At 39.7% G+C, this 260073-nt stretch overlaps 3 protein-coding genes across 3 annotated transcripts in view; 1 reads left to right on the top strand and 2 right to left on the bottom strand.

Annotated features, from left to right (window-relative positions):
• Positions 1 to 83790: 83790 nt before the first annotated feature.
• Positions 83791 to 172433, bottom strand: sec23a (Sec23 homolog A, coat complex II component). The gene is made up of 20 exons (XM_059956536.1): positions 172285 to 172433; positions 153804 to 154045; positions 153032 to 153089; positions 152615 to 152701; positions 152180 to 152416; positions 151133 to 151212; positions 149873 to 150017; positions 131606 to 131764; positions 124784 to 124899; positions 123152 to 123275; positions 118315 to 118395; positions 116812 to 116901; positions 99408 to 99514; positions 94284 to 94437; positions 94089 to 94166; positions 93419 to 93580; positions 90461 to 90547; positions 89421 to 89576; positions 88547 to 88612; positions 83791 to 88025 (listed from the first exon to the last, which is right to left on the bottom strand). The coding sequence occupies exons 2-20, from the start codon at positions 154022 to 154024 to the stop codon at positions 87936 to 87938; spliced, it is 2298 nt and encodes a 765-aa protein (XP_059812519.1). The 5' UTR covers positions 154025 to 154045; positions 172285 to 172433; the 3' UTR covers positions 83791 to 87935.
• An 858-nt stretch (positions 172434 to 173291) lies between these two features.
• On the bottom strand, positions 173292 to 220926 carry srp54 (signal recognition particle 54). Its single transcript, XM_059956549.1, has 17 exons — positions 220803 to 220926; positions 220528 to 220712; positions 220327 to 220429; positions 213084 to 213175; positions 208350 to 208434; positions 208159 to 208263; positions 207191 to 207257; positions 197606 to 197663; positions 194785 to 194935; positions 194538 to 194686; positions 186347 to 186447; positions 186174 to 186260; positions 186016 to 186089; positions 185306 to 185414; positions 176249 to 176419; positions 175681 to 175776; positions 173292 to 175361 (listed from the first exon to the last, which is right to left on the bottom strand). The coding sequence occupies exons 3-17, from the start codon at positions 220402 to 220404 to the stop codon at positions 175270 to 175272; spliced, it is 1515 nt and encodes a 504-aa protein (XP_059812532.1). The 5' UTR covers positions 220405 to 220429; positions 220528 to 220712; positions 220803 to 220926; the 3' UTR covers positions 173292 to 175269.
• A 29461-nt stretch (positions 220927 to 250387) lies between these two features.
• The window catches only part of baz1a (bromodomain adjacent to zinc finger domain, 1A), a 36910-nt gene continuing 27224 nt past the window's right edge, over positions 250388 to 260073 (top strand). Inside the window, exons 1-4 of the mRNA XM_059987846.1 lie at positions 250388 to 250517; positions 250959 to 251092; positions 258071 to 258349; positions 259967 to 260067. Of these exons, the coding sequence (XP_059843829.1) occupies positions 250980 to 251092; positions 258071 to 258349; positions 259967 to 260067 (493 nt within the window). The 5' untranslated portion in view covers positions 250388 to 250517; positions 250959 to 250979. The remainder of the gene's footprint in view (positions 250518 to 250958; positions 251093 to 258070; positions 258350 to 259966; positions 260068 to 260073) is intronic.

Raw genomic sequence — 260073 nt, 5'->3', positions numbered from 1 at the left:
TCGCCTTTCTGAAGCACTGCTCCTTGAAGATTTCTTGGATGCTATGGAAACTAGTACCCAAGATGGAGGTGAAAATGTTATGATTCCCTGTAGCTTCTTTCAGTCCTGTGCAGTAGCCCGCACCCCACTATCCCTCTCCCCCATACCAGACAGTGCTGCAGCCTGTCAGATGGGCCTCTGTACCTCCCTGGATCACCTGGACAATAGTAATACCTACGTCAGGCTGCTGTTTATTGATTACAGCTCAGTGTTTAACACCATCATCCCCTCAGTACTAATCAACAAGCTCCAAAACCTGGGCCTCTGTGCCTCCTGTTGAAGAAGGATCTTTGACTTCCTCACCGGGAGACTACAGTCAGTGTGGACTGGAAATAGCATCTGCTTCTCGCTGACAATCCACACTGGCACATTTCAAGGATGCTTTCTGAGCCCTCTGCTCTACTCCTTCTCACTCACGACTATGTGGCTAGGCACAGCTCAAATGCCATCTATAACTTTGCTGATGACAGAACTATTGTTGGCAGAATTGCAGATGGTGATTCAGGGGCAAGATAGATCATTTGGGTGAGTGGTGCCACTTCACCTTGCACTCAACATCAGTAAGACCATGCAACCGATTATGGACTTCAGGAAGGGTAAGTTGAGGAAACCCACACCAGTCATCATCGAAGGATTGGCAGCGGAAACGGAGAGCAAAGGGTACAGGCACCTGAAGACACACACTCAATATTTCAGAAACAGGTCCTTCCCCTCCACCATTAGATTTCTGAATAGACGATGAATCCATGAACACTAACTCACTATTTTTGTTCTCATTTTGCACTACTTAATTTAATACGTTCCAGGGTGTCAACATCTCAGAAAATTTATCCTGGGTCCAACATATTGATGCAGTTGCAAAGAAGATATGACAGTGGCGATATTTCATTAGGAGGCTGAGTATGCCACCCAAGTCTCTTGCAAATTTCTACAGGCGCTGTGTGGCATGCATTCTAACTGTGATCTTCTGCTGTGGAGGGGCCACTGCACAGGGACAGAAAAGCTGCAGAAAGTTGTAAACTCAGCCAGTTCCTCCATGGGCGCTAGCCTCGCCAGCATCAAGGACATCTTCAAAAAAATGCCTCAACCAGCATCCATCATTAAGGATGCCCATCACCCAGGACATGCTCTCTTCTCATTGCTACCATCAAGGAGGAGGTACAGGAGCCTGAAGACACACACTTAACATTTCAGGAACAGCTTCTTCCCCTCCCCCAAAAGATTTCTGAATAGACAATGAACCCAAGAACACTACCTCAATACTTACTTTACTTTTTGCACTACTTACAAAATTTAATTAAATATATACAGTTATTTCTAGTTTTTATTATTACGTATGGCAAGGTACCACTGCCGCAAAATAGCAGATTGCATGACAAATGCCAGTGAGATGTAGGTGGCATCACCATGGGCACTTTTCAGTGTAGTTTGTGTTAGCACAGTTGGCACGTTCCCAGCATACATCAGATTGCTTGAAATGTAAGAGGGAGTGCATATACGGTACAACTCCTCAACCAATTGCAAACTCCTTCTTCAGGAATGAGTTGAATCTCAAGGGTTCTGAGATAGCTGATGGTATGAACAGGGAACCACAGACATCCACAGATGGCTGAGACTTTGAGGAGGGAGATGGTGATATTCTAGAGCAGATTATCATTAAAAAAGAGGAGGTATTCAATGTCTTAGCAGACACAATCGAGAACGACTCCCCAGAGCCTGGTTATGTACTAGTTGCTATGGGAGGCAAAGTTTGAGACAGCTGGAACCATTGCAGAGATTTTTAAATCTCCATTGGTCATTGACAAGGTGATAGAAGACTGGGAGACTGCAAATGTAGTTTATTTATTCAAGTAAACTAACAGGGAAAAGGTATGTAATTACAAGCCAGTGAATCTTGTATCCGTGTTAAGTAGGTTAACATTTTACCACGAGTTTATTGGGGAAAAAATTGCAAGAGACAGAATCAATTTACACTTTGAAAAGCAGGGATTAATCAGAGGTGGTCAGCATCTCTTTGTTGGTGGGAGATCCAATCTCTCTAATTTGACTAAGTTTTTCAAAAATATAACTCAGTATATACAAACCCTATTTCCAGAAAAGTTGGGATATTTTCCAAAATGCAATAAAAACAAAAATCTGTGATATGTTAATTCATGTGAACCCTTATTTAACTGACAAAAGTACAAAGAAAAGATTTTCAATAGTTTTACTGACCAACTTAATTGTATTTTGTAAATATACACAAATTTAGAATTTGATGGCTGCAACACTCGCAACAAAAGTTGAAATATCGTTTACCTGAACTTCATCCATTCCTGATGAAGGACTGAAATGGCAAGTGTACATTTCCCTCCACGGCTACTGCCTAACCTGTTGAGTTTCTCCAGCACTGTGTGTTGTTATGAGTGATGGACAGACCTGATGGAAATGGGGTGCAGAGTTAACCATTCCCAACCCCCCCCCCCCCGAGAACTACCCAGGCAAGAACATTTGCTACAGATAAGAGGGAGAGAGAAACTGTTGATTTACTGTATTTTGACTCTTCCTGGATTATTTATCTTCCACTACAAAGACTTTACTTTGCTCGTTAACATTCCTCAGGAGACAGCAGGAGTGGCCTGATTTGATGGACACGGTCATTCAGAGTTGATGGATAGCTGAGACCCCGTGAGTGGGGTTAAAAGACAGGTCTGGAGAGACACCCTTCAGACACACCAGTGGACACTGATTGAGTGTTGGGAACCCACAGAAAGGTGGGGGCTTCTGAGACCGAACCAGGAGATCAATCAGTAAAGCTCACAGTGTTACAGCAGGGCCTGTGGGGACTTGTGTGTGTGTCCACTCATGCCAGAGTGACAAGTCCACCACAGAAGAACGGTCCAGCTGAAGACCAGAGGGGTCATAACTGAATGGCCACAACGACACGACGGATTAAGAAAGTCACAAAAGATTTGCCTGCTGTAGCTGTTACCTCTCGCTTGCTCTCTCTCTCTCTCTCTCTCTCTCTCTCCAACGATTTCAACACAACAACCATAACCACCTCAGCATTTATGAACTGAACTCTATACTTTCCTATGACAAATAATTTAACCCTAGACATCGATAGAGCTTGTTTATTATTGATTATTATTATTCCTACACTTTTAGGTTTATTACTGCTAACTTGTTTTATATGTATATTTGCATTTTTGATATTGTATTGTGTAGTTTACTAATAAACACCTTTAGTTTGGTACCACCAGCCTCCAACGGATTCTTCTTTCTCTGCTGGTCAGACACCCAGTTACGGGGTACGTAACAAATTGAAGGCTCGTCCGGGATTTGATTACCAAATTGGAGGGCCAGTGAATTGGGATAAAAGTCCCTTATCTGATCTGGTTGTGTGGATAACCAGATGGGAAACCAGCAGAGATGGAAATTGACAAATTTTTAAAAGACCCGACTTCGGGGGCATTAGAGGATGCCAAGAAGGCAGAGTTGGTGAGCATTGCAAAACAATTAAATCTCTCGGCGGTGAAATCGTCGATGAGCAAGGTGGATATGCAGAGAGCAATAGCTGTGCATTACGTATCCGAGGGTGTGTTCACGATGGATGTATTGGACCTGTTCTCTGAGAAAAAAACAGTCGAGGGTGAGCTTCAGATACAGATAGAAAGATTAAGGTTGGCTGCGGAGAAGGAGGAAAGAGTGCATGAGCTCCGGATACTCCGGATAAAAGAGATAGAAGCTGCAAGGCAGAGAGAAGAACTGATAGGCAGAGGGAGGACAGAGAGAAAGAGAGGCAGTTTGCGCTGGAAATGGAGAGGTTAAAGGCATCACAGGGAAGGGACTGGGCAGAAAATCCAAATGAGGGGTTCAAGATTGGTCTGGAAATCCAGTTAGTACCTCCATTCGAGGAGATGGATGTCGATAAGTTCTTCCTTCATTTTGAGAAAGTGGCTGTGAATCAGAACTGGCCTAAGGGGAAATGGGCTGTTCTGTTACAGAGCGTACTTACGGGGAAGGCTCAACAAGCGTATTCGGCATTGTCTATGGATGAGTCTAAGGATTATGAGGAAGTAAAAAGGGCTGTATTGAGGAGTTACGAGTTGGTGCCAGAGGCATACCGGCAGAAGTTCCGGAACTTGAGAAAGCTGTGGAACCACACGGATTTAGAGTTTTTCCATGAGATGCAAATGCATTGTGTGCATTGGTGCACCTCAAAAGGGGTCATTGGAGATTATGATAAACTATTACAGTAAATACTGATGGAGCAGTTCAAAGGTTGTATCCCTGAGAGTATGAAGACGTACTTGGATGAGAAGGAGACAGTGACTCTGTCTGTGACTGCCAAATTAAGTATGCCTTAACCCACAAAACAAAGTTTTCACTAAATAAGAGCTACCAGAGAGGCAGTAGGGATGACAGAGAAAACCCACCGGCTAAAGCAGAGAATAAACCAGGAGCTAGTGGAAAAGGTAAGGAGGAGGAAAAGCAGGCTGGCAGGAAGGTTCCCAACTTTACGTGTTATAATTGTGGGAAAGCTGGTCATATAGCATCTAAGTGTTTTGCTCCGAAGAAGGAGACAGGAAGAGGGAAAATGGCAGTCCCGACTGGTTGCATTGAGTTGGTCAACAGATTGATGAGGAAGGCAAAGTTAGATAGAGCACAAGAGGGGCGTGAGAAGTTTATCTCGGAAGGAAGGAGAAACCCCAGTTCCAGTGCGGATCTGGAGAGATACTGGGGCTGGACAGTCATTGATTCTGAGGAAGATGTTAGACTTCGGTCCTGAGACTGAGACTGGGGAAGTTGTGTTAAGAGGTATCGGAAAAGGGACTGAGGCCATACCTTTGCACAGGATGTTTCTGAAATGTGACCTGGTATCTGGACCAGTCAAAACAGGGGTGCGGTCAAAACTACCGATGGACAGTGTGGACTTCCTACTTGGTAACAATCTGGCAGGTGGTGACGTGTATTTAGCAGTGAAGCTGACAAGTAAGCCTGTAAGTGCTGAGGACCCACCCATAGATTCCAAGATTTATCCCGCATGCGCAATCACTCGCAGCATGTCTAGAAAGGCGGCTGAGACAGGAACCAGTTTAAATGAGTCCAGGGTTGACTTAGCGGAGACATTTTTGCCGACCTTGTATGAAGAGGGGTTAGAGGATGGTAAAACGGAGAATAGTGGAGCTAAGGAAAGTAAGGGAGATGAAGCAGATTTAGTGTTGTCAAGGAACGGAATTTTGAACCTGGCTCACAAGATACCCCTAGGTGGACACTTAGGAGTGAAAAAGGAGGTTATGGAGGCACAGAGTAAAGATGAGAAACAGATGAGGCAGTTAGAAGGTCCAGGGTTGGACACCGATGATCTGTCTGGCTTGACAGAGCTTTTTTCAGTTGAAGAAGTTAAGCGTGTTCCCAATGATGTGAGGACAGTCCTAGATGAAAAGGATGCCGCTACCTTGAGGGAGTCTGCTGGGTTAGTAGACAAAGTTGTCTTAACCCACAAGGTTGAGTTTACTCCGAAGGGGAGTTGCCCAGAGAGTAACTGGGAGGATCAGGGGAACTTAGAATTTGAAAAGGGGACTGGTATTGAAAGCCTAGGAGAGGCAGATGTCCCGTTGGCCTGTGTTCAGGATGTGAAGGAGGTGGAGTCAGAGGGTACTGAACCTAGTGTTGAAGCTCAGGAAAAGTCTAACTTGTCTGATTTAGTTGAAAAGGAATGCAGTCCTTTTGGGTCAGATAGACTTGGTTCAGTGAAGAAAGGGTTAACCATGGCACCAGGAGAAAGTGAGAATTCTCAGTCACTTGTGTTAAAAGTTAGTAATGAGATGAAAGCTGGTGATGTGAATATTATTGAAGGAAAAGAGAAAAGTATTGTTCCTAAACTTTTGAATAAAGAAAATTTAAAGTTGAGTTTGGTGTCAGAACTGTTGACAAAAGTGAAGGGACCGTTAACTGAACAATGGCTTGTTAACAAGGTGCCTGTGAGTCAATTACAGTTTGTTGTGGAATTTAAGGATAAACAACTTGGTGATGTTGTTCAAGGATGTGAGTTGGAGAGACAGAAATTAAAGTGTTGTTTTGACCAAGAGGGATCACCTGCAGATGTTAAACTGGAAACTAACAGAATTAAAGATCCTGAAGATAAAATTAATGACCTGCTTAAAATTAATGAGTGGTTTGGAAGTTCAGCAAATGGGCTTTGTTTGGAAAACATTGGTGATAAGATAGCTCCTGTGAAAGGAATCTGTGAAGGCCTGTTCCAAGCTGGTGAGCAAGCTAACCACATGAGAGTTAAATGGAAAAGAGGCAAGGGTTGACCAAATGCCACTTTGAATAACAGGATCTGGTCTCGCGGGAATTTGATTTTTTTTTGGACAAAGCTTGTGAAAGATAAAGACAACATCATGGAAGATTGAATGTTAAGTTTAAAAGTGAAATATAGATTAGTATTTGCACAAATTTCTGTAATGTACTACATTATAATCACGCATGTATTGGTTCACACTTTGTAATATACAGCTAAGCTAAGAACACAATCCCTTGGTATCCTTGGCTAACATGAAAAATAAAAACAGGAGATTATAAAGTTGGAGTCTGTTGTTACAGGAATTCGATATTAAAATACAACATGTAAAGGGGAGTGACAATGTAATTGCTGATTGTTTATCCAGATGTTAATTTGAAAGTGTATCTGTATTATTCTTGTAGTTAAGACCACTTCTGTATTTTGTTAAACTCTGTAATTCAGTAATATGCTTCATTAGTTAATTTTCACTGGTAAAAATTTCCAGAAGGATGGGGGTGTTATGAGTGATGGACAGACCTGATGGAAATGGGGTGCAGAGTTAACCATTCCCAACCCCACCTCCTGAGAACTACAAACTATTGGTGTTGCTATGTTGCTCATGAGAGAGAGATAAAGCCCAGGCAAGAATATTTGCTACAGATGAAACTGAGAGAGAAACTGTTGATTTACTGTATTTTGACTCTTCCTGGATTATTTATCTTCCACTACAAGGACTTTACTTTGCTCTTTAACATTCCTCAGGAGACAGCAGGAGTGGCCTGATTTGATGGACATGGTCATTCAGAGTTGATGGATAGCTGAGACCCCGTGAGTGGGGATAAAAAGACCAGGTTTGGAGAGACACCCTTCAGACACACCAGTGGACACTGACTGAGTGTTGGGAACCCACAGAAAGGTGGGGGTTCCGAGACTGAACCAGGAGATCGGTCAGTAAAGCTCACAGTGTTACCGCAGGGCCGGTGGGGATTTGTGTGTGTGTCCACTCATGCCAGAGTGATGAGTCCACCACAGAAGAACGGTCTAGCTGAAGACCAGAGGGGTCATAACTGAATGGCCACAACGACACAACATATTAAGAAAGCCACAAAAGGTTTGCCTGCTGTAGCTGTTACCTCTCGCTTGCTCTCTCTCTCTCTCCAACGATGTCAACACAACAACCATAACCACCTCAGCATTTATGAACTGAACTCTATAGACAATTCATTTACCCCTAGACATCGATAGAGCTTGTTTATTATTGATTATTATTATTATTCCTACACTTTTAGGTTTATTACTGTTAACTTGTTTTATATATATATTTGCATTTTTGATATTGTATTGTGTAGTTTACTAATAAACACCTTTAGTTTGGTACCACCAGACTCCAATGGATTCTTCTTTCTCTGCTGGTCAGACACCCAGTTACGGGGTACATAACAGTGTGTGTTGCTTGAGATTTCCAACAGCTGCAGAATCTCCTGTGTCTAGATAAGGACATGTCTCCTCTCACTGAAGGTTGACAGTGATGCATTCAGGTCTGCAGTCTGTAGGCCCTCTTCCAACATTCATTCTTGAGATATTAAGTGGCAGGTTACCATAGTATCCCAGTGATGCCTAGCAACCATCATCTCCAGCAAGTGGAAGTCTCACCTTCTCTGCTTGTTCTAGGAGATTACAAATTAATTTCAACACCTGCTGTCAAGGTTCAAACTAGAAATTTAATTTTCCTGTACATGGTAGAGTCAAGCCTCTGGCTAGTCTCAGGGGATTCCACTAGATCCTACCTCAGGATGTTCTTGCTCATCTTGTATCAGGAGGTTATGCCACATATAAAACTTTAACCCTTGTGCTCCTTCACATTCAGTAGAGTGAAATCTTTACTTAGACCCAGGAGCAATTTTTGGGAACTGTCAGTAACTGGAAGCTGACCTGTACCAGATAGCAGTAGCATATTGGTAACCGTGTATTCAGCAACAAGGGACATAACACTTGAACAAGGAAAGTTTTTCACCCTTTCAAAAGCACATCTAAAGTTTGTCAGAACTTTTTTTCAATGAATTCAAAGAAGTTCTGTGTTTACCACGGATTTCAATGATAAAGTTTCTTCAGAAAATTCAGTGCACTAAGGACAAAGTAGCACCTGTGAATATCTACATCTCACTGCTCAATGCCTTTCACTTCTGACAGTGCAACATCTACCAGAAGGAAATTGTCATCTCTACTTTGGCAGCACTTGAAAGAATTGACTTCTATCACCGAGAAGGACAAGGCATTTGGATACTCTGCAAGGTCACCTCCAGGGCACACACATTTGTATTCCCCCATGGTTTCTCATTCATAATACCTTTGCTGCTGCAGTTTGGGAGTTCCTAGCTACAGGTAATGCAGTGTTCAGGAAGAGAAGTCCTCGCCATGCTGCTAGGAGATTTGAGATAAATATAAACACAGAAACATAGAAAACATACAGCACAATCCAGGCCCTTTGGCCCACAAAGCTGTGCTGAACACATCCCTACCTTAGAACTACCTATGAACTTCCCATAGCCTTCTATTTTTCTAAGCTCCATGTAGCCATCCAGGAGTCTCTTAAAAGACTCTATCGTTTCCGCCCCCACCATTTCCCCCAGACTTACTTCTGTCTTCTCACTTTATTTTATTTAATCACTGTGCTTCTCAAAGAGTCAAACAGACCCATTGGCCCAACTGGTCCATGTTGACCAAGGAGCCTATCTGAGCTAATTCCATTAGGGTCCTTATCCCTCTGAATCTTTCTGGTCAAGTATGTTTTAAATGTTGTTAATCTACTGCCTCAACCACTTCCTCTGGAAGCTCATTCCATATACAAAACAACTCTGGGTGAAAAGTTGCCCCTCGGGTCCCTATTAAATCCCATAACCTACCTTAATCCTCTGCTGACTTGATTCTCAGCCGTAGGGATAAAAGATGTGTGTATCCTCTTTCTAATACCCTCACGACTATTCTATTCTCTATTCAAGTCTGAAAGTCACGTTATCAAAACGTATTGCAAATAACTTGCTGACACGGTCGGATTTTCCAGGAGGGTGCAAGGAAGAGATGGAGAAGAGCAAGAGGTGCTACCAGGGATTGCTGTTCCACTGAACAGAACTTGACTTTATCTTTTACAGGGTGACAACAATTCTACTTGCAACCCCACATTCACACCAGTCCGTCTGGCATTGTGTAGTGCAGCTCAGATCTCAGCAGCTTGCAGGAATGTGGTAAAGTCTGAAGCCAGGAACACCAAAAAGATGTGTTTTCTAATGCTATCTATACTAAAATAGTTTGGAAACCTTATTCATAAGAACATAAGAAATTGGTGCAGGAGTAGGCCATCTGACCCATCAAGTCTGCCCTGCCATTCAATAAGATCCTGGCTGATCTATCAGCTCCATCTACCTGCCTTTTCCCCATAACCCTTAATTCTCCTACTATGTAAAAACATATCCAACTGTATCTTAAATATATTTAGTGAAGAAGCCTCAACTGCTTCCCTGGAAAAAGAATTCCACAGATTCACCACTCTCTGGGAAAAACAGTTTCTCCTCATCTCTGTCCTAAATCTTTTCCCCTGAATCTTGAGGCAATATCCCCTAGTTCTAGTCTCACCTACCAATGGAAACAACTTTCCTACTTGTATCTTATCTATCCCTTTCAAAATTTTGTATGTTTCTATAAGATCCCCTCTCATTCTTCTGAATTCCAGAAAGTACAGTCCCAGGCAACTCAATCTCTCCTCATAGGTTAACCCCTTCATCTCTGGAATCAAGCTGGTGAACCTCCTCTGCACTGCTTCCAAAGCCAGTATATCCTTCCTCAAGTATGGAGACCAGAACTGCACACAGTACTCCAGGTGCGGCCTCACCAGTACCCTGTACAGTTGCAGCAAGACCCCCCTGCTCCTGAATTCAATCCCTCTAGCAATGAAGGCCAACATTCCGTTTGCCTTCTTAATAACCTGGTGTACTTGCAAGCCAACTTTTTGCGATTCATGCACAAGCACTCCCACGTCCCTCTGCACAACAGCATGCTGCAATCTTTCACCAACTAGATAATATCTGCTCTTCTATTATTCCTTCCAAAGTTAATAACTCAACAACTTCTACCTTAGGCCACAAACTTATCAATCACCCCGATGAGTTATTAACTTCAAACTTTCTGCATAATCACTCAAGAGTTGAACTGCATGTGAATGCAAAGAGAGCTGTATAACTCATCTCCTTCTACCTTAGGCCACAAACTTATCAATCACCCCTGCTGTGGACACTTTCTGGAGTTCCAAGATCCGTATGCTCCATGACCGCTGGACTAAGTGTGTAAATGTAGGAGGGGACTATGTTGAAAAATAAATGTGCTAGGTTTTCTTTAACTGACTTCTTCTACTTTAGGCCATGAGCATATCAATCACCCCTCGTATCTCTGCTAAGGCCCCTGCAATTTCTGCACTAACCTCCTACAGAGTATGAGGGTACACCTTGTCAGATCCTGGGTATTGTTAAAGCAAGCTCCTTTTGATTTTGGTAGCAAAATAATTTGGCTCAGAATAACTTTCCTACTTTTGTATGTAACAATTACGTCTGGAACAGATCAGAAAAATAGTTTTTGAATCCTTGGTAACCTTTTAAATCTTAATTTACATCCTAAGTTTAGAGTGCCTATAAAAAGTATGCAAATCCCTTGGAAGTTTTCATGTTTTATTGTTACAACGTTGAATCATAGTGGATTTAGTATGGGTTATTTGACACTGATCACCAGAAAAGGACTCTTTCGTATCAAAGTGAAAACAAATTTGTACAAAGTGATTTAATTAATTGCAAATATAAAAGACAAAATAATTGATTGCATAAGTATTCGCCCCCCCCCTTTAATATGGCACACCAAATAATCACTGGTGCAGCCAACTGGTTGTAGAAGTCACATAATTAGTTAAATGGAAATCTGCTTTCAGAGACCTACATGCATTCAAGGTGTTTCAAATGAGTGTAGTAAAAATACACCTGTATCTGGAAGGTCCAACTGCTGGTGAGTCAGTATCCTGAAAAAAACTACACCATGAAGACAAAAGAACACTCAAAGCAACTCTGTGAAAAGGTTATTGAAAAGCACACGTCAGGAGATGGATACAAGAAAACTTCCAAGTCACTGAATATCTTTCGGAGTACAGTTAAGTCAATCATTAAGAAATGGAAAGAATAAGGCACAGTTGTAAATCTGACTAGAGCAGGTCATCCTTAAAAAACTGACCAACTCTGGAGGAGCTACAAGCTTCAGTGGCTGAGATGGGAGAGACTGTGTACACAACTGTTGCCCAGGTACTTCACCAGTCGTAGTTTTATGGGAGAGTGGCAAAGAGAAAGCCACTGCTGAAAAAAAAAACTCACATGTGATTTTGGCTAGATTTTGCCAGACTCTGAAGTCAGCTGGAAGAAGGTTCTATGGTCTGATAAAACCAAAGTTCAGATTTTTGGTTATCAGATTAAACACTGCACATCATCAAAAACACACCATCCCTATCATGAAGCATCATGCTATGGGTATGCTTCACTGCACCAGGCCCTGGAAGGCTTGTGAAGGTAGAGGGTAAAATGAATGGAGCAAAATACAGGGAAATCCTGGAGGAAAACCTGATGCAGTCTGCAAGAGAACTCAACTTAGGAGAGGATTTGTTTTCCAGCATAAGAATGGCCAAGTATAAAGCCAAAGCTACAAAGGAATGTCTTAAAAACAGCAATGTTAATATCCTGGAGTGACCAAGTCTCAATTGACCTCAGTCCAATTGAGAATTTGTGGCTGGACTTGAAAAGGGCTGTTCACTCATGATCTCCATGCAATCTGACAGTTCTTGAACAGTTTTGTAAAGAAGAATGGGGAAAAATTGTAGTGTCCAGATGTGTGAAATTGACAGAGACCTATCCACACAGACTCAAGGCTGTAATTGCTGCCAAAGGTGCATCTACTAAATACTGATTTGAAGGGGGTGAATACTTATGCAATCAATTATTTTGTGCTTTATATTTGTAATTAATTTAGATCACTTACACACAGAAGAGTTTTACTGGTGGTCAATGTCAAAAAAAAATTAAATCCACTGTGATTCAATGTAGTAAAACAATAAAACATGAAAGCTCCCGGGGTGGGGGGGAGTGTGAATACTTTTTGCAAGCGCCGCACATACAAACCACTGGAAACTATGATGTCTTATAATTAACATCTTAAAAGGGGAATTCAATTATTCTGTTATTACTTACTGTATTGTGCAAGCAAATATGCTTATTTCATTCCAATCTCTGGTAATGAGAATCACAATTACTTACTTCTTTTAGAGACTAGGTTGTGCACTTTAATGTTCACAATGGGCAAGTATGAAGCTGAAAACCTTGGATGAAATTAGAATTTAAAAACTATTCATAACAGAAAATCTTTAAGTTGCTGCACTAGGAGATATAATGCAAAACAAATTTCTCTTCTGCATTATCATGAGATATAGGCAGGTAAGAACAAATGAGGCACATATGGAGTATAAGAAATGTCACTCAAGAAAGAGATCAGGAGGGCTAAAGGAAGACAAGATTGCCCTAGCAGACAAGCTAGGAGAATCCTAAGGGATACTACAGATAAGTTAAAAGCAAAAAGATTGAAAGGGACAAAATTGGTCCCCTGGAAGATCAGAATGGCAATCCATGTGCGGAGTTAAAAGAAATGGGGAAGATCTTAAATGGATTTGTTTGCATCTATATTTTCTCAGGAGATGGGCAGAGTATATAGAAGTGAGGCAAAGCAACATCATGGGCCCTATAGAGATACAGAGGAGGAGTTGTTTGCTTTCTTGAGGCAAATTAGGGTGGATAAATCCCCAGGGCCTGTCAAAATGTTCCCTCAGGCCCTGTGAAAGGCAAGTGCAAAAATTCCAGGGGCTGTAGTAGAGATAGTTAAATCATCCTTAGCAACAGGTGGGATACCAGAGGATTTGATATTGTTCCGCTGTTTAAGAAAGGCTCTAAAAATATGCCAGGAAATTGTAGACCCGAGACCTGACATCAGTGCTGGGAAAGTTATTGGAAGGTATTCTAAGGGACCGGATATATGAGTACTTCAATAGGCATGGACTGATTATGGATAGTCAGCATGGCTTTATGTGTCTAATCAATGTTATAGAGATTTTTGAGGGCATTACCAGTAAAGTTGATGAAGGCAGGGAAGTGGATGTTGTCAACATGGCATTTGACAAGGTTCCACATGGGAGATTGATCAAGAAGGTTCAATCGCTCGACATTCAAGGTAAAGCAGTAAATTGGATTTGTGGGAGAAGCCAGAGAGTAGTAGTACATGGCTGCCCCTCTGACTGGAGGCCTGTGACTAGTGGAGTGAGACACGGATCGGTGCTGAGTCTGTTGTTGTTTGTCATCTATAACAATGCTCTGGATGATAATGTGGTTAACTGGATCAGCAAATCTGTGGATGACACCAAGACTGGGAGTGTAGTGGACAGTGAAGAAGACTATCAAAGCTTGTGGGGGAATCTGGGCCAGCTGCAAAATGGCAAATGGAAGTTAATGCAGTCAAATGTGAGGTGTTGCCCTTCAGTAGGACCAGCCAGGGTAGGTCCTACACAGTTATTGGTAGCACAATGCGGAGTGCGGTAAAACAAAGGGATTTCAGGTACTTAAGCAGCTTTGAAAATGAAATAAATTATGGTGCAAACTCAATGTTTAATCCCAATTATTAATGAATGTATAAAAATACTGTGTGTTTACTGAAATGATAAGTAGGATAGCAAGTTTGTCATCTGAGGAAAGATTAGGCAAACTGAATGCCCTGACTGTGCAGATTAAAAGAAAGTGAAGTGATCTCATTGAAGTGAAAAATTCCAAAGGGCTATGACAAACTAGTTGGATGTTGATACTTCCTATGGCCGAGGTGTCTAGAACCAAGGGTCACAACTGTAAAGAGATCAACTGTTGAAGGCAGAGATGATAACAAATTTCTCTACCCCAAGGTGTACAATCCATAGGTTTTTATATATCAATGGAATTGAGGAATATGGAATTAGACCATAAGTCCATTGGACATTAGAGCAGAATTAGGTCAATGGCCCATTGAGTTTGCTCTGTCATTTGATCATGGCTGATCCATTTCCTTCTCAACTCCATTCTCCTGCCTTCTCCCCAAAATCTTTCACATCGACTAATCAGGAATCTATCAACCTCTGCTTTAAATACACTCATTGACCTGGCCTCCATAGCCACCTGTGGCAATGAAATCCATAGATTTACATCCTCTGGCTAAAGAAATTCCTCCTCATCTCCATTCTAAATGGACACCCCTCTATTCTGCCATTGTGCCCTTTGGTCCTAGACTCCCCCACTATAGGAAACATTCTCTCCTTATTTAATCTATCTAGGCCTTTCAACATTTGATAATGAGATCGCCCCCTCATCCTTCTAAGTTCCAGTGAGTACAGGCTTACAGCCATCAAATACTCTTCGTATGATAAGCCTTTCAATCCCAGAATCATTTTTGTGAACTTCCTTTGAATCTTCTCCAATGTTTCCATATCCTTTCTTAGATGAGGGAGACAAAATTGCTCACAATTCTCCAAGTGAGGCCTTATCTATGTGTTATAAAGCCTCAGCATTACATTCTTATTTTTATACTCTAGTCCTCTCAAGATGAATGTTAATATTGTGTTTGCCTTCCTCACCACTGACTCAACCTACTAGCTAACCTTTAGGGAATCCTGCAAAAGGACTCCAAAGTCCCCTTGCACCTCAGATTTTTTTTAAGTTTTCTCCGTTAAGAAAATAGTCTATGCTTTTATTCCTTCTACCAAAGTACACGACCACACAGTTTTTAACACTGTATTTCACCTGCCACTTCATAGCCTATTCTCCTAATCTGTCCAAGTCCTTCTGCAGACTCCCTGCTTCTTCAACACTACCTGCTCCTCCACTCATCATCGTATCATCTGCAAACTTGGCCACAGAGCCATCAATTCCACTACCCAAATCATTGACATATAACATAAAACGAAATGATCCCAACACCGACCCCTGTGGAACACCACTCGTCACTGTAGCCAATCAGAAAAACTCCCTTTATTCCCACTCTTTGCCCCCTGTCTATCAGCCAATGCTTTATCCATGCTAGTATCTTTCTTGTAATACCACAAGCTCTTATCTTGTTAAGTAGTTTCATGTGTGGCAACTTGACAAGTTCCTTTTTAAAATCCAGGTACATGACATCCACCAATTTTCCTTTGTCTGTCCTGTTTGTTATTTCCTCACAGAATTCTGACAGATTTATAAGGCAAGATTATCCATTAAGGAGACCAAGCAGACTTTGGCTAATTTTATCATATGCCTACAAGTACCCCAAAACTTCATCCTTAACAATCGACTCGCACCTCTTTCCAACAACCCTCAGGCTAACTGGCCCATAATTTCCTTTCTTCTGCCTCCCTCCCTTCTTGAAGAGTGGAGTGACATTTGCAATTTTTCCATCCTCTGGAACCATTCCAGAATCTAATGATTCTTGAAAGACCACTACTAATGCATCCTCAATTTCTTCAGCTACCTCTTTCAGAACCCTTGAGTGTAGTCTATCTGGTTCAGGCCTTTCAGCTTCCCAAGCACCTTCTCTTTGGTAATAGCAACTGCACCCACTTCTGCACCCTGATACTCTCGGACACCCAGCATACTGCTAGTGTCTTCCACAGTGAAGATTGAAGCAAAATACTTATTCAACTTATCTGCCATTTCCTCCTCCCCCTTTACTATCACTCCAACATTATTTTTGAGCAGTCCGATATCTACTCTTGCCTCTCTTTTACTTATTTATATATCTAAAAAGAACTTTTTATATCCTCTTTGATATTATTGGCTAGCTTACAGTAATTTTTCATCTTTTTGCTCCTTATGGCTTTTTTGATTGCCATCTGGTGATTTTTAAAATTTCCCAGTACTCCAACTTCCTACTAATTTTTCTCTATGATATGCCCTCTCTTTAGCTTTTATGTTGGCTTTGAGATCCCTTGTCAGTCATGGTTGTGTCATCTTGCCTTTAGAATAATTACCCTTTGAAATGTATCTATTCTGCGCCTTCCAAATTGCTCCCAGAAATTCCAGCTATTGCAACTCTGCTGTCATCCCTGTTAGTGTCCCCTTCCAATCAACTTTGTCCAGCTCCTCTCTCATGCCTCTGTAATTCCTTTTATTCCACTGTAATACTGATACATTTGACTTTAGCTTCTCCCTCTCAAATTACAGTGTGAAGTTTTTCAAATTATGTTCACTGACTCCTAAGGGTTCCTTTACCTTCAGCTCCCTAACCAATTCTGGTTCATTATGCAATACCTAATCCAGAATAGTTGATAATCCAGTGGGTTCAAATGCAAGCTGCTCTAAAACCCCATCTCATAGGCATTCTACAAATTCTCTCTCGGGATCCAAAATCAGCACTATCCTGATTTTCCCATTCTATTGAAATCACCCATGACTATCGTAATATTATCCTTTTGACATTCCATTTCTATCTCCTCTTGTAACTTATAGCCCACATCTTGGCTACATCAGGTTAAGGTGTAACCCATTCCATTTGCACTGGTCATCCCTTCCTCTGAAGAGATCTCTTCTGAAGCCCTACCCCCTGCATCAGATTCCCAGCCATGCATTCATCTGCCAAATCACCCTATTCTAATCATCCAGCAATCCAGAGATTACTACCCTCGAGGTCCTGCTTTTAAACTTTCTACCCAACTTCCTAGCTCTCTCTTCAGGACTTCTTCTATTTTCCTACCTATTTCATTGGTGCCAATATGTACCAAGACTTCTGGCAGCTCACCCTCCCACTTTAGAAAGCTGTGAGCCCAATCTGAGACGTCCCTGACCTTGGCACCTGGGAGGCAACATACCACCAGGATGTCTCTGTCATATCCACAGAGTCTCATGCCTACTCCTCTAACCATGGAATCCCCTGTCACTATTGCAGTCCTCTCCTTCCCCCCCCCCCAACCCACTTACCTTCTGAGCCACAGTGCTAGACTTAGTGTGTTTTGGATTAGTGCAGGAAGGAGTCAATAAGATAAAAGTTTGACCATAATGTTATTGAACATCAAAGTAGACAAGAGGTGCTGAAAACCTATATTTTTTATGTTTTCTTTTCTGACAGCTGTTGTACATCTGCTGTGATAAGTATGGATGCATCACATAGTTATTATCAGACATTGAATTTGAACACGAGTTTTGAAATCATTGACTGCTTTGGCTCAAGTTCCGGAGAGGTTGGTTTGGTATATGAGTTAATTTATGAGTTTTTGTCTCTGATTTTTTTTCCTAGAGGAAGCACAGATTGGCATTTAAGTTAGCACCTGTTCCTCTGTATAGCAACAAAATCCAAGTCATTTTATCATCCACGTGGTCAAACTGGTTCATTGTCCATTCTTTCCTGCCAGTTAATTGGGCTAGCACGGTATTGGCCACTCAGGAATTAGCAAATTGGCACAGATTAGGATGAGATGAATCTTGCAGCTGTCTTTGCAGGGCACAGACACTCCTGTCTGCAAAAAAAAACAAAATACGAGGGGTGATTGATAAGTTTGTGCTCTAAGGTAGAAGGAGTCAGTTTTAGAAAACATAGCACATTTATTTTTCAACATAGTCCCCTCCTACATTTACACATTTAGTCCAGCGGTCGTGGAGCATACAGATCTTGGACCTCCAGAAAGTGTCCACAGATGGGTGATTGATAAGTTCATGGCCTAAGATAGAAGGAGATGAGTTATACAGCTCTCGTTACATGCACATGCAGTTCAACTCTTTGAGTGATTATGCAGAAAGTTTGAAGTTAATAACTCATCAGGAGTGATTGATGTTTGTGGCCTAAGGTAGAAGGAGATGAGCTATTAACTTCAAACTTTCTGCATAATCACTCAAATAGTTGACCTTTTTGTGCATGTAATGAGAGAGGGATAACTCATCTCCTTCTACCTTAGGCCACGAACTTATCAATCACCCCTCGTACATATATGTACCTCTGTCTATTTTTCTGTTCTCCTTGTGATTCCTACTAAATCACAGTCTGCAATCCAGTGAAAACTATGGTAGATTCACAATGGGATATATAAACTAAACTGAGGCACACACAAAAAACTTTCTACAAGATCACCTGTCCATTAATCTCTTCTCTGATTAACCTACTGATTTACTCCAGGGCGATAAGTAACTGTTTAATTATAATTGCCCATTATACTGGTTTCTGCCACATGAGCCAACATAAAATATTTAAAACTTTAAGTGCTAATATTGGTAACAAATTGCAAGATTATTATTTGCAACAAAACACAGTATGTTCATTGTTAGCTGTGTAGTTGAGCAAGGTAGATAGAAGAAAGGGCATTTTGCCTTTCATGGCCTCAGGGAAACAAAGTGTTATTCAGCTAATTAAAAATTAGGGAATGTGTCCAACATTCTAATATGACAAAATACAGCAAACAAATCTGATTGCAGCAAAGTCCCTCAAAAAGCAATCAGAGTATTGGCAAATGAATCTGCTCAAGGCTCTGGAAAGAGTCTTGAAACCAGAATCATCATTTTTAGAAGTTCAAAGTAAAATTTGTTATTAGAGTACAGACATGTCACCACATACAACCCTGACATGCCTTTCCTGCGGGCATTCTCAGCAAATCTATAGAACAGGAACTGTTAACAGGATCAATGAAAGAGCAAGAGCATAGAAGACAACAGATTGTGCAAATACAAATATAAATAAGTTGCAATAAATAATGAGAGCATGAAATATCAGGACAAAGAGTCCTTAAAGTGAGAAATTTGGCTGTGTGAACATCTCAATGGATGAGTGTAGTTATTCGCTTTTGATCGAGAGTCAGATGGTTGAGGAGTAGTAACTGTTTGTAAACATGATGGTACAAGTCCTGAGGCTCTTGTACCTTCTACCTGATGGCAGCAGCAAGAGAAAAGCATGGCCTGGGTGGTGAGGATCTCTGATGTTGGATGCTGCTTTCCTACAACAGTGTTTCATGTAGATGTGCTCAATGGTTGGGAGGGCTTTACCCATGATGTACCCGGCTGAATCCATTAGCTTTCATTGGATTTTCTGTTCAAAGGCAATGGTGTTCTGAAACCTTGCCAAAATGCAGCCAGGGAACTACACAACTGCCAAGATTTGTCAAGGTTTCTGATGTCATGCTGAATTTCCACAGACTCCTAAGAAAGTAGAGGCACTGTTGTGCTTTCTTTGCAATTACATTTATATGATGGGTCCAGTTCAGGTCCTTTGAGATAGTGACACCGAGGAAGTTAAAGTTGCTGACCCTCTCCACCTCTGATCCTCCGATGAGGACTGGCTCAAGGGCCTCTGGTTCCACTCCCTCCTGAGGTCTTCAATCAGTTCCTTGGTCTTGTTGACATTGAATGAGAGGTTGTTGTTGTGACATCACCTAGCCCAATTTCCCGTCTCCCTCCTGTATGCTGATTCATCATCACCTTTGATACAGCCCACAACAGTGGTGTCATCAGCATGTGCTTAGCCTTGCAGTCATAGGTGTAAGGTGAGTAGAACAGGGGTCTAAGCACACAGCCATGTGGTGCACCTGTGCTGATGGAGATTGTGGAGATGTTGCCAATCCAAACTGACTGAGGTCTGCTAATGAGGGAAAACCAGGATTCAATTGCACAAATGGGTATAGAGGCCCAGGTCTTGGAGTTTACTGATTAGTTTCAAGGGAATGATGATATTAAATGTTGAGCTGTAATTCATCAAGACGATCCTGATGCGTGCATCTTTACTGTCCAGACATTCCAGGGTTGTGTGAAGAGCCAATGAGTGTCAACAAATACACCAGAATGGTAAATGTTGCTGAGGCTAATGTTAAATTAATAAATGTTAAATGAGGCTAGATTTCTCCCACAGAAGATATATGCAATCTTCTTGAGTACTATAATGAAATGACATTAAGCTTGCATACTATTTTTCTGTTTCATCCCAAAACATTGGGTCAACTGACTGAGACTGGAAACAAATCCAACATAACATTAAAGTGGAATTTCCATCAGTATGATTCCATTTTTTTTCTGGGATGCCGGAGTCACTGGTAAAGCCTGTATTTGCTGTGCATCCCGTTTTCCCTTGATTAGTTGATGGTTAGCCATCTTCTTGAACTCTTGCAATCATTCTAGAGAAGATACTCCCACAATGTATTTGGTTAAACAGTTAAAGGATTTGGTGATGAAGGGATTGTTTTGCATTTCCAGATTAGGAGGGTGTGAAACTTGGTGATGATGTTCCCACGTGCCTGCTACCCATGGTGCCAGGGGTCACAGACTGGGAAGTGTTCTTGGAGTAAGCACTGTTCCTTTTGCAGATGGTACTTACTGTGTCATTATGCACTTGTGGTGGGGGGGTATATGTTTACTGTGGTGGAAATACTTGCTTTTTTTTCTTGGATGGTGTCTCACCACCGTCTGTAAGGAGTTTGTATGTTCTCCCCATGATCACTTGGGTTTCCTCCCACAGTCCAAAGATGTGCTGGCTGGTAGGTCAATTGGTCATTGTAAATTGGGCAGGGGTCAAACTGGGGATTGCTGGGAGGTGCTATTCTGCCATAACTACTGTAAATAAATAAATTGAATAAGTAACACAAGTGTTGCCAGAACTGCACTTAGCAAGGAGATTGTAAAATATTCCTTAACATTCCTGACATGGTGTAATTGTGGAAGGACATTGTGTTGTCAGAGTTAATCTTTTGCCTCCAGATACCCAGCTTCTACCTGCCCTTGAAACCAAGATATTTATTTAGCTTCCCTGGTTAAGTGCCTGGTCAGGATATTAATGGTAATACTGCAGTCAAGGGTAGGCAGTTAACCTTTGTCTGATTGGGAGATGGCCTTTGTTTGACACTGTAGTATACGTATGTTCCTTGTTATTTATCAGCCTATGTTGATGGAGAAGCAAAATACAACCAAGAAATCCAGAGTCATACAGAAAAGCTTTATTGTGTAATGCTGATTAATCAGAATAGCCCAGAAAGTTTTAGAGACTGTTCTGTCAAAGCACAGTTTCTTCCTGCTTATACAGTATCTTTGCATCCGAAGTGTTAATTTAATCATTGTCTGCTTATTGCAATTGATTCAGTCCATATCTCATCCTGCCCTTGGAGTTATAATGTTAATGTTAATCAGATTAATTTTATAATACTTCATCAAGTATTCCACAATGGTTTCCAGACACTTCTGAATTAACTAAGACGTCCTTGTAAGCCTCCCTTTCTTTCCACCACAATAGCACCAAGGTGCAGCTATGCCCAAGCACCAACAGGAATTGCTCTTCTGTTTCTGCCCTTAACTCTTGAGTCTATCTATTGGTTAATTCCTACTCTTCCTTATTCCTTTCTACAGTTGTCTACGTTTTGCTGCAGACAGATATGGTCTGCTTCATTTGTTAAAGAGTTTCAAAGGCAATTGATACAAACAAGCATCAGCGAACAGCCCCACTTCTCAATGTAGAGGCTTATTGGCGAAGGATTTGAAGATAGTAGGACACTGCCCTGAACAATTCTTGCAGTGATGTCTTGGGACCGGGATAATATGTGAATAACTCTTCCAATGATCCCTTCCAACACTTTAATGATCAAGGAAAGGCTGTGTTCTGACTTTGAACAAGACAAATGGAGATCAGATCTATAGAGGTAATAACTGTTTATTCATCAGCAAAGTAGAGGAGATATGGCAGTAAAATCTGTTGGGAGAATCTCACAGGAGAACCTCCTTAACTCACAAAGCACTGAGATTTTATACTCTTTAAACACCCTTTCAATAGTTGCAATTACATAGTTAAATATTTCAGGTGTTTATACTCATATTTATGATGGGAGTACTTCTTAACTGACAAAACACCACCAAATACTTTTGCTCATAATCTAGAACCAGAGCAGCCTTCTTTTACTGTTAAATCAAGGATAGCTCTCTGAATATACAAGCAATCCAAATATTGATAGACAGAACAAATATGCTCTAAATGTGTGGCAAGATAGTGAGCATGGATCCCAATGTACTGTGGAGAGCATTCTGATTGCATTGGTGTATGGTATGGGGGGGGGGGGTGACTGCACAAGATTGAACTAAGTTGCAGAAACTTGTAAAATTGATCAGCTCCATCATGGACACCAGCCTCCATAGTACCCAAAATATCTTCAAGGAGCGGTGTTTAAGTAGGCAGTGTCCATTATTAAGGGTCTCCACCACCCAGGACATGCCCTCTTCACACTGTTACCATCAGGAAGGGGGTACAGAAGCCTGAAGGCACACACTCAGTGATTGAGGAGCTGCTTCTTCCCCTCTGCCATCTGATTTCCAAATGAACATTGAACACCATGAACACCACCTCACTACTTCTTTATTTCTGTTATTTTGCAGTACTTATTTTAACAAGTATTTAACAGGCACATATATGCTTAATGTAACTCAGTTTTTTCTCTGTATTTATTTGTCGTTGTACTGCTGTGGTAAAGTTACCAAATTTCATGACATATGCCGGTGATAATAGACAATAGACAGTAGGTGCAGGAGTAGGCCATTCGGCCCTTCTAGCCAGCACCACCATTCACTGTGATCATGGCTGATCATACACAATCAGTAACCCGTTCCTGCCCTCTCCCCATATCCCTTGACCCTGCTAACTATAAGAGCTCTACCTAACTCGCTCTTGAATGCATCCAGAGACTTGGCCTCCACTGCCTTCTGGGGCAGAGCATTCCACATATCCACCACTCTCTGGGTGAAAAAGTTTTTCCGCATCTCTGTTCTAAATGGCCTACCCCTTATTCTTAAACTGTGGCCTCTAGTTCTGGACTCACCCATCAGCAGGAACATGCTTCCTGCCTCCAGCTTGTCCAATCCCTTAATAATCTTATATGTTACAATCAGATCCCCTCTCATCCTTCTAAATTCCAGTGTATACAAGCCCAGTCGCTCCAATCTTTCAACATATGACAGTCCTGCCATTCCGGGAATTAACCTTGTGAACCTACGCTGCACTCCCTCAATAGCAAGAATGTCCTTCCTCAAATTTGGAGACCAAAACTGCACACAATACTCCAGGTGGGGTCTCACCAGGGCCCTGTACAGCTGCAGAAGGACCTCTTTACTCCTATACTCAATTCCTCTTGTTATAAAGGCCAGCATGCCATTAGCTTTCTTCACTGCCTGCTGTACCTGCATGCTTGCTTTCATTGACTGATGTACAAGAACACCTAGATCTCGTTGTACTTCCCCTTTTCCTAACTTGACTCCATTTAGATAGTAATCTGCCTTCCTGTTCTTGCCACCAAAGTGGATAACCTCACATTTATCCACATTAAACTGCATCTGCCACACATTTGCCCACTCACCCAACCTGTCCAAGTCACCCTGCATTCTCATACCATCCTCCTGACATTTCACACTGCCACCCAGCTTTGTGTCATCAGCAAATTTGCTAATGTTACTTTTAATCCCTTCGTCTAAATCATTAATGTATATTGTATACAGCTGTGGTCCCAGCACCGAACCTTGTGGTACCCCACTGGTCACAGCCTGCCATTCCGAAAGGGACCTGTTAATCACTACTCTTTGTTTCCTGTCAGCCAGCCAATTTTCAATCCATGTCAGTACTCTGCCCCCAGTACCATGTGCCCTAATTTTGCCCACTAATCTCCTATGTGGGACTTTATCAAAAGCTTTCTGGAAGTCCAGGTACACTACATCCACTGGCTCACACGGTGATATTAAATCTGTTTCTGATTCATTCCATTGCACAGCAAATATCCAGGCAGCTTCAAAAAGGTAACCTGCCATGTGAAAAACAAAGCTTTGGGAGCAGAAGCTATCCCTTCTGAAATTTTAAAACCTGATAGATAGGTACTTCAGTCACACATTCACATTCTGCTCTCCTATGGGAAGAGAAAGAGATGCCAGGAGATCTCAAAACTATTTTCAAAAATGGAGACAAATTCAACTGTGTTAACTTGGCAAGGGTCTCATTGCTGTGTGCCACAGAAAGAGTCATTAACAGATCCTTCTTAACAGCCTCATCTCAGTGGCCAAAAGAGCTGCTTTCTGAATTACAGTGGGGTATAATAGGCTCAATCAGCTGCAAGAGAATTGTTAACTACTAAACTATTTTTCTTTGATCCTTCAAAGATGAAGGGGTGTACAATATCGTCCCAAAATTAGGCCCGTGTAGAAATTTGTCTCCATCTTATGCTTACTGATTACATGCAAGCCATGAACTTAAGCAGTGTGCCCGAAAAGGACACAATCTCAGTGCAGGCTAGTGTCAGGCAAAGCTACATCATTATCACAATCTTTCTCACCACACTGCTATACCTCACCACTGACAAACCCCACACTCGTGTTGAGTTAATCAGCACCTACACTCCAGCACTTTCCGAGCATGCAAATGATGCTTATGTATGTATGTGAGTCATAGAATATCCTGTGGCCCAGCTCATCCCTGTTGCAAAGGTGCCTTTGGCCCATATCTCTTTAAACCTTTTCTATCCTTGTACCTTTGCAAGTATCTTTTACACATTGTGCTCACCTCTGGTAGCTTGTTTCATCCTCTATGTGTGGAAAAAGTTGTCCCTCAGGGTTTATAACTTTTTCTCCTCTCACCTTAAACCTGTCCTGTTTTTAGGCTCCACTACCCTATGGAATAAAAAGCTATGTTCATCCATCGTATCTATAATTCTATAAAACTTTATAACATCACTCCTAAACTCCAGGGAAAACAAGAGCCACGGCCTATCTAAAGTCTTTTCACAACTCAAGCCCTCCAGGATGAGGAATATCCTCATGAATCTTTTCAGCTTATTTTCCACAAAACGACCTTTCCTATAGCTAAATAAGTACCCTCTAACATCATCTCCTGACTCCTTCCACCAAGCCAGTGTTCTATCAATTTGGCTGCTCACCTTCCAGACTAGCCTTCTTTTATTAAGTACCTTGATAAAGTCCACGTGGACAACATCTACCCTCCTACTTGTCAAACTTGTCACCTCTTCAGAAATAAAGCTCAATCAACTCTGTCAGATGTAATTCTCCACACACAAAGCTATATTGCATTTCCAAATGCAGGCAGATTCTGTCCATCAGAATACAGTCCAGTAACTTTCCCACGAATGATATTAGGCTCATGAGTCTGTGGTTCCCTGAATTGCCCTTGCAGCCCTTCTTAAATAAAGGTACCACACCCATGGCTATGGGTGATGCAAATATTTCCAGGGCCCTGCAATTTCTCACCTCATTCCCCACAATGTCCTATGATGTACTTGTTCCGGTTTTCTCCAGACATCATCACCTCGTCATGGTGGAGAGGCTTGTTAGTTCCTGAGATTCTGAGAGCAACGCCACCTGGAATTTAGTCATCTGGCACTTGGTATGGTGACAAGGTCATGAAGGAGGTTCCAGACAAACAGCAAATTAACCAAGTGGAGCTAGTGGAAGATGACGACATATCTCAGTGGCAGTGAGAGTGAAGAAAGGCTGCGGGAGTGAAGGGACCCCAGTTGCCTCACATTCCATGCCACTGGACCATAACCCAGCAATGTGTGGTGGCTGCACGAGCAACAGCCTCCTTACGTTAATCAAAGTCACACACAGGAATTCTTCAGTAAGGGAGCAGAACACATCGATCCTGGATCTGCTTCTAGGGCCACCCACCAACAGACAACCCTTTAGGTCAGGGGAACATTATACTCAACTCAAGTAATACTGCCACTGCTGCTAGATTAGGAGAGAAAGCAGACTTTCACAATATTGTAGGCGAAGCTTTGCTTGGTGGTGCAAAGGAGATGTCCAGTATTCACAGGAGAATATAATTCAGCCAAAGCACAAGAGATGAAATGGTGACCAGCAGAAGTATGGTAGGAATGGAACTACAAGCTTATTACCACCACTGTACTTCCTCCCGAGTCCTTCATTCCTGTCAGCTGCTGGAATCGAAGAGCAGCATTTGAGTCTTTTGGTTGGAGGTATAGGCAACGAGCAGGAATTCTCCTGCATTCCCTTAAGCCATTTCTCATTAAAAATATATTTTATTGTGAACTCTGTATTGTTTGGGTATCTGCTCAATATAAAATCTGCTCTATCCACAGCTGGCCGTTCCCCAGCAGCCCAGAGAGAAAGGTCTCTCTGCATTTGTTCTTCAGTGAAAATTGTAGCTGACTGAGATTTCCTGATCAGCAATAGGAACAAGTGTCAGTCCTCAGATCAGAGCAGTGCTGGTAACCGTCAATCAAGCACAAGTGGAAATGAAACAAAAGGGTGAATTTTGAAGATTTATGATATGGCTGCAAAGCAACAAGTAAATTAAAAGAATTTAGCAAAGATTAATTTCCAAAGGCTTGCTCAGCTCCCCTGGTGTAAATTGAATGCAATGATAGTGTGTAATGAGATTTCTCAAATTCGGAAATATTTACAATTCCTTTATTCTTATGGTTTTATTCTTTGAACCAAATGATTTTCAAGGTATTACCAAATACTAAAGTACAAAGTGAGCAACTTATACAAGTTAAATTCTTCGCACACATTTTTTTTGGGAAATATGCTCGAATAGATTCCATTTTCTAGTGAATTTTTATTGTCTTAAATTTTGAATTTATTTACAATGTTAGATTTCAGTGTTCAGATGTAAATTTGAGCAGTCAAAGGCTGCATGTCATGAACCAGATGGGCCTTTTCCCAGAATATGCAGATTTATCTGTGATTTGCGATGCCATTTTAATTGGGCAGCGATGCTGATAAGACATTCTGTCAATGAACGTAGAAGAGTACAGCACAGGAACAGGCCATTCAGCCCACTATGTGGTGCCAAACCAGCTGAAAAGCAAATCAAAAATGCTCAAACACTAATCCCTCCTATCTACTGTACAGCATGGGTGATATTCAAAGAGGATTAATGCCAAGGTAGAAAGCCAGGAAGGTAAAAGGTTGTTATTATTTTGCATTGCTTGCTTTTCTTTTCTTTCTGTCTCCAGCTTTACATTTTCACCTTCCTCCACAACACTACTTACAGAAAAGCCCTCAATTTCACTCATTTTCTGCTTCCACCAAGTTTGAAATCCATAGGCATTCAGAATCAGTCATATTTTTGACAGCTTTAACAACTGGTCAGTGGGCAGGAGTGTGGGGAGTTTGCCATTGGCATCATGTTCTAGGCCAGTAGTTATTTCTGGAATGTTAGCTCACCATTGCTAACTTTACACAACAAAGGCAAAGATCCAATCCAAATAAATCATATATTGTTTTGCTGGCCATCCATTGTTTAACTTCCATGTATTCTTGGAACATTGTGACCAGATTTGATTTAAAACAGGAAAAAATTCCTTGTTTAGTTAAGTGAGCCTGCTTGATTTATTTGTTCTTGTGCTAAACCTAATTACTGCACTTTAATCATAGACAATAGTCGATTTTACAAACACAGCTTACAGGTGCAATGATAGTTGGTCAAAAGTAATCATTAATTTCTGCCATAGCTTTAAAGCTCAGAGCTGATTCATTCCAATAATTTAAGTCTGTATGCAAATTTTTAATGTCATTTAAATATTCAAGTCTCATCTTCAAGCTTTTACACATGTCACGATTTGGCAAGGCCAGGGAAAAATTAATTTATCACCCTGTCAAACAAACACAACAATGACACACAAAACTTAAAAACCTACGTTATCTTACTAATGAAATATTTAGAAACAGAAATACGTATCACATTCATGCTATTCCCTTCCAGGGCTTGCTTAAGTGTTTGGATCTGGTATGTTGGCGCTAGGCTCTGTGAGCTTCAGAGAAAATTATGCTGAAATTTAACTAAAATTCATTGTGTATAATTAAAACATTTGATCAATATTTTTCAAAATGCAATTGCTAACTTCAGAATTGGAATCAGGTTTAATATCACTGGCATACGTCATGAAACTTCTTAACTCAGCAGCAGTACAAAAAAGTACTGCTGCTACTAAGTATATACTATATGTATATTAAATTGTTAAATAAAATATAGTGCAAAAACAGAAATAATAAAAGTGAGGTAGTGTTCACAGGTTCAATGTCCATTTAGAAATCGGATGGCAGAGGGGAAGCTGTTCCTAAATCCGTCAGGCTTCTGTACCTCCTTCCTGATGGTAGCAATGAGAAGAGGGCATGTCCTGGGTGATGGGAATCCTTAATGATGGATGCTGCCTTTCTGAGACACCACTCCCTGAAGTTGCCTTGGATACAATGGAGGCTAATACCCAAAATAGAGCTGACTAATTTTACAGGTTTCTGTAGTTTCTTTCAATCCTGTGCATTAGCACCCACCACTCCCCACTATACCAGCCAGCCTGATTCAGCCTGTCAGAATGCTGTCTGTAGAAGTTTTTGAGAGTCTTAGGTGACAAACTAAATCTCCTCAAACTGCTAATGAAGTATAGCCACTGCCTTTATAGCTGCATCGATCTGTTGGGACCAGGTTAGATCCTCAGAGATCTTGATATCGGGGAACTTGAAATTGCTCACTCTCTCCACTTCTGATCCCTCTATGAGGATTGGTTCACGTTCCTTGCCTTACCCCTTCTGAAGTCCACAATCAGTTCTTTGGTCTGAGATTCTCAGCTGTAGCAGGCTGAAATTGGAATATTTAATCAAAACCATCGAGCTGCTCGGCCACAAGTTTGCCCTTACGAAGACGCCCCGGAACTTTATTGCATACTTAGTAATAAAGCTGTTTTAATGACTAATATCCACCTCCTTTACTTTTCATTACAACAGATTTTCTTGTATAAATTAAACTCACTGAGAAACTTAAGGGATCTATTCATTATACGTGTGTTTAAATTCTTACATAAATTGCAGATTGAAAGCACATTGTCAAATTATAACAAATCCATTAAACATTTTTCAAGAAGTGGTTGATGCTTATGATATTTTATTTAAATTTGTTCCTAGGCAGTCCCTTGGGACCAGGGAGGGCTATAATACCTGATGTATCCGGAGTTTAATCTGCACACACTCTCACGGATGAGGCAGAAGGGAAAGTGATTTCGACTTCCCAAGTATTGTTTGGGAATAAGACACATGACATCGGAATAGAATTAAACCATTTGGTCCACTGAATCTGCTCTGCCCTTCCATCATGGCTGATTTATTATCCCCCTCAACCCCATACTCCTTTGATGTCCTGATTAATCAAGAACCTATCAATCTTTGCCTTAAGTATACACAATGACTTGGCCTGCAACGTTTGTGGCAATGAATTCCATAATTTCACCGCACTCTGGCTACAGAATTTTCCTCATCTATATTCTAAATAGAAGTCCTTCAGTTCTGAGGCTGTGCCCTCTGGTTCTAGACCACCCCCCCAACAGGAAGCATCTGCTCCATATCCAATCTATCTAGGCAATTCAATATTCAATAGGTTTCGATGATAGCCCTCATCATTCTTCTACATTCCAGTGACATCAGGCCCAGAGCCATTATACACTCCTCATATTTCACTTCCATTTCCAGAATAATTCTCGTGAACCTCCTCTGGACCCCTTCCAAAGCCAGCCCATCTTTTCTTAGACAAGGAACACAAAACTGCTCTCAATAATCCAAGTGTGGTCTGAACAATGTCTTATAAGCTTTAGCATTACATCCTTGCTTTTGTATTCTAATCCTCTCAAAATGAATGCCGACATTGCATTTGCCTTCCTTACTACCGATGCTAGACGACATGCAAGTTAACCTTTAGGGAATCCTGTACAAGGACTCCCAAGTCCCTTTGCACCACTGATTTTGGAATTAGTCTATGCCTTTATTCCTTCTGCCAAAGTGCACGACCATGCATTTCTCCACACTGTATTTCATCAGCTACCTCTTTGCCCATTCTCTGTCTATGTCTTTCTGCATGCTGCTTGCTTCCTCAACACTACCTATTGCTCCACCTGTCTTTGTATCATCCACAAACTTAGCCACAAAGTCATCAATTCCTTCATCCAAATCATTGACATAACATAAAAGAAGTGGTCCCAACACTGACCCCTGTGGCACACCACTAGTAATTGGCAGCCAACCAGAAAAGGATCTCTTTATTCCCATTCTTTGCCTCCTGCCAGTCAGCCAATCTTCTATCCATGCTAAGATTGTTAAGTCAGCTTCATGTGCAGCACCTTGTCAAAGGCCTTCTGAAAATCCAAATAAACAACTTCCACTGGCTCTCCTTTCTCTCTCCTGCCTGTTATTTCCTCAAAGAATTCCAACAGATTTGTCAGGCAAGATTTCCCCTTAAGGAAACCATGCTGACATTAGCCTATTTTACCACGTGCCTCCAAGTACCCCGAAACCTCATCCTTAAAAGTAGATTCCAACATCTTTCCAACCACTGAAGTCAGACCAACTGGCCTATGGTTTTCTTTCTTCTGCCTCCCTCCCTTCTTAAAGAGTAGAGTGACATTTGCAATTTTCCAGTCTCAAGAAACATTCCAGAATCTAGTGATTCTTGAAAAATCATTTATGACACCTCCAGAATCTCTTCAGCCACCTCTTTCAGAGTCCAGGTGACTTATCTACTTTCAGACTTTTCAGCTTCTGAAGCACTTTCCCTTTAGTAATAGCAAGGACACTCACTTCTGTTGCCTACCACTTTCACACTTCTGGTATTCTGTTAGTGTCTTCCAGAGTGAAAACTGAGTCAAAGTACTTAAGTTGGTCTGCTATTTCTTTGACCCCCTTTACTACCTCTCCAACATCATTTTTCAGCACTCTCGTCTCCCTTTTACCTTTTATACTGCATATCTGAAAAAAACTTTTTGTATCCTCTTTTATATTATTAGCTAGCTTACCTTCATATTTTGTCATGCATGAACGCCATCATGCAAGGGGATTGGACAAGACAAAATTTATTAAATGTGCCCAGAAAGGTTTTTGTCAAACAGTATATTCAGTAGATTGCCTTATTAGAGAGGGGACAATTTTCGACCTCCTATTGGGAAATGAGACTGGATAAGTGACTGAAGTATTTGTGGAAAAGCATTTAGACACCAGTGATCATAATTCTATTAACTTTAAAATACTTACAGAGAAAGATGGACTAGTACACAAATTAAATCCTAAAGTCAAGCAAGGCCAATTTTGAAGGCGTTAGATAAGAATGTGCAAAGGCTGGTTGAGAGAGGCAGTTTGCAGGTAAGTGGGGAACATTTAAATATGAGATAGGAAGTGTGCAGGAACAGTACGTTAGAGTGAAGAGCAAGGCTCACAGGAGTAGGAGACAGGGGTTAATGAGGGATATTGAAGTACTGGGCAAGTATAGGCAAGTGGGATCAATTGGATCCCTTGAGCAGTAATCTTCTAGTCAGAGGGAAACTAAAAGGGTAAATGGAGGACTTCAGATAGCTTAGGAAGGTAAGGTAAAGGAGAATCTTAAGAGTTTCTACAATTATATTAAGAGTAACAGGATAACGAGAGATAGATCAATGTATGGCGCTACAGGAGATGGGTGAGTTGTCTGTATTTACTGTGGAGGTCATCTTTCAGGCTATCTACATTTCAGTAGCCTGTTCCAGCGGTATGCATCTGCCCTTTTAGTTCAACACAACTGGCTTTTATTATTGATGGTCACAGTTCACCACTGAAGTATCCTGCCAATTATGTGCATGGCCAATACAAGCTTATTGCCTTAAGTGTCAAAAGTGGCAGAAGGTTGGTATACTTCCTACATCCCATCCCATTGTGTTGGCGCATGGCCAAGCGGTTAAGCCATTCATCTCATGATCTGAAGGTCACTAGTTCAAGCCTTGACTGAGGCTGCATGTGTGTCCTTGAGCAAGGCACTTAACCACACATTGCTCTGCGACAACACCAGTGCCAAAATGTATGGGTCCTAATGCTCTTCCCTTGGACAACATCGGTGGCATGGAGAGGGGGGACTTGCAGCTTGAGCAACTGCCAGTCTTCCATAAAAAAGAACCTTGCTCAGACTTGCGCCCTGGAAATTTTCCAAGGTGCAAATCCATGGTCTATCGAGACTAACGGAGGCCTACACACACATTCCATCAATTGGGCATGTTAATTGAACATCAGAATCCTCTTGCCATTTGTACTTGTGCATTAATATTATACAGTAATTGAAGCAATGCAGTACATCTAGCTCAGGGTTAAATATAACAAGTGAAAACTATTCTGTTTACTATTATTAAAATATATAAGAGGTATCCAGGCCTGTGCTGAAGCAGATGTTAGTCCTTGTGGAAACAATGAAGGGGCAGAATGCATGTTCAAGATAAAAAAATTTCTCTCCTGAAGATAGCTATCAGGGCTGGTTGGAGTCTGCATGGAGCAATTGGCATATAACCTGTAGCCCCAAAGGTCCCAACTCACTAGACCGCTGCTATACTAAGATAAGAAATACCTACCATTCCATGCCCAGACCATATTTCAGGAAATCTGATCACTTGGCTGTTCTTCTCCGACCTGCATGCAGGTAGAGGCTAAAGAGCAAGTCTCAGGAGATTACGAGAAGAAAGGTGGTTGCGGATGACTATGGAATTGCTTTGATCGGTGGACTGAGCTGTGTTCAAGGACTTCTCTATGGATCTGAATGACTACACCACAGTTGTCACGGACTTCATAAAAACAGTCGAATTTTTATTGACGAGTGTGTCCCCACAAAGTCATTCAGAATCTTCTCCAACCAGAAGCTCTGGATAAACCATAAAATGTGCAATCTGTTGAGGGCCAGATCAGTGGCTTTCAAGCCTGATGAACAAGAAAGATGCGAGAGGTCCAGGTATGATCTCCAGAAAACCATCTCATGGGCAAAGTGGCAACTCTGGACCAAACATGAATCAATGACGGGTGCTCAACAGTTGTGGCAGGACTTAAATACTACCACAGCATGTTGCTTGATAAAGTGAAATCGAGTGACATACTATAGGTAATAACAGGGTATCACTTCCAGATGAGCTCAATACCTTCTATGTTCATTTTGACCATCAAAAGATGGATGAATTCCCACAGCCCCAATAATCCTGTGATTTCAGTCTGAGGCTGAGGATGAACCCGTTGAAAGCATCCAGCCCAGACAAAGTACCTGACTAAGTACTAAAAGCCTGTGCTGATCAACTGACTGCAGTCTTCTTTGACATCTTTACCTCTCACTTCGGCAGTCTGAGTGTTGAAGTGCTTTGAGAGATTGGTGAGGAAACATATCAACTCCTGCCTGAGAACTGACTTGGATCAGTTCCAATTTGCCTACTGGAACCACAGCAGATGCCATTTACATAAGACTATAAGATATAGGAGGAGAATTAGACCATTTGACCTACTGAGCCTGCTCCACCATTTCATCATGGCTGATCCATTTCCCTTTCAGCCCTGTTATTTGCCTTCTTCTGATGACCCTTCATGCCCTGACTAACAAAGAATTTATCAACCTCTGCCTTAAATATACCTAATGACTTTAGCCTCCACAGTCACCTGTGGCAATGAGTTTCACAATTTCACCACCCTCTGGCTAAAGGAATTCCTCCTCATCTCCATTCTAAATAGGCATCTTTCTACTCTGAGGCCATTCCCTCTGGTCCTAGACTCCACCACCAGAGGAAATATCCTCTGTGCAACTATTCTATAAAGGCCTTTCAACAATCAAACATTTTCAATGAGTTCCCCTTCCCCCCTCCCTGCCTCATTCTTCTGAATTCCAGGTGGTACAGGCCCAAAGTCATCAATCATTCCTCATATGGTAACCTTTTCATGTCTGGAATTATTCTCGTGAACCTCCTTTGAACCCTCTCCAATGCCAGAACATCGTTTTTTAGATGGAAGTGCTCAAAACTGCTCCCAATACTCCAGGTAAGGCCTCCCCAGTGCCTTATAAAAACTCAATATTACATCCTTGCTTTTATATTCTAGTCCTCTCAAAATGAATGATAGCATTACATTTGCCTTCCTCACCACCAACTCAACCTGCAAATTAACCTTTAGGACACCCAAGTCCCTTTGCACCTGGGACTTTCGAATTTTCTCTCCAATAAGAAAATGGGGGTCTATACTTTTATTTCTTCTAACAAAGGGCATGATCATATAGTTCCCAACACTGCATTCTATATGCCACTTCTTTGCCCATTCTCCTAAACCATCCAAGTCCTTCTGCAGCATCCTCAACATTACCTACACCTCAATTTAATTGGCTCTTCATTCAATGCTGGAAAACCTGGACAGAGAAGATGCAGACATCAGGGTGCTCTTTGTCAACTACTACTTGGCATTCATTACCATAATCCTCTGAAAACTAATTGATAAGCTTTAAGACTTTGGCCTCAATACCCCTTTGTGCAAATGGATCTTTGATTTTCTTACTTGCAGACCACGGTCAGTTTAGATTGGCAACAACATCACCTCTACAATCTCCATCAGCACAAGTGCTTCACAAGGCTGTGTGCTTAGCCCCCTGCTCTACTCTCTTCACACATAAGACTGTGTGGCTAACCACTGTGCCAATTCCATATTTAAATTTGCTGATGGTGGCATTGTCGTGGGCCAAATCAAGGGTGGTGATGAATCAGCATATTAGAGGGAGATTTGAAAACTGACTGAGTGGTGAATCAACAACAACCTTTTACTCAATCTCAGCAAGATCAAGGAGCTGATTATTGACTTCAGGAGGAGACCCAAGGTCCATGAGCCAGTCCTCATCAGGGAGTAAGAGGTGGAGAGGGTCTAAAACCATAAATTCCTCTGTGTTATTATTTCAGAGGACATGTCCTGGGCGCAGCACTTAAGTGAAATTGCAGTACCTCTACTTCCTAAGGAGTTTGCACAGATTTAGCATGACATCTCCTTTGTTCCTTTTTTCAAGAGAGGGAGTAGAGAGAGCCCAGGAAATTATAGACCAGTGAGTCTTACTTCAGTGGTGGGTAAGTTGATGGAGAAGATCCTAAGAGGCAGGATTTATGAACATTTGTAGAGGTATAATATGATTAGGAATAGTCAGCATAACGGTGTATTGGCCTTCATCAATCGTGGAATCGAATTTAGGAGCCAAGATGTAATGTTGTAGCTATATAGGAACCTGATCAGACCATATTTGGAGTACTGTGCTCAGTTCTGGTCACCTCGCTACAGGAAGGATGTGGAAGGTGAGAGGGTGCAGAGAAGGTTTACAAGGATGTTGCCTGGATTGGAGAGCATGCTTTATCAGAATAGGTTGAGTGAACTCGGCCTTTTCTCCTTGAAGTGACGGAGAATGAGAGGTGACCTGATAGAGGTGTATAAGATGATGAGAGGCATTGATCATGTGGATAGTCAGAGGCTTTTTCCCAGGGCTGAAACGGCTGCCACAAGAGGGCACAGGTTTAAGGTGCTGGGGTACAGAGGAGATGTTAAGGGTAAGTTTTTTACACAGAGAGTGGTGAGTGCGTGGAATGGGCTGCCGGCTATGGTGGTGGAGGTGGGTCCAATGGGGTCTTTTAAGAGGCTTTTGGATAGGTACACGGAGCTTAGAAAAATAGAGGGCTATGGGTAACCCTAGTAATTTCTAAGGTAGGGACATGTTTGGCACAAGTTTGTGGGCTGAAGGGCCTGTATTGTGCTGTAGGCGTTCTATGTTTCTATGAATCTGAATCATAAGGTAATTCCTTTATCTGAAAACATCTAAAACTTCGACAAATTTCTATGGATGTGTGGTACAGAGTAGGTCAACTGGCCGCATCACAGCCTGGTATGGGAACACCAACGCCCTTGAATGGAAAATCCTACAGAAAGTAGTGGATATGGCCCAGTCCATCAGAAGTAAAGCCCTCCGAAACATTGAGCACATCTACATGGAGCACTGTCGCAGGAAAAGAGCATCCATCATCAGGGACCCCCACCAGCCAGGCCTTGCTCTTTTCTAACTGCTGTCATCAGGAAGAAGATATAGGAGCCTCAAGACTCACAAAACCAAGTTCAGGAACAGTAATTACCCATCAACCATCAGGCTCTTGAACCAGAGGGGATTACAGCATCTCATGCTCTCAATGTTTAGTATTTATTTAGTTAGTTATTATTTCCTTTTTCTTTTTGCACAGTTTGTTGTCTATTGCACACTGGTTGGCCACTCTACTGATGTGGTCTTTCATTGATTCAATGATGGTTATTGGGTTTATTGAGTATGCCCGTAAGAAAATGAATCTTGGGGTTGTATATGGTGACTTATATGTACTTTGATAATAAATTTACTTTGAACCCAAGGGAAGTTCCAGATATGATTCTGACTAACTAACACTATCCGACCCTTTAATTTCCTCATTCAGATCACCAATTAATCCATCATATGCAAAGAAACACAATTCCTCTCTGTGCAACATGTCCTTAATTTTTCTCTGTTAGTCATCAGTTTGTATTGTCCTCAATGTTTATGAATAAAATTTAACATTCTAAGTGACCATATTGTTGTAATTATCAACAAATATTTGCTTTAAATATTTTATACCTCTGATTTATCATAGCAAAGAGTGAATTTCAAGGTTCATGTGACAGTCTATTAAAAGTAATTGCAAATTGTTCAATTTCCTTCAGATGTAAAAGCAATCTCTGCTCATTATTTTTATCTCAGAGTGCCAGCTTTTGCTGATGTGAAATCCCATGGGAGCTCATTCAGTTTAGGATGAAATCCAAGGACATCAAGAAAATGCTCAGAACCAGTCAGGAATCAAGTAAAGTGCTTAAAACTTTGTCAATACTGCTGCCTAACCAGATAACATAATTGAGCCTAATTCAATGCACTGCAGGATTGGTTTTCAGGAAATGGTGAGGAGAACAGGAAACTTCAGAAGGACATGTATATGACTGGGCAGGGTAACAGAAGATACAGGGAGGATATGGGTGTGACGTGCAAATTAATTTGAACAAAGGAATTTAGTGATCCAAGTAGAGAAGACATTCAAAACTAGCCTGTATATCTAAAAAGAATTTTTTTAAATCATGGGAAAAGAATCGCATCCTGAAGTTTAGAATATGAAAATAAATTACAGGGGCCTAATGATTTGAAAAGCAGTCCAGTGAGAAAAGATTAAATTCAAATATAATGTCAAAAAGTGGATTCCAGTTCCATTGTAATGCTCAAATTACTCAGAATAAAGTGAAATAAGCTAGTCACACTAACAGCATAAACTTTGTAGGTAATATTAACTGAATCCAGCATTTACAAATACTTTGATAACAAGAAATATAGCACTTCAAAACAAAATAGCTTAGCAACAATTTCTCATGGACAATTCAGGACAGCTGCTTTCAGTATTGACTTTACTTCCAAGATCAATTTTACAAGGCTCTCCTTAAAAAATTGTGACATTAGTGATTTTATAATCAAAAATGGTAATTTATAAATCAAGAGACCTTGGGAAGATTATGATAACCAATCATCTTGGGAGAGAACCAAAGAGGTTCTGGAGATCTGAAAATCTTCTGTCTCATTACATTTTTTCTTACCATTCAAATCCTCATTTGTCCTTGTGTTCACAGGCCACTAACAGGCACTTTGCCATGACTATTGGCAACTTTCTCTCTATTTCCTTGTATCAAACATCTCTTCAAGAATTTGCAGTACTTCCTCACCACCTCCATGAAGTCTCATCGAACAACAGCTCGCAAGGATCATATTACATCAACAAGCGATGTACATCTGCATGAAACACCTTCACTCTGCCGCCCACAAACCTTACTCCACATGCCTCTGCACCCCACCACAACCCATCCTCCTATCGCTTGCAGGCCCAGCCACACGTAAGAGTTAAAGCACCCTGATCCGAGAATTCCTGGGTGTTCACAACAAAAGCTGTTGGTCAAACAGACTGGACAGATTCATTACACAATGAAATACTGTATATGAGTCAGGTCAGAATACATTGATTCATCATGCTTTCCGGTTAATGGCTTGTTCTTGTCGGTCACCACCAATTCAAGCAGCTGCATCTTTGTAATTAGAATTTCCTCAAAACATGGCTCCTACTTCAACATAAATTAGCTTTCATGGGACAAGAAAAATGAGTTTTTCCATCCTAACAGGCACTATGTGGCTTGCTTACTTACTGAAATTGTTTGAATTGTTGAAGTGTCAGTGGTATATTGGCCTGAAGTTAAATAATCAATGTGAAGCTTCTTATTATCTGGGAAACACTATTCAAAATTAATTAAACTTTAACATTACGTGAGTTGCAACTGACCACAGCCGATATAGAAAAAGCAACTAAAATACACTAAGACCAATTTGATCTAATAAGACACCCACATATTTGTTACAGATTATTTTCTGCTAAAAGGCTGTTAAACATTAAATTTTAAATGAAGTTTGCATTCAAATTTAGAAACAGTTCACTTGCAAATTATCTTCTAAAGCCAATTTTTTCTCCTCCAGTTGCACTTATGACACCAGCAGAAAGAGGAAGTGTGATGATGGTTTTCACAGGATTGCTATTTTAAACAAATTTGTTATTCAGTTTTCAATACACAGTTATATTTGTACGTGTATATTTTGAAAGCTCCAAGACTGAGAAAACTAAAGATTCAACAGTAATTTCAAACTTACTGTATTTTGAATAAATTAAAGGTACAATCATCAACTGCTATCATATGGTTTATATTTTGCTGCAGAAACAGCATCTTAGAACCACAGAAAACAGTTTTCATAGAAAGTATCATCTATTTATCAACCTGTGATTATTTTACTAAAATACTTCAAATGAATACTGAAAGATTAAATATAAATCAATTAAAGTTAAGGTTTATATTTGCCCACATAGGCAAATGGTGTTGAGTATAAAGGAATTGCTTGAAATATTTAGTAATTACACATTCTTGATCAAATTGATAGTCAAATAATTGCATAATTAATACATCATACAATGGAGTTTCTCCTGATTCTCGGGGAGTGGTTGTCAAGGGAGCTCTGATCCTTTTGCAAATACCACTTGGCCCTACACCTAATTGTGAACAAATTGTGTAGAAAACAAGAGGTGAGTACATACTGCATAATCAGGCAGAAGTTATGGCACTGCAGGTGGTCATTGCAGCAATCGAGTACATACTGGCCCTGTGTAAGCACACTCCAGCTGGTGCCCATTACTGCCTTCTCCCTATGCACGCCTTTTATTTTCATTTCAAGAAATTCACCAGAACTGCTATTTACACACACAACTTAACAACTGTCTGCCATCTCTTCCATGGACCTACTTGTTTTATATATTTCATTCTACGTTCAAGAATCCAGGGCAATAAATGTTGAGAGAAATCAGAAAGAAAGCAGTTAGTTCATTAACAGGCAGGGCTTGGAAACTGTTTCTCTAAAAACCTTTTGGGATAAAATGTATTTATTCATTTCTAAAAGAGGTTGAGCTGTCCTTTTATTTTACTCCAAATTGAATAGAAAAATCTGGTCATTTAAAGAGATCACCACAAATAGAAATTTGTTCAAGCTAAAAGGAGACAGTTGTGAAGGTTTGAATGTAGGTTGATGAAGTCTTTCCAGTTTATAACTGGTAGCGTGCAGTTTAAACATCAGATAATGTTGAAAATGGAAATGAGTTTATGCACAGCTACACACTAATGTGCAAACAGTGAATCTAACCAATGCCTACACCATTTAACCAGATTCTCAACACAATTCTATAAAGAGGCAATCATAACTTATTTTTGAGATGTGTTGGTGCGCCCACCCAACTCCTGAGTACAAAACCTTCTCCTTAAGGTGAAAAACAGAATGTAGAAAAAGACAAATTAATACTGCATTGATATGATCTATTTTCTTTGGTACTTTTTGGATGGTGACAGCTTTTGTACCCCATTGTACAAAAGAATTATGTTTCTGCAGGCACTATAATGAACTTGCAATCATGTTTATGACTTTATATACAGTCCTTAGCAATGACAATGTACAGATAGAAAACATGTTTGTGGTTTTGCTCAAAATCTGTTTTATGCTACACAGATCAACTTACATAATACATTGATGTGTGCTGTGCAGATAAGTGGGCTTAATTTTGTACAGTTAGACGGTACTAATTGCATACTGTTCTGTGATAATGAGACATGTTGAGAACTTGCTATAACGAGCGACAAGTGTTGGCTTGTGTGTTCCCTGAAAGTGGCATCACAGGTAATCAAGTGAAGAAGGCTTTTTGCATGCTGGCCTTCATCAGAAAGGACAGTGAGTACAGAAGTTGGGAACCCTTGACTTTGGTGAGGCTGCCCTTGGAATATCATATTGTAGGAAAGATGCTACAAAGTGAAAAGAGTGCAGTGGAGATTTGCAAGGATGTTGCCAGGACTCAATGGACTGAGCTATGCAGAAAGGCTGTGTAGTCTGGGTCTTTATTCATCAGTGTGTAGGGGAATGAGGGCTGTATTACAGAGGTGTACAGAACTATGAAGGGCATAGTGAAGGCAATGAATGTGCAGTCTGTTTCCCAGGGTTGGGGAATCAAGGATTAGAGGGTGAGAGGGGAGAGATTTAATAGGCAACATTTTTATCCGGAGGATAGTCCATAAATGAGTTGCCAGAAGAAGTGGCTGAAACACATGCATTAAAAACATTTAAAAGCCACTTCAACCAGTACAGAGAAAAGATTTAGATGGACATGGGCCAAGTGCAAGCAAATGTGAATCTTGGTTAGCATGGCCGAGTTGGACCAAAGGATTCTTGTTATATAGATTCATGACTTGCATTGCTTTCAAGAGATACAATGGACTAGGAAATAGAACAGTGCTTGGAGAAAGAGAAGGGGGACAGAGATGGGTGAGGGAGGATTCATTTTCTGAGAGTGCCAAGAGCAGATGGAAGTAGTAAGCTTGAAGTAGTCTGTTTGGATTGTAGGAAGGTGTTTGTAATTATTCAACACAGCAAATTGATTAAAACATATGATGTTCTTGGTTTTTAAGAGTAAGTGGCAAGCTGAATCCAAAAGTGGGTCAGTGACAGAACAAAAAGGCAACAATCAACTCAAATTTGATTGTTCTCTATGAGGTTCTGCCGAATTTAATGCTAGGTCTCTTGTTTTTTTTAAATTAATGATCTAAAATTAAATGCAGGTGGCGAAATTTGCATATCATCTCAAAATTGTGATAGTGTCCGAATTTACCTTAATTATGCTCTTCACGATTTTATACACCTCTGCAAAGTCACCTGGCTTAAGACTGGTCAGCAGAGCTATATATGTGAAATAAATGCAGTGTGTCAGAATTTTAACTACTTGCAGTATATGTCGCTAGGTTGACTGCTGCATGACAACATTCATTGTAACTTCCTGTGAGATTTGATTAAATCCTTACTCGTACCCATCTTAAAACAAAATGATTTGGGGTCACAGTTTCCAACATGTTCCCCCGCTATCAGGTCTGTCACCTGGACTGGCTCATTTTCCAAAACTAGATCCAATATGTTCTCTTCTCTGGCCTCTCCACCTACCATTTCAAAAACCCTACTTGGATGCTCTGAAGAAACAACACCCCCCCTCCCAAGATGGTGCCAACTGCAATTTCCACTGAGATCACAGCTCAGATTTAGTTGTATTTTGAGGGGGGTTTGGGTTCGTGGGGATGGTTTTGGGGACAGAGGAGTCAGGTTAGAGTTTTAGGAGCAGGGATATTGTGGTGAACTACATATACCTGTCTGGACACGCCCCCTGCTGACTGCTCCTGTGGCTCCTCCCACAGACCCCTGTATAAAGGCGATTGAGGCCTGAGCCCGGCCTCTCTGTCTCCAGGATGTAGTATGGTGGTCACTCACTGCTTGTTCCTTCTTCCAGTCAATAAAAGCCAATATCTCGCCTTTACGTCTCAGAGTGAGTTATTGATGGTGCACCAGATACAAGGGACTAGAGGACAAGCCAGGGTATTAAGTCTTAAGATTTGACTCGTGTTCAAACGACAGTGACACGGACGTGGAACATCATGGATTGAGCCTGGATGTCTGGCTGACAGACCAGCATGGACGAAGGCTCGTGGCTATCCCAAGGTCAGCAAATTGTTGGCAGTTGGAGTTCCATGTGGTCAGGATAAATGAAGTCCGATGGCCGCTTGGGCCTATGAGACAGAAACTTGAGGCCTAGTTTTCAGGAGTCCTGTCATCAGAGGGTCCAGAGCTGGAAGGCTGGTGTTTGGGGCCCCATCATTGGCGAGTCTGGAGTTTGAAGCCTGGTGTTCAGGGTCCCATCATCAGTGGGTCTGCATTATGTGGTTTGGTGTTTGCAGTGCAATCATCAGTTGGTCTGGAGATCAAGGCCTGGCATTCAGTGTTCTATCATCAGCAGGTCTGGAGTTCAAAGCCTGGTGTTTGGGGTCCAGTCATCAGTGGGTCTGGAGTTCAAGGCCTGGTGTTTGGGGTCCAGTCATCAGTGGGTCTGGAGTTCAAGGCTTCATGTTTGGGGTCCAGTCATCAGTGGGTCTGGAGTTCAAGGCCTGGTGTTTGGGGTCCAGTCATCAGCAGGTTTGGAGCTCAAGGCCTGGTGTTTGGGGTCCAGTCATCAGTGGGTCTGGAGTTCAAAGCCTGGTGTTTGGGGTCCAGTCATCAGTGGGTCTGGAGTTCAAGGCTTCGTGTTTGGGGTCCAGTCATCAGTGGGTCTGGAGTTCAAGGCCTGGTGTTTGGGGTCCAGTCATCAGCAGGTCTGGAGCTCAAGGCCTGGTGTTCAGTGTTCTGTCATCAGTGGGTCTGGAGTTCAAGGCCTGATGTTCAGGGTTCCATCATCAGCGGGTCCGGAGTTTGAGGCCTGGTGTTTAGGCTGCAATCATCAGTGGGTCTGCAGTTTGAGGCCTGGTATGTAGGCTGCAATCATCAGTGGGTCCAGAGTTTGAGGCCTGGTACTTAGGCTGCAATATCAGTGGGTCCAGAGTTCGAAGCCTGGTGTTTGGTGTCCTAATATTGGCGGTTCTGGAGGTCAAGGCCTGGTGCTGCTGATCAGCGGGTCCTGGGTCAATGCCAAGGATCAAGGCCCAAGGTTCAAATTAGAATTACGGATGTCAGGGCCTTTTGACTGGAACTGCAGGTCTGCAAAGCTCTCCGAGTACGTTGGGGCAATCAAAGGCCCAAAGTCTGCATGTCTCTGTCCAAATCCAGATCTGAAACTAGGTCCACTGGAGATTAGAGGCCAAAGAAATTGGTTTTCTTAGGGTAGGAGAACTCTAACCGTCTATGGGTGGAAAGGAAGAATGAAGGCTTGTTTTGCTGTTACTTTGTTGCTTATCGTGTTCTATGTTGTTCTGCCAAGCATTTTGAGAATGCTGTGCTGGAGTCAGAATGTGTGGCAACACTTGCGGGCTGACCTTATCACTCCCTTGGGTATGTTGGTTGTTAACAGCAATGACGCATTTCACTGTACGTTCCAATGTAAATGTAACATCTGTGTAGTGCTTGCCTTATCTCATGTGACTAGTTGCCACACTCTTTATGAGAAAATCTACTTACATAGTACTACTCTAGGTGCTAGTAAGCCATCAGGAGCACTAGGTATCAAAAGGAGGCAGTGAATAAAAAACACACACTTCTAGAGGCAAGCTTATTTATAAAAATAGCAACATATACAAAGATATTTGCATGAGTAAAAACAATTCAAAATTCCAACATTCTGTCTTAGGTTCAAAATCTCAGATATCAAATGAAAACCGAATTCCTGTTAGGTTGGACTCAGTAAGGTTCATTAGAATAACCTTTATTACTCCAATTTCTCTAACTAATTAGATCTAGTGTAATCCCCTATTTAAAGGTTTACAGACTAGCCTTTCCTCTTTATTTATCCCTAGTTAGTCAGTATGTCTACAAATTCATATTCAACCCTGCAAAATAAATAAATAAATATCAAATTCATATGCTTTGAAAGAAAAATAAATTGATACATCTGACCATATTAAATCCTCTGCATCATGAAACATTTTGTTCCCACGCTGTTTTTTGATCTTGTGTGGCTCACCATCTTGTTTCTTGGTTTTGGGATGAAATAGTGGGTCATCCATGGAAGGTCCATTCACAAAACTTTTTTAAAAATGACCAAATCCCTTGGTATGATTTAACAGAACTAACTCCCAGTTACACTGTAAAGATCTTGGACACTCATCTCTGCTGATATTGTCTCACTACAGCTGCTGCCTGTTATAGCCAAAGCTTCAATAAACCTTTTATCGCTATTGTCTCTCCTCCAGGAGTTTTACCCTGAGGTTTTCAAGTAAGTAGGCTAGGGATACTCACTACTAATTCCATTTTTAACAGCTTATATCTTTAGTTTCTAATAGTTTGCTGTATTTTTCTCACTTGTCCACACCTGCATCAGCCACACCTCATTCTCACAGAGCACTTTATTTACAAGTTCTCTTTTTTTAAAAAAATTGGTAAACTTCGTTTTCATCCCTCCACAGGTGGAGCATTTTAACATTACATCTTTGGGTTAATTAACCTGAGTTACGTACACATTATAAGTGAACCTGAATTTTGAATCTTACATCTTGAAATTAAAGCCCCCTACTGTGATAACCCTGTTGCTTCTTCACTTTTCTATAATCTGTCTACAATCAGACTAAATCCTAACAAACCACCAGCTGGCATCTGCTAATTAATCAAATGTTGTATCTGAGACTTCAAACCATTTATCATCGGAGAATTTAAGTGTACAGAATGATATTTGACATTGCTGATGGATATGTAGAGACCTTCACAATCACACAAAAGCAATCCTTTTAGAAAAAGTTCAATAGATTGATTCAGTACGTGACCACAAGACAATTCTTTTAACTTCCAAGAAGACATGGAAGTTTGTTTAGATTTCCGCTCCAGTCAGACATCTGCAGTTTAAAAATAAATCAAATATCTCTACACTCATTCTCACAATCATGGAGTGCTAACTGTAACCATGGCAATTCCCTGACACTGCTTCAGTTTCCTGAGAATCAGCATTTGCGGGAAAACTGATGCCACACAGTTCAAATTTACAAATTTCACAGCAAATACAATATGCACAGCATCTTATTGGGTTAAATGCTATTAAATCAACACACATAGACAGGTAATCCTTCATCACTTCCCATTTGATGAATAAGTGCCAATGAACACAAGCTCGATCATGGAGAGAGGGTCATGAAGGTCATTTTCAACTCTCTCCCCCCTCTACCTGGTAATGATGCGGAAGAGTGGTGTGCCCACCAATTATCACTATATTTCAGTGGATTGAAGAATGAGCCAGTTCTATTACAGTTGGTGCTTTGCTACATGACATTGCTCTCCTGAAAGCGATGTTGAAAATTACACCTTATTCATCTCAGCTAACATAACATGTAACCAAAACAGCACAGCATTCCATATAGATCTTACATATTCTACATCAAGTAAATACAATATCTACTACCTCCAAGACTGATGTTATTTATTCACTGATTAACTTGAGCAAATGAAATGCAATCACCTGCCACTTCTTTGCCCATTCTTCTAATTTGTCTAAGTCCTTCTGTAGCCCACTCTTCTTCGCCAAAGCTACCCACCCTTCCACCTATCTTTGTGTCATCCACAGACTTGACTACAAAGCCATCAATTCATTGACATATATCATAAAAAGAAATGGTTCCAACACAACCCTCTCTGGAATACCACCAGTCACCAGCAGCCAACCAAAAAAGGTTCTCTTTTTACCACTCTTTGCCTCCTGCTGATCAGCTAATGCTGTAATCACGCTTGTAACTTTTCCTGTAATATCGTGGGTTCTCAACGCTCCTTGTCAAAGGCCTTCTAAAAATCCAAGTACACAACATCAATCAAATCTCCTTCCTTTGTGAAGTTTGCTTGTTATTTCTTCCAAAGAATTCCAACAGGTTTGTCAGGCAAGATTTTCCCTTAAGAAAACTATGCTGACTACGGCCTATTTGATCATGTGCCTCAAAGTATATTGCAACCACATCCTTAACAATCAACTCTAACATTTTCCCTGTCACGGGGATCAGACAAATTGGCCTAAAATATCCTTTCTTCTGCCTCTCTCCTTTCTTGAAGAGTGGAGTGACCTTTGCAATCCTCCAATCCCCTGGAACCATGCCAGAATCTATTGATTCTTGAAAAATTATTACTAAAGCCTCCACAATCTCTTAAACCAGCTCCTTCAAAACCCTGGGCTGTACACCATCTGGTCCAGGTGACTTATCCACTTTCAGACATTTCAGTTTCTCCCTAGTAATGGAAATTTCAAACACTTCTGTCCCCTGACACTCTCGAATTTCCACCAGACTACTAGTTTCCTCCTCAGTGAAGACTGATGCAAAATACTTATTCAATTTATCCACCATTTCATTGTCACCCATTACCACCTCTCCAGCATCATTTTCCAGTGTTTTGATATCTACTCTCCTCCCTTTTACACTTTATGTATCTGAAGAAACTTTTATTATCCCCTTTAATATAATTGGCTAGCTTACCTTCATATTCCATCTTTTCTTTCTTTGACTTTTTTTGCCTTCTATTGCCTTTTAAAAGTTTCCCAATCCCCTAACTTCCTATTATTTTTTGCTCTATTTTATGCCTTTCCTTTGCCCTTTGTGTTGGCTTTGACTTCCCTTGTCAGCCACGGTTATATCATCCTGCCTTTAGAAAACTTCTGCTTTGGGATGTATCTTTCAGGGCATACTGAATTGCTCCCAGAAACTCCAGGTTCTTGATTCATAGGGGTATCTGGGGCTAAGGGAAAAAGGTGGGAGAATGGGGTTGGAAAAAAAATTATTGAATGATGGGGCAGACTCAATGGGGTGAATGGCCTAATTCTTCTCCTGAATCATATGGTCTTATCTCCAATTTTGAGCAGCTAAGTTTTTCCAATCAGCCATGCCAAATAATACAAGTAGCAAAAAGGGCAAAATTTACAATACTCTAATCAACACAGATATATAAATATAAAGTAATTAGCTCTTTAAAAAGAGGCACAGAAGACATGAGCTAGTTCAGACATGAATAACCTCCCATTTATATGTAATGACCCACTTCAACACTTGCAATTGTTTAAATTTCCAGCATGAACTATTTATGATCTCTGCCTTTTCATAACTCCAAAGTATTTTATCTATGGTGAATTTTGTCATTTTGAAGTGACGCTCGTAAATAAAATAATTATAAAGAGGGAAATTGGGCACTTTATCACCACAGATAATCTACATCTACATTAACACAGACCATCACCAAGTGGACAAAGGCGGCTTTCTTTGCTCCGATTAACACAAGGCCAATGTGAATAAAATAATTAATTAAACCTTCTGCCATCCCTTAAGCTTACACTTATATCTTACCAATTAATCTACCAAATATGTCAGAAATCATGATGTGATAGGGGAAAAATAACAACACTAGAAATATTGGTTTTAAAAATATTATTTTCACCAACATTCTTTCTGTCATAGCTTGAATGCCAAATAGAATTAAAAGAAACACATCCTGAGAGATAAATCAGCGGAAAATAATGTGTTATTACTGCAACAAACCACTTAACCAAGTCACCTGCCTGCAAGTCATTCATTCCATCAATTGGTAAAAATACTCAGTTTGATGATAGTAGAAATGGTTTGTTTCTACCCATGAAAAACTGAGTGGGGGCCATAACAAATGATAATGACAGATAATAAAAGAAAAGTATGCTATCATATCTTCACTAATTATTATTAAATACTTAAGCCTTTATTCTAGGAATCTACAAGGAGATCATCTTAATGCATTGATATCTCTGATTATGTTAATTGTAACTGTGCCTGGAGATCTCTACAGTCATGCTGTAACAGCATGTGAACATGTCATCCAAGTTTCAATTTGAAAATTGATAAAAATAAAACCAGGAATCATCTGCCAATTTATGCAGGATCCCCCTGAATTCAATTCTTGGTTCTCTTCCAACCTGGAGACAAAATACTCAAAGAATTCTCCACAACTGAAATCAAACAGGCAGGCTTGAATTGTCCTGCAAATGACGCTTTGCCAACCAAACACAGCACTTTAAACACATAGCTTTGTCAGCAATGACACACCTCTTCCATTCAATGGAATAAAAGAATTGAAGCACAGAAAGTCACTTGTGAAGTACCATATAACAAAGGACAAAACATAAGTAATTTTCTGAAATGTAAGCTGTTCAGGAATCAGTTCATTAAAAGAACATTACTGTGTGCCACATTATTTGATTTCAAAGAAAAAACAAGATTACCAAATCTAGCAAAATGCAACAAGTCTAGGATTTTTCTCCCTGATCCTCCACGTATCAAAACAAATGAGTCTGGTCATGTTAAATGACAACCATCCATATTCAACCCATCAGCACTGCAAGGGTCAGGCCAACCACGGACTCCTCCCACGGACACAAGCTTTTGAAGAGCCTATGAAAAGTCTATGAATAGACACCTACCTACTTTTCCCAGACCAGTACTGGGAATTCAACTTATGTAGACCCCTATAAGGTAGGTGCATTATTCGGGTCGACATAATCTTTCTTCAGTAGATCTATCTACCACTCAACCCTAATCTACAATTGTCACTTGAATCCTCTCCAACTACTATCTGTCACCTCAATGCAAAAAACAATAGTGGTTCAGATTTTTTTTGCACCTCATCTTTTGTAGAAAGTTATGGCTGTGGATTACATACACAAGCAACTTTTGATTATGTGGAAATTGTTAATGTTATATTTAACCACCTCTTTGGCCTAGAACAGGAAAAATGTTAAATATTCCACTTGTTCTTGCACACTAATCTCTTGGAGATTTAACTGTTATTTGAAAAATGTAAGCAACACACACAAAATGCTCGTGGAACGCAGCAGGCCAGGCAGCATCTATAGGGAGAAGCGCTGTTGACATTTCAGGCCCAGACCCTTCGTCAGGACCATTTGAAAAATGTTCTTACTTTCCCTTTTCACTCTCAATTCAAAGTTTCATTTTCTTCATTACTATTCCTGTACTTTATGTGACTAATTCAAACTCCTCCTGTCATCTCAATTCTTAGCAACAAGGATTAATGAGATAGATCATTGGTCCTGCTCTTCTTTAAGGGTCATTAATGCCTCTATCCGCTTATATTTCCATTCAGTCATGACTCAAAGCTCCAAGCCAAAGTATGAGAAAACATTTTAGCTTGTGTGCCACATCAGTTGGTACACAGTGCCTACAAGATCCAGTCAATAATAAAGCATGAAAATTATTTATATTATAAATGAGGTTACAGATCAATAACATGATTGAGGCAGGTACCTGAGTGACTGTCAGGAGAGGGAAAGGGAATAGTCAATGCACTATACTCTGTGCCCATTCCCCTCAATAATAAGTATTCCACTTGGGGGGAAGCCATAGCAATCTGATCTCTGGCACTGAGACTGCCTTCATGTTTCAGAAGTGAAGGGGGAAGAAGAGGGGTGTGGTAGCGATAGGGGATTCCTTAATTGGGGAGCAGACATCAGATTCTGTGGACATGAAATAGACACCTGAATAGAATGTTGCCATCCAGGTGCCAGAGGGATGTCTCGGATTGAGTCCATGGAATCCTAAAGAGGGAGGATGAACAGCCAGAAGTTGTGGTATATATTGGTACCAATGACATAGGTAGGAAAAGGGAGGAGATTCTGAAGAGAGAATATAAGGAGTTAGGTAAAAAGCAGAACTTCCAGGGTGGTAATCTCTGGATTGACGCTTGTGCCGTATGCCAGTGAGAGTAAGGATAGCATGATTTGGCAGATGAATGTATGGATTAAGAATTGGTGCAGGGGTAGGGTTTCAGATTTCTGGATTACTGGAATTCCTAAGGCGAAGGTATGACCTGTACAAAAAGGAGGGGTTTCACCTGAACCCAATGGGGACCAAACTCCTTGCATGCAGGCTTGCTACAGCTTTGGGAAAGGGTTTAAACTATTTTGGCAGGGGTTTGGGAACCAGAGTAATTGGGCTGAGCATGGGAAAGTTAGTATAGAACTAGAGGCTGTGTGTAGTGAGACTGTGAGGAAGATGATAAGGTGAAATTGCAGTCAGTGGGATGATTAAAGTGTAACAGGGACCAAATTGAAAAGAGTGATGAATACAGGACAGTAAGTGTTCTATTTGAATACACACAGAATGCAGAATAAGATAGATGATCTTGTATATTATCAGATTAGAGATTAGCAGAGATATGTTGTGGCCATCGCTGATTCATGGCTGAAAAAAATTCATAGTTGGGAGCTTAATGTCAAAGGGTACATATTGTGTCAAAAGGATAGGCAGGTAGGTAGAAGAGGTGGAGTGGCTCTATTACTAAAACATTAAATCAAATCCTTAGAAAGAGGTGACAGGATTAGAAGATGTAGAATCCTTGTGGGTAGAGTTAAGAAACTGCAAGGGTAAAAAGACCCTGATGGAGTTACATACAGGCCTCCAAACAGTAACCAGGATGTGGTCTGCAAATTATAACTAGAGGTAGAAAAGGTATGTAAAAAGGACAACGTCATAGGGGAATTTCAATACGCGGGTAGTTTGGGGAAAATCAGGTTGGTGCTGGATCATAAGAGAGGGAATTTGTAGAATGCCTACAAGATGGCTTTCAAGAGCAGTTTATGTTTCAGCCTACAAAGAGAACAACAATTCTGGATTGGGCATTATGTAATGACACAGCCCTGTAACCCTTACGTAATGTCTGTAATCCTTTAGATACAGTGATGATAATATGGTAGAATTCACCCTGCAGTTTAAGAAGGAGAAGCTAAACTTGGATGTATTAGTATTACAATGGAAATAAATGGAATTACAGAGGCATGAGAGAGGGGCTGGCCAAAGTTGATTGGAAGGGGACACTAGCAGGGGTGACAGCAGAGCAATAGTGGCTGGAGTTTCTGGGAGCAATTTGGAAGACACAGGATAGATACATCCCAAAGAAGAAGAATTATTCTAAAGTGAGGATGAGGAAACCATGACTGGCTAGGGAAGTCAAAGAAATAAAGCAAAACAGAAGGTATATACAAAATTGTGCAGAAGACTTAGACACATATGCATAGCTAGGTTGCCTAAGACATTTATACAGTACTGTAGTAATCTTATGTATAACACTGCACTGCTACCTCAAAAAAAAAAATCACGACATGCTTGACATATGTAAACCTGATAATCTGATAAGGGTCTTCATTGTGGACTGAAAGTGGGAAAGGGGTCAGGGAGAGAGAAATCATGGTTGGGAAAAGGGGAAGAGAGAGGGGAGGCAGCAGAAAGCACAAGAGAGACATTCTGTAATGGTCAATAAACTGATTGTTTAGAATCAAATGACCTTGCCTGGAGACTCACAGCTTGGTGTGAGTCCCATGCCAACAGACCCATGCCAACTCCGCTCTTGGTATTTCTGCCACCTGTCCCACACCCTTCCCACAGAGCTCCACACTTGCCATTCCCAACGTCCTTTGCTTCTGCCAGATTTACAAACTTGCTCTCCAACCCACATTGACAAATACAATGTTAATTGATAAGTTTGTGGCCTAAGGTGGAAGGAGTCAATTTTAGAAAACCTAGCATATTTATTTTTCAACATAGCCCCCTCCTACATTTACACACAGGCCTGCGGTCATGGAGCATACGGATCTTAGACCTCCAGAAAGTGTCCACAGATGGGTGATTGATAAGATCATGGCCTAAGGTAGAAGGAGATGTGTTATACAGCTCTCGTTATATGCACATGCAGGTCAACTCTTTGAGTGATTATTGAGTGAAAGTTTGAAGTTAATAACTCATCTCCTTCTACCTTAGGCCACAAACTTATCAATTACCCATGGGTACCCATTACTCACACAAAGATGCCAGAAAGAGCCGGGTATGAAGATTTGGAGAATGTAATCGTTGAAAGCATTGTATGAAGGCAGTCTACTAACTGCACTAAGTGACTGCACTGATTTTGTTCATTTACAGTCAATTAAAAGAACACAGCAGCATCCTCGGGATGAATTCCTCCACCGATAAATACTAAGTGCTAATAGACAGTTTTATAGTGCTATAGTAATATTGGTAGTGTTCTAATTTGTATTTATTTAAATACATTGGTACTCAGTTAAATGGTAATTGGTCTTTTTATACCTTTTTAAATATTTCTATGAAACCGCAGCTAATTAGGGCATCTGGTTAATTGAGCCAAATGTACTATCCTGATGTGTCCCAACTAACTGGAATTCACTGTATTTAGTTGCATCTTTTGCACAGAGAGCCTCAAATAGAATTCAGACATTTGCAGAACATTAACTGACATTTTGTTTATATTACTAATGCAGGAACAATACTGACAGAGTGAAATGCTTACAAATATTAGAGTCATAGAGTCAGTAAAAAAACATCACAGAAATAGGCCTTTCATCCCATCTAGTCTGTGCCAAACCATTTAAACTCCTACTCTCATTGACCTGCTCCAGGACCATAGCCCTCCATACCTCTATCATCTATGTACCTATCCAAAATACTCTTAAGTGTTGAAATCATGCTCACCTGCTCCATTTGTGCTGGCATCTCATTCCAGAGTCTCACACTCCTCTGAGTGTTCCCCCTAAACGTTTCATCTTTCACCTTTCACCCATGACCTCCAGTTGTACTTCCACCCAACTTCAGTCGAAAAAGTTTGCTTGCATTTACCCCTCAGAATTTTGTATACTTCTATTAAATCTCCCCTCAAACTTCTACATTTCAATAAATGAAGTCCTAACCTATTCAATCTTTCCTTATAACCCAAGTCCTCCAGTCCGGGCAACATCCTTGTAAAATTTCTCTGTACCCTTTCAACCTTATTTACATTGCTCCTGTAGGTGGGTGACCAAAACTAAACACAAATAGTTAGGCCTCACCAATAGGTCTTATACAACTTCAACATAACATCCTATCTCCTGTACTCAGTACTTTGACTTATAAATACCAATGTGCCAAAAGCTTTCTTAGTGACCCTATCTACCTGTGATGCCATTTTTAATTAATTGTGGACCTGTATTCCCAGATTCCTTTGTTCTACCTCACTCCACATGCCCTACCATTCGCTGTGTAAGACCTACCTTGGTTGGTCCTACTGAAGTGCAACACCTTGCATTTGTCTGCATTACATTCCATCTGCCATTTTTCAGCGTTACTTTTCCAGCTGGTCCAGATCCTGCTACAAGTTCTGATAGTCTTCCTCACTGTCGACTACACCCCCAACCTTGGTGTTATCTGCAAATCTGCTGATTCAGTTAATCACATTATCATTCAGATCATTGATACAGATGACAAACAACAACAGACCCAGGACTGATCCGTGTCTCACTCCACTAGTCACAGGCCTCCACTCAGAGATGCAATCATCTATTACCACTCTCTGGCTTCTCTTGTGAAGCCAATGTCTAATCCAATTTACTATTCATCTTGAATGCCGAGCGACTGAACCTTCTTGATCAACCTCCTATGCAGGACCTTGTCAAATGTCTTATTAAAGTCCATGTAGACAACATCTCGCTGCCTTGCCTTCATTAACTTTCCTCAAAAAACTACATAAGATTGGATAGACATACGCTACCATGCATGAAGCCATGTTAACTATCCTTAATCAGTCCATGTCTATCCAAATACTTACTGTATATATCCAGTCCCTCAGAATACCTTCCAATAACTTTCCCACTACTGATGACAGGTTCACCAGTCTATAGTTTCCTGGTTCATTTTTAAAGCCTTTCTTGAACAGCGGAACAACATTGGCTATCCTCCAATGCTCTGGTACCTCTCCTGTCACTAAGGATGATTTAAATATCTCTGCTGGGGCCCCAGTAATTTCTGCAGTTGCCTCCTGCAGGGTCTGAGGGAACATTTTATCAGGCCCTGGAGATTTATCCACCCTAACTTGCATCAGAAGAACAAACACCTCCTCCTCTGTAAGCTGTACAGGGTCCATGAAGTTAATGCCATTTTGCCTCACTCTGTATCCGTGTCCTAAGTAAATACAGATACAAAAAAAATTTATTTTAAGATCTCCCCCATCTCTTTTGGCTGCACACATGGATTACCATTCTGATCCTCCAGAGGACCAATTTTGTCCCTTGCAATCTGATCCATTGAAGCTCATTTTGGCAATAGTCCAGTTAGAATCCTTGGTTAAGGAAACATAAAAAAACTACATTCTTAGCTTCAGAATATTTCTAAAAGTGGAATAGATGAATTAGAAAGACAATAGGTAAAAAGGGAAACCATGTTATTTATTTCCTTTTAAAGCTATATGAAGGGACTTAATACTATTTTGGTTTAAATACAGCATATATCTACTGTACTGTTTTAGGCCCTCAACATTGAGGTAAGATATTTCTGTAGATTGCCATAATAGGCAGTATTATCAAAACCAAAAGATTCATGGTCCTGAAGAAAACAACCATTACAAAAGAACAAGTCTTTGTTTTAAGATCTGTGGCAATCTGTGGGATGGCACGGTAGACTAGTGGTTAGCATAAAGCTATTACGCAACCATCAACCTGCGTTCAATTCCACTGCCGTCTGTAAGGATTTTGTACCTTCTCACTGTGACCAGGAGGATTTCCTCCAGATGCTCTGGTTTCCTCCCAAATTCCAAAGACGTACATAAACGTTAGGGGATTAATTAGTCACATGGGTGTAATTAGCCTGTGTGAACTTATTGGGTCAGAAGAGCCTGTAACTATGCTGTACCTCTGAATAAATAAAATAAATAGAGGTCAGCCAACAGCTGCAGCACGAGAATTGGGTGATCTTGCTTTATGTTCTGTAGGGAAAGGTTACAGTAGATTGATCTTAGAGTAGGTTAAAAGGTCGGCACAACATAGTAAGACAAAAGGCCTGTACTGAGCTGTAGGATTCTATGTTCTATGATCTAATTTATTTTTCAAATTGGCCTTCAAGCCAAATTAAATGCTGATTGCCCTATTATTCATTCCATCACAATGCTTCAATGTCTGTCTTGGCAGTTTTGGTCTGAAGAACTGTGAAAATTCAAAATTTGGTGCAGAAAGAATAAAATGCTTAAATACCAGCAGAATAAACTGAAAGAATCAGATACTATTTGGAACATTGTCCAGTTCTGAAACAATTTTCTTGTATTGCAAAATAGGAGAGTAAATAGTTTCCCTACAGCTACCTCCTGCCACCCTGTGGCAATTTTCTCAAAAAGCAGTCTTATTCTCTTTTTACCATTTGTACTCATTGTTACAGTCCTGTGATATTTTGTGCAGAAGTAAAAACCTTCGGCTTTTTATAATACAGAATATTATGCAATTGGCAGAAATACTTGATACACAAAGCAATGTAAAATCCACAAAGACACAAACTTCAAATTTGATCGCTACGAACATAATCTTCCATTTTTTTATTTTCCATATCAGCATCTGTTGAACTTATTAGCAACTTATGTATTGATAGTAGACAGTGTCTCAAGAAAGCAACATTTATAGAAGATCTCCACCATTTAAGCCAGGGATGGAAAACCTATGACACCCTACTCATAATAACAAAAATATGTTTATCTTTACTGCAAATGAAATAACGGGTTTTTTTTTACGTACCATGAGATGTTTCACGGGAAACATCTTAAGTTGGCTTGGCACCAGCTAGACATTTGTGAGAACTCGTGATGCTATGTTTTAAACCTGGTTTACACATCAGTAAACAGTTACAATAACAATTAGAAATCGTCTTATTTTCTAGTCATAAGGACGTAGAGTCTTAGAACACTAGAGCATAGAAACAGACTCTTCAACCATCTAGTCCATGCCGAACGCCCCATCTGCCTAGTTCCATTGACCTGCTCCCAGACTATAGCCCTCCATACCCCTCCCATCCATGAAACCATCCAAATTTCTCTTAAATGTTGAAACCAAACTCACATCTACCACTTCTGCTGGCAGCTGAATAAAAAAGTGTTCCCTTTTGTTCCCCTTAAACCTTTCACCCTTAACCCATAATGTCTAGCTCTAGTCTCCATCCTCAGTGGAAAAAGCCTGTTTGCATTTAACCTATCTATATCCCTCATAATTTTGTATATCTCTATCAAATCTCTCCTCATTTTTCTATACTCTCATGAATAAAGTCCTATTCAATCATTCCCTATACTGTATCTCATGACCTCAAGTCCGGGCAACATCTTTGTAAATTGTTTCTGCACTCTTTCAATCTGATGATATCTTTCCTGTAGGTAGATGACCAAAACTGCACACAATACTTTAAATTAGGCTTCACCAACATCTTATACAGCTTCAACAGAGCATCCCAACTCCTATAGTCAGCCCTTTGATTTATGAAGGCAGATGTGCCCTTTCTTTATGACGCTATCTACTTGTGACACCATTTTCAAGGAATTATGGATCTGTATTTTCCGATCCCTCTGTTCTACTTCAGTGCCCTACCATTGATCATGTAAGTCCTAAGCTGTTTTGTCCTCCCAAAGTGCAACACCTCACACTTGTCTGCATTAAACTCCATCTGCCAATTTTCAGCCCATTTTTTCAGCTGGTCCACATCCCTCTGCAAGCTTTACTAGTCTCCCTGGCTGTCCACTACACCTGCTATCTTAGTGTCATCTCCAAATTTGCTGATCCAGTTTACCACATTGTCATCCAGATCATTGATACAGATGACTAACAACAATGGACCCAACACTTACCCAGCAGCACTCAACTAGTCACAGGGCTCCAGTCAGAGAGGCAACCATCTACTACCATTCTCTGGTTTCTCCTCCAAAACCAAAGTCTAATCCAGTTTCCTACCTCATCTTGAAGGCCAAGTGACTGAACATTCTTGACCAACCTCCTATGCGGGACCTTGTCAAAAGCCTTGCTAAAACCCAATAAGATAGCATTTACTGCCTCTCATTCATCAACTTTCCTAGTAACTTCCTCAGAAAATTCTATAAAATTAGTAAGACATGACCTACCAATGCAAAGCCATGTTGACTATCGCTAAACAGTTCATGTTTATCCAAATACGTATATATCTGGTCCCTTCAAATATCTTCCAATAACTTTCCCACTACTGATGTCACTCTCACCAGCCTATAATTTCCTGACTTATTCTTAGAGCCTTTCTTAAACATCAGGACAATATTAGCTCTCTTCCAATCCTCCAGCACTTTGCCTGAGGCTAAGGACATTTTAAGTATCTTTTCTAGGGTCCTTGCAATTTCTGTACTAGACCCACAGGGTCTGAGGGATCACCATGTCAGGCTGTAGGGATATATCCATCTTAATTTGCCTCAAAGTAGAAAACACCACCTCCTCTATAATCTATATATGGTCCATGACCACACTGCTTCTTTGCCTCACTTCTATAGACTCTGTGTCCAATTCCCAAGTAAGCACAGATGCAAAAATAAAGCCATTTAAGATCTTCCCCAACTGTTTCAGCCCCATGCATAGATAACCAAATTTGCTCCTTGCTATCCCTTTGCTCTTAATACAATTGTAGAAGCTTTTGGGAATTTTCTTCACTTTGTCTGCCAGAGCAATCTGGTGCCTTCTTTTAGCCCTCCTGATTTCTTTCTTAAGTGTTCTCTTGCATTTCTTGTACTCCTCAATTACATCATTTGCTTCTTCCTGCCTATACCTGCTCTGCACCTCCTTCTTTTTTCTTAATTAAGGCCTCAGTATCTCTCAAAATGAAGGCTCCTTAAACCTGTTATCCTTGCCTTTTTTTCTGACAGGAACACACAAACTCTGTACTCTCAAAATGTTACTTTTGAAGGCCTCACACTTAGTAAGTTTACCTTTGTTGGAAAACAACCTATCCTAATCCACAATGGCCATATCCTTATGGTACCTTCAAAATTGGCCTTTCTCCAATTTAGAATCTCAACCCCAAAAATCAGACCTATCCTTCTCCAGAGTTATTTTGAAACTAATGGCATTATGATCACAAGATGCAAGGTGATCCCATATACAAACTGTCTCATTCCCTCTAGCTGGGACATGTATAAGCTGATTAAAGAAACTTTCATGAACACATTTGACAAACTCTATCTCATCCAGCCATTTTACAGTATGGGAGTCCCAGTTAATATGTAGAATGTTAAAATTAGCTCCTCTCACAACCTTATGTTTCTTGCATCAGACTGTGATTGTTCTCCAAATTCGCTCCTCCAGTTCCCGCGGACTGTTGAGTGGTCTGCAATATAACCCCATTAACGTGGTCACTCCTTTCTTATTCCTCACTTTCAGCCATGTAGCTTCAGTACAGGAGCTCTCCTGTCTGTCCTGTTTGAGCACTGCCGTGACTTTTTCCCTGACTGCATGTCTAAAACAACCAAACCTTGGAATACTGAGCTGCCAGTCCTGCCCCTCCTGCAACCAAGTCTCCCTAATGGCTACAATGTCATAATTCCACGTGCTGATCCATGCCCTAAGCTCATCTGCCTTTCCTACTGTGCTCCTAGCATTGAAATATATATCAGAACATTAGTCCCATCATGTTGAAACTTTCAATTCCTGACTTTGTATGTAGGCTTAACAACATCTTTCCCCATTGATGCATCATCAATAACTCTTGGAGACGGGAGGCGAACGATAGGCTTTTATTAGCAGCAAAACGGAGCACAGCATCTCGGAGACTGAGGGGGGGCAGTGCCTCCAATCACCTTTACACTGGGTTCTGTGGAAGAAGCCACAGGAGCAGTCAGCAGAGGGGTGTGTCCAGACAGGTATACATAGTTTACCACACCCACAACTGCTCCACTAGCGCTCTGGTTCCCAACCCCCTGCAACTCCTGTTTAAACTCCACCGTGAAACAGCATCCATCATCAGGGACCCCCTCCACCCAGGCCATGCGCTTTCCTCTCTGTTCCATCAGGAAGAAGGTACAGAAGCCTCAGGACTTGCAGCACCAGGTTCAGGAACACTTATTATCCCTTAACTATCAGTCTCTAGCAACCACCCATTTTACACTAATTCTACATTAACCCTTATTTTTATCCCCAATCTCCCCATCATCTATTCAAATCCTACCAGATTCTACAACTCATCTGCACTCTCAGGACAATTTATTGTGGGCAATTAACCTAGTTTTTAGATGACACAGAAGTTGGTGCTGTTGTGGTTAGTGATCAAGGTTGTTTTAGGCTGCAGAAAGTTGGGCAAAGCACTGGTATGTGGTAATTAATTCAAGATTCAACATGTCACTTCCTGTACACAAGTGCAAGGAGAACAAAATAATTATTACTCCGGATCTGAAGCAGCATGAACTAACCCATGAAAGAAAAAGAACACAGTAATAATTAATATAAAATAACACTATGGAGTTTGATTGTATACCTGTAAAGTGTACATAAGGTGACTGGCAGGAAATAATAAAGTAGCAGAAGAGTTAAGGGGTGGGGGTGTTGATCGGCCTTACTGCTTGGGGAAAGTAACTATTTCTGCTAAGTTGTGGTGTTTCTGCTATAGATGTTACATAGCTTCCTTATGTAACAAACAATCCATGAAGAAATTGTGTAGGATCCTTCATGATGTTACTGGCCTTTTCCTGGCATCTTTCTGCATATATGTCTTTGATGGCGGGTAGGCTGGTGCCAAGTGTACCACTTCTGGGAATTCTAACAAGTGTAAGGTGGTGTATTTTGGGATAGGACATTTATAGTAAATGGTAATGCACTAAGGAATGCTGATAAACAGGGGTACCTTGGAGTTCAAGTCGACAGTACCCTTAAGATTGCAACACGGAGAGATAGGATGGTGAAGAAGGCATATGACATTGTGGCTTTGTGGCTTCCTTTGCAGCTGGAACATAAAATATAAAAGTTGTGATATTTCATTAGACCTTACTTGGAATATTGTGTGCAGTTCGTGTTGCCACACTGTAGAAAATATGTGTTTGTGCTAGAAAGAGTACGGAGGAGATTCACCAGGATGTTGTTTAGCTTGAAGGTCTTTAGCTAAGGGGAGAGATTGAAGAGGCTAAACTTGTTTTCCCTGGAGAGAATCAGGCCGAGGGGTGATCTGATACAGAGAAATAGAATTGTAACAGACAGAGACAAAGTAGATAGTTAGGATCTTTTTCCCATGATAGGAGTATCAAAAACAAGAACACACAGGTTTAGGGTGGGAGGAAGGAGGTTTAACTGGTATTTGAATGGATGGTTTTGGGTTTTTTTTGTATACAGGGTAGTTGGTATTTGAAACTCACTACCACAGGAAGTGGTGGAGTCAGTTATCATTGCAGCATTTAAGAAACATTCAGAAGTAAACCTGCAACAGAAGGGTGCAGTCCTAATGCAGGCAAATGGGATCGATGTAGATGGCCAAAAATTAGGCAGGGATGTGGCATGCCAAAAGGCCTGTTTCTGACCATTTGATTGGAATTTAGATTCTTTGACCATGGAAGTTCTGTCTTAGTTTTTACTAACATGCAATTAGATTCACAAAAGTAAATGCAATGAACTACAATTTTAAAATACTCTTTAAAAAAAACTCTAAATCAATCACAAACACAGTTTATGGAACTGAACCAGCACCGATTAATAAGGCCCAGGTGTCTACAGGTGCTGTTATCTGGAACAAAAAATTAGCTGATACAAGGCCTTGACCCAAAACACTGACCACGCCTTTGTTTCTGCAGATAACTGCTCAACGCACTGAGTCTACAGCAGTTTATATTTTGCTCCAATACTAATTAACCTCTTGTGAATACTAGACTGCCAGTTGCCAAAAAATCTATCTCTTCAGTTATAGAGTTGAAAGCATTAAAAGGATTTACAATCACAGATTCAGACATGGCTGTTGTCTGTCACCTTCCTTTTATTTGAAAAACATGCAACAATTGTTTGACGTATGACGGACACTGGCTTCCTCCACAGTAAACTGGCATGTTTGAACTACTCATGATTCTTGGCAGACAAGATTAATCAGGGAGATTCCCTGGTTTTATTGCTTTATTTAAGCACTCTGAAAGCTGAATCCAGCTAAACCTGCGTTAAATCCTCTTAAACTCACTGCTAAATTAGATGACAGTACCACATTCCCTTGAGGACGTTTAGGAAAAAGTGTATTGATAATCCCAGGGACTTAACCAAGTACAACTATTATATTACTAGCAGTACATGAACCCAGACCTCAGCAATCCGTGTTTCTTTAAAACATATGAATGGCCCAGTCCAATTATCAATTTCACACTTACTCCAAGCATTTTTAAAGGTAAGTAGTAAATTGCTGCCAGAGAACTTTATAAAAATGCGTACAATATTTCGCTGACCTCCAGCCTGACTATTCAGCACCTTGTCTGAATCCTAGGGGAATTCAACTTTCCCATCTTATCCCCACATTGCTTGAGTCGAACCAGCCTCCATCTTGAATGAACCATTTTTATTGCCACCTAGAAGACAGTTTAACACATCAGCACCTTGCTGGCAATCTTATCTTTCTCATTCCCCTATACTACTGCAACAATTCTGCCTCACGTGCACTTCAACTCACTTTTGAATCCTTTTGTGACTTACAGTACCTACAGGATATTACTTTTACTGACGCCAATTAATCTAAGAGCACATCTTTGGAATGTGGGAGTACACTGGCACAGAACCCAGCAGAAACCTGCACAATCATAGGGAGAACATGCAAACTCCAAACAGGAGCACCCGAGGTTAGGACCAAATCCAGATCTCAGGAGTTGTACAACATTAGCATTAACTGCTGTGCCACGGTTATTCAACCATTAATCATTCACAGTCATCTGAATGAATACATTTACCTTCATTTCAGGTCTAGACTCTCCAGCTTCATGGTTCTGCTATGTGTGGAAAGTGCAATAATTTAAAGATAAGGAAAATCCCACAATGGTAACTGACCTTCACATTCAGTGAATGGAAGGATTACTGGCACTTAGCTTTTCCTGTATGCAGCTCAGTGTTCATATGCCAGCCTTCCCCAGCAGGAGTTCAGGACTACAGTAAACAGGCAGATGTGCAGGAATCTAACTTTCAGGAACTCTCAGACTCCACATTTGGCTGCCATGATTTGGCTCAATATGAGGTCCTTATTTATGCAGAAATCTTGCGCCGTTCAAATATTGGAAGGAAATTATAGCAAAGATGAAGAGAAGGTGCCCAGGGCTGTACAGTTGGTCTAAAAATAAGACTGGCTTTTATTTTTACTTCTGCAGACTTCTTCCTCACATTATGCACATAAAATTTGAAAAAAGTTCGAACAGATATTATAAAGTGGATCCACCTATCGTTGGTATCATGTCTCTCAAAGCAAGGCAACAGCTAATAATAGGAACATCATTGATTCCAACCTTCTGAGCCAACTGTGTTTCAGACTGACTGAAGTTTATACTAGTGTTATGAAAAGCCCAGAGGACAAACACAGCAGGGATAGCCCAATACTGTTACCAGCACACTCAATATGTACATAGGTGAGTATGCCCATGCATATGCTACTCAGACACAGATGGCTCAGCAACTTCAATGAATGCAAAAACAATAGCTGCTAGAAATCTAAACTATTCCTCAACAACGTCAGTATTTTCAATTTGTATTTCAACAGCTTCAGCATATTTTGTAAAAGATGAGCTGTGTACTGTAAGTTGAAATTCACATCAGATCACAGATTCTGAAAGCATTATGATGAAGCAGCACGTTACGAACAACAACTTCCCAGTATTCACGTTTTACTACGTATGTTCATAGAAGACGATGTTAATTCTAATTAGTAATGAGAGTGACGCTGACAATTTCACGGCTACTTCAGCCATAAATTCCAGCACACTAAGTTAAGCATAGCTTTCCTACATTTATATTCAATTCCCAAAGAATAAATGACATGTTTGTTTACTCTCCTAATTACCTTCTGTACCTGCATATTAGCCTTTGCAAATCATACATCTGGCTAATCAAATCCCACTGCTGCCAAAGCTCTGCAATCCTCACCACGTTATTTTGAAAAATTCAGCTTAAGTATTTACCAAAGCCACCACCAGATTATATACCAAAATAAAATCTCAGGAAGCCCAAGGGGTTTATGGAAAGAACCCAAAAGAAGAAAATGTATTTTTAAAAAATCCATAAGTTATTGCAGAAAGTTGGGGTAAAATAAATGTAAAGATTTATAAGCATTGACTAAAATCATTGCCACAGACTCCTCAGTCACAAAGCCCACCAACTACCTCATTCAAAAGGACCAGCTAGTTGGCCAAAACATTACAGAGTCCAGCTTTTTAAAGACGTTGAGATGATTTAGCAGAGTCCATCAATCTGTTTTGCCAGCTGCTATAAATAGCCAGGCTTTTAAAAGTTCTTGAACCTCTCTAAAATTCAGAAACATTTAAAAATTAATGAAAGTGATTTAGAATTTGCTAACAATTTTAATTTGAAATCAGCAAAACAAAAATAAGTCCATAAGACATAGGAGCAAAATTAGGCCATTCTGCTCAAGTCTGCTCTACCATTCCATCGTGGCTGATTTATTATCCCTCTCAACCCTATACTCCCCTTAACCTTTTTTTAGCCTTCTCCCTGTAACCTTTGATACTCTAACTGATCAAGAACCTATCAACCTCTGCCTTAATTACACACAAGGACCTGCCTGCTCATCTGTCCAAGGCAACGAATTCTGTAGATTCACCACTCTCTGGCTAAAGCAATTTTTTCCACATCTTTGTTCTAAATGGATGTCCATCAATTCTGACACAGGTCCTAGGCGCTCCCACTATAGGGAACATCCTCTCCACATCCACTCTATCTAGGTCTTTCAATATTCTATACATTTCAATGAGATTCCCCCCTCATTCTTCTAAACTCCAGTGAATACAAGCCCAGAGCCATCAAATGCTCATCATATTTTAACCCTTTCATTCCTGGGATTATTCTCATGAAGCTTCTCTGGTCTCTCACCAATGCCAGCACACCCTTTCTTAGATAAGGGGTTAATAACTGTTCACAATACTCCAAGTGCAGTTTGACCAATGCCTTTAGGGAATCCTACACGAAGCCTTCCAAGTCTCTTTGCACCTCTGATTTTTTAATGCTTTCCCCATTTAGAAACTAGTCCATGCCTTATGTAATCATATAACAATTACAACACAGAAACAGGCCATCTCGGCCCTTCTAGTCCATGCTGAATGCTTACTCTCACCTAGTCCCACCGACCTGCACTCATAACCCTCCATTCCTTTCCTGTCCATATACCTATCCAATTTTACTTTAAATGACAATATTGAACCTGCCTCTACCACTTTATTCCTTCTACCAAAGAGTATGACCATGCACTTCCCTTCACTATCTATCCAAGTCCTTCTGCAGTTCTTCTATCTATCTATTCCAATCTATCTAAGTCCTTCTGCAGACTCCCTGTCTCTTCAACACTATCTGCCCCTCCACCTATCTTCATATCATCCACAAACCCTTGGCCACAAACCCATCAATTCCATCATCCAAATCATTGACATATAAAGTGAAAAGAAGCAGTCCCAACATCAACCCCTGAACAACACCACTAGTCACTGGCAGCCTACAAGAAAAGATCCCCTTTATTCCCATACTTTACCTCCTTCCAGACATCCAATCCTCTATCCATACCGGTATCTTTCCTTTAATACCATGGTCTCTTCTTAAACAGCCTCACATGCAGTGCCTTGCCAAAGGCCTTCTGAAAATCCTGGTAAACAATATCCACTTTCTCTACTTTATCTGTCCTGCTGGTTATTCCCTCTTAAATTCCAGCAGATTTGTCAGGCAAGATTTCCCCTCAAGTAAACCATGTTGACTTCGGCCTATTTTGTCATGTGCCTCCAAGTACCCTGGAGCCTCATCTTAATAATGGACTTCAACATCTCCCCAACTATTGAAATAAGGCTAATTGGCCTATAACTTCCTTCCTTCTGCCTACCTCCCTTCTTAAAGAATGGAGTAATATTTATGATTTTCCAGTCTTCCAGAACCATGCCAGAATCTAGTGATTCTTGAAAGATCATTACTAATGGCTTCACAATTTCTTCAGCTACCCCTTTCAGAACCCTTGAGTGCAGTCTGTCTGATCCAGGTGACATCTGCCTTTCAGCTTCCCGAGCATATTCTCCTTAGTAATAGCAACTACACTCATTTCTGTCCCCTGACACTCTCAAGTTTCTGGCATTCTGCCAGCATCTTCCACAGTGAAGACTGACGCAAAATACTTATTAAGTTTATCCACCATCTCTTTATTGCCCCCATTACTACCCCTCCAGCATCATTGTCCAGTGTTCCAATATGCATTCTGGTTTCTCTTTTACTCTTCGTATAACTGAAAAATATCTGAAAACACAATTTTAAAATAGCACTAATTATATTTTTATAGGATCACATCTGCTTATCCTTCCCACGGCTTGATATTCTATAATGAGGATCCAAGAACCTCAGACAGATCCAGCTCTACTAGTGATCTCCTCAGAAGTCCTGGCATTTCAAAAGGTAAATGCTAGCAGTTCCAAGTCAATTAACTAATTCTGGACCATTAAATGACAAATGAATATTTTAAAAAATGTTAAGCAGTGATAATGATAGCATAGCATAACAGTACTGTTTTCAGATTTATTTTATATAAGGCATAATTAATCTGCTGCAACATCTAAATATTGAATGTGCAGACCATCTGATTTATTGAGACTGCTGCAGTTATAGCTTTGAGATTTGAAGAGTTTACTGAACTGCAGCACAGCGATAGTTTCCCCCAGTGGTGCTAAACTGGTATTGCTGCCTTCCAATCCCTCTGATTAGCTTCCCGGTAAATAACAAAATCAAAAAAAGACTGAAGATGCAAAGGTAAAAAAGGCTGGCGTATAATAAAAGCTCAGCAGTTAAGGCAACAGCTGTGCAAAGAAATAAAACACGGTTTATGGAACTGATAAATAATAGACCAGAATTTGCCATCAGGAAAGTGTCAATGATGTGACAATGTCTGGCCTTTGAAGTGGGTGAAGGGGTGAAAGGTGGCACTTAGAGGGGTAGGAGTGTGAAGTTAAGCTTTGAGGAGGGTGGGGTGGAATTATGCGGGGGGGGGATGGGCCCAGAATAAACTGGAACCATAAAATGCAAAGCTGCACTATCAGATACTTCGAAGGTTTTTGATATTCAGAATGTTCAAAGACATTCCAAAGCCATTAAAAAAAGAATCAAGCTATGAAAAATCATTAACATATTGGTGTATTTTTTAAATATCTAAAAACATAAGTAAACATAAACATCTAAGAATATTAACATCTTTTTCCTCCTCTGATATTAATTAAGGAGATCTTCCATGGCAGGCTTAACCTGCTGCAGACTGTTCCAGAATATTCCCCATCATGAATCCAGCAACAGAGCAATTAGGAGATCACCACTGCACAGCTGCAGCAAGATGAGGAGTTGTAGTTTGTGCAACAGCCACAAAATCTCTAACCCTTACATGGGATGTGCCAGCAGTTGCTCATGTAACTGACAGCATTCCCACAGAAACTCTGGTCTAATTTATTTTCACTGGCAGTTCACCTGTGGTGTTCTCTATGCTCATTTGTAAGATAATTTGTTTTATAATGGAGCTGTTAGCTACACCATGAACAAGCTATTGCCTGCGCCCTAACCAACAGTGTCACAATTTTGTTCAGTAAATCAAAGAAGCTAAAGCATACCTTAGGTAACGACTCACCTCCTCTCTCACGGAATTGATGCTAAAATAACTTCTCGACATTTTTACCATTTAACTGGATCCCCCAACATAAAAGGTATGATTGACAAAGAGAAAATCTGAAGATGCTGGAAATCCAAGTAACACACACACACAAAATGCTGGAGGAACTCAGCAGGCCAGGCAGCCACTATGGAAAAGAGTACACTCCACATTTTGGGCCGAGACGCTTCACCAGGTCCGAAATGTCAACGGCACTCTTTTCCAAAGAAATTGCCTGGCCTGCTGAGTTCCTCTAGCATTTTGTGAAGGTGTTACTGATGATGATGAGATACTTCCCTTTGTTTCTGGAATGAATCTAATTACCAAAATGAGGTTTACCAACAACCCCTGATTTGCCTGAATATTTTGAAAGTTTAGCACTTGTCCAAACTTCAGTAGGTCAGATAAGTAATCAGATAATAAAGCCCAACAGCAGTGGTGATATCAAGCACCTGTATAATGGGCCAGATCATCTGACTGCCGCTTCTACTAGTCCCTGGCCTGAGTCAGCCTCTCCCAGAGATTCTGGTTCTACCTTGCCCATTCCCATTGCAAGCAATCATACAGCTGCCTGTTCCTGCACCAGACTTGTTTGGGGGAAAAAAAAATCAGCTCCCTGATAGAGCTATGAACTGCTATGGGATGTGTATGGAAAACAAAACGTTAGTTACTGAGGTAACACAATGCATAAACTGGTTGAGTGGCATGATTTTAAAAAAAGATACAAGAAGAGTTTGTGTAGCCTAAGATGCTGCTGCTCCAGAAACAAATAAACCTAGAGATTCTCGCAAATGACTGCAATTAATAAAGGCACTATTATTTTATAAGACATTTACCATTTTGTCCACAATTCAGGGGTAATTTCTGAAGTTCATTACCCAACTTACATGGGGCCTTATGGTTAATTTATTTTTGTGAACATAATTAAGGGATGAATTTTGCTCAGAACCATATAAAACATTTTCATCATATCCATCCACTTTAACAGGCAGGTGGATGCATTGTGGAGAGTTCCATAAAAGATGCTACCAGCTATATTTATAGTCAGTGGCCACTTTCTTAGGTACACCAGCTGGTTAATGCAACTATCTAATCAGCCAATTATGTGGCTGCAACTCAATACATAAAAACATGCAGACATGGTCAAGATGTTCAGTTGCTGTTCAGACCAAATATCAGAACAGGGAAGAAATGTGATCGGTGACTTTGACCGTCACCGATAATTCTTGGTGCCAGATGGGGTGGCTGGAGTATCTCAGAAACTGCTCATCTCCTGGGATTTTCACACACAATAGTCTCTAGAGTTTACAGAGAATGGTGCGACAAACGAAATACAACATCTAGTGAGCAGCGTTCTGTAGGCGAAAACACCTTGATAATGAGAGAAATCAGAGAATGACCAAAATGGTTCAAACTGACAGGAGGGTGACAGTAACTCAAATAACCACGTATTATAACAGTGGTGTTTAGAAGAGCATCTCTGAATGCACAACATGTAGAACCTGAAATTGAATGGGCTACAGCAGCAGAAAACCATGAACATTCACTCAGTGGCCAATTTATTAAGTACCTTACAAAGTGGCCACTGTGCACAGTGCTGCGCTGAAGCCCATGTTATGTTCTCAGAAGATTTACACACAAATCTCTGTCTCAGCATCATGTGCAATACTGTTTGATCATTGAGAGATGGGTTTTCCTTCATCTCCACAATATAATAATTTTGGAGTCATAAAAGAATTTGTAAGTCATTTCACATCAGGTGACCTAGAACTTGGAAGAGGGGCCAGTGAGAGATGGGGTCACAGGCTGGGAGTTGTTTATTTGCCTTCTACAGGAGATAGTGTGGGTGTGTGTAGTAGAGTGTAGGTGATAGTCCACAAGTTCATGCCACACTAGGAAAGAATAGGGCCAGTAAATTAGTTGGTGTTTTTATCTCTTTTGCAGGCTAAAGGTTGATTGAAATCCAAAGTTTACAGTTCGACTTGCATTGACCTTGCAGATGGTGAAGGGATAGAAATAGATTGTAGAAACAGCCTGGTGAAAAGAGTTGGTGGAGAGACCAGAAACAACGTTGGGAAGGAGGAGAAAGTTGGGTGGTGAAAACAAAGGAGACAGGTTGGGAGAAGCTCTTTTAAAAAGGGAGTGGGGTGAGGTGGGCATTAAACCATTGCCTCAAAATGAACTTACTTGTATTAGAAAAAGTGGCAAGTTAGTAATGTGTGTATAAGGAAATAATTTGAAAGAAACCAGAACAGTCAAAACAAATTTTTAAAAATAGAAAAATCCTGACGAGCATCATTAACAGCTACTTCCAAACACAACACAACTCTGTACCTGCTCTCCCCAGATCCTGTCATGGCTGACATAACATGTGGCCCTGAGGTAAGTAAATAGCCAATTTAAATGTTGGTTGGAAGACGTCACACCACTTACTGACATTGAAGATCATGAGATCCACTGAATAATCATATGTGAGAAACATCAATCCAGAATTCACAGATGCTGAAATAACTTAGTGATCATATAGTATCATAGGCAGTGTGTCTGATTCAAATCTATATGGTGCACATTTCTAGCCATATCAAAAATAAGCCCAGGGATACCTTATTCCAAAAGAGGATTTAAAAAATCAAACCATTGTTTAAGAATTGTAATGTAAAATGTGTATATTCCAATATAAAATTCACAATAAATCAGACAGAAGATAGAGCTGCTGTGCAAATGGTCTACAAGATCATGTACATCAGGACAGTAAGCAGGGATAAATTTTACAAATAAACTCTTGCAGGAGTAACCAATTACTATTTGGGCTTCTGTGACCAAAGGGCACGTTAGGACACAGAGCATCTTACTGATGTTGATAATGTTATAGTTTAAATTAGCAACACAACATACTTTGCTGGGGGAACTCATCAGGTCAGGCAGTTGGAAATGGACAGTTGACTTTTCAGTTCAATGCCCGTCAACCAGAAAATCTGTGTGGATGCTTCACTGAGGCTCCAGTAATGGAAGATGGAAGCAGTCTTCGTGTAGTTTCAAGCAGCTTTAGAAGTTATCCATCAGCAATGGCGCTGCTGTACAATGAAAACAGAGAAAAGCTTTGCAGTGTGGCTAGATAGTTAAATACATACACTTTATTTTATACATAGTACATTTTGAGGAACATTTTTATTCTTGAAAAAGGAACATACCACAGATATTAGACTTTTGATAACATGAATCTGAAAAAGACTTAATTTTGTTAAGCAAACTCAATTTCTTCTGTTCCATTAAAATTTTGATATTGAGCACTAACAGTATTCTAGTTCCAGCACAACAATTCTTAAATCGAGGGTTAAAACCAGGGTTGAACCAATAAATGCTGGGGAAATGCCATGTGAAATAAAACTATTCTAATACTGTGATTTATAAGCAGTGCTTCCAGAATGCTCCTCCACTTCAAAGTATTGTAAAATATTTTTAGTAAACCCTAACCCTAATGTATTTAAGAAGGTCAGTGTAGCAGTGGTAATGGGAAACACCAACATGCAGGTAGACTGGGAAAATTAGATTTGCACTGGGACTCGAGCAACGTTCCCTCTAATTTGTAACCACCAGTGAGTGCAAAAATCTTATGCTGTGCAATTTTTTTTGCCCAGTGACAACAGGTGTGCTCTGAATTTCTAAGTGGAAGTAAACGTGAAACTATTCTAAGGATAACAGACTACCAAGTCCAGTTTGTTGTTCATTGCTTAAAAGAAATAAAATAATACACATCAATGAGCAACACACACAAAATGCTGGTGGATCACAACAGGCCAGGCAGCATCTATAAAAAGAAGCACTGTCAACGTTTCAGGCCGAGACCCTTCGTCAGGACTCATCAATGAGTCTTATTTCACATATACTGTTCAACAGCATGTAATAATATCAATCTTTTCACATGTTTATTGTGGTCCAACAACTTGTTCCCACTTACAAATTCCCCAGCGACTTCTGCATCACAACAGTACACACAGGTAACACAAGTTTCTGTATTATACGTAAGTATTTCCCATAGTTACATGTTCCTGACCTCATGAGCTTTTGGTGAAGCAGTTTCTACTGTTTCATTAAGCCATTTTGCTTTAAGTGAACTAGCAGTTCTTTTGCATTCACACCCCTTGCTTCTATGGAACTCAACATCATGAATCAATAATTCCTTCAATTAAAAAAAAACAGTATAAATAAGCCAGTTCTAGAATCTGCAGACAAATCATTGCAAACTCCACATTGTTGATACCATCCGTATCAGAATCTGGAAATGGAAATGTAATTGCGTACAACTGTAAAATATACTTAACGTACCAAAGAGGTAGAGGGTGACAACTTCTTGTGCGCAGTTTAAATTCCTTTGTGCCCCAGTAGCAAAAGATGTGTACAAATGTACACCTTGGAGGGAACATTGGTCACCTGAGAAGGAATTTGTAGAAAGCCTACAAGATGGCTTTTTAGAGCAGCCTGTGATCAAGCACCTAAGAAAAAAGCAATTCTGAATTTAGTATTGTGCAATGAACCAGCTTAAGGTAACAGAACTGGTAAATGGCAGTCATCATAATATGATAGAATTCATCCTGTAGCTTGAGAAGGAGAAGCTAAAATCAGACTTATCAATATCACAGTTGAGTAAAGGAAACTATAGAGGCCTGAGAGACTAGCTGAGTTGATTGGAAGGAGGCCCTATTAGTAATAACAGTAGGGTAACCATGGCAGGAGTTTCTGGGAGGAATTCAGAAGCTCCAGGATCATTTCATCCACGAGAAGAAGCAGCATTCTAAAGGGATGATGATAAGGTAACTATGGCTGATAATGGAACTGAACGACAACATAAAACAAGAGAAGGCATACGATTTTGCAAAAATTAATGGAAAACATGAGGACTGAGATGCTTTAAAAACCAACAGAAGTCAACTAAAAAGGAATAAGGGGACAAAGGATGAAATATTTTATTTTATTTAGATGCAGCCAAATGAGCCCATGTCATCCAATTATACCCAATTAACCTACTAACCCAAGAAGACACCAAATTCCTTGGAGGGAGAGAGAATTTAAAAGAATTGGGTAGGAGTAGTTGGCACACTTTGTGCACCATGGTCCTGAGGAGACACTGGAATACTTAGAGGGAGAAAGAGTTTAAAAGGAGTGGGTCAGTCAGCACATTTTGCCAGACACAGTTCTGAGGAGACTTTGGATTGATCTCAAGGGATGAAACATAATGAGAACCAGGCTGATTCGGGTTGGAGCCGAAAGGCAGGAAGGCACATGGATAGAGATGACAGGGAGCAACTGAGAAGACTGGGGGTAGCGAACAGAAGGTGATAGGAGTTGTATGGAGAAAAGCAAATGGCAAGTTTCTGGGAAACAGAAAAATAAGTGGTTGATTGAGAACTGCAGTGGCTTATTGTCCGCTGATGAAGGTATTAGACAGGATTTCAATAAAAGGAATGACGAGTTTAAGGTTTTGTTGAGTTTTGAATGTTTCTGATATTGTTTCTGGCTTTGGGGAGTAATGCCACTAGGTGTATCCATGAAGCAAGTTAAAAATAACTTAGTTGGGGAAAAAGTTGTGGACGCTAAATCCTTAATATGGTTTTGTTATGAAGTTAGAATAAATAGCTTATCGGTGTTAATTAAATCTGATGGGGGAAAAAGTTGCCAGATGGGGTTAATTTAGATTATATGAGTTATATAGTTCAAGTCTATGTGCTGCCCCCTTTGAGCTGCTTTCAATACCATTAGTTTGTTTATGTAGCAACTGCGTGTAAGAGTAAAAAGTGGTGTAGTAGATGTGGTGGAGAACATGTTAATGGCAAATGTGAAGAAGGTGTTAAGCTAATTTATAGCAACTGTAGAGGAGAACATAGTTCCATTTCTACAGGGTGTCCTGTATTTAAGAACGTTGTGGAAGTGCAGCGTGTTCGGGTAGAAACAGGCATATCATATGCAGAGGCTCTGCAGAAAGTACAGAAGAAAATGCTGATTGGACCTATTAATATTCAGAATACAGACAGGTTAAAGACAGTGTGTAAAGTGCATGATTGTATAACAAAGGATCCTTTGATTGTTGATAAACTAATTTTTGTCACTTTCATGGAAGATGTGGTAAATTGTACAGCACAAGTCAAAAGTAGGACAGAAAAAAAATTATATTAAAAGCTGCATAAAATCATCTAGAGTTAAGACCGTTAGATATAGGAGAAGAATTACGCCATGTGGCCCATTGAGTCTGCTCTTCCATTTCAACATGGATGATCCAATTCTCCTCTCAGCCCCAATCCTGCCTTCTCTCCATATCTCGTCATGCCCTGACCAATCACAAATCGACTCCAACACCTTCCCAACCACTGAGGTCAGACTAACTGGCCTATAGTTTCCTTTTTTCTGCCTCTCTCCCTTCTGATGAATGAAGTGACATTTGCAATAAAAGACTTAACTCTAGAATTTATTAATGATACCTTACAAAGAGAAGTAAATAATGCTCATCCTTCAAAGGAGGTTTGTCAATAGTTTTCTTGAAATCTTACAATGGAATGCTAGAAGCCTGTTAACATCTGGTCAAGAATTTAAGAAATTTATTTAAGACTTAACAATAAATCTGATGTTACATGTGTACAGGAGACCTATTTGAAAATTTGTCTACATTTTAAGATACAAGATTCTGGTGATATAGGATGTAATCAGAAAATGGGCATTGGAGGAAGAGTGACTATCATTGTCAAAAATAGGATAGCACGTAGAGTTTTGGTGATTGGGTTCTTGATGATTTAATAGCAAAGTACAAGTAATAACCCTTCTGAAAGGTTAACACCTGATATATTGGAAAGTGTGGTTGCAAATGGAAAAAATAAGGTCATGTGGTGTGGAGACTTTAATGCTTATGGTACTATATAGAGTTGTAATGATACAAATGTGAATGGGACCGTGGCGGAAGACTTCCAGAAAGAAAAGTGTTTGGTGTGAATGAATGAATGATGATAAGAGTACAAGGAGCAGACCTAGGCGATTCAGCCCAATTTCTTCAAAATGTTTCTTCAAAATATTTTTTTAAACTGAAATTAGCACAATTTTCCCACTGGCTATGAAGAAGTTTAGGTGTGGTAATACAAAGGGTAAACAATATGAAAAATTGAGTGCAATATTGTTGTTGTGACACCACTTAACAAGCCGATCTATCAAACTCCTGTACACCTCTTCATCACCATCTGAAATTTGGCCAACAATAGCTGTGTCATTGGCAAAGTTATAGATAGTGTTTAAGCTGTGCCTAACCACACAGTCATGAGTGCAGAGAGAATACAGCAGTGGGCTAAGCATGCACCCTTGAGGTGCACCAGTGTTGATTCTCAGTGAGGAGATCTTATTTCCAGCCCGCACTGACTGTGGTCTCCTGATGAGGAAGTCAAGTACCTAGTTGCAGAGGGAGGTACAGAGACTCAGATTCTGAAGCTTGTTGATTAGCATTGAAGGGATGACAGTGTTGAACGCTGATCTATATTAATAAGCAACAGCCTGATGTAGGCATTGCAGTTGTCCAGATAGTCCTAGGCCAAGTGGATGGCCAGTGAGATCACAACCTGTTGTGGTAGTAGGCAAATTGCAATGGGTCCATATCCTTCCTTAGGCAGGAGTTAATTCTTGCCAAGACAAACATCTCAAAGCTCTTCAACACAGTAGATGTGATGCAACTGAGCAATAGTCAGTGAGGCAGCTCACCCTGCTCTTCTTGGATACCAGTGTAACTGATGCCCTTTTGAAGCAGTGGGAACCTCTGACTAGCACAGTGAGAGACCGAAGATATCCTTGAACACTCCAGCAAGTTGGTTGGCAAAGATTTTCTATGCCCTGCCAGGTACACCTTCAGGGCCTGACACTTAGTGAGGGTTCACTCTCTTGAAAGATGTTCTGATGCCGGACCCTGAGACAGATATCACAAGGTCGTGAAATGGGATTTGCATGGGTATAGTTTTATTCTCCCTTTCAAAGTGGGCATAAATGGTGTTTAGCTCATCAGGGAGTGAAGCATCATAGCCACAGATGAGATTAGGGTCTGCCGTAGGAATTAATGGTTTGCAAACCCTGCCATAGCTCATGTTCATCCAATTTCATCTTTGGTTTCACTTCGAATTGCTATTTTGCTCTTGATAGCTTTCCATAGGTCACATCTATACTTCTTATAGAGTTCTGGATCTCCAGTATCTCCTCAGCAGATTATAAATCTCACTGTTCGTCCAAAGCTTCTGGTTTGGGTGTGTATATGTTCTTGAAGGAAAACACTTCTCCTCATGAGTCTTGATGAAGTTGGTGATAAATGTTGCATATTCATTCAGATCTAAAGATGAATCCTGTCCACCGATACAGAGATCCTGTAAGCACTTCTCAGCCTCCTATGACCATACCTTCATGGTCCTCAACACTAGTGCTGTGGTTGTCAGTCTCTTTCTGCGTAGCCGGGGTGGAAGTACAGCCAGAATGTGGGCATAGAATGGCACTGTAAATGTTCTTGATGGTGCTGTAACAGTGGTCAAGTGTGTTGACTCCTCTGTGACCTCAACAGGTGCTATGTTGGTGCTAGTTGGTCAGAGACTTCTTTAAGCTGGCCTGGTTGAAGTCCCTTGCAGTGATGATAAAGGCAGCAAGCTGCACTATCTCATGACTGCTGATCACAGTCCTCAGATCCTCCTGTACCAGCTTTATGTTGGACAGGGGTGGAGTGTATACTGCAACTACATTGAAAAAGAAAACTTCCTTGGCAGGTGGAATGGACAACACACAACTCCCAGAAGCTCTAAGTCCAGGAAACAGCACTGAGAAAGAATTGTCTCGTCGCCATGATGAGTTAATGATGAAATGAAGGCCGTCTCTGTCTTTACCTGACGCCATTGTCTAGTCCATGCAGTGGAAGGTGAAATCCTTGGGCTGAATTGTTGTGTCCAGAGTGCTGGGACTGAAGCATCTCTGTGAAGCAGAGTACACAGCAGTCACTGATTTCCCTCTGGTACTGAAATCTTGCTCTTAGATCTTCAATTTTATTTTCCAGAAACTGCATCACTCAAAGAACAGTAGGGAGTGGGGACCTCAGGGCCCTGTATTTCAGTTTTAGCTGCTACCCAACTTGGTAGCCTCACTTTCTTAAAGGGAAACTGCACTCACTAGCTGGATGGTCTGCACAGGGGACTAAAGGAACAATTTTAGGAACAAAATCTTTCCCTCTACTATCAGATTTCTGAACAATCCACGAACCCATGAGCACTACCTATTTTCACCCCTTTTTGCACTTTTTATATATTTTTATTTCAATTATTCAATTATTTCAATTTATTTTTATTTCAATTTATATTCAATTTATATATTGCATAATTTTTATGTACTATGTGCTGCTGCAGAACAACAAATTACATGACATATGTCAGTGATAATAAACCTGATTTTGATTCTGAATACTGTGAATGTTTGGGATAATATACATATCAGATGAAGGCATAAGTGTCCTTATCCTGGTTACCAAACCAAGTCTATAATATTGTTGTTTGATTTGCATTTAAGATGTGCAAACACAGAGGGAATATATCAAGAACTGCACAGAACAACATCTTTGTCTAATGTTTAAAGGTAATTACCAGTAAACATCAACATTACATATTTAAATAGTTCTGATAAAGGATCATTGACTTGAACCTTGAATTTGTTTTCTCTCTCCACAGATGTTGCCTGACCTGTTGAGTATCTCCAGCAGTTTCTCCCACCATTCCCACATGAAATGGGCATTATTGACCAAAACATCTTTCAGTGTCCAACTAGTCTAACCCGAACAACTGAGGAAGATGCGATGCACAATCCCCCTGAACTGTTGGAGTCCTTTTGATGAAATTGAGTACATAATTCCAGGATTAGAGCTGGAAATATTAAACAACCAGGGCCACATTTGAAAGTCAATTTGAAAAAAATGTCCAGGCAGCAGAAATCCAGTCCACTTGTTATACTTGTTTTAGGAGGTTGAAATCAGATTTTGGGATGGGCTTCAATGAAGCGAAGCTAGTGATTACAGTGAATTTTTTCAATAGTGCACTGTTGATTATGTAATTGAGACTTATGGATTGTTATGACCATGGCCCCCTCCTTTTTGAGAATTGTAAGATCACTATTAAGCCAGTTCAGGAGACCCAGGAAATGAGAGAAAGACATGCAGAATCCACAAAGAGTTTGGAATGTGTGCTGGCCTCCGAAAGGCGGAACCATTTGTAATGGCTATTGTCTCTTGGAGACAGAATTGTGTATTGAATACTGTACGATGCATCGAAGCCCCCAGGCAAGGAACCGAGGGGGGGTTGGTGGAGGGATTGCATCATCCCAACCTGATTGACATCTGAGACCCTGTGAGTCTGGATAAAAGAGGGTCTGGGGAACAGCCCCTTCAGACGCACCAGAAGAAATGCTAGAACTCCTGTAACAGTGTAATAGCGAAAGCTGGTGGAAAAGCCCACGTGCGTCCTTTTCCATTTGCCTCGGAAATTGGTGGGCCTTTACCACGGAAGCACGGCTTTAGCTAACCACAAAGGGGAAACCAGTCCCCAACGACTCTCGAAGGATTGACATCATAAAAGGAATGGGCAAGTTAAACCTCCGTCTTTCTCTCCAACCAAAAAGCTGCAGCTTGAATGAACTTGAGTGACTTTTATATTTCCATCGGACAATACATTATCCCCTAGACAACGATAGAGCTATTTCTTATTGATTATTATTATACCCGCGCTTTTAGATTTAGTATTGAGGACGTATATTATCTGTATGTTTGCAGTGATATTATTTTTGTGTATTTTTATCAATACTGTTAAAAATAGTACCATCAGACTTCAACAGACCTCTCTATCTTTGCTGGTAAGTGACCCAGTTATGGGGTACGTAACAGTTGGGGTTCTCGTCTTGAGATTTGACACCAAATTGGGAGGCCAGTGAATCTGGCTTTTAAGTCCAAACTTGGATGTGGTTACGCGGGTAGCCAGACGGAAAACCAGCAAAGATGGACGTAGATGAATTTATAGAAAACCCGACTCTAGAGGCGCTAGAGGCGGCCACCAAATCAGACTTGATAAATTTGGTGAAGGGGTTAAACCTTGCAGAGGTGAGGTTGTCCAAGAAAAAGAGGGAGGTGCGAAGGGCAATAATTCAGTATTATATTGGGAGGAATGTGTTTGCAGCTGAGGTATTGGAAAATATCCCTGAAAAGGTACCAGCTAGTGGGACGGCTCAGTTAGAGTTGGAGAAATTAAGGTTAGAACAATTAAGTTAAAGCAGCTGGAAGCAGCTGAGAAGGAGAAACAAAGAGTCGAGAGAGAGAGAGAGAAAGAGAGGGAAAGAGCTGAGAAGGAGAAAGAAAGGGCCGAGAGAGAAAGGGAGCATGCGCTCCAGCTAAAGGAGTTAGAGGTGAAACTGGAGCAGGAAAGAGCTGAGAAACAAAGAGAGCATGAAATTCAGTTAAAACAGCTGGAAGCAGCTTTGAAAGAGAAAGAGGGGGCCGAGAAGGAGAAGGAGGCAGAGAAACAGAGGAAATATGACTTGGAGATGGAGAAGCTAAGGCAAGGGCAAAGAGATCAAGGGTCAGACCGAGAGGAGTGGTTTAATGTTAGTCGGGAGTTGAGGTTAGTACCTCCGTTCGAGGAGATGGATGTTGATAGTTATTTCTTGCTTTTTGAAAAGGTGGCAGTGAATCAGAAGTGGCCCAAAGAGCAGTGGGTGGCGTTGTTACGAAGTGTGTTAAAAGGGAAGGCACAACGAGCACATACAGCATTGTCCATGGAGGAGGAAGAGGAGGAGAGTTATGACAAAGTAAAGGCGGCCATCCTCCGGAGTTATGAGTTAGTACCTGAAGCGTATAGACAAAAGTTCAAGAATTTAAAGAAAAGGTGGAATCAGACATATACCGAGTTTGCCTATGAGAAGGGTGTGCTCTTGGACCATTGGTGTACAACAGAAATAGTGGATGAGGATTACTGGCGTTTCAGGGAGTTAATTCTGATTGAGGAATTTAAAGGTTGTGTTTCGGAGGATATCCGGATGTATTTGAATGAGAAGCCGAATAAGTCCATCTCAGAATTTGCTAGGTTCTCAGATGAATATGCCCTAACCCACAAGACAAAGTTTTCAGCGAATAGAAGTTACCCAAGAGACCATGGGAACGATCGAGAAAGCCCACCAGCTGTCCCGCCGGGAGCTAGTGGTAAGATTGAGGGGGAAAGGCAAGATGGCCAGAGATTTCCGGGCTTGACCTGTTTTAATTGTGAAAATATTGCATCTAGGTGCTTTGCTCCGAGGAAAGAGACAGGAAAAGGGAAAGCAGCAGCCTCTATCGGACATGCTGTGGTAATCAGTAAGTCAACAAGAGAGCCCCTGGTAGACAGAGTACGAGAAGGATCTGAGACTTGTATGTCAAACGGAACCGTGTCTGTGAGGGAGGGAGACACACCAGTTCCAGTACGGATCTGGAGAGACACAGGGGCTGAACTATCATTGATTAGCAGTAAGGTACTAGATTTTGGTCGCAAGACAGGAATGGTAGCTGTGAAAGGAATAGGAAAAGGGACAGAAATGGTACCCTTGCATAGGATCATTCTGAATTGTGAGCTCGTTTCTGGACCAGTTGAAATGGGGGTGCGATCAGAATTCCCGAGAACTGATGCGGACGTCCTTCTGGCTAATGATTTAGCCGGTGGTAAGGTTTGGTCAGCAATGACGCTGACCAGGCAGCCGGTGGAGGCTCCGCCCCTAGATTCCAAGATCTATCCCGCATGTGCGATCACTCGCAGCATGTCGAGAAAGGCCCCTGAGAAAGGGGGCAGTTTAAAACCGGCCAGTATCGATCTGGCCGAGACGTTTTTACCGACCCTGTACCACGAGGGTTTAGAGGGTGGTAAAACAAAGAGTAGTAAAGTGAAAAAGAGTAAGGGAGAGGAGGTAGACCTGCCCTTAGTGAGGAGAAAAGTTCTAGAGGCAGGAAATAAAGATGAGAAACAGATAGGGCTGTTAAAAGGTCCAGAGTTGGACATGGATGATCTGTCTGGTTTGGCAGAACTGTTTGCAGAAGTTGAAAATTCTAAAGGTGTTCCCGATAATGAATTGAGGGCAGTCCTAGCTGAAAAGGGTGCCATTACCTTGAAGAAGTCTGCTGGGTTGGCCGATGAGGTTGTTTCAGCCCGTGAGGTTGAGTTTACTCCGGAAGGGAGTTGCCCAGAGAGTAGCCAGGAGCATCAGGGGAATTTAGAATTTGGACGGGTATGGGTATTGAAAGCCTGGAAGAGGCAAATGTCCCGTTTGAGTGTGTCCAAGATGTGGATGCACGTGGTACTGAACCTAGTAATGGAGCTCAGAAGAAGTCTGAGGTATTTGATTCAGTTGAAAAGGAATGCAGTCCTTGTGGGCCAGATAGACTTGGTTCAGTGAAGAAAGGGTTAACCTTGGTAATAGTGGGAAGTGAGAGTTCCCAGGTGTTTGTGCTCGAAGGTGTGTTAAAAGTTAATGCGGAGATCAAAAGTGGGGAGATGAATATTATTATTGAAGGAAAAGGGAAATATGTAGTTCCCAAATTGAATGAAGAAAATTTAAAGACTGGATTGATATCAAAGGCAGCAAGCAGGCTACAGAGACAATGGTGTGGTACCACAAAGCCTGCGAATCAATTACAGGTTGAGTTGGAAGTTAACGGGGCCTCACATGCTATTGTTATTCCAGAGTGTGGTGTGAAAAGGCAGAATTTGAAATGCTGTTTGAACAAAGAGTTCGAACTGAAAACAAATAGCCTGAAGGGTCCTGAAGAGAATACTAACAACTTGCATAAAATTAAAGAATTGGGTGGAAATTCAGAAGATGGTCTAAGTTTGGGACACATTGTTGATAAAATAACACCCATGGAAGGAGCGGACAAAAGCCTATTTCGCCAGGGTGCCCAAGCTCCGCACGTGGGAATTAACCGGAAAAGAGGCGAGGGTTAATGGGACGCCATTTTTAAATAGCAAAAGCCGGTTTTATGGGATTTCAACAAAGCATGTGAATAATGAAGACAACCCCATGGAAGCCTGCCTGTTAAGTTAGAAAGCAACATAAAGATTAGTATTTGCATGAACTTTTGTAGTATATACGTAAGCTAAGATCACAACTCTTTAGTTTTTGTTTGCTAAAGAAAAATAAGACCTACAAATAGTTGGTTACTAAATTGGAGTCTGATGCTACAAGACTTCAGTAAGGTACAAGATGTTAAGGTATTAAAGGAAGTGACAATGCAATCGGTAACCATCTAGATACTGGATTGAATGTATAACTGTATTACTCTGTAGAAAAAAAAACTTTGGTGTTGTGTTCGATTCTAAAATTCTGTAAGACTCTGTATTACTTCATTTTTTTCTGATGGTAAAAAACACATTGAAGAAAGGGGGTGTTACGTCCGTGGCCCCCTCCTTTTTGAGAATCACAAGATCACTATTAAGTCAGTTCAGAAAATGAGAGAAAGACATGCAGAATCCACAATGAGTTTGGAATGTGTCCTGGCCTCTGAAAGGCGGAACCATTGATAACAGCTATTGTCTCTTGGAGACAGGATTGTGTATTGAATACTGTACGATTCATCGAAGTCCCCAGGCAATGAACCGAGGGGGGGGGTTGGTGGAGGGATTGCATCATCCCAACCTGATTGACATCTGAGACCCTGTGAGTCAAGATAAAAGAAGGTCTGGGGAACAACCCCTTCAGACGCACCAGAAGAAATGCTAGAACTCCCGTAACAGCGTAATAGCGAAAGCCGATGGAAAAGCCCACGTGCGTCCTTTTCCATTTGCCTCGGAATTGGTGGGCCTTTACCATGGAAGCACGGCTTTAGCTAACCACAAAGGGGAAACCTGTCCCCAACAACTCTCGAAGGATTGACATCATAAAAGGAATGGGCAAGTTAAACCTCCGTCTTTCTCTCCAACCAAAAAGCTGCAGCTTGAATGAACTTGAGTGACTTTTATATTTCCATCGGACAATACATTATCCCCTAGACAACGATAGAGCTATTATTATTATACCCGTGCTTTTAGATTTAGTATTGATGACGTATATTATCTGTATGTTTGCATTGATATTATTTTTGTGTATTTTTATCAATAAATACTGTTAAAAATAGTACCATCGGACTTCAACGGACCTCTCTATCTTTGCTGGCAAGTGACCCAGTTACGGGGTACGTAACAGGATACTAAGGTATTCAAATGCTGATCAGGAATCACTGCTAAGTGAGTCAAGGGTCATGGGCAAAGAGCAGAAAAGTGGGGATGAGGCCAGGATTGGTTCCACCATAATCGTAAAGCAGATTAAAGGAGCTGTATCTGTTTCTTCCACCAGCAGGTTTTGTCCAAAACTACCTAATTAAATATTACTAATCTTCCACTTCAATGCAGCATTCAAAAAATAACTCGGAGGCAGCCCTGCCTACATATTTTCCCCAAATACTCTAACCAGTTACATTTATTCAGTTTTCTCCTTCCTTTCAGGCTGTCCCAAATCACTTTAAAGCCAGTTCAAAACTTTGACCAATCCTGTAACTTCACTAACTTCATCCTATTTTTTACATTTTCACACTCTACAGAGCACCACTTTCATTTCCATACTTCAGAGTAACCAATCAATTGAAAATTCCCTTCACTCTACAATGGCTCTTCTGCTACCATCTCAACTTGTGCATGGTATATGCCTCTGGAAATAAGCACTAGAAAATTTAGCCTAAAAGGCCTAACACCAGGATCTAAGCTGGATCAAATCAAGACCTAAACAGCATCAAATCCATTCTGCATGTACAAAGGACCATGCAAAACCATACACTGAAAATATGACAATAAAAGAGAAACATGGAGTATTTTTTTTAAATACAAGCCATTGAAACCAACATGCAGCTGCAGCAAGTAATAAATACAGTTGGCCTTAAATGCAAGAGGACTAAGCAATTATTTAAGACCTTGGTGAGACTGCACCTGCAGTTCCAAGTACAATTCTTGCCTTATCAAAATGGGATTGCAGCAAAGATTCATTACATTGGGGCCAGGGTTGATGGATTTTCTGTATGAAGAAAGACTGCATTGACTACACCTGTATTCTGCAGTTTTAAAGAATGACAGGAAACATCATTGAAGCTAATAAAATTCTTGTAAGGTTTAACAGGTCAGATACAAGGAATATGTTTCTCCTGTTTGAAGAGTCAAGAATGGGGGTTATTGCCTCAAAATAAATGACAGACCATTTAAAACTGAGAGGAGAAGAAATTTCTTGCAGATCTTCAGGATTTTCAACTTTGTGTCATCATGGAGCACAGTGACTGAGTTAATATGAACCAGGGATCAATAGATTTCTGAAGATTAAGGGAGTCAAGGGAATTGAGCAGAAACATGCCATTGATGTAGATCAGCTGAGAGGAGTAATGGGCTCAAAGAGCCAAATGACTACTCCTGATCTTTTTTAATGTTCTTTTCAATACTTAGAAAGCTGTTAAGGCAAATGTTAATCATGGCAAGAAATAGTCTGCATTATTTTATAATCAGAAGCACAGAACCACCAATGAAAACTTAAAACACTAAAATGTTATCTGGGCACAACAATTAACTACCCTAGGAGCATCAACATAAATTTCAAATCAATGTTAGATCCTAGCTGCATCTGTATGAGATGACATCTATTTTTCATTTAATGCATATACGCTTCTGTCTAGGGGGAACAGCCTTCGGCCCCGCCAAACTGGATAATCAGCTTGTGTGGATGACGTGTGATGTCCCCGCCTCACCAAATAATAGACAGTACACCATATGTGATTAAATGATTACACTTTATAGATCTTACTAGAACTAAGTGATTAATAACAATACAGTATATATGAAGGAAAAGAAAATAAAGAAAAGGCGCCAAAATTTATCAAAGTCCAAACCACTTAGTGCACAACCGTTGGAGCTCAATTAACAAAGTCTTCTGGCCACCATTCGATCCCCTCCAAACTCCTTGACTCGTAGCTCAGGGCCACCCAAAGTGATCAACCAAGCACATCCATCCTCGTCTCCTCTCCTCACCGAACTGCCTGGCCTCGAGCCCCCACTTGAGGTTCGTTCCGTCGCCCAGCTTACAGCATCCCGTCCTCGCTCTCTCACCAACTCCCCAAAATGCCCGCCAACAATAGTTTACAGACCCAAAAGAAAGAATAACATTAATCCAAATTGGTTAACAAATACAATTCACATTATCAGTAATTTTAACCCAAATAAACTGCGAGAGAAAGCACTTATCATAACAAAGAAGCATTCCTAATTTTAACAAGACAAAGAAGCCATTTTGATTAACATACACAGCAACAAAGAAAAAGAAACCACCTTACACTTCAATGAATGAAAAATGAATTAGTTATATCAAGTAGGTGAATAAATTAACAAAATGATTTTAATGCCCAAAAATGTAATATGCATTATCACAACTGATTCACATTTTTGAAGGGTAGATGTTCTGGAGGTACAGTTTGTTTTGTTTAAACATTACTTCCTTTGGGTAATTTGGATTCAACTTCAAGCACATGGTGGAAAAACATCTATCTCCATCTTCTCTTTATGCTAAGCACAAAGTTGAGATGCAAATGGTGAAAGCTTGAATAGACATGGAGAGGGTATATAGAGGCTACGTAAGTGCACTCAGGGAAGAATGCAAAGCTGAGGCTACCTCAACAGAGGCAAAGGTGCATGAAGCAGCAGATGACTTAGACAATAATTAGTCTATAACTAGAATCAGTCATACTTTGCTGTCATAACAGCCAATGAATGCAGCTTACTAAAGAATATATCCAAACGCATATTGGCTATAAAAGTGACAGTGCTGTACAAGGAGAAGCTTTCCACAGCACACAATGCAGCAAAAGTACCTTTCACATAGTTCAGATATTGACAAAGGCTACAGCAGCAAAGAAACACAACACCTCCTTCTGCAATTTCATCACAAAAAAAAACCTCAGGCAAGAGTTGCTACCAATACCAACTCCATTCACATAGACATAGACAGACTGAACATCCATCTATGCCAAGGTGCACATTTGGCAAATCAGTCTCCACAATATCCTCATTCAGGAGCTACAAGTGCATAAGATTTGGCTCTGTATCTTGCTGAAGACCTACTCATAGCAGGGCTAAAAGTATTTGACAACCAGTCTGCCAGTCATCTGTCCTGGGAGTTGAGCTTTTGCAATGCTGTGGAGGGACTAAGTCTCAAACCTAGTGAAGAGCTAGATTGTCTCTGCAAGTGGCTTGATGGGGATTCACTGCAGCTTACAAGAAGGGTTAGAGTGGTTCACATTAATAATCCAGCTATGGGGTTACAAATGCTGTGACAGAGGCTGGACAAAGGCTATGGTTCTCCAGAGGCAATTGAATAATCTTGATCAGTAGACTCAATAATTTTCCAAAGCTCTCACACAACGAACCACAGGAGCTACTAAAGCTTGCATGTTTGTTGTTGGAACTTAAGGCCACAACAAACGAGGGTTACCTATTGGGACTGAGATTCTTGGACAATGCAAGAGGTGTAGAATTTGTAGAAGAGAAACTATACAATAACATGCAAGAAAAGCGGATAACTGAAGGGTTCACGTATGAAACGAAGCATCATGTCACCAAATCACCACTTTCATTCTTTGTGGGATTCATCTGCCACCACACAGAAATGCAAAATGACCCAAGTTTCTGTTCTCAATTTATGGCAATAACTCATTCAAAGAGAGGTATCCAGCAGAAGCATGGAAGACCAAAACCCTTTCACTGTCAACAAAAGTGAAGTAGAAAACTCTGAATCCCAATAACAATACCCAGTCCATAAGAAACATCACCCCTTAAGGAAACATGGAGAATTCAGAGAAAAAACACTTAAAGCAGGCGCTTTCTAAAGGAACACTCGATATGTTTCAAATGTTGTGCTTCAACAGAGCACCAAGCAAAAGACTGTAAAGCTATCAAACACTGCACCGAGTACAACAGTGACCAGCACACATCAGCACTTCATTCAGGGCCAACACCTTGGGCTACTACTGATTCCAGCACACCCGCAGCAGAGCCAACAGGAAGCCAGCTGAGTATCCATCAGATGTAGCTACTTCTTCAAACAGAGAGTTTTTCAGGAAAGGCTTCAAAGGAGAATCCTGCTTAAAATATGCCTGGACAGTATCTACCCAAAAGGATATCCTCAGCACAAAGAAAGGCATATATGATTTAGATGATCAAAGCAATGCGTCTTTGGCAAAAATCAGCATTCTGTGACATATTTGGTATTCAGAGTTCTGTTTCACTGTACACACTAAAGACTAGTTCCGTAACATCCAAAGTTGCTGGATCCAGTGGATTTGTTATGCCTGCTTACCCTCCCCAACCATCATTGAGTGCAACCATACTCCCATAAACAGCCTTGAGGTCCCAGCTCCTGAAGAAGCAGGCAGCCATTCACTTCTTAAGGGCATAGCTGGCAAGATTCCCCCACTTGACTCTTCTGCTGAGTAATTTTCCTGTTGATTGAGAGATATCATAGGTGCACATATGGTATGTGAACAGCTGGATGGTTGGCACAATACAGTTTATGTCCAACGAGTGGACCTAGGCTGGATCATAGTGGGTGCTCTGCCTCAATGGTGTTCTTCAGCTCACTGTCAACATTTTTAAAACTAATATCCTGAAGAATGGGCAGCCCAAGTTATTTCAGATTCTGTGAGAATAGAATCTATGTGAAAGAGAAGATTATAGATAAGCAAACTAAGCACCCTGAGAAAGACCATTGCACTGAGAGATTCTTCAGGAGCAATTTAGCTGAGTTAGCACCATCGCCAGATTCCAGAAAGAAAACTGGTATTTGCCCAGCTTTGGTGTTTACCACCCCCAGATACCTACACAAATATGAATCATCTTTGATTTAAGTGTGCAGTTCAAAGGTTTATCACTGACAAATGTCTTTGTGTAGAGTCCAGACCTCAACAATGGTCTGCTTGTGGTCCTCACACGCTTCAGAACTGATTCCGTCACGGTGATGAGACATCAAACAAATGTTCCACAGCTTCCTAGAGAGAGGATCATCAAGACTATCTCAGATTCTTGTGGTTTTGTGACCATCAACTGGACAATAAGACGCTGGAGAAATGTTCACATTAGCGTTGACATCCCATTAGTATCCAATCTAATATATTAATGATTCAAATGTTTGTGTAATAAAGTGACAAATCATAAAGATACCATGTGGATCTGTGCAATTTTCATTCAAATTATACATCTGCACCATGAAGTAAATAAAATTAAAGCCAATAGTGATAAGTACCAAAAATGTTTCACAAAGGAAGTCTACATAAGATAAAGTAAGTGAGTAAGCATATTTTAAACAATTTTGTTTTATTTGAAATATTGTATTCCTAATGCTATATAACATACATCAGAGCTATTTAAAACTGAAGCCGAAATTTTGTGGAAATTGAGACTTTTGAATTTTAGGACAAATTTGTACTCTATTCTTTGTAAAGTCCAAATAATTCTTCAAAGTCAAAGCTTTCCACCAAATTTACAAGTTTAGTGATAATGAGTTTTATAAGAGGTTGTACTGTGTTAATTAGAAAAACAGCAAATAAAATACATAAAAATACTGTTGTGGATATTTGTTCCTTCAAGGCAGAAATTAGAAACTCTGGGGTCAGTCCTTTTCATTGTGTGTATAGATGCACAACTTATACACTATGCCTTTATACAGGGCAGGACAAAAGCAATAATATATCTAACCAAGTTAAGCAATTCACAAGACCTCCTTTGGTCTATTATCAATTCAATATAAATTTGTTCTGTCAAAAGGCAAGAAGTACAGATGTAAATGCATAATATAATCTGATCTGAACAGTTTGCTAATTCTCTTTTTGTTCACTGCATGGCTCACATTAATTCACCACCATTCTACACTCAGGTAGCACTAGAAACTGCTAGCTTCTTTAGATGATCCATGAATACTTGCAAGCTGACATCATCTGTGAGGATTGGTGCTCCAGCCTCCTAAAGGAAAGATTATGTAGAAAGTAAATTACATAACATATTGTCATTATCGGGAATAATTAGATAGTTTTTAAAACTACAAAAGGCAGGATCCTACAAAATTTTAATATTTATATCTCAGTTAACTTAACCCACTTTGTAGATTCATTATGCACATTTATTTAACTCACAAAATTAATAAGATTACCATAGAAGGAACATCTTGTCCAGTGGTTCTTAAGAGTTCTGAACAACAGCAATTTTTAAGTTAATCATTAATGATGATGCATCCTTAGATATTGCATCCTCTAACATCATCTTGTTTCTTTCATAAACATCTGAAATTATATCTTCACTTGATCAGCAAGTTTTGATAACATATCTCAACAAACAGGCAAACTGCAGAAAATTTAATCTTAGTCTTTGAGTACATACACCTATTAGCCAGTGTTGCAGTTTGCAATGGAAATAGGTGAGTACATTCTAGATTCTACAGGATGTTAATTCCATCAACGTTCTTTTAGAGCACAAAACAGACTTACCTGTCCCCATGCATACATATTGTTGTGGGTCTGTGAAGGATTTACTTTGGACAACAAGAAACGAGCCTGAATATAAAATATAAAAACTCCATTAAAGAAAATAAAAGTGAACATGCCTTTACAATCAAAGAATAAGGCCAAGTACCCTACAAGCAATGAAGTACTTTATGAAATGCTGTTATCATCATAACCATATCAGAGATAAAGTACAATTATGCCAGAAATATACAAACAGATTGCTCTGTAGGGCTTTTGGGGGGAAATAACATGCCTAAATTACTATGGTGCAAATTTAAGCCAGAACTCTTGTCTGAATGATTAAGTTGTTGAGACAATTCTCGTTTTCTAGTGTTGTTACAATTTCAGATCAATTCCTCTAATAATCGTGACCCTACATCACAAATCAGAAGTGCACAAGATAACTTTACTTCACATCTGAGAGGTACAACTCTAGAATACCAAAAACTATTTAGGGATACAGTACGCAATAGGCCCTTCAGGCCACACCGCCCGACAGCCCCAATTTAACCCATTTGTCATGGGACAAATCACAATGACTAATTAACCTACCCGGTACATCTTTGGATTGTGGGAGGAAATCAGAGAACCCAGAAAACCTACGGGGACTCCTTACAGTGAACATGGGGATTGAACTTCAAATTGCAATTCCCCGAGCTTTAATCACATTGTGCTAACCGCTAATAAACCAACTTTTCAAATTATATTAAAAACAAGCAAAGTGCCCAACAAATAAATGTCTGTTACTTAAGTTCTGTAAAGAAGAACACTGCACTTCAATTTTTTATTTTGTTAAAGCTATTAATTTTATAGATATTTCAAAGTCAGAATTAATATTGAGAGAGAATGAGATTACCTGACTCCCTCCATGTTCAGTATCAACATAGCGAGGCATTGGAAATCTGCTGTGCAATATCTCCTGAGCATCATCTACTGGTGCTTGTAGCAGATGTCGAAAATTTTCATATTCAGGCATATCATGATAACCAGCCTTGCGCCATTGAGCAATGGTCTAGGAGGAGTTGTTATTAATCTGATGAGTCATTTATTCCCATAAATAGTTATTCCAGTTATCATTTATTCCCGTAAACAGTTAATTTAACCACATAACAAGTTTATAAGAAGTTGAGAGATATTAAACTCTGAGCAATCATATAATGTTAAGCTGCAGTAAGTGTACGTTTCTGTTCAATTTAAATACCACTAATACTACATTTATCTTCATTCACATGCAAAACAGAATAACCTGAAATTAATTAAATACTGCAAGTCTGCTTAGGATTCTTCAACGTTAGTTTTAAATGGAATAACTAAAAGAATACTGGCCAAAACAGAGACACAAGATTTTATAGTCAGCAATTATGTAACATTATACACTGTTCAAGAAAGATGCCCACAAAGACCCAATCTTTATAGAATTGTTATCACCTTCCCTAGTTCATTTGCTATCAGGTTTTTGCTTTAGGAGATTGACTGAAATATAGCAATCCACAGAATAAAAACCAAGCTAGACTAGTATTTTAAAATGAAAATTAGATTTGCCCATGAAATTAATTATTAAATAAAATAAAATAAACCTTCTTAAAGAATTAAATTCAAAAAAAAATAATTTGAAGAAATGGCAATCCATTAAGATCAGTATTTTTCAGTGTTTTAATACAATAAGAACAGTTTGTAAATACTTGAAGCTTTTAAGTAGTTCACTGAGTTATATTGGAGCTAGCTATAAAGCAATGCACATGGAGCAGCAAAGAATTGTGGACAGCAATGTTTGCATTTCCATATTTAATTGCATACTCTCAAAACTCTTGCCAGTTTCACAGTATAACAATCATTTACCATCACAATCACCACACAAGATACAGGCCACTGAGTTTCAAAATGACAAGTTCATACCTCTCCATGATAGATTAGGATCTGAAAGAATGTGTCCATAAGAAGAATTCGATCAGGAAGTATGCTGCTGCTATCTAGAAGGACAGGCTTCACAAAGGGACAAAAAAATCTGAATTATTGATCTTCACATTTCAAAGTAGTTTCTTAGAGCCCAAGTAACCAAACTCAGCTACTTCCTGTACCAAAATAATGGGATTTTATATATACACTTCAGTAGCAGTTGAAGTCTATGTTTAACTGCAGCAGTTTAATTCAGACTACTCCTCAGTTTTCATAATCTTGTTACCTCTGTTCCTATGACACTGACTCTCTTCACACCATTGATAAACCCAGGACTGAAGTACATAGGAGCTTTTTTTATCACAGTTACCTTTTGCTCAAAGACCGTTACCTCTCTATCCCCTTTTAATCCTTTTCAGACCCCTTTTTAAAATCTACTTGATCAAGTTTTGAGTGATACCTTCTAACATCTCCTTTTCTGGGTCAGTGTATTTTATTGTTACAAGAAATATCTTGTCAGTTTAGATGTTAGATATTCTTGTAAATGCGTGGTCAATTTTAGTTCATAGAAGTAACTTTAAAATCCAAGAATCCTTGAGTGTTAAGGTAGATGCCAAAACTCTTACATATTCAGAAGTAGGCAAATCTTCTTCCATGTCTTCTGTATTTTCTAATAACACTACTTTATAGTTTCATGAAAGGTTCCAAAAACACCTTTCAGTTATCAGAATGCTTCCAAAAAGCATATAAAGATAAGATATTGAATTCCTCCACAAAATCACACATGGAATTCAAAATACAGGGATGTAAACCAGCTGTACAAGAGTAGCTCTGTCTTAAGCTCACCACCTTGTGTATTATTATTTTCAATGAAACAATTTATAATTAATTTCCCGGTTATGCAACCTTTTTCAGAACTGTTCAGAACAGAGGAGAAAAAATTAAATGTTGATCAAATCTTTATTAAAATCATTGTTTTTCCATTATTTAGGACTCTAGCATTGCCAGCATTTGTTGCCCACCCCTTATCAAGGATCAACTTTAGTTGCCATATACATCCACAGATCTGTTGCCTTTGTCTGCAAACTGTAGGGGTTCTAGAAAATTTTGAGTTATGGATTTGACAAATGAAATGAACAGCCTTCATTAAGACTAATGTGAGTTCAACTAGCCTCTAGTCAGTGAGTCCAATGAATTTTGATTTTTTTGGGGACTGGAATGATAACAGATTTCTTGAAACATGCTGGACAGTGCTTACTTTAAGAGACTAATTGAAAATACCAGTGAAGACTGTAGACAGCTAGTTAGTGCAGTATTTAAGAATGAAAGGGAAGACAGTCAAGCCAGCAGTCCTTAAGAAGGTGACATTCATTTGCAGAGGTCCAACATAGCAATGGAATAGAGAGTTCCAGGATTTAGACCCAGTGACAATGATGAAATGATGATATATTTCCAAGTCAGGGTGGCTGCAAGTTGGAGGGGAACATACAGGAGATAGAAAAGGGGCGGGGGGGGGGAATTCAGTAATATTGAGGACATGCTTCAGCAGCACTCCTCCTCTAGCTCTGCTGTTCTGATTCAAAAACAATATTGATAACTACCCCAAGGACATGGAAAATTCCTCAGACATATATATCCTTAAAAGCAGAACAAATCCAATGCAGACTATTAGTCTGCTCTCAAATCATCAACAAAATGATGGAAAGTGTGCTCAAGACTGCTCTCAACAATTTGCTGAGCAACATTTAGTTTGGGCTTCTCTAGCACTATGTGGATCCAGAAATCATGAGCCTTCATCAAAAAAAGCCAAATTCACACAGCCAATAGTTATTAAATGTGAATCATTCCATCATTAGCACGGCAGCAGCTCAAGGTGAAAGTGAAGCCACCACCTTGTCAGTAGCAAGTAAAGATAAGCAATATATCCTGGTCTTGCAGCAACGGCCACATGCTGACAAATGAATTAAATAATAACTTACTCTGAAAAGAGTTGATAACTATTTGACCCATTTGGAGCACTGCTGAAGTTAAGTACTGCATAAGCACTTAATGAAACTGCCCTCCAAAGCAATACCTACTTTGTAATGATGGAACAGTTTGTTTGCATTCAACAAACAACCATTAATCTACCTTAAAGGACAATGGCACTTTCTTATAATCTTCCCTGAGACTTGTTAAAAGCACAAATATGGGGAAGTACATAATATATTTTACAGCAAGTGCTTCTAGCCATCCATACAGGCAATTGTCTTTACAACCACTCTAGGTCAGATTAGGTTGGGAAAGGGCACAGGTTTATGGGATGGATTGTTCTGCAAATTCCAAATCAAATACATCACACCATTTTTTTTAAATATTGCCTCACAGTGTTCAGGATTGATATGAAATAGCTTCCCTTTGTTTCAGTGCTGAACTATAAAGCTCAGTTTGACTTCAGTGCAAAGACCAACTGCATTCATGCTCAAGCCACATCTATAAGCGTCGCCCCTGTACCGAGTAAGAACTATTTTAAGCAGGCACTACAGCTATACTGTAATTTATGCTGTGTGAGTTTGGTTAAGCTGAAAAGGCCTAAATGATTTTCAAATAAGATCAGTACAGCTTCAACTGGGAAATAGTAGTTAATGATTGGTTTGTGTTGGACATTCAGTAGCTTCGTATGGAGAATATCAAACAACAGGGAGACTATTCAAATTCTCAATCTTGAGTCACCATTTAATTACATAATGATTGATCTGTATCTTTACTCCATTGATCCCTTACACCCTCTCTTAAGAAAACTGACATATGCTTTTTAAATTATAATTTTAGCATAGCTAATATATTTACATGCAAAAATTAATGAATTCTCTTGTTGCATTTAATATTTGAAAGCCCAGGTGTAACATCAGCTCAGCAATCAATTAATCAATGCAACATCAACAGATGAATGAAATATCTGGAAGCATGACTATTTACCTCTGGAGGGCCATTAAATGAATAAGCATATAGGATCGGTTGAATCATAATAAGAGACTGTGTAAGATCCTGGCGCATGAAATGGTGACGGTAGTAAGAGCTCTCATCAGGGCTGTTGTTAAAAACTTGCAAGAATGGAGAACGTCTCAGATGAAACATAAACTAAAACAGAAACAAAATTGTTGCACATTTGTAGAGCGAACATATTTCTATCAATCCTCGGTATCATTCTTTAATACATATCATAAGTCTAGCACTCTTCCTTTTCCCTTTTTCATCATTCATCTTTCTATTTACATAATCTCCAGACAGATCATCTGCAATTAACATGTTCTCACCACCATTTCTCAGACAGTATCATTAATTTCTGTCTGTATCTCCCTTCTCTGCAATGTAATTTGCATCTGATGTCCCTCTTTTCTCAGTTTTGATGAAGGGTCTGTTTCTCCCCTCAAAGATACTGCCTGATCTGTGGAAATTCTTAACTCCTTCTGTTGTTATATTAGATCTCCAGCATCTGCAAATTTGTTGTTATTTCATGAAATAGCATAAATTTTAACTCCCTGGTGCACACTTTGCAAATTCAAATCAAGAACATTAAAAATTTGAATGAAAAATCAAAAAGCATTTAAAAAGTCACATAATTTGTAATAAGGTTCTCACTTCATACCTGTGGATATAACGAAAATGTTTCCGAGAATTTGAAAGAGGCTGGATCATCCTTGTGGTAATCTCCAAATTTCTGACACTAATAATGAAGAAAATACATTACACATAAGTATTTTTTAATATCAGAACAGATTAGAAGAGGTAATCCAATTTCTTGCCTCTTCCTCCTCCCCTCCAATCAAAAGAAAGATCTTACCAGTCGGATAAGTTGTCTGTCTAACCATCTCAGAACATCCGGTCCCTCCTCGGTCTCTGCTCTGTAAACGGCCAATCTTGCCATTAGAACAGCTGCAGCTTCCTGATCAAAGGATGCAGCAATGTTCTGGATGTGTGTCTGTGCATCAGCCCAGCTTTACCAAAGGGAGAAAGTAAGAAATGTGCAGTTAATAAAAGTGGTGCATATACATAAATTTAAATTAATAATGATTATTCTGATAATCAGCTTTTTGCCTCAAATTTGAATGTAATTATTTATAACAGGGCAAATTTAATCCAGTACCTGATCCATTTAATCTCAATCAACGAATTATAACAGGAAGCGATAAGTGCTACTAGTGGCACTTACTCATTAATAACCAGTTCAAGCACATTGAGGATGACTCAGCTCTGAACCTTATAATAGCCTTGAACAAAACATGAATACACGGCACAACTCCAAAGGCAAATGAAGTGACATCAAGGCAACACTGGACCAAGTATGGCACCAAGCAGCCCTAACAAAGCTGCAGTCCTCGTGAATCAAAAGGGAAACTCACCACTTGCTGCAGTCGCGTCTCACCGTCTCACACACAGAGAAGTGGTTATAATTTTAGTTAAGTGTTTCTATCATTCACTGAAAATGTATTAATCTGTATACAAATGCTTGTCCTCTGTTGAAGTTTCCAGACTTGAGTTTTACGTGTATACGTATTTGAATCTAAACCACTAAAAAAGAATTGCAGGATGTATATTGTATACATTTCTCTGACATTAAATGTGCCTATTGACAAATAAGTATCTTATAATGGGAAATTGTTAATATTTCACAATTATTGTCATAGCACCATATGCTAGTGGCTAAAGTCAAACATTATACAGATATCACTGGCAAAGTTTAATAATAACATTCAGAACTATTCTGAACTTAATTTGACTGGCAGATATTGCTTAACAACAGCAAACATAGGTTGTATCTAGGACTCCACCAGCTTCCGGGTCCAACATATAATTCTCTGTAACTTCGCCACCAAGCACATCTTCCCCGCCCCTTTCTGCTTTCCACAGGGATCACTCCCTATGCAACTCCCTTGTCCATTTGTGCCCCCCCCCATCCCTTCCCACCAATCCCCCTCCTGGCACTTATCCTTGTAAGTGGAACAAGTGCTACACCTGCCCTTACACTTCTTCCCTCACCACCATTCAGGGTCCCAGACAGTCCTCCAGGTGAGGCGACACTTTACCTGTGAGTTGGCTGGTGTGGTATACTGCGTCTGGTGCTCCCGGTGTGGCCTTTTATATATTGGTGAGACCCAATGCAGACTGGGAGACCGTTTCGCTTAACACCTACGCTCTGTCCGCCAGAGAAAGCAGGATCTCCCAGTGGCCACATATTTTAATTCCACGTCCCATTCCCATTCTGATATGTCTGTCTGTGGCCTCCTCTACTGTCAAGATGAGCCACACTCAGGTTGGAGGAACAACACGTTATATTCCGTCTCGGTAGCCTCCAACCTGATGGCATGAACATTGATTTCTCTAACTTCCATTAATGCCCCTCCTCCCCTTCTTACCCCATCCCTTATTTATTTCCCCCCCCCCCTTTCTCTTTTTTCTCTCTCTGTCCCTGTCACAATCACTCCCTGCCTGCTCTCCAACTCCCTTTGGTGCTCCCCTCCCCCTTTCCCTAAGCCTCCCATCCCATGATCCTCTCCCTTCTCCAGCTGTGTATCCCTTTGCCAATCAACTTCCCAGCTCTTGGCTTCATCCCTCCCCCTCCTGTCTAGTCCTATCATTTCGGATCTCCCCCTCTCCCTCCCACTTTCAAATCTCTTACTATCTTTTCTTTCAGTTAGTCCTGACGAAGGGTCTCAGCCCAAAATGTTGACTGTACTTCTTCCTATAGATGCTGCCTGGCCTGCTGAGTTCCACCAGCACTTTGTGTGTGTTGCTTGTATCTACGGTAGGTCTTGCTCAAGCAAATTTTCAATGTATGGTACATTATTAATTACAAACTAAGGATGTGATGTAAGATACTTAAGAAGGTATACTATCAAATTTAAGATTCCTATAGCAGTAGGAAAATAAGTGCAATTAACTTCATCAAGATTAGGTCCCTTTCTAGTTGGCAAGATCATATTACATATTGTAGTGTTACAGCCTTACACAGAACTTCTTTTGGGACAAAGCAAAGAATTTTCTATATAATTAACTAAAAGCCAGCAAAATATTTTAAGATTATAAGTATTTTGTTTTTCAATATATCAATTTTCCATGTTTATCAATACAAAATTCTTCTTTAGAAACAAATCTGATTGATGAGAGATTATGCTCTGAAATATAATGGCAAACAAGATATAATTAATCATTCTGGGTAATTTAACACAAAATTAGATTAAATATGGTAACCTAGATTTAGCTTACATTTAATAACATTTGTGATAACAAATATCCACACACTTGATGAGTATCCATTGATTAATCCCGAACGTGAAATCACATTATTTTAGGTAATAAACTTTATTAGTTACTCTGAGGTTTCCAAAACATACAATGCAATTTAAGCATTTTTGTTCAGAATTGAGTATTACAAAAAGTCTTAAATTTATTATTCTCTCTAAAATTAGACATTTCATATTCACTGGCACATGCATAACCATCAAAGCATGCTGATTGTGAGAAAGTAAGGCCTCCATCAGTCAGGATTGACCATCGATGTTACTTCCTAGCTGCCTAGATACACAAGCCTTGGCAGTACAATATGGAGAGCAAGCTCTCCCTCTCCACACATCTGATGAACCCAAAGGAACAGCAGAGACTGATGCTGGTTGGTACCAGCAGCGTCACAGGAGTTGCCTGTCAGTGCTGAACTCAGTGTAGTACTGCAGCAGTGGATTTTTCCTTTGGGGTTTACTCCTGAAGCCTTTCCCATGAGTGCATATAGTTGCGAAGCAGCGGAGGTTTGAGATCAGAGTTTGCCTTCTCCTAGGTGAGCTGCCAACCAAAGCTGATGAGCCCTATCTGCCCGAACATGCTGATTATTTCTTAATGAGTGCCACATATAAGTCAAATATTTCTATCTCATTCCAAGATACTGACAAAAGAAACCAGAATCATCAACCTTTTTTTAAAAAAAGGCGTTATCTATTACAAAGGCAAGAAAATCTGCAGATGCTAGAAATCCAAGCTGTACACACAAAATGCTGGCGGAACTCAGCAGGTCGGGCAGCTACTATGGAAAAAAGTAAACAGTCAATGTTTTGGGCTGATACACTCCATCAGGAATGCCAGAAATGCCTATCCCAGAAGTGCATCACAATTTCTTCTTTAAATGGATCTCCAAATCATTTTTCATCTGGTCCCCAAACCCACCCTTCTATTTTCATGTGCAGTTTCAAACTTGGGCCAGCACTAGCAACCAAGGTGACTAATAGCAACATTCTTCAGATAGTTCATGAGACACTACTTTTTCTTTTAAATATACTTCTGCTACTAATTGTGTGTGATTGAAGCCTGTAATTTACATTTTGATAATATGCTTTTGGGCCGACTGAGTGATCTGCTGCTTTTGCTGCCTCCGAGGGAATTCGGTGTGGTTAAGAAGAGCGTGCGATCTAAGGGTGGAGCTCAAACCCATGATCGGCTCTAATTCTTAACCAACTTGCCAATTAAAGCATCAAGCAAGATTGAAATCAATGAGGACAAGAGTGGTGTTCAGCACCGTCTGCCTGTGTTTGACCAGTCTCCCTCTCCGCTAAAGGAGTCTTGGGTCTTGGGCAAGGTCTAATCGGTGTGGTTTGTGAATTGGCCTTGTATTTAAAGGACTCTGCAATTCATGTTACATATGCTTCTGGTTACTCCTTTTTTAAGTTACTGTTTTGATTGGGGCATTCTGCATCTGCTGCCTGCAGTCATCAAACAACGCATCTCTGAATGGAACTGAACCAAGCTAAACTGAACATCCTCAGAGTGTTTCAAAGACTCAGCTGTTTGATGTTTGATATTTTGCATATTGTTCACTCACTTTCTGCCATTTGTGCAATTTGTTCTTTTTTGAAGTTTGATGTTTTCTTTGAATTATTCCATGGTGTTTCTGTATTTTCATAGTTGTCTGCAGGAAGACGAATCTCAGGGTTGTATACTGCATACATACTTTGATAATAAAAGTACTTCGAATCCTTGAATTTTATACCATTTTCAGTTCCTATTACAAGGCTCAGTGCTACTATTTTTAACACTTTAAAATTCTCAGGGTAGTCAAATGGTTGGAACTGGGCTGAATGACCAAATATGAGAGACGGGGAATGGCCATCACAGGAAGCAAGAACTGCTAAACAGGCCCCAGCACGCAGAGCTATTCCACTCATCTTCACTCCTTCACACCACCAAGCTACAAAAAGAGAGCTTGGGAAAATGTGTTCTATGGGAGATAAATAGATACACAAACCAACTGTTGAACAAATCAATACAATAGCAATATTATCATCTCAACCAATCAATACTATTGTTATAGTTTACCCACTTGCTACCCAGGCCATGCTAATACCTGTCTCTGCTATCATCCATCATTGTACCTCATGCTCCACTAAGTGCCTCTTCACGAATGCAACCCACTCCCCCACTACAAATATTTTCAACATTATTATACTCAAGTTCACCTGAACTAACTCTGCTCTCACTTCAAGATCTCATAATTCTTAAGAAAAATACATTCTTCTTCCACAAAGAATAAAATTCACAGACAAAAGACTTAAGAGGAAAAATGAAAGAATATCAGCAAGAATAGAAATAAGGTCAAAGTAAAAACAAAATGAACAGAAAACCTGCATCAAGTAGCCAGAATTACAGGAAGGTAGATAAAAATCTGTTTTAACACCAGTATCTAAAAGAAACATTATACACAGGCAAACTACAAGTGATTAAAAACCTGATAGGTAGGAATTAAAAGCCAACCCAACATGAATAAATTCAATAACGACAGATAATTTTAAGTGCAAATTTGTAAAAATTATAACTGGCAGATTTGAATGCATGGGAGAGAGCTGCAAATGCAACCCTCCATTTCTAATTAATTCTTCATGTGAAATTTCAAAAAGAATAAAACTATATATTTTGAAAAACTTACTTTCTGGCAATTGTTGTCACTCTGATTCGTCTTTGTCCACTAGAATGCTGATACTGTGTCACAAACTGAATAGCACCACGACCACCTTGGGGAATTGGAGCATTGTGCTGTAGATGTAAATATAACATTTGATGCTAAGAGATTTGCCCTGCATGCATTACAGATTCAATAGAGCATCCAATGTGCACAACAGCATTCAAGCTTAATTACAGACAATACCTTACTTCACCACCCATTTTCGAGAATTGTCATATCTAATTAATCAGCACACTTTATTGAATTTTTTTGTAGTTAGACACGAAGTGTGGAATAGGTCCTTCCAGCCCTTCAAGCTGCGCTGTCCAGCAACATCTGAATTAACCCTAACCCAATTATGGGATCATTTACAATGACCATTAACCTACTAACCGGTACATCTTTGGACTGTGGGAGGAAACCGGTTTACCCAGAGAAAACCCACTCATCCCACAGGGAGGACGTACAGACTCCTTACAGAGAAAACCCACTCATCCCACAGGGAGGACGTACAGACTCCTTACAGAGAAAACCCACTCATCCCACAGGGAGGACGTACAGACTCCTTACAGAGAAAACCCACTCATCCAACAGGGAGGACGTACCGACTCCTTATAGAGAAAAGACACTCATCCCACAGGGAGGACGTACAGACTCCTTACAGAGAAAACCCACTCATCCCACAGGGAGGACGTACAGACTCCTTACAGAGAAAACCCACTCATACCACAGGGAGGACGTACAGACTCCTTACAGAGAAAACCAACTCATCCCACAGGGAGGACGCACAGACTCCTTACAGAGAAAATCCACTCATCCCACAGGGAGGACGCACAGACTCCTTACAGAGAAAACCCACTCATCCCACAGGAAGGACGTACAGACTCCTTACAGAGAAAACACACTCATCCCACAGGGAGGGCATACAGACTCCTTACAGAGAAAACCCACTCATCCCACAGGGAGGACGTACAGACTCCTTACAGAGAAAAACAACTCATCCCACAGGGAGGACGTACAGACTCCTTACAGAGAAAACCCACTCATCCAACAGGGAGGACGTACCGACTCCTTATAGAGAAAAGACACTCATCCCACAGGGAGGACGTACAGACTCCTGACCGAGAAAACCCACTCATCCCACAGGGAGGACATACCGACTCCTTACAGAGAAAACTCACTCATCCCACAGGGAGGACGTACAGACTCCTTACAGAGAAAACCCACTCATCCCACAGGGAGGATGTACAGACTCCTTACAGAGAAAACCCACTCATCCCACAGGGAGGACGTACAGACTCCTTACAGAGAAAACACACTCATCCCACAGGGAGGACGTACAGACTCCTTACAGAGAAAACCCACTCATCCCACAGGGAGGGCATACAGACTCCTTACAGAGAAAACCCACTCATCCCACAGGGAGGATGTACAGACTCCTAACAGAAAAAACCCACTCATCCCACAGGGGGGACGTACAGACTCCTTACAGAGAAAACCCACTCATCCCACAGGGAGGACGTACAGACTCCTTACAGAGAAAACCCACTCATCCCACAGGGAGGACGTACAGACTCCTTACAGAGAAAACCCACTCATCCCACAGGGAGGACGTACAGACTCCTTACAGAGAAAACCCACTCATCCCACAGGGAGGACGTACAGACTCCTTACAGAGAAAACCCACTCATCCCACAGGGAGGACGTACAGACTCCTTACAGAGAAAACCCACTCATCCCACAGGGAGGACGTACAGACTCCTTACAGAGAAAACCCACTCATCCCACAGGGAGGACGTACAGACTCCTTACAGAGAAAACCCACTCATCCCACAGGGAGGACGTACAGACTCCTTACACAGAAAACCCACTCATCCCACAGGGAGGATGTACAGACTACTTACAGAGAAAACCCACTCATCCCACAGGGAGGACTTACAGACTCCTTACACAGAAAACCCACTCATCCCACAGAGAGGATGTGCAGACTACTTACAGAGAAAACCCACTCATCCCACAGGGAGGACGTACAGACTCCTTACAGAGAAAACCCACTCATCCCACAGGGAGGACGTACAGACTCCTTACAGAGAAAACCCACTCATCCCACAGGGAGGACGTACAGACTCCTTACAGAGAAAACCCACTCATCCCACAGGGAGGACGTACAGACTCCTTACACAGAAAACCCACTCATCCCACAGGGAGGATGTACAGACTACTTACAGAGAAAACCCACTCATCCCACAGGGAGGACTTACAGACTCCTTACACAGAAAACCCACTCATCCCACAGAGAGGATGTGCAGACTACTTACAGAGAAAACCCACTCATCCCACAGGGAGGACGTACAGACTCCTTACAGTGAAGACCCACTCATCCCACAGGAAGGACGTACAGACTCCTGATAATTAATCCCACTCATCCCACAGGGAGGACGTACAGACTCCTTACAGAGAAAACCCACTCATCCCACAGGGAGGACGTACAGACTCCTTACAGTGAAGACCCACTCATCCCACAGGGAGGACGTACAGACTCCTTACAGAGAAAACCCACTCATCCCACAGGGAGGACGTACAGACTCCTTACAGTGAAGTCCCACTCATCCCAAAGGGAGGACGTACAGACTCCTTACAGAGAAAACCCACTCATCCCACAGGGAGGACGTACAGACTCCTTACAGAGAAAACCCACTCATCCCACAGGGAGGATGTACAAACTCCTTACAGAGAAAACCCATTCATCCCACAGGGAGGACGTACAAACTCCTTACAGAGAAAGCCCACTCATCCCACAGGGAGGACGTACAAACTCCTTACATAAGACGCCAGGATTGAACTCTGAACTCCAACATCCCAAGCAGTAATAGTGTTGCACAAACCACTATGCTACCGAGGGACCCTTAGGAACTTATTCAACTTCAACTAATGGACTGAACTGAACAAGCTACAGCTAGACTTGTTATTTCTGGCCAAATCAGTATTTGCTGAACTTACCCTAATACATGAAGTAGACTTCTCTACCAGTGACACCATTTTATACAGAATTAATCATTCCTTGGTAACTTAACTGTATTTGTTCTCATTATGTTCTTTGGACTACCAAGGAATGAGCAGAAACAAACATATCGGGATCAAAATTATCTATACGATCAATCTTCTCCCACGTAAATTTTAGAACAGAACAAATGCAAGAAAGATGCGATTTAAAGTACGTCAATTTACTTGCATGGTGTTGTATGTACTCTGATAATAAATTTTACTTTGAACTTACTTTACACTGGATTTTAGGTAGGTTAGAAGTATTTTACAGTTTGAAAAAGCCAGCACTAATATAGAAATTCTAAAATTTAAATGCAATTATGTTTATCATGTATATATCACGATGTGGATAAATAATAAAGTATAATACAACCAAAATCTCAGAACCATCCATAAAACATCAAACAAAAGGTGTTTTTTAACAAATGTACAAAGTAGAGTTAGATCTGGAACCCAAAGGTACTGTGAGTAGGTCAGGTAGAAAGGGAAGTTAGATTAAAGTTTCTTCCGAAAGGTAATTCTAGTTTTCACAAGATCACAAGACAAAGGAGCAGAAGTAGGCCATTCGGCCTATCGAGTCTGCTCCACCACTCCACCATGGCTAAACTATTCTCCCGTCTAGTTGCAATTTCCCATATCTCTTGATACCCTGACTAATTAGATACCTGTCAATCTCCTCCTTAAAAACCCTCAAAGATTAGGTCTCCACAGCTATGTGTGGCAATGAATTCCATAAATCCACGAACCTCTGGCTAAAAAAATTTCTCCTCATCTCTGTTTTAAATGGGTACCCTCTAATTCTAAGATTGTGACCTCTTGTCCTGGACTCACCCACCAAGGGAAACAGCTTTTCTACATCTACTCTATTCAACCCTTTCAACATTCAAAATGTTTCTATGGGATCCCCCCTCATTCTTCTATACTCTAATGAATACAATCCAAGAGCCGACAAACTCTCCTCATATGTAAGTCCCTGCATTCCAGGAATCATCCTCGTGAATCTTCTCTGAACTCTCTCCAACATCAGCACATCCTTTCTAAGATGGGGGCCCAAAACTGCACACAGTATTCCAAATGGGGTCTCACCAGTGCCCCATAGAGCCTCATCAACACCTCCTCACTCTTATACACTATTCCTCTTGAAATGAATGCCAACATAGCATTCACTTTCCTTACTGCCGATCCAACCTGGTGGTTAACCTTTAGGGTATCCTGCACTAGGACCCCCAAGTCCCTTTGCACTTCCGATTTTTGAATTTTCTCCCTATCTAAATAATAATCTGCCCAATTGTTTCTTCTTCCAAAATGTACAACCGTACATTTCTCAACATTGTATCTCATCTGCCATTTCTTTGCCCACTCTCCTAAACTGACCAAGTCTCTCTGCAACCTTTCCGTTTCTTCAACACTTCCTGTTCCTCCACCTATCTTGGTGTCATCTGCAAACTTAGCCACAAAACCATTTAATTCATGATCTAGATCATCGATATGCAGTGTAAAAAGAAGAGGCCCCAACACCGACCCCTGTGGAACATCACCAGTAACCGGCAACCAACCAGACTAGGATCCCTATATTCTTACTCTTTGCTTTCTGCCTATCAGCCAATGCTCCACCCATTCCAATATCCTTCCTGTAATTCCATGGGTCCTCATCTTATTAAGCAACCTTTTATGCGGCACCTTATCAAAGGCCTTTTGAAATACACAATACACAACATCCTCTCCCTTGTCAATCTTATTCGAGATTGGGGGACGTCACGTGATGACGTAGGATCGAGACGCTGGAACCCAGCCCTCCCGTAAAAAAGTTAATAAATTAATGTTTAAGTGAAGAAAAGTTAATTAATACTTTTTTAAGGTTACTTATAAACTACTCCGGATTGTTTTAAGCTATGCCTCATAAACAGAGGACGAAGAAAACTGCTACCGCGAAGACCGCTCAAGTTGGAACAGAATCAAGGCCTACATCTACCGAAGAACCGCGGACTCAGGTACAACACACCACCGGTGAAACAGAAAAGGAGACTGCGGCAGCATCGGCCATTTTTAAAGGGAAAGATCAACGAGAATTGCGCAAGCGTAAAGGAACGAGCATGCGCAAAAGAGAGCAACCAGAACTACAAAACCCAGCAACGACTGAAACCGACAGTGAAAGTGAGTCTGAGAGAGAGCCGGACTCTCTGGAAAAATCAGACGAAGATGGAGATCAAGATGAAAGTTCCTCTGAAAATACAAAAAAGATTTTGAGGCAAATAATGCATAAATTAGAAAACTTAAATGCATTAAAAGTAATTACAGAAAAAATAACAAATATGGAGGCTATGTTTGATAAAATGACAAAGAAACAGGAAAAAATGGAAAAGAAAATTACAGATTTGGACGTCAAAATGGAAGAAATGGAGGGAAGAATGAAGAGGATGGAAGATGATAATGATGCCTGGACATCAGAAAGAAAACAACACGTGGGAAAAATTGATAAACTTGAAAATTTTAGTAGACGCAACAATATTAAAATTGTTGGACTTAAAGAAGGTACCGAAGGAGAAGACCCAATAAATTTTTTTCAAAAATGGATTCCTGAAAAATTGGAAATGGGAGAAGAAACTTTAATTGAGATTGAAAGGGTGCACAGAGCCTTAAGACCAAGATCTCAAGATGATCAAAATCCGCGATCAATTTTGATAAGATGTTTAAGATACCAGGATAAAGAAAAGATTTTGAGGGCGGCTGCCCAGGGTGCTAAAAGAAGAAAAGGTCCGTTGATGATAGCTGAGAAACCAGTTCTTTTTTATCCTGATATAAGTTATAACCTTTTGAAGAGAAAGAAAGAATTTAATCCAAAAAAGGTTATAAGTTTTTAATGCGTCACCCAGCAACACTGATAATTTTTTTGGAGGAAAGAAAAAGATTTTTTTCTGATTATCAAGATGCGGAGGTGTTTGCACAAAAACTTTCATCTCTTCGTTAATTAAAAGTAGAGATTTCTAAATGTAATGGTTAAAGACGAAGACAGAGAAAGCAAATGGAACTGATGGACATTTAAGGACTATATAAGGGAGAAAAGTAATATTTTAGAAATATTAATTGAGAATAGTATGTTTTTTTTATATATTTTTTTTTATGTTGCGGGGGGGGGGCTGGGGAGCTTTGAATCGGTTACTACGGGATTCACGTGTGTAATCATGGCGATTGCCATGACCCGTACAATAGAGGGGGGTAATGTTGTGTTTCCTTTCTTTCACAACGTTAGTAGGGGGGTATTTTGTTTTTTTCTTTATTTTCTATTTTTCTTCTATTCTTTTGCCTGGATGATTGGTGGGGACACACATAGCAACATGGAGACTTCTAAAAAGATTTCCCAGGATACAATGAAAGTTGAAAGATTAGGTATTATTATAGATTGGAGTAACATAAATAAAAATAATGACTAATTTATTGAATTTTTTAAGTTTTAATGTTAATGGGCTTAATGGACCAATAAAAAGAAAAAGAATTTTAACATACATTTAAAAAAAATGAAAATAGATATAGCTTTCTTACAAGAAACTCATTTAACGGATATAGAACATCAGAAATTAAAAAGAGACTGGGTTGGAAATGTTATTGCAGCTTCATTTAACTCAAAGGCAAGAGGAGTTGCAATTTTGGTTAATAAAAATTTATCAATTAAAATACAAAATGTATTAATTGATTCGGCAGGAAGATATTTAATTATACATTGTCAAATTTTTTCAGAACTATGGACTCTTATGAATATTTATGCACCAAATGAAAATGATGTAAAATTTATACAGGAGGTCTTTTTGAATTTGGCTAATGCACATGATAAAATATTAATAGGTGGAGATTTTAATTTTTGTTTAGATCCAGTTTTAGATAGATCAACAAAGGCTATTACAAAATCAAAAGTAGCAAAATTAACTCTATCATTGATGAAAGATTTAAATTTGATTGATATATGGAGAAGAATCAATCCAAAAGAAAGGGATTATTCATTCTATTCAAATAGACAGAAAACATATTCAAGGATAGATTTTTTCCTATTATCAACAAATATTCAAGATAGAGTGAAAAACATGGAATATAAAGCAAGAATATTGTCTGATCACTCTCCTTTAATAATGACAATGATAATGATAGATAAAGAGGAATCAATTTATAGATGGAGATTTAATTCAATTTTACTAAAACGTCAAGATTTTTGTGATTTTATGAAAAAGCAGTTTCAGTTCTTTTTAGATACAAATTTACATTCAGTTGATGATAAATTTATATTGTGGGAAGCAATGAAAGCATATTTGAGAGGCCAGATATTAAGTTATATTTCTAAAATTAAGAAGGAATATATGATAGAAATAGATCAATTGGAAAAAGAGATTATAAAATTAGAAAAAGAATCTCAAAGAAATATGACAGAAGAAAAACGAAGACAACTTATTAATAAGAAGTTAAAATATAATACACTCCAGACATATCGAACAGAAAAAGCAATTATGAGAACTAAACAGAGATATTATGAATTAGGTGAAAGATCACATAAAGTTCTTGCATGGCAGTTAAAAACAGATCAGATTTCTAAAACAATAAATGCAATTCGAACAAAAGTGAATGAAATTACTTATAAACCTCTAGAAATTAATGAGGCTTTTAAGAATTTTTATTCTGAGTTGTATAAATCAGAATCAAAGAATGATGACATTAAGATAGAAGAATTTTTATCACAAATAACTCTTCCAAAATTAAATACAGAAGAACAGAAGGGATTAGGTATGTCTTTTACATTGAAGGAAGTTGAAGAAGCTTTGGGATCACTTCAAAGTAATAAATCTCCAGGAAAAGATGGTTCCACCTGAATTTTATAAAAAGTTTAAAGATTTATTAATTCCTCCTTTTATGGAGTTAATATATCAAGCGGAAAGAACGCATAAACTTCCAGAATCTTTTTCAACAGCTATTTTAATAGTATTGCCAAAAAAAGATAGAGACCTTTTAAAACCAGCATCATATAGACCTATTTCTTTATTAAACACCCATTATAAAATAATAGCAAAAATCTTATCTAATAGATTATCTAAATGCTTACCAAAATTAGTGCATATGGATCAAACAAGATTTATCAAGAATAGACAATCGGCAGATAATGTAACTCGGTTATTTAGTATAATCCATTTAGCACAAAAGAGGGAGGAAATGAGTGTGGCAGTTGCTTTAGATGCAGAAAAAGCATTTGATAGATTGGAATGGGATTTTTTATTTAAGGTATTGGAAAAATATGGACTAGGAACATCATTTATAAAATGGATTAAAACCTTAAATACTAATCCCAAAGCTAAAGTAGTGACAAATGGTCAAATTTCAACATCATTTCAGTTAACAAGATCAACTCGGCAAGGTTGCCCACTATCACCTGCTTTATTTGTGTTGGCAATAGAACCACTAGCTGAATTAATTAGAATGGACCAAGATATTAAGGGTTTCAGAGTTAATCAGGAAGAATACAAGATTAACTTATTTGCTGATGATGTTCTACTTTATTTAACAGATCCATTACATTCACTACGCAAATTATCTTATAGACTAGAAGAATATGGGAAAATATCGGGTTATAAAATAAATTGGGATAAAAGTGAAATTTTACCTCTTACTAAAGGAGATTATAATCAATGTCGATTAATAACTCAATTTAGATGGCCAGCAAATGGTATAAAATATTTAGGTATAAGAATTGATAATGATATAAAAAACTTACACAAATTAAATTACTTACCACTTTTGAAAAAAATTCAGGAAGATCTTGAAAAATGGATGGCATTACCAATAACATTAGTAGGTAGAGTAAATACTATAAAAATGAATATATTCCCTAGATTACAATATTTATTTCAATCATTACCAATACAATTACCCCAGAAGTTTTTTCAAGAGTTAAACAAATATGTGAGGAAATACCTCTGGAAAGGTAAGATGTCAAGAATATCGTTGGAAAAATTGACATGGAAATTTGATCTAGGAGGATTACAACTTCCAAATTTTAAGAATTATTATAAAGCAAATCAACTTAGATTTATTGCATCTTTTTTCGAGAAAGATAAACCGGCATGGATTAGAATAGAATTAGATAAAATAGGAGAAAATGTACCAGAAGATTTTATATACAAATGGGAATCTAAATGGATACGGGAAAAGAAAGAATCTCCTATATTAAAACATTTGATTGATTTATGGAATAAGATAAATGTTGATGATGAGACAAAAAAATCTTTATTAGCAAAGAGATCTTTAATTCAAAATAGACTTATTCCTTTCACAATGGACAATCAACTTTTATATAATTGGATTCAAAATGGGATTAGATATATAGGGAATTGTTTTGAAGGAGGTATATTAATGTCATTTGATCAATTAAAGAATAAATATAAAATATCAAACAACACTTTATTTTGTTACTTTCAATTAAGGGCGTATTTAAGAGAAAAATTAGGTCAAACAATGTTATTGCCGAAATCTAATGAAATAGAAATTTTAATTCAAAAAGGAAATATTAAAAAATTTATATCTTGCATGTATAACTTGATTCAAAGACAGGTAATTAAACAAGGAGTCCATAAGTCAAGACAAAAATGGGAAAGTGATTTGAATATTAAAATTGAAGAAACAAATTGGTCAAGACTATGTCTTGATAGTATGACAAATACAATAAATGTTCGGTTAAGATTAGTGCAGTATAATTTTCTACATCAATTATATATTACACCACAAAAAATAAAAAAATTAAATCCAAATTTATCGGATCAGTGTTTCCGATGTAACCAGGAAACTGGTACTTTTTTACATTCGACATGGTCTTGCTCTAAAATTCAACCTTTTTGGACAAATTTAAGACTTTTACTGGAACAAATTACAGGAACACAACTTCCTCATAATCCAATATTATTTTTACTAGGTGATATTGAAGGGATAAAACCGAAACTCAAACTAAATAAGTATCAGAAAGAATTTATAAAAATTGCACTGGCAGTAGCCAAAAAAGCTATTGCAGTTACTTGGAAATCGGATACACATTTAAGTATAGATTCTTGGAAGAAAGAAATCTATGGTTGTATTCCATTAGAAAAAATTACTTATAATTTAAGAGATAAATATGAAACATTTCTGAAAATTTGGAGCCCTTATTTACAAAAGACAGGATTAAATGTATAGATGCTCTGAAGATGAAACAGTTGGTTATTAGGGGAAAGAAATAAATATACATATTAAAGTTATTACGAATTCCATGGAGCATGTGGAGATCTTCCAACAACCAGGCATTCTTTCTTTCTTTCTTTCTTTTTTCTACAGGGCAGTTAGGGGGGAGGGGTTAAGGGGAGGGGGTAAGGGTTATATACACTGTTTTTTCATACTTTGTAATCATTTAAAAATGCAATAAAAAAAGTTTAAAAAAAAAATCTTATTCGAGATTACCTCAAAAAATTCCAATAGGTTGGTGAGGCAGGATCTTCCCTTCATGAAACCATGCTGGCTTGGGCCTATTTTGTAATGCACCTCAAGATAATTCATAATCTCATCCTTAAGGATCGACTCCAATAATTTTCCAACTACCGATGTCAGACTGATAGATCTGTAATTTTCATCCCCCTCTTTCTTAAACAACAGAACTACATTTGCGACCTTCCAGTCCTCTGAAACCATGCCAGAGTCTACTGATTCCTGGAAGATTATTTCCAATGCCTCCACGATCTCCAAAGCCACCTCCTTCAGAACCCGTGGATGCACTTCATCCACTTCATACTTTTTCCTTTTAATTTATTAATTTCCTTTTAATTTATTAAGCACCAGACATATCCAGTTATGCCTTGGAGGCAATGCTGCTCCAGCTGCAGAAATACTCTCTCAGACCAGCGCACAGCTGCACTCACAAAGAAATCAGACAACAGGAGAAAGATGGATACAGCATTTATCTTATAATACAAGATCTTAAAAAGGTTAAAATCTCCTTTCATTTTAATGGAGGGGACTTTTCAACTTCCAATTTTTCTAATTTGAATGACATTTTTGGTAAATAAAACCAAGTATTTTCTTAAGGCATTTCTCAACTTTGAAAAGTATGCTTTTGTAAGTTGATTCTGAGTGCTTTAGAAATTGTCGAAAAGACTGACTTCCAAAACTGCTTTAATATAGAACATGACCAGAACATATGTGTCAGTGTAGCTATCTCAGTTTTACATCTATCACAATACTTGTCAACATTGGGAAATATTTTAGAAAGTCTCTCCTTCATCAAATAGTAACGATGTACAATTTTAAATTGAATCAGTGAATGACTAGCACAGATCGAAGAAGAGTTAACCAGCTTCAGAACCCGTGTCCAATCCTCCCATATAAAAGTCAAAGTGAGTTCCTTCTCCCAATCCTGTTTAATCTTAAGTAAAGGACGCTTATCCCATTGTAATAATAAATTATAAATTCTTCCAATAGAACTTTTCATCGAAGGGTTCATATTCATAATAGTATCTAACAAGTCAGCCTCCAATATGTAAGGAAAATTACTTAAATATTTTTGTAAAAAATGTCTAACTTGAAGGTACTGTAAGAAGTGTGAATATGAGAGAGAATATTTATCGACTAATTATTCAAAAGACATCAATAGACAATAGACAATAGGTGCAGAAGTAGACCATTCGGCCCTTCGAGCCTGCACCGTCATTCTGAGATCATGGCTGATCAATTCCTATCAATACCCGGTTCCTGCCTTGTCCCCATATCCCTTGATTCCCCTATCCATAAGATACCTATCTAGTTCCTTCTTGAAAGCATCCAGAGAATTGGCCTCCACTACCTTCCGAGGCAGTGCATTCCAGACACCCACAACTCTCTGGGAGAAGAAGTTTTTCCTTAACTCTGTCCTAAATGACCAACCCCTTATTCTCAAACCATGCCCTCTGGTACTGGACTCTCCCAGCATCAGGAACATATTTCCTGCCTCTATCTTGTCCAATCCCTTAATAATCTTATATGTTTCAATCAGATCCCCTCTCAATCTCCTTAATTCCAGCGTGTACAAGCCCAGTCTCTCTAACCTCCCTGCGTAAGACAGTCTGGACATCCCAGGAATTAACCTTGTGAATCTACGCTGCACTTCCTCTACAGCCAGGATGTCCTTCCTTAACCCTGGAGACCAAAACTGTACACAATACTCCAGGTGTGGTCTCACCAGGGCTCAGTACAAATGCAAGAGGATTTCCTTGCTCTTGTACTCAATTCCCTTTGTAATAAAGGCCAACATTCCATTAGCCTTCTTCACTGCCTGCTGCACTTGCTCATTCACCTTCAGTGACTGATGAATAAGGACTCCTAGATCTCTTTGTATTTCTCCCTTACCTAACTCTACACCGTTCAGATAATAATCTGCCTTCCTGTTCTTACTCCCAAAGTGGATAACCTCACATTTATTCACATTAAACGCCATCTGCCAAGTATCTGCCCACTCACCCAGCCTATCCAAGTCACCCTGAATTCTCCTAACATCCTCATCACATGTCACACTGCCACCCAGCTTAGTATCATCAGCAAATTTGCTGATGTTATTTTCTATGCCTTCATCCAAATCGTTAACGTAAATGGTAAACAGCTGTGGTCCCAATACCGAGCCCTGTGGCACCCCACTAGTCACCACCTGCCATTCCGAGAAACACCCATTCACCGCTACCCTTTGCTTTCTATCTGCCAACCAGTTTTCTATCCATGTCAATGCCTTCCCCCCGATGCCCTGAGCTTTGATTTTACCCACCAAGCTTCTATGTGGGACCTTATCAAATGCCTTCTGAAAATCGAGGTACACTACATCCACTGGATCTCCCCCGTCTAACTTCCTGGTTACATCCTCGAAAAACTCCCAACAGATTAGTCAAGCATGATTTACCCTTGGTAAATCCATGCTGGCTCGGCCCAATCCTATCACTTCTATCTAAATATGCCACTATTTCATCCTTAATAATGGACTCTAGCATCTTTCCCACCACCGATGTCAGGCTGACAGGTCGATTGTTTTCTCCCTCCCTCCTATCTTAAAAAGTGGGATAACATTAGCCATTCTCCAATCCTCAGGAACTGATCCTGAATCTAAGGAACATTGGAAAATGATTACCAATGCATCCGCAATTTCCAGGGCCACCTCCTTTAGTACCCTAGGGTGCAGACCATCTGGACCTGGGGATTTGTCAGCCTTCAGTCCCATCAGTCTTCTCATCACCGTTTCCTTCTGAATGTCAATCTGTTTCAATTCCTCTGTTACCCTATGTTCTTGGCCCATCCACACATCCGGAAGATTGCTTGTGTCTTCCTTAGTGAAAACAAATCTAAAGTACTCATTAAAATCTTCTGCCATTTCTCTGTTTCCCATAACAATTTCACCCAATTCATTCTTCAAGGGCCCAACATTGTTCTTAACTATCTTCTTTCTCTTCACATACCTAAAAAAGCTTTTGCTATCTTCCTTTATATTCCTGGCTAGCTTGCATTCGTACCTCATCTTTTCTCCCCGTATTGTCTTTTTAGTTAAGTTCTGTTGTTCCCTAAAAACTTCCCAATCATCTGTTCTCCCACTCACCTTAGCTCTGTCATATTTCCCTTTTTTTTTAATGCTATGCAGTCTCTGACTTCCTTTGTCAACCACTGAGGCCCCTTCCCCCCTTTGAATCCTTCCTTCTCTGGGGGATGAACTGATTTTGCACCTTGTGCATTATTCCCAAGAATTCCTGCCATTGCTGTTCCACTGTCTTTTCTGCTAGGATATCCGTCCAGTCAACTTTGGCCAGCTCCTCCCTCATGGCTCCATAGTTTCCCCGTTCATCTGCAACACTGGCACCTCCGAGCTGCCCTTATCCTTCTCAAATTGCAGATAAAAGCTTATCACTACCTCCTAATGGCTCCTTTACTGCGAGATCGCTTATCAAATCCTGTTCATTACATAACACTAAATCCAGAATAGTCTTGTCCCTGGTCGGCTCTCGTACAAGCTGTTCCAAGAATGCATCCCGTAGGCACTCTACAAACTCTCTATCCTGTGGTCTAGCACCAACCTGATCCTCCCAGTTCACCTGCATGTTGAAATCCCCCATAACTACTGCAACATTACCTTTGCCACATGCCAATGTTAATTCCCTATTCAACTTGCACCCAATATCCATGCTACTGTTTGGTGGCCTGTAGACAACACCCATTTGGGTCCTTTTGCCCTTACTGTTCCTCAGTTCTATCTACACAGACTCTACTTCTCCTGACCCTATGTCCCCCCCTTGCAAAGGACTGAATCTCATTCCTCACCAACAGGGCCACCCCACCCCCTCTGCTCACATTTCTGTCCCTACGATAGCACGTATACCCTTGTACATTCATTTCCCAGGTCTGATCTCCCTGCAGTCATGTCTCCGTTATCCCAACAACATCATAGTTACCCATTCGCACCTGGGCTTCAAGCTCATCCGCCTTATTCCTGACACTTCGTGCATTCAGATATAGAATTTTTAACCCATTTCTCCTCTCTCTGAATCGCTGCCTATTGTGCTTAACCCAGCTCCCCGAACTCCCATCGGGCTATACGCCCCTAGAATTTTGTTGTCCTTCCTACATTTACTTATTCTTTCAACACATTTAACTCCATGTTCCGTCAGACCATTCCTCTGTACACGAGTCCTCCTTATCACTTGTTCCGCCTCACCTTCCTCTACTACACACTTAATATTCCGAAACCATGTAGTCCCCACCTGTCCTTTGTTCTTCCTCTCACTATCCTCTCTCACATTCTGGATCCCCGCCCCCTGCAAATTTAGTTTAAAACCCCCCCAAGAAGCTCTAGCAATCTTCCCTGCAAGAATGTTAGTACCGCTCCAGTTCAGGTGTAAACCATCCCTTCGGAACAGATCCCACCTTCCCTGGAACAAGGCCCAATTATCTACAAACCTGAAGCCCTCCCTCCTGCACCATCCTCTCAGCCACGTATTAATCTTTATAATCCTCCTGTTCCTTACCTCACTCGTACGTGGCACAGGTAGCAATCCTGAGATTGTTACCCTGGAGGTCCTGCTCTTCAGCTTCGCACTTAACTCCCTGAACTCCCTACGCAGGACCCCCTCACTCATCCTACCCACGTCATTGGTCCCTACATCGACCACATCTGGATTCTTGCCCTCACTCTCGAGAATAACCTGCACCTGATCTGAGATGTCTCAGACCCCAGCACCAGGGAAGCAACATACTATCCAAGACTCCCGATCTTCCCCACAAAATCTTTTATCTGCCCCCCTGACTATAGAATCCCCTATCAATACCGCTCTCTTCCCTTCCCTCCTCCCCTTCCTAGTCGAGGGTCCAACATCAATCTGTCTTCTTTAAATAAATCCAAAAAAGAATTAATACCTTTATTTTTCCCAAACTAAAAAAATTGGATCACTCCAGGAAGGTTTAAAAAAGTAATTACAATAAATTATACTACAAAGTTTAATTTTTTTACAATTAAAAAAAACTGCGGAACTGGAGCCAAATTTGTAAAGAGTGCTTAAACACAAGAATAGGTTGAAATTAGCAACTTTAGCTAATTGTATAGGTAGAGCAAAATAATGACGTTAAATAAAACTGTTTCAGAGCTCTCAGTTCCAGGTCTACCCAAATTGGCCGAACATTGCTTTCACCCCAATATAACCAAAAGGACATATATTGCAAATTAACAGCCCAATAATACATTCTTAGATTAGGCATAGCGTGACCTCCATCCTTTTTCAACTTTCGTAAATGACATTTACAAAATGTAAGCCCACTTACATTTTCACTTGTTGGTCGTATTCACGTAGTTAAAGTGATGATTTTACCAGAATTTTTATATTTATTTCAGAATATTTCTGTTTTTTTGACTAAGAAGTTTTTTGATCGGATTGATTCTATTATTCTACCTTTTATTTGGGATAATAAAAGACCAAGAATTAGTAAATGTCATTTACAAAAGTTGAAAAAAGTATGCTTTTAGTTTGCAAGTTTGATTTAATTTTGTAATTTATAGTAATCTTAAGCTTTGCAATGAAATGCTGCCACAGAACAGCAGATATATGTCAGTGATAATATACTGATTCTGATATAAGAATTATTCATGCATAATAATCATACACATTTAACAGAATATTTGATTTTCTATAATACCCTTCAAGACCGGGACATTTTTAGCTGCAAAGTGCTTGGCAAGTACTTTAGGACAATATTCTAAAGCAGGTATCTGTACAAATATACACACATACTTTAATATCCTGTTTACATTCTATTCTTATACCCATCATTCACTTTATTTACAGCCCTACTAAAATTATAAACCCTCTTCTTCTGAAGACTTTAGCTTCCAATTCGCTCTGACAAATCCCAAAATATGCAACTGATTTTGACAAGGTGATGCCCTGCCCAGTGCAACCTTTTCATTCCCCCAGAACATGGGTGCCAGTGGCAAGGTGCACATCCCTAACTGCCCTTGAAAAGGCTGGGGTTGACTCACTTGGGGAGTCAACTTCTTGAATAATGAATAAAGGTTTGACATAGCTGGATAGCTTATAAAAAAATTCCGAGAGCAGTTAAAAGTCACCAACAAAACTATGGGTCTGAAGTCACACATGCAGATATGCAAAGGTGGCAGATTTCTTTCTCTACAACAATGCAGTTTCATGCTAGCTTTCTCTAACAGGTTTACTTAACCCAAATTTAAATTCCCCCATACCCACATTTTGGGGTATCAATTTATATTTTTGAATTTTATACATTCTGTTGTATTAACAGTCCATCAACCCCAACCATTGTTCAATCATTCTTAAATACTAACACATAATAATGGATGATAAGAAACAAAAACTGACAAGTCATATTAGTCTCTGTTACACAATACTATGAAGCAATCTACTATATTTTCAAGATTAAATTTAAGAAACAGGTATGTATTTGAATGGAAATTGTAAATCAATAAAACTAAAACTAAGTAAAATTAAATGCATGGTTACATAAGTAATAATAACACTTATGTAAGCATGTATGTAATTTTTAAAAATTCAAAATTGATAATGCAGATGCTTTGGCAGGTTACCAGCAAGTATGTACAAATACTGAAGAACTGAGGCATCAGAGAAGAGAGAATGTTGTGAAGATGCGAGCTTCAAAGTAAAATGTGGCTTAATAATATCAGGTTCAAACAATATAATGCAGAATTTCCAGGAGCTATTGGAATTTAGATTACTAGGATATAAGTGCAAGTTTATTTGATAGACTAATTATAGAAAGGTGGTACTAGATTTCCAGAACTACATTTATTTTCACAAACCTGATTCACAACCTCAAAGTAGATACCAAGAGTTGTATTGTGGTCCAGACCACAGATCTTCCATTGGCAGGTACCACCTGTTCCAATTTCCTGTCAACATGATAAAACATAGTTATTATCAACTTTTATCTCTACTGTATTTAAATACTGCATGCCAGTTCCTGCTGTGGAAATTTATTTGAAGTTTTTAAATAAAATCCTTCCTTATTTCTTCACACTGTCATAAAACATAGAACTAGAACAATACAGCTAAGTACAAGCCGCTCATCCCATGATATTATGCCGACCTTTTAACTTATTCCAAGATCAATTTAACCCTTTTCTTCCACATAGCCCTCCATTTTTCTTTCGTCCACGTACCTGTCTAAGAGTCCCTAATGTAATCTGCTACTACGGTTATGCCAGGCAGAGCATTCCACACACAGGGATGTGTAAAAAAGCTCATCTCTGAGATCCCTCCCTGTACTTTCCTACTTAAAAAAATGCCCTCACATATTAGCCATGGCTACCCTGGGAAAATGGCATTGACTGTGCATTCTATGCCCCTTATCATCTTATATACCTCTATCAAATCACTTCTCATCCTCCTTCACTTAACCTTTCCTCATAATAACAAGCTCGCTAATCCAGGCAGCTTTTTAGTAAATCTCTCTACCCTCTCTAAATTTTCTGCATCCTTCTTATAATGAGACAACCAGAACTGAACACAATACTCTAAGCGTGGCCTAAGATGATGAGAGGCATTGATCATGTGGATAGTCACAGGCTTTTTCCCAGGGCTGAAATGGCTAGCACAAATGGGCACAGTATAAGGTGCTTGGAAGTAGGTACAGAGGAGATATCGGGGTAAGTTTTTTTTAACGTAGAGAGTGATGAGTGCATGAAATGGGCTGCCGGTGACGGTGGTGGAGGCAGACACGATAGGGTGTTTTAAGACACTCCTGGACAGGTATATGGAGCTCAGAAAAATAGAGGGCTATGGGTAACTCTAGGTAATTTCTCAGGTAAAGACATGTTCAGCACTGCTTTGTGTGCCAAAGGGAAAGATCTTCTAAGTTTCTATGTCTGTTTCCAAAATGTTCACCACTGAAAAGTCTATCACGTGACCCAATTCAATGCCTAGTACAAGATGTAATACTAATTGGCCTGCCCACATTATGTCAGGAATCCTTCCTGAATATACCTAACAATTTCTGCCCCATCTAAGCCTTTTGCACTAAGGAGCTGCCAATCAAGGAAATCAGCCATGACCACAATCCTGTTGTTTTTGCACCTTTCCAAAATCCACCCTACCAGAATGCTCCTCAGTATCCATGTTGCTACTGGGGGTCCAATGGAATACTCCCAATAGTATGACTGCACCTTCCTCTCTGAGCCACTCAGACTCAGTGCTAGAGACCTGGTCACTGTGGCTTTCCCCAGTAGATCACCAACCAACCCCCCCCCCCACTGTATTTCTCCATTTAACAAATTTAAAACTGATAGAAACACAAAAACACTTACATTTTCTGAAACACAGGGTCCTTTAGCACAAAGTGATATGCAGGGTCCAATAGCTCCAGAAATCTTGATTTCCCTTGATGTCTATTGGAAGAAATGAAATTGGAAATATCACTTGTATGCACTATAGTTTGAAAACATTTTGAGACTGTTTTGATTTTCTAGTAAAATCAAGAATGGAAAAGATAGTAATCAGTTTTTATATGACACTCTGCAACTTGTATTAACCTTCCATTAAAAGTAAGTTTTCCAATTCAAAGTAACAATACAAGTAGAAATTCAAGTTGTATGAATTTCAAAGTTAACCCCTCCTACAATATAATAAGCTTCAATATAATTATGGAGAAGGACAGGATAGGACCTAGAGTTGAGATTTTTGATTGGAGGAAGGCTAACTTTGAGGAGATGCGAAGGGATTTAGAGAGAGTGGATCGGGTCAAGTTGTTTTATGGGAAGGATGTAATAGAGAAATGGAGGTCATTTAAGGGTGAAATTATGAGGGTACAGAATCTTTATGTTCCTGTTAGGTTGAAAGGAAAGGTTAAAGGTTTGAAAGCACCATGGTTTTCAAGGGATATTAGAAATTTGGTTCGGAAAAAGAGGGATGTCTACAATAGATATAGGCAGCATGGAGTAAAGGAATTGCTCGAGGAATATAAAGAATGTAAAAGGAATCTTAAGAAAGAGATTAGAAAAGCTAAAAGAAGATATGAGGTTGGTTTGGCAAATAAGGTGAAAGTAAATCCGAAAGGTTTCTACAGTTATATTAAAAGCAAGAGGATAGTGAGGGATAAAATTGGCCCCTTAAAGAATCAGAGTGGTCAGCTATGTGTGGAGCCGAGGGAGATGGGAGAGATTTTGAATGATTTCTTCTCTTCGGTATTCACTAAGGAGAAGGATATTGAATTGTGTAAGGTGTGGGAAACAAGTAAGGAAGTTATGGAACCTATGACAATTAAAGAGGTGGAAGTACTGGTGCTTTTAAGAAATTTAAAAGTGGATAAATCTCCGGGTCCTGACAGGATATTCCCCAGGACCTTGAGGGAAGTTTGTGTAGAAATAGCAGGAGCTCTGACGGAGATCTTTAAGATGTCATTAGAAACAGGGATTGTACCAGAGGATTGGCATATTGCTCATGTGGTTGAATTGTTTAAAAAGGGTTCTAGAAGTAAGCCTAGCAATTATAGACCTGTCAGTTTGACATCAGTGGTGGGTAAATTAATGGAAAGTATTCTTAGAGGTAGTATTAATAATTATCTGGATAGACAGGATCTGATTAGGAGTAGCCAGCATGGATTTGTGCGTGGAAGGTCATGTTTGACAAACCTTATTAAATTTTTTGAAGAAGTTACGAGGAATGTTGACGAGGGTAAGGCAGTGGATGTAGTCTATATGGACTTCAGCAAAGCCTTTGACAAAGTTCCACATGGAAGGTTAGTTAAGAAGGTTCAGTCGTTAGGTATTAATGCTGGAGTAATAAAATGGATTCAACAGTGGCTAGATGGGAGATGCCAGAGAGTAGTGGTGGATAATTGTTTATCAGGATGGAGGCCGGTGACTAGCGGGGTGCCTCAGGGATCTGTTTTGGGCCCAATGTTGTTTGTAATATACATAAATGATCTGGATGATGGGGTGGTAAACTGGATTAGTAAGTATGCCGATGATACTAAGGTAGGAGGTGTTGTGGATAATGAGGTGGGTTTTCAAAGCTTGCAGGGAGATTTATGCCGGTTAGAAGAATGGGCTGAATGTTGGCAGATGGAGTTTAATGCTGAGAAGTGTGAGGTTCTACATTTTGGCAGGAATAATCCAATTAGAACATACAGGGTAAATGGTAGGGCATTGAGGAATGCAGAGGAACAGAGAGATCTAGGAATAACAGTGCATAGTTCCCTAAAGGTGGAGTCTCATGTAGATAGGGTGGTGAAGAAGGCTTTTGGAACGCTGGCCTTTATAAATCAGAACATTGAGTACAGAAGTTGGGATGTAATGTTAAAATTGTACAAGGCATTGGTAAGGCCAAATTTGGAATATTGTGTACAGTTCTGGTCACCGAATTATAGGAAAGATATCAATAAATTAGAGAGAGTGCAGAGACGATTTACTAGGATGTTACCTGGGTTTCAGCACTTAAGTTACAGAGAAAGGTTGAACAAGTTAGGTCTCTATTCATTGAAGCGTAGAAAGTTGAGGGGGGATTTGATCGAGGTATTTAAAATTTTGAGAGGGATAGTTAGAGTTGACGTGAATAGGCTGTTTCCATTGAGAGTAGGGGAGATTCAAACGAGAGGACATGATTTGAGAGTTAGGGGGCAGAAGTTTAAGGGGAACACGAGGGGGTATTTCTTTACTCAGAGAGTGATAGCTGTGTGGAATGAGCTTCCTGTTGAAGTAGTACAGGCCAGTTCAGTTGTGTCATTTAAGGTAAAATTGGATAGGTATATGGACAGGAAAGGAGTGGAGGGTTATGGGCTGAGTGCGGGTAGGTGGGACTAGGTGAGATTAAGAGTTCAGCACGGACTAGGAGGGCCGAGATGGCCTGTTTCCGTGCTGTGATTGTTATATGGTTATACATAACCTGATATGATAAACATGTCAATTTTGAAATATCATTGAAATTTATTTGAATGAAGTGTCATGACATTACGTTAAGAATGACAGCATTAGAATTATTAATAAACATTACTTGTTTCTGTCTCAACAACTTGAGCAAAACCAATACAAATCTTTTAGTTAAAAATTAATAATAATCCAAGTCAAAACAACAAATAGATGGTCATCCTTGAAAAAGCTTTTAGCAACTTTTTAGATCAATTTCACAACTTCATTCATTTAATTATAGTTTTTCTAAGAAGTTGCCAAAAGACTAAAATACATTAGGTAGGTTTTCTAGATTAGAAATATCTCATTCTACAGATATTTTAAATTCTTAAAGCTATCTGACGATATGTATACTTTATGTGAGTAATGCTACTAAAAAATTTTCTGAAAAAAATCTGTAGATTACATTTACTTTTTTAAAAATAATTTCTACATGCATCAAAACAAACTCATGGTTATCCATTTAGAACACAGGTGTTTGCATCTTCTCTAAAATTAAAACTTAAATAAAAACTCCAAAGAGACAATAATCAGCTTACCACTTGCATGAGACAAAAAAAGGATAGTAGGCTGAAGGAACCATGGATGACAAGAAAAATGTAATTTTAGACCACAGGAAGAAGGAAACTTACTGAAGGTTTAGAAATCAGACAGGTGGCTTGAGAGTTATAAGGTAGCCTGGAAGGAGTTTAGAAGGAACTTAGGACAGCTAAATGGAGACATGAGAAGGCATTAATGAGTATGATTAAGGAAAACCCCAAGGCATTCTACACAAATGTGAAGGGCAGGAGGATAACCAAAGTAAGGGTAGGACCATTCAGGGATAAAGGTGGAAAACTGTATCTGGAGTGGGAGGAGATAAGAGAGGTCCTCAATGAACACTTTGTGTCAGTGTTCACCAGGGAAAGGCACTTTGATTATTGTGAGGTCACTGTAGAACAGGCTAATGTGCTGGAACATGTCTAGGCTAAAAAGAAGCAGTCTTGGAGGTTCTGAAAAATATTAGGATAGACCAGTCCCCAGGTCACAATATACCCCAAGTTACTATAAGAAGCAAGGGAAGAGAATGATTGGGCTGTTGTTTCATTGTTCAAGAAAGGTAATAGGAATAATCCTGGATAATTTAGAGCAGTGAGTCTTATGACAGTGATGGGCAAATTATTGGATAAGGAAAGTCGGCATAGCTGTGTGAGGGGCAGATTGTGCTTCATGAGCCTAAATTAATTTTTCAAGCAGGTGACGAAACTATTTGATGAAGGTAGAGTGGTGGATGTAGTGTTTATGGGTTTTAGTATGCCATTTGACAAGGTTTCCCAAAAGTGGGCTCGTCCAGCAAGTCCAAAGATATGGAATCCACAAAAACTTGGCTGTGTGGATTCAGAATTGGCTCGCCCACAGAAAGCAACAGGTGGTAGCAGATGAAGTGCATTCTGCTTGATGGTCCATGACAAATGGTGTTTTGCAGAGACTTTTTCTGAGACCCCTGCTCTTTGTTATTTTTATAAGTGGTTTGGAAGAGGAAGTGGAAAAGTGGGCTAGTAACTTTGCAGATGACATTAAGGTTGGTGGTTTAGAAGTGCTGAAGGCTGTTGTAGGTTACAACAGGATACAGACAGGATGCAGAGCTGGGCGGAAAAGTGCCAGATGGAGCTCAATCCAGAAAATTATTAAGTGTTACACTTTGGAAAACAGAGCACAATGGTTAATTTCAGGATTCTTAGCAGTGTGAAGAAACAGAGAAATTTTGTGGTCCAAGTCTATAGTTACTGTGCAAAGTGATAGGGTGGTTCAAAAGGTGTTTGGTGCACTGGCTTTCATTGGTTAAGGAATTGAATTCAGGAGCCACGAAGTAATGCTGCAGTTCCCAAAACTCACAAAGCATTGCGTTCAATTCTGGAAATGAAGAAGGAACAACAAAATTCATATGCTGGAATCCAGAGCAACACAAGAAGCACTGGAGCAACTCAGCATATATGAAGGGAAATAGGCAGTCAATGTTTTGGGTCACTGTTTCACAAAGAATGATGTGCTGGATGCAGGGGTTAGGAGATTGAGAACCCAGGATTAGGGGATCTCTACCTCTGAAATGAAAATGATATTGAATTCATGTTGCAACTAGGAATATAAGGTCTTGTCAAAAGTTATGATATTTCAAAAATTCTTGAGAATTCAAGAATGTAGTCTCCAATCACAGACAATTACAACAAACTGGATAATGGTGAGAAATTTTTAACAATACCTTAATTTCTAGTGTGCCTCCAAAAGCCATTTTAAATTGCCCCTGAATATCTTTCGTAAACACTCGTTGGAAGGTTTGCTTAAATAGAGATGTGTTGAACGAATCCCCCATCACCATGTAGCCTCTTCAGGAATGATAAAAGAGAAAAGTCACAACAAACAAAATAAAATTGGTGAAACTACACAAAGGTGTTTAAAAAGATGATGAATCAGAAAAATGATAGCAATACAAGAATACTTCCTCTCAGGAGATTTAAATTTCAATCTCAAATTTGTTCCAGGACTCAGCATGTTCACATAGGTATATTTCATAGATTAAAGTTAATATAGTGAAGGAAAATTGATTCAAGTTATTATAGAAGAATAAACATTCATTATTCCTTAAAATGATTGACACAGCCAATGCAATCAAATTTATCTTCAATACTGGTCACATGGCAACAGTTACTTGTTCAATAGTATTCCTATATTTCAAATGTTAATCTTCTACTAAATTCAATCAACTTAAAAATTATATATTTCTTTGATGCAGGATATATCTTGTTCACTATGATTCTCAACTGGGATAAAGCAGATATATATAATATTTCATATTATACGTGTGTCTCACACACACACACACACACACACACACACCTCCCCCCCCTTTTTTTTTTATCAAGTACCTCCAGCACCTAATAAAATGGCCACTGAGAGTGAATGTTTGGGGTCTTGTGTTCCAGTTGCTAATTCACTTCAAGATTCCAAATGTGCATTCAGAGATCCACTGTGAGTTTTTGCATTAGTCACTTTCCTCTAAGCTTGAACCAGTCTGGACATTCCTCACTCATTAACAAGGCATTTTCGCCAACAGAATTTTTTGCTTTGGTTTTTGCACAATTATCTGTAAACCCTAGAGACAGCTGTGTGTGAAAAGCCCAGGAGATCAGTCATCCCATCTGACACCATCAATCATTCCACGGTCAAAGTCACTTAGATCACATTTCTTCCCCGTTCTGATATTTGGTCACAACTAAACCCCTTCACTAGGCCTGCATGATTTTATGCATTGAGTTGCTGCCGCATGATTGGCTGATTAGATATTGACATTTACAAGGCGTACAGATGTTGCTAATAAAGTGGCCATGTCATACATGTCATACTTTGAAGTGGATGGGATATAGTAGAAGACCACAAACATAATAAAGTGGCTACTTTATTAGGTACAGATATATATATATACACACACACACTTTATAAAAATACAGACCATTCATCATCCTTACATTTTATATAAAGGTTGACAGCAGAGATAAATTGCAAAAAAAGTATCTTAATCTGTTCAAAAATCATAAACAGAAAGTTTTGACTTTAGCTTATTTCTTTACATCATGAAATTATTTTCTTAAATTTTAGTGCCCACACAACAGAAATTAAAATAACAAGTTTAAGACAAGACAAACATTGTCTGGCCAATTATAATGCATCAGAAGTTTGTTTTGATTAGTCTTTCCAACCTATTTAAGAAAGACATAATCGAATTTATTTGCTACACATACATGTTTAAGTTTTCAGATGGGTTTTTTTTTGGTTACAATTTAACTGTGGAGCAAAAGATCAATATTCTAATTCACATCACATAGCTTTTACTTACCCCGTATGATTTGGGCAGCACTTCATTTCGTTGAGCCCAGTCTGATCCAATGCACAGGCATAGATATCAATAACGTGGCCATTTGCTGCCGCTCTATTTGACAATGCTTCATAGTGCTATTTTAAGAATGCAAGTTCAAATACCAACAAATATTGAACTAACTCAAAATCTGCAACACTTAGCAAGCATGATATAAAATTGAATTAATTCATATTATCACTTTTATCAGAACTCTGGAAAATGTAAAACAAACAATTACAATTCTTAAATTATTACAAAGTAATTTTAGAAGCCTGCACTTTAGACATAACTGATGTTACTATTTTCATTATTTATGAAGATTGAACACATTCAGGCACTTAATTGCATTAGAATATTAGGATTGAAGACTTACAGCAATGATTTGAGCAGGATTAGTGATTATTGCACAAGAAGGTGCTAAATACACATGAATGTAAAAATGGTATAGAAAATATTGAGCATGTAAGCAAAAAAAGATCATCTGCTCTACTTGGACTAATTAATACCAAATAAGCATTTTGCAGTATGGCCATTGATTATGTTAATCATATGACAAATATCCTACATAAATGTATGATTGAGATATGTTACAAAAGAGTTCTGGTTTGTAGATCAGGGTAGAGTTGAAGATGACAGTGTAGCTTATTTGGAATGGAACACTTAGAAACTGATGAAAGAAGGGGACACCTAGACTTAAATGCAAACTCTGTTTAGACAATACCTTAAAGATCACACAAAACATCACCTGCTATAATGTATCCACTACGTCCTTGTGAAGAAAAAAAAAGAGGCTGACTTTGAATAATTGCTTTCAGTATTAACCATGGTGAAAGTATTCTGGATATGCCAAGAAAATTAAATCAGAGATGGAAATTCATCAAACTTCATGAGAGCAAAAGAAGAAAAATAAAAATAATGGCAACAAAGAGTCAGAGTAGGAATCCGTTGAGGATAAGAAGTCAGTAAGGATACTGCAGGCCCCTACATATAATCGTTCAAGGTTCTCTTGATTCAAGAATCATTTCTTTACGATGAACAAATTATATGAGTCTCTCTACTATTTGAGAAAGGTGAGAGGGGAAACCAGGGAATTATAGGCTAGCTAACCCAATATTTGTAGTTGAGATATTAACACGGTCTGTAATTAAGGACAGGGCAGTCAAAAACCTTGTTGCTTAGCAAATAAGCCTACAAGGATCTGCAAAGATAGGATTTGGCTGGAAAATCTAACATAACTTTTGAAGGGGTAACTAAAATAACAAACCTGGGAATTATCTTTCAAAAGACATATTCAAATGACTCTCAAAACATTTCTCTTAGCTAAAACTGCTCATGGAATTAATCAAAGGCAAATTATTAAGCTAGTTAGGTGAGTGACAAGATAATCAAATCAGGATCATGGACAAAATAGGGAAATAGATACCAAGAAGTGACTAATGGCATCCTCTAAGTTGTTTTGGAGGTTTAACCATATAGACTGCATTTAATAATGCAGATGGTATGTCAGAAAGCCATACATCAAAATTTGTTGATGACACAGATGGGCAGGCTTGCAATCAGTACAGATGCATACTTAAAATAGTAGAGAAATATTCAAAGATTAAGTAACTACAGGATTAAATTATGAGATAATTAAATATAGACAGGCTGCAGAGTTGGGCAGAAAAATGGCAGATGGAGTTCAAACCAGACAAGTGTGAGGTAATGCATTTTGGAAGGATAAACCAGAAGACTGAGTACATGATTAATGGTCAGTTACATAAGAGTGTGAATGAACAAAGGGACCTTGGGGTTCAGATCAATACATCCCTCAAGGTTGTTGCGCAGGTTGATAGGGTAGTTAAGAAGGCCTATGGGATGCTAGGCTTCATTAACAGGGGGATTGAGTTCAAGAGTAGAGAGGTCATGTTGCAACTCTACAAATCTCTGGTAAGACCGCACTTAGAGAATTGTGTTCAATCCTGGTCTCATTATAGGAAGGATGTGGAAGCTATGGAGAGAGTGCAGAGGAGATTTACCAGGATGTTGCCTGGTTTGGAGAACATGTCATATGAAGCAAGGTTAGCAGAGCTGGGACTTTTCTCTTTGGAGCGTAGAAGATTGAGAGGGGACTTGATAGAGGTCTACAAGATTATGAGAGGCATAGATAGGGTGGATAGTCAGTACCTATTTCCCAGGGCACCAATAGCAAACACCAGAGGGCATATGTACAAAATTAAGGGAGGGAAGTTTAGGGGAGACATCAGGGGTAAGTTTTTTTACACAGAGGGTTGTGAGTGCCTGGAATGACTTGCCAGGGATGGTGGTGGAGGCTAAAACATTAGGGGTATTTAAGAGCCTCTTGGACAGGCACATGGACGAAAGAAAAATGGAGGGTTATGGGGTAGTGTGGGTTTAGTACTTTTTTTTAAGGGTTGTATGGGTCGGCACAACATGGAGGGCTGAAGGGCCTGTGCTGTAGTATTTTATGGTTCTATGGTTCTATGTTCCAGTCTGGACCGATAAAAGATTGAAAACAGTGCATTCTAAGTATGAAAAAAAATAAAACAGTGGAAGCACATAGAAACTTATGGATTCACATACTTAGATACTTAAAATGTCTCAGGTGAGTACTGTAAGGAAAATAACCAAATAATTAACAGAATACTAAAGTATGCACATGGTACAAGAATACAAGCTGTTAGAAATCTGTCTCAGCAATCCATTTGACTCAGCATACCTGATGCAATTGAAGAAGTTCAGGACATTAATCCTTAGGAAGTTGTCCGTGGAGGGACCTAGATCACTCCTGGACTTCAGTTTAAATTATTAGGTGAGATTACACAAATTTTCTTGAAATTTAGATGTCAAGGAACAATCTGATCAAAACTTATCAGGTATTATGGGAAACATACTACTACAAAATAATCCAATGCTAAAGGTTCTAGAGTGCAGAAATAGGAATAGATAAATCCAAATACTAGAGCCCAACCATTAAAGGATAAAGTTAGAAAGTACTTCTATACTGAAAGTGCAAAACTAGTTTAGGATCTTTTTTTCTGTAAATGGTAGCTGATGCTAGTTTAATTGTTAATACTAAAGGTAATAGACAAATATATGGAGTAATATCATGGGTTAGCCTTTATCTTATTGAATGGTAGAGCACACTTTTCAAGGGCTAAGTAGTCAGTCCTGCTCCTAAATGTACGTTATGGCTGGGTACATGAAGTAAAGTCACAGACTGGCAGTGACTATGTTAGAGAACAAAGTTGAATATCAAAATAACTGTTGATGCTAGAGGCCTGACATAAAAGCAGATAATATTGGAAGTATAGGAGATTTAATTCAATCTTATTAAAACGTCAAGACTTTTGTGATTTTATGAAAAAACAGATCCAATTTTTTTTGGATACAAATTCACATTCAGTTGAGGATAAATTTGTATTATGGGAAACGATGAAAGCATATTTGAGGGGTCAGATAATAAGTTGTACATCAAAAATTAAGGAATATATGGTAGAAATAGACCAATTAGAAAAAGAGATTATAAAATTAGAAAAAGAATCACAAAGATATACGACAGAAGAAAAACAGACAACTTGTTAATAAAAAATTACAATATAATACACTCCAGACATATCGAACAGAAAAAGTAATTATGAGAACTAAACAGAGGTATTATAAATTAGGTGAAAGATCACATAAGATTCTTGCTTGGCAATTGAAAGCAGAACAGGCTTCTAAAACAATAAATGCAATTAGAACAAGTACAAATAAGATTACTTATAAAGCTTTAGAAATTAATGAAACTTTTAAAAAATTTTACACTGAATTATATCAATCAGAATCACAAAATAAGATTGCTGAGATAGATAAATTTTTTATCACAAATAACCCTTCCAAAATTAAATTTGGAAGAACAGAAAGGATTAGATATGCCCTTTACATTAAAAGAGGTTGAAGAAGCTTTAGGATCACTTCAAAGTAATAAATCCCCAGGAGAAGATGGTTTTCCTCCTGAATTTTATAAAAAATTTAAAGATTTATTAATCCCTCCATTCATGGAATTAATATATCAAATGGAAAGAATACATAAACTCCCACAATCTTTTTCGACAGCGATCATAACAGTATTGCCAAAAAACGATAGAGATCCTTTAAAACCAACATCATATAGGCCTATCTCTTTGTTGAATACAGATTATAAAATAATAGCAATAATTTTATCTAATAGAATATCTAAATATCTACCAAAATTAATACATATAGATCAAACAGGCTTAAATTGTATAAAATTTAATCTATAAAAATAAACTTAAATCTATAAAAATAGACAATCAACGGATAATATAACTCAGTTACTTAGTATAATTCATCTGGCACAAAAAAGAGAGGAAATGAGTGTGGCAGTTGCTTTGGATGCAGAAAAAGCATTTGATAGATTGGAATGGGATTTTTTATTTAAGGTATTGGAAAAATATGTTAGGAAAATCTTTTATAAAATGGATTAAAACCTTAAATATGAATCCTCAAGCTAAAGTAGTTACAAATGGTCAAATTTCAACATCATTCCGTTTAACAAGGTCAACTAGACAAGGTCGCCCATTATCACCTGCCCTATTTGTACTGGCGATAGAACCATTAGCTGAAATAATTAGAACAGATTCAGATATTGTGGGCTTTAGAGTTAACCAAGAAGAATATAAGATTAATTTATTTGCTGATGATGTTCTACTTTATTTAACAAACCCATTGCAATCGCTGCAAAAACTATCTTTTAGATTGGAAGAATATGGGAAAATATCAGGGTATAAAGTAAATTGGGATAAAAGTGAAGTTTTATCCCTTACCAAAGGAGATTATAGTCAATGTCGATTAGTAACTCAATTTCGATGGCCAATAAATGGAATAAAATATTTAGGTATGAGTCAATAATGATATAAAGAATTTATATAAACAAAATTATTTGCCATTATTGCAAAAAAAAAGATCTTGATAAATGGATGATGTTACCAATGACATTAGTAGGTAGAGTTAATGCTGTAAAAATGAATATATTTCCTAGATTGCAATATTTATTCCAAACTTTACCAATACAATTACCTCAGAGGTTTTTTTAAGAATTGAACAAATATGTGAGGAAGTTTCTTTGGAAAGGAAAGATGTCAAGAATATCATTGGAAAAATTGACATGTAAATTTGACTTAGGAGGGTTACAACTTCCAAATTTTAAGAATTACTATAAAGCAAATCAACTTAGATTTATTGCATCTTTCTTTGATGAAGAAAAACCGGCATGGATTAGAATAGAACTAGATAAGACAGGAGAAAATGTACCAGGAGATTTTATATATAAATGGGAATCCAAATGGATACAGGGCAAGAAAGAATCTCTTATATTAAGACATTTGCTTGATTTATGGAATAAGGTAAATATGAATGATGAGATAAAGAAATCTTTATTAGCAAAAAGAACCTTAATTCAAAATAGGTTTATTCCTTTTACAATGGATAATAAACTTTTACACAATTGGTTTCAAAAGGGGATTAAATATATAGGTGACTGTTTTGAAGGTATATTGATGTCATTTGATCAATTAAAAAATAAATATAAAATATCAAATAACACCCTTTTTTGTTATTTTCAATTAAAGGCCTATTTAAGAGATAAACTGGGTCAAACAATGTTAATGCCAAAGCCTAATGAAATAGAAACTTTAATTCAAAAAGGAAAAATTAAAAAATGTACATCTTATCTGTATAATTTAATACAAAAACAGGAATTCATAAATCAAGACAAAAATGGGAATCTGATTTGAATATTAAAATTGATGGAAGAAATTGGTCAAGATTATGTTTTGACAGTATGAAAAATACAATAAATGTCCGACTTAGATTAGTACAATATACTTTTTTACATCAATTATATATAACACCACAGAAAATAAATAAATTAAATTCAAATCTATCTGACCAATGTTTTCGATGTAATCAAGAAATTGGTACTTTTTTACATTCTTGGTCATTCAAGCAATTTACATTTACTTGGTCTTGTTTTAAAATTCAACCATTTTGGATAAATTTAAGACTTTTACTGGAACAAATTACTGGAGTACAACTCCCACATAGTCCAATATTATTTTTACTAGGTGACTTTGAAGGGACAATACCGAAACTTAAATTGAATAAGTATCAGAAAAAAATTTATAAAATTTGCATTGGCAGTAGCCAAAAAAGCTATTGCAGTTACTTGGAAATCAGACTTGTATTTAACTATGGATCATTGGAATAATGAAATATACAGATGCATTCCACTTGAAAAAATTACTTATAATTTAAGAAATGAATATGATATATTTTTGAAAATTTGGCACCCCTATCTACAAAAGATACGATTAAATATATAGGTCCTTTGAAGATAATTGGGGAAAATTAAAATTAAAATTATTTTGAACTCCATGGAGCATGTGGGGATCCTCCGATATCCAGGCAATCTTTTTCCCCCTCTCTTTTCTTTCTTTTGTTTTCTTTTTTTTATATAAGGGTTTAAGGGGGGAGGGTTAAGGGGAGGGGGAGGGCTAGTATTAATTTTTTTCACTTTTTTTTACTATTCTAACATTCTATGTAATTCTCTTAAAAATGTAATAAATAGATAGATAGATAGATAAATAAATAAATTGGAAATATTCAGTAGAGCAGACAGCCTACGTGTAAAGAGAAGTAGAGATAACATTTCAGGTCAAAGATCCTTCAGTACAGTCAATGGGCTAAAGACTACACATCTTCCTATGCTCATATGCAGGAAAAGTATGCAACATTTACCTTCATGGCTTTCTTCATGTATTTGATGTTGTCTTTCTCAATGTCATGCCAAGACCTGATAGGTGTCTTTAGATCATCACCCACAACCATTCCAGGTCCTTGTGTGGCCGGTCCCCCAATGAACAACATCACACGACCTCCAGTGTTGGGAAAAGTACACTGTTTAAAAAAAAAATCAAAGCTAGAGGTAAGTAAATTAGTATAAACTACTACTGGACAATGTGCACTAAATTATTCTATACAGTCTTTAAAATTTCAGCATTGGTAATATAAAACCTTAAATAAGTTGCACTCATTTAGTTACACTTCCAGATCTTCCGTAATTTATATATACAGTGGATTTGGCTGAGGCCATCCATTGGTTAGTGTTGACCATGAATGTTGCATCCCAGCTGTCCACATGATATGCAAGCCAGGGCAGTACAATATGGACTTTCCACACAGCTGATGAATTCAAAGGAACAGAAAAGACTGATACAGATTGGCACCAGCTGCACTGCAGAAATTGTCAGTCAGCATTGAACTCAATGTAGGACTGCCATATGGACTCCAGCTATACATTTTCCCTTGGGGTTTTACTCCCAAAGCCTCCCCCACGAGTGGGTGTAGTGCAAGGAAGCAAAGATTTGAAATCAGAACTTTTCTTCTCCTAGATGAACTGCTAACTACAACTGACGAGCCCTATCTGCCCAAAGTGACTGGTTTTACGCTACCAGTAACCCACCTTTGCCCCTTCTTCTGTCAATAGAAATGGTTCCACTGGGCTTAGTAGCTAACCCACACATGCAGGCCAAGAGCTGGACTTGGTTGTCAGAGGCCATTTGAGATGTCCATCATTGGGAGCATTTAATAGGTAGTGGGAACTTTCCCCTCACTACCATCCCTGGTTATAGCAACCTTAAGGAACCAGATTCAGTTAATTGGTACACATCAGGACCAGAATGTTCTGGCCATCTTAAACTGCTGCCCCAATCATCCAAAGTTTCATGGAAATAGTTACAAAGGTATAAAAAAGACAAACTACTATTTAACTGAGTAACAAATTATGTATTTAAATGAAATAGAGAACAAATTAAAATATTACTGCAATATTACTATAACACCATAAAATTGTGTATTAGTTTGTAATGGTTACCAATAGGAATTCATTGACTGTATGCTGGCATGTTCTTTTGATTGACTGTAAATGAACAAAATTAGCAGAGACACCTTGTGCAGATATTGGACTGGACTATTTCATTGCCTTCCTGCATGAAGTGATGTCGTAATCCAACAATAAATTTCCTGGCATCCTTTGTAGTCGCTAGCTCAGGTTCAGTTGTGTCATCCTTGTAATTTTCTTCATCTTCATAATCCCTGCCTTGGCGTTTTGATGCAATACTTTCAACAACTGCATTCTCTAAATCTTCATTTTCAATGGTAACATTCAAGATGGTTGTTGATACCTTCAAATTTGCATAGTTCCAAACTTATTGAAGTAGTGAAATCATTTCATTTTCACTCCCAGCCATTTCTGGGATCTCCAAGCCAGAATGCTTGAAACTGCAGTGAGCAAAACAGTTCTGAACTGTCTCGCCAACCATCACTGGCAAACTGTACTGCCTGTAAAAGCTTATCCATTGCACTCACTTCCTTTGCTGTCGAAGATGTTAACAGATTTTCAATTGCTTCAAGAAAGTGGTTCACTAATTTTTCTGCCGATACAAAATATTTAAAGTTTTAATGATCCCCGTATCTATTAACTGTACCAAGGATGTGCATTGGCAGCCAGAATTCCAGCTGGGTATTTTTCAAACTTTCTTCACTAGGGTGCGCTGCAAAATTGTATTCCGCTGTAGCTCCATATCCCAACTCATCAACCATTTCTTAAAAATTCAGAAGTTATCCATGCATTCTTATTAGCATAGTACTCGAATGGTAAACTCTTTCCTTATTGATCCTTCAGCATATTGATTTAAAACCCCATTGCTATACAGTCCATGAAATAATGATCCACACTACTTTTGCCAATTTGTTTTGCATTGTCCTTGCGTGGAGAAAGATCTCCATCAACATTGTATTACTGTAACATCCTTATTTATACAAAGAACAATATTTACATATTGTGGATACCTACATACAAGAGGCTTCAGGGTTTTCTGTCCCTTATTCTGTCTTTTTACCATTTTTCTATTTGAATGTATACTCATATTTCTTTCTAAAACTCTAATCTTTATCCAGTTTTCAAATCCTAAAAACACTTATACATCCAATTTTAAAATCATATCCCGCTACTCTAGAAAATAGTTTGCATCTATATACCTGATCAATTTCTTTACTCATTCTTAACATTTCAATTAAAAACCCTTTTAATTTTTAGAGGGAATACATGGCTAGTTTTACAGCTCTTTCTCCTAGCTGATGTTGCAATATTTGCAATTACCGGCCATTTTCAAAAGTGCAAGGTCTGCTGGTCTGCCAATACCATTAATGTCATTGGAGCAGTAAACTTCATGTATAAGGTACCCCAAATTAGTCAAAGTTTTGCAATGATCTGAAGGATACACTAATTAGGAAAAGAACTGAAAGAGGGTCACAAAGGGTAAGGGAGAGTTTAATCAGAAAGAATTTTTTCCACCATCAATTAAAACAAAAATCCCTTCCTAAAATCTGCATATTTCTATGTACTACTCTAATGAAAATATTAAAGAATATACAGTATATACTAAAAAGTTATATAACATCCCTCCACTTTGATTAAATACAAACACATTCTCATATCCATTAAGTTGGGCCCAATAAACTCAACTCCTTTTTCAATCTGGTGTTAGCCCCACACCTTACACTCCAAGTCACCTTCCTAAGTGACTACTGAACAGTCAAGAGAAACATGCCTGTTCTCTTTCTCATATTATCACATTGAGAGTCCCAGTGACACTTAAGACAAAGAAGTTCAAGGCTTTTCAGGATTATGCAGCAATATATGGAAAACACAAACACAAAGAACTAGAAACACATAACAAGTATATGCAAATTAAGTATATTAGTATTTACATAATTCCATAATGAACAGGACCAACAATACACAATCTAGGCAAATCATAACAACAAGCAGTAAAATTCATTTTTCAGCTATAGCAGTATACTTTCATTAACCTGGTCTTAGTCTGAATGAACTTTGACTAAAGGCAATACAAAATATCTTGTTTGCATAGACTTTTGGGAGGTGTTTCAGGATATCCAATACAAAAGTCTAAGATCCATAGAATTCAGGGGTAATAAGTAGCATGGATACATATAGTGAAAAAATTGTCTTCCTTACTAATAAAATATATTTTCGATAGAAGGAATGAGTATCATTATTAGTTGCTGGGTTAATGGGTCTGTCATATGGTGAAATTTTGGAGGAATAAGAGGTGATCTTTTTTAGAATGCAGAGTTCCTGGGGTAAATGCAAAGAGGATGTCTTGCTTGACAAAGGAGTCTAGGATTTGGAGTCAAGAGTCTCAAAATAAGGGGCAGGTCATTAATATCTGAAATACAGAGGGTGATGAATCTTTACAATCCTCAACAGCAAAGGGCTGTATATTCAGTTATTGACAGCATTCAAACAGAGATGGACAAATTTCTGTACATTAGATGAATCAAAGGATACAGAAAATGATGTAGTGTTATAACATCACCATGATTCTGAATAGCAGAGTAGGTTCAAGGGGCCAAGTAGTCTGTTCCTGCTCCTAGTTCTTTAATTCTTATGTGAAGAAATTGGCTTAAAGAGGTAGAAAATTATAGCTGCTTCTCAGAATGGGGGATGGTGGACAATAATATATACAATAACATTTTCAATATTATATTTGAAGTGTGGTAACTAGTGAAGAGGACACCTATTCTGGAATCCTAGCATAACATAAAATGTTATGGATCTTGCACTTCGTAGAGGCTGAAGTGCAAAAGCAGAAGAATTGATGAAAACACATTGGTTAGGCCATTGTTCAGGAGTTAAGCAACAGTTTTCAGTCACTGCACTTTATCAGAGTTCATGGAAAAGAGGAAGATTGAATATGAAGGGTTCAGATATGATTTATTTTAGCAAAAAAATTAGACTGTACATTCCAAACCAAGAGCTGTGAATGAACCAGGAAGTACTTTGCCTGCTGAAGGCTAGATCTATGACATTCAAGTCTGGCAATCCAGGCCTGTACCAGAAAATCAGGTATGATTAGCGGAGAGCTATTTCGAGGGCGAAGAGACAATTTCAAACGAGGTTAGAGGTGACATTGGATATATGACAACTCTGACAGGAGTTTGCAAGACTTCCTACAAAACGAAACCCAATAGCATGAATGGCAATGCTGCTTCAATACCAAATGAACTCATCACCTTCTATTCTCGCTTTGAAAGGGAGAATATAACTGCAACTGTGAAGATCGCTGCTGCACCTGATGACCCTGTGATCTCTGTCTCAGAGGCCAGTGTTAGGCTGTCTTTAAAGAGAGTGAACCCTCGCAAAGTGGAAGGTCTTGGTGGAGTACCTGGTAAGGCTCTGAAAACCTGTGCCAACCAACTAGCAGGAGTATTCAAAGAGATTTTCAACCTCTCACTGCTACAGACAGAAGTTCCCACTTGCTTCAAAAAGGCAACAATTATACCAATGCCCAAAAATAATAATAACAAGGGGAGCTGAGTATAGGAGCAAAGAGGTCCTTCTGCAGCTGTACAGGGCCCTGGTGAGATCACACCTGGAGTACTGTGTTCAGTTTTGGTCTCCAAATTTGAGGAAGGACATTCTTGCTATTGAGGGAGTACAGCGTAGGTTCACGAGGTTAATTCCCAGGTTGGCGGGACTGTCATATGTTGAAAGATTGGAGTGACTGGGCTTGTATACACTGGAATTTAGAAGGATGAGAGGGGATCTGATTGATATATATAAGATTATTAAGGGATTGGACACACTAGAGGCAGGAAACGTGTTCCCGATGTTGGGGGTGTCCAGAACAAGAGGCCACAGTTTAAGAATAAGGGTAAGCCATTTAGAATGGAGTTCAGGAAAAACTTTTTCACCCAGGGAGTTGTGGATCTATGGAATGCTCTGCCTCAGAAGGCAGTGAAGGCTAATTTTCTGGATGCTTTCAAGAAAGAGTTAGATAGAGCTCTTAAAGATAGCAGAGTCAAAGGATATGGGGAGTAGGAAGGAACAGGGTACTGATTGTGGATGATCAGCCATGATCACATTGAATGGCGGTGATGGCTCAAAGGGCCAAATGGCCTACTCCTGCACCTATTGTCTATAATGTGAGCTGCCTTAAAGACTATTGCCAGGTAGCACTCACATCGACAGTGATGAAATGCTTTGAGAGGTTGGTCATGACTAGACTGAACCCCTGCCTCAGCAAGGACCTGGACCCATTGCAATTTGCCTATCACCACAATAGGTCAACAGCAGATGCAATCTCAATGGCTCTTCACACAGCTTTAGACTATCTGGACAACACAAACACCTATGTCAAGATCCTGTTCATTGACTATAGCTTAGCATTTAATACCATCATTCCCACAATCCTGATTGAAAAGTTACAGAACCTGGGCCTCTGTACCTCCCTCTGCAATTGGATCCTTGACTTCCTAACCAGAAGACCACAATCTGTGTGGATTGGTGATAACATTTCCTCCTTGCTGATGATCAACACTGGTGTACCTCAGGGGTGTGTGCTTAGCCCAGCGCTCTACTCTCTCTACACCCACGACCGTGTGGCTAAGCGTAGCTCAAGTACCATCTATAAATTTGCAGATGATACAATCATTGTTGGTGGAATCTCAGATAGTGACAAGAGGGCGTACAGATGGTGAGCAAAATATGTCAACTAGTGGAGTTTGAAGAGATTTGGTATGTCAACAAATACACTCAAAAACTTCTATACATGTACCGTAGAGAGCATCCAGACAGGCTGCATTACTGTCTGGTATGGGGGAGCTACTGCACAGGACTAAAAGAAGCCGCAGACGGTTATAAATTTAGTCAGCTCCATCTTGGATACTAGCCTACAAAGTACCCAGGACATCTTCAAGGAGCAGTGTCTCAGAAAGGCAGCATCGATTATTAAGGACCTCCAGCACCCAGGGCATGCCCTTTTCTCCCTGTTACCATCAGGTAGGAGATACAGAAGCCTGAAAGCACACACTCAGCGATTCAGGAACAGCTTCTTCCCCTCTGCCATATGATTCCTAAATGGACATTAAACCCTTGAACTCTACCTCACTTTTTTTTAATATATATTATTTCTGTTTAATGCATGAATTTTAATCTTTTCAATATAAGTATACTGTATTGATTTACTTTGTTTTTCTTCTATATTATGCATTGTACTGAACTGCTGCAGCTAAGTTAACAAATTTCACGACATATGCCAGTGATAATAAACCTGATTCTGATACTACAGAAACAAGATTGTTCTCCCTGGACAATGAAAATTACAAAGGAATTTAATTCAGATGTACAAGCTCATGATCAACTTAGTAAGGTTTATATAAGGAGGTCGTACATTTGTGCGTGATTCAAGGACTTTGGGGCACAGGTTTAAAATTTTAGATAAAAGATACTGGCAACAGGCAGTGTTAAGATGGCGCTAAACAGTGACTCCTTTGCTTGCTTCTTTGGAAACAGCTTTATTTCCATCTTTTATATCTCTTTATTTCCTTTTCAGGATGTGGAGAGTTCTTTTGAAGACCCTGACTGAAGTTTCACTTTGACTTCTGTTCTCTGCGAGATCCGCTCTCAGGGCCTCACAACCAGCCGCCTTTTGATATCTCGAGAACACAGCCTGGAAGTCAAGTGCGCCTTCAGGGTTCCAGGATTTTGTGGCTCTGGGGACGTGTTGATGCACTGAAGCACCACAGGAGAACACGGAACATTGGGACCAGCAGGTTAGCTGCCAGAGCTTGGGTGCCCCAAAAGCTGCACATTTTTGGTGCCAACTCTCCGGGTGCAGAGCTTGGTAAAAGCAACACAAAGGACTTTACACAATGTAAATCAGCGAGTTGTTTGTTATGTCTCCCCTCTTCCTATGAAACGGGGACACCTCTTTTTCCCCTATTAAGGAGAGAGAGAGCCTGTGGTTGTCGAATTATTGGGTGAATGTGTAGATCTTGGGGAACCGCATGTCTGTGTCTTTACTGATGCTTTGCTACATGCTTGAGTGCTCGGTGGAGGGTGCTGATGCTTTTCTTTGCTGGTGGGGGAGGGGGAGTTGGAGGGGGGGCTTTGGTGTTCTAATGTTTGAACTGTCATTCATTCTTTGGGCCACTCTTTGTTTTCGTGGATGTCTACGAAGAAAAAGAATTTTCTCCAACATTAAACGCAACTATTGAAACCTATTATAGGGGGCTTTGTAGCCAACTTTGCCATTGATATAAAGATAGGTCATGTTGAGGAAGCAGAGAAATTGCAGAGGGACTTGACACATTAGGAGAATGATCAAAGAGGTGGCAGATGGAATATAGCATAGGGATGTTAAGGTCATACACTTTAGTAGAAGGAATAAAGGCATAAACTATTTTCTAAATGAGGAGAAAATTCAGAAATCAGAGATGAGAAGTGACTTAATACCTTGTTTAGCATTTCTTAAAGGTTAACTTACAGGTTGGGTCAGTGGCAAGGAAGGCAAATGCAATGTTAACATTCAATTCAAGAGGACTAGAATAAAATAGCAAGGATGCTATGTTGAAGTTTTATAAGGCATTGATCAGACTGCAACTGTAAACAGTTTTGCCCCCTTATATGAGAAAGGATATGCTGGCATTGGAGAGGGTCAAGAGGGAGTTCACAAGATTAATCCTGGGAATGAAAGAGGAATGTATGAGGAACGTTTGAGGCCTGTACTCACTGGAGTTTAGAAAAATGGGGGGGGGGGAATCTCATTGAAACTTAACATGTTGAAAGGACTAGACAGAGTGGATGTGGAGAGGATGTTTTCGATAGTGGGGTGTCTAGAACCAGAGAGCATAGGCTTAGAATAGTGAGATGTCATTTTAGAACAGAGATGAGGAGGAATTTATTTTGCCAGTGGGTGGTGAATTAATGGAATTCATTGCTACAGATAGCTGTGGAGGCCAAGTCATTGAGTATACTTGAAGGGGAGGTTGATAGGTTCTTGATTAGTAAGGGTGTCATGGGCTACGGGGAGAAGGCAGAAGAATGAGGTTAAGAGGAATAATAAATCAGCCATGATGGATTGGTGGAGTAGACCTGATGGGTCAAATGGCCTAACTCTGCTCCTACGTCTAATGGTCTTATGCAATGGAACTATGAACAAAATCAATAACAGTTTTCAAAATAAAATTGTATATATACAAGAATAATAATTTGCAGGGCTGTGGGTAAAAAGCCAGGGTTTAGAACTATTTGGTCTTCCTGGAGATGACCATCTTCAAAGACTGGGATATTATAGCATTATGAAACATGGCTGAAGAACAGTGCTGGGTAATTTAACGTTCTGGAGTGCCGGTACTTCAGGTGGGATAGACACAAAAGTAAGACAGGAGGGGCAGTTATATTTTTGATTAAGGGGAATTCTGCAGCAGTAGTCAGAGATGAAATTACAGCAAGATCATCCAGTTGGAGTTGAGAATAAAAAGGAAATTATCACATTATTGAGATTGTACTATAACCTTCAAGTAGTCAACAAGAATCAGTAGAACGAAAATGCAGGGAGATTGTAAAAAGTTGTAAGAATAATAGCACTTTCATAGAACCATAGAACATTACAGCACAGAAACAGGCCTTTTGGCCCTTCTTAGCTGTGCCGAACCATTTTTCTGCCTAGTCCCACTGACCTGCACCTGGCTCATATCCCTCCATACACCTCTCATCTATGTACCTGTCCAAGTTTCTCTTAAATGTTAAAAGTGAGCCTGCATTTACCACTTCATCTGGCAGCTTATTCCACACTCCCACCACTCTCTGTGTGAAGAAGCCCCCCTTAATGCTCCCTTTAAACTTTTCCTCCTTCACCCTTAACCCATGTCCTCTGTTTTTTTTCTCCCCTAGCCTCAGTGGAAAAAGCCTGTTTGCATTCACTCTATCTATACCCATCATAATTTTATATTTCTTTATCAAGTCTCCCCCTCATTCTTCTACGCTCCAGGGAATAAAGTCCTAACCTATTCAACCTTTCTTGGTAACTCAGTTTCTCAAGTCCCGGCAACATCCTTGTAAACCTTCTCTGCACTCTTTCATAGTAAGGGATTTTAACTTTCCCAACACAGAGTATGACTACAATATTATTAAGAGTTTAAATGGGGTAGAATTTGTTAAGTAGATTCAGGAAAGTTTCTTTGGGCAATATACAGACGGCCCTATTAGGCAGAGGGCAAAACTTGGCCTACTCTTGGGTAATAGAGCAAAACAAGTGACAGTGAGTAGGGTTGGTGGGGGTAAGCTCTTTGGGACCAGTGACCATAGTTCTGTTAGTCTTAAAATAGTTATGGAAAGGGTCAAGACTAGCTCACAGGTTCAAGTTCTTAATTGGGATAAGGTAAATTTTGTTGGTTTGAGACAAGAGCTTGCAAAGATTAATTGGTGTGGTTGTTTGCTTGGAAAGGGACCATAGGCAAGTGGAAGAGTTTTAAAGGTGAGCCAGTGAAAGCTTAAGATCTACACAATCCTGTTAAAGTGAAGGGCAAGGGTGGTAGAAGTCTGGATGATGAGGGATATTGAGGCCCTGGCAAGGAAAAAAACAGGAGGCATGGTCAAGAACAGGAAGCTGGAGGATTGTAAAAGTGCAAAAGTGTACTCAAGAAATAATCAAGAGGGTAAAAGGGGGCAAGAGATAATTTTGGCAGAAAGATTAAGGAAAATCCAAGGAAAAAGAGTAACTAGAGAGAAAATAGGGCTCCTGAAAACCAAAGGGACAGCCTTTGTATGGAGCTACAGGAGATGGGCAAGGTCCTTAATGAATATTTCTCTTCTGTTTTACCATGGAAAATGGCATGAAGACATCAGAATTATAAAAGTATTGAGAAGGTCTTAGGGATAGTCCTCATTACAGTAGAGGAGGTGCTGGACGTCTTAAAAGATATTAAGATAGATAGATTTCCAGGGTCTGCCTAACTTTATCCAAGAACACAGTGGGAGGCTACAGAAAAAACTGCAAGAACCCTGGTTAAGATATTTACGTCATCACTAACCACAAGTGAGATACCATTAGACAGGAGGGTAGAAAATGTGGCTTTACCTAAGAAGGGCAGCAAAGAAAATCCTGGGAAATATAGGCCATTACATCTAACATTTGTTGTAGTTAAGTTACTGGAGGGGATTCTGAAGGATAAGATTAACATACATTTGGAAAGACAGGAGTTAATTTAAGGATATTTACTAAGGCTTTATCATCTCTTACAAACTTAGTTGAGTTTTTTTGATGAGGTGACCAAGAAAATTGATGAGGACAGGGTGGAACACACAGTTTTATGAACCTCAGTGGGGTCTTTAATAAGGTTCCACATTATAGGCTGCCTTGGAAGGTTAGATTGCATGCATTCCAGGGTGAACTGGCTAATTGGATATACAATTGGGATGGCTACAGAAAGATGAGGAAGATGGTTGAAGGTTGCTTCTCAGACTGGAGACCTATAACTACTGGTGTGGTTCAGGGGTCGGTGCTGAGCCCATTGTTGTTTGTCATCTATATCAATGATTTGGATAATAATGTACAAGGCATGATTAGTAAGTTTGTAGATGGCACTAAAGTGGGTGGTATAAACAAAGAAAATTATCAAATATTACAGGCAGATCGTGATCAGTTGAGAAAGTGAGTCAAGGAAAGGAAAACAGAGTTTAATGTGCAAAATGTCACATTGTGGAAAGGCAAATCCAGATAGGATGTTCACAGTGAATGACAGAGCTCTGTGAAGTGTTATAGAACAGAGGGACCTTGGAATAGAAGTACAGTACATAGTTCACTGACATGGAGTCACAGGGATCCAGAGTGGTGAAGGCAGCTTTTGGCACGCTGGGTATTAGTCGGGCATTGAGCATAGATCATGGTGAAGCTGTACACTGGTGAGGCCACACTTGGGAGTATTGTGTTCACATTTGGTTGTTCTGCTATGGGAAAAATATTATTAAACTGGAAAGAGTGCAGTAAAGATTTACAAGGCTGCTGCTGGTACTTGAGTGACTGAGTTAAAAAGAAAAACCGGACATTCTATGCTTTTATTCCTTAGAAGGCAGGTGTTTAAAATCATGGTGGCACTAATAAGGTGAATATACTTCATATTTTTCTTAGAGCTGGGGTATCAAAAACTAGAGGGCATTGGTTTAAAGTGGGAGGGAAAAGATTTAAGAGGAGCATGAGAGGGACCATTCCACATGAACACCACACTTTGTGTAAGAACAAGTTGTCCCTCTCATGCTGTTCTTAAATCCTTTCCCTCTCACAAAGTGTGGTATCCGTATGGAAAGAGCTTCCAGAAGTAGTTGCGGAAGGTACAATTGTATCATTCATGAAGTACTTAGATACACAAAGGGGTACAGCTTGGACCAAACACAGGAAGCTGGGGCTAGCTTGGTGAAAAACATGGGTAGCATGGACTCGTATCTACGCTGTGTTGCTCTGGGACTCTAATAAGAGTCAGAAATCATGACTGTACCTGGCAGACCCATCAAGTAACAATGCAAATTATAAACCAGAAGTCAGAAATTAGAAAAGAGAGCATACACAACCATAAAAGTATCACTGCTCTTATAGTTTGATCCTCCATAGCTTAAAACTTTCAGCAAAAGGAATAAAGTTAAACAGACAAAAGAAACAAACTGAGATTCAATTACATTCTTAGTAATAAACACAAGAGATTCTGCAGATGCTGAAAATCTTGAGAAACAGACACAAAGTGCTGAAAGGAACTCAGCAGGTCAGGCTGCTGACCTGCATCTATGGAGAGGAATTAAATCAAAATTTCAGGCTGAGACCCTTCATCAGGCCTGGAAAGGAAGGGGAGAAATCAGAATAAGATGCGGGGTGGGAAAAGAGTACTAGCTGGCAGATGATAAGTGAAACTGAGTGAGTAGGAATGTGGGTGGGTGCTGGAGGGGAGATGACATAAGAAGCTGGGAGTTAATAAGTAGAAGAGGTAAAGGGCTGCAGAAGGAATCTGATAAGGAGAGGAGAGTTGCATGGGAGAAAGGGAAGGGAGAGTGAAATTAGAAGGATGTGATGGGTAGGAGTAAAGAAGACAAAAGGTAAGTGGGGAGTCTGAATCAGGAATGGAAAAAGCGAGAATAGGGGAGAAACTACCAGAAGTTAGAGAAATCAAAGTTCATTCCATCAGGTTGGAGACTACCCAAAGAGAATATGAAGTACTGCTCCCCCAACCTGAGTGAGGCCTCTCCTCTGGCAGTAGTGGGGGCTGTGGAAGTCAAAATGAAATTGGTGGCTGCCAAAAATCCTACATTTTGTGGTACCGTTGAAGCTGCTCAAAAAACTGGTGTCCCAATCTATGTCGGGTCTCACCAATGTAAAGAAGGCCAAACTGTGAGGATCAGATAGAGTAGATGACCCCAACAAACTCACAGATGAAGGGCCATTTGGGGCCCTAAATACTGATGAGGGAGAAGGTGTAGGGTCAGGTTCTTGCATTTGTCCCGCTTGCAGGGCTAAGGGCTAAGTGGAGAGGCACGAGTGGACAAGGGAGTCACATAGAGAGCAATCCCTGTGGAAAAGGGGGGCAAAGGAAGAGAAAGATGTGCTTAGCAGTAGGATTCGGTTGTAGACAGTCAAGTTACAAAGAATGATGTACTGGATACAGAGGCTTGTAGGATGGTAGATAAGGACAAGGGAATCCCATCTCATGGTGGCAGGAAGATGGGGTGAGAACATTTAGTAGGAAATGGAGGAGGCACAGGTGAGAGTAGAATTGATGGTGGTAAAGAGGAAATCTCATTCTTTGAAGGACATCTCAGATGTTCTGGAATGGAAAGCCTGACCCTGAGAACAGATGTGGCACAGACAGAAGAACTGAGAAAAGGAAATAACATTTTTACAAGTGACAAGGTGGGAAGATGACCCCCTTTTCCAGTCTTCAACCTTCCTCCTCTTCCTGGACACCTCGTCATAGATCTCTGCCTGCTCTCGACCTTTTCATCTCAAATTGCTGACAAGACATCAACTGTCTTGCTTTCAGCACTCCCCTTTCCACTTCCAACCTTACCCTCTCTGAATGCACTGCCCTCCACCCTCTCCACACAAATCCCAACCTTCCCATTAAACCTATAAGCAAAAGAGGTTCTGTTGTAGTGTGGTACACAAACCTCTACTTTGCAGAGACCAGGCAGCAACTCTCGGACAGCTCATCATGCCTACCTCTCGAAAAGGACCCCACTACAGACCATCAGAAGACTGTCCCCGACACCATCACTGACCTCATCCACTGCCACTAAACTCATTGTTCCTTTATTCCGTACTGCTCACTTTTACCTCCTACCCAAGATCCACAAACTAGACTGCCCAGGTAGGCCTGTTGTCTGCCACCCCACTGAACTTGTATCCTCATATCTCAATTCCATTCTATCCCCCTTGGTTCAGTCCCTATTGTGGCTGGTGCTCCCAATGCAGCCTCCTCTGCTTTGGTGAGACATGTCGTAAGTCAGGTGACTTTTTCACTGAGCACCTCCACACCATCTGGCACAAGTGGGACCTCCCTGTGGATAACCATTTTAATTCCAATTCCCATCTTGTTCCAATGTGTCATTCTATGGCATCCTCTTGTGCCAAGATGAGGCCATGTTCAGGGTGGAGGAGCAACACCTTATATGCTGTCTGGGTACCTTCCAACCTGATGGCACAAATATCGATCTCTGTTTAGAGAACAAATTGCTCCCCACCCTTCCTCTATTCCTAACTCTGACCTTTTACTTCTTGTCACCTGCCTAATACTTTCCCCGGGTCCCCTTCTCCATCCCCTTTTCGTGTGGTCGACTCTCCTCTCCTATCAGATTCCTTCTGCTCCAGCTCTTGACCTTTCTCACCCACCTGGCTTCATCTATCACCTTCCAGCTAGCCTCTTTCCCCTCCCCCACAACCATTTTATTCTGATAACTTCCCACTTCCTTCTCAGTCCTGAAGAAGGTTCTCAGCCTGCAATGTTTACTACCTATTCATTGCCATTGATGTTGCCTGATCTGCTGAGTTCCTCCAGCATTTTCTGTGCGCTGCTTGGGAAGATGTATGGTCAAGGTAGCTGTGGGAATCAGTAGGCTTGTAAAAGATAGTCTGATAGATATTCTGCTTCCAGAAATGGAGACAGAGAGAGATCAATAAAGGGAAGAAGGGTATCAGAGATGGACCAAGTAAATTTGAAAGCAGGGCTACAGCTGATGGAAAAGTTGACAAAATTGAAGAGTTCAGCACGGCTGCAGGAACCAGCACAAATGCAGTCATCGATGTAGCACAGAAAGAATTGGGGAGCATTCTCAGTGTAGACTTGGAACATGGACTGCTCCGCGCTGCTGACAAAAAGGCAGGCATAGCTACACCTTGGGTTTGGACAAAGTGGAAAGTGCTGAAAGATAAGGATGAGAACCAGTTGTGCCAGACAGAGGAGGGTAGTGATGGAGGGGAACTGGTTAGGTCTGTTGTCCAGAAAGAAGTGTAAAGGGAATGGACATTCATGAAGTGATCAGGGAAAGGAAACTAAAATGATTGAAGTGATCAAGAGTATATGTAGTATAACTTATATAGACAGGTAGGGACTGAACCAAAGAGGCCAAAATGGAGTTGAGGTGTGCCAACACATTCAGTGGGACAGGTGCAGGCAAAAATAATGGGTTACCCAGACAGTCAGGCCTGTAATTTTTGGGTAAGAGGTAGAAATCAGCAGTGTAGAGTAAGGGAACTCTGAGGTTGGTGGCAGTGGATGGGGGATCTCCACAGTCAATGAGCTTGGTGATGATGAGGAGACAATGGCCTAATGCCCATTACAGGGGTCTCGTTCTCAGTCAAAGGGTATGTAAGAGAAGGTATCTGAGAGTTGCCACCTGGCCTCAGCAAGGCAGAGGTCAGTTTACCAGATGTCAACACTCCTCTTGTCTGTGGTTTTGATAGTGAGGTTAGGATTGGTGCAGAGAGAGTGGAGGGCAGTGCGTACAGAGGACACAAGGTTCAAAGAGGAGCAAGGAGTGCTGAAGTCAAGAAAAATGATGTTGTTGGATCCAACTGTTAATTTTTAGATTAGACTGTTTAATAGTTATCTTCTTTGCAGTTTAGCAATTAATTGTTGGCTTGTTTTTTATATAATAACTTATATACAAGTAACTGCTTACTATGATTCCTAGTGGCTATACAAAGTCTAATTCTGGAAAGCTCTGTAAGATTCTTTGTTCTGCATTAAGTGAATAAGTGCTTTCTCATTGGTTAACTTGGTACTGCAGTATTCAAATTAGGACTTTCTAATTGGTTGTCTCTTATCTACAAATTTTTAATGGAAGTTTTCTTATCTCTGTGATATAAAATAGCTATTTTATGCTAGGTACCATATTTAGTTTCTCTCTTCAAGAACTAATATTTCATTTTTTTTTAGATATTTACGGATTAGACATTTTTTTAAGTTCTGTACTCCCTACGTTTCCAAATTTTGTGCCTTCAGATATTTGGGAGAGTTCATTTGAATTAGACCCTTTTCAAAAAGGGCTTATTTCAAAACTTTATAATATAATTATGAAGATACGTTCAGAGCCCCTTTATAAGACCAAAAAGGATTGGGAAAGAGAGCTTAACCTTATTATTTCTAGTGAGAATTGGGATAGAATTCTTCAATTAGTTAATATATCATCGATATGTGCCAAACATTCATTAATACAATTTAAGGTCGTACATAGGGCCCATATGTCCAAGGATAAATTAGCTCATTTTTACTCTTATATTAATCCTATCTGTGATAGATGTCAATCTGAAATTGCGTCTTTAACTCATATGTTTTGGTCTTGTTCACTTTTGTAAAAATATTGGAAAGATCTTTTTGATATTATTTCTGCGGTTTTGAATATTGATTTACAACCACATCCTATTACCGCAATTTTTGGTTTACCAATGTTAGACTCACTGCATTTATCTTCTTCTGCCCGTCGAATGATTGCATTTCTAACTGTGATGGCTAGAAGATCATTATTGTTGAATTGGAAGGAAATTAATCCTCCCACTGTATTTAGTTGGTTCTCTCAAACTATGTTATGTTTAAATTTAGAAAAAATTAGAAGTGGTGTTTTTGAGACTTCTATTAAATTTGAAAAGTTATGGCGACCATTTATTCAACGTTTTCATATGATGTAACATGACCCTGTTCCAAGTTCATTTGATTTCCCAGCTTTTAGCTTATGTATGTTGAGAGGACCGGAAGTGACGGCATTGATGAATATTTATTCTTGTGAGATATTATAAACAGCCCCCTTTTTTTTCTTCTTTTTTTTGCTTCTTTTTTCTTCTTTATTAGTTATTAGATTAGTAGATTAGCTAATTTTGCATTATATTTTTTTCTTTCTTTTTTCTGTTTTTTTATATCATATATTATGAAATATTTAGACTTACCATGCTCATACATATATTGTATGGTTTATGTCTTGGTAAACTCATTTATATTGTAACTATTGTTTATGTTTTTTTTCATCTGTAATGGAATTTGTATGTTTGTAATTTCTTTATTAATATATCATTTGTATTCTGTCCATATTACTAATAATAATAAAAAGATTTAGAAAGAACTAATAGAACCCCTATCACTGCCTGTTTCAATTTATCTTTGTTCTATCAACTCTTAAAATGATAGTGAAGCAACAAGTTCTGTGCATCATTCCCAACTTCTAAAATAACTTGGATTTAAACACCAGAATCCAACATGACTCATCAGCAACTAGAGATGAAAAGATCCAAAGTGAGCAGAACACCAGAGTATGGTGTCCAAGAAGAGGAGGAGGGTTAAAGATGGGAGAAAAGGTCATTAGCAGGGGATGAAGAAAGAAGTAGACTTGGAGAGGGAGGCAACGGAAGAAGAACTTGGCATCATGGTAGGCAAGGAACTCACTAAGGTGTTGGTACAGAGGTAAAATGGAAAAGCACTTTCTGAGGACAGAACATTCTGCATCAGAGAAGGGAAGGTCAGAGGGGATGATTAAATCAGAGCTGGGGTCGGAGGGGTAGAGATTTAGTGGGGTCAGAGGAGGGAGGGGGGGTTGAGATCTTCAGGGAAAATGGGTTGGGATAAGAAGGGGGCTCAGATGAGTGAAAGTGGAACAAGGGGTAAAAGGAAGCCTGAGAAACCTAGGGGTGGTTGGGAGTAGTAGTGGAAGAAGAAGAGTGATAGGATCCAGAGGCAGTGAGAAAAGTCTTAGCCTGGAGGTGAAGGCGGCAGAGGTCAGAATTGGTACCAGAGCCAGAAACAGAGACAGCCGGATCTGTGCACTGGAGGCAACTAGGGCCACTAGAACTAGAGCTGGAGGAAGCAGGGTCAGCTGGCTCAAGATGGCACAAGTCAAGGTTGGAACTGGATAGAGACGGAGGCAGCAGGGTTCGCAGTCTAAGGGTGGCCTGGGCTGAGATCCAAGTTGCAGTTACAGTCAGACCGTCTGCAGCCTGCAGGAGGCCATGTCCCATTCCAGAGGTGGTAGGAGCCACCTCCTGCAAGAGGTTAAAGGCCAAGCCAAAAGCAGCTGGGGCCAAGGTATAAAGACGGGTGATCTTCTGATCCTTCCTGGACAGGAGGAAGGAAAAAAGTTGGCAGTTGAAGATATGGATCCATGACAGGAAGCTGTAGCAGAGAAAGACATAGGCCTGTAGGTATCCCTGCATGGTGTTGAGGGTGGTGTATAGAATCCAGAGGGAAAAATGGTGGGAGAAGCAATCAACTGAACACAGGTACATGAAACCCTTATTGGGCCCAAATTGAGAGGGCTGGAAGTCCTAATAAAACCTTATAATGTACTTGACGCATATCTTGCTCACCGCTGACTTTTGGATGTTGAAAATATTGGAGGTTTTGATACAGTTTAAGCTAGTCAATTTATTCATGATGGCAAGAGACCTTGTATCCAAAATGGAGAAGGGAGAAGGCTGGAAAGAAAAAGGAGTGGAGGCTGCAATTTGCTATGTAATTATTTGAATAAACCAACAGTATATTAAAAATGACAGGTTCCATCACACCGTGAAAATGAATACACATGCAACAAGTTCAATTGAGTTAATGATGCTGTACAACTGCTCTCATGCCTACTTCAAAAATCAAGTTTTTTTTAGGTAGATGATTTCATACCTCTAATAGACCAACAGCAATGGACAGAGCAACCCCAGTTGATCTCAGTGGTCTTTTCCCTTGTGGTACAGGCCAAGGATCATGTTGTAGTTCTCCCAAAAGATCAGTCAAGTTCATGTCAATTTTTTGAACAGGTTGCAAAAATCTGTGGTTAAATATTTGAAGTATATTAAGCACTTCAGAACTATTACACTGCTCAATGAAGACATTAAATTCAGCTTCTCAAGTGGAGCATGAACAGATTAGTATTAAATTTTAAGTGAATGATTAGCATAAACATCAAGACATAAAGGATAAAGTGAAACTAACAAATACTTCTCAGTGAAACAAACTACTCAATGAAGCATGTGGATCAATTAGTTAAAAACTAGTGGACATAGCTTTAAAGTAATTTTGATACAGCTAATCAGGACAACAGTAAGGCAAAGCTATCATACAATGAGAAGTCATTATCTATAGCGCGCTCTGTGAAGATGGGAGAAGGGAGCTCAGTGAGTTGAATGACTTCCTTCCTTGGTGTAACAATTTGAGGATCTCGTGGCCACACATTGTTGTACATACTTACTGCAGAGAAATCATGAAGCTGAGGAGAGCTGCAGTCTATAACACGTCTATAACTTCCAACAGAAGTGATAAGAGAGACCACAGGGTTCAGGCAGTTTGTCAACACTCCAGAAGCCACCACGGTCCCAAACAACACCCACACTTACCAGCACACATCCAAGCCCCTTATCTCCATGCAGAGTAGCCACACTGCTCACCTGTGCACTCAAAAGCAGTCTTCTGCACATTTGATATTTCACTTCCTACCATGACAATAGGATCAATGTTTAGACCATTTTCCCGGTAGTGCCACATGCTACCAGTTGTCTTAATTGTAGAATGGTGGAGGGAGAGACATGGAGAGACGGGTAAGCAAATGAGTGCTCAGACTCCAGAATAGCAGTATTATAATGAATCACCATTCTGCAGGGCATCGCTTTCCAAATGGGAGGCGAATGCAGTTGTAGAAATCTGAATTATGAAGAATATTATTGAAATATATTGCACCTTTTGTTTGATTTCAGACTTTCACCTACCCTCCAGATTTCACTGGTTCTTTTCAATTGCATTAGCAATAACAAAGGTTTAATAATTCTGTTACTACAGCAGGAAATAGCAGCACTTAAGATTGATAATGGCTTCTATCTAAAAAGTTTCTATCTTATGGTTCATTCTTTTTCCTTACTGTGAAGTTAAATAATTAAGATACAACTTTACCTGTTGGATGGAGGAGGCTGCTGAACCTGAGGTCCACGCCCTGCTTGGGCACCTAATGGTTTGGTTAAGCCCAACATGTCCTGTTTAAAAAAAAGTAACTTAAAGCTATTAATGATGCATAAATACATTTCCTTCTTCCACTGCAGTGATGGTCAGCAAAACACAGTCATCAATATTCAGTTTATATTCAAATTCCCAAACAGCATGAGCTCAGTTCTTCAGGAAAAGAGTTGATACTTACTGCTAATACATGGTAATTCACAAAAAAAGTATAACTTACTTACAATTTTAATGAGAAATATTCCTTTTTCAGAATAAATCCTACTTAGTCTAATAGAATATTAAATAGAAGCTCTGCCTACTATTTTAGGTTGTATTACGCTATTTCTCACATATAGAACCAAAGAAGTTTGTTCATTACAGTTCAGCTGTATATAACCCAGAGAACTAACAGAAGCATAAATGAAGTATTTCTCTGACTCAAACACAAGCTTTTTTAACTCAGGGAGAAAACAGCTACCTATTAAACTACTACTCAACTTGGCTAGCATGCCTTTATCACCTCGTCAAAGGCATACTTACCCTTCTAAGATCAATCTCCTTAAAGTATTTTGATCAAGTGATGCTTATTTGTTCCAAATCACAATACAATACAAGGAAAATACAAGTTCCCAGAAAAATTAACACAAATTCAAAACTTGTCAGTATTTTGACTTTTTAAAAAACTTACACTAATAAAACTATGTTAGAAAAGCTGCTCATAACAACATTACACTCAGGATGTTTCAATAATTCAGAAAGCATTTTTGTTCTAGAATATTCTCACAATATACCATGTAAAAAATAAAATGCAATTATACTGATAAGAAATAAAATTCTTTAAAAAACTCTTTAAAAAAAAGGTGAGGGTATAGTTGGTTCCTGGTGATCAGCAAAACAACTTAGCTTGTTTCGAGAAGTGGATAAAATGATAGCTTTGCTTTTAAAACCAAAAGGATCATCATTAATTTATCAGCTTCAAATTCCTACCCTGGCATTAGTGCTTACCTGCAGCTGCTTTGCTGTTAGATCCTTTGTACCTCTGAAGACATAACTTTTAGATATACCCTCACAACCAAGCTCATGAACCTGTACCATTCTGCCAAATGTAATAAGACCAACCAAAGCTGTAGGTGGCAGAAGGCTCAAGGACATTTGCATGGATTCTTTCAAGGCTTGCAAATCTTCATCCTCTATGCAAGTATCCACAACATAAAGAAAGATCAAAGGCATCTGAGGGCCACGCTGTAGAGGAGAAGAAGAAATGTGCAACATTTATTCTCTAAATAAATAATGCAACAATAACAACTGCAGAAACAAGTGGTACTGACAAAGCATTGCTTTTCTTGAAAATCTATTTAACTTCAATATGATTTCAATATAATTCAGTAAAATGAATAAAATATGTCTATGCTAAGTAAAACTGTGATTCAAAAGTCTTACCTGAACCACATACTCAATTGTTGAAAATTGTGGTAGAAGCTCTGCTGGTTGGTTCATTTCAGATATCCCAGAATAGGAAGGTGGAAACTATGTAAAATATAAATAAAATATACTTAAAACAAGTACCTTAAAAGTGACATTTTAAAAAATACTTTTTTTCCTCTTATACAGAAAATGCTCTCCCTACGCATGCAAGTTTTTGACCTAATGAAGTACGCAAAAACTTTTCAAGGATAAAAAGTTCAGTATCTAAAAACTTTTTTAAATTCAAGTAATTGCCAAGCCAGTCAAATGATCTATACTAGTACTCGTATCATAAACACTGCAACACTCCATTTAAAATATTTTCATATTATACAGTATCTCAACACACCTTGTAGTGAAACACCAACAAAATGTAAACAAATAATATCTTACCTGATTTCTCTGATAGCAGAAATTACAAGCCCACAACTTTGCTTTATAATCCACCTGACTAAGAGCAACAAGAAAAAAAAATCAGTTTGCATTTTGCTTAGTTTTCTTCCATATACTTAGTAGCAGAAATAAAAATTTTCAGATTCCTCAATAACTATCACCAATTTTCTGTCCTACAGGAAATCACTTAAACAGGACATTACAGGACAGGTCTCTACAATAACCTTAACAAACCTTGATCCACCTGGCAATATTTCAGTTACGAACTAACTTTGCAAGTGTTAGAAATAGGGCCATTGGACAAAAACAGGCATCAACCATTCCACACCAAATTGCCCACTTTGTCCGTGGTGACATCGGATCGTAATGTCAAAGACTTAAAGTTATAAACTAACGAATTATCAACAGTTGCTTTAGCTTACAGAAACAATGTTCAAAAATATTAATCTACCTTTTCTCTTTATCGGTGCTTACTAACTTATATACTGCTTTTATGTTTTGCTTCCATTTCAGTTTTCAAACATTTGCAATTATTACCCCTGTTCATCTGCTTATATAAGTTGCTTTGATCCTGAAAGAAACCCACCCTTACAATTAGATTTCAGTCTTTTGCAACATTATATGCTTTCCATAATTTAAATGCTTTGCAAACAAAATGTCCAAAATATTTTAATTATGAACCATGTAACAGAATAAAATGAATTACTATTCACACTGCAGTGGGTATTTTCTTTGAGTTAGCTAATTTTCCACTGTTTATTTTATATCTTACCATAATGGATTCAAGACTGCACGGCAGGTTGCTCTACTGCAAAGTACAGGTTCATACTGAATGGGAGGTAAGTCAGGTCGCTCTTTTAATGGAGTAAACAGGGTACCCAGAGGAACAACCATTCTGGTTGCTTCCAAACGGCTTGAAGGCCAAACATTCCAGCTTAACCGAACACCATCCCGATCTTCATTTTGTTGGATGAACTCTATAAAAGTTGCCATTGTTACCTGGCAAACTTATATCTGTAAAAAGAAACAATTTAGTCTGTTTACTTTTTTTTAAAGTGTCATAATGAAAATACAAATAACTTACATTTTGAATATTATCAGAAAACACAAATCACACCACACTTATTATTTTCCCCTGCAATGTGACCCAAGTTGGTTAAGGCTTGAGCAATCAGATAATTGTCTCAAACCGCCTGATACTAATTAAAGGGTGAATCCTAAAAGAGAGTATGTAGGCCATAGATATAAATTCGTTCAGTCAGGTAAGTAGTGATACATTTAATACTGTTAAAAGTAATTTTTAGTTTTTAGTTCAAATTATACAGAATTTCTAACATATCAAACAAGAAAACTGTGCTGGACCTACCAAAAAATGCATACCAAGCTCTCACGAAGATTAATAATCTTCAATTTTTTTTCTGTTTGTAAGTTGAGAGAACAATGGCACTCAGAATAATAGACATTTCCCATCCTTTAGAATATTTAGTATTTATTTTAATGACAGGAACATGCAGATGGATCCTGATTTACCTAGCATAACAGGAACCATGTACCCATGTCACCCTGAATACTGCATGGTATCATCTTTGGCACTTTTTTTTAAAACAGAATTTCTAAACTGGTTAAATATTTTTCAGTGAACTTTGATATCTATGATAACACAGATTTAGATTATGCAATGAAGTTTTGTTTCTTCAGGGACGCTGATAAAACATGACATTCATTAATATGTTGTAAGAAATATCACCACCTCTACACACTATATTCTTCTTGAATAGTTCCTCAAGGACGAAGATGACTTAGTTCCACTCTAGTTTTCTGGGATCTGAAGTGGCTAGTGAGGGCAATGTGGGTTATTTTATAAAGAATTGCTTCCACTCTAAAAATCCTATGTAACTAAATGGAATAATCTGAAAAATTAGACTCAGGTTACTTCGTAAGAATTGTTTACTTGGCATATATCCCATAACACGTACTGCAAAGTTATCACCCGAAGCCAAAGTACATCTTACAGGTAGCACAGCTTATGATCTTATGTACTGTGCACTTAAGACAAGTGAACAAATATAAACACTCTCTTCAAGAGAACAAAAACATCAAAACAATGCTCATCTAACATCAACTTTGCTGAATTGGTCATGTTATTCAGATGCTGAAGCCAGCTGCTTATCCAAGCTCAAGTGTGACATACCTTGAAGTGATACTGTTGCATAAAACAAGCCCTGAGAACAGCAAAAGAAAAACCCACCAGCCCCATTCTGTGGATCATTCACAACTAACAGGTAAGTTGCTGGTTGAATTGGGAGTGAGGAGGCATCTCACAGGTACATGACTGAGATTTAATAACGAGCGTTAGCAGGCTTGCAGCATTTCTCCAGCAGCCCAATTGACTTTGGAGCAAAAGAGGAGGCAACTCACAGGTCCATCAGTGAGATTTAAAAAGAAGTTTTCGCAGGCTTTTGGCATTTTTCCGACAGTCCAATTAAATTGTGATTCATTAGCAAGGTGAATCAAACTAAGGCAGGGACGAATGGAGCGGCCCTTGTGTGAGTGAATCAGTGGTAGAAGGGGAAGACTTCGACTCATCAGGTTTTTGTAAGAACAGGCTTGCATGAGCTAAGTATATGGTAAGTTACTTCTTCGTTCTTCATCTATTAGTACAGAGAGCAAGGAGAATGGCTCCAGGGGCTGTGTTGTGTTCTTTGTGTGCGATGTGGGAATTCTGGGAGACCTCCAGCTTCCAGGACAACCACATCTGCACCAAGTGTACCAAGCTGCAGCTCCAGTTCCTTCGGACATACGGGGAAACTGAGGACGTGATAGATAGGAGCTACAGGGAGGTAGTCAACCCTAAGTTGCAGGAGGCATATATCTGGGTGACTGTCAGGAGAGGGAAAGGAAATGGGCAGCCAGTGCAGATCACCTCTATATCAATTCCCCTCAATAATAAGTATAACCCGTCGGGTGCTGTAGAGGGAGGAACAACCTATCAGGGGAAACCGCAGTGATTGAGTCAAGCTCTGTGGCTCTAAGGGACATGGGAGAAGCAGGCAGCAGAAGTGATAGTGGATTCCATAGTTAGAGGAGTTGACATTTTGGATCGGGTCCATGGCATTCTAAAGGGGGGAGGGTAAGCAGCCAGAAATGTTTGGTACATATTGGCAACAAAGACATAGGTAGGAAAAGGGAGGAGGTGCTGAAGAGAGAATTTAGGGAGCTAGGAAGAAAGCTGAAAAGCAGGACCTCCAAGGTAATGATCTCTGGATGGCTGAGAAATTGGTGCAGGTGACAAGGAATTCAGGTTCTTTGATCATTGGAATCTCTTCTGGGGAAGATATAACCTGAACAAAAGTGACAGGTTACGCCTGAACCCAAGGGGGAGCAATATCCTTGCAGGCAGGATTGCTGGAACAGTTGGGGAGGGTTTAAACTAATTTGACAGGGGGATGGAAACTGAGTGAGAGAGCTGAGAATGGGGTAGTTGGTTTACAAGCAGAGGCGGTGTGTAGTGAGACTGTCAGGAAGGACAGACAGATGATAGAGCAAAATTGAAGTCAGTGGGACAAGATGAAGTGTAACAAGGGCAAAATTGAAAAGGGTGATGAATACTGGACTGAAGGTATTATATTTGAATGCACACTGCATATGGAATAAGGTAGTTGATCTTGTAACGCAATTCAATTGACAGGAATGAAGTTGTGGGCATCATGGAACTGTGGCTGAAAAAAGATTATAGTTGGGAGCTTAACATCCAATGAAATACAATGTTGGAAAGTGTATGGTCATGCACTTTGGTGCAAGAAATAAACAGGCAGATTATTACTTAGATAGGGAGAGAATTCAAAATGCAGAGATGCAAAGGGACTTGGGGGTCCTTGCACATGATACCCTAAAGGTTAACCTCCAGGTTGAGTCAGTGGTGCAGAAGGCAAATGCAATGTGTCATTCATTTCTAGAGGTATAGAATATAAGAGCAGGGATATGATGTTGAGGCTAGAGTATTGGGTGCAGCTTTGGACTTCTTATTTTAGAAAGGATATACTGATATTGGGGAGGGTTCAGAGAAGATACACAAAAATGGGTTCCTAGAATGAAAAGGTTACCATATGAGGAACGTCTGGCGGCTCTTGGGCTGTATTCCCTGGAGTTCAGGAGAATGAGGGGGGGGATCTCACAGAAAAATTCCAAATGTTAAAAGGCCTGAACAGATTAGATATGGCAAAGTTATTTCCCATGGTAGGGGAGCCTAGGACAAGAGGGCACAACTTCAGGATTGAAGGACTTCCATTTGGAACAGAAATGTGGAGAAATTACTTTAGTCAGAGGGTGGTAAATCTGTGGAATTTGTTGCCATGAGCAGCTGTGGAGGCCAAGTCATTGGGTACAGTTAAGGCAGAGATAGATAGGTTCTTGATTAGCCAGGGCATCGAAGGATATGGGGAGAAGGCAGGGGAGTGGAGATGATTGGGAGAATTGGATCAGGCTAAGATTGAATGGCGGAGTAGACTCGATGGGCCAAATGGCCTACTTCTGCTCCTATATCTTATGGTCTTACAGACAGATAGGAAGAGGGGCTAGCATGGCTCTTTAGGTACAAAATGAAATCAAATCCTTAGAGAGAGATGTAGAATCCTTGTGGGGAGAGTTAAGGAACTGCAAGGGCATAAACACCCTGATATGAGTTGAATACAGGCCTCCGAACAGTAGCCAGGATATGGGCTACAAATTACAAAAGGAGATAGAACATCCATGTCAAAATGGCAATGTTACAATAGTCATGGGGGATTTCAATCTGCACGTTGATTGGGAAAATCAGGTTAGTGCTGAATTTGTAAAATGCATGCAAGATGGCTTTTTAGAGCAGCTTGTGGGTGAGCCCACTGGAGGATCAGCTGTTCTGGATTGGGTGTTTGTAATGAACCAGATTTGGTGAGGGAGCTTTCGGAGCAGCGAGCTGAACCAGTCCGTTCCTCAGCTCCAACCCCAATACCCTGACCTTTTCAAATTGCCTCAGTGCTTAAATCGCCCAAACCTCAGGTTGTTACTCACTCTCAGACACAGACTCAGGCCTCAACACCTCAATTCAACCTGTATCCAACTTTTCCAATTCAGCCTGATGCTTAAATCAACCAAATCGCGAGTCTTTCTTCACTCTCAGGCCCATGCCCCACCGCCTCACCTCACTGCGGTTCTGCCACAGTGAATTTCCTCCCAGTCCGCTCCAGCAATGGCCAAACACTGGCTCATTCCCCACTCTTGGACCCGGGTCCTGCCACTTTGATTCGGCTCATACACGCTACACCACACCAGTCCTGCACCTTCAAGACTTCAGTTTACACCCCAAAAATGCCACGGTGGTTCAAAGTATCAACCCTGAAAGGGAAGTTACAGGCTAATGATTGCAGTGATTGTTTACCAGAAAAAAGTGCGACTAATAAAGTAGTTAATAGTTTTGTCTGCCACTGACAGTAAGTCACTGTGTTTGACCAGTGCCATCTTAAACCAGATTTCTGGCACTGATATCCAGGCTACCTGGCTAACTAGTGGGATGCCAGAGAGATCAGTGATGGATCTTCAACTATTTTTCATGCACATTGATGATTGGAATGAAGAGACCCAATGTAATGTGGCTAAATTTGCTGAAGATACAAAGACAGGTGGGGTTAGCAAGTTGTGAGAAGGACACTATAAACCTACAAAAGAATACAGATAAGTTAAATAAATTGGTGAGAATTTGGCAGATGGAGTAAATAGTGGAAAATGCAAAGTTATCCACTTTGGAAGTAAGAATGAAAGGCAAATTATGAGACTACAATAAGTTCTGGGCACCTCAAGCAAGTGCAGCACAAGAAATTAAAAGGCAAGTGCACAGATAATTAGGAAAACTTATGAAATGTTAGCCTTTATTGCAAGATTCAGTAATTATAAATCTATAGGTAGTTTTGATTAACCTTACACATTGACGGTAATGTATATAGCTTTAGTCTCCATACTTAAAAATTGATAACTTAGCTCTGAAGGAAGTGAAGATTCTGAAGAGATTAATGTATGAAGCAGGGATGAGCAGATTGAGTCAATACACACTGGAGTTTAGAAAAAGTAGTAATGATCCTATACATCAGATTCTTAAAGAGATTGACAGGGTGGCTGCTTGAAGGATGTTTCAACCAGATGGATTATCTGAAACAAGGAGGCATACTTTCAGAATAAAGATTGGTTCATTTTGAAACCCTTCTCTGAAGCTGACAATTCTTTGGAATGTAGTACCCCAGAAAGTTATGGAAGTTGAATGATAGAATATAATCAAAGCAGAGACTGACATTTCTGTCACAAGGGAATGAAGGGGTACAGGAGTCAGAAGCAAAACGGTTTTGAAGCTAATACTAGATCAGCCCTGATCTTTCCAAATAGATGAGCAGGTCGAAGGGGTGATTCGAGAACTCAAGCTGAGAGACCAAAAGCCAGGGGCATTTAACATACAAGCTACATTTGAAAGGGATCACCAATTTGTTTAATATATTCAAAAATAATTAAAATAAAGTGAAAATATGTACAGTATGTTAAATAAACAATAAAGTGATTTTAATTTTGATTACTTATGTATTCACCATCATAGCGGTATTAAAGAACTGCAAGGATGACCTGGGGACTCAGATTCCACCACCTGAAGTTGGCCTGTAATTTATGGATGAGGCACAGGTACCACAAAAATTAAGGATGGAGGCCTGGTGTGGGTCAGGCATGATTCTCCCAATAAAGTTTACATACATTCAAAACTCAATTTTTTTCTACAAGTTAGAAAATACACAAAAATAATTTGATGTAACCATACTTCCACAGTATTGTAATGAGTGACATCAGAGTCACACAAAGATTGATTAGAAAGAATAACTAAAAGTGGAGAGAAAGATTCAACAGTTGCTGCCAATCGCAGGAACAAGCATATGTGCATCTGGTTTATTTCTGAATTTAATAATATTGTAGGAGTTTATTCTAACATAGAAGTGTCCATGAACCGGCCACTCATAATCCAATGACAGCCTGAAATGGCAGGAGACTAAAGTTTTGTCTCAGTTTCAAACAGACTTAGTTCTGTTCTGCAAAACATGTTTATTAGTAAATTGAAATTTCTATTCACCTGAGACTTCAAATGGAAATATCTTATTAAAAAACTGTAACCTATTGGGAATTTCCTGTTCTAAACTTGCTCTGGCCAAGAAGTATATTATTTTTTCCATGCCGCTTTTTGTTGTTTCACAGATGAGCATAAGCCAATGTCCATCCTACATTTTATGTTTTTATATCAAACATAGCAGCACAAGCCCTTATTCTTTAGCACACGTTCATTTAGTTGATTGTCAAACATTTTCCTTGAAATGTTTATAATTTGTTTTCACAAGGAATATACAGCACAAAAACAAGTCAGTCATTTCAACCCCACAAGTCAAATCCATTCAACCCTTCTGTGATCCTTCCTTATAATCCTAGCACTCTTCCACATGGCAATCTACGTTGTCTTTCAGTGTGTTTACATTATCTGCCTCAGGTAGTCTTTGTGGGAGAGTTCAATATTTTCATCATCTGCCAAATCACCTTTCTTCCAAGAGGGATTCAAATTCAATTTCAATTCAAGCTTCTTCAGTCTAATCTTGGAGCTGAAGACCCCAACCACAGATACATTCAATTAAATCTTTCTGCACCTTTCTTATCCAAAAATATGGATACAATACTCCATTTGTGACCCAAATGCAAAATTCACCAAAACTTCCCTACTTTTCTTCTCTAATGCCTTTCTGAGGCCTGGAATCCTGTCCAAGTAAAAACTGTTTTGTCACTGTCATATATTTCTGAATCATACTAAATATACAAATGTGCACATTTTTTAAAAACCTTTTAGTCTATATTATCTTTCTTCCTTATCTACCAAAACGTATCAATCCTCACTTCCCTGCATTAATGGCAATCTTGATATAATCACAATGCATGGAATGATCTATCTAAATAGCATACAAACAAAAGCTTTTCACTGTAACAATAAACCAGTTTCTGTTGCATTCCTATCCTCCTTAATGCTTTCAACTTCTGCACCATAAGTAACTTTAGAAATCCTGCTCTTATCCACTTCCAAGCTGTTATCATAAAAGTAAAAGTCAGTATTCCCAGCACAGATCCCACTATCCAAACTAAAGCCAAATTTAGCTTTATTTACCAGTCTTCTATATGACCCATTCTGACCTATGGTCCAACACTTGCATCTAGATCAGAAATTCCCACCCTCTTTTATGCCATGACCCCTGCCACTAACCGAGGGGACCAAGGACCCCAGGCTGGCAAACCCTGATTTAAATTCTTTTGCTTTGGAATTCAGGGCATTATGATTTTTAAATAAATTAACTTACACAATTACATGTAGTCAAAAATTTATTTACAAATTATACATCTGTTGTCCACCTTATTTAAAAATCCACATTTTCTATCCCTCCTAGTTTCACAAAGTCTGCAAATAAAGAAATAAAGGCAATGTATTCATAGTTAGAATGTCAGAAGTAGAAACAAGAGTAGGCCAGTAGGCCATTTGGCCTGATGAGCCTGTTGTGACATTGAATAAAATCATGGCTGATCTAGTGTTGGTCTCATCTCCACCTACCTGCATTTTCATCATAACCCCCAATTCTCCTGCTATGCAAAAATCTATTAACTGTGTCTTAAAATATATTTAATAAGGTAGCTTCTGCTGCTTCTCTGGCCAGAAAATTTCACTATTCACTGCTCTCTAAGAAAAGCAGTTTCTCATCTCTATCCAAATTTTAATCCCCCAAATCTTGAGACTATATCCGTTATTACTAGTCTTACCAACCAGTAGAAAAAACTTTACTGCCTCTACCTTATATATTCCTTTCCTAATGTTTATGTTTCTATAAAAATCCATTTGGCTTCTTCATAACCTTCTGCACTTGCAAACCAACCTTATACTGACAATGAAAGCTCTAAGGAGCTGAACGATGAGTTCATCTAGGTACAAATTAGGAATAGTAAACAGAAAAAAAGTCACCAGTGGGAGTTACCTATACGTTACTGAATAATAACATCATGGCAGCATGGGCAATAAAACAAGACATAACCCAATTAATCTGATGCATGTAAGAGTCTATAGGTCACTGAATAATGACACAGTGGCCTGGGCAATAAACCAAGAAATAACCTGATTCATGTAGGAGTGGAACAACATGTCATGGGGAATTTAACTTGCACATAGATTGGGTGAAATTGTTCAAAGCAGTCATGAGGGCTTCATAGGATGTATCCATGTTAGCTTTTTTGAACAACTGTTAATGAACCTACAAGGAAAAATGCTACCTGGCCCTGTGCAATGATACAGGTAAAAGTAATGATCTTGTAGTTACAGATCCTCGTGTAAAGAGCGATCACAGCAAGTCTGAATTTCTCATAAAAATGGATGGTTCAACAGTTTGATCTAAAAGCAGTATATTATGTCTAAACAAGGGAGTCTACAATGAGATGAGGAAGAAGTTGGCCAGCACAGACTGGCAACACAGGCTATGTGGAGGGACAGTTGAGAAACAGTGGAATACTTTTAAAGAAGTTTTTCACCATACTCAACAAAGGTATATTCCAGTTAAAAGCTAGGACACGAAGGATGGAAGGAGCCAGCCTCAAATAACTAAGGAAATAAAAGAAGGCATCAAGCTCAGAGCTCATCTATTCAGTCGCCAAAAGTTGTGGGAAACTGAAAAACTGGGAAAGCTTCAAAAGGCAACAAAGAACCACTAAACAAACAATAAGGAAAGGGAAGATAGATTATGAAAAACTTGCATAAAATACAAAAACAGATAGCAAAAACTTTTATAATTATATAAAGTAAATAAATGCGTTGTGTCCTTCAGCAAGGCAATTAACCACACATTGCTCCAGTCCACCCAGTTGAAAATGTGTACCGGCAAAATGCTGGGGGTTAACCTCGCAATAGACTGGCGTCCTATCCAGGTGGGGGGTGGGGAGTCTCATACTCATAGTCACTTCACGCCACGGAAACTGGCATAAGCACCGGCCCGATGAGCCTATAAGGCTCAAGACAGACTTTAACTTTTAAAGTAAATGTAGGTTCCTTGGAAGATGAGAAGGGGGAATTAATACTGGGTAACGTGGAAATGGCTGAGACCTTGAACAACTATTTTATATCAGTCTTCACTGTGGAGGACATATCCAACACACCAAAGAAAGATGTCATGGATGCGATGGAAGTGAGGAACTTGATACAAACTTGTCACCAAAGAGGTAGTGATGAGAAAACCAGTGGGCCTATAGGTAGACAAGTCCCTTGGTCCTGATGCAATGCACCCCAGGACACTGAAATATATATAGCAACATTTATTGTAAAAACATCTGAGAATTCATCAAAATTCTCTAGACTCTGAGAAGATCCTGGTAGATTTGAAGACAGCAATTGTGACAAAAGGATGTAGGCAAAAGGTGGGTAACTATACACCAGTTAGCTTAATGTCCACAGTAATGGCGAGACATCTGGATAGAAATGGTTCCATCAGACAGACACAGAATGGATTCATGAAGGGGAGATCTGCTTGACAAATTTCCTGGAGGTCTTTGAGGATATAAGGAGTGCAGTGGACAGAGGGGAACAGGTGGATGTTGTACACTGGATTTTCAGAAGGCATTCGATAAGTTGCAGCAAGAAACATTTATCCATAAGGCTGCAAGAAGCATTGGTGGGGGGGGGAGGGGGGTAATGTATTAGCATGGACAGAGGATTAGTTAGCCAACAGAAGACAGAGAATTGGGATAAATCGTTGTTTCTCTGCTTGGCAGTCAGTGGTGAGTGGAGTGCTGCAGAAGTCGCTGCTGGGCCCACAATTGTTCATGATGGACCTTAACTATTTAGAAAAGGGGACTAAGCTTAGCGTATCTAAGTTTGTTGATGACACTAAATTGAGCGGAAAAGCAAATTGTGCAGACAATGCAGAGTTTGCAAAGAGATATAGATAGGTTAAGTGATGGGCAAGGATCTGGTAGACAAAAGGGAAAATAAAAGATCAGATTGTTATTACAACTGAGGTCCTACTTTTTATCCCCAAGCTCCCTAAATTCAGCTTGTAGGACTTTTTCACTCCTTTTTCTTTAATCATTGGTACCTACACGCATTGTGACAAAATGGCCATTCACCCTCACCTTCCAAAACACCCTGCAGCCACTCTTGAGACATCCCTCACCCTCGCATCTGTGAGGCAACACACCAATACTTCCTTTACCATGTAATCCGCTACCATGATAGCTCTGCTACTCGAGCAAGTAACGAAACTCACTTCTTTTCAATTTTACACTCTCGCTGCAAGTCCTAACTCCTGCAAGTGAAGATCTTAAACAGCAGTATGATGTGAAACTCTCAAACAATAGTTCCAAGACTGAGCTGATGATTACCCACTTCTGCATCTCTAAAGATGTATGCTTTATCATTGTTTTCCTTCTTTAGGGCAGCTTGTTGTTCCCTCTGCTGACTCTACCAGCTCTCAACCTATTATGTGGCACTTTATCAAAATGCCTTTTGGAAGTCTTGATAGATTACATCCATTCCCTCTTGAGATCTTTTCAAAGCTTCGGCAAGATTACTCAATCTTCTTCACTGAAATCCATGTTTCTTTGTCCTTCACAAAAATAAACTTTAGTATTTCTTTTTTTCTGTAGAATTCCATAAATTTTCTTATTATTGCCAACACTCTTGACTGGAATTTGGTTGTCTAGACATGTTCTGTTTCTTAAATAGAAGTAGTAATAAAACACCAGACCTTCCTCTTATCTTGGTGAATTATTAAGAATGTATAGTATTGCATTTGCTATCTCATCCCTTTTTGTTGTTAAACCAGGACCCTTGCCTAAAATAGAATATAATAGCATTGGACAAAGTCCAAAGGAAACTCAGCAGGCTAATTCCTGCAATGTCCGAGTTGTCCAGTCAAGAGGGGCTAGAAGTTTGGGTCTGTATTCCTTTTGAGTTTAGAACAATGAGGGATGGCCATATTCAAACTCATAAGATAGAAGTTGAGATGTTTTCACTAGTGGGAGAGCTACAAACAAGAGGATACAGCTGAAAAAATAAGGTGTCAGTCACAAAATTTCTTCTCTCAAAGGATGGTAAATCCTTGAAATTTTGTCTCCAAGGGTGGTGGAGGCCACATCATTAGATATATTTAAAGTGGAGAAGAACAAATATTTGAAAGTTTGAAGAATTGAAGGTCATATACCCTATCATTTATGTTTCTGTGGAAAGATTATTTTTTCATGTTCCTTGAAAAATTAGTATACAATACTAATTCCTCTAGGCCAACCCAACTAACTTTCCTTCCAATGCATTTTAATGTAATCTTGTTACTATTTTCTCCATTATCTATTCCTTTCCTTACCCTCTATTTTTCCCTTTTACATTCAACCAAACATGATGTCACATTATACTTAATTTATTTTTCTGAAAAACAAGAAATAGTCCAGAAGTTCGCAAGGGATCGAGTAAGATAGCCTTTTGGATGCAAAACTGGCTTAGTAGAAGACATTAGTGGGTGATAATGGAGGCCTATCTTTACACTGGAGTGCTGGATCTTCAGTCATTTGCATGTATGTTAATGATTTGCTGGGAATGGTAGTGGCATGATCAGTAAGTTTGCATGGCGGACAGTTAAGAAGATTGTCCAGCATTACGAATCAAGATCAACTAGAAAAGTGAGCAGTGGAATTTGAACTCAGATATGTGAGAAGTAATAAATTTTGTCAAACTAAGGAAGGGCAGGCACAGTAAATGACAGGGTCCTGGGGAGTGTTGTTCAACAGACATCTAAAAACACAAATACACAACTCCCCATAGGTAGCAATGCAGGTAAAAGGGTGGATGAAGGCAAATGGCATACTTATCTTCATCGGGTGGGACATTCAGTACAAAATTTGGTATATCGGGTTTCTGGTGACGACATTGTTGAGAATGGCAGCTTAAGTCACTAGCTCCTCCGGAAAAACGCCTATTAAGCCCTGTTAACCCATCAAATATAGTATTTTACAAAAAATATTTGAAGTGAAAAGAGGGGCAAGAAAGGGGAAAAAGAATGGAAATTTTAAAAAGCGACATTGCGGAGCCTGCGGCCAAGAGGAGTGCAGCAAGCGGCTCTCCTACCCGCTTATGTCAGGGATGTCCTCTATTGTCAAAATGAATCCAAACTCAGGTTGGAGGAACAACACCTTATATACCATCTGGGGAGCCTCCAACTTGATGGCATGAACATTGATTTCTCTAACTTCCATTAATGCCCCTCCTCCCCTTCTTACCCCATCCCTGACATATTTAGTTGTCTGCCTGTTCTCCATCTTCCTCTGGTGCTCCCCCCGCCTCCTTTCTTTCTCCTGAGGCCTCCCGTCCCATGATCCTTTCCCTTCTCCAGCTCTGTGTCACTTTCGCCAATCACCTTTCCAGCTCTTAGCTTCATCCCACCCCCTCTGGTCTTCTCCTATCATTTTGCATTTCCCCCTCCCCCCACTACTTTCAAATCTCTTAGTATCTTTCCTTTCAGTTAGTCCTGACGAAGGGTCTCGGCCCGAAGCGTCGACAGCGCTTCTCCCTATAGATGCTGCCTAGCCTGCTGTGTTCTACCAGCATTTTGTGCGTGTTGTTGTTTGAATTTCCAGCATCTGCAGATTTCCTCGTGTTTGCTAAGTGAAATTCAAGAAGCTTTTGAAGTGTTTCACAAAACTCTATATTCCAAAGTTCCAGGGGGAAGCATAACCCAAACTGACACCTTCTTGAATTCTCTAGAGTTACCCACTTTAAGTGAAGAACAAAATAGAACGATGACTGCTGACATAACTGAAGTTGAATTAAAAGCTGCAATTAGTAGGCTTAAATTAAGCAAGTCACCAGGATCAGATGGGTATACGGCAGAGTGGTACAAAGAATTTAAAAATGAGTTAATTCCTGTTTTACTCCCCACACTGAACTGGGCTCTAAAAAAGGTACAAATGCCACCCAAATGCCAGTTGGAAGGAAATGATAATCTCAGCTATCCCGAAAGAAGGCATAGATTATTTACCTCCATCATGGCCAAACTATTAGAGGAGTTTCTACCCATACTGATACGTAACGATCAGACAGGTTTTATATGACAACGCCAAACACAAGACAATGTACGAAGGACATTTCACATTACGGATCATATACAAAAAAATAAAATCGAAGCAATAGTGATAAGCATGGACACTGAAAAGGCATTTGATTTGGTTAATTGAAAATTTCTTTAGAGTTTTACATTGATTTGGTTTCCAAAACATAATTATTAAAACTATACAGATACTGTATGAAAACCCTACTGCTAGGATTAAAATCAATGAATATTTATCAAATTGTCTTACTCTAGAAAGGGGCACGAGACAGGGTTGTGCATGGTCACCACTACGCTTCGCATTGTATCTGGAACCATTAGTGCAATACATCAGACAAAATGAAGATATCAGGGGAATTACTATCAAAGGGACAGAGCATAAATTGGCTTGTTACGCGGATGACATTTTGATCTATCTGGGGCAACCAACATACTCTTTACCTAAAATGATGCAATCCTTTGAACAATATGGTCAATTATCAGGATACAAGATCAACATAGCTAAAACCCAATTACTTTCTTATTACTATAGCCCACCAAGAGAAATTGAAAGTAGATATCCCTGGGCATGGCAAACAGAGTCTTTCAGATATTTGGGCATCATTATGCTAAAGGATTTGGCAAAATTATCAGAATGTAATTATCAGCCTTTATATAAAAAAATTAAGGAAGATATGGCAAGATGGAACCCGATTCCATTTTTCAGTCTCAGTTCAAGGATTGAGTCTATTAAAATGAATATATTGCCCAGGCTGTTATGTCTCTTTCAGACCCTACCAATTGAGATTAATCAAAATCAATTCAATGAATGAAACAAGATGTTATCAAGGTATATTTGGCAGGGTAAAAGGCCTCAAGTTTGTCTCAACACTTCGCAATTAGCAACAGAAAAGGGGGTATGGGGCTTGCCTTCTCTTAAAGAATATTATTTTGCAGCACAGTTGAGAGCTGTGATATGTTGGTGCAACCCATCATATGACGCTCAATGGAAAAACATTGAGGAGCGGGTACTTCCCATCCTAACACAAGCAATTTTGGCTGATAACAACCTGCAAAGGTACATAAATACTATTGATAACCCATGGGTGAAATTGACTCTTAAAATATGGAAAACTACTATAAAAGAATATAATCTAGAGGGAGATATTGCAATTCTTAAATGGTGTGCATATGACTCGGATTTTACACCGAATAAATTGGATGCTAGATTTAAGGACTGAACAGCTAAAGGAATAACAGTTCTTTGCAACATAATGAAAGAAGGAACACTGTCAGTTTTGAAAAGCTTAAAGAGAAACACTTATTAGAAAAACAAGATTTTTACTGGTATTTACAGATGTGACAATATGTTAATAAGATGCTTAAAAATGTAACCAAGGCAAGTACATGCTTGATAGAGCTATTTAGAAAAGCATATAATTCAGATTACGGTAGTAGAATCATTTCAGGCATGTATAAGGGTTTGCCAAATCTTAAAACACATTTGACTTCATACATTAAAACAAAATGGGAGAAGGAAGGAGGGATAATTATATCCGAGGAAGAATGGACAATAATATGGAGGTATCAATGGAAGTGTACCAGTTCACAGAAATGGAGGGAGTCTGGATGGAAAAACTTAATGATATTTTATTATACCCTCTCAGAAATCCCAGTATGATAGTAATCTCCCTGTTTGCTGGAAAAATTGAGGAAATCAAAATGCAAATCATTATCATATTTTTTGGGACTGCCCTGTTATCAAAAACTATTGGACGGGGATACACAATGCCCTACAAGACATCTTTAAATGTGAAATACCCTTAGAGAGTAAGACTATATATTTTGGATATATACTTCAAGAATAGTTGAAAAGAGATAAATATTTAATGAATATACTGTTGGTGGCTGGTAAAAAGACTCTTTCTAGGAAATGGTTATCACAGGAGAGCCCAACTTTAAATGCATGGATAGAAATTACAATGGACATTTACAAAATGGAGAAGATAACAGCATCTGTTAATCATAAGCTGGAACAATTTGATTCATACTGGGAAAAATGGTTTAACTACACAATGCCTCATAGGCCTGATTTTATTCTCACAAATCAATGAATATGTTGTAAAAAAAAATCACTCCCTACTTGTACATAGCTTTTTCCTTTTGCTTGTTTTTTTTCTTTCCACTCTTTTCTATAAGTGTATACCTCAGATAAATACTTTGTGGAGATTTGTGATATATATGATTATGTGATATATATGTATAATGTATGAAATACGTATTATGGAAATGTTTGTTTGATGATGAACTTCAATTAAAAAATAAATTACAAAATTTGGTATAGCTCATTATTCTGTGTAAGATATTGATTGGTGAGACAGAGCCTGAAATATGGTGCACAGTTCTGGTCGTCATACTATAGGAGAGATGTGATTAAGCTAGAAAGGATGCAGAAAAGATTCACAAAAATGTTGCCAGAGCTGATGGGCTAAAGTTATTTGGAGAGTCTGATCAGCTGGAGCCTGCAGTGCAGGAGCGTAAAAGGTGACCTTACAGGGATTTCTCAAATCATCACAGGTATAGGCAGGGTGGATAGTCAAAGTCATTTTCCTTCAGTATAGGAGTCAAAAACTGGAGGCCATAGGTTTAAAATGAGAAGGGAAAGAGTTTAAGGGAATACCCAAGGGGCAACTTTTCAGACACAGAGTTGGGGGGGGGGGGGTGTATGGAATGAGCTACCGGAGGAATTGAGGTGAGTACAATAATAACATTTAAAATACATTTATTTGAACAATTAATGCAGTGGAGTACAGTTAATTGGGCCATTCGTTAATCAGGGCAGGTCTTATTTAGAACTACTCTTAAAGAACAAAACTTAATTGCGAAAATAGATGGGATTCCCATTGTTTATTTGGGACACTATGCTGCATTATTGAACAGGAGACTGTCACTTAAGTTTCTAACTAGCAACAGTCATGTGCACTTGTGTAACTACACCATGCTTAGAGTGAACAGTTTTTAAATAGCATCAGTTGTGTGTTCATGTGTTCAAAAAGCAGTGATTTTTGTTTCTAATAGTTAGTGAGAAAAAGCAGTAAGAAAATTCAGAGTTTTCCTCACAGCAGTTTCAACCACTCAGGCCTGGAGATACCAGAAACGGCCAGGAGTGAAAAGAAGATGACTTCACTATTTTAACAAATTAGGAACTATGAAGAATTTGAAGGTATCATCTTGAATGTTACCATGAAAATGAAGATTTCGAGGTTGCAATCATTGAAAACATTGTATGAAGGTAGGCTATTATCTGCACTAGGTGTCTGCACTGATTTTGTTCATTTTATTAATCAAAAGAACATGCAGCATACATTAGATGAATTTCTCTGTCATTAATTATTAGGAATAAATACAGTTTTACTGCAGTAATATTGGTAGTGTTCTAACTTATTTTGTATTTTATTTAAATCATCTTTTTTACTCAGTTAAATGGTAGCTTGTGTTTCTTATACTTTTTTAAACCATTTCCATGAAATTTCAGCTAATTGGGTCAGCCACTTAATTGATCCAAAGTGTACTGGCCTCGGTTATTTCCAATTAACTAGAATCCACTGTATTTAAAGGGATACAGGTAAAACTTCATGACTCGTTAGCTTTGCTGTTTGACATGCATGTGACAATATTATGTCATTTGATTTTCTCCAAATGATATTCTCACACCCTCAAAATCAATCATTTTCCCAACCGTTGTTAGATTCAAGACCTTTTCCATTTATTATTCTATATTTTTGGCACAATTACTTGTAGGTTTCTCTATTTATACCTAACCGAGCTGATGTTCTATTTCTAGATTAACTGACAAATCCTCCCTTATATCTTGCATTCTGAGTTAGAAAGGAGTCTTTTGCACAAAATGTTGATCTCCTTTATTTTGCTGGCAAATTAATTTTGAAGTAATCTTCTAATATTATTCCATGTCTGTTACTTATTCTCATAATTTGCTTGGATTAGGCATTATTTATAAGGAAGGTATTAGGCACTGTTCATAAGCAAAGAAATGAGGAAGGTGTTGGGGTTCATCAGAGCAGTTGCTGTGCATTTGGGAAGTTGCATGGCCATAACCAAGTGTAGAAAATTGAAGCTAATCACACATCACTTTGAAGGGATAGTATAAATGTATTACATTAAGACAATGAGCAAGATACTGTATTTTTGAAAGTTTTGAAAGCACATTTAGAACGCCATTGGATTACTTAACAATCTGCTACTTAAAGTATACCTCAATGAGCTTCCCTTGGGACAACTGTACATTTTCACTCCTAACAGGTTACCCATCATAAAACTTGCTAACATGCAAAGCAAGGCACTTAAAGCAAACACCGTAAAGCTACAAAACCACAAACCTTTCAGTCCCAAACTATAATTTACTACAACAATAAAACTAACAAAACAATCTTGAAGGGCCTATTAACCGTAGTTAATTAACCTAGTTTAAAATAGTTATTAATTGAATCTACAACGTACAGCAATGATTTACTAGAAGGTATAGTTCCACAACCAGCAATGAAGTAATTAGCCTGATTAATTTCTCTGATGAGGTGAATGTGCAAGTGGGATGGATGAACGTCATCTCGAATAACAAGACTACTTCGTTGTTCAAATGTCTATAGTGGAACCCTAATCCATGGAGCTGTCACGCGTTCACCTACTCGGATTTCTATACAGGTGGTGTAAGGTTCCGTGTGACCGATCTGAATGTACACGTCTATACTACAAATTGAGTGGCCCTGCAATTCCGTACAACCCAGGCTGATGCAGGATTCTCCCACACTCCACGTAACCTCAACTAGGGATTAGTTACCTCTAGCTCCATACAGACTCGGAGCCCGGTTGTCCTGGGCTCTACGCAGCCCTACAGCCGGGTAAGGTGTAGGCTGTCCCGGGCTCCACTCAGCCCCAGAGCCCAGGCTGGGGCAGGGTTATCCAGCATACCACGCAGCCCAAAAACCCTAAGCGGCTGACAGCTCGGCAACTGCGAGTCTGCTGCTCTACCATTGCCTCCATTCACTGTCCGCATTAACGTTGCTGTGAACTAATGCAGCGACCTACCTGCGACACTCCCCGACTCGGAGCCCTTTCGGCCGGCGTTACTGCAGTAACCGGCACCGCTGACGCTGTCAATATGGCGGAAGGCTGTGCCACGTCGAGACAGAGGGCGGCCGCTCCCGGGCCCCGCCCCGGGGACGCCGCAGTGTTTGCCACCAACGGCCTGCAAAAGGGGCGGTGTGCTCTCTCCCGAAAAAGCATGAGTACAAACTTCGCGCACCCTTGAAGTTCAACTGAAGGCTAATGAGGGCACTGCCAGCCTCCCGGGAGGTGCCCATTATCTTCAACGTCCTGGCTGAATACTGCGACCCCACACCTTCGGGCTTCCAAGTTGTTCCCTGGATCAAAAGGGGCATTCTCCTCTCCATGACCAAACAACAGTCAAATTCCCCTCTTTGGAACAGTACTATACAATCTCGTGGCGCATCAAAATAAAAGCTCAACATAAACAACGTGAAGTCCTAATAAAAAAATAAAAACACAAATCTGCAGATGTTGGAAATCGAAAACAAGCACAAATTGCTGAAGGATCTCAGGAACAAACAGTGGACGTTACGAGCCGAGACACTTCAGGAGCCTATTTCAAGGTAAAGAGAACGTCATCGTGTTATCCATGTCGATGCCTAAAGGTCACAGTAGTCTTAAAAAAACACGGAGGTAAATCGCAGTGTCCACGTAATTAAATCACCCTCACTTAGATAATTCAAAGATGATGAATCTAACGAATTAAAGAGTAAGCCGAAACCATTGGTTTACATTCCAACCTCCCCCACCGTAACTAACAAGGGAAATGTAAAGTTGAGCAATTTCTATCAACATAATTAAAAACATAACTACATATTTTGGAAATCGAACAATTTACATGGCGGATATCAGCAAGTGTGAATATAAAACTATATTTTAAACTGAAAAAAATTCCGAGGTAGATTATTCCTCCCAATTAAAAGGTGGTTAAGTAAATAACATACTGGGATTTCTTATTTTTAATGATCAGTTCCATACCCTTCTCATTTTGTCATGTACATTTAATGCTAATACAATATCTGTCACAATTGTTTTTGTGAAAAATGAAGGATACTTAATTTACATCATTATAGAAGTTCAGTTGGATCAGACTTTGAATTACATAGTCGTGTTATACACAAAAAATAACTTAAGAATTGCTGTTTGGCATTAGTTTATAAATGCCATTGTTATGGATAATTACATAATCTAGAACCCCAACATGTAATTAGAGCTCAACTAGGATAGTAAGATGGTACCATAAATAACCTCAGTGCCTCAGGGGGTAGGGAAAAGAAATACAGGAGGTTGAATAAGCCTCTTTTTGAGAAGTTTATATCTAATACTATACACTAAAGAAATAAAAGCAGTATCAGCTGATTGTTTTCATGACCTACTTGCACTGAAAAACTGATAAAAGATCAAATCTATTTACATAGCTGTTGCTTTCTACTAGAATAACCAATGTGCTTTGAACAAAATTAAGTAATTTATGCAGGCACACAATAGTGCTGATTAGCGTAGCGATGCTAGATTTGAAAAAAGCGACTTTCCATGGTTTTTAAATCCAAGGCTCCTTGTGGACTAAGAGTCAACAGAGTTAAAAGAATCCAATAGTTACTCATCCCACACTTGAATTCTGATCATATATAGCAATGGAAATCACTACACAGGAACAAGATCAATGAAAAGTTCACCCAACCTGAATTTAATCTAAAATCTTTGCTGTCTATATTGTAACTCAAACCACATTCTTTTCATCCATTATCCCCAACATTGCTGAGCTTCAGTGGGCTCTTATCACTATCTCAATGTTAAATACTTTTACAGCCTCAGCTCTCTTTCTCTTCAAATTCCATTAAGCCCTATAACTTAACAAATCTGTTCCTCCAATTGAGTGTTTTTGGCATTGGTCATGCCTTAAGTAAAGGAAGCCAAGCCATTTAAGCCCCAAGTCTGGCATTCTTTCTCTAATTCAAAACCTCAGCCTCTCCAATATACTTTTACGACTTTGCCTCAAATCAACAGAATTATGATTTTCTTATGCCTCTCTTTTTTACTTAAAGTTCAGAGTAAATTTATTATCAAACTGCATGCGTATATATCACCATATACAACCCTGAGATTTGTATTCTTGCAGGATGTAGTTTACTTAATGATGTAGTTTATAACATTTTATGTTAAAAGGTGCTCCAGAAGGAATGTTGTTATTTAATTAAAAGGGTCACATTTCCCCTTCTGCTATTGATTTTTCTCACTCCATTTATTGCAACTGTGTTAGCCATATTTTCTTCCTACACAGCAGAACCAATTCTTAATCTATTAGCAGAATTAAATTATTTCACTAACAATGGAAAAAAATTCCTGCAACTTTGTCCTCCATGAGAATGCCAAACCTCTTTTGTGTCTTTTTTTTTTAACCTCTTCTCTATACCTCCCAGCCTAGCCTAGCCAGGTATTTGTCAACAGAATTATGGTTTTCAAATCATCAACATTCCATATTAAGCATGTTTAGGCATGAGAATTTCATAATAACACTAAAATAAAGACAACATAATATTTGTAAGAAGCAATTCATTTATGAAAATCTTCATTTCATTTTGAACAAAGCACTGCATTTACAAATTATACATTGTTTGCTTATCTGTGCAAACAAGTAAATTAATGTAATTCTAATTTTACATGATTGTTTTATTTGTATTTTACAGCATAAAGTGAGAAACATACTTGAAAATATTGGCTAAAGGAATATTTTATTTCACCCAATATTATTTGAGCAATGAATTATTTGAGCAGTTACATTAAATGATTTTATTTTTTCCTGTTCAACATACCCAAATAGAATACAATGAAATCATATAACAATATTATTCAATAATTTTAATGTTTTAAAAACTCTACCACTTCCTCCCTCCCCCTTCCAAAGGGAAAAAAGGTTTATATTTTTCTTCCAAATTTGCCAATAGTTTATTTATGGCACTTGTTTCAAAGATTGTTAAATCCCATCATGCCTTTCATATTCCCAGCAGCACCTTGTTGAAACTGTCTCATCATAGTCTGTAGACCAGCCATTCCACCTGAATTGGAAAGAAAAATATAATACAATCAAATATTTCACCGAAGAGGAGGATGCATCGCCACAGACTCGCAAGTGAAGTGTCATCTCACCTAGATGGACTGTTTGGGGCCTTGAATGGTGATGGGGGAGGTGCAGGGGCAAGTGTAGCACTTGTCCTGGCACCTATCCTTATAAATATGACAAATGCACTACAGTTTTATCTGATACAAACAGGAAAACCTAAGCGCTGTTGCACAGGAATTTTGTAACCAAAGTTAAAATGCAAAGGCAAGTATGCAGGGGTACAAGCCTTGAAAATGCATTACGGAGATACTTGCCCATATGATGAAGCACTCTCGGATCCATCATCTTAGCCATCTGCTGGTTCAGTTTAGCCATCTGAGATGGGTTGACATTTTTGGACATATCCCCTCCTGCACACCAGCCAAAAAATGGTGTTAATAAAAAAAACTTGAATTTAAATTATACAATAGAATAAAAGAGCAGGTTATATATACTCATATTAAACATAAAGGCTATAATTCCCTTTTTAAAAACTGGCTTTAGTTCACAATGACTCACTCTCTCAATAATTCCTTGTATGCAGTCACCATTCAACTTTTGTGTCTGTGTCAGCTCTCTCAATAATCCTATCAATTCAGCTCATTCATATTGCAACTCTCTAGAGAGACTACAGGAGGCCACGATTAGACCCGAGTCACTGGAGCAATGAAGCATGAGCTGCTGAGCCACTGTGCTGTTTGGGTATCATTTTTGCCTTTTGCAGTTTTCAGTATCATACTGAGAATGCTAATGCATGTTTAACACCTCTTGTTATTTTGCTGTTGTCAGGATACAGGAAATGTGGTTATTCTAGAATTCTACAATACTGCAAAACCTACATACCTTTGAAAAGACCTTTGATTCCTCCCATCTTTTTCACCATTTGAGCAAACTTTGTATACTGTGTCAGAAGCTCCTGTACGTCTCTGGTTGTAACACCAGCTCCTCGTGCCACTCTTTGGATCCTTCCTGGCTGTTTACTGAACAGTTTAGCACCATCTTTATTGTCGAGTTCTAGGAAAAAAAGTATCAGTGCTGTCAATTTCCCTAAAGCTACGCGATTTCAAATTTATACTTGCCAATCAAGAAGTTTAACATCATTAAAGACAGATGCCTATTTACCATCATAAACTACATACTCTCTTTAACAGCAGCATACAATAGTTAATCTACACCATCCACAAGCCACTGAAAACACATTTATGTAGAGCCTTGGTCGGATCTGAAATATGACATTGAGCTCTTGGTATCACACAGTCTGATGAGAATGGGACATTAATGAGAGCTTAGTGTGTATTCATCTGCAAAGAAACGATCATCCAGAGGATCACCCAGATGAACTTGATCAGACGTCTTTACAGTTGAAAGTTCCAGCTTTTGCACTGTAGTCTACTCAAATTAAAGAATAGCAAGGCAATAGGTCAATTACATTTTATTCCTGGATGCTACATTTTGGGCTTTTGGACCCATTTCCCAAAAATCACTCTCCTCCAGAGTTCCAAATCTGTCAACATTTCAAAAATATTTGCTCTCTTTTTCTTCAGATCATTTGAACCAAAGAATTCGATGGAAGACAATAGTTAGCAAAGAATATATTAATAAAACATCACAGAGAATCTATAGTAAAATGTTAGTAAATAAAGAAATAGAATGTAACATAATGTAAGTACTTCACCAATAAATTTAGGGCAATTTCTTCAAGGTAAATGCACTAAGGATAGTTACATTATAGAAAGAATATTTTCCTAGTAAACAGCTGTGAATAGAAGAATTAATAAGGTGTAAAATTAATCCCCATTTTTATTGCTTTGCATTATGAAAGTCTTATGCCTCTTTCCAACATCCTGTTTCCAACTACACAATTAAATATATTTTTTTGACTTAGTGCCAACAGCAGAATTTCACGTACGAACTTTCCCATACATTTTCCTATTTCATCCAACTCATTAATGTACTTGGTGCGAAGCTAAGGCCCAGTACAGATCTAGATACTCCTACAAAATATATTCATTTTTTCCTTGTTTCCATCTGCCTATCATTTATCAGTCTATTGTTACATTATTTCTGGTCTGCTCATTCATGTAGAAACATAGAAAGCCTACAGCACAATACAGGCCCTTTGCCCCACAATGCTGTGCTGAACATGTACTTACTTTAGAAATTACCTTGGGTTACCCATAGCCCTCTTAATTTCCTAAGCCCCATATACCTAAATAGGAGTCTCTTAAAAGACCCTATCGTATCGGCCTCCACCACTGTCACCAGCAACCCATTCCACGCACTCACCACCCTGCATAAAAGCTTACCCCTGACATCTCCTCTGTACCTACTTCCAAGCACCTTAAAACTGTACCCTCTCATGTTAGCCATTTCAGCCCTGGGAAAAAGCCTCTGACTATCCACACGATCAATGCCTCTCATCATCTTATACACCTCTATCAAGTTCACTCAACCTATTCTCATAAGGCTCCCCAATCCAGGCAACATCCTTGTGAATCTCTTCTTTCTATAGTTTCCATATCCATATTGAGGTGACCAGAAACAGAGCACAGTACTCCAAGTGGGGTCTGACCAAGGTCCTATATAGCTGTAACATTACCTCTCTGTTCTTACCTCAATCCCACGGTTGATGAACGCTCATGCATCATATACTTTCTTAACCACAGAGTCAACCTGCACAGCAGCTTTCAGTGTCCTATGTACTCGGACTTCAAGATCCCCCTATCCTCCACACTGCCAAGAGTCTTGCCATGAATATTATATTCTGCCATCATATTTGACCTACCAAAATGAACCACTTCACACTTATCTGGGCTGAACTCCACCTACCACTTCTCAGCCCAGTTTTGCATCCTATCAATGTCCCGCTGTAACCTCTGACAGCCCCCCACACTATCCACAACATCCCCAACCTTTCTGCCATCAGCAAATTTACTAACCCATCCCTCCACTTCTTCATCCAGGTCATTTATAAAAATCACAAAGAGAAGGGGTCCCAGAACAGAACCAAGGCACACCGCTGGTTACCGACTTCCATGCAGAATATGACCCATCTACCACTCTTTGCCTTCTGTGGGCAAGCCAGTTCTAGATCCACAACGCAAGGTCCCCTTGGATCCCATGCCTCCTTACTTGTATACACTAAATCTACTGCTCTACCTTCATCAATGTGTTTAGTCACATCTCAAAAAAACTCACATCAGGCTCATAAGGCACCACCTGCCTTTGACAAAATCTGCCTTTAATCAGCTGATTATTCATAAATCCTGCCTGTCAGGATCTTTTCCATCAACTTACCAACCACTGTCTTTAATTTCCTGGGTTATCTACTGTTTTTTCTTCAATCCTCCAGAACCTGTCCAGTCCTCATTGATGACACAAAGATCAATGCCAGAGGCTCAGCTATCTCCTCCCTCCCTCCCACAGTAGCCTGAGGTATGTCTCGTTCAGTCCCGGAGACTTATCCAACTCGACATTTCCAAAAGCTCCAGCGCATCCTCTTTCTTAATGTCTGCATGATCTCATGCAGAGTATTATTAACATATTATATAACAAAATATATTTGTATGTTCAGAGGTCAGTAGAAGTCTCAGGAACTTCCTCTTCACTCCCTCCTACAGTATGCAAATACATTCTTCCCTAAATTTGATTAACTCAGTGGAAGTGATGTAAAGGCCCCTTGTACAAGTGTGTGGTAAATACACAGATATCAAAAAGATTTTATTTTTTTAAATTGTTTATTGGGGTGGTGGAGTTAAAGTTGAAACAATTTATACAGTGAACATTTGAAGCCTTCAGGGTGATTTTTAATGTTAGATAAAGGGGCTAAATGGTCAGTCTACTCCTTTATCAGGTATGGAAAATGAATAAATTGCTAGTTCAGTAATTCAGAACTCCAGTTAAAAATTCATTGACATCAATTTAAATCTCACTACAGCTGTGGATTTATATTCAGCTAATTAAATATGCTAAATTTTCTACATCAATCATGAGGGCATGTGGGAGGAAACCAATCACCTGGTGACATCCACCGTGATACAGTTAGGATGTGTTAAAATCCACACAAAACCACCTCAAATGTACCAGGATCACTGGAGCTGTGGGAGAACAAAGCAATCTACTTAATAAGTTCCTGTCTAACATCTGCTTAATTCACATAAGGATGCAGTATGTACCATTGACAAAATACAGTGACTTGACCAGACTACTCCTACAGTTCATTTCAAAATGGCCAACCCCACCAATAAGAAGGGACTAAGGCGCATGTGTACATTCATTTCCCACAAGAGAATCTGCAAAAAGAGATTCGCTACCACCTTCACAAGAGCAACTCATGATTTTAGCCTTTGCAACAATGTCTACAACCTGTCAAAGAATGGAGATGTTGAATAGAAAGAGACAGCAAAATCAAGATGTCAGACAGAAAACTTCAGCAAAGCAAAATAACGTTAGAGATGTGGAAGTAGCTATGAAACTCAAGGGAGAGAAAAATATACACACTTCCTCATCTCATCTACCACCCTCAATACAGGGATAGAGTTCCCCTTGTCCTTACCTGTTACCTCATGCACTTCTGCATTCAGCACATTATTCACTGTAACTGCTGCCATCTTCAAAGGGCTTCCAAGGCTAAACACTTCTTCCCCTCCCTGCCCAACTCTGTTTTCACCAGGGACTCACTTGCTATATGACTCCATTGATATTCCCCACTGATCTCCCTCCTGGTACTTACCCCTGCAAGCAAGACAAAAGTTACACCTACCCCCTCACCACTATTCAGAGCCGCAAATAGTCCTTCCAAGGGAGGAGACATTTCATTAGAGAGTCTGTCAGTGTCTAAGAACAATAATGTGAGCTGCCTTAATGACCATCGCCCGGTAGCACTCACATTGACAGTGATGAAATGCTTTGAGAGGTTGGTCATGACTAGACTGAACTCCTGCCACAGCAAGGACCTGGACCCATTGCAATTTGCCTATTGCCACAGTAGGTCAACAGTAGATGCAATCTCAATGGCTCCCCACACAACTTTAAACTACCTGGACAACACCTCGTTCTCGTCTAGGGGGAGCAGCCTTCGGCCCCGCCAAACTAGGTAATCAGCTGGTGTGGATGCTGTGTGATGTCCCCGCTTCGCCCAAAAACAGACAGTACACCATAAGCGATTAAATGAGTACAATTTATAAAGGGTACTATAACTAAGTGATTAATAACGATACAGTATATATGAAGAGAAAAAATAAAGAAAAGGCGCCAAACTTATCAAAGTCCAAACCACTTCGTGCACAACCATTGGAGCTCAATTACTGAAGTCTTCTGGCCACCATTCGATCCCCTCCGAACTCCTCGACTCGCAGCTCAGGACCCTCCGAGTGGTCAACCAAGCACATCTAGCTTCATCCCCCCCCCCCCGGAGTACCTCCTGGCCTCGGACCCCCACTTGGGGTCCGTTCCTCGCCCAGCTTACAGAATTGCGTCCTCTCTCTCGACCCCCTCGTGCCGATCTGCCCAAAAGCCTGTCAACAAAAGCTTTCAGACTCAGAAGAAAGAACATTAATCCCCATTTGGATTACAAAGGAATACAATTCTCCCAGCACGCTCTCGCAACAAAGAAGCATTCCTGCTAGTTAACAAAACAAAGACCCTTTTGATTACATACACAGTAACAAAGAAAAAAGAAGAAACCCCCTTTACACAACTTTAAACTACCTGGACAACACAAACACCTACATCAGGATGTTGTTCATCGAATATAACTTAGCATTTAATACCATCATTCCCACAATCCTGAGAAGTTGCAGAACCTGGGCCTCTGTACCTCCCTCTGCAATTGGATCATTGACTTCCTAACCAGAAGACCACAATCTGTGCAGATTGGTGATAAGATCTCCTCCTTGCTGACAATCAACACTGGTGCACCTCAGGGGTGTGTGCTTAGCCCATTGCTCTACTCTCTCTATACCCATGACTGTGTGGCTAGGCATAGCTCAAATACCATCTATAAATTTGCTGATGATACAACCATTGATGGTAGAATCTCAGATGGTGACGAGGGGATGTACAGGAGGTGCTGCAACAACTTGGCACTCAACATTAGTAAGACAAAATAGCTTATTGTGGACTTTAGGAAAGGCAAAATAAAGAAACACATACCAATCCTCAGAGGGATCAGAAGTGGAGAGAGTGAACAGCGTCAAGTTTCTGGGTGTCAAGATCTCTGAGGATCTAACCTGGTCGCAACATATCGATGAGCTTATAAAGAAGGCATGACAGCAGCTATACTTTATTAGGAGTTTGAAGAGATTTGGCATGTCAACAAATACACTCAAAAACTTCTGTAGTTGTACCGTGGACAGCATTCTGACGAGCTGCATCACTGTCTGGTATGAAGGGGCTACTGCACAGGACCGAAAGAAGCTGCAGAAGGTTGTAAATTTAGTCAGCTGCATCTTGGGTACTAGCCTACAAAGTACCCAGGACATCTTTAGGTAGTGGCATCTCAGAAAGGCAGCATCCGTTATTAAGGACCTCCAGCACCCAGGGAATGGCCTTTGCTCACTGTTACCATCAAGTAGGAGGTACAGAAGCCTTAAAGCACACACTCAGCAAATCAGGAACAGCTTCTTCCCTTCTGTCGTCCGATTCCTAAATGGACATTGAACCCTTGAACACTACCTCACTTTTTTTTTTAAATATAGTTTTTCTGTTTTTGCACCTTTTTAAAAAATTGATTCAATATACGTAATTGATTTACTTGTTTATTATTTGTATTTATTATTATCATTATTTCTCTGCTAGATTATGTATTGCATTGAACTGTTAACAAATTTCACGTCACATGCCCGTGATAATAAACCTGATTCTGGTGCTTCTGCTGAAGCCTTATCTGCATTGGTAAGACCTGACATAGATTGGCAGAACACTTTATCAAACTCCTTCACTCCATCTGACACAAAAGACATACTTTTCCTGGTGGCCACCCATTTTAATTCTACTTCCATCCCCATTCTGACATATTGATCCTTTGCTTCCTCTACTGCCACAATAAGGAGACTCTCAGGTTGGAAAAACAACATTTCACATTCCATCTTGGTAGCCTCTTAGCTGACAGCACGAAAATCTATTTCTCTAACTTCTTTTTCCATTTCCTCCTATTTTGGCACCTATTTCTCTCTTCATCATCTGCCCATCATCTCCCTCTGTTATGCCTCCTCCAGCCCTTTCCCCCATGATAAATGCTCCTCTCAGATTCCTTTTTCCTCAGCCCTTTACCTCTTCCACCCATCAGCTCCATACTTAATCCTCCATCACTCACTCACCAACCTTCCCCTTCACCTGGTTTGACCTATCACTTGCCAGCTGTACTCCTTTCCATAACACACACAAAATGCTGGAGGAAGTCAGCAGGCTAGGCAGCATCAATGGAAGTCAATGTTTCCATAAGCTAGAGACCATATGACATAGGAGTAGAATTAGGCCATTCGGCTCACCAATCTACTCCATCACTCCATCATCTCAACCCCATTCTCATGCCTGCTGCTTGTAATTTATGATACTATGAATTAGTACTAATTTGTAACCTATTAAGCTCTGTTTTAAATATACCCAATGACAACCTCCACAGCTGTCTGTGGCAGTGGGTTCACCACCATCTGGCTAAAGAAATTCCTCCTCCCCGTTCTAAATGGATGTCCTTCTCTGGTCCTAGACTCCCCTACTATAGGAAAAATTTCCTCCATGTCCACTGTCTAGGCCTTTCAAAATTTGATAGGTTTCTATGAGATACCAACTTGTTCTTCTGAATTCCAGTGAATACAGGCCCAAAGCCATCAAATGCTCCTCATACCTTAATCCTTTCATTCCTGGGATCATTGTCATGAATGATCTTCTACCTACTCTGGACCCTCCCCAATGCCAGCACATCCTTTCTGAGATAGGAGACTCAATACAGCTCAAGATACTCCAAGTGCAGTCTGACCAATGCCTTGCAATGCTGAGGCTTTATAGCCTTGCTCTTATACAATAAATAGTTCCCTTGAAATGAATGAATGCAAATATTGCATTTGCCTTCCATACCACCAACTTAAACTGCAAATTAATCTTTGGGGAATCCTGCACATGAACTCCCAAGTCCATTTGCACCTCCAATTTCTGAATTTCCTCCCCATTTAGAAAATAGTCTATGCCTTTTTTCCTTCTACAGAAGTGCATAGCCATACACTTCCCTACACTATATTCCATCTGCCACTTCTTTGCCCATTCTTTTAATCTGTGCTTCTTAAAAATCTTGCTTCCACAACACTACTTGCCATTCCACCCATCTCGTATCATCTGCAAACTTTGTCACAAAGCTATCAATTCCATCACTCAAATCATTGACGTACAACCTGAAAAGATATGGTCCCAGCAATAACCCTTACAGAACACTACTCGCCACCCAACTAAAAAAAGGCCCCATTTCCACCCTTTGCCTCCTGCCAGTCAGGAAGTCTTTTATCCATGCTAGTATTTTTTCAGTAATAACATGGGCTCTAGTTTTGTTTAGCAGCCTCAGGTGCAGCCCTTTGTCAAAAGCCTTTTGAAAATTCAAGTAAACAACATCCACTGCCTCTCCTTTGTCTAACCTGCCTGTTAGTTCATAAGGGATTTGTCAAGCAAAATTTTTCCTCAAGTAAACCATGTTGGCTTCAGTCTATGTTATCATGTGCTTCCGAGTATCCTGAAACCTCAATTCTAATAATGGATTCCAACATCTTCCCTGCCACTGAAACCAGACTAAATGGCCTATAATATCTTTTCTTTTGCCTCCATCCCTTCTTAAAGGGTGGAGTGACATTTGCGATTTTCCCGTCCTCCAGAACCATACTAGGATCTGGTGCTTCTTGAAAGACCATTACCTACACAATTTCTCAAACTACCTCTTTCAGAACCCTGGGGCATAGTCCTTCAGACTTTCAGCTTTCCAAGCACCTTCTCCTTTGTAATAGCAACTACAGCTCATTTCAGTCCTGATACTCAGGAATTTCTGGCATACTGGTCTTCCAGAATGAAGACCGATGCAATATTCTTGAAGTCCAACCACCATTTCTTTGTCCTTCCCCCACCTAATATCACCTCTCCAGCATCATTTTTCAGCAGTCTGATATTCAGTCTTGCCTCTCTTTTACTCTTCATATATCCAAAAACAACTTTTGGTATCCTCTTTTATATGATTGGCTAGCTTACCTTCATTATTTCATCCTTATTGCCATTTTAGTTTCCTTCTGGTGGTTTCCAAAAGCTTCCCAATCCTCTAAATTCCCACTAATTTTTACTATATCTTATGCCTTTTTTTTGCTTTTATGCTGTCTTTGACTTAGCTTGACAGTCATGGTTACCTCATCCTCCCTTTAGAATACTACTTCTTTGGGGTGCATCTAACCTGTGCCTTCCAAATTGGTGCCGGCAACGCCAGCCATTGCGGTTCTGACGCCATCCCTATAGTGTCTTTTTCCAATCAACTTTGGCCAGTACTTCTCTCATGTCTCTGTAATTGACTTTGCTCCATTATAATACTGATATATCTGATTTTAGCTTTTCCCTCTCAAACTGTAGGGTGAATTCTATCATATTATGATCCTGCCCCACCTCCTTATTTCAGCTTCTTGCCCCCTTTTTGTTTTCCAGTCCTGATGAAGGGTCTCAACCCAAATGTTGACTGTTTATCTCTCCACAGATGTTGCCTAACCCGCTGAGTTCCTCCAGCATTTAGGGTGTGATATTCTACACAAAGCAACAATTATCTATTTCCTTTTAAAAATATTTGCTGCATCTCCCACATGGTCATATTTATATATTTGTTTAATATTAACAGGGCAGGTTTGAATTATAAGTATAAAGCACAGAGTAAATCGAGTATACCTTGGTCATTCATACTATCCATTATGGTCATCAGTTTCTTGAGCCTTGCCATTGATTCTTGTTCATTGCCTTTACTCATGAAATCAGTTCCAAATCCAGGGATCATACCCTTGAAGAAAAAGACACAATTGATATTAGTCATAGAGAATCAATTAATTATAGAAAAATATTTTTAACCCTCCAAAATAAATACATTTGGGGCAGAGCCATTTACATTTGACCAAAATAATCAATGCACATTACATGTGCAGTTACAAAAGGCAATAAATTCTTGAACACAAGGTTATTATTTCTAGTATGTGATACAAATCATTGAGCCCATGTTAACTTTTTCCCCTGAGATGAAATGGCTGACATGAGGGGGCATAGTTTTAAGGTGCTTGGAAGTAGGTACACAGTAGGTTGTCAGGAGGAAGTTTTTTTCCCCAGAGTGTGGTGGGTGTGGTGGAATGCACTGCTAGCGGTGGTGCGGGAGGCAAATACAATAGATGACTCTTAGATAGGCAATGAAGCTTAGAAAAATAGAGGACTATGCAGTAAGGTATTATAGGCAGTTTCCAGAGTAGGTTACGTGGTTGGCACAACATTGTGGGCCAAAAGGCTTGTAATGTGCTGTAAATTTCTATGTTCTATGTTTTCTTTAATTTAATACTTATTGTTACAACATGCACTTTACCTAGTTAAACTGCAGAAAATATCTTAAAACCCACCATTATCTGGCTGAATGGACCCATCTTCATAATGTTTTGAAACTGCTCATACATATCACGCAGGGTAAACTGACCTACAAAGGAGAGAGCAAGCTATTAAGTCATTTTAGTTTCAAATCCTCCTCTTCTCCCTCACAATATTTTAAATTCAAGCTTACCGTGTTTAAGTTTGTCTATTAGTTCTTCATTGTCATCCAATTTCAATTCATTTACCTTGTCTATTAAACCTTCAATATCACCCATACCTGGAATATATGAAAATTAAAGTTTTAGTAAACATATTATTTACAAATACACTATATACAACAACAAAAATAATAAAGAAACCTACCAAGTAACTTGCTAATGAAGGGCTGTGTTTTGAATGGTTCAAAATCATCAATGTGTTCTCCAGTACCAATAAAAATTATTGGACTTTTGGTGGCTGCCACTCTGCAACAAAATACAGAACATGTTGTTATGTGCTCACCCTTTCTCATGTTCACATTTTGTTCACAAAACAGAAAATAATTGGATAACACCAAAATAGTTAGGCTGAGGGGAGATCGGATAGAGATTTATAAGATTATGAGAGGCATAGATAGAGTAGACAGGAAGTATATTTTCCCCAGGGTAAAAATGTCTAAAAAGAGAGCATGCAGTGAGGCGAAGGTGCAAAAGAGATGTGAGGGGTAATTTATTTTTTTTTACTCAAAGTGGTGGATGTCTGGAATGCACTGCCTGGTTTGGTGTTAAAGCCAAATATTCTGCCATCTGAACTCTGCAATTAGATAATGCCAAGATTGCACCATTCAATTGCAGTTGATAACACCGTAGCTTTGGGAAAATCATCAAGTCTGGGACTTGCAGAGATGAGTGCATTTACTGAAAGAAATAAAAGATAGAAGGCAAACTATTGATAAAGCTAATATTCGTTGCTGTGAAATGCTTCTTTAAATTTGTGATTTTTGCAAACTTTAATTTTGCACATCAGCTTTCATCTAATGAGAAAATTACATGAAAAATGTAGAACTTCAATATTTTGTAGGGAAATGCCACCTTGTGGCAAGACTGTGCAGATCTAAAGCGATGTTTAAGATCTGAGCAATCTTTGGTTTTCCTTAATCAAATATGGAATTCATAAGGCAAGAATGGTGATAGATGATAGTTATAACAAAATGTAAAGAACATAAAACATAGTACAGCAGAGAAAAATAGACCCTTCAGCCCATGACGGCTGTGCTGACCAATTTAAACTTCACAACTGCCTTTCTTTACATTCTACCCCGCATTACATCCATTCAGGTTACAGAAAATTGCTATTACAGAATTCACAAATTGCTACCCAAAAATTTGAGATGAAGTATAAAATTTCTCATAGAATTTATATTAAAGTAAATAAATCAACATTTTTAACCCCAACTGGCACTTTATGCATGCAAAGAAAATCACAATACAGAACATTGTCAAGAAACAAACTCCTTCCTTTCTGCAGTGGTCATCTGGAATTGTTGCTAATATATAAAGATCTAACACATTTATTAATAATGAAATTTTAAAAATCAAGCTTTTCAATTGAGGCTATATTCACATAAAAGAAAAAAAATCACTCTTAAGAAGATCTTCAAAAATAAGCATAATTGAAAACAAATCTAAAAAATACAATTTGAAGTCACACAGCAGATGGACTAACACTAAAGCTTTTCACAAAGAATAAATTCTTACCTACTCTGTCATTCCCACAGCATTACGTCTGGAACTTAGTGAGCAACAGGTGCTGCCACATGTGTCACTGTCTGTACAGTGCAATCAAAGGGTCCTATTTTGCTTGGATTACCTACCTATTATTATAGGCGAAGGGGACACAGAGACAGGGTTAAGGACTGGAGCTTCTCCAGTAAAGGAGCGGACTGAACTGAATCAGAGCTGTGGAGGGGTAACCCACAAGACATCAATGCTATGTAGTAGAACTGACGTGTGCCGTTTGAGAAATATAATATACTTGAGATTATGAATGGAGATAGTAAGTTGGAAAAAAAAGCACGTATATGGAAAAAATCTGACTTAAAGCCTTATAAGAATGTAAAGACAACAGGAGGCAACTAGAAAAAAGTGAATCCCATTATTGCAACAAAACTATGACAATTCTCGTTCTGACAAAGGCTCTTTGACCTGAAACATTCCTTGGCCCTCAGATACAGTCTGACCTGCTAAATATACTGTATATTAAAACAATACTGACAATATATTTAAAAATACACTAAAAATACTGCCACTCATTTGCCAAGCGCACCATTTTATCAAAGTTCTCCTTTGGATTCCATCGTAAACAGTTATTTACGATGCTACCTGCTTTAGTACCTGCAAATTTAATATTGACCGCTGCAGCCTAATTTTCAAATATTTCATATATACAAGGAGTAGCAGTGCCAGAACAGAAACTTCTTAGGATATTTAAGAATACAAAAAAAATCTTCAATTATTAACATTTCCTGCTAAGTACTTTTACAACTGAAATTATATGGCTAGCTTATTTCCATAGCTATTAATTTTGAGTGTGTGGTAATTCATTTAAGGCTTTCTTAATGTTTATGCACAGTACATCCACTGCAGTATTTCATCAAACAAATTCTGTATCCTCAAAGCATTCTAACATGGAATTCTTTTCCAAAGCTGTGTTGGCTTTTCCTTCATTTTATGGTTATGTAGTGGTTTTATTCTATTACAGGTTGAAGAAAAAAAATTTCTTCATTATTCAACTCACTTGTAATTTTGCAGGTTATGGTAGTTTTTCTTTATGAAAACAGTTATTATAAGGAACACCCTCTAATCTTACAACAATCAACATAACTAATTAATAGGATATCTTGTGCCTCTGACTTCTCCCCCACTACCCCTACCAATTAACAACCCTCACATACATGTGCTCACCCCTCTTCCCAAGCCCCCCCACACACACTTCATATTGATTCATCAAACTGAGCTAATTCTAGATCTAACTCAAATCCATCATTCTTCCTTTTATATTCTCCTAATTTTATCTCAACTTTCAGAAATTCACTCTCACATTTTAGACTTATTTTTACTGATGGATCCACTGAATGCTTACAATGTCATAGTTATTTTTAGTTTAATTCATTTAGATTTTTCATTACATATTGGGTGTTGGTCTTTTATTTTTACTTTTTTTTTCTTTAATTGGGTTCATTTGGGTTTCTTGCTTAGTGGCTACCTGTGAGCAAACATATCTCAAGGTTGATTAATTTACACATTCTTTGATAATAAATGTATTTTGAAACATTTCTCTATTTAAAACTCCTACTTACTCCTATTTGCCTACTTCAAATTTAGTTTCTAACTATCGCTATCACTCAAAATGTATTAACTTCCTGTATTTCTCTAATAGGATATATTTTTAAAATCCACCACAAGACAAAACAATGTAAAATTTTACAGTGTTAAATTTTGGAACACACTTAATACAAAGTTATACTGCACAATACAAAACAGTCAATGCAAACTCTTAATACAAAGAATTGTATCGGGGTATCTTTATTGCCACCAAAGCAGTGTATGGCCTAACCCCCTTCGCTCCAAAAATTGCACAAAGGCCTCTAAAGGACAATGATACCATCAATTCTCGATGGAAGGAACACTTTCAGGAGCTACTTAATTATAACACTACTGCAGACATTGAAGTCATCAACCAGCTCCCACGACAACCTATGAATGAAGACTCGACTAAGCCTCCTAGTATCTATGAGATGTAGGCAGTTTGCAAGAAATTGAGAAACAAGGTCACTGCACCTGATGGAATTCCAGCAGAAATCCTCAAGAAAGGTGGCACAGAACTTTTAAATTATATTCATGACCTGTTTGTCAAGATCTGGGATGAGGAGATGATTCCAACTGAACTCAAGGACACCCTGATTGTCAACACTTATCAAAAAGAGTGACAAAACTGATTGCGAAAATTATAAAGGCATCTCCCTCCTCTCTACAACAGGAAAAGTACTCACCCGAATTTTATGTGACTGGCTTTCACCTCTGGTATTAGATCTCCTGCCTGAGTCTCAGTGTGGCTTTCATCCAGCCAGGGGAACATCTGACATGATTTTTTTTTTAAAAAAAGTGCATTAACTGCAGAAGAAAACCTGGGAACAAAATCTTCTATTTATATGGCCTTCATAGACCTTACAAAAGCATTTGACTAAATTGTCCTGCCCTTTGGCAGGTACTGTCCAAACCCGGCTGCCCAGAGAAATATCTCAAGATCCTGCAGCTCTTGCATTCTTATCATTGTTTAACAGTCATCAGCAACAGCGGCCCTGAAACAGCACTTTTTAAAGTTGAGACCGGGGTTAAACAGGGGTGCATCATTGCCCCAACTCTGTTTGCCATTTCATTGCAACGATTCTTCACCTCACAGACCAAGTCTTCCTACAAGGAGTCCAGATTCTTTATAGGACAGATGGAGGGCCCTTAAAAGGTTCAAGGCAAAGAGCAATGTGTCAACTATTTCTGTCATGGAGCTCCACTATGCAGATGACAATGCCATCACAGCTCACTCCGAGAATCTGCAGTGCATAATGGATGTCTTTGCCGGAGCATACAAGTTCCTGGGACTTGATCTAAACATCACGAAAACCTGCTCCAGATCAAGCTTCTAAACCTCCAACCATCCAAGTTGACAACATCCCTCTGGAAAACACTGACCATTTCTTATATCTTGGCAGCTTTTTTCTTCAAGAGCTAGCATTGACCTTGAAGTAAAATGCAGCTGTATGAGTGCAGCTTTTGCCAGGCTGAGAAAGAGGGTTTTTGAAGATTAGGATATCAAAATCAACACTAAGCTTCTGGTCTATAAAGCTATAGTCCTCCCTTACTTGCTATATGGAGTAGAGTCATAGACAACATATAGCAGGCACATAAAATCCCTAGAAACTTCCATCACAGATGCCTCCAAAATATTCTGAGTTAGCTAGAAGAACAGGCATACTAATTCCAGCATCCTGCAGGAAGCAAACATTAACTCCAAAGCCACAATCATGACTCAACACCAACTGCCACAGGTCAGCCACATAATCTGTATGCCTGCCTCCCGCCTCCCTAAACAACTCCTGCTCGGCCAACTTAAGGACGCAAAGCGAACTCCTGGAGGGCAGAAAAAGTGGTTCAAGGACAGTATCAAGACCCACTTGAGGAAGTGCCACATCAACCTGAATGGATAGGAGAACTTAGCGCAGAATAGGAAAAGCTGTCTATGAGGGGACTGCACAACTCGAAGAATACCTCCACCATGCCGCTGGGACTAAGCAGCATCAATGTAAGGAGAGGCCCAACCAGCTATATCCACCACCACTTCAATGACCTACACCCGCCAACGCTACAATAGGACTTGTGGATCACGGATCAGCATCTTCAATTTTTTTTTAATTCACTTACAGGATGTGGGGATCACCAGCTAAACTGGCATTTATTGCCCATCTCTAGTTGCCCTTGAGAAGGTGGTGATGAGCTGTTGTCTCTGACGTGTAGGTATACCGACAATGCTGTTAGGGAGGGAATTCCATGATTTTGATCCAGTGACAATGGTGGAACAATGATATGTTTCCTAGTGAGGATGGTGAGTGATTTGGATGGGGATTTCCAAGTGGTGGTGTTCCCAGGTACCTGCTGTTCTCATCCTTCTCGACTGTAGTGGTCATGAGTCTGGAAGGTGCTTCCTTAGGAAATTTTGTGTGTTGTTACAGTGCATCTTGTAGATAGTACACACTGCTGCTACAGAACATCAATGGTGCAGGATGTGGATGCTTGTGGAAGGGGTACCAATCAAGTGGGCTGTCTTGTACTGGATGGTATCAAGCTTCTTGAGTGTTGATGGGGTGTAGGCGATTGGCAAGTATTCCATTACACTCCTGACCTAAGCCTTGTAGATGGTGGACAGGCTTTGGGGAGTCAGGGAGTGAGATACTCGCCACAGGATGCCTAGCCTTTGACCTGTTCTGGTAGCCACAATGTTTATATGGCTAGACTAGTTCAAATGTCTAGGGAAGATAGTTAGAGCCTCTCTTTTTGGAGATGGTCATTATCTGGCATTTGCATGGCTCGATTGTTACTTGCCACTTGTCAGCCCTAGAGCAGATATTGTCCAGGTCCTGCTGCATTTGGGTATGAACTGCTTCACTATCTGGGGAGTCACAAATGGTGCAGAACATCATGCAGTCATCTGCAAACATCCCCACTTCTGACCTTATGATGGAAGGAAAGTCATTGATAAAGCAGCTGAAGATGGTTGGTCCTAGGACACTTCCCTAAGAAACTCCTGCAGTGATGTCCTGAGGATTAGATAAATGACCTCCAACCACCACAACCATCTTCCTCTGTGTCAAGTATGCTTCCGACCAGCGGAAGGTTCCCCCCCCCCCCCCCAATTCCCATTGACTCCATTTTAGCTAGAGAACCTTGATGCCATACTCGGTCAATACTGCCTTGATGTCGGGGCTATCACTCTCACCTCTGGTACTTAGCTCATTGGTCCATGTTTGAACCAAGGAGGTGATGAGGTCAGGAGTTGAGTGGCCTTGATGGTATCCAAACTGGGCATCCGTATGCAGGTTATTGCCGAGTAGGTGCTGCAAGATAGCACTGTTGTTGACCCTTTCCATTACTTTGCTTGAATCATCTAAAGACCCACAAGTGACCAGCAGAAGAATCATACTCTATGAGTGATCACTGATGATGATACTGCACAAGCTTGTAAGTGACAAACGGGAATCACAACACAAGGTTAAAAAAAAATCAACCAACCACAGGCAAATGCTTTGTAAACTGGGAAAGCAAAGGAATTCCAAAATGAGCACTATATTCTTCACCATTAAGATCCAAGTTATGCTAAAATATCTTGCAAAGAAATTCATTATTTCTATTACTCTTAAGTCACTTTACTGCTTAATAATTCTGTTATTGCATAAACATGACAAGGCACTTCATAGTTAACAAGGCCACACTAGGAGATATTAAGGTAGATAATGAAAGTTCAGCAGGCTTAAAATCTGAATGGAAAGAGATGGAAAGTTTGGATCTGAATTTTAGAGCCTGAGATTTGGCAGCCAAAACCTAATTAGAGAATAATTGAGAGGCCAGAATCTCAAAAAGTTATAGCAATAGAAGAAATTAGCAAATAGGAAGTACACAGGCCATGAAACAATTTGAAAAAAGACACTGCTTAATCAGAAGCCTTCATAGGACAGCAAATAGGGGGATGGTGAGTGAATGGAACTCCGCAAGTTAGGACATGCATACCGTAATTTTCTGTAATTCCACAATTTATACAAAGAGCATAACAATGGGAGATAGCCATTAGGTCTGTTGGGTGTAGCATAGACATGGTTTTGAGGAGTCAGGCCACAGCAGGCAGAGCCAAGTGACCTTACCAGTCTCGTGTGTGTGTGGTGCAAATCTTGGGTCAAATATGGTATCAAATTTGGAAATACCAGTTTATTTTCAAACTGTGCTATTGATAGTTCAAAGCCTAGATGCGAAAGAAGGAGGGTTAGGCATGGGGCTAGCAACTCTATCCCATAAAAAAGTGCTACAGGAATGTCAACAGAAGTTCTAAAACCTCATCCCTGGGACAGGAAGGATACACCAAGAAGATGGGTTATACCTGGAGACAACATGAAGGACTGGCCCAGCTCAAAGAAGTCTGGCGGGCTACTGTTGGCTGTCTGTGCCCCAGGAGGGGTGATTGGGCTTAAGTTCACTTTCAGACCAATTCCTGTGGAAGGCCAAGGAACAGTGTCTGTGGCAGGGGCTGAAAAGAATACCTATAGTTTGCACACTATTTTATTGGGAGAAATTTTATTTTTCATCCTGTCCTGGATGTCAAACGTGCCACTTAACAACTTGAAGGTGGGGGGGTGGGGGGGGGGGGGGGGAGAGAGAAACAGAGTAGAGAATGAGGTAGAGATGCACCTAATATAGGAAGCCTGAGGTTTTTCAAATATGTTGGCAAGAAATAAAGGGGTCAATAAAGCACTCTTGGGAGACACCACATCCTCTTGTACTAGTGTACCAAGCAGACTTTAACTAGAAAGACAAGGATAGGAAAAGCTTCATGTGATCCCATCCAGATGGACTTATAAAAGCAATGGAGTCATCTAATCCAATCTACAATGAACTGCAGACAGGTCAAAAAGGACTTTTTTTAAAAAAGTAGTCACAAATTATATAGAATTTCACTCATGATTCATTAGCCATTTTGGTATTATTCCAGCTGTGGAAACTCAAAAGAGTCAAAAAAATTCTTCAACATTTGGAAACAAATGAGTACATCACAAAAAATTAACAAGTTGAAACTGTGTCAACTTCAGTACAAAATTAGATGCTGAACCAAACTTTCCTGATATTTAAAATCAAATCCATTTAATATATATCTATTAAACGATGCTCTGTATTAGTAAAGCTGAATGGGTCTTTGTAATAAAATGCCATGCAGAAAAATTAGCACTTATTTATAAAATAGAATCCAGAGCACTTACGCACTGAGAGCGCCTCCTCCTTTAGCATGACCATCGAGCTTAGTAACAATTACCGATGCAACATCCACTTTGTCCTTAAAAGCTTTTGCTTGTGCTTCACAGGCTTGACCAATAGATGCATCCATTACATAAACAATGTTGTCAGGTTGCTAAAATGATTTTCAGGAAGAAACAAGATATATTTTTCAATAATAACAGCTTCAAACAAAAAACAACAGAATAATTTCCGAATCACATTGAAACTTACTATGGAATTTGAAACTTGCAACATTTCTTCAAATAATGAATCTTCCTGTTTGTGCCGGCCACTGGTATCAACAATTATTATCTCGAAGTTTTCTTTTTTAAATTTTTCCACACCTTCTGAGGCAATGATCACAGGGTCCATTTCTGTATAGCTAATTTCAACAAGAAAAAGATTTTTGATTTGTATACTTGTATTGTAATTTGAATAGCTGAAGTCACACCCAAATATGAACAGGTGTATAGCAGGTCAAGCAGCATCTGTGGCAAACAAAAATAGATTAAATGTTTTGGGTCATTGAACTTTGTAATAAAACATTCTAATAAATGTGCTAAGGGTCCGTAAACCAATCATTTGTGCACTTCTGGTTACCACATTATAGAAAAGATGCAGTGGCAAATAAAGACTGCAGAAGTGATTCACCAAGATGTTGCTTGGGGGGTGGGGGGAGGGTATTCAAACATAAAAAGAGATTGGGTAGCCTGGTTTATTCTCACTGAAATGCAGGGAGCTGAGGGCTGACCTCGTAAAAGTGCATAAAATTATGAGAGCATACCAGATGTTTATAATCTTTTTCTCTGGGGCAGGGAAGTCTAGAACAGGAAAGCACAAGTTCAAGGTGAGAGGAGATAAACTGAAAGGATATTTGAGGGTAATGCACATGAAATGCTGGAGGAATGCAGGCCATGCAGCATCTATGGAAAAGAGTAAATTGTCGATGTTTCAGGCCGAGATCCTTCATCAAGACTCTTGTTCATAGATGTTGCTTGGCCTGCTGAGGTCCTCCAGCATTTTGTGTGTATTACTTTTGATTTCCAGCATCTGCAGGTTTTATCTTGTCTGGGATATTTGAGGGTTAAGTTTTTCACATGTAAAGGTTGGTTATCTGAAACAAACTGCCAGAGGTAGTGGTAGAAGCAGATACCATTACAATGCTTAAAAGCATTTGAACAACCTCAGATCTACATGGACAGGTCATAGGAACAATATTTGTGCTGTATAATTCTTTCATTCTGTATTTCCCTTCCTTCTAATCAATACCAAGTACAATTACAATAGAGCAGATCTTCTGTAAGAACAAACACAATCCCAAATTCACAACACTGTACCAATGAAGTGAGCCTTCACACAAAGCAATTACATACCAAAACTCCAGTCACCAGCTCAATACTTTAACACTGAACAATTTTATTCTCCCAGTATTACAACTAACACATTTAAAAGGGCATTCCTTGATGATTTACACATACAGTGGGATTTTTACGTTGTACAATACGGTTATCTAAAGCTGCGTCACAACCAACAAAATATTAATCAGATTCATGTTTCTTGAAGTTCTACTGAAGTAGCTAAGCCAAAATAACGTTTTAAGTTGTTGACAAGAGATCTATTAGTTAAAGATCAGGCTAAATTGCTTGCGATCACCATAACAACTCTCAACTTTGGCTGTTGACCAGTCCCCAAAAAAAGATCAAGCAAAGTCACTGATAGCCCTTTTCATAGGAAGAGCTGTCAGAAAGCCTGTCTGTTTCAAGATGTCTCCAACCATCAGAAACATTTGGTAACAGGTGAAATTTACACTTTAATAACATAGAATGTACTTAACCATTAACAAGTTAATTATGGAAAATGAACACTTAGCCTGATTTACCTTTTTAAAGAAGATCTGTATAAATGCAGAGCTGAGGAGCCACATACAAAGGGCAGATACCCAGAGCATAATTTTGATCAGAAGCTGCTACAGGCTTTACTGATTCCATTAACAGAATGCATCATTACTCCAACTCACGTATTCAGTACTTGCATACTGCATTGTGCCTAAAAGTATACTGATACAGGCACTGCAGCCATCAGTGGTTGCAAAAAAATCAAAACAATCTGGCCAACTTTAATTAATCATAATTACTTGTTTAATTTCAATGCACTATCCACTTAATATTGTTACAGATTCAGGCAACAATAAATATATGAGTTAGGCAAGGGTTTTTATAACAAACAACACATTTATTAAACACTGAAAACAAACCCCCAAAAGTAAACAAATCACTAACGTAACCGGAAATCAGCTGCTGTGCGGCAGCTTAAACAGTTCTTAAAGCAATGTTGCCAAAGCAGTTCTTCAAAGTAATTTTGCAAAAGTTCAAAATGCTCACAGTCCATTTAAGGGAGAGACTTTTTAAGACGTTTTAAATTCTCTTTCACGTCATGTTGCTTCAGTTCCCAAACTGAACTTTTCCCACGAAAAATTTACGAAGATGGACAAATGGAATGGCTTAAAGGCACTGACCTTTCCTTTACAACACTGTACTCAATCCTTTCTGCTATTTCGCAGGGATTAACACGAGAACAGTCAACGAATTCCTTCCGAATAAGGATCAAACAAGGTCGAACCTGTTCCACCGTCGAAGTCGATTCTCCTCGATCTTTTATCTCCCGAACTCCCATCTTCACTCTCCACTGATTCTCAACTAGCATTATTATAAAGAAACTGCTGGCAATGACCTTTTAAACTTTAGGCATTAGATAAAACTTCATCTTTAAACTAAACTGCGTCATAACATTAAATCACGCAGTGGCATGAAGTCAACATGGCAAATCCAGCCACGAACTGCCCCTCCTCACAGGGAGGGGTCCTCCTTTTATACCCTGTAAAAAAAACCTGTCACATGACCTCTACTGGCGGGAAAATGACGTCACTGCACCATCCCAAGACCATTACCTCAAGTCCAGTATAGCTTCAACCCCAGTCACGTGACAAGTACACCACTGTCACAGGTACATAACAATATTATTTCCCTCAAATATCTCCATTTGTAAATCTTACCTTCCATAGAATGGAATTCTTGCTTTGGTTGCATTCTGTTTCAGTTGGTCAAATGCACCTGCATACCAAACAAAGTTGAAAATAAATTTATTATCGAAGTACATATAGGTCACTATATATTGTGCAGTTGAGATTCTTTTTTTTTTGGGCATACTCATGTAACCCCTTGGGTCGCCTCAGGCTCACTCAGCTCGTTCTCGTCTAGGGGGAGCAGCCTTCGGCCCCGCCAAACTGGGTAATCAGCTGGTGTGGATGCTGTGTGATGTCCCCGCCTCGCCCAAAAACAGACAGTACACCATATGCAATTAAATGAGTACAATTTATAAAGGTTACTATAACTAAGTGATTAATAACGATACAGTATATATGAAGAGAAAATTAAAGAAAAGGCGCCAAACTTATCAAAGTCCAAATCACTTCGTGCACAACCGTTGGAGCTCAATTACTGAAGTCTTCTGGCCACCATTCGATCCCCTCCAAACTCCTCGACTCGCAGCTCAGGACCCTCCGAACTCCTCGACTCTCCAAACAGCTCAGGACCCTCCGAGTGGTCAACCAAGCACATCTAGCTTCATCCCCCCTCCTCGGAGAATCTCCCGGCCTTGGACCCCCCTTTGGGGTCCGATCCTCGCCCTGCTTAGAGCATTGTGTCCTCTCTCTCGACCCCCTCGCGCCGATCTGCCCAAAAGCCCGTCAACAAAAGCTTACAGACTCAGAAGAACATTAATCCCCATTTGGTTTACAGAGGAATACCATTCTCGTTATCAGTAAATTAGCATTCCTGCGAGTTAACAGAAGGAAACCCTTTCCCAACAGTAACAAAGAAAAAAAAGAAACCCCCTTTACACACTTCCTCCACCAAATAAAAGTCATGTCCTGATGACTACTAAATAACTCGCCACCTTTCCTGCCAACACACCGTAACCCAAGCACAAACAGTGATATCTCCTCCCCACACAGTAACCCTCACGCCCTGTTCCTCAGGCGCTACTTAGGCCAACTATCTGGGAGTTCCCTAACCCTTCTGAGGCCTCCGTACCCCCTCACCTAAACCCTTCAGGCTCGGACACAACTGGGGATACCTTGGGCCCACTACCAACTCCTCTCTCAACCTCTCACTCATGCCCCACACTGCACACAGCTAACCCTCCCCGCTACACCTGACTCAATGGGAGAAGGGCCAAAGGTCTCTTCCTCAATCGAGGGAAAGTCAGCAAAAGGCAGCATGTACCACACATCCAGCACATCATCCATCAAATCTGTATTCTTCCTCATTCCTGTGATCGGTAGCTGCTGTTTGATCTTCTCCAAACGGAAACACGTGGCCTGCACTGCTCCCGCAGTCTCTTCAGCCTCCTGTTCAGTATTCACTGCACTTCTCTCCAGCTTTTTCTTCCTCATGTCTTCTTCCAGATCAACTTTCAGGTTTTGCACTTCATTTGAACTGTCGATGGTCATCTTCAGGTTCCCTTCAAGCTTCCGCTTCTCTCTTCTGAGATTCGTCTGTAATTTCTTCACCTCCGCAAACTCCCCTCTCCGGGTTCTCAGTTTGCTATTACCCTCAGTCAGACAACTTTCTTCATTCTCTCCAACTTGTAAGTCTTCCGAATGGTTCCAGATCACTTTCTCCAGTCTCTCCGTCTTCATTTCAAACTTGATTCCGTAGAGACAGTCTCTCACGAGCTGCGACCTTCGCCAGCCCTGGCACGTGTCCCGAAAACACTTTAACTCGGTAGTTCTCAGCTGCTCCTGCAACGACCTCACTTCATATTCTCCTGAGGCAAATCCAAATACCAAGAGATCATCCACATACACCAAAACTCCAAACGCCTCCACATCCCCTGTGGTCTTCCACCTGCACAGGAAGGTTGCAAGGGCTCCAGATATGCCCTGTGGCATCTTTTCGGACCCGAAGACTCCTAGGGAATTTATAACGGCCGTCTTCTCCTTGTCGGCCCCACTCATCGGGATCTAGCAACATCCACTCCTCAGATCCAGCACCTTAAACCACTTCACACCACTCAGACAGGCCATCGCCTCTCTGGCCCTCAGGGCCATATTCTGGTCACTGACAGTGCGCCTCTTCAACGCAATATAACCCATACACACGCTGCCTACATCTTCCACGGCTGTAGGGGCCAGTCGCCGCAACCTCTCTCTCTCCGAGGTGTCTTCAGCAGTCAACTCCCCTCCCTTGTGGTGTTTCGCAGCGTCCACGAAGAGGGTCTCACCCTCAGATACTTCCCCCAGGCCGTACCACCACTGGCTCTTGTTTGAATTCGGTATCAGCCCAATGCTGCTACACATGTCCGCACAAGCAGCTCGAAACCCTGGGTGCATTGACAATGCCTCCAAACAGCGCTCACCCGCCTCCTCCGGGCAGGCTCCCAAGCGCACCAGCAGGATTTTGGTTCTCTCTAGAACAGAAACGCTGCCCGTCTCAACAGGGTCCGGACACATCAGCATTAATGATTCATGAACCTCAGTCTCCTCCACATTTGCCTCTAAGAACTCCATTTTCACTGACCAACAACCGTTGTCTGGATAATCACCGGCACTGGTACCCCGAATCTCCAGTGTCCTCAATGTTGTCAAGGGTAAATGCTTCCAATAACGGTTATGAAACAAACTGTACAGCAACTTCACCGGCGCCCCGGTGCCGAGGATGGCCTTAACTTGACTTCCATCCATCCGTAACAACACCTGTGCGCATGTCTAAGCCTTCAGGAATAGGGTCTGTTCCTTTCGGGAGTTCCTTGGTACATTGCTGGGAACGTGCTCCCCCAGAGACCCCAAGCCGTTCCCCCAATGGGCCTCCTCTAAGTTTCCCGACACCTCTCGAATCAACGGAACAACTGATCCCCTTGACAGATCCCCTTGGCACCACAAGCAATTTATCTGCCCCCCTAGGCAAAAAGGGATACCCTAAAAACTTCCCACCAATCTCCTGCCACAGATATAATAAGCCCCCCAGCTGCGGCATTTGACTTCCAGTCGAACCACACGCATTTTCCCACACTTTCCCAGAACTGGCAGCGGTCACTTCGAGGTAATTGTGCCTGACAGTTCTAACAAAGTCACCAGCCCGCCTACTCAAACTTTCAACCCGTCCCTGTCGCTTTTCCTCAGCCAAGCACTGCCACTCACCCAACAACTGAGAGGTCCGCTCCGCCCACACCTCCGCCCCTTTAGGGCTGGACATTATTCCAACAACCGGGCGGAGCTCACCACTGCTGAAACATCCCAACCTGTCACTCCTCACTCTCCAAACAGTACGGACAACCCATGGTCCCACCACCATTTCGTCAGCCAACAGCAACCACCCCACCCAACACACACACAGCGATAACCAGCAATCACACACCCACAAAGGCACACCAGCTCTTCGCCGCAGACACAATTTAAAGAGGGTGATCACACAGCTTCCACAGAAATCAACCCCAGACGAGCACCCCACAATGTAACCCCTTGGGTCGCCTCAGGCTCGCTCAGCACGTTCTCGTCTAGGGGGAGCAGCCTTCGGCCCCGCCAAACTGGGTAATCAGCTGGTGTGGATGCTGTGTGATGTCCCCGCCTCGCCCAAAAACAGACAGTACACCATATGCGATTAAATGAGTACAATTTATAAAGGTTACTATAACTAAGTGATTAATAACGATACAGTATATATGAAGAGAAAATTAAAGAAAAGGCGCCAAACTTATCAAAGTCCAAACCACTTCGTGCACAACCGTTGGAGCTCAATTACTGAAGTCTTCTGGCCACCATTCGATCCCCTCTGAACTCCTCGACTCGCAGCTCAGGACCCTCCGAACTCCTCGACTCTCCAAACAGCTCAGGACCCTCCGAGTGGTCAACCAAGCACATCTAGCTTCATCCCCCCTCCTCGGGGAATCTCCCGGCCTCGGACCCCCCTTTGGGGTCCGATCCTCGCCCTGCTTAGAGCATTGTGTCCTCTCTCTCGACCCCCTCGCGCCGATCTGCCCAAAAGCCCGTCAACAAAAGCTTACAGACTCAGAAGAACATTAATCCCCATTTGGTTTACAAAGGAATACCATTCTCGTTATCAGTAAATTAGCATTCCTGCGAGTTAACAAAAGGAAACCCTTTCCCAACAGTAACAAAGAGAAAAAAGAAACCCCCTTTACACTCAATAAGTCCACTAACTATATTAGAATCAATGAAAGACCACACCAACAGAGCAGACAACCAGAGTGCAAAAAACAGCCGTGCAAATACAAAAGAAAAAAAATAATAAGCAATAAATATTGAGAACATGAAAAGAAGTCCTTGAAAGTGAGTCCATAGTTTTTGAGAACAGTGATGGGTCAATAAGGTTGAGTAAAGTTATCCCCTCTGATTTGAGGGCCTGATAGTTAAGAGGTAACAACTGTTTCTGAACCTGTTGGTGAGTCCTGAAGCTCCTGTACCTTCTTCCTGATGGCAGCAGTGAGACGAGAATATGATCTAGGTGGTGGTGGTCTCTGATGCTGCTTTCCTGTGACAACACTCCACGTAGATGTGCTCAATAGTGGGCAAGGCTTTACCCACAATGGACTGGCCACATCCACTACTTTTTGTATGATTTTCCATTCAAGGGCATTGGTGTTTCCATATAAGGTCGTAATGCAACCAGTCAATATACTCTGCATCATGTATCTATAGAAGTTTGTCAAAGTTTTAGGTGTCATGCTGAACCTTCGCAAACTCCTACGGGAGTAGAGGTGCTGGCATGCTTTCTTCAGAATGGCACTTATGTGCTGGGCCAGGACAGATCCTCTGAAATAATAACACTGAGGAATTTAAAACTGCTATCCCTCTTTAACTGATCTCCCAAAGAGAACTGGCTCATGAATGTCTGGTTTCTTCCACCTGAAGTCAATAATCAGCTCCTCTGTCTTGCTGACATTGAGTGAAATATTATCATCATAGCATCACAAAACCAGATTCTCAAATCTCGCTCCTATATGTTGATTTGTCACCATCTTTGATTCTGCCAATGACAGTGATGTTGTCAACGAACTTAAATATGAATAATGCGACCAACAGCGATGTCCTGCAGGCAGTTCATGAAACCACCACTACTTCTTTCAAATGTGATTCTACTACTAAGCCAACTGGAACAAGGGATTTACATTTTGATGGTGTGTTTTTGAGCTGATTGAGCAATTTGACGCATTGCTGTCTCTGAGGGAGCTTGGTGAGGTTTGGAGCAGAGTGTGTAGCCCAGAGCAGTAGTCCCCAACCACCGGGCCACAAAGCACATGCTAACAGGCCATGAGGAAACAATATGATTTGGTGATATGAAACGGTATGAGTCAGCTGCGCCTTTCCTCATTCCCTGTCACGCCCACTGTTGAACTTGAATGCATACGAGGTCATTACCCACACGAGGTTATTAACCTACAACTACTCGATGAGTAAAAAAAAAATAAGTCACTTGAGTGTTTCTTTGGAAGAGGTGGTAGGGGGGCATAAAAAGCCCTAACGATGATGATAACACTGAGACAGCTGAGGCTGAGACTGCAAAAAAAAAGCTTCCTTCAACAAAAAATATGAGTCATACATAAAATATGGCTTTAATGTGACTGGTGACTCGCACGCTCCAAAGCCCCCTGTGCGTGATGTGTGGAGAAGCTGTCTAATGAGGCAATGAAGCCCTCAAAACTGCTTCAGCACCTTGAGTCCAAGCACCCTGCCCTTAAAGACAAACCCGTTGAGTTCTTTTGAGCAGAAAGAATGTGAGCAAGCGGGACAGAAGCAAGTGCTGAGAGCCACCACTTCCACAAACGCTGCTGCTCTGACAGCGTCATACTTAGTGGCTAGCTGTATTGCTAAGGCTAAGAAGCCTTTCACTGTTGGTGAAGAAATGATTCTGCCTGCTGCCAAGGACAAGTGCTGTGAACTGCTGGGAGAAGCTGCAGGTAACAAGATTTTTTCTGCCTAGTCCCACTGATCTGCACCTAGGCCATATTCCTCCCTATCCCTCTCATCCATGTACCTGTCCAAGATTTTCTTAAATGTTAAAAGTAAGCCTGCATTCACCACTTCAACTGGCACCTCATTCCACACCCACTATTCTGTGAGAAGAAGCCCCCCCTAATGTTCCCTTTAAACTTTTCCTTTTTCACCCTTAACCCATGTCCTCTGTTTTTTTTCTCCCCTAGCCTCTGTGGAAAAAGCCTGCTTACACTGACTCTATCTATAACCCATCATAATTTTATACACCTCTATCAAATCTCCCCTCAATCTTCTACGCTCCAGGGCATTAACCTACTCAACCTTTCTCGGTAACTCAGTTTCTCAAGTCCCAGCAACATCCTTATAAACCTTCTCTGCACTTTTTCAACCTTATTAATATTCTCCCTGTAAATTAGGTGACAAAATCTGCAAACGATACTCCAAATTTGGCCTCATCAATGTCTTATACAATCTCACCAATACATTCCGTTATACTCAATACTTTGATTTATAAAGGCCATCATGTCAAAAGCTCTCTGTGACCCTATCTACTGTGACACCACTTTTAGGGAATTATGTATCTGTATTCCCAGATCCCTCTATTCTACTGTATTCCTCAGTGTCCTATAATTTACCTTGTATGTTCTACCTTGGTTTGACCTTCCAAGGTGCAATACCTCACACTTGTCTGCATTAAATTGCATCTGCCATTTGTCAGCCCATTTTGCCAGCTAGTCCAAATCCCTCTGCAAGCTTTGAAAATCTTCCTCACTGTCCACTACACCACCAGCTGTTGGAACAGCTTAACAAGTCACCAGGGTATGCTATCCAGGTCAACGAGTCTACCGATGTCCACAACAAGGCAATACTACTGATTTACACGCAATATATATTTCAAGACAATTTGCACGAGGATATGTCGTGTGCACTGCCACTACCAACTAACACAACTGGGGCAGAACTATTCAAATCTTTGAATGACTACACGTCAGGCAAACTGAACTGGTCGTTCTGTGTTGGTATATGCAAAGACAGGACTGCAGCTATGACTGGACGGCTGTCTGGTTTCACTACCCGAGTCAAAGAGGTTGCTCCTTAATACCAGTCTACACAGTGTCATACACAAGGAAATGCTGGCTAGCCGAAAAACGTCACCTGATCTTAACTTCAACAACGTCACTCAATACGCTGTTATCAATCACATCAAAGCAAAAGCCCTTAACTCACGTCTGTTTGAGCAGCTTTGTGAGGAAATGGATGCAGAGCACAAATGCCTTCTTTTACACTCTGAAGTCAGGTGGCTATCAAGGGGAGAGCCTTGGCCAGGGTTTTTGAGTTAAGAGAGCCGCTACAGAGATTCCCTTCAGGAAAAGAGTCACCACTGGCAGCACACTTCAGTGACGAGGAGTGGATAGCAAAACTTGTTTATCTGTGTGACATCTTCAATTAAATCAATTTGTCACTTCAGGGGAGAATGACAACTGTCTTCAAGTTGGCAGATAAAGTGTCTGCTTTCAAAGCCAAACTGGAACTGTGGGACGGAGAGTGGACAGGAGCATATTTGACATATTTCCAACATTAGCTGGGATTTTGGGAGAGACTGAGGTTGCACCCTCCTTCTCACAGCTGGTGCACGATCACCTATCTTCACTGTTGACAGAATTTGAGCGTTACTTCCCAACCACAAATGACCCAAGATGTGCAAAGGAATGGGTCCCGTGACCCATTTGTGAATGTCCCCAGTGAATCATCCATGTCAGTATGGGAAGAAGATCAACTCCTCGAGCTTGCAAATGGCAGTGGGCTGAAAAGTATGTTTGACATAACACTTCTGCCGGCATTCTGGATCAAAGTCAAGGCTGAATATCTGAGATAGCCACGAAAGCACTGAAAACATTGCTTCCATTTCCAACATCTTACCTCTGGGAAGCGGAGGTTTTTTGCAATGAATGCAACAAAAATTAAATTGCGGAATAGACTGGACATAAGGAACCCCCTTCGAGTATCGCTGTCTCTCATTATCCCTCGATGGGACCATCTCGTTACAGGGAAACAAGCCCAGGGCTCCCACTGATTCAGTGATATCGGTGTGTTGCAATGATTTTATATGTTCATACGAGGAAATTATGCACTGTGTTTAATATCCAAATGTTACCTAAAATGTTATGATGCTATTGACTTATAAGTGACTTATCACTATATTCATGCGAGGAAAATATGCGCTGTGTGTTGAATATTAAATTCATTAGATAAACCATTTTAGAAATGAAATTGAGTGTATTAGCCTCTTATAAATGACTTATAGTTGACTTATCATCTATATTCCGGTCATGATTATCACCCCCCGCAACCCCCCGTCGGCCAGTCCACAAGAATGTTGTCAATATTAAACTGATCCGTGGTGCAAAAAAGATTGGTGACCCCTGGCCTAGAGAATGAGCACAAGCACTGATAGACTCCATTACTACTCTCAAATTGAGGCATTAAGCACAGCTGAAGTGGACAAGGACAAGAGTGGAGGACAGGCAGGCGTTCAGCACTGTCTGCCTGTGTTTGAATGGTGTTCCTCTCCCTCTTGCACTTTTCTCCAACAGCAGCTAGCATGAGTCCTGGGATTCATGTTGCAAGGATTGATCAGTGTGGCTATGGATCACTTTGAGGGATGTTGCGGTTCACGTTGGATATGCTCCTGGATTCTGGTTACTCTTTTTTCTGCTGTTTTTGAGCGGGTTGATGGGGACTCAATGGAAAATCCATCATACCAATATATTTTTATAATGTTCTCTGCAATTAAAAAGCTGAATGTAACCAAAACTCAAGGAATTGTAAATGGCCATTTTAAGGGATTAATAAAATATGTTGTTAAACTATAGGAATAGAAAAAAATCAGAAACATCAATGCACTGTATTCAGGAAATTAATGTAGCTGCCATTTTCTAACTAATTCTTACTACCTGGCTTTTAGCTCTAATGTTTCGGATTGTATAATTTTTAACCCAATCTAAGGGCTAAGAAAAGTATCAAGATGGTATAATAATTATGTGAGATAGTATTTTTTCATTAGTTATAACTAAGCACTGTAAAATACATTTAAACTGATTTTTATTTTGCTGTCTCCAAGTACAAATTTTGTTAAGATTCACTCAATGTGGATTAAACATTTTAGTTCTGAAGATCAAATAAATTCATATCAGGTAGTTCTCCAAAACTGAGAAACTGAGAAACTTAAAACAAATTTGTGACTACACCACTTTAATATACAATTATAATTTGTCACAGAGAAGTTACAATTTTCTCACAATTTCTAGATAATCTTTCTGGATAATCTTTACGTTATTGTGATTGCCCCTATTTGAAATCAAAGAATGCTTAATTCATAGAAAAAGAGTGTCCCAAAACAGAGATCTAGACATTCATATCACATTGAAATTGCTGCACTTAAAACTTCAAATCACAGAATACATCAAAATACTGGTTTACTCTTATAAATTATTGATTAAATCTCTACTGAAGGAAATCCCATTCGCTGAAAATACACTTAATATGAGAAGATATTTAATATATATTTTTAAAGGCCTCATTTCCATCAAATCAAGCATTTATAAAACACAATAATACACCCACCTGCTCTAAACGTATCTGCACATATCAAGCAGGTCTTCCAGCCTTTCCTTTGATAGTAGTATGCTAACTACAAGAAAAAAAGTGAAACAGCACTGTAACAAAAATGAAGTGCAACAAACAAAAGCTCTCTGGCTTACTGCCAGCATTAGGAAAAAGCTTTAATTCTGGAAAGTCACTTCCCATTTAAAGCCTCAATGGATGAAAGTGCTATCTAAATATCGAGGCCAAAGTCACTGAATTTGGTGTCCATTAAAATTTCATTCTCTGGTCTAGACAATAACCATATTGCTCATGCCATAGATGACTAGGGGGTTGGCCAAGAATGGAAAAAATAAGCCACTTGGCATATTGCACAGAGCAATAGCAGAAGCAACTTAATTCTGACAAGTGAAAGTGAAACATCTTGAAGGTGACGAGAGAAGGATAGGACATACACAATAAATGACAGGGAACCCAAAGAGTGTGGAATCTTTGCTATGTTCATAAATCCCTGAAAGTGACAGCATGGGTGAAGAGGGTGGTAAAGGTGGCATGTGGAACTCTTGCTTTCATCAGCTGTGTCATCAAATACAAGAGTTAGGACATCATAAAATGTTGGTTAGACATCTGGAGTAATTATGATCGCCCCTTGCAAGAAAGATCCACCGGAATTTTGCCTAGTTTAAAGCATTTCAGTTATACAGACTTTCAGTAATACAGACAGAATGAATAGGCTAGGTTTGTTTTACTTGAACAAACTAACATACTAAATTATGCTGGGGATGAAGTGTTTATACTATGAATTATTTCTCCATGGTGGGGCTGTCTAAGACAAGAGACATAATTTAAGGGGGAAAATAGATTTAGAGAGACAATTCCTGCCCCAACCCCAGCATGTCTCACATCGAATCCACCTGATGTATCTCAGTTGACAGGACAACAAAAAATGCAGCACAAAGAAATGTCCATCAATGAAAAAAATTAAATACCTTTGTACATGTTGTAGTTTTACCACTACCTTGCAGGCCAACAAACATGATGACGTTTTGTTTTCCTTTTGTGGGTGTCCATGCTTTAACTCCTGGATCTACGAGCTAAATAATAGATACAAATTTAAATCAACTGAATTTAAATAAGATTAGTTCAAAATATAAAATTCCAGTCTTGTTGACTTGGGTACCTTAACAAGTTCCTTAAAGACAGCATGTTGAATCATTCGTCTTTTGTTGAGGCCAGAAGCCATTTCTTCTAAGTCTATAGCTGCTCTGAAATACAATTTGGCAAAAGGAATGTCAATCAAATTTTTAAAACAATCAAACAGAAACAATACATCATACATTCACTGCCAAATTGATCTTTATGTAAATTTAAACCCAAATTATTACCAAAGGGTACAGGGAGACAGCTGGAGAATGGGGTAGAGGGGGGAAAATAAATCAGTCATGATTGAATGGCAGAACAGACTGGATTGGTCAAACGGCCTAATTCTGCTCCAATGTCTTATGGTCAGATGCAAATATTCATGGGTCCCTCTCAAATAGCAGCATAAATAACACAAAGCTGAATAAAAATGGAAATCGATACACATGTTCAAGAAAAATAGGCATTAACTTCAGCCCTTTATGATATGACAATCAGGAGGACCACAAACTTGTCATTGACTTTGGAGGCTTGCATGCCTCAATGACCCAGAGAGCTATGTTGGCTGGAGTCAGGGCCTTGTGCTTTAACTCTTGATGTTGTCACCCATGTCAACCAAACAGGTCAAAGGGTAAAAGCCAGACTAAGAATAGTGCACCGGTTCTCAAGGTTTGGGGTTCAGCACAGGACTAACAAACCTGACTGGTCAAAAGTTGTTACAAAAACAGCAATAAAGAATCCTTCTATATCTGTGTGTGACTGAGGAGCCTAAACCACACCTGGAGCAAAATTGAGAAGATGGTCGAGGACGTAGATGGAGGAGCTTCATTGCTGCCCTAAATGATAGCAGTGTAAACAGCCAAAAACCAACTAAAGTTAATGATTGTGTTTTTTTATATAATTTTTTTTATATAGAATTTTCAAATAGGTTACAGAAAGAAAAAAAACTATCAACCCTTCCCCCCTAACATATAAGGGAGGGAAGGGAGGGATATCAGAAGATCCCCACATGCTTCATGGAGTTCATAATAGCTTTAATATGTTTATTTCTTTCTTTCCCCAGATAACCAATAATTTTATCTTCGGATTGCCTATATATTTAATCCTATCTTTTGTAAATAAGGGCGCCAAATTTTCAGAAATATTTCATTTATCTCTTAAATTATTAGTAATTTTTTCAAGTGGAATGCAGCTAAAAATTTAATTCTTCCAACAATCTATATTTAAGTATGAATCCGATTTCCAAGTAACTGCAATAGCCTTTTTGGCTACTGCCAATGCAATTTTTATGAATTCTTTCTGATATTTATTCAATTTGGATTTTGATTTTATCCCTTCAATATCGCCTAGTAAAAATAATGTTGGATTATGTGGAAGTTGTATTCCAATAATTTGTTCCAGTAAAACTCTTAAATTTGTCCAAAAAGATTGAATTTTAAAACAAGACCAAGTAGAGTGTAAAAAAGTACCAATTTCTTGATTACATCGGAAGCATTGATCAGATAAATTTGGGTTTATTTATTTTTTGTGGTGTAATATATAATTGATGTAAAAAATTATATTGCACTAGTCTTAGCCGGACGTTTGTTGTATTTGTCATACTGTCAAGACATAGTCTTGACCAATTTGTTTCTTCAATTTTAATATTCAAATCAGTTTCCCATTTTTGTCTTGACATATGAATTCCTTGTTTAATTGCCTGCTTTTGAATCAAACTATACATACCAGAAATAAATTTCTTAATTTTTCCTTTTTGAATTAAAATTTCTATTTCATTAGGTTTCAGCAATAACATTGTTTGACCCAATTTATCTCTTAAATAAGCCCTTAATTGGAAATAAAAAAAGTGTTTGATATTTTATATTTATTCTTTAATTGATCAAATGACATTAATATACCTCCTTCAAAACAATCTTCTATATATCTAATCCCTTTTTGAAATCAGTTGTATAAAAGTTGGATATCCATTGTAAAAGGAATATGTTTATTTTGAATTAAAGGTCTCTTTGCTAATAAAGATTTCTTTATTTCATTATCAACATTTATCTTATTCCTTAAATCAATCAAATGTTTTAATATAGGAGATTCTTTTCTTTTCCTGTATCCATTTAGATTCCCACTTATATATAAAATCCTCTGGTATATTTTCTCCTATTTTATCTAGTTCTATTCTAATCCATGCCAGTTTATCTTCATCAAAAAAAGATGCAATAAACCTAAGTTGATTTCCTTTATAATAATTTTTAAAGTTTGGAGATTGTAACCCTCCTAGGTCAAATTTCCATGTCAATTTTTCCAACGATATTCTTGACATCTTACCTTTCCAAAGGAACTTCCTCACACATTTACTTAACTCTCGAAAAAACTTCTGCGGTAATTATATTGGTAATATTTGGAATAAATATTGTAATCTAGGGAATACATTCATTTTTACAGCACTTACTCTGCCTACTAATGTTATTGATAACATCATCCATTTATCAAGATCTTCTTGAATTTTTTTCAATAATGGTAAATAATTTAATTTATATAAATTCTTTGTATCATTATCAACTCTTATACCTAAATATTTTACACCATTTATCGGCCATCTAATTTGAGTTATTAATTGACATTGACTATAATCTCCTTTAGTAAGGGGTAGAATTTCACTTTTATCCCAATTTATTTTGTAGCCCGATGTTTTCCAATATTCTTCCAATCTAGAAGATAATTTACACAGCGAATACAATGGGTTTGTTAAATAAAGCAAAACATCGTCAGCAAATAAATTAGTCTTATATTCCTCCTGGTTAACTCTGAAACCCATAATATCTGGGTCTGTTCTAATTAATTCAGCTAATGGTTCTATCGCCAACACAAATAAAGCAGGTGATAATGGACAACCTTGTCTAGTTGACCTTGTTAACTGAAATGATGTTGAAATTTGACCATTTGTCATTACTTTAGCTTTGGGATTAGTATTTAAGGTTTTAATCCATTTTATAAAAGAGTTTCCTAACCCATACTTTTCCAATACCTTAAATAAAAAATCCCATTCCAATCTATCAAATGCTTTTTCTGCATCTAAAGCAACTGCCACACTCATTTCCTCCCTCTTTTGTGCCAGATGAATTATACTAAGTAACCGAGTTACATTATCTGCCGATTATCTATTTTTGATAAATCCTGTTTGATTCATATGTATTAATTTTGGTAAGTATTTAGATAATCTATTAGATAAAATTTTTGCTATTATTTTATAGTCGGTGTTCAACAAAGAAATAGGTCTATATGATGTTGGCTTTAAAAGATCGCTATCTTTTTTTGGCAATACTATTAAAATAGCTGTCGATAAAGATTCTGGAAGTTTATGCATTCTTTCCGCTTGGCGTATTAACTCCATAAAAGGAGGAATTAGTAAATCTTTAAACTTGTTGTAAAATTCAGGCAGAAAACCATCTTCTCCTGGGGATTTATTACTCTGAAGTGATCCTAGAGCTTGTTCGACCTCTTTTAATGTAAAAGGCATATCTAATCCCTTCTGTTCTTCCGAATTCAATTTTGGAAGAGTTATTTGTGATAAAAACCTTCAACTCAACATTATCATTTTGTGATTCTGATTGATACAGTTCAGAATAAAAACTCTTAAAAATTTCATTACTTTCTAAAGGTTTATAAGTAATTTTATTTACACTTGTTCTAATTGCATTTATCGTTTTGGAAGTTTTAACATATATTAAGAAAATGAAAATAGAGGTAGCTTTTTTTTACAAGAAACACACAACAGAGATAGAACATCATAAATTAAAGAGAGATTGGGTCGGAAATGTTATCGCAGCTTCATTTAACTCAAAGGCGAGGGGAGTTGCAATTTTGGTTAATAAAACTTTACCAATTAAAATACAAAATGTATTAATTGATTCTGCGGGGAGATATGTAATTATACACTGTCAAATTTTTTCAGAACTATGGACTTATGAATATTTATGCACCAAATGAAAATGATGTAAAATTTATACAAGAGGCCTTTTTGAATTTGGCTGACGCATATGAAAATTATTAATAGGTGCAGATTTTAATTTTTGTTTAGACCCAGTTTTAGATAGATCAACAAAGGTTGTTACAAAATCAAAAGTAGCAAAATTAACTTTATCATTGATGAAAGATTTAAATTTGATTGATATATGAAGAAGAATTAATCCAAAAGAAAGAGATTATTCGTCTTATTCAAATAGACATAAAACTTATTCAAGGATAGATTTTCTTCTGTTATCAACGAATATTCAAGACAGGGTGAAAAATATGGAATATAAAGCAAGAATATTGTCAGATCATTCCCCCTTGATAATGACAATGATAATGATGGACGATTTACAGATGGAGATTTAATTCAATATTATTAAAACGTCAAGATTTTTGTGATTTCATGAAAAAGCAGATTCAGTATACTTAGATACAAATTTACATTCAGTTGATGATAAATTTATAGTATGGGAAGCAATGAAGGCATATTTAAGAGGTCAGATAATAAGTTATACTTCTAAGATTAAGAAGGAATATATGGTAGAAACAGATCAATTGGAGAAAGATTACAAAATTAGAAAAAGAATCTCAAAGGTATATGACAGAAGAAAAAAGATGACAACTTGTTAACAAGAAGTTACAATATAATAGACTTAAGACATAACGAACAGGAAAGGCAATTATGAGAACTAAACAGAGATATTACGAACTAGGTGAAAGATTACACAAGATTCTTGCTTGGCAGTTAAAAACAATGATTGTTACTTACTTGACATTTTCTCTTAGCTGTTTCACAAGTTTTATATTGACATCTGCTTCAAGTAAAGCTGTGCATACTTCCTTTAACATAGCATTCAAAACCTAAGAGTGAAATAAATTTTAATGTTATAAAAGTTAGTTTTCTTATCCCACCACTTTTCACTAAAATTGTAAACTTCTAGTTCAGTTTGCCTTATTTTGTCATTAGCACAACCAGTTAATCACCCAGCAGTAATTCCAAACTTCAAAACCCATTTCTCATTGCATAATGAAAAATACTGATCACAATCATCATTTCATCAGTTACACCTGAGACAGGAGCGACCTAACTAGATCATCAGGATTGAGGACTGCACCTGAGACCTCAACTCACATAATACTACAAGCCGAATAAAAATGGGAATCGATACACAAGCCAAAAAATAAACCAGTTTTTTCCCTTTGGATAAGCAAAACACAAAACTCTTTTGAAAAGCAAAATATCTTAATAATATAGTTACTACATATATAGGCAATCAGATATATTGGAAAGGATCTGTTGTTAATAAATTATCTAATCAAATGTTTCCAGAATAAACATGTCAATCAAATCTAGAACCCAGTTTAATTTGAGCAATACATAAATAATTATTTTTAATTATACCATATTAAAGAATCAGTTTCTAGTACTAAACAAAAGGTCAACTTTTAACAATGGCAAATATAATCATGACAGCTGGTAATAACTATTTCAAAGTTAATATAACAACTCAATGCGATGGCAACTCACTTAGCTCTGGGAGCCAAATTGTCTGGTTTAAAATTGGAAAATGAAATTTAAAGTATTCTATAGTTAGAATTGTATTTTGCTCATACCCTCGAGAGAAGACTCAAAGAGGATGATTACAGACAGCAAAGTACAATGTGTTGGTGATGAGCCAAAAAGAATTCACTAAATGGAATTTGACAAGTTGAACCAAAATGCAAGTTAAGTAGAAATTAGTGAGATGACAAAGTTAGTCAAAATATAACATATTAGAAACTATAGACACAGTAATCTGTAGCCAAAAGCAAAATGCTGAAGGAATTCAGCAGATCAGTTTTGGGGGGCGTAGGGAGAGAGGGGAAACTTCAATCAGGTCCACTGCTCAAGGGTAAAAGGCAGCAGTGGGTTGCTACAGCATAAAAAGAGCTTTGACCAGCAACCAGCTAGTGTTTGGGGTTGATCAGTAAGAGCAAATTAAAGGAAGGCAGGGGCAAGTGCACCAGCCATCATCGCAGCAGCCATTGTCTGAGTGGACATAGTCAGAGGGGTGATCTTGAGGCTTTAGCTCTTTGAGGCTTCAACAAAGAGAGGCTTCACTCAGAGAAAACAAAAGAATAAAAAGCTCAAGTTTTTTTTCCCTCCTCATCTTTATATCCACTCTTCAAGGACAGTAGAGATGCCAGGCAGAATAGCGAAATGCTCCTCTTGCAGGATGTGGGAAGACGGAGACTCCAGCGTCCCTGACAACCACAACTGAGAGAAGTGCATCCAACTTCTAACAAACCCCATTGAGGCTGAGTAGTTGTAGGACATACAGGGAGGTAGTTACACACAAAGAGATGGACATAGGAACCTGGGTAACAGTCAAGAAGGGGAAAGGGATTAAGGAGTCAGTGCAGAGTACTCCTGTGGCCATTCCCCTCAAACACAGATATTACTTTAGATGCTGTTGGGGGAGAATGACCTAACAGAGGAAAATCAAAGTGCTCAGGTCTCTCTGGCAATTGACTCAGAAGGTGGGGGGGGGGGGGGGGGGAGGAGGAGAGAAGAGTCACACTGTGGTGATAGGGGATCCATTAGCCATTAGTTAGGGAAATGAACAGGGGGTTCTGTGGGCGAGAACGAGATTCCCAGATGGTATTTTGCCTCCCGGGTGTCAGGGTTCTGGGTATCTCAGATCAAGTCCTCAACATTCTTAAGTGGAAGGATGAACAGCCAGAAGTTGTGGTCCACATAGGTACCCATGTCGTTGACATGGATAGAACGAGAGACAAGGTTTGCGTAGGAAGTTTGAAGAGTTAGGTACTAAGTTAAAGGGCAGAACCTCCAGGGTTGTGATCTCAGGATTACTATTTATGCTGTGTATTGGTGAGGACAGAACTGAAAAGATTATGCAGTTTAATACGTGGCTGAGGAGTTGGTGTAGGGGGAGGACACAAGATTTTTGGATCATTGGGCTCTCTTGCAGAGAAGGTGGGACCTGGACAGAAAGGATGATTTGCACCTGACTGGAAGGGGACAAATAACCTGGTGAGAAGGTTTGTTAATGCTGCACAGCGAGGTTTAAACTAGAGCTGCAGTGGCATGGGAACCAAAGTGCCAGAACAGTTAGTGGAGAGGTTGTGGAAGCAGATGTTGGTTAAGACCTCAGACAAAGTTTGGAATCAAAAGGTTGAACATGGTGCGACTAGTGTCCTGTGCTGCGTATATTTCAATGCAAGAAATATCATAGAAAAGGCGGATAACAGTGCTGAAGATGAGGTTTACAAACTTGGGCAATGTGTAGTGAGGAGAGGATGTTGATAGGGCAAAACTACAGTCAACAGGATGAGTTGTAATGTAAAAAGACACACAAAATAGAAAAGGGTGAATACAGGACTGAAGATGTTTCATAAGGTAACATAAGGAATAAGGTAGTTGAACTTGCAGCACAGTTGCAGATGTTGTGGGCATCACTGAATCATGGTTGAAAGATTATAGCTGAGAGTTTAATGTCTAAGAATAAACACTGTATCGAAAGGACAAACAGGAAGGCAGAGGAGGTGGTGTTGTTCGGTTGGTAAAAAATGAAATCAAATCATTAGAAAGAGGTGACATATGGTCAGAAGGTGTTGAATCATTGTGGATAGAGGTAAGGAACTGCAAAGGTAAAAAGACCCTGAAGGGAGTTGCATACAGGCTCCTAGACAGTAGCTAAAATGTGGCCTGCAAATTACAACAGGAGTTAGAAAATGCATGCCAAAAGAAAAATGTTACAATAGTCATGGGGAACTTCAATCTGCAGGTAGATTGGGAAAATCAGGTTGATACTGGATTCCAGGAGGGGAAATTTCTAGATTGCCTACAAGATGCTGCAAATGCCCACTAGGGGAACAGCTGTTCTGGAATAGGGGTTTTGCAATGAACTAGAATTGATTAGAAATCTTATGGTAAAAGAACCCTAAGGGGCAAGTGATCATAATATGATTGAATTCACCCTGAAATTTGAGAAGGAAAAGCTAAAGTCAGATGTATCAGTATTATAGTGAAATAGAGGGAATTACATGAGAGATGTGTTAGCAAGAACTGATTGGGAAAGTACACTGGCAGGGATGATGGCAGAGCAGCAATGCCTGGAATTTCTAAAAAGCAATTTGGAAGGTACAAGATAATCCCAAAGAGGAAGAAGTATTTGAAACAAAAGACAACACAACTGTGGCTAACAAGAGAAGTCAAAGTCAACATAACAGCTAAAGAGAGGGCATATAATAGAGCACGAGTCAGTGGGAAGTTAGAGGTTTGGGAATTTTTTTAAATTAACATAAGGCAACCAAAAAGTCATTAAGGTATAGATGCAATACAAAAGTAAGCTAGCCAATAATATTAAAGAGGATGCCAAGTTTCTTCAGATACATAAACAGTAAAAGAGGCAAGAGTGTGTTGGAAGTTCCAGGTGTCAAAAGTTATGAAGTGTGTGAAGGTACCATAACCAGAGAGAAGGTTCTTGGGAAACTGAAGGGATTGAAGGTAGATAAGTCACCTGGACCAGATGGTGTACACCCCAGAGTTCTGAAAGAGGTGGCTGAAGAGATCCTGGAGTATTAGTAATCTTTCAAGAATCACTAGATTCTGAAATGGCTCCAGAAAACTGGAAAATTGCAAATGTCACTCCCACTCTTCAAGAAGAGAGAGAGGCAGAAGAAAGGAAACTATAGGCCAATTAGTCTGACCTCAGTGGTTGGGAAGATGTTGGAGTCGATTACTAAAGATGAAGTCTCAGGGTACTAGGAGGCGCATGATGAAATAGGCCATAGTCAGTATGGCTTCCTCAAGGAAAAATCTTGCCTGACAAATCTGTTGGAATTCTTTGAAGAAATAACAAGCAGGATAGACACAGGGAAATCAATTGATGTTGTATACGTAGATATTCAGAAGTTCTTTGACAAGGTGCCACATGAGGCTGCTTAACAAGCTACAAGCCCATGGTATTACAGGCAAGATTCTAGCACGGACAAAGCAGTGGCTAACTGGCAGGAGACCAACAGTGGGAAGGAAGGGACCTCCCCAGCAACCTCTCAGATTCACAGACTGTGCTCTGGCCATTGGGCCTTGACTTCCGGATTTACAATTTGACCCCCCGAGCCTCAATTCCAGGACATGCTGATCACCAAACACTAGGCCAGTCTCCCTGATTAGCAATCGTGTTCCACAGGGGTCTTTATTGGGACTGATTCTTTTTACGTTATGTGTCAATGATTTGGATGATGGAATTGATGGCTTAGTTACAAAGTTTGCAGATGAGACAAAGATAGGTGGAGGGGCAGGTAGTTTTGAGGAAGTAGAAGGACTTAGATTAGGAGACTGGGCAAAGAAATGGCAGATGGAATACAGTGTTGGGAAGTGTATGGTTATGTACTTTGGTAGAAGTTCCAAATTGAGAGAAAATACAAATAACTGAGGCGCAAGGGGACTAGGGATTTCTTGTGCAGGATTCCCTAAATGTTAATTTGCAGGTTGAGTCAGTTGTGAGCAAGGCAAATGCAATGTTAGTATTCATTTCAAGAGCCCTAGAATATAAAAGCAAGGATGTAATGTTGAAACTTTGTAACACACTGGTGAGGCTTCACTTGTGAGCTGGTTTGGGCCCCTCATCTTAGAAAGGATGTGCTGAAACTAGAAAGGGTTCAAAAGAAGTTCACAAAAAATGATTCCAGGATTGAATAGCTTGTTATATGAAGAGCATCTGATGGCTATGGTCTGTATTCACTGAATTTCAGAAGAATGAGGATTGAAAGACCTTGATAGAGTGGATGTGGAGAGGATACTTCCTAAGGTGGGAGAGTCTATAAGACCAGAAGAGACAGCCACAGAATAAAGGGATGTCCTTTTAGAACAGAGATGAGGAGGAATTTCTTTAGCCAGAGAGTGAATCTGTATAATTTTTTTGCCACGGGCAGGTGTGGAGGCCATCTTCACGTACATTTAAGGCAGAGGTTGATACGATTTTTGATTGGTCAGGGTATGATGGGATACAGGGAGAAAGCAGAGATTGGGGCTGAAAAGAAAATTGGATCAGCCATGATGACATGGAGGTGCAGACATGATGGGACAAATGGCCAAATTCTGCTCTATATTTTTTGATCTTATGAAGCAACATCTATGACACATAGTTTTAAAGAATTCATAATTTAACTTCTATGTCAGGAGACTGGACATATTCCCCCACTATGTTCTTACTAATTAAGGAATGTCCCAAATCCATATTTTTAAGTCATTAAACCTTTAAAATATTTTACAAACGGGAGGTACATAAAAGATGATCTAATCAATTAAGTATAGCAAGCAAATTATAGGAATAAGTCATTCTAATTTCAGTTCAACTGTAATTTGTTCTTGGCACAATTCCTATCAATGATAATTCTTTGTCCAACCACATATACAGTACCTTGAAAAAGTATTCAGCCCTCAACCTTTCATTCACATAAATGAGAATTACAACCAGGGATTTGGATCATTTTAACTGATAAAATTTAACTTGTAAATCACGATCCTTTCTTCACAGTAGTGTAAAAACACAGGAAAAATTGTAAAGCATGAAAAATTAAAAATTCAAAAGCTGAAATGTCAGCAGATCAAAAGTATTCATACCCCTCTGCTCAGTACTTAGTTGAACCACTTCTACTAAAAGAGAGGATATCCTTGCCCATTAAGACTTTGCAAAGTGTCACCTAGAAGACACTGCAAGGACATGGAAGAAGATCTTGTCATCAGATGAGACTAAAGTGAAACTTTTTGGCCTCAACACTAAGCAGTACATGTGCATACATCTAATACTACACATCAGCCAAGTAACACTATCTATCTCTTCTGTAAAGTATGGTGGAGGTAGTGTCATGCTTTTTAGCACCAGGAACTGGAAATCTGTAAGATTGATGCTGATAAAAACAGGAAAGATCCTGGATTAAAAACCTGCTAGCCTCTGCCAAAAAGCTTAAACTGGGGAAGAAGTTCTTTCAGCAGGACGACGACCCAAAGCACACTGCCACAGCAACCACAGGGTGGCTTCAAAATATTGATGTCCTTCAGTGGCCCAGAGTCCTGACATTAACCCAATTGAACATCTCTGGCACAACCTCAAGATTGCTGTTCAACACAGCTCCCCAACTAACCTGCACAGCTTGAGTAATTTTGCAAGGAGAAATGGGCAAATCTTGCTCCATTACATAAAAGAGACATTCAAAATTACTACTAGTTGGAATAACTGTAAGAGGTGGTTCAACTAAGAGGTGATTCAACTAAGTACTGTGCAAAGAGGGATGACTACTTTTCAACTGCTGACATTTAAGTTTTTGAATTTTAAATTTTTCATGCTTTACAATTTTACCTTTTTGGGGGCTCTACTGTGAAAAAAGGATTGTGTAATTGATCAAAATCCATGGCTCTAATACTCATTTAGGTGAATAAAGGGTTGGGGCTGAATACTTTTTCTAAGATGCTATATATCAAAACTGGTTAAGTGCACGGTTATAGTGAATATTTGGATTTTCAATAATTGAATTACAAATGTTGACAAAAGAAAAAATCTACAGTCTATCCTGTCTACATAATTTTATCTTTTAACAACTAAATTTATTACAATTTGGCAAAGTGATCCCACAGGATGAACAAGTTGTCAGAGACAACCAGACTACTGCTCCAATTTCTTATAACATTAAGAAATTCAAGGTACTGGTAGTAAGATATTTAAAGCTCATTACTAAAAAGTGTGAAAATATTCCGGGCTTACAATGGACAACTACCTCAAATAGACACGACTTAACTTTTATGATATACGTACTTCTTTGCACGACTTAAAATACTCTTAATTAAAATCAGAGACAATAGCTCCCAATTATCATGAGACAATAAACGGAGAAACAAACGATATAGCAATTATGATAACCTAATGCCTTTGGTAACGGTGTGACGTGTTTCAAACCACAGTAAAAATTCCAGACTGTACGTTTTCCGTAATCACAAGTTAACATACCTCCTCATTAATTATGGTCGCGTTACTCAAAGACCGCAGCGCGGAGGTAATTTTTCTTCCCAAATCTGCCAAAACCATTTTCGCTGTTTTCCGACGTCTAAACCTTTGAAAGAAACAACCATGAGATAGGATCCGAACGCAGTTGGCTTAAACTGAAGACCATATGGTAGCATTTCAAAGATGAACACAAGTTTGTTTTACCACAGCCAAAGAAAACCAAGCCGGAACGGAGGGCGCCGCCGGTGAGACGGTTTAGGGTGAGGAGCTGAAACGGGCCACTTGGCTAAAACTGGCCGACTTCACTCCATGGAATCAGAGGCCAGCAGCCGCCTGTCGGAACCTAGTCACGGTAAGAAACACGCTCGGCCACCACAGCTCTCGCGGCTCTGCAACAAAGACACAGACACGGGTGTTCGGGCCTCATTTTAAAAAGCAAAGAGGGGGTGCCGGCGCTACTCTGAATCCATCCATCTTACCCCTAAACAACACAACACGCTCCCTCCTCGACAATCACCGAAACGTCACCATTACTGGTGACCCATCCTGCCAGCAGCATTCACATCCGGGATCGCGTCCCGTCGCTCCGCCCCCTGCCCCGTGACACGTCCCGACCCACCGACCGAGGCCGAGTGCCCGCTGAGGGCTGGCGGCCGACTTCCAGTTACCCTGATCATATGAATGGCCCATTCAGTACTCTACACTGTGGATGCAAAGAAAGAGAGTATGCGAAGATACAAACATTAGTGCCTTAGCTGTGGGGGTAGGGTAAAATTCTCGACAATGAGGAGGAGGGAAAGGATCCCTGTATCTTGGCAAGTGGGGAAGGGTTATGGAAAGGGAGTCAATACTATGGGCAATGGAGGAGGGGAGTGAACAAAAGGCCTTATTACCTTCTACAGTATTGGGGGTGGGGAAGAGGGCTCAATACCCCAAACGGTGGAGGGAAAACACCTTCAGCACCTTGAAGAGGAGGAGTACTACAATGTTGAGGATAGTAAACCAAATACCTTGGATCGTAAAAAAAAAGCCCCACAGTGCTGACAACATTGGAGATAGTAACAGGCCACTCATTCCTAGACATGCACATAGTGTAATGCACTTGGATTTTGTAGCTAATAAGAATTGATGGATCTTATACACTAGACAGCTGGTTAATGCAAGTTCTGTTTTAAAATACCTCAAGAATCCTGGAGAACAAGAATAAAAAGGCACCACAATAAATGTGCAAAGGCCTACTGAATACCAGGACAAAGAGATAGTTAAAACCTCATCAATATTCTGGAACATGGGAGAAATAAAAGATGCATCAATTCTAGTGAAAAGTGGGAATAGTTAGGGGGGTTTTTAGTACATGGAGTACTGAAAAGCCTCCAAATTCCCTGATTTAAGGGTAAAATTTCCCTTAGTATCCTGACAGCATGTAAAAAGCCCTCAATAACCTAAACACAAAAACATCGATTTTTTTTTCTAACTTCTGGTCATTCCCCCACCCCCTTCCAGCTTCTTCTAGTCCCCACTCTGGCTCCCCTCTTACTCTACTCCTCACCCATCTATCACTTTCCCCAGTGCCTCTTCTTCTTTCCTTTCTCCATGGTCCACTCCTATCAGATTCCTTCTTCTCTAGCCCTTCATCTTTTCCACCCATCACCTCCCAGCTTCTTACTTCTGACCTCCTCCCCCACCCACCTGGCTTTACCTAACACCTTCTAGCTTACACTTCTTCCCCTCCACCACCTTCTTATTCTGGTTTATTCCCCCTTCTCTTCCACTCCTGATAAAGGGTCTTAGCCAGAAATGTCAACTGTTTATTCTTTTCCATTGATGCTGCCTGACTTGCTGAGTTCTATGAGCATTTTGTGTGTGTTGTCCTTAATAACCCAAGCAGCAGAAATACTTAAAAGGCCCTCAATACACTGGATAACCAGAGTGACGAAAGGTTCTCTAATGCCAAATTGTGTGGGTAGTGAAAGACCCTCAAAAACCCGGACAGCCGAGGAGTGAACATTATTTGTGGCATGCCCTGGTCCAACTATGTCCATGCCATGACCAAGAAAGCTGACCTCTGCCTCGGCTTCCTCAGCTTGGCATGTTCCCATTGACCCTCAGCAATTTTTATCAATGCACTGTAGAAAATATCCCATCCAAATGCCTTACAGATTGGTATGACAACTGCTCTGCCCATGAAATCGTTTAATACTCTGGACAATAGATATTGTGAGTGGAGATAGTGGTTTCAATCAATATCCCAAGTCACGAAGATCATGAAAAATCCTGCAATATCCTGGACTGTGGAATCACCAATGGACCATCACAATATCTAGCAGGTCAGTAATTTGGGATTGGTGCAAAGACGAGAATAGTGTGGGGAAATGAAGGGTTCGTAGATTTTCTGCAGTGTGTTTTTTTTCCCTGCAAAATCCCTCGATAACTGAGACAGTGAAGTTAAAGTTAGAAAAAGCAGGTACAGGGTTCTGAGTTGGATGATCAGCCATGATCATACTGAATGGTGGTGCAGGCTCAAAGGGCCGAATGGCCTACTCCTGCACCTATTTTCTATGTTTCTATGTTTAAAGACCCCATAATACACTGGACAGTATGAGTACTGAAACAGTATGAGTACTGAAGCTTTGTATTTTGTTTTATTTATATCTTATCCCCAAAGTCTTTATTTTATGAAGAAAATCTTTCATTAGAACTATTGGCAGTGTCTCCTGCCACTTCCTTCTCTTTTCTTTTTGGTTCAACTTGAGTTATCGTACTTGAACAAAGAGGGTAACTAGCTGCACTAATTTCAACATCTGAAAGATTGAAGATAGTTCCTTTCCACTGGACTAGTAATTCATAACTAGTGAGGAGAGTGTTTGTTTTTATTAAGTTGTTTTTAAGTTAGATATGGCCCTTGTGCCTTGTGCTGGGGCTATATGGCATTGAGGTGCGTCCCCTGGGTGGTGGATGGGGGATCCCTTGTGTGAGGGGTGCACCGGATAATATGGAAGAAGGTGCCGCGAACCAACATAGCCTAGGAGAAGGAACTCCGATTCCAAACCCGGGTAGATAGGACTCATTAGCCTTGGATGGCAGCCTATCTAGGAGAGGGTAAACTATGATTTCAAACCCCGGCAGGTGGAGCTCGTTAGCAGGGAAATGCCATTGCCTAGGGGAAGGAGACCCTGGTCCTCCAGGTTGGGGGTTGAGCAATGGGCTAACAACCCATTCACGTAAAACAAACAATTGTTACAGAAACCATCAACAGATTGTCAACCACTAACCCAGATCTCGGGAAAAGCAGGGCTCCATTCAGGAGGCTGATGACGCGCTGCAACCAAATCCGCCAGGAAGCTGCAGGGCTGACAACCCTCCTTCACCCGAGGAAAACCAAAATGGAAGTTCCAAAGCTGCTCTCACAGAAAAATTCTATCCTAATCGGAACATGGAATGTGAGATCGCTTTGGGAGACAGGTAGGTGTGCACAGACAGTGAAAGAAATGAACCGATACCACCTCACACTCCTGGGCATGTGTGAAGCAATGTGGAATACTTTTGGTGAGACCAAACTGCAGACGGGAGAAACTCTGCTCTATTCCGGCAAAGAAAAAGAGGAAGACCCGCATGAGTCTGGTGTGGTCCTGATGTTGTCCAAAGAAACAGCCAGAAGTTTGATAGAATGGGAACCAGTGTCCGACCGTATCATCACAGCCAGGTTCGAGTCCAGCTTCCAGAAGGTATTCATTATCCTGTGCTACGCCCCAACTAACAACGCAGAGGAAGAAGAAAAAGATCTCTTCTACACCCAGCTTCAAGCAGTAGTTGGAAAGGTACCTAAGCAAGATATGTTGATTGTCATGGGAGATCTGAATGTCAAATTAGGCAGCGATAACACTGGCAGGGAGAGAGAGATGGGCTGGAATGGTTTGGGGAATATGAATGAAAATGGATAACTCCTTACCGACTTCTGTGCCTTCAATGAGCTGACCATTGGAGGTACCCTCTTTCCCCATCGACGCTGCCACAACATAACCTGGGTCTCGCCTGACCACCAAACAGAGAACCAGACTGATCACGTCATAGTCTGCTGGTGCTGGAGAAGTTCATTGCCAGATGTGAGAGCCAAAAGAGGAGCAGATATTGGATCTGACCACCATTTGGTTGTTGCAAAGCTGAAGATGAAGCTGTCAGCCAAGAAGAAGGAACAGAACACGCAAATAAAGTTTGATGTTAGAAAACTACAGACAGAAGAGAACAAGAAAGATTTCCACATCGCCTTGCAAAACCGCATTGGGGCTCTTCAAATAGAGGAACAAGATGAGAGAACAGCGGAACACGCCTGGATTACCTTCAAGCAGGCCACTGTAGGAGCCTGAGGAGAAGTACTTGGAAGACCACCAGTCAACAGTAAACCTTGGATCAGGGACAAGACATGGCAGAAGGTGGAGGAGAGGAAAAAGCTCAAACAGGAGTTGAATCAGGCCAGAACCCGGCAACAGAAATAAATTGCCGCCAACAAGTACAGCGTGATGGCCAAGGAGGTGAAGAAACAGCTCAGAAAGGACAAGAGGTCATACTTCAATGAAATAGCAGAGCAAGCAGAAACAGCGGCCAGTAAAAGGGGACCTCAAGGCACTCTATATGACAACTAAACTTTTGAGAGGGAAGAAAAGCAATTTCAACAGACCTCTTAGAGACAACACAGGCCATCTGCTCACTTCGGTTGAAGATCAACTGGCGAGACGGAAGGAACACTTCCAGGAAGTATTGAATAGACCACCACCACAGAACCCACCTGACCTGGAGCCTGGAGACCCACTCAACATCAATATAGGTGAAATCAACAAGCAAGAAATTCGAAAAGCCCTGAAAAGTCTGAAGAAGGGCAAGGCTGCTGGAGAAGACAACATTCCTGCAGAAGCATTGAAAGAAGGTGGAGAGGTTATGGTGGACTATTTGCATATTCTGCTGAATTTGATATGGAGAACAGGAGAGATCCCATCAGATTGGAAGAAGGGCCTCCTTGTGAAGCTGTCAAAATCTGGAGATCTTTCACTGTGTGGCAAATGGAGGGGGATCACCTTATTGTCCATTCCTAGCAAAGTTCTCACCAGGGTCACCTTGGAGCAGATGAAAGGCGCCATTGACCAGAGACTTAGAGATGAGCAGGCAGGGTTCAGGAAAGAGATATCATACATTGACCAGATAGCTACACTTAGAGTCATTGTGGAGCAGACAATAGAATGGCAAACTCCACTATATGTGTGTTTTATTGATTTTGAGAAGGCATTTGACAGCCTGGACAGAAAGTCAATGTGGAGCATCTTACGACACTATGGTGTACCGGAAGAGATGGTGAATATCATCAAGCAGCTTTATGATGGCTTCTGATGCATGGTCATCCACGATGGGAGACTGTCCAAAGAGTTCCTGGTCGCTACTGGAGTCAGACAGGGATGCCTGCTGTCGCCTCTACTTTTTCTTGAGGTACTTGACTGGGCTACAAGAACAGCCTATGCTGCCTCAGAGAGAGGCATCCAGTGGACGTTAACAGGGAAATTGGAAGACCTGGCATTTGCAGATGATCTCGCTCTTCTCTCACACCGGCTTCAAGACATGCAGAAGAAAGTAGATTCCTTGGGAGAGACCTCACAGCGAGTAGGCCTTAAGATCTGTCAGGAGAAGACCAAAGTTCTACGCATTAATAATAAACAAGAGGAGCCATTATGGATTGAAGGACAAATAGTTGAAGATGTAGACAAATTCACCTACCTCGGAAGCAAAATCAGTAAATCAGGAGGTACAGATGAGGACAACAGAGCAAGGATCGGAAAAGCCCAACATGCCTTCACAACCCTGCAACCTGTTTGGAGATCTACGGCCATCTCTGTCAAAACTAAGCTCAGTATATTCAGCTCCAATGTGAAAGCCATTCTGCTATATGGATCCGAAACATGGAGAATCACTAACACCAGCTGCAACAAGATCCAGACCTTTCTCAACAAATGCCTCCGGCAGATCCTCTGCCTCAAGTGGTACGACAGAGTGTCAAACCTAGACCTATGGAAGAGAGCAAACCAAGAGCCCACTGTATTCCAGATAAGGAGGAGGAAGTGGAGATGGGTCGGCCACACCTTGAGGAAGAGCTGGTTGAATGTCACTCGACAATCACTCGATTGGAATCCACAAGGGAAGAGAAGAAGAGGTCACACAAAGCAAACCTGGAGGCATAGGCTTTTGGATGAACTGAAAGCCGCCAGCCAAACTTGTGAGACTGCAAAAACATCTGCTAGAGATCACAGAAAGTGGAGGACTTTTGTTGAGGCCCTATGCTCCATAAGGAGCGAAAAGGATTAAAGATGGCCCTTGTGGCTGAAGGGATCAGGGGGTATGGAGAGAAAGCAGGTACTGGGTTCTGAGTTGGATGATCAGCCATGATCATTCTGAATGGCGGTGCAGGCTCGAAGGGCCAAATGGCCTACTCCTGCACCTATTTTCTATGTTTCTATGTTTATTTAAGCTGTTCCTGGATGATGTCAACTTTTCTGAAAACAGTTTGGTCATATTGTTCCTCTTTTTGCATTTGGTACTTATAATTCTGATAACCCTCAAAATTCAAAGCTTTATTAAGATAATGGTGATATTTGTAATAAAAAGCAGCATGCTGTAAGAACTCAAGTAATCCGTGGAGGCAAATGGTGAAAGTCCACAGATTCTTCTTGACTGCTAAATTCTTCCAGTATTCTGTTCTACTTTTGTTCCAGATTCCAGCATCCACAATGTTTTTTTTTGTCTGTCCTTGTGTTTGTAATGAATGCCACCAAGTCTGTGATGTACTGTCTCAGCTGATTATAGTTTCTGCTAGCCAAGAAAATCATAGAGTTATACAGCATGGAAACAGACTGTTTAGTCCAACTCATTCATGCCAATCAGTTGCCAACCTGAGCTAGTTCTATTTGCCTGTTTTTGGCCTATATCCTATTTGTGTGTACCTGTCTAAATGTCTTTTAATCTATAATTGTACACACCTCTACCACTTCCTCTTGCAGTTTGTTCCATATACCAACCATTCTCTCTGTGAAAAATTTATCCATAAACTCATACAACTTTTGTAAAATGAGCAATAAATAGGAGTTAGTAAAGAGCCTTGTCCTTTATTTTCCTGTAGTTGTTGCATGTAATGCCATATCAGCTTTCATGAAATTTCTGTGAACAATTTTTCCTACAACAGTGGCAGAGGGGAAGAAGCTGTTCCTGATCGCTGAGTGTGATCCTTCAGGCTTCTGTACCTCCTACCTGATGGTAACAATGAGAAAAGTGCATGCTCTGGATGCTGAGTCTTTAATAATGTACGCTGCCTTTCTGAGACACCGCTTCCTAAAGATGTCCTGGATCCTTTGTAGCCTGGTACCCAAGATGGACCTGACTAGATTTACAACCTTCTGCAGCTTCTTTTGGTCCTGTGCAGTAGCTCTCCATACCAGACAGTGATGCAGCCTGTCAGAATGTTGTCCACGGTACAACTATAGAAGTCTTTGAGCGTATTTGTTGACACGTCAAATTGCTTCAAACTCCTAATAAAGTATAGCCCTTGTCTTGCCTTATGCAACCCTCTGCAATAAAAGCGCCTATTTGTTTTATCTTAAAGGGGTAATTCCTTATCTGAACTCTGTCCGCTGTAAACTCATACAAGTGGGCAACATCCTCCTGGCACATTTCTCCTTCTATGTCTTAATAAAATCACTTCTTGCCCTTCCAAATTTAATTGCATTGACACCCAACCTGTTTAACATTTCCTTATGTCAATCCTTTTACCCCAGTAATTAGACTACTTAGCCTTCCCTGTGCTGTGTTCAAGTACTCCCCTTAAATATGGAAAGCAAAACTGCATGTCATACCTTACACTTCTGTGAAGCTTTCATACCTTTACTACCAAATATATCTCTCAGATCCCTTTGTACTGTTGTGTTTTGTAATCCCACTGCATTTAAATCAGGGGTTCTTAACCTGAGGTCCATGAACTTGGTTGGGAAAAATTACATCTTTATTGTCACTAATCTCTAACTGAAATTTAGTATTTCCTTCAATTATGAATGTAGGCAACAAACCGCTGTAGCAGTACCTGTGACTTTGTCACCAATAGAAATCATAGATATTTATGGTAGTTAATGTGGTAGCTATTAGACCTGCCACTAGATCGAACATGATAACAGTTTTCCTGTCTGTAAACACTCATGCGATATAGCTAGCCAACTATCGGGCAGCCCTGCACCTAGTAATCATTCACAAAACAGTGCCGTCGCGTGTTCTCACATTTGTGTCCCAGGCATCCAGGTTGCTCTCCATTATTCCCTGTCTATGATTGATTGTTGAACAATGCACAGGAGGTGAGTCATTGTTATTGTTTGTTAAAGTTTTGCAAAACTGGACAGTTCAAATAAGAATTCCTAAGTCTCCATAAGACCGCGTAATACAGATAGGGGTGCGGGCTATGGTGTAGACGAAGCAAGTTCAAGTGTGTCTGAAGGTTGGGATAACTATTGAACTGTGTCAGTTAGAGTAACATCTTATTATTGCTAACAAATTGCAAAGTCATAAAGTCATGCACAGTGTTGTAGGTTCTGTGAGTAGCAGAGCTTCTTTTTTTTTGTTTTTCTCTTTGTACTTCCTTTTTGTGCACTGTCTGTCTCTTAAAGTAAAGATGTGCACACATAGTATACTTTACCAGTGTTGTTCATATATTATTATTCTGTTAAAAAACCATCTGAAAAACAACTTTGAGAGAGTACTGCAAATGATATCAGAAATGAGAACCATTATTTCCAGGAAGGCACAGAAAGCCACGCAACTCCATGCGCAATAATAGCCAAATTTCAGGAAGGACATGGCACCTGAATCTAAAAGCCATTAAAAATATTTAAACTTTGGGTAAATTGTAAAACCTGCCTTATTTTACTAATTTGACATACAAATTTCTTGAATATCTTACACTTTACTTATGTGTAGTAACATACAGATTACTTATTTCTTTGTAAACTTATCAGACAAATTACTTAAAAACTATACAAAAATATCGAGTTTCAAAAAATGTCAACTGAATCAAATATTTTAATTTAACTTTATTTATTTTATTCTTTTGCAGGCCCAATTTAAGTTGAAATGTTGAAGGACATTAACTATGCATTATATGGTTTCACTTTCATTGATGGATGTGATGTGACACAAAAGCAACAGTGTTTTTTGTGTAGAAAAATTCTTAAGAATTAAAGTATGACATTAGTAAAGCTGAAATAGCACGTCACATCTGTGCATCCTGAAAATGCATCTAAAGATGCAGATTTTTTTTTCTGCAAAGAAAGCTTAATTTGAAAAATTGGGACACTTCCAAAACTTAGGTTTGCCATTTCACAAAAACCTTTTCTTGAAGCATCCTATACAGTTGCTTACTAGATTGCCAAACAAAAGAAGCACCACGCTGTTGGAGAGACTTCAGTAAAGCCATGTGCACTGGAAATGGCCAAGTTGTGTTGTGGACAGAAACAGAGGAAAAAACTAGAAGTGGTTCCCTTATCGAATAACGTAACATGTTCTAGATACGTTCAAGATATTGCTTTAATGGTTTTAAGCAGGTCATTGAGGAATTGGCAAATTCCATCCAGTATGATACTGCATAAAACTACAGACATCTCCCAATGTAGTCAACTTCTTGTTTTTGTTTAATATGTGCATGCAGATGCCATCAAATAATTCTTATTTTGTGAGACTCTTTTAGAATCTACAAAGGTCATTGACATTTTTGAAATGGTAAAAAGTTTCTTTACCAAATAAAATTTTGACAGGAAGGAAAAAATTCATGCTCTTTGCACAGATGGAACTTCTGAAATGCTTGCTAATACATCTGGTTTTGCTACTTTAGTGAAAAAGGAAGCTCCTCGGGTTAACGTCACTCATTGTATTTTTACTCAGACATGCACTTAGCAACAAAGACTCTTCTGACAACCCTGAAAGAAGTTTTGTCAACGGCCATAAAAGTAATCAACTTTATTAGAAGTAGATCACAGAATAATCACATTTTTAAGACTTCATCAAGAAATGGGTGTAGAATATGAAGTGTTTCTCTACCACACAGTAGTTCACTGCCTTTCAAGAGGATAAGTCTTGAAGCACCTGTTTGAACCCAGGACAGAAATTTCACTTTTTCTAAAAGAAAAAGAAACTCACTCTTTGTACAGTTTAAAAAGAAGTATTGTATCCATGGATTGGCTTACCTGGCAAATCTGAAGTCACCATTGTGGATGCAATTGGAAAAATTAAAAGCTTTTTTGGCTAAGCTGCCTACATGGAAGAAGAGAGTAGATGCTGACATCTTTGCAAATTTTCAAATGTTGCAGCAGGTGCTTTACCAAGATAGAGTTGAGATACAAAATTCTCTGTCAATTTCTTTGAAGAGAGACATCTACGAACACTTGGAAACACTTCAAGACTCTGTCAAAAGTTATTTCCATCTTGATGGCATTAAAGTTGAACCATTGATCCACAATCCTTTTCTTTCTGATATAAACTGTATCAAATATGTTGATCTAGCCAAAGAGAAACTAATTGATCTTAGGACAAAAACTTACTACAATATTAGTTTAACTCAAAGAACCTTGAAGAATTACGGTGTTCCTTGAGAGAAGCCTATCCTCACCTAGTTAAACAAGCTATGGAAATGCTAATTCCATTTGCAAGAACATACCTTTGCAAATCATGATTTTAAACACTTGTGACCATTAAAACAAAAAATCAAAATCAATTGGATCTCCAACATATCATCAGTGTAGCTTTGTCAAAGACTGCCCCACAGTTTAATGTTCTTAATCAAGCTCAGCAACAACAACCTTCACATTGATATGTCTTTAAAAATAAATATATTTTTTAACTTGCCTATACTTTAAATATATTCAAAATGTTTATTCTGGCTATTTAATGCGTTCATAAAGAAGCACATATATAACTATATCACAATTTTTTTTTTAAATTTTGATAATGATTTCAATATAATTGGTTTCTTTTGTAATCCTGTGTATTTTACATTATGTATTTAAATACATTATGCTGAGAAGTGGTCCATAGGCTTCACCGGACTGCCCGTTTTAACATGGATTATAAATAGTGGAGTCTTCACCATCTGCAAGTTGTTTTTTGATACTGATAGCGTCCCACTTGTTACTAGGCACCAATCTGAAAATGACCTTTTATTAATGCTGTCTGTTTTTTTTCTCTCTGTTAGTCAGTCAATTCCCTATCAATGCCAATATATTATCTCTAAGTATGTGCACTCAAGAAGTGTAGAAACCATTTATGTGACAACATACTGAATATCTCTGATTACGCTGCAACTACTGATGCATAAAAAAGTGGAGCAAATCCAGCCCAGCTAATAACCACACAATCAGCGAAGTAAAGGAAGTTTTTATTAACAGTGTTTCACTTAGTAGCTATTTAATAGGTGCACCTGTACACCAATGTTTCCTCTAACTTGTAATGAGCAGTGTGCGCAAAAGCCTTGTGCTGTGCAATTTTTTCCCAGTGACAAAACACGAGTGCACTGAATTTTATATACGGAGGTACTCATTTTAAGAGCTAGCAAAACACTGTCAATAAGAATTTTGATCTCCTCTGTGTTTGATCATTGTCACTCTCATTCATCTGCATTCTCACAAAACATACATATCAGGCCTGTAGAGGGTAACAAAGGATTTTCTCGCCAGGGCTTTTGCACACCATCCATATGTGATATGCTTGTTAAATGATGCTCTGAAAAGTCAAGTTTCCAAATATCACTCCACTTCTTCCCACCTACAAATTCACCAGCAACTTTTGCATCTCAACAATACATGTAGGTAACACCAGTTTCTGTATTGTACATAACTATTTCTTGTAGCTTCATATTTTGGACTCATGGGCTTTCGGTGTAGCGGTTTCTACTGTTTTATTAAATGAACTAGCAGTTCTTTGGTGCTTCATGCTCTGCTTCTCTGGAATTCGACATAGTGCATCAATAATTTCTCGAATAAAAACAGTATAAATATGCCAGTTCTAAAATCTGCAGACAAATCATCGCAAACTCTTCATTGTCAACAGCGTCTGCATCAGAAACTGGAAAAAGAAATATAATTATGTACAATTATGAAATATACTTAACATGTTAACGAAGTAGAGGATGACAACCTTTTGTGTGCAGTTTAAATTCCTTTGTGCGCTAGTAGCAAAAGATGTGAGCACACGCACATCCACACACCTCAGAGGGAACATTACTGTACACGTGCTTGTTAATGCAAATATCCATTCAGCCAATCATGTGGCAGCAACTCAATGTATAAAAATATGCAGACACAGTCAAGAGGTCATTGTTCAAACTAAACATCAGAATGAGGATGAAAGGTGATCTATGTGGCTTTGACTGGAATGATTGTTGGTGCCAGACTGTTGGTTTGAACATCTCAGGAACTGCTGATCTCCTGGGATTTTCATACACAGTTTATAGAGTTTACAGAGAATGGTGAGAATAACAAAAAAAAAACATCCAGTGAGGGGAAGTTCTGTGGGCGGAAACACTTCATTAATTAGAGAGGTCAGAGGAGAATGGCCAAAATAGTTCAAGCTGAGAAGAAGGCAACAGTAAATCAGATGTGTTACAACAGTGGTGTGTAGAAGAGTATCTTTGACCACACCTCAAGTAAAATCTTGAAGTGGATGGGCTACAGTAGCAGAAGACCATGAACATATACTCAATGGCCATTTTATTAGGTACAGGAGGTACCTAACTGCTGCCTGTAAAGAGTTTTTATGTTCTTCCCATGATGCCATGGGTTTCTCCTACAGTCCAAAGATGTACCATTTGGTAGGTTAATTGATCATTGTAAACTGTCCCCTGATTAGGCCAGGATTTAGTTGGGCAGCATGGCTCAGAGGGCTGGAAGGGCCTATTCCGTGCTGTATCTCAATAAAAATAAGAAATAAAAGCCTACAAAAAGTGGTGGATGCAGCCCAGTCCATCACAGAAAAAGCCCTGCCCACTTTTGCGTACATCTACAAGGTGCACTGCCACAAGAAAGCAACATCCATCATCAAGGATCCTCACCATCCAGGCCATGTTTACTTCTCATTCCTGCCATCTGGAAGGAGGTGCAGGAACCCCATTTCAGGAACAGTTTCTGTCTCATGGACCTCTGGTTTCCTCCTTCTGTAGTCAATAATCAGCTCTTTTGTTTTACAGACATTGAGTGAAACATTGTTGTTGTGGCACCATTCAACCAGATTCCAATCTTCCTCCTTTATGGCAATTTGTCACCACCCTTGATTCAGCCAACAATAGTGGTGTCATCTGTAAACATATATAATACTACATTGGAGCTGTTCTGTAGGGAGCTGTAGGGAGCTAAGCACATGGTCTTGTAGTGCATATGTGCTGATGGTGATTGTGGAAGAGATGTTGTTGCCAATCCAAACAGACTATGATCATGAATTGTTAAAATTTTCCACAGTATACTCCCCAACTATTTAATACTTGTTAATATTCCCTGCCTTGCATCCTCCTTATCCCCATCCTCTCATCATTTTATCACCTCCGCCTATCCCAATAATCTTACTTGAGTTTGCCCCAATCAGATGCCAAGCACCACCCCTCTCTTCAGTCTCACCTTGCAAAGCTTGCCTACCCCCACTACTGGTTCTCCTCTCCCATTCACTACATGAATTTCTGCCATATAGAAGATCTTCAATTAAAATTTATGGTTAGCATATGTAGGCCTCATAGCCTTTTGGGCATGTTTGCTTTTCAAATTTCTTCAGTGTACCTCCAACTTCCACCCTGCCCTTGAATTCACTTGGTCCATTTTTGATACCTCCCCTTTCTTGATCTCTCTGTCTCCATCTCTGGAAACAAACTGTCTACTGATTCCCACAGCTATCTTGACTATCCTTCTTCCCACCCTATCTCCTGTAAAAATGCTATTCCCTTTTCTCAGCCCTTTTGGCTCCATTGCATTAGTTCCCAGAATAAGGCTTTCCTTTCCAGGACATCCAAGATGTCCTTCTTCAATGAAGGGGGTTTCCCTTCCTCCATCATTAATGCCGCCTTCACCCACATCTCTATTTCCTGGACATCTGTACTCACCCATCTTCTTGCCACCTTAACAGGGATAGAGTAGCTCTTGTCTTCACCTACCACTCCATGAGCATCTACCTCCAACAGCATGCTCCACAATTTCCACAATCTTCAATGAGATCCTACCAACAAGTACATCTTTACCTCTCTCCACTTTCCGCAGAGATAGCATCTTCCATGATTCCTCTATCCATTCATCCCTCCCCAATAATCTCCCTCCTGCAAGTGAGACATATGATGCCTTCACCCATCCCCTGCTAACCTGCCCTCCTTCCGCTCCACCTACCTTTTTTAGTCTGGCATCTCCCCCTTCTTTTCTAGTCCTGATGAAGGGTCTCAGCCTGAAACACCAACTGTTTATTCATTGCCATAGATGCTGCCCGACCAGCTGAGTTCCTCCAGCACTTTGTGTTTGTTAAACTGTGATATGGGTCTGTTTTATTTAATTTTGTGACCCAACATGACATGATTGTACAGTACCTGCCCAATGAACTAGGCTGGCTATACAGGTTTAAAAAAGCACCCCTCAAAAGCCATCCTGTAAAAGTGAACTACATTAAATCTGAACTCCATTGATTAAAAAAAGAGAGAAAAATAGCTCAATTTTTCAAGAACCTTTCTATTTTCACTTGTGCTGTCTACAATATGCTCTGTGGAGCTAGCTGAAATCTCTGCACAATTTTTGTTCCTTCAATTTCTCCCACTGTTTATTTTTCATGAAGATCCTGATAAGCCAAAAGATCCCCCAGGCATATGATGACAAATTAGAGGTACCATCCGTAGCTCCAGTTTAAACCTACTTACAGTGATTCCTCTTTGTAGCCTCTGAGCATAATTTTGCTTAACTGTACTGTAATTATATACTCGAGGGATATCTCCATCTGGCATTTCAAACTTCAACAATAGATTTAGAACCTTGAATTCAGATTCAGTTACATCTACAGTTACTTTTGTTCATCAAATCCTTTAATTTTGTCTTACTATATCTATGCTGATTTTCTCCAATATTTTGCTTACTGGTCAATGCATAGTCAAGCTCATGTCCAGTTTTGGTACCTATTTCCAGTCTTTTCCATGTGTCCTTTTTATGTAGCCTCCATTTGTCAAACACTGATTTAAGAAGGTGAGCATAAATACAAAAGACAAAGGATGTAGCAAGACTGAGAAAGACAGTGATTAAGTGAATGAGGTTTAATGGTGCTTTTATAAAGGGTAAGAGGAGGAAATACCAATCCAATGAAAGCATAATTTAAATACACTTGTTTATTTATATGTAAATTAATTATTACATAGCCATCAGAATCAATAACCTCCAACACACAAGGTGAGGTGAAGTTTCTTTAAACCTCTTCATTCTGCTGCTGTATATTTAAAAGCTGATTTAAATTGAGTATAATTAATTTTGAATTGCCAATTGTCAAATGCTGCTTTTGCTAGTTCTATCTTTAGTAAATAGAAATTCATCAAGATTTTGGTGGGCGTAGGTGGAAATACCCCCAAAAGTTGATAAAACTGTGATATAGTGGACTTGATTTCCTCTGTGACTCATTTGGACAACTTGAGAAGAGTCTGCAACAGAATTTCAATGCAATAAACGAATGTATTTAATTCTGTTATTTGTAGTGTTATTTCTTAAGTCTTTTTAAACTTGCCATCTACATTCATGTACAAATTTGATTTCAGAAACAATGACCATATTAATGTTTTCCTTTCATAACTCCAGTAAACATGTTTTTTTAAAGCTATTGTTAGGATTTGTCATGTGATACTCTCTTTTATTGGTGGGTCCCCACTGATGCTGCTTCAGAGCATGTCACAACAAAGCCCATGGTGTTTGATACAGATGGCTTTCTTTAACATTGGGATTAAAGAATAATTATAATTGTAAAAGTCTCTACCTTTGTTCCATTTTAAAGTACTGACAGTTTCCAAAATTATTATTACTATCAAACTTATTTGATGTCTATCCATTTTAACAAATGATGATCTATTACAAGTATTTACGTCTCATGTAACTTTGATCCACTTACAAATAAGAAATTGGTCATACTATATGCAACTGGAAATAAATATTGCAAATCAGAACATTTTCTGCTGCCCTTCCTTTCTGCTTGAGTATGTGGAACAGGGTGTATAGTGATTGTTAATTTGATACTATCAGCTGCATTTTCTACAATATTAGTATGTTGCTCCTTGGCTACTCCTCCTTCCACATATACAAAAATTGGGAATCAAATGTGATGTTTCAGATCCCTGTGTACAGTATCAACATAAAAAGCTAATTACTGTACTGACAAGTTGAGTTCTGCTATCTGGACATGTAAGTTTTAAAGTTTCTGTCAGCTGTAATCACACAGTCCAACAGATCTATGATTCATTTTTCTGTGTATTCCATCAGATATCAACCAAACATCCACACATAACAAACATGCCAAATTGCATTGTTTTATGCTGAATGGATTGCAATGTAACAAGAGAAACCACTCCATGAATTTCAAGCACTCTGATTTGTAAATTAGATTTTAAAATACAAATAATGAAGAACCTGCTCTGCTGTGTTCTTCCTGGAAGCTGAATATGGGGACAATCCACTGATGACTTTATATAAAAAAAACTGCATGCTTTGTCTTATGTGGTATTGTAAAGATAACATTTCAGAAAACAAACTTTACATTCATCTCTGGATCACAGGAATAGGACTGAAGCATTAAAGAGCAAATGTTGCACTGTTATTACAAAGGGAGGAAGGGAATAAACTGACTCATTTCAAGCCAGTATGTTTAACTTCAGTGGCTCACAAACGACAGGAAATTCATTACTTACTTTGAAAGACATGGATTAAGGACAGCCAGCATGGCTTTACAGAAACATCATGTCTGATAAATTGAATTCCATGAGATGATGATAGCAAAACATTTGATGTCTTCTATATAAATTGCAGCAAGATCTTTAACAAAATCCAGTGAAGTGGACTGGTCAAAAACAGGCAGTGTTAAACAGGCAAAACTGACTAAGTGAAGGAAAGCAGAAAGGAATAATTGACATTAACTTTTATGTCTGAAAAGCTATTAACATAAAATTCTATAAGATACCATTTTTAGCAGCTTGCTTTTTATTGTAAAGATTAATAGAGTTGATTTTAAGATTCATGATAGAGAAGTTTGTAAATGGAATGTACTGTTGAGAGGGAGGAGGAACGCTTTCAGTTTTGGGAGTCAGCTAAGCAGAAAAGTAGTAAATATGACCTAACCCAGAGAAGAGCAAGATGATATTTGGGGAAGTGTAATAAAGCAAAGGCATAGACAATAAGTAAGAGGATATTGAGTGGTGTGAAAGGACTGAGATGTATTAAAGTGTATGTTCATAGATTGTTAAGGATACCATGACAGACAGAGACTCAAGAACATTTAACATATGCAGTAATTTTTGCTCCAGATTCCAATATCTGCAGTCACCTTCATAGATGCTGCTTAACCTGCTGAGCTCCTTCAGCGGAGTGTTTTTAGAACAGGCAAAGAAGGAGGTTAAAAGGATCCCTCACTGTTCTTCTTTCTATAGATACTGCCTGGTCTGCTGCATTCCACCAACATTTTGTGTGTGTTGCTTGAATTTCCAGCATCTGCAGATTTCCTTGTGTTTGCGTCCCTCCCTTTATTAACTGAGACAGCACAAAGATTATTTTAGATTTATGTACACTTGTTAGATCACAAATATGTTTGAACAGGATAGAAAATCTGTAAGAATGGTGCTAGGGCTAGAAAGTTATAGCCACAAATAAAGAATGGACAGGCAATTTTTTGTTTATTTGGAACAGAAAAGACTGAGTACTTAATTAAGCTGTATAAGACCATGAGCACATAGAAAAAAAGTAAAATACAAATAACCTATTTTGTTTAGCTGAGAGGCCAAATTTTGAGGCATTGATTTCAAGAGTTGGCAGGACCGTACTGAAGTTGAGGGAAATTGTTTTCACCAATAAAATTTTAGAACCCACTGAGAGGAAGAATCCCTAAATGCTTAAAAAGTACCTAATGTGTTCTTCAAAAGCTGTAATCTGCTGTGTTACAGATCAAATTCTGAAGGCCAGGGTTAAATTAGGTACTGGTCTTTCGACCAGTACAGATAAAACAAACTAGTGGACTATCCCCAATACGTTTTTGAGTAGATCCCTTTCACCACTAGCAAATTGAATTGACTTTATTTCTTACACCCTTCACATTCATGAGGAGTAAAAATCTTTATGTTACGTCTCCGTCTAAATGAGCAGTGTGCAATCATAGTAATTTATAATAATTTATAACAAATAGAACAGTCAATGTAACATAGAAATACACTCAAATCAGCGTGAGTTCATCATCCTGATGGTCTGGTGGAAGAAGCTGTCCTGGGGCCTGTTGGTCCTGGCTTTTATGCTGCTGTACCGTTACAGCAGCTGGAACAGATTATGGTTGGGGTGCCTTGGGTCCCCAATGATCCTATCAGCCCTTTTTACACACCTGTCTTTGTGAATATCCTGAATCATGGGAAGTTCACAATCACAGATGCGCTGGGCTGTCCGCACCACTCTTTGCAGAATCCTGTGATTAAGGGAAGAACAGTTCCCATACCAGGCAGTAATGCAGCCAGTCAGGATGCCCTCAATTGTGCCCCTGTAGAAAGTTCTTAGGATTTGGAGGCCCATACCAAACTTCCTCAACTGTCTGAAGTGAAAGAGGTGCTGTTCTGCCCTTTTCACCACACAGCTGGTGTGCACAGATCACATGAGGTCCTCAGTGATGTGGATGCTGAGAAACTTAAAGCTGTTCACCCTCTCAACCCCAGATCCATCGATGTCAATAGGGATCAGCCCCAGATCCAGTGATATCAACATGAGGCACTGTTTCAAGAAAGCAGCATCTATCATCAAAGATCCATCAGGGCCATGCCACCATTGGGCATGAGGTACAGAAGCCTGAGGTACAAAACACAGTAAGATGGTGACTCTTTGCATGCAGCTCCAGTTGGAATCATCAGTTTCCCCATTTAAGCCTATTACAGCTGAAATCCACAGTCACAGCCATGAGTACTTCAATAAGCAGCATCGTTTTAAGAAGTTTTAAAAAATCTATCGTTACTCAAAATTTATGAATCTCGGAAGGCATACTTGGGTTGGGAGTGCAGTTCCCCTTTAAGAAAACAAAAGAGGGGACACCACACTGGTCTACAGGTACAATTGAAGAGCTGCGGCTTTAGACTCAAACTTCCAACTATCCTTCTGGCGAATGTACAGTCTCTGGAAAATAAAATTGAAGACCACAGAGCAGGATTGCAGTACCAGAGGGACACCAGTGTCTGCTGTGTACTTTGCTTCATGGAAATACAGGTATCCACCAATTTAGATGCAGTGCTGTAGCTCAATGACTCCACCATTCTCTGCAAAAGACAGGGCAGCTCAGTTTTTTAAAGGCAGAGGAAGTGGAGTACGCGTCATGATTAACTCATTGTGGTGGTTCTGTGTCAGTTCTGCTCACCCGACCTGGAACATGGAGCAGTCAAATGTCATTCATTTTATCTGCGGAGGGAGTTTTTCACCATCATCCCAGTAGCGGTGTACATGCCACCTGAGGCCAACATCAGAGAGGCACTGGAGGAGCTAAGCACTGTGATCAGCAGTCACAAAACAGCGCACCCTAATATCTTCCCCATCATTGTGGAAGATTTCAACCAGGCCAGCTTGAAGAAGTCTCTGAACAAATACAACCGACATAACACCTGTGGAACCATCAAGAATGCTTACCATGCCATCCCACACTCACACTTTGGTAAGTCCAATCACCTGGCTGTACTTCTACTCCAAATCCATAGGCAGAGACTGGAGACCACTGCACCAGTAGTGAGGGCAAAAAGGTATGGTTGAGGGAGGCAGAGGAACACCTACAGGACTGCTTTGAGCCAATGAACGGACAATAATCTAGGATTCATCTTAAGGTCTGAATGAATATGCCACAGTTGTCACCAACTTCATCAAGATGTGTGGATGAGTTTATGCTTTCAAGAATATACTGGGCATACCCAAACCAAACTCTGTGGATGAATCAGGAGATTCGTAGTCTGCTGAAGGCTTGATCTGCGGCATTCAAAACCAGTGTTCCAGAACTATACAAGACCACGTATGACCTACAGAAGGCTATTTTAAGGCGAAAAAGCAATTCCATTTGAAGTTAGGGATGGAATTGGATGCACATCAGCTCTGGCAGGTTTGCAGGCCATTACTTCCTTCTAAGCAAAACCTAACATACTGAATGGCTGTGTTGCTTCACTCCCAGATGAGCTCAACACCTTTTATGCATGCTTTGGAAGGGAGGATAAAACTAAACCTGTGTAAATCCCTGCAGCATCTGGTGACACTGTGATCTCGGTCTCTGAGGCCTACGTCCAAACATCTTTCAATAAGATGAACCCTCACAACGCATCAAACCCTGATGGTGTACCTGGTAGGGCTCTGAAAACTTGTGCCAACCAACTGATGGGAATGTGCAAGGATGTTTTCAGTCTTATCACTGCCACAGTCAGAGGTTCCCACCTATTTCGAAAGGGTGACAATCATATCAGCGCCCAAGAACAGCAGGGTGAGCTGCCTCAACAACTATTGCCCAGTAGCACTCACATCTCCTTTGTTCGTCATGGCTAGAATCAACTCCTGCCTAAGCAAGGACCTGGACCTGCAGCAATGTGCCTATCCCCACAATAGGTCTACAGTGGATTCAGTCTCACTGGCTCTCCACTCAGCCTTGAATCATCTGGACAATAGAAATACATAGGTCAGGCACAAGAAGAACCTTGCATAGATTCAGCATGTCATCTAAAACTTTGACAAACTTCTATAGATGCAGAGTGAAGAGTATCCTGACTGATTGCCTGGTATGGAAACACCAATACCAAAGAACGGAAAAGTCTACAGAAAGTGATGGACACAGTCCACCAGTCTTTGTTTATGTATAGTTTTCATAATTTATATTGTACTTTATTTTTCTGTAAATGCCTACAAGAAAATTAATCTCAAAATAGTATACTGTGAAATATATATCCATTGATAATAAATTTACTTTGACTTTGAAATACAAATAATGATTATAGTTAAATGTTATTAAGAACCTATTTATTGGGAAATACTATATGGTAATGTGGTTTAGTGTAAAGTTTGTACAAAAATTTCAGCATTTTATGCTTTTATAATAATAAACATTAATTTGTGGTAATACATACATAACAATGAGGAAATCAGTACTCTTAAAATGGAGGAAATTTGACAAAAACTTGTGAAAAGCATATATTCACAGTTAAATGCCATAATCAGAATCAGGTTTATTATCACTTACATATATCATGAAATTTGTTGTTTTGCAAGAGCAGTACAGTGCAATACATCAAAAATACACTATAAAATCTGATGGTGGATGGGTGTATTCCAAAAACACTGAGCTTGTCTTCAGACTCCTGGTGGTAATGAGTTGAGGGCATGTCCTGAGTGGTGGAGGCCCTTACACAGTGAACGCCGCCTTTTGTGAGGCATCACTTTTTGAACAGGTTCTGGATGGTGGACAGCTGGCTGAGTTTACAACCCACTGCAGCTTTTTCCAATTCTATACAGTGGCCCGCCCACACTAGACTGTGAGACAACCAGTTAGATTCCATAGAAATTTGCTAGAATCAGAAGTTTTCATCAGCAAGCTCTTTATGATATATGACATACACTATTGCAGCCTCCATTCATATGGAAGAAGTTGCTGTTTCAATTCTCCAGCTAATAACTATTTTCAGCAAAATAGTCACAAGCACCTGTCAGGCAGTTTTGGATTTCTATATCCATACAATCTGCATATCCATTTCATGTTCCAAATGAAAACAAGCTTTGTAGCATTTATCCTGGATTGGCAAACGAAGTTGATAAAACATTGGCAATCAGAAATTAGTTCACTGGGCAGGGTGGAAGTGGTATGCCTGGAAACTAAACACAATTGAAAATTAGCTCTTGTATTCAAAAATATAACAAAGCAGTGACAAGTACTTCAAACACAAACAAAAATTGCTTATAATAAACCTGACAAATACCTGCATAACAATAATTCAATTATTTCATGGATCCAAGATGGAAAAGTCTTTAAAGATTAACCTCCTTGACTTTTTTAAAGTGAGACCAAAGAACAATGTGTAAATCCTGCAATAGCTTGAATCACTTAAAAGACAATCAATATATTCACATAGACATAGTCTGGTATACATTAATAGTTTGTCATAAGAAATCCAGTATAGAAATTCACAACTAGGTGTTCAATGTCTAAAAGTTAAGAGATCCCATATATAGTGGATTCCAATTAATCGGGGCAGTTGCTTATTTGGGACAACTCTTATGGAAGAAAAACTAATCCAGAAAATAGCCAGGATCCATTTATTTGGACACTATGCCACTTAATTCAGACTGGAGACTGGTGCCAAAAAGTTTCTAACTAGTGTTGGTCGTGTGCATTTGCATGGCCGTTAAGATATTACATCGTACTTAGAAGGAACAGTTTTTAAATAGCATCAGATGTGTGTGTTGTTCAAAAATCAGTGATTTTTTTTCACTGATAGTTGGCAAAAGATAAGCAGCAAGACATTTCAGAACTGTTTTGTTCACCGCAGTTTCAGAAATGACCAGGAGTGAAAATGAAACGAGTATTAACAATCGTCTTGAATGTTACGATGAAAATTTGGAGCATGCAAGCATCAAAAACATTGTATGAAGGCAGTCCATCATCTGCACTATGTGCCTGTGCTGATTTTGTTCATTTACAGTCACTCTAAAGAACACGGCAGCCTACAGTGGATGAATTACTCTGTCAAGAACCATTTGGAACTGCTACACAGTTTTATAGTACTGTTGTAGTATTGGTAGTGTTCTAATTTGATCTGTATTTCATTAATTGTTACTCAGTTGAACAATAATTTGTATTTGATGAGGTAATTGTCAATACCTTCAAATTCTTCATAGTTCACTCCCAGCCATTTCTGGCATTTCCAAGCCTGAATGCTTGAAACCTCTGAGTAAAACCATTCCCAATTGTCTTAATCCTTAAGGCTGATTTACACTTGTGCATACAGGCTATGCCGTAGCCCTGATTTTCACTTCTGTGTAGCTCTACGCCGTAGCAAGCATGCATTGGTGTGTGCCAAAACACTAGTTGGTGGTGGTGTTTCTTTGCCGCTGTGTTGAGTTTCTTCGTGAGCGACATGGATGAGGAAATGCATTGCAAACATTTTCGCATGTCGGCAGGTAGATTTGACGATTTGGTTCATCTATTTTACATTGGTGTACAGGCATGACGGAGAAGAAGCAACCGGAAATGAGTAGGAGGAAATGCGATGCTACCAAGCAGACCAATCAGTTGTTGCGGTCTGCGTCGCCGTGACGCATGAATTAATGGGCAGGTGCACATCACCCTACGGTGTAGGGTATGCGATTACCTACGGCGTAGATGCGACGCACAAGTATGAATCAGCCTTTATTTCTTGGAAACTATCAGTGCCATACCTGTCCTTTGTAGAAAAGTTCTTTCAGGTCAACACCTTTGACCACAGGGCCATCAGGCAGTGGTCAGCACGTAAGGTCCTGCAGGCACTGCAGGAGAAGGATGAGATGGACACAGTGGGGTGGTTCCCTGAGCAGACTGTCCAGTTCATCTGGCAAAATGCCTCATCACCAGACCTTACCAACAGGCACCAAGACCTCGCCTGGCTGGCGGTGAGAGGGGCCCTCCCAGTCTGATCCCTCCTGTATGCCCGGAACGTCGCCTCCACACTCCTCTGCCCACGGGAGGACTGCAGTGAGGAGTCGTCGGTGACCCACCTCTTTGCACACTGTGGGTTCGCGGAGAAGGTGTGGAGGAGGATGGAAGGGGCTGTGTCGAGGTTCATCCCAGCAGCTGCGTAACAGAGGACTCTCTGATCTACAGGCTGTTCCCAGGAACGCACACCGAGACCAACATCCGGTGCTGCTGGCAGATCATCAACTCGGTCAAAGACACTCTTTGGTCGGCCCGAAACTTGTTGGTCTACCAGCACACGGAGATGTCCGTGAGGGAATGCTGCCGACTGGCACATTCTTGGCTGCAGGAGTACGTGCTGAGGGATGCACTCAAACTCGGTGCAGCCACTGCAAAGGCCCGGTGGGGAAGGACCACAGTCTAGGGTCCTTCTCCCGTGGAAGTTGAGGGGTAGGTGGCGGGGTGTATACCCCTAAACCACTGTATGTAAATATGGAATAACAGAGTGCCACCTGGGTGGCAAAAGTGTGGGAATGTAAAGTCTGTAATGGAAACATTTGTAAAGGATTGAGAGTCATTGAATGGTTTATTGTACCTAAATTTATTTTTGAATAAAGTATATTTTGCTTAATAAAAAAAAAATAAGTTGCTGCTTTTGAATACAACTGATGTCTTTTAAAAACTGTTTGCTCTCAGTACAGTGCAGTGTCAAATGGCCCACAAGTGCACATGACTGTTGCTAGCTAGAAACTGTTCAGCAAAAATCCTTGGTCCCAATTAGGTGGCATAGTGTCACAAATAAACAAAGTGAATCCTGGTTATTTTCTCAGATAGTTAATGGTTCTTCCAAATAAGCGACTGCCCCAGTTAACCAGAATGCACTGTAAATATGTAATGCCCTGGTTAAGATTTGCTCAATGGGCCAAATGGCCTAATTTTGCTTCTCTATCTTACGGCCTTATGTTTTATTTTATTTCTACTGCTATGCTGTGAGCTTGTTTTATTTTAGCAGTTTTTCTTCAAACGCATAATGTTCTATTTGTTAAGCTTCATAGACCAGTGTTTTGGCTTTGGCCTTTCAGCCTAGGAATGGTGTACTAGCCAGTCAGGTTTGTCTGGTGTCATGCTGTAACAGTGGGATGCCATGGAACATTCGAGAGAGCTAGGTGGGATCAGACTTCTGAAGGACTGTTTTGTTTTTGATTGACAAGAGTTTTGGAAGATGAAGGTGATGCAGAGTGGAGCACCAGGGAAGATGCTTGCAGAATCCTGCTTTAAGGAGAGAGCCCGTTGTAAGAAATGCTTTGTGCAGACAAATAGTTCCAAGGAGGAAGTGCCAATGCTTCTGAGCTGGCCAGTTCATCTGAAATGGTCTTTGAGGGAAGTTCAAATAGTGGCTGGTGTCTTTCATGCAGGATGTGGGTTCAGTGCTTGAAATAATCAAAGTCAGCATCTCGACTACTTCAGAAATGAGTTCCAACGTTTATGTGCACATTTAGACTGGTTTAACTGTACTGGACTCCCCCCCCCCCCCCCAATTAACTGTTTGTTAAAGTCAGAATGTCTGTAAATATACTTCCACTGGTGTGAGGTCTGTTATTTCCTGGCGAGTGATAACTTTGTATGGGGCAGCATTCATCACAATTTTCATTCCCTCATCGGACCATCCCAACTTTCCTATTAGGTTGAACCCAAATTACACTGACCCAAGACGTGTGTTGCTTTCTCACCGTTACCCATGCAATGCTGAGTCACATGGCTGTTAGCCATAGTTACTGTAGCTAATGAGCCAAGCTTGCTACGAGCCACAGTGAGAGGATAACCCACATATTTTGCTATATTCTACCCTGAGATTCATTTCTTATGGGCATTCACAATAGATACAAAGAAATAATAGAATCAATAAAACTGCACACAAGATAGACAAACAACCAATGTGCAAAATTGTGCCGATACAAAAAAAAGAAAAACAAAATAGTAATAATAATGAATAAATAAGTAATAAGTATCAAGAACATAAGGTGTAGGGTCCTTGAAAGTGTGTCCATGATGTGTAGAATCAGTTGTGTTGGACTGAGTGAAGTTATCCCCTCTGGTTCAAGAGCCAGAAGGTTGAGGGGCAATAACTTTTTGAACCTGGTGGTTTGGGACCTGGGACACCTGTGCATCTTTCCTGCTGGCAAATATGAAAAGAGAACACTTCCTGGATCGTGAAGCTTCTTGATGATGGATGCTGCTTTCCTGCATCAGTGCTCCTTGTAGATGTGCTTAGTGGCTTTACCTCTGATAGACTGGGCCACAGAACATCCAAACACGTCCATCAAAGCTGTGCCGAACATGTCCTAGGCTTACCCATCGCCCTCTATTTTTCTAAGCTCTATGTACCTATCCAGGATCCTCTTAAAAGACCCTATCGTTTCTGCCTCCACCACCGCCGGCAGCCCATTCCACACACTCACCACTCTGAGTAAAAAACTTACCCCTAACATCTCCTCTGAATCTACTTCCAAACACCTTAAAACTGTGCCCTCTTGTGCTAGCCATTTCAACCCTGGGGAAAAAGCCTCTGATTATCCACACAATCAATGCCTCTCATAGCTTGTACACCCCTCATCCTCCGTCGCTCCAAGAAGAAAAGGCCAAATTCACTCAACCTATTCTCATAATGTATGCAAAAATATTTGATGGATTTGAGTTTGGGAATCTCTACTGAGAAGGTCTTGAAGAGAACACCTGCTTGTCATGATAAATAAAGACTTCCCTTCCATCAGTTTCTCCAGTTACTTTGTCACAGTCACAACAGTATGATACAGCTCAAATTTGAGTACTCATTTCAGAATTCTGATATCAGGCACTGGGGCCGACACATCTGGGCTCATTGAATATAATCAGAGCCTCAGTGCTGGGTATGTTGGCCAGTGAAAGAACATTAATACTGGTTTGCTTATCTTTCTAATAATGTGGAACATTTTGTGGAGAGACTGGTGATGGAGCTCCCAGGACTGAACACAATCTATTCCAGCAGACTCAGGAGGAAAGCAATCAGCATAACCAGGGACACCACACACCCCGGCCACTCCCTGTCTGACCCACTGCCGTCCAGCAAAAAGTTCAGGACACTAAAAGCCAGAACAAATAGACAGAGGAACAGCTTCTACCCCAGAGCTGTAGCCTCCATCACACCACTCCCACAGAACAATGACTGAAACTGTGAGCACACACATGCACACTCAAATACTTGCACTAACAGAATTTTGTGCATTACTGTGATATTCTGGTGCTGCAGCAACTTATTTTCTGCTACTTATCTATTTAATACTGTTTTTCTATAACTGTCTTGTTTGATTGCCTGAGAGGAAGTCAAACAGAGTTTCATTGTACCTATGTATAATGACAACAAAGATAATTCAATTCAGTGGTACCTTACCTGTGCTTTGAGGTGACTGCCAGAGGTCTGTGTCTCACAAATATATGGGAGCATGGGGAGCACCCACTGCTTAACTGGCTGTGAGCTCTGTGCTAGTTTTGAAATATGAGAAACACTCTACATTTTGCAGATTTTCATTGTTTGCTTTTATTATCTAGGAGTAATATTATACAGCAAAGCCAGTTTGGTAGACCCACATTGCACTGCTTTTGTGTGGCAAATATTGAGTACAGGAGCTATTTCATATGCTTCAGGTAACAAATTGATAATGATTTGAAGCTCAGACTCCAAGATCCACACAATGCTCATTTGCAAATTTGTGGTGCAGAAGGTTGCAAAATACGCTGGGGTGATGATGCAATCTTTATACCAGCCCATGCTAACATGCCTCCTGTGGATTGATTGCAACATGTATACCATCATGCAACAGATGGGAGATAAAGATGAATTTCTGTAGAAAGTCAAATTTGAGAAGGATATTCCATAGTTCCTCTTGATTCAAAAGCTTTTGCAAAATGACAAAAAAAACATTTAGTGGTTTGTGCTGCTTCTCGCATTTTTCATGAAGTTGGCATGTGGTGAGGATCTTGATTTGTACTTCTACTTAGATGGAATCCAAGTTGTAATTCAGTGAGAGGCTCTTTGGCCACCAGCTGTGGAGGATTTCAGTGGCAACTTTGGCTGTTGCAAACTTCAGTGAATCCTCTCTTAGCATTGAATCAGATTTGTCTTTCCTGAAGTTCGTAATTATTGCATCTCTGAGAATCCCTGACACACCCTTTTTTGCCAGACTTAAGAAATGAGTTTGCAAACTTGTAACTGAAGTTCCTTTCTGCCAAGTAGCACGGAAGAGTCATTGTTGTTTTTCAGTTGGCATTTGCTTCCCTCCCTCCCCCCCCCCCCCCCCCACACCTCCACCCACAACTTCCTGTCTGGGATGGTGGCAAGGCTGGACAGATAATTTCCCGTTAAATGCTTTCCTTTCAGTACATGGTGTTCACCCCTCCATTTCACAATGTGTAATTTCTTAGGCTTCCCAAAAGCCACACTCAACTGATTTGCCTTCCACAAAATTACACAGAAACCACTTAATTAGAAGAGGTCATTTAACAATCAGACCATAATTATAGCTATTTTCCTTGTATATTCTTGAATCATTGAACAAATTGTAGAAAAGTACTCCAATGTTCTCAATATCAACTTCTCATCCCAGTACTATGCTTCACACTTACAGCTTTTTGTAAGAGAATGTTATTCTGTTTTCTGATAATTTAACTCTTGCCAGTTAAGTGTATATAAAACAATCCCTAATATTCAGGAAGGCCCCTTGAGAATCATCTTGAAAAGATTATTGAAGTTGGTGTGCATTGCTGTTACAAGTCTGTGTAGTCAATTTTAGAGTCATACTCCAGGGTAACATGACTGAGAACTCACTAACAATCCAGTCCAAAGATGTACCAGTTAGTAGGTTAACTGGTCATTGTAAATTGTCCCCTGATTAGGCCAGGTAAGTTAAATTGGGAGAGTGCCGGGTGGTGCAGCTTGAAGGACTGGCCGATTCCTTGATCTATATATGTATGTATTACGTATATATAGCTATATATGTAAGTATGCTGGTTGGTAAGTATATATGCATGTATGTAGATCCATTTACATTCTTCTTCCAACTTTTTCTTCAACACCTAATGGGTTGGTTGAGGCAAGTACTCTCACAACATCTAAACAAACACTTGAAATGCCAGTGTATGAAGGCCACCGACTAAATGTCAGTAAATGGGATTATAAGAATATATGAATGCTTGGTATCTGGCATGGACACGGAGGGCTGGGGTCCGGTTCCTTTGAATACTCCAAGACCTGCCAGGTTTTGCCACTCACCTACAGATCCGGGATAATTTACAGCGGCAAATTAACCCATCGACACGCATGTCTTTGAGGTATGTAAGGAAGTCGGGAACCCTGTGGTCAAAGCTACGTTAGTTGTAGACGGAATGAGAATAACAGCAGAAGATAGTATTGAACGCGGGTCTCCAGAACTGTCAAACAAGCAGCTTTACCGGCATTGTGTAAACGTAATGAAGGGTCACAAAACGATATAATGGTCTGATTACCTATTTTAATCACGTTCGTTTAGCGAACTCTTCTCAACTTTGAATAACACACTAATTCACTCTAATTTAACGTTTCAACTGAAGACTCTGCCAACGAAGTTAAATGTGGTCGGGTACTGGAAAGTTATCCTCGGACTCGGACTACAGCACAACGGCTTGAGCTTCCACAGACAGTTTTCTATTGAGTAGGTTAGACAATAATTTAGAATAATAGGCAACTCAGCTTATTGGCCTTTTACCCCACTTGTTTTCCATATCGCAACACAGTTCGCGGTCAGGAAACCACCTTTGCGAAACCATCAACTCATTCTCCCCATTCCGGCGGCAGGCTGAATGGAAACAAAGTTCGAGCAGAGGCTCGCGCTGTAATTGGATCCGTCACAGTTGAAGAAGGCTCCAAGCGGCAGCAATTCAAATTGTGAAAAGACCACGCTGGAAGAAACGAAGTGAGCAGCAAACACCCCGGGTGACCAGCGCAGATCCTAGTCACACGCGACGTCACAGCACGTCACTCCTTCCTCCTCAACGATTCGGCGTGGCCAATGGGGGGGGAAGAGGAGTTGGCGCGTGGGTTCTGCCCCCTTTATGACGTACGTGCGCAGGCGGCGTCAGGGGAGGGGGTTGGGTAGGGAAGCGATCGTCGGAGTGAGTGAAGGAGGCGGCAGAGGCTGCGGCTCGGCGGGCGGGGAAGGAAGGAAGGGAAAAGGAAAAGGAACCGTTTGGCAACTGAGCAGGTACGGCGAGCGCTGACCAGGCAGCCGGTGGTGGTCACTGAGTCGGTCACCCCCCCCCCCCAACCAACTCCTGTAACTCGGACGGCGATGAACGTCCGGCACCGGCCAGGTGTTCGTTGGGAGACACTTGGCGCGACTTGTTCCGCGTTTGCTGCGGCCGTGCCGACACCGCGCAACGGCGACCGCCGAGCACATTGTCGGCCTCGCTTGACTCCGTGCTGCCGGCGACAGTGAGCCGCGGCGCCCCAGTGGTGGATCGAACGGCGTCGGCGACGATTAAGTTTAGCGGTGAAGTTTCCTGGCTGGTTCAACGTCGCCGGCCGGGTGCGGGCTCCCCGCTCTCGGGCTGCGGCTCTGGGCGCCGATTTTATTTTGTGTCTGCGTGTGTTTCCCCCCCTCTCTATATTATTCTGTCTTTGTTCTTCCCTCCTTCTCTGACAGCTCTGCCTGTCTAACGAGGAGATGCCGCTCCTCCACCGTAAGCCGTTCGTCAGACGAAAGCCGCCGTCCGACCTGAAGCCGGACGAAGAAGTTTTCTACTGTCGGGTGACTAGGGAAATCTTCAGGAGTTACGAGTGAGTTGCGATTTCACCTCGTCAACCGGTCGCTGAACTTTCTTCTGCGCAGATGCTCTGGCTGATAACCGCGGGTCGGATGGCTGGGGATTCTAGCGTTGCCTTTCTAGCCCCTTACGCGGCCGTACTTATTATTGTTTAAATCAACAAATAATGATTCGAAATCAACGTTAATGGCACGGGGTTTAGTGAGCAACCCCTCCCCATTTCCTTCCCACAGCCGCCGTATCCTAGGCTCTACAAAACCCGTGTTTCTTAAGTGGTAATAAACTCGTGTCGGTTGCGAGTAGGCCTTGTACTGTCGGATCAAGTAAATTTATTCATATACCATGATGTCTGCTTTTTCCCCCTCTCTATATACGCGCATTCACTGAGTTCTGAACGAATTTGCTCCAAGCCAAACGTGGCTTGGTCTTCAGTACTCTGGTTTACATGTGCCAGGTTAGGGCTTCATTTTGGGTAATTATCTAACGCGGAGGGACAACTTGAGTTTCTGTGCGACATGTGGAGAGCGTGGGTTGTTTTGGTGGTTATCCGAATTGCCTCTTTTGTACAAGGACTCAGTAATGGGCCTAGTTTAGAGAGCCGGAGACTGCTCATCTGTATGCAGCAGTACTGAAAGTTATTTTCATAGTGTCATTTTAAGATGTCGAAGATCTAGTTCGTGGATTTCTTTAAGAAAATATAGCAACCACGATTTGTTTGCCTTAAAAATGATTCACTTATTACCACTAAAATATCCAAAAGAAGAGGAAAGGCAAATTGAAATGGTCACAAAGTGGTACACTAAAAGACTTGATCTAAAATAACCTCTTGGAGTGACAAGATTTTTTTAAAAACCTAGGAGTTGCTTAATTGGAATCTTGTCTTTTCCAGTTTATGCAAATTGTTTTTATATTTAGTGGACAGCACCACTGGCAATTCTGTATTCATGGTATTGACAGCTTAATTGTATGGATGCTGATAATCTTTGAAATTACTGTCCATTTATATAGAAGTTTGCTTTTACTTAAGTAGTTAAGAAGTTTCTTTTTAGAAATTGTATTTCAGTTTGACCTGTTGACATTTGTAGATGGGAATCAAATGATCACTTTTCAAGGAATGAACTTGGTACTGAATATGTGAAGATGATTGATACCTGCAAAATTTAAAAATAAGTAATATGGATTATTTGTTGATATCAGTTTCCTGCTATCATGTAAGCAGATTGTTGCCCCCTCCCAGTTAATGATGAATTTGATAGTAAACCACACTTTAAATATTTGATGAATATTGTACCATTTCCACCCCGGTGTGCAATTGCACTGTTCCAGAATCTGTGCCAGGTGATCGTCCGTCCAAAGACTAGGAAATCTCATCCATTAGCCTGTAAGAAATGGAAGTAGGAACAGTTTATTTGATTCTGCCTTTTCCATTCTCTAAGCTCAAGACTGTTCTGTACCTCCACACAGTTTTCATACCTACCCCTTAATCCTTTGATTCACTTGTATCTTCAAAACATAATGATCTTTTGAACATACTTTGTGCTGAATCATGGGCCTCCTAAATGGAGAATTACAAAAATTTGTTCCCTTTATGAATGGCTATAGCTTATTTTTAGTGTTACCACAATTCTAAACCTGCTCTGTCAAGAGAAACATCAACATCAAAGACATCAAATCAACATTAACCTTCTGAAATCCCAAAAGAATCACCTCTGGCTTTATTAAACTCAGAATATACTGTACTGTAGTCAGTTAAATCTGTTTGTGCAACAAACCTACAATCTTTTAAATCAATATGGTGAATCTTAGTTGCTCTCATTCAATCACAAGTAAACAGATGAGGAGGTCAGACCTTCATTTTTGGATAGAGTTGTATGAAAGACTTGTATTAAAAAGAGATGAGACATCTGTTCTTGTACTGAAAGTCTTTTGCAATATTAACAAACATACCATTTGTCTTACTAATTACTTGCTCTGTCTACATGTTAAATTTCAGTGATTCCTGTAGAGATGCCAGGTCTGTTTAAAGGTAATACCTTTTACTCTCGCACTTTCATAAGATCCTTTTTTTTCCCTCTATTAGAATGGATGTCATTCAACTTTTCCACATATTCTACTTGTCATTTACTTGCCCTTCAACTGCCTATATCCATTCAATACATTTTAGCATTGTGCTAGTAGTCCATTCTTCCAGCTGGCTTTATATCTTCTCTGTTATTAGTAGTCGTCCAGTTTAGATCCCAGTAGTACCCCAAAGATCGTAGCCTTCCAGTCTGGAAATGATTCAGTTATTCCTCCAAGAATGGCTGTAAATTAAGACTGGGAAAGCAGGGCTGGCAAGATGGCCATTTTTGAAAATTAAATAATTTGTCATTAAAGAACCCAAGATTTATGGGATGTGGGGAGGTCAGATCTTTACATTAGCCCGGCCTCAGTCCGTGCCAGTATATTACCCCCAAAACTGTGCTCTAATTTTGTTTAATAATCTAACGTTCATCACTTTATTCAATTTTTTTCTGGTGGTCCAAATGCCATTTCAACTGGTTCACTTTGAACAATTCTGCTAATTGCAATCTCAAAACAAAACAACATGTATATAGTTCCATCAATGCCTGTCTCACCTTAACTAGTCTATAGCTGCTTGTTTTCCTTCTTTAAATCTGGAGGATGTATTTGCTTCCTTCATCTTGGTGAGAACCATACTTGAATTTGTGTGATTTCGGTAGGTGATAATTAGTGAATCCACTTTAAGCACTAGGATACAAGTTATCAAGTCCTGTTTGTTTTTTTCCCTTTTACTCTCATTTGTTTCAGTGATGCCAAATACAAACCCCATTTCCAGAAAAGTTGGGATATTTTCCAAAATGCAATAAAAGCAAAAATCTATGATATGTTAATTCACGTGAACCTTTATTTAACTGACAAAAGTACAAAGAGAAGATTTTCAGTAGTTTTACTGACCAACTTAATTTATTTTGTAAATATACTCAAATTTAGAATTTGATGGCTGCAACACACAATAGAAGTTGGGACAGAGGCATGTTTACCATTGTGTTACATCACCTTTTCTTTTAATAACATTTTTTAATCATTTTGGAACTGAGGATACTAATTGTAGTAATTTGCAATTGGAAATTTTGTCCATTCTTGCTTGATATAAGACTTCAGCTGCTCAACAGTCTGTGGTCTCCGTTGTCTGATTCTTCTCTTCATGATGCGCCATACATTTTCAATAGGAGATAGATCTGGACTGGCAGCAGGCCAGTCAAGCACACACACTCTGTGTCTACAAAGCCACACTGTTGTAGCCCGTGCAGAATGTGGTCTGGCATTGTCCTGCTGAAATAAGCATGGAAGTCCCGGGAAGAGACATTGCCTTGATGGCAACATATGTCTCTCTAAAATCCTAATATATGCCTCAGAGTCAATGGTACCTTCACATACATGCAACTCACCCATGCTGTGGGCACTGATGCACCCCCATACCATCACAGATGCTGGCTTTTGCACCTTTCGCTGAGAACAATCAGGATGGTCGTTTTCATCTTTGGCACAGAGAACTCGACGCCTGTTTTTTCTGAAAACTAAACTGAAATGTGGACATACCTGACCACCGCACACGGTTCCACAGTCTTTCGGTCCATCTGAGATGAGCTCGGGCCCAGAGAACTCGCCTGCGTTTTTGCATAGAGTTGATGTATGGCTTCCTCCTTGCGTAATACAGTTTCAAGTTGCATTTCTGGATGCAGCGACAGACTATGTTAAGTGACGATGCTTTTCTGAAGTACTCCCGAGCCAAGGTGGCTATAATTGTCACAGTAGCATGACGGTTTCTTAGGCAGTGCTGCCTGAGGGCTCGAAGATCACGCGCATTCAACAGTTGTTTCCGACCTTGCCCTCTACGCACTGAGATGTCTCTGAATTCTCTGAATCTTTTCACAATATTATGTACTGTAATGTTGAAAGACCTAAATTCTCTGCAATGTTACGTTGGGAAATGTTCCTTTTGAACTGACTAACAATTCTCTCATGAATTTTGGCACAAAGGGGTGAGCCATGACCCATTCTTGCTTGCAAAGACTGAGCCTTTGATGGACGCTACTTTTATACCCAGTCATGATACCTCACCTGCTACCAATTAGCCCGCTTAATGTGGAGTCTTCCAAACCGGTGTTACTTGAATATTCTGTGCATTTTTCAACCTTATTTTAACTCTGTTCCAACTTTTATTGTGTGTTGTAGCCATCAAATTCTAAATTTGTGTATATTTACAAAATACAATTAAGTTGGTCAGTAAAACTTGAAAATTTTTTCTTTGTACTTTTGTCAGTTAAATAAGGGTTCATGTGAATTAACATATCACAGATTTTTGTTTTTATTTCATTTTGGAAAATATCCCAACTTTTCTGGAAATTGGGGTTTGTCTTTGGGGTTGCCTTGGTCCTCAATTGAATTCTGATTCTTTTTCTCTTGTAATTCTTAGGAGATGGGTTTCTTTGTGCAGCAGTATAAGCCTTTCATTTGATTTTGTATCATCTATAACCCTGTTGATGGCTTCAAATGTTACCTGACAGTCCTTTAGGAAGTATCTGTGCTGGTGATCTTTCTATCGAATGAGAGTGAGTCACATCCATGTCATTGTTGGCAGTGCTAATAATGGAGGCCAAGTTCCCTTTCACAGAAAAAGGATTGCTCTTCTGTTGTTAATGTTCATCCCCTTGATATATCATTGATAGTGAATACATCATGTGACAAAAATTTCAAGTATTTGTACTAACAAATTGTCTGTGGACCTCCATTTAAATCTTAAAACTGTCTTGAAGGATTCCTTTCATTTACTCTTGCTGAGACTTGAAATCTTATTGTACAGTGCAAAAAAAAATCTTAAACTGAATTTGTATCATTTGCATTCCTACAGATTCTATACTAAAAGTGATCTGCAGTTAAATGTGATAATATTTTGGCTTTATTTAGGGTTGCAATTTCATCGGCTGTCTGTTGGCTGCTTATTATAGAAATAATATATGATGCCACTGCATATAAGCATCTTCATAAAAGTTGGTGTGTGTTTAATTTGGAAGTGTGCTTTATACTTTTAGTGCAGAAAACTATATTTTTGCAATTCAGGATGAATTTTAAATATATCTGAGATTGTAATAAATGTCTTGCATTCAATTAAGACATCACTCGTGTACTTGTCTGGTTCCATCTAATTAGCATCTACATCATAAACTTCTTGTGGTAACAGCTTAAAGTTCATTCCATTCCTCTTTAATATGAAATGAAACTAAGATACTATTTATACTAATAATCTAAAATTTAAAATGAACATGCTATGTAGGTCATGTGCATCTTTAGATAAATTAATTGTTTCAATTTTAGATGGGTGTTTCAATTTTAGTTCCAATTTTCATTGGAACTAGGGATAACTGCAGATTTGTGAAAGAGTTGTTTGTGAAATGGTGAGAGACAGTAAATGACCGATTTGAATGAAATTAAGTAGTAATAGGACAAGTGAGGAAATAAAAGGTTAGCTTGAAGGAGTTACATGTAGTCTGGCCATTTTCATGATTGAAAGGAATTCTGGATGTGATTATTGAACTTGTACTGGGTCCTGAAGCTTTTAGATGTTTTGTTGGAAGAAATCGTGCTGTTCCACAAATTTGCATTGAAATTTGGAGAACTGTATCAGAACTCGGGGGGGGGGGGGGGGAGGAGAGAGAGAGAGAGATTGGACTGTAATCTGAAGGAGTATCATAAAAATGAGCCTGCAATCACATTTGAGGTATTTAAAGTGTATTTACTTTTCCCATAGTTATGAGCTATATTAAATCAGAAATGAAAATTGCTACTTCGCATAAAAATACTTGGTGCTGGATGTGTAAGAAGGGAAGATTTAAAAGGGTAGCATTGTAACTCCTGTGCCTATGTGATGAGATGTTTCAGGAAATGCCATGCATATTGATAGTGAAGGAAGAGTAAACCAGAACAACATAGGGGGATGATCCTTTAAAATGCTGTAACTATATAAAGATGTCACAGACAACAAATTCCATGACATATGTTAGTGATATTAAACGTGATTCTGTGGTATCGGAATTTGTAAATGTTGTAATAATTGTGAGCATTTGTGGGTAAAGATGTGAACAAAGGGACTCCCTTAGTTCTGGGGTTTGTAGGTGGGGAGAAGGTTAAGAGCAAAAGTGTAACTAAATTCACTTTATTTTATACCTCGAAGTTCAAAGTAAATTTATTATCAAAATATGAATGTCACCATATACAACCCTGAGATTTACTTTCTTGTGGACTTTCACAGTAGATACAAAGAAACGCAATAGGATCAATGAGAAACTGTACCCAAACAAAGATGGGTGAACAATCAATGTGCAAAAGGCAAAAAAAAATTGTGCAAATACTTAAGAGCAAAATAATACTGAGGCATGAGTGTAGAGTTCTTGAAAGTGAGTCCATCGTGTGTGGGATCAGTTCGGTATTGGAGTGAATGAAGTTATCCATTCTTGTTCAAGAGCCAGATTGCGGGGTAACAATTGTTCCTGAACTTGGTGGTGTGGGTGCTGAGTCTCCTGCACCTCCTTCCTAATGGCTGCAATGAGAAGAGAGCATAAACTGGATGGTGGGGGATCCTTGATGGATGCCTCTTTCCTGCAACAAAGCTCTTTGTAGGTGTGGTCAGTGGTGGGGAGTGTCTTTACCCATTATGGACTGTATCTACTACATTTTGTAGGCTTTTCTTGGGTATTAATATTTCCCTACTAGGCAGTGATGTAATAGGTCAGGATACTCTCCACTGTGCATCTCTACGAATTTGCCAAAGTTTTAGATGACATGTCGAATCTGCACAAATTTTTAAGAAAGTAGAGGTGCTATCGTGCCATCTTTGTAATGGGACTTGTGTGTGGTCCCAAGATAGATCCACTGAAAAGATAATGCCAAGGAGCTTGCCTACTTAACACTGCTTTTGTTTTCTTTGCAGTGACTTTTTTGAAAGAACCATACTTTGCAACAGTCTGGTCTGGAGCTGTGCTATTACAGGAAAGCCAGGGCTAACTTACCAGGAAGCAGTTGAGTCGGAAGCCAAGGCCAGACAGAATCTTCAAAATTTCCCTGAGCCACTGGTGATGCCCATCCTTTACTTAGCATCACTTTCTTATTACTCACGACTCCATGAACTCTGTGATGATCTCTACACGTATACGCAACATCGATATTTTGCAGGAGAGATAGTGGAAGTAACTGGTCTTAATGGTCTCAGGTATTGATGTAAGATAAAATGTTAGCATATCGAATGGGATAACTCTTTGTATTCCTTTGCCATTTTAAATTGTGGTCCACTAAATTTTTTTTCTTTAACAACCTCAAAACTGCACACTTTTCCCAATACTTGTCACAAAAGCACTTGGGATGTATTTGTATTTCTAAATGGTGTGTCACAAGTTAACTTTTCCTGTCTTTTACTCCCAATTCTCAATGTATTACTTCCTGCACTGTGATGCTATAGACAAGGGGTTCCCAGCCTTTTGTAGGCCATGGACCCCAGATTGGGAATCCCTGCTATAGATGTTACCTTGATCAATTTAACAATGTTTACTTATGAATTTGAAAACATTGCTTTTTCATTAAGCTGGATTGCACAGTAGTGCATGGTATGTGTATCCTCTTACCTGATGGCTGTTTTCAGCAAAGCATAGTGCTGTTTTTTTTAAATATTAATTGCTACAGGTTCTTTTGCCCTTTGCTACCACAACTAAAGTATGTTAACTTGTACACATCATGACAGTACAAATGGATCTGCAATGTCAAGGGATCAAGGTGCTCTTTTGCTTTACTGAGCAAGAAAGTCAGAAGTTCAAGTCCCACTCCAAAATGATTCAGAGTTATTTTGATGCCATACTAAGAGTGTGGCTTTTTAGGCTTTAACTTTGCATTTGAAAGTGGTACTTTGCTAGTTTCAGTCAAATAAAAACAAGTTGTGCTTTGCTTAACATTTGATCTACCACCAATAACACCAAAGCAAATTAATTGGTTACGGGTCTCATTTTAAGTCCCAAAGTCACTCAGGTGAGTTAGTTGCTGTATTGTAGTGCGAATATTTAAGTAGCATACTAGCTGTAAATGCCAGAGGGCATCCGACAGATGTGAAAGATACTTTTTTTAAAATGCAAGTCTGCATTTTATTTTTGTATACTCCATCCCAGAAATAAAAACATGATTTTGAAGTTTTCTTGGATATTTGACCATTTTTTCCTCTTAAAATCTTAAAGGGTGGAAGCAATGGAACATAGGTATTTAGTTTACCTTAGAAGTGCATTGATTATAATGTAGTTATCAAATCAGACTTTAATCAGACATAAAGGCAGACTTTGAAGTTAATGTTTATATTCTCAGTAGTAAGTGAAAACAATAATTTTCAGATTAAGTAGCTGGAACTTTTTTTTACCAACCCCATTCCAGTAGAAGGAAAGGGTTTGGAGTGATGTGATCCAACACATGTGCAAAACTGCATATTTTCACAGAGTATATTGTTGGAAGACTTAAGAGCACCTGCATTTTGATGTTGAGATTGTAGTGTTGACAATTTGTGTTTAGAGTATACTTAAAGTAATGAATGTACATCGTATTCCATTGACAGAATTGAGATGTAAAAGCTTAAATGGTTCCTCATGAAAATGACGTGAGCATTTTTTTTTTAAAGAACTGCATGTTTGGAGTACCATTTTAAAAATTTATATCTCTGGATTCAAAAACAAATGAAGTGCCAAATATTTGGACAGTGATTCAAACCCAGTTAGCCTATGTTAAGTTTTCATTAGCTGTATTTGATGAAAAGTTTCTCTTTTTTTTTGATTCAGTTGAAATCCTTTTTTTGTAGGCAAACATGTAAGGTTTTGGAAGTTCTGACCCCACCAATGCTAAATGGGACTGCTAATGGACACATAAGTAGCAGAACTGAAGATGTTGTAATTGTCATTAGTGATG

This window comes from Hypanus sabinus, chromosome 2, assembly GCF_030144855.1.
Source record: "Hypanus sabinus isolate sHypSab1 chromosome 2, sHypSab1.hap1, whole genome shotgun sequence".
In the NCBI taxonomy this organism is placed as follows: Eukaryota; Metazoa; Chordata; class Chondrichthyes; order Myliobatiformes; family Dasyatidae; genus Hypanus; species Hypanus sabinus.
Note: the sequence above shows the minus strand (reverse complement) of the source record. Positions and strands in the feature narration are given on the sequence as shown.

Excerpts from the sequence above, each read along its gene's own strand:
- sec23a (XM_059956536.1), bottom strand. The coding sequence starts at position 154,024 with ATGGCAACTTTTATAGAGTTCATCCAACAAAATGAAGATCGGGATGGT. Across the intron at positions 150,018-151,132 it reads CAGCCTCCTCCATCCAACAG|ATTTTTGCAACCTGTTCAAA; the intron begins GTAAAGTTGTAT and ends ATTTAACCACAG. Across the intron at positions 94,167-94,283 it reads ACAGACAACTTATCCGACTG|TGTCAGAAATTTGGAGATTA; the intron begins GTAAGATCTTTC and ends CTTCATTATTAG.
- srp54 (XM_059956549.1), bottom strand. The coding sequence starts at position 220,404 with ATGGTTTTGGCAGATTTGGGAAGAAAAATTACCTCCGCGCTGCGGTCT. Across the intron at positions 208,435-213,083 it reads CAGCTAAGAGAAAATGTCAA|AGCAGCTATAGACTTAGAAG; the intron begins GTAAGTAACAAT and ends ATTGTATTTCAG. Across the intron at positions 194,936-197,605 it reads AGAATTCCATTCTATGGAAG|CTATACAGAAATGGACCCTG; the intron begins GTAAGATTTACA and ends TGTTGAAATTAG.